The sequence below is a fragment of the Nipponia nippon genome, unplaced genomic scaffold (genome assembly GCF_047370975.1).
Source record: "Nipponia nippon isolate SJK-2023a ecotype South Korea unplaced genomic scaffold, ASM4737097v1 scaffold_7, whole genome shotgun sequence".
In the NCBI taxonomy this organism is placed as follows: Eukaryota; Metazoa; Chordata; class Aves; order Pelecaniformes; family Threskiornithidae; genus Nipponia; species Nipponia nippon.
In genome coordinates, this window is record NW_028262391.1 from 1,384,404 (window position 1) to 1,630,413 (window position 246,010).

At 41.4% G+C, this 246,010-nt stretch overlaps 5 protein-coding genes, 1 long non-coding RNA gene and 1 other non-coding gene across 11 annotated transcripts; 3 read left to right on the forward strand and 4 right to left on the reverse strand.

The window, feature by feature from the left end:
• Nucleotides 1-6,626: 6,626 nt before the first annotated feature.
• Nucleotides 6,627-126,222, forward strand: PEX5L (peroxisomal biogenesis factor 5 like). Of its 5 annotated transcripts, none has more exons than XM_087739586.1 (15): nt 6,627-6,983; nt 78,077-78,142; nt 79,908-80,012; nt 94,638-94,749; nt 96,588-96,797; nt 97,910-98,036; nt 99,211-99,307; nt 105,477-105,572; nt 112,820-112,936; nt 113,879-114,022; nt 114,895-114,965; nt 116,171-116,368; nt 118,137-118,302; nt 118,675-118,832; nt 119,569-126,222. In XM_087739586.1, the coding sequence occupies exons 1-15, from the start codon at nt 6,963-6,965 to the stop codon at nt 119,771-119,773; spliced, it is 1,893 nt and encodes a 630-aa protein (XP_087595712.1). In that variant the 5' UTR covers nt 6,627-6,962; the 3' UTR covers nt 119,774-126,222. The 5 variants fall into 5 exon arrangements, with proteins under 5 accessions (XP_087595712.1, XP_087595713.1, XP_087595716.1 ...); XM_087739587.1 differs by having other exon boundaries at nt 96,600-96,797; XM_087739590.1 differs by lacking the exon at nt 116,171-116,368.
• LOC148050749 (uncharacterized) lies at nt 86,577-89,837 on the reverse strand. The gene is made up of 3 exons (XR_015700488.1): nt 89,741-89,837; nt 88,806-88,858; nt 86,577-87,346 (listed from the first exon to the last, which is right to left on the reverse strand). It is a non-coding gene; the product is annotated as an uncharacterized LOC148050749 (long non-coding RNA).
• LOC148050750 (U6 spliceosomal RNA) lies at nt 87,375-87,479 on the forward strand. The gene has a single exon (XR_015700843.1). It is a non-coding gene; the product is annotated as a U6 spliceosomal RNA (small nuclear RNA).
• A 2,252-nt stretch (nt 126,223-128,474) lies between the features above and the next one.
• On the reverse strand, nt 128,475-185,923 carry USP13 (ubiquitin specific peptidase 13). The gene is made up of 21 exons (XM_087740354.1): nt 185,676-185,923; nt 174,544-174,669; nt 168,991-169,051; nt 159,760-159,881; nt 159,190-159,332; nt 158,804-158,988; nt 154,511-154,605; nt 152,674-152,861; nt 150,925-150,996; nt 150,565-150,658; nt 145,234-145,359; nt 143,746-143,899; nt 141,817-141,991; nt 139,639-139,727; nt 139,139-139,261; nt 137,654-137,680; nt 136,758-136,901; nt 135,594-135,760; nt 134,923-135,085; nt 133,197-133,281; nt 128,475-132,540 (listed from the first exon to the last, which is right to left on the reverse strand). Exons 1-21 carry the CDS (start codon nt 185,826-185,828, stop codon nt 132,447-132,449), a joined length of 2,586 nt encoding a protein of 861 aa, XP_087596480.1. The 5' UTR covers nt 185,829-185,923; the 3' UTR covers nt 128,475-132,446.
• A 3,458-nt stretch (nt 185,924-189,381) lies between these two features.
• On the reverse strand, nt 189,382-194,502 carry NDUFB5 (NADH:ubiquinone oxidoreductase subunit B5). The gene is made up of 6 exons (XM_087739476.1): nt 194,345-194,502; nt 193,487-193,575; nt 192,475-192,541; nt 191,639-191,700; nt 190,487-190,593; nt 189,382-189,623 (listed from the first exon to the last, which is right to left on the reverse strand). The coding sequence occupies exons 1-6, from the start codon at nt 194,457-194,459 to the stop codon at nt 189,503-189,505; spliced, it is 561 nt and encodes a 186-aa protein (XP_087595602.1). The 5' UTR covers nt 194,460-194,502; the 3' UTR covers nt 189,382-189,502.
• A 44-nt stretch (nt 194,503-194,546) lies between these two features.
• MRPL47 (mitochondrial ribosomal protein L47) lies at nt 194,547-200,904 on the forward strand. Its single transcript, XM_087739474.1, has 7 exons — nt 194,547-194,716; nt 195,217-195,365; nt 195,955-196,015; nt 196,773-196,869; nt 198,472-198,602; nt 200,078-200,173; nt 200,611-200,904. The coding sequence occupies exons 1-7, from the start codon at nt 194,604-194,606 to the stop codon at nt 200,726-200,728; spliced, it is 765 nt and encodes a 254-aa protein (XP_087595600.1). The 5' UTR covers nt 194,547-194,603; the 3' UTR covers nt 200,729-200,904.
• Nucleotides 200,905-203,003: 2,099 nt separating this feature from the next.
• On the reverse strand, nt 203,004-212,361 carry ACTL6A (actin like 6A). Its single transcript, XM_087739473.1, has 14 exons — nt 212,177-212,361; nt 211,154-211,230; nt 210,785-210,959; nt 210,310-210,410; nt 208,869-208,966; nt 208,078-208,172; nt 207,693-207,799; nt 207,518-207,607; nt 207,271-207,332; nt 206,841-206,955; nt 206,406-206,486; nt 205,329-205,424; nt 204,140-204,226; nt 203,004-203,530 (listed from the first exon to the last, which is right to left on the reverse strand). The coding sequence occupies exons 1-14, from the start codon at nt 212,199-212,201 to the stop codon at nt 203,450-203,452; spliced, it is 1,290 nt and encodes a 429-aa protein (XP_087595599.1). The 5' UTR covers nt 212,202-212,361; the 3' UTR covers nt 203,004-203,449.
• Between the last annotated feature and the right edge of the window lie 33,649 nt (nt 212,362-246,010).

Sequence of the window (246,010 nt, forward strand, 5' to 3'; positions counted from 1 at the left end):
AAAAGCTTGTGAGAACAAGACAAGGATGTGATCAGAATTCAAAAACATCTAGATAAAGTGGCGAAGTGGTTTTGAATAAGTAGGATACAAGTCAATAAGTGCAGTGGCAAAATCCTACAGTTAGGTAGGACTAATCAACCACAAAAAAACCACAGTGGGTAAGTAAATAATTCAGGAACATCACCAAAGGTAACAGTAGATCACAAGCTGAACATGACTCAACAGCATCATAGTGTTGCAACACCATATGGGGGGATGTATAAGGAGAAATACCGCGTGTAATACACATGAAGAAATTCTTCTGGCCTACTGAACAAGAGTAGGCTAGAGTACTTGTCCAGTTTGGGACATTAGCGAAGTAAACCAGTCTAAGGAAAGCAATAAGAAAGATGATCAAGATCTAGAAAACCCAACCTATGTGACAAGGTTTAAGGAACTGGGATTGCTTAGTCTAGAAAAGAGAAAATTGAGGGAGATGAAATAACTTTCTTAAAATGTGTACAAAGCAGCTACAAACGGAAAGGGAGTACATCCTTGTCCACATCAATTTTGGCTAAAGCAAAAAAAAAAAAAAAAGAGGGGCATAAAGTTCAGCAATGCATATTTAAGTAAGGTCAATAATAAACGCTTTCAAAGAGCAGGATAGTTAAGCACTGGAGCTGATTATCCTGGGGGTTGTGGATTTCCCACGTTTTGAGACGTTCAATAAGAGATTGCAGAATCAACCCTAATACATTTATGCTATGCTGCAGTCATAGTAACTGCAGTACAGGTGTACGCTCGGACATTCTGCATCTTCCATAACACTTTTTTCTACTTGATAAATGAGGAATGGTCGGTTTACCAGTCTGCAACACTTACATAGACGAAGCACACTGTTGCAATGGAGTCAGTGAAAAGTTTGTGTTTACTTCAGCAGAAGCATGCCAGGGTCCAAATTCAGGAAAACCTAAGAGCATTGTCCACTTAGCCATTGAAATGTAGTTTTCTTGGAATCTGCAATCAAGTGCATGGGGAAAGTGGAGAGAGATACTTTCTCCTCCTTTCTTCATCTAAATGGGTGGAAGATCCTTTTTGTATAAGGCATTTCTGTGTGGAGAAGAGTGTTACTAGACATCGAAAACAGCCTCTCTGCAAAGAAAGAAAATCTCCTCCTCTAGGAAACTGAATACACTGCTGGACAAACATCAGTAACTGTGGTGCTAGCAGCCACAGAGGGCAAAGCAGGACAGATCTACCAGGCGGCCGTTTCCTGTTCTTAGGGTTGGATGCGGGCGACGCGTTAACGGAGAGCCATCGCTTGTGTCCTCCCTCAAACAGGCCGCACTTTGCAGCTCCAGCTGCTGCTGAATTCGATACAAGTGTATGTGAAAAGCCCACTCAGAGCCCACCTTTCCCGGGGAAGTTCCAGTTTCTCCACAGCGCTTCTTGCAGACGTAGGCACGCGTGGCACAGGCTACGCAGCAGCAGTAACCTCGCCCCATCGCACACCACCACTGTACAACGCGTCAGACAGTGCTACCAGGGACGCAGCTGGGCTGCTCCCTCCTCTGCCCACTCACAGCACTTACCCTAGCCGTACTGTCAGGTTACGTAGGTCAGGGTAACAACAACGAAAGCTCCATCTGAAATAGGAGTGCGGAGTTTGTAACTATGCTGGTCATAATCTGGAATAACGTGGTATTTTTCTTCATTCTGTTGAGAAATTCTAGGCTGATAGTTACTGACAGGCGCAGAGTTACAGGTGAAAAAAACTGGTACGACTCCAACATAACGAAGAATTATCTTCTTAGTATTCTACTCAGGCTATTTACAATCTAATTGCTATTTGTTACCGTGACTTGTGGTTTCTATATTGAGTCTTGTTAATTGTTTTATATGCATCGTTAACAAAACTTTTAGCTTTTTAAAATTAATTTAGGATTGCGTGCTGCTTGAATTTATTACGCATTAAAGTATGTAAAGCACCTTAAACACCTCCTTTACGTGCATTCCCGAAACACGTATAAATCATGTTAGCATATAAAAGCGATGCGTAAATACACATAACATAATTAGCGCTTTCATTGATACGTGTGTGGTTGTACCATTCGTACCTTACAACTGCAACTAGAAAACAAAGTATAAAGTGTAATTGGAACCTGTCAGAACCAACAACACTATAAATCCTTAAGTCTATGTGATTCATAAGATTTAAGACTATTAATACATTAACAACTGAATTTCATTTTCACAGTTTTTGCACCTCACTTGAGTCTAAGAATAAGCAAGGTTATTTTCGGTAGTTAATTTTTAATCAGCTCCATGTTTTCACAAATTAGGCCAATTATTTTCAGTTAGCATAAAATATTATTCATCAAAATATTTATTAGTATTAATGTTTGTAAAGCTCTATTTCTTAATAAAATGCAGGCGTTAGGCCTAAACAAACCCAAAGAGTTTCGATGTATGCAAATTACTTATTATCTCCATGGTTACATGAGCTAATAGACTGATGTTTTATATAAGGTATATGCACCAGAACATTAATCTACTATTGAACAAAGCATCTAATCTGTGTCTTTATGACCAAACATATGCTATCGTTGGATGCTGGCAACACAATCTGTTCTCATAAGTGAGAAACACCAAAAGATTCAGAGAGATCCGAGAGGCACGGTCAAGTGATGGAGACGACAACCTGCCGTGCACGCAGAGGGCCGAGTTCCCCAAAGCGCTCCCCCCTCCAAGGCTGGCTTCTGAAGCTGCAGGAACGCGGCACATCGCCAGCAACGGCTGCCTCCCATGCCATGAATCACCACCCTCAATTCGCATTTAAAACTCTTCCATCGAACGCTTTTGTTGGGCACAACTTACAGCTACGGAAGCTCATTTTCCTTCAAGTTACCTATTGCCCGCCTTCAGAAAAGCGTCCCTGTTAAGGAAGAGCACTTAACTGCATTTCACACTGAGTATGCATTCGCTTTTCTGACTTGGAATGTGCAGGTCTGTTTATCACTGCCTGATTTCCCTAATAAAAATCACGACTTGCCCTTACCATGTGGTTTCTTGGCATGGAAACCACAGAGTTTGCCCTTCCAATCACTTTGTTAATGAAAAATACTATGGTAACTGTCATTAACTTGGAGTCTTCACATGTTGTCTTGTACAGTTTCAGAGTCAGTGATTTAAAACCAAATTTGCAGGATAACATAAATATCAGTAAGGCCTAAAGGAAAGAAACATCTACCACTATCGAAAATCAACAGGCCTCCCAGTGGGAGCTAAATGTCGGGTTCTCGACAGGAACTAGGTAGCTGCCAGATTCTGCAAAAACACCTTGTGCGCTTCTGTATTTCTGAAAGGGCCCCTGCACTCCCCCTACTATTTCTAGGCTTCCTAATAGTCCTAATTGCCCCAGAAATATATTTGAAAACAAATTCTGAGCATTTATTTGTAAAATAAAGGATTTTTATTTGACTTTTTGCAAAATTTCCCCTGGCAATTTCATATTAATTAAAATCTGTTGAGCCATATGGTGACTCTTCTTTTTCTTAACAAACATTATGACTTTCATATTTTCAACCATGATTTTTCCCATTTTTGCCATAACAAACAACAAAGCATAGAGAGCTCATAGCACACAGACATCACTGGTTCAAACACTAACACAGCCACACAGACAGACCAAAAGGGACCACAACGGAAAAATGTTTTTAAAGCATTTCAGGCAAGTGACCCTTGTGCGATTAAACACGCCCTGTAACAAAACAGACCTTCACGTTCGCAACAGAGCAGAGTCACAAACAGCGTGGCTCCTGGCGCTCGCCTTTTTCTAGGCTGTAAAGAACTTGCCTTTATATTTATATTTACATTACAGAATTGCACATTAATGCTTTCTGTCCCACCCACCATCGCATTTTTGAAATTGCACTATAACTGAGCAATAAATATCACGCATTGATTCCAGATTAGAACTAGATAGAGAAAAACAATCTTGCCAAAGCTGCTTCTAGTGAAGAGCTAGAGCAAAGGCAGAGTTCACACTTGTGGAAGCACAGCACTGCGTGTGCGCGTGAGCGTGGCTTGCACTGAAAAATATTTAACGAACAGCTCCTTAACAAGAAACCACTGCCTTGCATTTATCTATGCATGCATCTCCCTCCATCTCTCCACTGCACCACTGCTGCTTTGCCAGCCTTCTTACTGACCGCTGCCAAGTGATTTAACCCCCTGCTGAGGAAAAAGGGAAAAGCTGGATCTACCTGGCTTTACTGGATCTGCCAGATCCTGCCGAACTGTGGCATCAGTATGCCATTGCATCAACAACTTGCAAAATGAATGCACCTGCTTCTGATGCGTTAAGAAAAATGCCTATTCCACGCTATACTATAAAAGTCTTATATCTAACATTTGGATCTTGCCAAATTCGACCAACATTTGTCCCTCACCCGCAAATAACGTGGCATGAATAATCCTTCCTGAACTAACAATTCTTCTATTACAAGTGTACTTTTTCCTACCCTGTAGGAAACATTTAAATCATGATGCGTGTACTTAGATTTAGAAAAAACAGACATTATTATGTACTGGCATTGACAAATTTACGCCAGCTTCCCCCCTGAGAAAAACAAGAGCCCTGTGCTTAAAACAACAACAAAGAAATTTTCACATGCCTTAAAAACATCCAGCTGCTATAGAAAACTTGCACGCTAACCCAGGAAAGGATAATCTGGATCTACCGTAGCCAGAGTGAAACAGTGCACCTTCACGATTACTAAAACCTTAAGATCTAATACATCCCTGCTCAACAAACAGCAAAGACACCAAGGCTCCAAGTTCAAATAGACTTGCTTTTTTTCCTTTAGACCTAAACTTTCTTCTAAACTGAGCACAAAAGCAGCCAGATATTTATATCTGAGAAATCTATACTCCGTATTTTATATTTTAAGTAAAACCACAATAATTCAAATCCGATATTTTCACCTATGTAAGTGCAGTCACCTTTTGTATTACACGATGAAGTTTTACAGTGAGATATGCTTAACATGTATGGATAATCCCAAAGAAGTATTTTAAGCTCATCAGCTCTTAATTGAAGTTTTCAGAGCAGCTTAAGGGATTTAGACAAAAAACATTCATTCCTTATTTCCTTTTATCACCAATATGTGGCTAAACTGCTAGGCTGTTCTGAAAATCTCAGTGAGCTGGATACGCGTTCACTGGATGTAAGAGAACCGTCGCTCTTGCTGTCTTTCTAAAAGATAAAACTCTCAAGCCTAAGCGAAAAAAATAATTGGCTAGATTTTGCTTGTGCCATCACTGATGACTTTACAAACTCATGTTCTGCAAAACCCCGTTTTTTTAGCTGAACAGGAACACTTCAAAAAGGCGTATTTAATCAGCTGAGCTGAGAGCTGCGATGATACAAACGTGCTGGTTTCAGGAATAAGAAATCTGTTCTGCATTGCTGTAGTACTGGAACACGCCTCAGGTTGGATTGCTCTGGTCAACCAAAAGCATCATAAAGTTTTGTGCAGTTTAATGGTAAGACTTGAGAGCTCAGAGCCGAGAAATTATACAGCCAAGCAAACTCCAGGCGCTGGATGTTTTCTGTGCTACTGAATATAGACACACGGGGTGGGACAGAAATTTGCAATGAAATCGAAGCAGCTGCTCTTTTTAGCAGATCAGAAGTTTAAGGTTTGAGGTGGGGGAGAGCAGGGAAAAGCTGGATCCAAGATGATGCAGGTGTCGCTTGCAGGATTTAGCAGGCCCATTGTGCCAGTTTACAAGGTCAGAATTTTGCACGTATGGCCTATTACCAAATTTTTTTCTATATGACAGTATCTTTGGTAGGTGCTGAAAAACATTACCAAGCAATACTACCAAGCCAGAACAAGAGCCTCCTGGTATTTTCCGTGAATCACGACAGATCACGTCTCCTCTTCAGAGCAGACAGCAGGGCCCGGCCCGAGCGTGTGACTGAAATTCAGTGCCGTTAGGACGGCAGCCTGTACGCCCCCCCTCGCCGCTGCTGAAGTTCGTCGGTGCCGCAGGCCGGCCGGCAAGCAGCCCCTGCCAGCGGCCGCCGCGGCCCGGAGCCAGCCCTCCCCGGGATGCGCTCGGGCCGCTTTCCCTGCGCGCCCCCTCGGCTTCCAGGCCGGGAGGCAAAACTCGCCGCCATCCCGCAGGCTCCCTGTGCCAGATCCGGGTTTTCCCGTGTTCTGGCTCCGGGACGCCCCGATTTTTTTGTTGTTATGCTCGCTATTTTTTTTTTTTTTTTTTTTTTAATTGCCGCAGTGGAAGGCGCCAGCCCCCGGCGGGGCGGCGGCTCCCCCGGGACCCCGGCAGGGCCCCGCCCGGCGGCCGCGGCGCTCCGCGGGGCTCCGCGCGTTCCCCGGATGCCGCGCTGCTCCCTCTGCGGAGGGCGGGCGGCGGGAGGGGAGGGGAGGGGAGAAGGAAGGAGGGCGGAGGGAAGGGGGAGGCCGGGGCTGCCTCCGGGAGGCGGGGGAGGGCCGCCGGGGCCAGGGCCGCCGGGCGGGCAGCCGGGGCGGCGGGCAGCGGGACGAGGCGCGGCGGGCGAGGCCCGGCGGGGGGCGGCCCCGCTCCGCCCCGCGGCGCTCCCCGCCCGGCGGCCCCGCCGCCGCCGCCGCCCGGGCCCGGCCCGCCTCCCCCCAGCACCCCGCGCCGAACAGCTCCCGCGCCGCTCGCGGCACCGCAGTACAGAGGGAGAGCGCGGGAGGCAGAGGCAGGAGGGAGGCGGCAGCCCGGAGCGCCGGGGTGCTGGAAGCAGCAACGGAGCCTGCAGGAGAGACCGAATCTTTTGCAAAACACAGCTCTTTCAGGGTTAGGCTTTTTTTTTTTTTTTTCTTTCTTTTTCCTCCTTTCTTTCTTTTAGCCGAGCGCACAGGAGAAGTGCCCCCACCCCAGCGTGCACCCAGCCCGTCGGCCCGAGGGGCGGCTGAACCAGCCGAAGCAGAATGTACCAGGGACACATGCAGGTAAGAGGCTGGAAGCAGGCTGGAAGGAGGAGCCCTGGGAACGGGCTCGCTGAAACGCGGTGCTGGGAAGTTTCTGTGGGTTGAGCAGAGGGGAGATGGCACCTGGGCACCGTGCAACAAGTGAACTGGTGCAATAGGATCGTGGCACTCCAACTCTGGGCTGAAGGGAACGGCGTGCCCGCGGCTAGCTCTGCTCGAGGGGGAGGAGGGAGAAGGGGTTCTATCAACTTTATCGCTAGGGGAAGTTTTGTGTGTATTTATTCATTTATGATGCTGCTTGTTCAAACAGACTGAAGGAGCATTCTAGGGCAAAGAGTGTTATGGCATGCTTTAAGTGACACATGTCTCCTGCCATCCGCTTGATGCATCTCTCCCTGTATGTCAAGTGAAGGGCAAACAATAAGGGAAAAGACAGAGCACTTGCTTTGCAAAATCTGCAAAGATTTCATGCCACAGTAACGCCATCGATTCGCACAGTGCGTTGTGTTTAAAGGTGAGGGATGTCTATTCTTCCCTCCCAACACGGGATGAGGATTGATTTTGCTGAGCCCCGGAATGACTTTGTAGAATGAATTCAAACACATGCCTAAGTGACTTCCACATTTTAGGCAGAAATCTTGTCTCATGATCCTATTGATCCACATTGCCATAGCAGAGAATGCCTCTCCCCGATAAAAACATACTAGCGCCTTGGACGTGATGACTGTAACCTTGACTCCCGCTCTCCTTCACATGGCTCTTCCTTGGAAAGCCAAGTCTGTTTTGAAGGAGGAGGAAGTGCCAAAGTGGACTAAATGTTTATACTGATCTCCCAAATTCATTTCTTTGCTTTTGGACCCAGTCTGGCTTTGTGTTCATTGCCAGGAATGACCAAATGCCTTTATCACGCACGGTGGCACCAGCCTTGCCTGTAGTGTTTTAGTACTAAGGCTGTTTACAGAGAAACTGCAGCCTTGGGAAGCGTAAGCTGACCGCTTCGGTTTGGTGCGATTCTGCGCAGCACTTAAAAACCTGCTGAGTGGTTACCAGGGACATGAAACTTAGCCAATGTCACACACGGGGTTGTGTACAATGTATGTGAGTTAAGTGAGGACTCTTGATTCAGCACTCTCTGCTCTCCAGAGCTGAATGATAGCAGTTACTCTTTCGTGTTTGCATTATCCGGTCTCAACAATGATCAATAATGTGTCATAATATCGCTTGTGATAGGAGAGCAAACAGGTTTTAACAAGATAGGTAATCAATGGAAGGAGTATACGTATTACTATTTGTTTCTGAGAATAAGGTTAAAGTATGCATTGTTTTACGGTAACGCAAAAACAATCCTATAACTAATGATACTGAATCGGACGTTGGCAAATAGATATTTATACCCTTAAGAAAGCAGAAGTTCTTTGCTATGAGTAATATATTGCAAGGTTTCAACAAACGTACGCCACTTTTTAAAAGGAAATGTAATGGAACATTGAGGTGTCTGGCAGCATTGTAAATTTTCTGAGTCATTAAAAGGTTGAAATCAAATTTGCAATAGAATAATCAGGTCAAAACATCCAAATATGTTGTGACTGATGTCCTTTAAATCTTTTTCTTTCAAAATATTTTTTGTTTTCTAGCCCAAATGTACTCAGATTCTACCCAAATTCTCTTAAAAAGTTTGCTGCATTAAAAATGCTATCCCTGTTGAGTACACTTGTCATTGTTAAAAACAAAAACCCACCCGAGTTCATCAACCAAACTTTTTGATATATTTCTGTCCTAAGAGGAAGCATTAGTGTTCTTCAGATAACACCTAAAAAAGCCTAAAGCATTAGGAGAGATTTTCATGTTTACTCTATCCTTAATTAGAGCCTTTAGGTGAGTCAAAGACAATCAAGAGCTACTTTCTTTGCAATGAAATGATCCACTGTAATATTTATTAAACCGTGTTGGAACACAAAACTACCAAACTTCCCATGCAAGTACAGTATCAAACACACGCTAACAAAAATGCAGGCATATTCTAAGCATTACGGGTCCTTTCTTACTCTCTTCAAGGCTGCCGGTAAGACTTGTACTAACTTAGGGAAAACTATTTGCAATTACCTGCCAATCTAAAATAAGGTGAACCATAAAACCACCCAAACTCGGGTGGATTAAGTCAGGCACCTAAGTCAGTACCTGGACTCCTAAACAAAACCAACTTGTTTTTAAAGAGCATTCACAGAGCTTCTCCTCCTTTACGTGAAACTGGAGCATTTAGCTGGACCCTGCCTGGGTACTTAAGCATCTACCTTTATACATCCAAATGCAAAACGCTGTGCCAGTATATAACATCTGATCCTACACTCTTTAAGGCAAAAGCTCTTCTGAAGTTACTGCGATCAAATGTAGGATCTGATTTAGAATGCCAGTTGTCATTTCCCTTTTTCCTAGTGTTTTGTTTCCAGATGTAGAAGTAAAATCTGCAGAAATAATTCCTTAGTCCAATGACTTTAAAAGATGTTTAGAAAGTCAGTGTTTTACTAATAACCTGCTATAACTCAGCTAATTCTTGGGAGACTTCTGAAAGGTGAGAGCATTAACAACTGTAACAACGTAACAAGCCTAACTACAGAGATGGAGAATTTACCTATCTTGAATAGGCACCGAGCGTTATCAGCTTCAGCGGGGAATTTCTGACTAAGCTCAGTAAATTCTGCAAGCGTAGATGAAATACACTTTGTATTTAAGCACTGCTGAAGTCCAGCAAGCACCTAAAGTACTTTACTACCTCAGGCCATAATATATGTACCTCTTCTTCATTTTTAGATTACAGATTGTTTTTTATTTTTTTCTGAATCCCAGAAAATCACTTAGTTTCTTCCAAAGACCTAGGTTTAGATTTCCCTCCTACTGTTTTATAAATGAATCCTCACAACACAGAATACTAGAGAGGTCCTAAGCTAAAATTCCAAAGATAGTTAAAAAAAAAATATCTAAAAAGAAGGTATGTTACTGGTTCAACCACTGTCTTTACATTTCCAAGTACCTTTCTCCAGGGCTAGCTTTTGTGTTACTTGTGTACCGCACTCTTTCACATAAAACACTAGGAGAAAGGCGAAGGGGCCTTCCGCAGAGCCAGCACCACAAACAGAAGCAGCGTGCAGAGAAGTACAGTGCCACGGGAGCTCTTTCCAAGCTATTTCACTATCGTAATAAGCATACGCATTTAATTTAGCTGTATTTACCAGCCTGTGCAGTTTACACAGTAACTGTCCAAAACATAACAGGGCCTGGCGTAGGTTCTCAGGCACATAGCTACCTCCCCAAGCCTGAGCCTCTAAGGTGGGGCTTTTGCACGAGAAGGAGAGCTTCAGCTGAGATGTGCACCCTGTTTGCCTACCAACATACTGCTTCAGTTATGCAAGAAATCCTGTTTAATTCAGTAAACTTAGGCTCCGACAGGATAAAACTTGATGGTTACAGGGGTACACCCTGGGATTGCAGATATGGCAAAAGAACCGAGTCTAAATGCTAAGCTGTGCAGGTGAAAGAGAGAGTATTTCTCTCTTAGGACCACGTGTGCAACCCAGTGTGTGCTGTTTGCCATCTTCTTCGAGGAAACAGTAGCAGGCCAGATGGAAGCAGAACATAAGCTGAGTTCATCCCACAGTCACTGTTCTAAAATGTCTATCCTTTCAACAACCAACAATAAGATGTTTTAAAGTTTTTACAGAATATTATATACCTGGTACCGGCCCCTCCCATTGACTTTTACGAGAGTTCTATAAATGGATGGAGGGTAAATTACAATCATAGAATGGGATTTTCAGCAGCATTTGGCTTCCTAGGAAATTCAAAATAAATGCTTTCAAAACTGTTTGCCTTGATGCTGTATATAGTCAGCTTTCTCCAGCACAAATGCTTGAACAGAAGTGCTTTGCCAAATGTTGGCATGGGATTTTATGTATGGCAGTGTTATGTTTGGAGATGGCTTAATTTAGACAAAGCAGAAATCTTGACCACACATGGCTATCGGAGTTCCTCTGGCATTTTTTCGCAAGAACAGGCTTGTTAGTCACGATGCCTTGGCCAAGTTCCAGATCAGATAGTTAGTCTCCTAAACTTTTAATTGCATAGGCAATCAACTTCATGCCCTTAATTGTTGTGTTGCGTTCTGTATTATTAAAGGTATTTAACATTTTACCGTTGGCATTTCATATTTACATGAAATGATCCATATTAATCCTTCACATTTCAGAAAGATTTCAGTCATCAAACACATGCTATATGATCGTAGGGGGTCTACAGAAAAATAACTATGTACACATGAAAATTCTTGCAAGATGAAACCTCAAGGGCTTCACATGTTTTACTGGGTCTGAAAAGCATTGCTAAATATTTTAGAAGTTATAAAAAACATTTTTGCACTGATTTCCCCACACTTCAGACACAGCTAACTCCCTGGGAGAAGCAAAGCAGAACTGCCTGAAGATTAGCTGCAGATGCAAGTCCCATCTTTGCTTATTTGGTAACCTATTAAAAATACTGTAATAGTGTTGGTTACAGCACCACCTAAAATAAATAAAACCCAAGCTATTAATCAATTATGAATTTTTAAAAAAAGTAATCCCTCAGCTATGCATTTTGTATCTGAATAAACAGCCCACAAAGAATAGGCACAACATAAAATGGAACACGGGGCTAAACTGAATCTTTGTTCAGCTGTTAAGATCAACATAAACTTAACTTCAAGCTACAAAATTCTAAAAATCTGGGCACGTAGCTGGAATGCTAATGATCCCTAGTGATGTCGATGAATCATAACTCCTAGCCTAGCTGAAATTTCATTATGATAAACTGATAATTTTTCATTATTACAAGCCTTTTCTAAAAGTACTCACCATACTAGAGCAGTGTTTATGGTGGTATGTTTTCCATTTCGTCCTGATATTTTCCAGTTACCCACTAACAGCTTTTCAAGTTTTGAACAGCAGATTATGAACTGCTTATAAATCAAACAAGCTGAAAATAATGAGCTTGCTTTCACTGAAAGAAGTTCATTCAAAGAAAGTAGGTGATATACTGCTTTTGGCTAAGACGCATACTGAAACTGTAGAAATTGTGAGTATTTGTAATGCCGGTATAGAGAAGCGTTCCTTGAAGCTGTTAGGCAGTTTTACAAGAACTTAGCAGAAAATCTTGCAAAGGCTCAGAAACTCTTGGCACACAGCGTATTTTTGCTGGATGCAAATTAAGAGGAACTCTTACTAACTAACTAAGGATCCATCCCTCTATTCTGGAATTAAGTTCATTCAAAACATAGAAAAACAAGAGTGCCTAGCACTGTCGTTTACTTATATAAACACGTTAGTCTAAATCCAGTATATAGCTTTCACAAGAGAGGCACACTCAAGAAATCATGCTGTATTTTTTAAAAATCTCCCACTATTGTCACAATTTATGACGGCATGATGCAGTTGCTAGTCTTTAAACTGCACATCTAGAAAGCTGGATTTTACCTCTAGCTTCATCACATAGCTTCAGCAAGTCCAGTCACCCTTCCACACATCCATTTTGCCCCACCTACATTGTCTACTCCGATTACCGAGCATGTATGCTAAGCTTGAATAGCAGTTACTTGATTTTTAAATCATGTTTTCAAATATCCTAAAATGCACCTGCACAACTACTAAATCCACGGACTGATGATCAATAGCAAAACATTCAGCTGCATGAAGACTATTTTGATTGAGTCTATTTTGATTACTTAGCTTATATTTATTTGAAAGTTTAGGCTTACGCACGTTTAAAAACTAATTAGTGTAATGGGACCCACTGTTAATATATTAGAGAGAGAAAAAGGCAGGCCATCAGTCTCAGGATGGAAGAATGTAGATGAGACTGCTACGCAAAGGAGGCGGCCAAAACATTGGAAAAATGTCCACAAACTAGATTAGGATGAAATATCCAAGGAGGACAAGGTGCATGAAAGGATGGGAAAGCTAAGATAACCACATACAGAAATTTAGAGTTCCCTTTAGGAAATGCAGTCTCATAAACATTCATTTGTAGAAAATCATTCCTAATTTATAATAGTCATGTTTCTAAGATGATTCTCCAGAAACTTAAAAAAAGGGGGGTTGATGTCTAAACCAAGTCTGTTTAAAACCATCCATCTAGTTTAATTTGCTACCCTTTTTGCAATAGTTAGAAATGAAAATGGTAAAAACATTGGAATATTACTTAAAATGAATCCGGCCAGCCTGCTTTTCTTACACACCCAGCGCAGGAAGTATCTACTAGTTGTTTGTACCACAGAATGTAAAAGTTTGCACAGGCTATTTCAGAAATAGCTGATACTGCAAAACTGAGAGAAGTCATTTTCTTCCAAATCAGGTGCCATGACATGTAAACTAGGAGATGACTTTCTGTAGTTATGCATTTTCATCATTGTCCAATAACATTACTAACAAAATGCCTAAGGATCGTAAAGACCACATTCAGCAAATTCTTCTACCAGATTACAATTATGGTGAACAGTGTGATATTTCATTGCTTTCTTCTCAGGCTTTTGAAATTCTGAGTCATTGGTACATGAGTTTCACTTCCAATGGTTTATTTGCATATAAATAAATTAAGTAAAAGTCTAAAATACCAAGTAATTGAAACTTATTATACTGAATGGAAAAAAACATGTTTCATCAGATTACATATCCCCATAAATAGAAAACACAAACCAAAGTTTGCACAATTAGTCACACCTCAGTATTACTGCAGTTCCTCCCAAACATTTTTCATTAAACTTCTATCGGGTTGGCATAATAGTTGTAAGCCCCAAGTTTCCTTCCTCCACTTCTCCATGGCCTATCAAGACACTCAGACAGATTTGCCAGTGTTCCTTCTCTCACTCTGTCCTAGTTGTTAGTTTTCTCCTCTTTATCCAGGTTCAAAGGCTTTCTCGAAACGTTTTGCCTCCTGTCATGTTTGCACTGCAGGTTCATTCATGCTGCCTGCAGTAGGGCAGCCAGGCTCGCCCATGTCATGACCGCATGCTACGTGCAACGGGGTCTGGGTCACCTCTCAGCAGCGCTTGGTGGTCACAAGGCAAAAATGTTCCACAGTGAAGTTCGCTGCCACGAGTAGAAAGAAGCAAACTGATGGCTGAGGACTTTTCTGCCAGCAGAGCTCACTGCTCACAAATTAAATCTAGATTAGGAGATAGCAGGGGACCACCAAGAAAAGGAAAGTAGCAGGCTTTAAAAAAGCAACCTGACTTTTTACCTACAGCTACCACAACATGTTTGTGGGGAAGATCAATGCCCATGCACTCTCTTTTCTCACACGCTTATCTATTTTGGCAATCCCTAGGGAAAAATAATCACACTACAGTCTTTGTGACTTTCTCTGTAACATATGGGACCACTACTGCCTCATGTTCACTTGTCCTAGAGCAGTCTACTATCTTCTGGTAGCTTGCAGCTGCTAATTTCATATCAATCCCTTAAAACGCCTCTTTGTCCTAATATGGATGTTGAATATAATACAAGTTACATGAACACAAACATCTTTGGACAGCACTTTTCAATTAACGTACAAAATAACAGCTATGCATTTAGAATCTGTCAGTATAACAACAAAAGCATATGTGATAAGGACAGTACTGTGCAATGCATTCAGACAAACAATCTTTCTTGATTACATTAAGACTTTGTTTTCTGTTCAGATACATAAAAGAAACTCAAATACTTTTATCCACTGACATTTAGAAATGACAACTTCAGAATGATTTCGACATGCATTTATTTTAGGACCAGTCAATTTTTTTCTTTGTATTTTTTCCTTAGATCAATCATTTGGCTTTACGGGCTAGCTTTCAAAACCTGAAGAAACAAACTTTAAAATTTGCCTTACCAACACTAGAGCCAGCTGTATCTATCACTTTACATGAGTGAATGTAAGTAGAAATTATACTGATGCAAATAAGGGAATAATTGGCTTCCAAGCCTTTTTCATGTTAATCCCTGTCTTCCTAATGTCTCCAGTTGGGTTCCAAAGTTACAGTGTCAAGTAGAGACTACAGCATGTCCTGAATAGGAGCAGAAAAGCTGTTACAAATTGCATTTTCTAATTCAACATTTTCTAACAGGTACTTATATCAAGAAAAAGGTTCAGGAACTGTTACTCACTGTTCCTTAAAAGTCAATTGAGAAAGAATACTTGCCTGTTTAAGCCTACCCTGGAATAGAGAGATCTGTTTCTCAATAAGGAACACTGAATATTAGAGTTTAAGTTCACAGAATCTACTGAGGCCAAGTTTGCTAATATTAATGTAGGAATAAGCAAAGTCTATAATAAATAGAAGCTTTTTGAGTATTATGTAAAACTGAGATAAAACATCACATTTTGATGCAATGGTAATCTGTCAGAGCTTTTTAAAATCCAAGGGAGTATTCCCTAATAGGAAGACCTGAAAAAAGTCAGTACACAGAAGAACAGATTAATATTATTTATGTAAAGTAGGAGGATGGCCTTAGTCTTCACTAAGGCTTTGGACACTATTGCCATAGAAATAATGATAGTAATGTCATAAAAGTCATTAATGACATAATAACAAGTGTAGTTCAACACATGTCTCAAAGTGACAAAATACTTCTGCTATCATTCACTGAAATTTAACAAAGATGATAATTTTCCAGTTACAGGCTTCAGATATAGACGAGATCTTTCATCTTTTGCTATTTGGCATCCTAATGCTCCTTCTAAGAACCAGGACAATTTTAAGAAGGCTTTGAAAAAGAAATACAAGGAAGAATGACCAGCAGTAGTCAGTAAAAAAAAAACAATCAAAAACCCCAAACAAAAACCCCAAAGCCAACAACAACAAACAAAAACCCACAACATGAAGAACTTCTCAAAATAAGAATGGCAACAGAAGGTTAGATGAAAACTGTATTATCTCTAGTTTGTTACATAAAAAAGGAAGAAAATGAGGATGCACAACAGAAAAAATAAGGCAGAAGAACAGAAACTAGGAAGGAAGGGAGTGCTGTTCTGAACAGCAGAAAACATTGTACTTAATCCAGGTAACGTACACAATGAGGCAAGGTATATAAAACTGGAAGGGATGCATAGGCTTGCCTGAACCTGTGCGACAACACAAAGGAATCTGAATTATTAGAAAACAGGTGGACGCTACATGGAACCAACGAAGGAACACTTATCCCTGGAGCACTCACAATAGATTATGTACTGTTCAGGAAAGGCAGAAGACCAAAGGTGTCCGTCACATCGGGAACCCAGATCCCAAGAAAGTGGGGGAAAATTTTGTAAGAAGCTTCAGAACTAATATTTTCAATTGTTAAAATGGTAAGACTAAGCCAAGAACACACAAGGAATAAAGTGCTCCTCAAAGGCAGAAGGAAAAAGTACAAGTTGCCTAAAGTAAAGCTTATTTAGATCTTGAAAGTATATTAAAACAACCATTGAAAGTTTTCAGTTACATGATTAAGAAGGCAGAGGGAAGGAAAACATACTCAAGGTGGCATTCATATTATGGATAACCTAATTTATGGTGCAAACCCAAAATAATTACGAGGGTATGAATCCTGCAATTATTACAAATACATGAAGCAAAAGCTCATGCAGAGGTACACTATATAATCTCTATCCCAAACTGCTGACGGAACTGGTACATGGAATTGAAGGCTTGGTAGCAAATATTTAAGTCTAGTTATGAATCCGGACATGGTGTCATATGACAGGACAATAGAAAACACATCAAGATTGAAGATAAGGTGAGAAAAATGGTAAAACAACTAACAGCCTGGATACCCACATGGCTATCCATAATCTGCAAGGTTTTAGGGAACAGACTAAGGAAAATGAAACAAATAAACATACACAGGAAAAAGGAAAAAGTGCTATTTGAATTTATCAAGAGAAGATAACGTCAGGCTAACTCGATAGCATTTTCTGGTATCATAACTAGGTTTTTAGGAAAGGGAGATGTAACTGACTTGATCTATATGGTCTTTGATAAGCATTTGTTACAGTGCCACAAAAGAAATTATTAGTGAAGCTGGAGACAGTAAGGAATAGTAGAAAATCACTAGCAAATTTTCAATTGAGAATCTTGTACAGATCTGGTCAAGAAGAGAGGCAGGGAAACAGCTCCAAAGAAGGATGATCAAGGAGAAGAGAAAGTCTATCTTATGAGGAGAGACCAAAAGATTTTGGCTTATTTCATCAAGCAAAATGACATCTCAGCAGGAGCATAATCACAGCATGTAAATGCATCAGGGAGATAAACAGCAGATATGGAAAAACCTAAATTAGCTAAGGACAAAACTGGCACAGGAACAAATGGATATTAACCAACGGTGAATAAATTTAGGTTGGAAACTAGAAGAAGGTTTCTGATCATTATAGCAATCAAGATTTCCAATAGCCTTCCAACTGGAATACTGGAGGCAAAAAACCTAATTACTTTAAAGATGAAACACAATCAATTTATGAAGGACTCTGTATGACATGCTGCCTGTGAGAGCAGAAGACTGAACCTCAATAACCCAGCAACACCCTCCTTGTCTTCTGAAATTTCTCCGACTTCAGCAGAAACAAACCCTGACTCTTGTTCAGCAAGACCAAAATCCTCATCATCAAGAAGTCAAAAGTCTTCCTGTTCTGCCTGGGGAGGGCTTGACTGTCTTCACAGCTTCAGTAACCTCCTGCTAATAGAGCCATACAGGAACCGACAAATTAGTCTCCCTTCTCCTCACCCAAAACATTGGTTTGACTACTGGTAGAGCTGAGCTCTACAGTTTGAATACTCTTCTCTGCCAGCTTCCTTACTGAGGCTCCCACTCAGCTGAACTGATACTTTTGCTACATATAAAACCTTAATAATCAGAGAAAAGTATTTCCCTCGTACAGCTAAACTCAATGGGTCACGCTAGAAACACAGAAGGTTTTCCCCATCTTGTATTCATGTTCCCACAAGCAGGCACTGAGGGTTTGAAATCACCAGCTGTCTTAACAGTGTGTAATAGTAAGCTTAAATTTATTTTAATAACAGCCAAAGTGTGTGTGCATGAGGATCTGAACTAGAGCCCATCAGAACCAATAGGGACATTTCCCCACACCTCGGCAGGGCTTTTTCTCCATACTACCGCCACTTTTCTCTCCTGAGCTCCAAAAATAAATGTGATGGTCATTACTTAGAGCACCTGCTCTTAAATAAGAGAACTCAGTCCTCTGTTTTGCAGTCATAAGTAGGAAAAACTACTGAACTCACTTTGGACTGTTCTCTTTCAAGGGATCATAAAACCACGTCTTATAGTCAGTCCAATGTCCCTTCTAGTAGACTGACTCAGAAAATTATTTCTGGCTTAATTCAGGCTCATAAAACTACTTGAGGATCTGATTGCTGGGGTTCCTGTCCCATTTCAGATCATGATGGCTGCGATTTGCATCCCTCAATGTATGAGGCAGAGAGATGTCCATGAACACTACGTCAGAACTTGATAACATCATTACAGCCTTGCAGCTCTTGGTTGCTAGCAGCTGCCGCACTGCATTTTGCTGACCATCACTCTGCTACTCGTATTTTAGAGTTTCAGGAGTCATGTAAGCAAAGAGTTTCCAAATAGGTGAGATCACTGGATAATGGCTAGTCAAAGATACGCAAAAGTATACTACTAAACTTACTGAACAAGGAAAGAGGGTGATCATTTGATAAGTGATTTTTCCTGACAGTACACAAAAAATGAACACTTATTTCCAAAGTGTTTTATAGTTGTCAGAGTAACAAAATTTCACTGCCCTTTTCTCAAGTAGTCACTAACGAATATCAGAAATAAAGTTTCAAGTAAAATTCCAAGTAATTAACTCAGACTCATTAATCATCACAGAACTGTACATTCAGGTTGTTGCATATATATTTAGTGTATTTTCTAAGCACCAAAGTAATTTTATGTGAATTTACAAGCAAGAATATTTATTATTCCCTCTTGCACACAAACCTGCTCAAGTTCCATCCTGTATAAGTGTCATCTGCAGAATTAGGGAGCAGAAGGATTATGCTACTGAAATGGCCAACCAGACAAGACAGACACAGACTAGAAAGACTATATACATCAAGACAAAAGTTTGTCAAATGGCTAAAATATATGTACATAGTGTGCCCACTGAACAATTGCAATTGGCTGAAGAATTGCCAATAGAAAATATGGGAATAACAAGTTTTTTACTGACTTGCACAGCTCTTCACAAGGAAATAGAGTGCTTGGCTTACACTAATCCACAATAAACAATCAATGCTTTTTTTCAACTATGATGAGTTGAATGCCTCCATGGTGCTTTCATAGAATCACTAAGGTTGGAAAAGCCCTTTGAGATCATTGAGTCCAACCGTTAACCCAGCACTGCCAAGGCCACCACTAAACCATGCCCTTAAGCACCACATCCACACGGCTTTGAAATCCCCCCAGGGATGAGGACTCAGCCCCTGCCCTGGGCAGCCTGGGCCAGGGCCTGACAGCCCTTTCCATGAAGAAGTTTTTCCTAATATCCAACCCAAACCTGCCCTGGTGCAGCTTGAGGCCGTTCCCTCTCGTCCCATCGCTTGCTCCTGGGGAGCAGAGACCGACCCCCCTGGCTCCAGCCTCCTTTCAGGCCGTTGCAGAGAGCGATGAGGGCTCCCCTCAGCCTCCTCTTCTCCAGGCTGAGCCCCCCCAGCCGCTCCTCCCCAGCCTTGTGCTCCAGACCCTGCCCCAGCCTCGCTGCCCTGCTCTGGATATGTATATTTTGATATATCACTGCCAACAGGCATTCTTTGATTTCTAGTCTTGCTATATCATCATCTCTAAACATTAAAATCATACCTAGCATTTCAGCAGACAAGAAAGTAGTTGCTTCAACTGCATAATCTTTTGGGCAGGGGTCAGCAGGGAGTGCAAAAGGAACACATTTACACTCATCTAACAAGTGGAAACTTAGCACTGTTAGTTTTTTCACTATAACATTTATATAACAGATTCTGTGTTATGTTTTATTTTGAAACCACTCAGATGATAGCTGGACTATCATTCCCACCTCAACTGACAGTTAAATACGTACCTATCAAAGACCTGCTAATACTTCACAGAATACTCTAAATTTACTGGTCAGAGGCAGTTACGCATCTATATTTTTTTCACAGGTTCTTTTGATGCTTTATAACTGACAGTTCTTGAAAAGCAATAGAATCACCGCTTAAGAGTTCATCTACACTTGTCATTTGTTCTCAAATAATTAAATTGTTTTCATAAAGGACAAAATAAATATATTACAGACATTAAATAAATTCTGCTCTGACTTACATTTACAGGTTCTCACTAAACAGGAGAAACAGTTATTTAGTATATCTGGTTACTATTTTTTCCCCTCCAGTTTTAGTTTTGGGCAGCCCATCAGAATTTGTGTTTATGGGAAGTAATTTCTAAAATTTCTGAAATATGAGAGGCATAATTTCAAAGCAGGAAATTCGTCACATATTTCTGTCTTCTGTCACCTTCTTATTAATACTCATTACTGGCAGAGGATCATGGCACTATGTACTCACGTACTGCAAGATTCATTTAAAAAGATCATAGAATCACAGAATGGTTTGGGTTGGAAGGGACCTTAAAGATCATCTGGTTCCAACCCCCCTGCCATGGGCAGGGACACCTTCCACCAGACCAGGTTGCTCAAAGCCCCATCCAGCCTGGCCTTGAACACTGCCAGGGAGGGGGCATCCACAGCTTCTCCGGGCAACCTGTGCCAGTCCCTCACCACCCTCACGGTGAAGAATTTCTTCCTTGTATCTAATCTAAATCTCCTCTCTTTCAGTTTAAAGCCATTACCCTTTGTCCTATCACTACACGCCCTTGCAAAAAGTCCCTCTCCAGCTTGCTTGTAGGCTCCCTTCAGGTACTGAAAGGATGCTATAAGGTCTCTCCAGAGCCTTCGCTTCTCCAGGCTGAACAACCCCAGCTCTCTCAGCCTGTCCTTACAGGAGAGGTGCTTGGTGTCGTCAGCAAACTTGCTGAGGGTGCATTCAGTGCCCCTGTCCACGTCGCTGACAAAGATGTTAAATAGCGCCAGTCCCAATACTGACCCCTGAGGAACACCACTCATAACTGGTCTCCACTTGGACATCAAGCCGTTGACCGCAACTCTTTGAGTGCGACCATCCGGCCAATTCCTTATCCACCGGGCAGTCCATCCGTCAAATCCATGTCTCTCCAATTTAGAGACAAGGATGTCATGCGAGACAGTGTCAAATACTCTTTGTTCATCTACTCCCCATCCAGAGAAATCCTGATATCCTGGTTCCAGTAAAATCACTGACAAAGATGCCATTAATTTCAGTGCAATCAGGATTTTGTTTAGAATATTTCACAGCAGCAAACATTGTTCCTTGCCTCAAAGTAATCTTAAAAGGGATATCTTCATTCTGTGAACACAGAGAAATATCTAGTACAGAAATAGGCTAAATTCTACTTTGGGGATTTGTACCTGTTCACACTCCATTTGTATGTGGCACATTATCTACTTTCTGCAGAAATAGTTGAAGGATTAAAATACCTATTGTACAATTTGAAGGGTTTTAAATATGATCCACTTTGTCTATAAGAAAGGCAGGTTCCATTATTTTTAGATCATTTCTTCCAGTAGGTTAGATGAGAAAAGCACTCCATCAACTAAGCAATTTTTGTGAAACTGTTGTTTACTGATTGGATTTGAAAAAGACAACACTTGGCTCAGATCTGGGACAAAAGAGAAGTTTGAAGACCTAGTATAATCAGCTGTGTGTGGGAACAAAGGGCCTTCCTTACCTGGCAGTTCAGTATGTGGGAAAGGTACAGGGGGGACAGTTACAGCAACTGAAGTCTGTTTACCCAGCAAAGATGAAATTCTCCCAAGTGTGCACATGCCAGATCTTAAGTCCTTCACTGGAACTGCACAAGATCTTATCTCCTGCTTACAAATCTTTTACACTGGGACCAATCCCAAACGGACTGTATTTTTACTTAAATGCAAGTTCTGTCCAATAACTTTCTGGATCCACGTGCATAATGAAGTAACCTCCCATGGTTATGGCAGTGCTACAGAGGGATCTGAGGTTAAGCTCCTGCTTTGCCATTGCCACAGATTTTCTATATGAACTTGGACAAGGCACTTACGGTCTATGTGCCTCTGTTCTCCATCAGTGAGACAGGAATAAAAGCACTGCCATCCTCACAGGGTGTTATCCAGACATACTAAAACATATAGAAGTACACATTCATGCAGTTATGGAGACCACTTCTGTTTCTAATTCCTAAGCTGATTTTTTATTCTGATAAAAATGAAAAGTCATCTTAAAAATAACCTTTAGATTGTAATCCAAGCTTTTTGCCAGATTTCACACAGAAATTATAGCGTAACAGCATGCTACAGGATTCAGTGCCCTTCACATAACTGAATTGGTAGGAGAGTTGAAAGATCTATACAGATAATGGAATGCCAAATACAAGAGGGCTCTCTCCAAAACAGGGAAACCTGGCCAAGTAAATTTAACTCTTTCTTCTGGGATATTGCCAATAAGACACGGATAGAACAACGATTCATGTAAGAGAAGAGAAGCAGATGAGCCCTACAATAACAGAGAAGCATAAATGGATAAGGAAAACTAAAAATAACAAAGGAACTACGAAGCAAAGCCCAGTCAGGAGCGTCCTGCCCAGTAACGGCACACAGCAGTGGGCACGCGAGTCCCACCGTGGAAGCGAGGGCAGGACAGCACGGTCGAACCCTCAGCCACAGGGGGTGAGGAGGAGGAAAATCTCATTCTGAACCAGGCTCAGTACCTGAGCCAGGGGTCAGAGTTTTAAGAGCAGAGCTGGTTGAACATATGTTGTAGCAGGCAGCTCGGGAACCCCCTGTGATTTTATCTGTTAGTTCTATGAAACTAGAACAAATTTTTTGCACCACAGTGCCCCCCAGTCTAATCCCAGCTACGTCTGGCTAACCAATTGCAATGCAATTCATTCAATGCATTACTTTATAACTGTTGCATACTCAAAATCTGTAATAAAGGGTAATAAAAGAAATACGATAAATGGAGTAACACTGCAAGCCCAGTCTGGATTTCCACAAGTCAGTTCGCCGCACTGGGGCACACTAGCAAACAACATGGTCTTCAGGAACAAACCAACATTGCTTACTTTGGTTAGAAAGTCTTGTTTACCTGTCACTTACAGTGAAAGATTATTCTGGTTTCTCCATTTTTTACATATAACGCAGAAAAATAACAACGTAGTGCAACAGATAAACCTAGTATTTTTCTAAAACAAGGCGATTTGGTTTCAGGGTGGCTTTCTAAGGCTAACACTACATAATATAATTGTAAGACAAGGAACAGACCAGTGTTGAGCAATGGGATGCAAAAATCCAACTACTGTACATTTCAAAGTGGCTTTTTAAGATACAAAGTTTTGAAAAGGTATGAAGTGAAAGAGTTTATCCAAAGCAGTAGAACCAGTTTGAATAATTCTGAGAAAAGGGCCAGAAAATGGGTGTGCTGTTAGAAACAACAGAGCACACCACTTGGAGCAAGAAAGGGTTCCTAACACAGTCATCAGCAGGCATATCAACATGAAATTTTGAAGAACATCATGAGATAACATCTCAAAGACTGTCTAATATTTGATGAAAGAGTTAAAGGCCTCAGAAAGAGGCATTTTCTAGACAATTAAGATGTTTTAGTCTCCATAACTAAATTCAGATGAAACGCTTTAGCGAACACCAGAATTTAACACCTTTATATTACCTGGAGCACATCCTTGGCCATGTGATTCTTCATTTGTTACAGCGTCAAAAAGCAGCCGTGAGAGCGGGCCAGCCAGTGAAGATAGCTATGAGACACACAGCCCCAGCCATCAGAGCACTTCTACAGGGAAGGAATATGTCAAACGTGTCCTAAGTATCACCGTGGTCACCGGCTGCTTTAACAGCCTTTCTCCACAGAAAGAGACTGCAGCTTCAGAACTGGTATAAATCTCAGTCTGCCCCACAGCTAGAGGAGGATATATACCTTCACTCCCACCCTCATTTCTTAAGCTATGCTAGGAAAGAGAGTTTTAACAAAACCTGCTGTTAAGGGCCATAGCTTTTGCTTTAAGTAGTTCTCTGTTTTGAATGCACTTCTTTGTCATTAGACTACATGAGCTGTAGGTTTACCACTTGTAGAATCCCAGATCAGCTCTCCAGGGCAGATCACCAACCTCTCAAAAAAGTTAATAAGGAAAGATAAGATACTTGGATCTCAATTCCCTAGGGATTCTTGTTTAGGAGGAGCAAGGAGTCCCAAGTCATATTCCCTCTATATGCTGCACTGCCTTTAGAGCTATTACTACTAATGATCACACCAAAAACTATCTGTAGTGGATCTTAGAGATGGAAAATAGGATAAAATCACATAGATCTTGAGTTGAATGGAACAGATGAGTGCAAGTTGCTGAGCTATGCCCCCCCCCCCCCCCGACATCTGCAGAGACCCTTTTAGTTCAAGGGATGATACAGATGTAATTAGAAGAGAACCTGATGCCAGGTATTAGAAATAACAGCTAAATAACAATATCATGGATTAATACTGAGAAGCTATTTAGCAATAAAATAAAAAAAAAAAAAATCTTTTTCACCAAATGCTGAAATCATCCAGAAACCAATCATTTTAAGAGAAAGCTACATTGGTTTTTTAGAAAATAAGAAACAACAGAGGGCACTGCTGCTGGCTAGGTATTTGTTAATTTTTCATGTGAATTTATTGCATATGCAAGTGATTGAATTAGTAGCACTGACAGGAACCCAGGCACAGTAAAAGCTTCCTGATACTGACACAGCACTGCTCAAGCTGCACAGTCCTGACCATTAGCAATACCGCTACCGAAGCCCGGAGCCTTTCTCTCCAGCAGAGTCTGCAGAGCACACTGGAACTGGACTGAGCGAGGTATTGTTTCTGCAATGTGAATTCGTCCATAACAAAGACTAGGATGAGACAACTACACTTTAGATTAATGACCTCATTTGGACTCTGATGCCAGGCTCCAGGGAAGAAAGTCCAGTGCAAGCTAATATCATGCTACCAAAATACTGCAAGGTAAGTTTTGGGGACAAAAATGTTAAGAGGATTTTGTGGTAGAGAGACCGAATGCAAAAAGGAGTCAGAAACAGTCAGCTTGCAGAACAGACTCTAAGGTACAGAAATCAGAATGATTTCCGACCTTTGAGAAAAGAGGGGTCATTTCCAGACACTCAGAGGCTGAGCAGTGAAATCTGGATCTTCTATCACAGAGCGATAGATTGCTTCAGAACAGCCGGGCTTTGAGAGCAAACTAGGGGAATGTAAATTGCATATCTACTAATTTAAGCATGCAAGTCTATTGCCAAATATTACCATCTAAAAGGAATATAGGTATCATGGCTGCTCTGAAGTCCTTAGGGAGGCTCATAACCTTTTGGGAACCTTTTCCTCCTTCCCTGCAACATATTAACCTTCTGACCACATTGGTGCTTGGACCTATGTAAAGAAATTGTACTCACAGACAGTAATAGTTGGGGAGCGGTAAAAACAAAACTGTGCAAAACATCAGGGATGCAGGATGTTGGGTGAAATCTGTATGAAAACCTCATCCAAGAACAGATACAGATCTAAAAAAAAAGTATTTCAGATACATTCTATGAATGTGCAGATGAGCAGCCACAGGGAAACATTTCATTGCTGTCTTATAAACTATATTCCCATAGTGTGAGACTGTGACAACTTATAAGAACATAATATGAGCTTTTTCTAAGAGTAACACTGCTGGATTTAATGGCGCTGCTAATGGAGTAAGATTTTTCTTGGAGTGAGGGTGCCATAAAGCAGCCCTCAGTCACCGCTTCCTGTTTACTCCTTGTGGTTTATTCTCTAGAGCAAACACGTATTTCTCTCGCTTGAAACTTCTGCTTGTTACAAAAAAATCATTCCTTGATATTTTCCTTTTCACACCATTCGTCCTCATGGAAGGCACTTCTTTTTAAGTGAATCGTTTTATAAGAGTGAAAGTATTACTGTTCTCTGATCGCAGAGTGGTAGAGCATCACTTACTGCATTCTTTTTTGGTAGGTCTAGACAGTCTCTTCTAAAATTTTATTTAGATATCACTTATAATTCATTTGAACAATTTTAGTCACTTAGCAAAGTTATTTCAATATTTTCCTTTTTATTGAAAGTTATTGCACTGCTGCAAGCAAGGTATTTTGTTTGATGAGTTTCCACATGGGTTGAACCCAAAGGAGAGTACAAAACACAAAAGGCCCCCAAATTGAATTCTAATCCAATTTAACACTAGCTATAAGTGAAATAAGGAAATATTAGTTACTCGAGAACCCCAGTCTCACGGTAACATGAAAAACAAAGCTGATCATCCAGAAATTCCAACTAGTTTAATTTTTCACCTATATACAAATGTTCCGTGAGCAACTACAGACACAACCAGGCAGAAGCTCCTGTGGAATGATGACATTGTACCAATGACAAGATTCATGAGCTAGGATCGAGATATGCATTACAGATAAACATACACCGAGGTGCATAACTACTAGTAAAACTAGCAAACGTTTTTGACACTTGGACCACACTTGAAATTACCAAAAAGGCGTTCTAATACATTGACAGATTTTGAGGCTAGAAGGATCCATTTACTGTCATCTCCCATGAACTGTAACATAATACAGGCTGATGAACTTCACCTCCTATTTAATCTTCAAGATCGTAGTTTGAATGAGAACAGCATATGCTCTGGCAAAGCGTCTAGTTTAAGTTTAAAGATTTAAAGCAATGGGAAATCTACTATCACTTGCTCACGATATTCCAAGTAGTGATTCTCCAGATTGTTCAAAGTATTCCTAGTGAATATTAGCAACATATTATAACATTTCTTTCGTACATATACAGAATACATTAGAAACTACCTTACAAGAATATAATAAAGCAGATACTACTATTAGAATTCTCAGGTAGGCTGAACCACAATGAGAAGGTTTGAAATTATATTTCTAGGCAGGGAGAATGCACCTAACTCAAGACTTGTGTAAATAAGGACATGAAAGAGTCAGTTAAAAGTCTCTATCTTCTTGTTCCCAAAACAGCATTTCAGTTCACTTACAGTGGACCAAAGTGGCAGTTGGAGGAGTTAGAGGAATAACCCTCAAGGCAGCCTCTTGCTATATACAGCACAGAATGATCTTACAGTGTAGAAGTTCCCTATTGCCTTTGGAGGAACCAGGATTTCACCTCTAGTCTTGTGGGAGGGAATTGTGATCAACTTTTGAAAAATGGCTGGGTCAAGAAACAGACAGGCTGCTTTGTAGAGCGACCTTAACATCTATTTGCACATGTATGTCAGGAGTGCGTATTCCTGTATATTACAGTAAGCAAAAGGTAGTCTACCTACTCTGAGGTAGTTTAATCATACATCTATCTTAGAATTTTCTCAGAAAGTTCCTGGCAATGCAAGTTTTTACAGTCCCATTAACAGAATAGGGAGTGACAGTCTCTAAGCCTGAAAACAATTCCCACTAACAATAATCTGGACGAGGCCACAGATAAAGAACTCCTCTCTTCCTTATGCAAGGAAAGGAAACAGGGTTAGTCAACCAGTTGCAAAAAATGGAAGAACCATTTTTACCCACACTCAGAATGAAAGCAAAAGACAAAGGAGTTTGAACTTGTCAGTAAAAGAAATAGGTTAGCATATGTCCTGATTTGGGAAGAACAACCAATATTTAAAGACACTAAACAGACTACAGTTGGAGACAATATTCTCATCAAGAGAACGCTAGAAGCCAAGAAAAGTCCAGAGGAAAGCTGAAAGGGGAAATTACATTGCGCTGGTAAATCAAGGTAGCAATAAACACAGGTCAGAATAGAAAATGCGTTGACTCTACTACTAACCTCTTATTTCGCCGTTCAGTGGAAAGGAGAACTATGACATACAATACCACCCACCCCCACCGCTTATCATTTATGATAACCAAGCCAATACTACCAGCACTTACAACATTAACTCTGTTCCATGCTTTCCAATTACCTTCAGTGGATTCATTTCTGTCCTGATAACTCCATGAAGACACTAATTTCTTGTATTAATTACCTTCTCCCCATCTATTAACGTAAATAGTAGTCATTTCTGTGCAACTAATACCAAAATGAAGTGTGCTGATTTGGAAGTATACTGTGTACAAGCGGAACAGAAATGGAGTGACCTTGCCTGCAAAATATATTACTAACTGTTTGAACATTTACCTGAACTAGTCAGTCAGGAAATATTAAATTGGAGAAGCTTATATATTTTGGACAGTAGAATATTTAATTTCTTTCACAGAAATTATGCAATATCATTAATTCATATCAAAATACATCTACCATACATTTTTTTAAAGCTGGATTAGGATCGAAGGGATGTTTTCACTATTCCCTCATGACAATACAAAGGCAAAAAATCCCTCTGCAGGGACTCAGTAGTTGAATCAACTTGAAGCAAAGCCTACTTGTTTCATTTAGAACAGTCTCAGCAGACCACAGGTAGCGCAATGAATCTCTACCTGGATGCTGTCAGCCTTACTTAGCTAAAGCAGCTCCTTACCTTGAATTTCTAACATTTTGACCAATTGTTTTTCTCTCCCCCAAGTACTTTAATTGTATTTATCCAGCAGCAAAAGTTGATAATTAATAATTCACTGACAAGATTACATGCCTCTACCTTTCCCTTGCAGCTGTATTTACTCAAAACAAAGCTATTCAAATACGCCTTAATCAAGACACATCATTCTACCACACCATGTTTGCACAAATCCACTTGGATCCCTTCAGCTGGGACCCATCAGTGCAGCCCCAGCCTAGCAGGGCAACTGGCAGGGCAAACCAGGTTTGTTGTGATGAGGCATGAGTGTCACATTTAGCTGATTTAAAAGTCACCTGGGTTCCCCAAGTACTCAGCAAAAGCCACATTGTTTCTTCCATGCCTGCCAGGTCCTTGTTTGGAAGCCAACGGAGGGACGGCCCTGGCCTCCACCTTCCTTCTCACACAGCGTTTGCCGCCCTTTCTTACAGGCGGTTCCAGAGGTGCACAAGCACCTCTGATTGGTTCGGAGGGGCCAGCTGCTCCCCTGATTGGTTCGGAGGGGCCAGCTGCTCCCCTGATTGGTTCGGAGGGGCCAGCTGCTCCCCTGATTGGTTCGGCTCTTGGCAGGGCCACCAGGGAACCGGCTGGAACCGGCTGCGACCAGCACAGGGCAGCCCCAGCCTCCGCCCGCAGCGGCCACCCCTGCGCTATGGGAGCCTGGCCAGCTGTACCCCGCCCCCGGGGAGGGACATGTAACCATTTGTTCTGGCAGCACGGCTCTTCCCAGTCTAACGTTCTGCCGAACAAACGCCGCCGGCGTCATTGTCCTGCTGGAATGGCACAGAGCTGGTGACTGCAACTCCAGGTCATGGGGAGCAGCGGTGCCACGTAGAGAACAGTGTCGGCTGTTAGCTGGAAATTCCCAGGGAAAGACATCCCTTTTTTTTATTTTTAAAGCTTACTTTATTACAATTAGCAGTCAAATTACATTTAGAACTATTGGAAATGGAATTACTAAAAGATATCCTGACAACATTCAAGAAGCATTTGGACAACGCCCTCGGACATATGGTGTGAATTTTGGGGGTGTCCTATGCAGGGACAGGAACTGGACTCGATCCTTGTGGGTCCCTCCCGACTCAGGACATTCTATGATAAAATAATTCAAAGCTTCATCAATAACTACAGAGTACTAAGAGTATCGCTTAACTGAGGCCTATCTCCTGAATACCATCCATCAGTATTATTTAAATACATTTTGACAATCCAACATAACGTTATACCAAAGAGTTTTCACAGAAACTGAATGTGATCAATAACGCAGACAGCATTGGAGGTACGTGCGATTCCCCCATATGTCAGACTTGCGGGATTCTGCCACGCCACCCCATACGCCTCAATTAAAGCTGCCTTCGTATGGGCGCGTACCAGTTAACAAGCTGCAGTCGTACTTTGGAAAAAGGAGGAGATTCCTTTACCGAGTAATGGTACACGTTCTTTTAATTACTTTTACTCCCCTTTCACTTCATCACCTCCCACAAAAAATAGCATTTAAAGTGCTTTCTGCATGAAGAGTGATGATGAGCTGAAGTTAATTCAGTGCCCAAGACTTACCAATACATCAAACAGTGACAATACAGCGGAAAGAAACAACAATCTTCCAATGGCTCCAAGAAAATAGCATGAACATCCTACCATGAGACACAACCTTTTATCTTTTGACTTGAAGTTGCGGATCCTGTATATTTTATGCGATAAGCGCTACAAAAAAATACAATGGGCAGATGCCCAAAGGAAGACAACCATTTTTAAAACCATGTAAACACCTAACAGTAAACTCTTTTGCCAACACACAGTTGTGGGAACTTTCTGGTAGTCAGCATCGATCTGCACATCCGAGTCCATGACAACGAGCGGGCAAGGCCACAACGGCTGCAGTTCATGCTGCAGAGGCTGTACCGCACTGTAACAACTTAAAATAAAGCGCTCTCTATTTTATCAGTAGAGCAATCCAAAGTTCAAGCGTCTTGAACGATTTCTCGCTTTATCTAAAATGTGAAATGTATTTTAAAATAAAGTTTTCCTGTAAAACTAGCATTTATGGCCCAATTACTGCAGAAGATAATGGGAGCCTTGTGGGAAATAAAGCTATTTGTGTAAGATTATGAGGGACCTTTTCCAAACAGTATACTTTTGAACATACCCAGCTCTATAGCCATATTTACTTGAAAAAGCTGCTTTAACTATGTGACTGCTACTCTCAAATGGTAGATTTCAGAATGAACTATACCAATCAATCAAAATCTGATTCCACATGATCATTTGTATATACAAGAAACGAAGAATTGAACTTTCCTAAATAGGCAGCTTGTATAACTACTACTTCAGGCAGAGAAATGCAGGATTAGACAGAATCATTTGGAAGGTCACAGAAAGAGACTGCAAAAAAATCTCCATTCTGACTTCCTACCAGACTTATAATGAAAAAATATTTCATGATATTGTGAAAATAGGTAGAACAGTAACCTCTACATAATAAAAGCACTCTTGTCCCCAGAAAAATCAATAGCTGTGTCTTCATTAGATCTAATCACTAGGGCTAAAATTCTAAAAGCATTTTGGCAAAACGAGATTTTTATTTACATATTCATTTTTAGATACGTAACCAGAGAAATAAAATTAAAGGAGGCTATGACATTAACGCACAACTGCCAGTAAACACCAGATTATCAGCTCCAAAGGAATTCACCAATTCTTGGTCTGTGTGTAGGGACTTTAATATTTTCTTATTAACCCTTCTGCCTTGAATATGAACCTTAGTGCCATGTTGGAAATCATTCCCTACAGATCATAAAGTTAGCAAATTGACAATGAATGTTTCACACCAATATTTATCGCTATGTTGTCAGCCCTGCACATACCTCGTAATTTTATTAGGATTCCAAAGTATTTGAAAAGCGCCAGCACTCTGGAGGATATTCCTGGACACATGGTTCACTGTGCCTGTGAATACAATCCTCCTCTTTCTCAGGTTCTCTGTGCCTCAGTTTCTCTCTTTATAAAAATACCTTAGGGACAGTACCAACCTGCCTTACAGAGATCTATCATGTGGTTAAATTCTCTGATGCCTGTCAAGTGCTTCTAGATCCTTGGATTGAAAAAAAGTGAAACAGTGAAATGGTACTGGAATAAGTATTGCCAAATAAGGCATTCTAAACTAAGGCAGAAAACCCACTAGCTTCCCAAAATGCATGCAGGGGAAAAAGGGGCTATCATCTTCTTATACGCAAAGCACAGACGTATTTTTTTCACGTTGGTAAAGTTAAAATGAGACTCCACATAGCTGCAAATGAAATTTTTATCACCTTTTCCATTTTCCTTCTTTTTATGTCATCATTCACAATGCTTTTCTGGCCTATCATGAAGCCCTTCATCTGAGAATTAACTTTCTCAACTCCATTCCCTGCCTTCCAAACCGACACAGAAGGCAGAAATTACCTGCCTCGTTCACTGTTCTAGCCATGTTTTTTTCTTTTTAGGAGTCTTTCTATCATGCCAAGCTTAACCATTTCCCTTAATGTGTACATATGAAAATAAGATCAAGACAAAGCCCTAAATTACCTGGTCAGTGTGGGAGCATGCTCACAAACCCACTCAGATCTGCCATCACACATTTTGTCTGGCTGTAACCAAATAATCCCTTTAGCATTACATTTTAATACCACGGCATTGTAACGTACAGTAAGGTTTCAGACCGCTTCATTGCAGGTTTTTGTTTTATATAATCTGGATCTTGAAATAGTGGGAATTCTTAGCTGTTATAATATAGCAAGTTATTTATTTTTGAGGCATAGGACAGGAAATACTAAATTCTGCATCATTAAAAATTATTCTGTACATACATAGCATATGTCCAAGAAGAACACATATTCACACACTAAGGAAAATCTATTGTTTCAGCACATCCACAGGGTTGTGTGGGAAAACAGCTCAACCTGTTAAGAAACAGCTCACATCAGCACTTTCTGCAGAATGACCTAGCTACTTCATCTTATTGAGCTTCAGCGGGTTTTGCTGGCTGGCAGTAGTGAGCAAAGAGACACAGAGAAAGAAAAACAAAATGAAAGTTGGGGCCAGACGTCAGCTTGTCAAAGCTGCAAAGGGAATCTCTCTACCTAACAGTCTATTTCTCCCAGACCTGCAGGCACTCACCAGTGAACTGCAAAAACCTGCTGCTTTTCCACACATACATGCAAGAAAAATTAAATTGCACAAGATTTAGTGTCTTTTAAAAAAATACATATGGAGTCTCAATCTAGATTCTAATACAAAAATTATTGTAGAACTTCACCATAGAGGATAGATTTCTAGACAGAAGACCTGGATACACTAATATGTGATCTCTCCAAGTTTTTTGGGGCTTGAGCCCTTGGGTAAATGAGAAGAAAGCCCTCACTGTTTTTGCTGTTCTGTGGATATGTTATAGATACAAGTTTTCAGTGCCGTTAATTCTTCCATTTTTACCAGTATCCCCATAACGACTTAGAAAAAAATAATGACAAACACACACACTAAATACACGTACCTTCTCATTCATACGCAGGCAGAGAAGTGCAAGTGTAACAGCAGTCAAAGAGCTCTGCCCTAAAATACTCCCTGGAGTAAGGGTGAACGGCAGAAGCAGGAGCCCAGCTCTGTCTAGAGGCTGGTACGCAATCACCCAGCCGCACTGAGGCTGCAGCAGAGGCGAGTGTTGTACCTACTGCCTTTCTTACATACGTAGTGGCTTTATCTTAAGCAATTCTGACTTATTTCCAGAACGTAATTGGACAGTGGGGCAGTAGTTTTATCTCCATGTTGTAAACAGTAAAACGTAAACAAAGTAGTCACTTTTCAGTTGTCTGTGGCAGACTGGAAGTTACAACAAAGCAGAATTTGTATACCAAAATTTCAGTATCTAAATTAGCTCCGTAGGTGCCTTTGAAATCAGCAGGGTCCCGTGTGGAGAAAATGCAGGCTGTCCCCCTTACTTAAGCAGTTAAGACAAGTGCCTAACGCTGGCTGATACGAATAGCTGTCCACTGCCTGCAGAGCCCCACTCAATAACGCCACCTTTTTTCTCCATTCAGTTCCTTCCCTCTTCCAAGAGTCAGTGCCTGAAGGAAACACAGCATCTGCAATCCCAGTAAGCCCATGCCATATGTGTACGAGGCTGATCAACAGAAAAAACTCCTCCTTCTGCAGTCCCCCATGAAGCAACAACAATTTGTCTGACACAAATTTGTGCTTTTAGAGCACAACTGGAACACAAGCCAATTTGCAGTCGGCAATTTTAATAAAATGAACAAGTTACATTTTCTATTGCAAATCTTAACATCGACGCCTCTGCGTTCCGATGCTCCAGTATAATGTAATTGTACCAGAAATTTTTATTAAACACGTTGTCTGCCTGCTTTAAAATTGGTTCACTCACAAAAGAAAAAGTCATGGAGAATTACCCTGCACTGTGAGCAGAGAAAGCGGCATAACAGGCAGCTTTTTTCCACCCCTCACATCTAGGCAGCAGTAATATTACAGCAGCCTCAAAGAGCTTTCAAGTTTTGTTTTTCAAAATATAGCTTCTTTTTAAAATAACAGCTCATACATTGCTAACAACCTACAGGCAGCTATCCCGAGCACAAAGTCTGAGAAATTAAGCTCAGTGCTGTTACCCTAGAGGTTATGTTTATGCTCGTAAAGGGTCAGGGAAGGTTCCCGGGCACGGGTCTGTAATCACCTCTGCCATTAGACTGCCGTAACGGTCCCTGACCTGCTTTTGGCCCATGTTAACGTGCAGTCTTCCAGACAGTTCCCAGGCGTGATTCAGGAGGGAGGCAGAGGATGGTGACCACTTCTAGTAGCGGTCTGGTTGCAGAGCACCTTTGCAGGAGGGTAGGGGTTTGGTAGTATGGATGTCAGTTGTTCCACGCCAGTTAGGTTCAACAGCGAGGAATGGGCCTAGGTACATTTAACTTCTTAGTACAGATGCAACCAGAGGAACTAAGGAGCCCTCATTTTCTTCCACTGCAGAGTAAGTCCAAACAACAGGTACTCCATGAGAGGAATCGCTTTTGGCTCCAAATACTCACAAGCTCCCACTTCCTACTTCAAACTGTTGTTCTGCTCTCAGCAGACCTCACGGGCTGGTTTTGCATGGACCGACTCCAGCAATACGGGGCATATAGCTTTTAACTGTGAAAGACACCACTATGATCAGCTAGTCTGATCTCCAGTAATGCAAACCAACGAACGTGACTCTGATTCCTCAGTCGAGTCCAGGGGACTGTGTTCAGAATACATCTTTTGGTATGTGTTCTTGACAAGCAATTTTGACAAGATTCAGCAAGAGACAGACAAGCTACTGCATTCCTCGGTGCATTCACGGTTAAACAGCATGCAGCAGTTCACTTCCAATGCACACGGCTGGTGCATTTCAGCACTGTTACCTGCTTTGCCTAATTAGTTTTTCCTAATTGTATAACCCAGCACTAACTGCATGGTAGTAATGACTTAGGAAGAAGTTTGTCATAGCCAAGAGAGAAAGTATTTTGCTTTAAAGCCTCCAAGCTGAAAACACATTAATAGAAATTATAGCATGCCCTTATGCAAAAATATGCAGAATTATCTGAAAATGAGCAGTCAGCAAAAGGGCAAGTAGACTGTGCTGATGTCTCTGGGTGATATGTACATTTTGCTGTCTTAGCCATTTTCAGCAGGTTTTTTTGTCAAAAAAATAAATGATGCTTTCTGAAAAAAGTCATAGGCGATCTAACGCTTATTGCGGATTTGCAACTAAGTACTTGTTTGATATACCTCTTCTTCAGGCCAGGATACAATGAGGGATTATTCCCTACATAATTCTCATCTGGAAAGCACCAATATTATGTGAACATTGGAGATTTAAGACAATGAATGTTTACAGAAAGTGTATCTGTAATAGACTATGTTTATAAAGAGTGATTGTATGTGTCTAAATATCTGCGCAGATTATACCAGTCAACTAAAGACATCTTACTCTTACTAGTCGGCATTAGCTTAGCCTTTCTGTGCGCAAGTCCTGTTCTCAAGGCCTGTAACGGACAAACGCTTGGAGGTTACTTCCTTGCAAGACTGGACCTCGCTCTCAATGAATAGATAATCCTGACATCAACCCAGCCGCCTTCTAAAAACAAACGATCACCAAAACGAACAAACAGCTGTCCAAGGGGTCCAATCTAATGTAACACTGTAGGGAACACCCCTACTCTCACAGCTATTCCTGCCAAACTCTTCCCTACTGATGGAAGTGGTTGGGTTCTTTCAGTACTGGCAGCATGAAATAATGTAACTACTCTAGCATGAAGCATGACATCAGGTCTGTCATTGCAAGCCAGAAAAATCCATCAAATTGAGACTTTGTTCCCTCAAACAGTCATTTACCACAGATCATTGAGCTGCTTATTTATATTTAATATTTATGCAAACTCTTCATTATATTGTACTGGACCATGTATAAGAGAATCTGTGCAAAGACAACTTATCTCCTAAGAGGCTAAAAAGTCCTAAATACATAAAGGAACACTTGACTTTGGTCATAAGACCAACTTCAGTACACAGCTGCTTTTGAGAGCCCCATGAGTGATATCTTTGAAAGCCCGCATGAACCCAAGCAGCTACCACTCTTGTTACTGTCTAGACTGGCATATAGTGCTCCAGATCTTGGGAGTCAGGATCAGCGATCTGCTTGAGGTCCTGAGGAGGGAGAGGCCAGCACTAGGACGCAAGCAGTTGCATAGTCCTAAAACTAGAGCAATCTTTGCACACCAAAAAGGAATTTGGATGATTCACTACGGGGAGCACTGCCGGGCAGCAACTCAGTACGGGCACCAGTAGCTGGATACAGAGTTTGAAACAGGTGGGTGCTGCAAGCTACACTCAAAATTTTTCCCTTGCCCGAAAGTACGTAGAGCAGTTCAGATGCAGTGTTTTACAGAGGACAAGGAAAAAACAGAGGGAAGGCCTTTCCCTTGGTGTTCCCCCCCATCCCCTTAAGGAAGGTTGTCTAGATATAGACAAACACAATCACCTAACTGCGGTTTCTCAACAGTTTCCTCTCCAGCACAATTCACTGGCAGATTTCTAAATTGGAAGCACAGTACAAACCCAGCTGCCTTCCAAATTGGTCTGCTTGGCACAGCAATAAAAATAATCTCAGATGCCACACAGTTAATCAAGCTAGCCCTTACAGAACCATTTCCACTGTGAGCTCCACTCTTACATGAATGTCACAAATGCCTTGATTAGTATCAGCTCGTGCCATAGCAGTGGATCAAAAATCTGTGTTATTTGATCATTTGTTTTTGATCAGAACTCATTTTTGGGAAAGCAAAAAGAAAGATAAAGAAAGAAAATTCACTTTGATCAGAACTTATTTTGCATAATCTTGACTACAGGACTTCATCGGTATTTGCAAACTGTAGCAGTAGTATCTGACTTACACCTTACCATCCTAAGTAATTGCTAAAATGAAATAAGCATAAAATTAAAATCCCCTTAACTCTTGAAATTTTAAAGTATTTGGGAGATAGATGTTTAACTAACACTTTCTCCCTTGGAGTTACTACGTTGAGTTTATTATTCTTGTCATGTTCTGTCTGTTTAATTGGATAATAACTGCAGTCATATTATTGCCTTCTAAGTACATACAAGCACCTAACAGTGTTTCTGCAAAGAACTCCATATGCCTTGCTGGTTAAATAGGAACATTATATTTTGAATGTGCAGCAAAGGGTGGCGAGTTGCTTCACGAGTGCTAACTGCAGAGGAATGATCGGAACAGAAGGTGAATTAATGAGAACTCCGATATCTGACCATCGAATCATTGCTGCTAATAACACAAGAGAGGACTAATGCTTTAGTAGCACAAGGCCTCCCTCCTGACTTCCCCTACGGTTGCTACCAATGCTCCATCTTTTTCTTTTTTCCTTGTGCTTCTTGCATTAAAATAATAGGGACAGGAGAGGAATGAGTTATTTGAGTCTAGGCATGAATAGTTCAAGCTTTCCCCTCCAGACACCGTGCCTGTATGTGTTTCGCAACACAACAGGTTTCCAGGTCACGTGCCAGGGAAGAAAAGGCAAGCGCAGCTTTTCGCTCCCTAATCTGGCAGGATTCACACAGAACAGGGAGGTAAAGCACAGCCACCTCAGACTTCAGTCCGGCTGCTTATTGTAGGTCAGATTCAAATCTAAAAATCAGTCAACATTCTCTATAACTCCATTGATTTATGTAGCTTATCATTAACAGCAAGAATAGATTATAAACATCTCTCTTATTGTCACGTCCTAGACTCTGAAGACACTGGGTGCAACCCAGGACAACACTTTATTTACCATCATTTATAATGAAGTTAAGCACAATCTGAGGGCAATATCACCGAGAGCTCTCACAGAGGAGTTATCAGATGCTTACGTTGTATAACTCAGTATAAAATTAATTTGCATCAGTTTCATATTTGATACATACCCCCCTTTCCAGAGGGTTCCAAAGCGTCCCTCCCAGAGAAACTGGGAGAGCACTAGAATTTTAATTACAATATCCATGTAAATACTCTTTTTCTCTTATACATATATATATAATATATTTTTTAAGGAAAAGTTTCTCCTACTGTAAACCTAGATAGATTTAAAAGAAGAAAAGGTGCAGTTGACACCATCTCAACCTATGTTTTCCCCAGTGAGCTCATTCTACTTCACAAAAGTCTGAATCCTGCCAGGGAAAACTGAAAATGTAGGAGATCAGTCTTCAAGCACTAATGTAAATGATTGCTTCTGACACTATAAAGGCATGTTGTTTTCCCTCCAGGTTGCCCGCTTTTCACATAGGCAAGCAAGATTAAAGCCGTAAGACTACTCTTCATGTGGGGAGGTGATAACCTACCTTCTCAGAGTGCTTTGATTATGTCAGGACATGCGCACAGAAACAAAAAAAACGCACAAGCAACTTCCTGAAGCAGGTTGTTTTGTAAGAGGTTTTGTAAGACGAATATTGTTCAGGGAAACAAAGTTCCAGTATCTTTTTTAAGGATAAAAGAAAGTATATCTTTAAATTGATACCAATCAAGTGACTTCAATGGTCAATGCAAAATGAAAATCAGAAAAAGTCCTCGTTCATTGATGTAAATCCTGACTACCTACACTCATGTCATAACTCCTATAAATGCAAGTTCTTAAGTACCAACTAGTGAAGGAAAAGTAAGAATTTCAGAATCTGGAACACCACATGTAAGGACAGTAATCTGTCTGTATCTCACAGTCAACACAAGATCTCTGGATAGCAGGACAGCCTATAACAATAATAATAATATACTAGGGAGGTTAAAAAAAAAAAATCTTCCAATGGGTATTTTGCCAAATATCTGACAATGTCATTAGATGGGCATCTCTCTCACATCACAAGGCAACGCACGACCCCAAGGAATTTCAGGTCTCAGTTCTGTGAAGTACTTCACCATTCCTGGTGATTAAGAGCATCCCCAGTACCACACTGGCCTCACATTTACTATGGTATCATAGAAGTACTTTGATTTCAAATAATGGAAACTAAATCAACAGTGGGAGACACGCTGTTTCAATGACTGATATCACTTCTGACATTCCCTCAGAAGGTTCCACTTAAGAAGCTAATTAGGTGAAGGGGGGGGGGGGGGAAGTGTGAACTCATGATTTCTTTTCCATATGAACAATTAGAATCAGCAGTAATAGGTTACTTTGCTGCAAGGGAGCCTTGCATTTGTAAGATTATAACCACATCTCAGAATCCTAAATCTTCAGATGAGGATCGAAAGGTTAGATAAATATGTTTTCATTACATTGTATTAACAAATTCAAAGGAACAGTGCCTTACTAACTGCAGGAGTATGAGTTAGTCAATGCATCATTAAGAGATTTTTTTGCTTGAAGCACTCCAGCATACACTAAAGAAACGTGCTTCTAATCTCTTTACCTGCCACTTATTTCATGTATTTACAGCAACAGCAAAGCGTCCAGTTCAAATCAAGCATATGAGAAGGAAATATGTCCACACTACCAGGTGGTATATGAAGTTGTGCTGTTCTAAGCAGTTATGCTCTTAGGAAAGGAACCACTGAGAAGTAAACAATTTACCATACCACTTTGCATGGCTCTAGGATTCAATGTCTGTACATAAGTCTTTTATGCAGAATGAGAAAAGTTACATTCTAAACAAAAATTTCAAGTCCCCATCTTGCACTTAATTTTCTTCCTAGCAATCGTCTCCCAGGAGAAATACTGCTGAGCAGATACAGAGCCAGATTCTTAAGGTGTTTTGCATGGTATGCTTGGGAACCTTCCACAAAAACAGCCCAGTTTATTTTTAGATTCCCTTAACTTTATTTATTGATTTAGGAGGATATGAGAAATGGGCAATAAGTGAAGAGAGTTTTTTAAAAATGGTATCTTTTATTAGATTAGCTGATACAGCTTGAAAAAGCAAGCATGCTTTTGGGCACAGGGTGCCTTCTTCAGCAAAATCTAACTCAATACAGGCAATTCCAGTTTAATCTTATTATATTGATGACAATGCTCTTATGAAATAACTGTGGAACTGAGTAAGAAGAGGGGTATGTTGAAGGTTTCTTTATTTAATTTGAAATTTCAAACTTCCACATGAAGCCAAATGAAATGTCTTGGTCAAGATTATGGGGGGAAAAAAGCACAGGATGTCTTCTAACCCCCTCTTTGCCTCCCATGCTCATCACTGCTCAGAAACCTGGCTCTGGCTGTTGCCACTAATCTTAACTCTTACAAAAACAATATTCTAAAGTTTCCGTACAGCAGTAAAGATACTATAGTCAGTAATGTTCCACACTTACTGGACACGTAAAAGAAATGGTGATACATCATCGGTTTTACACAGTCTTGTTCCTCTCCCAGTTCCTGTTAGAAAGACCATGAGAACAGAACATGGGAGACACCCAAGCATGGGTTGCTAGTGCGACTGCAACAGACTGAGAGACAAAGTGCAGTGAATAAAAGGCCATCGTGTAGCTTCACTGTTTAAAGGTCTCGTGATAACAGAGAACTTGCACTAAAAATGGAGAGAAGGAGAGGGAGCCAAACCAGCCTAGAGAGAAACCGCTAAGGCCAGTAGGGAAATGGTCAGGACAGAAATAAAGGCAGGCTGCTTGAACGCTAAGCTGTGCAAGACACATAAATTGATGAGAGTAGAGAAAATACCGGACAGCAATCCATTAATAAGTGGAGACCAGCCTCCACGGTGATTCCTGGCAATGCCACCGATAGCTTACAGTTAGATTTTTCCACAGCAGAACAACTGCACAACTAAGCAAAAATACAAGATTTTTTTTTATAAGCAGAAGAAAAACAAGTCAGCAGTGTCAGTCAAAATTATCCTAATTAATTTACAGCTAATTAAATGTGAAAGTCCTGAAGAACCAGGCATTTATTAGATGAACTACAGCAAACAAGTCAAGTGCAGCACTGATGATTGCACCAGCACAATGTTTTTACTCATCTGCATCAAGTACAAGACTTCGCTTTCTTTTCTTCCTGACTCTATTGCTAGAAAACCGCTTCCTGAGAGCAAGGCCATGAAAGCAACATTTAGACAGAGAAAGGCCAGAGGCTTTGCAACCTATCTCAGAAAGCTCATCCTAAACACACAAAGCCACAGAAGATGATGCAACTGGAAGAACTGGTCCAATGAGGCACCAAAGCTGACAGCTGTAGGACTGCACGGGAGGAACGTGGAGAGTGTTACTGCGTACAGAGGAGGACGCTGGTCTCTTTTTTTCTCCACCCTGTTCAGGCTTCAGCTTCCATCAATGTTCATTAATAGAAAATAGTTCTATTCAGTATTCATTAAGCAGAAAATGAACAGGGAGAAAAGTTCTGGCTGGTTTTATTCCTCTCTCTGGTATGAGTGAGCTGCAGAAACCGCAGGCAAGTTATTTATCACCTTGTAATAAGACACTGCCTAAAACACCGAGGGAGAAGGCAGTGTATTTCAAGTGCCTCTAGAGGCTACTAAGGAAAAAAAACAACATTGCCTCTGGACTGGAAGAGAGAGGGAGGCTCACTCAGCTCAGATAGGTCTGGTTCTATCTGGGATTACTATAAAACAGCATCGGGAATGACTATGGCCACGCATCCCAGCTCTTCTCTGCCCTCATTGTCATACACATACTGGGATTAATGGTATGGGGATTAAAGTTTGCCTGTGAGCTAAAAGAAACAAAGGATATTTCTATCTCTCCTCTGCTTTTGTACTTTTACTTCTCTTTGCTTTGAATGATCCCATCTGTACAACAGGACCAAAATAGTTCTTTACTGTACCTGCAAGCGTTACTGCGGCTCTGCAGCTCAAGTACTGGAGAAGGTCATGGAAAGTGCTACGTAACAAGGAAGACAGAAGTCGCAGCTCTTTGTTCACTGCCTTTCATCCTACAGCGCTGTGCTTTGCTAACCTAGCTGGCATGATCTTCAGTAAGCTGTTTCATTTGTGTTTTGACATATGCTTTTCAAATCGCATCATTAAAAACACAGCTTGTCTTTTCCATATACTAATGGCGGTAAATTTTATCATTTGAGCAACCATTTTGTTTTATTATTGTGAATATTCTGAAAATCCTTGTGGATAAAAAAAATTTTTAAGCTGAAATACAGAGAGGAGAGATGAAATCTTTGCAAAACACTTGCTCGTTAGGATTCTTATCTTTCCATCAAGCACCTGGTTAGGGCAGCAGAAGCACAGAGGCACCGCGGTGCTGAACAGGGCAGCATCTAACTCAGGAGTATTGCACCGTCTCCTGAAATCTATCACTCAAACTGGGCCCCAGGCACCCGGGGCGAGCGCATGCCTGAAATCGGCATTCACGGTCATTAGTAGCTGGAGCAGGAGCTGCTTAAAAAAATCCAATGCTCAGAAAAGGCTGATTTGGCTTATTTCTGGGCTACAGAAACCCCTTCGTTAGAACCCTCACCAGGAATCTGATATCCAACACTTTGCTGTTAAGAACCTGAGATGGCCTAAGGCCCCCTCCCAAAACAGAAAATGGAGCAGCAGCAGTGCCCTCTCCAGCATGCAGCACCCACTCGGGCTCCAGGAGAGAGGTATCCCATTCTGGAATGTGTCTGAGGAATCCGAAACAACATCTGCTATCTTCAAGGTGTCCCCAGACCAACAGATGTAGGACAATCTGCTATACTAATGGCATTTTCATTCCTCTCTGCTGAATTTGCTCCACGGTGCATAGAATTGATTAAATATTCATAGCAACAGTCAGAAAAGGAATAAAAGCAAACTTGGATATAGCCCAGCGGCCAAAGCAGTCATGCTGGAAAGAAAAAATGTCTGAGTTTTAGGCCTTCCTTTGCTGATCACTTGAAAATAAATAATAAAGTGTTCATTAGAGCAAGGGTCTGAAATTCAGGGTATTCCCTGCTCAGTTCCCCCCCGCCCCCCAGGCTTTCTCTATATTGATAAACATAGGCTTTCTCCAGCCCCCTGAAAAATATTTATTCCCCACAAATTAGAGTTGCTTCAATAAAAAGGTAACAAGAATAGCTTCCAGCTACCCCAGGATATCCTGCAGTTTGGCATGTGAGTACTCTGATGGGGTGAGGAAGCTTAAATAATTTTAGGAAACAAAGAATGGGACACAGGATGATTATTCTAACCACGGCATTACTGGGTGAAAGAGAAGGATGTTACAGTTGTGTGGACTCGACACGCTTCGAGAAGGCCTGCCAGATTAAACCGAGCAGGCAGAATAGACATGAGAACACTCATTTCATGAATCTTATAGATGCAGTATGAGACAGTTCAGTACTATCAAGATGGAGATGTCTAGAAGCAAAACTTTAGGTAGTTGGGAAACTGCAAGATAATTTATTTTAATATAAGGACCTCCTTCCCCTACCAAAAAACCTCCAAAACACACAAAGAGCTTTTACCTTATTTGGGAAGCTCTTTGGGCAAGACAGCATTTGATTAGACAAATTAAATTTAGAACTTATGTGCCCAGAGTAGAAATTTTGTATCTAAAATCTGCCTACCTAAAGGAAATCATCACAACCAGAGAAAGGCAATACATAGAAAAGGACATGTATACAATATATGATATATAATTAATATTTAACAAATTTGAAAAATAACCTATCCATTGACTCAATTTTGGAGACTGTGTGAAGTGGTAAGGGATATGGACCATCTTGCTGTAAAGCCATGTAACAGGGGAGAAGAGATCACAAGCACCGAGAGTCTTCCTGGGCCTATTCCTCACTTCTGCTCAAGGATGGGAGTTTTTTTACCTTCAATTAACAATAAAAGAATTCTGGAGCTTTCTAGCACAAGCAGCATATGTCACATACAATACATATATGCAAGTACAGAAACAATAAAAACATGATAACATACATATTATTGGGGTCTAGCCTGAAATGGTAAGAGGTGGGTGCTAAGGCCTGAGAGTAACTGTGAAATAGAGCTGTACCAGGGAGAAGGAAATAACCTCCCTCGGCACTGTGCGCTATAGGTTGTACACTCGGAACTTTACTACCTTATTAATTGCCCTCATTTGTCAGTGTTTAACACACAATGTGGAGAATAAAGTCACTTAGGCAGTCAGTCCAAGTAATTAGCTACTTTACATCCTTCCTATTGTAAAATAATCTGGGGTCTCTCATTTTACGACTTGGAAAACGATTCACTATCAATTTAGTGATAATATATTAATAATTGTGCAACGTTCCAAACAGTTTCAAATAGATGATGTCATGTTCGCAGAACAGCTTATTATCAAGAGAACAGATCCGAGATGCAAATCAGTGAGATTTTAATTACGTTAAAATAGACAGATGCTCTGCCATTCACCGAACTGTCGGTCGACAGCATTCAGTGACACATAAATTGAATGCAAGTTGTTACCCACAACTGGCACTTCCTCGGTCATAGGATCTGCACAAGCTGCCCCTTCCCTGCACACACTCTCCTGGCTTAATAAACAAAATACCCACATACAACGAGTGCCAGCTGACTTCAATCCAAGCAACTGCATGCCACAAAAAGGAGCTTTTTTCCATACCTTCCTTCCTTCTTGTTATTGCATCATTTTCCATTTGCACCAATTTGCTTTTCAGTCTCATTCTGTTTTTTTAAACAGCTAGCCCCTAGAGTTACACAATTATATCTAAAGCTCTCTTTATTTCAGAAAAATGTTTCTAGGTTTTATGGTTGTTGAGAGAAACTTTAACATGTAAAGACTTAACAAGCCAGAAAGCAAGTAAAGTAAGCACCAATTTTATTTTTACTCTCTCATTTTTAATGGATTGGTTCATATTTCCTAAAGGGTTCAGAAATTCTTGACTTTCAGAGCCTCATTAGGACAACACTGAATCCTAGACATGAAATTTTCTCCTCAGAGAGCAAATTTTCAAGAGGCATAGACCTGCAAGTATGACAAGTTCAAGAATTTGAGAGGATAAAACTCCTCAGGTTGAAAATACTTGCGCATACAAAGTGACTCATACACATAATTCTAGAATGCTAACATATATATTAAAAAAATGCTTTTTTATAAAAAAATCAGTCATGTTTAAGCTGATTTGACTTGACTACACTTGGAACTCTAGATAACACTGAAAAAACAGAATTTATTTTCTTTTAGAAACAAAGGTGCAAATATCTTTAAATTCGGTGACTGAGGAGAGAGTTGCTAAAGCAACAAAATATTTGGATGAGAATATTCATTAAAACCTGACTGGTGCCACGTAAATCTAAGTAACAGCGAGCTGAAAAAAATCTCTTCTGATTTTTTTCCCTGTAAGATGGGTTTCTCCATGTCCACATCTCTCTCGGCTGAAAACTGCCTCCATACCGGTGAATACAGCTGCAGCACCCTATTTCATTCTTGCCATGACACTAGAGGAAGGATTATTCAGGTTGCTCCTTCCCTCCCCAGAATTGCCTGGTTCGTTTTTTTTCCTCTGATCTCTCCTAACCCCCAAGTCCAACACCGAAAAGCATCTTACGATAAGCAGCCCTTCTGTGCTGAACTCAAAAGTAGTCAGATGTGAATCATTATTCTAGGCTTTTCTGCAGTTTCTCTCAGCTGTTCCAACAGTATCTGGCTTTGAAAGATGTCTCAATATACATTAAGCCAGGGAAATGTCTAGAGATTGATTACTACTAGTGTGCCATAGATTTTTGTCCTATTCATCCCGTTTAGTTTGTCTTCATAACCTGAAAGACTGTGTAAAAGATTAGCTACATAAACTAAGTAGCTGTTTCCAAATCTGCATTCTAAAGAGGGATCTGCTGCCTACTGAAAGCTGCAAGAAGCAGGTGACTTCTGGTTTCTTTGAGCATGCTAATTTAGACTGGGCTTTAATCTAGAAAATTCTTTTAAGTTCTCATCTCTTTCTTGTGATGGGTACATAAAGCGAGGCACTCCTTGTTGAAGGGGACAGAAATGCCGATGAGCACAAATTACCGTGCTGTGGAAAGTTGTATCAGATTTATGTAATAGAGGAAGCATGAAAGTTCAGATTTGTATTTAATATGCAGAACAACTTTGTCTCCATAACTGTGCACACAGAGTTTATATTAGTACAGGCTGAGCGCAGATACATTGGTACAGCTTTTGGATATTTCGTTTTAAACATTTTTCAGCCCTTAAGGTATCTTCTCATAATCACCTACTAACTTTCAGCTGCAATCTATGCTTTCCCGACCCTGCTCCTGGAACCAAGATGCAAAGCTTCCAGCCTCTACCCTGCTTGAAGTCCCAGCCGGCTGCAAACATAGGCATGTGTACAGCAGACATCTCCTTTAGGACTGCCTTTTTTGTTCTTCTCTAGCATTTTGCCGAAATCAATAAGCCAGTCTTAACATGAATGGAAAAGACACCTGAGCCAAGCTCTTCTACATCAATTTGAGGTCAACAGACAGCTTTAATTGGGATTTGAAATATGTACATTTTGTCCTTTGTGGCCAAACTATTCTCTCAGTTTCAATGGAATAACTCCATCAACCTAAGTCCCTATGGACAATCCTGTATGACCGAAGTTTGTGCTATATGCATTAAAGGAATTCATGTAACAACCATTTAGCTGAAAATTAATGTAAATTAGAAAGGTTGGTGTACTATTTATATTATTTTTTAGCAGAACGGATATATTTCAGTAGGTACACTTCAGCTGGCTTAGGAGAATAGACTCCACAACTGTGGAAAATATGTATTCCTGCTATGCTTTCTCCAACATAATAACGTGTAGCCTCAGCAATTTCTTGTCCTCTTTGGGAAAAACTGCAAAGACTCAGTGTATTGTAATCTACTGTGAATTCAGCATCTGTTTATGATATTCTCAACAGGAAAAGTTGTTTCTTTTCATCATCTGCAGATGCAATTATGACAGCAAGGCCTGCAAAATGTTCGATATCAGATGTTTAAGACTAGCAATAAACCTAGAATGAAATGTTACTTTTGTCATAAAAAAGATCCCCGGGGTTCTTCTGTTCAGAACCTTTTCGCTTGAGCATAAGTACGATGTAACTGTAATACTTTGCACCTTTGTTTCGCCTTCCACCTGAGCCTCTCAATTCACTTTACAAACATAACTGGATTAAGTATTCCAACAGAGAAGCATTCTGCAAAATGCAAAAACAGAAGACCCCAGAGGTCACGCTTACACATTGAGCTCTGCATGTCTATGGCTGTTTACACACAAATATGCTAGCACTGTACATACAAAACAGAAATCTAAACTTTTGAATGCTAACATGCACATTTTCAAAATAAGTATGAAAATATATTGAGATTTTGACCTGCTAATCACAATAAGATCTGAGTGTTTGAGGGGAACTTTCAATGCACAGTTCAAGGATGGTTCAGAGCCATGTTCCACATAAAGAAAAAAAAAGCAGTCCCATGCTCAAAGAGTTTAAGTAAATTTGTCAAAAGTACCCATATAATTAAGGACACTACGGGCTTAGGTACATGAAATTGTCACAAGTTAGTTAACCCACCAGACGATAAGGATTCACTCTCCTAGCCTGCACCAAATGCAAAATAACTCAAGTTACTTTAGCCATTCTTCATCGATTTCACAGAATCACATAATTGTTGATGTTGGCAGGAACCTCTAGAGATCATCTAGATCTTCTCTGCTCAGATAAGAGTTAACTAAAGCAAGTTGCCAAGGACCACATCCATTGGGATTTTGAATATCTCCAAGGACGGAGAGTCCATAACCTCTCTAGGCAACCTGTTCCAGTGTTCAATCACCCTTTTAGTAAAAATGTTCTCTCTCATGCTTAAATGGAATTTCCTGTATTTCAGTTTGTGCCTACTGCTTCTTGTCCGTTCACTAGGGACAACCAAGAACAGTCTGGCTCAGTCGTCTTTACTTTCCCTATCAGGGATTTATACACATTGACAAAGTCCCAGGCTAAATAAACCCAGCTCTCTCAGACCTCCTCTCATATTTAAGATACTGCAGTCTCCTCATCATCTTCATTGCCCTTCGCTGGTCTCAATGCAGCGTGTTCACGTCTCTCTCGTCCTGGGAAGCCCAGGACAGGATGCAGCACTCCAGATATGGTGTCACCAGCACCGAGTAGAGGGAAAGAAACACCTTCATCAGTCTGCTGGATGCAATTTTCCTAATGCAGCACAGGAGGCTGTTGGAATTCTTTGCCACAAGGGCGTATTGCTGGCTCACGTTCAATTTGGTGTCCATCAGGAACCTTTGCCAGCCAAGGGCCTTTTCCTGTCCAGGTCCTTTTCTGCCAAGCTGCTTTCTGGCTGGTCGGCCCCTGGCCTGTACTGGTGCAGGGGGTTATTCATCCCCCAGTGCAGGACTTTGCAGTTCCCTTTGTTGGCCTCAGGAGATTCACACCAGTCCATTTTTCCAGCCTCTTGAGGTGCCTCTGCATGGCAGCACAACCATTTGGTAAACCAGCCACTCCTTCCAGTTTTGTGTCTGCAGTCTTGCTGGGTGCACTGTGGCCCGTCAACCAGCTCATTAATGACCATGTTTAACAGTATTGGGTCCAGTATTGATTCCTGGGGTAGACGAGCAGATACACAGGATCTTCCCACAGCTGAAGTAATTTATTTCTGTCTGATTCTTAGTCCCACTTCACTAAGTGCCTAAAGATGACACCTTGCAGGATTTACAGAATCACCAAACAGACTACGTCCCCAACTTCCATTAGGATTAGCAACCTCATCTTTATAGATACTTTGAAAAATACCACTGGACCCCTATCTATATCTTTTGGCAACCAAAAACTTGCCAAAAATCTAACAGGAATCACATTTTAAATGAAACTCCAGCTCCTAAAAAATTGGCACATTTGAAATTCTTAGTCTTACTTTGTAAACGGGCAATTAGTCATCGCTGTCCTCTTAGAGGTGGCAAACAAACAATAAGAATCTGGGCAAAGCTTCACAAAGAATTTGTAGCTGAGCCAGAAGCTGAACCTAATTACATTGATTTAAGCATCTTTCCTTTCAGAATTTAAGTTGTGGTAGAACAGCAGAAGACATAGGAAAGTTATGCAGAAGGAGCATATATATCCATTCTCATTATGAATAAAGGACAAGTTGGTTTTGATAGAAATAACGTTTGTACTTTATCTTAGGACTCCTCCCTGCTGCTAATTTTCTCCAACTCTGCCCTTCTGCCTCATGTTTCTCATACCAACATTTATGTCTGGTTCACAAGTCTACTACAAGCCGGAGTAGGAGGCTGACAGAAGGAGCAATCAGAAGAAGGTGGGCAGCAAAGAAGGAGACATTTGCTTTGTTTTTCACTTGCTTGGTGCTGAGCTGATATGGTTCCAGCTAGGAACTCCAGACCAAACCAGACATCTGAGACAGTACAGAGGGCAAGCAACTGAAGGACAGACTTTGAAGTGGCAAATCACTGGAAATTCTTGTGTGCAAGACAGGTGACTGTTGCACACCTCCAGCTTATGCAATCTAAGTAGATCCCAAGATAGTTTTTCTATCACTAATTAAACTACCCATAATTCTACTGCCAGTTTTCAGTGGGGTGATTCTGCAAAGATGAATAAGTGTGAAGTTACAGGAAGCAGCGTGGCTTCTGACCAGCTGGCAGTTAGTTACTCTCAAAGATAGACGATTTTCTGGAGAAGACCATCTCATTTCTTGCTGCACAGTGGTGGTCAAATTTAGATAACAAACTGTATAAAAGGGATTAAATTTTACTGTAAGGGTAGTAAAGGCTAGGCTTTAAATAACCATTTATTGCAAAGGAACAAATTAGTCAGGGCCAAAATCTGATCCAGAACGTCCAAGTGACTATAAAGCCATCCAGATGGCAGTAGTAAAATACAAAACAGAGACCAAAATACCACCATTACTTCTTTTATTTTGGTCTGCTGCATATTGTTGCTTTATCCAATAAATCCTAGCCCACACCAATGGTTTTCCACCTGTGGCCCACAGACACGGAAAATTCACAATTAAAGAAAATTCATGGATAATATCTAGGGAGACTAGAAATGCAATTAACAAAAGCAACGTCACAGTTGCTAGGACTAAATTCCCTCTGCAGAGGTTCGTACCTCCACCAGAAACGTACAAGGGTCTACGACTGAAAAAGATTCAAAAATAGTACCCACGCTTCCCACCCAGGGGAGAAAGAACAATTCATTGATTAGAAAGCAAGCTTATGAACTGGAGAAAAATATTCAAACCTCTGCTCTGCCATGCACTTATGTGATCCTCAGCAAATTACTGACTTGGTTCCTGAGTCTACCTGCAAAACGGGGCATGCACATCCTTATCTCTTCAGATGTTTCCGAGAAGAGCATTAAAGTTGTGCACTTCAAATGGATTATTATCAATAGGTGTCACTAGATGGAGGAACAGCTGCCAACTGAATCATTTCAGAAACATTCATAAAAGAAGCTACCTGTAATTATCAGTGGATTAACCTGCTTTACCACACTGCGGAAGAAGGAATATTAGAAACAGCACCCAGTCAACTGCGTAGTTATTTATGAGACAGCTATGAATAAATGAAAGATTTTTGTGAAACAATATGAAAAACAAAAGCCAAACAAAAGTGTCTCTCAACTGTCATATATGAGATTAATCACAGGATAAAATCAGTCACTCTGCATTCCACTACTCAAACTATTCTATTAAACCAGACAGCCTACAGGAAGCAAGAGAAAAATCTATCAGTAGCTTAAAATGATTTGGGATATGCCCAGTCACAGCATAAAAAAGATTTCATTTGGTACTTGCAAGGAAGAAAGTACTTACATAGGAATTTGTTGTTTCACAGTTTCCAGATACTAAAGAATGACATTAAATGCCTCCCATAACTATTTATAAGTTCAAAGACAGTCAAAGTTTCCAGTATTTTAAACAGTGTCCACGGCCATTTCTGTGATTTCTTCCTCCAGCAGCAACACTGATGCACAAAGTGTCAAAAGATCTACCTTGTGAATTTACCTGCCAGTACAGAAATACAGGCTCAAAAGGGGTATAAATTGCAAGCTGTTGTCGGTGGAGTTATTACAACTAGTAACAACCGAGGATTTTGTCGCTGATGTCCAAGATGAAACATACATCTACCAAGTGCACAATAATAAAAAATAACATTAAACAAAATCGAGCTCGTAAAAGTAACATAAAGTACAAATATTTTGTAAAGTATTATAAATAAAGCTGAGTATTCTGAGGGCTTTGATCAATACAGGTGCTTCAGAAATGCAACTCGTCATTGAGTCATTCCAGGCTGCTAAAGACTTTTAGGTATCTGTCTTAATCTCTTTGTGCAAAGTCTCCTTGCCTCTTGGCTACGCCGTGAAGTCGGAAATTCATGTCTGAACAGGCCGCTCCGGATTCCAGAGAAGGTGTTACACAGTGCAGCCTAGACCATCAGAAAACCCAAGTTGCACGATTCACAGTGCACAGGTAGGATGACTTCCAATACCACCGTCTGGGTGCTGAAACAGGCAGAGGTAATGCTGTTTTTGTCAGCAGACGGGTCTGGTAAGGGTATGCAAAGATAAATATTTGTGAAGCGTTCAGGCACTGCAGTGATAACCACAAATAATGGAAAGGTGATGATAAATAACCTCGCTCCTAAAACATCTTTAGGAGCCATAAAAATCTCACTAGGGATTATCTTTATTTCCTCGAAAATATGTGAGCGATATTACAAAACGCACACAAAATTAAAAACATTATTCAAATCTGTAAAATGAAGTACTGCAATATGTCATATTTAGTCAGCACCTTTTATATAAAGCCTTCTGTAACAATCTCATTCGCTCACTTGCTTGGTGGCTACATTTCTGAGGTGGAATCATATGGGCCTTCTCTAGTGAAGGTTTCCTGAGGTTTATCTTTGCAAACAGTATGCCCTATCACTGATAAATTTCTCAGAAAATGGTCTCTGCATCTTGGGCAACACTATCAGTTCCCAGTTCTGTTTCAAATCACGTAATATATGCTGTCTTCAGTAGGATGACAAGTCTTGGAATAACATGATTTTCTCAGTAGAAAAACAGGAAGAATATAAAAAGTCTATAAAAGCAGAAGGTAATAAAGAACTTGAAATGAAGCATCTGCAAACTCCCAAGGTTTTATAGACAATTTTGTCATTTTGAAGGGGATAGCGCAACATTTTATCATTTAGGTTAGATAGCTCTCATTTTGCCTGCGAAAGCATGACTGCTTTTAACATTACATACGCAAATGAACACACACCCCCCTAAAAGTTGCATATGTGGTCAATCAACAGTCATATTCAAACCAACAGAAACATTTGCCCATACGTATTATCAAAATTCTCAAAATTTTAACGCATCTGGAACTCAAAAACTTCTCTGACAAAGATTTCAAAGGAATAAGATTGAAAAGTTTGCTAATAAATTGCTACAAATGGCTTGAATGCTGATCCACTTGATATCGTAATGCAATTCGTAACCCAAATTGCATTTCAGTCTGCTACATTTCAATAATGAATATAGCAATTCCTTCACAAGACGTTTATAAGAGTAAAGTTCAGCAACTTTGCTAGGAAAAAACGTATAAAGAATTCAATTTAAACAACATTTATTAGTTGCTTATAAGTTTCTTGAAAAAGTGCCTGTATCTGATTTCCAATACAGTGTTTTTAGAAGAATTCTGCACAACAATAATCCTGAAAGTCTTCAAGGAAATAGCTGATCATATGCTCACAATATACAACTCTGCCAAAATTTCAGCCTACTACAGCTTGGACAACATCAAATGCTCAAGAATGTTACAAGCAGGTGAAAAAAAGATCCTTGGAAATGGAAAAAGACATGGTCTTTTTTTAATTAAAAGCATCTATGTGTTCATATGCAAACAGTTGTACCTAGTCTGGGACCTATGTACCTTTTAAATAGAGCTATCCTCAGCACCAGTTTGGGAAAGAAAAAAAATGGAAAGCTCAGTAGAAATGTGCATTAAGCAAATTGTTTCAAAAAGTTAGTAAGTACATAAATAGAAGGAGAGATTAATAGTATACAAAACTGAGCAGAATTAGTTTCTGGCAATAAATTACAGATTTCATCAAGTACATGCTAGGACATCTCTTTCTCTCAACCTTTGGCAAGGTCAACCACCATATCTTATCCTGCTATCTTTTCCCTGTTTCCTGTATTTTGTCCCAAGACAAAGTAAGGTAACATCCATATCCAAAGTTTTGGGCACAGATAGCACCAGAACAATGCCAATCTCTCCGACACAATACGTGAGTTATATCCATGGAGTTAAATTTATTTGCTTGGCAAACTCTTTCCTCCTTCACCTTTAGCTTACAAAATTTGGTGATGATTAACACAGCTCTGCAGAGGCTAATGCTTAATAGATTTAACAGAAGGGCTTGAAGAAGTGTCCATAATGCCTGAGGCTCAAGTCCTGATGCAGAAATGCATACGCATACATATGCTTTAAGTTTCACCACATCACATATTATACAGGATATTTTCTCCTTGTCACAATGCCTCTAGCAAGGTTCAGCTCCAGAAACCCAGAATAGAATACGTAAGGATCCCTTACTCAGCCAGTCTTCCTCTATCAGCTTTTTAAAAATGTTTTTAGCTCTGATTATATTTCTCAAGTCTTTGCTAGAGCTACATTCATCCAACCAAGAAACAGAGCGTGCCAATACCACATCCTCCAAGTAACAAATCACACAGGAGCTGAGTATTGAAAACACGTCTTTAGTCCTTCAGGAGACTGAAATATGTTGATATGAGAATCCATTCAATAATTCTGAATAAAAAGCCTGCAGCTGAGAATCATGGACCATTTGCATGTGATTTCTCAGGAGGAAGCAAGGACTGAGCACTCAACCCATCTCTAGTGCCGTTTGTAAAGTAGTACATGATGCATTATTTACATCAAATACTGACTGGAGAAAAGGGTTTACACTTCAAGTTGTTAACCTTTTGGACACGCTTTCTTTTGTTTGAAGATTTATTTTAGCTGAATGGTTATGTGGGTGACACACTACTAAGTAAAATGATTATCCAAAATTTGCAGCCTAACACTGAAAACTGGTTAGTTTTAGATTGTACTTAATCATGGATTTCAAGCAAGGATGCAAATAGGGGCCAGTGCCTATATCACAGCTAATATGACTGGAAAGGGCATGATGTTCAGCAGAGGAGACAGAGCCTGTCTGCTTCAGGTACGCAGGAACTGATTAGCTTCGTATCATAGCAAGAAAATTCAGCGAGCGTGGACCTGTCACAGTATTCATGTGAATGATGTGCACCACTCCAGAGAATTTACAGTGTAAGTCAACTACAACACAGGAAGAGATGAAAATAAAGAAGTGGAAGCATGTGGCCATTTTTCTTGTTAGAATTTTACATGTGAAAAATCAAGTTGATGTAGACATCTGTACTCAAAGGGCTACTTGAAAACAGCAAGTCTGGAGACATTTTTGTTCTCATACAGGTAATAGGAATTAATTTCTTAGTTCAGTGGTTCTGTAATTTTCTAGAAGGGTGAAAATCAAGACAATCATTATCTCCTAGGAGACAATAATGTTCAGTGGGATCATCCTCCCGAACGTATTTAGCAGCTCTGTGGGGTTCAGTTGTTTTACAGGAAGAATTCAGAATTTACCTGTGCTTTTACATGTTTCTGAAGGAAGGATAACAACTGAAGCTTTTCTACGGCTTTTGAAAGGCCAGTAAAGTGAAATTATTGGAGAGGGACCAATACAATTTACAATTATTCCTTGTTTATAGTCTCCTGACATAACATAGTAGCAATATGTATTTCTTGAGAAGTCGTCTTATTTCCATGGCCAGATTTCATGGTTTAGTGTTTAGAGCCATCCTCTCCATCAGCTCCATCACAAATCATGTAAGAATTTCTCTTTTCAAAGCAAAGGTACTTTGCTTTGAAAAGCAAAACTCCCAGCAGAAACCTAAAGGTCAGGCATTTACATTTTCACCAGTTAGTACCTTTCCAGCAAAAAAGTCCCACATCTATTCAGCACATTCCTCATTATTCTAACATTTTTTTACCCTTTAGAGAACAGAGGGCAATATATACTCTTTTAATGGGAATATTGGTGGAAACCAGTTATTAAACAGAGTCATTTTCTCTTAATTCTGTAAGCAAATAATTTATCATTTTAAAGTGATTGCCTTGTATAACAAACACAGAACATAGCATTTCCTTCCACTGGAAATGCCCTAATGAGCCACCGTCTTCTCTGCACAAAAGGATCATTTATCAATCTCAAAACGTGTCAAAGACTTTTGTTTCTTTGACCCAGACTAATCTTAAGCTCATCAGCCTTGACTCTGGCGAACACCCTTACAAAAATCAACATGACAGACACAGAACAAGGAGCTGATTGACCAGCAAGGTTACCATCAGCAGCTAGAGACCCTTCTCCAAGGCCGCTGCCCGTTACTGGGGTCCCTCTTCCTGCTCCGGACCAAAGGCCCCTGACCGGAGCAGGGGGGCGAGCAAGAAGAGGGGCAAGCGGGACAGTCTGCAGGGCTCGCACCTCCCTGCGCCAAACGGATCGGCTCTGGCATTCAAGTTCAGCAAGAGGGATGGGTTTTCGTACCCCTCCCTTTCAGATACCTAATTACTCACGCTATCAATTTGAGTGTTTTCATAGTTCCAGCTCATTCACATTCCTTCACAGCTGCTCTTCCTTGAGTCAGGACCCAGTTTGCTGCAGTTCACTTTTTCAGGATTATCACACAGCTTTATATGACATACTGGAGATTAAATACTCCCACCATTTGTAAGAAAGTCATTTGCCAGATGGCATCTACAGAACAAGAACCTTGGACAACTTGATAAACACTATCCCTCAGTTCTTTCCTAGGTACTGAATGATTCACAGGCAGAAATGCACCACGGGTGGCTCTGTGCTCCCTCACCTCGGGTCTACTATTAAAAGTGTAAAACTTTTTCTTTAAAGGAAATAAAGATTAAATTCAGGAAAAGATAATAGAATCATAGAATAATTTAGTTTGGAATAGGCCTCTGGAGATCATCTAATGCAACCCCCTTTGCCCCACCAAAGCAGGGCTATTTATACAATACAAAAAGGATCTGTAAATCTGCAGAAGATAATCTTATACAGAGTCCCGTACTATAATATCCTTCACAGGACATAGAAATTAACTGAACTTATAACAAGTGCAAACAGAATTGACAGCCTTTGTTCTGTTGATACCCAGTGGCTGACCTAATCATAGGCTTTAACTGGGAACTGCATTCAGGCTCCTGTGACAAGCATTAACAACCAGTTTCCAAAATACAGATGATTTCCTGCCTCTCACGTGGTCCAAGTTCCACGTATCCCACAGACAGGAGGAATGAACAGTTACAATAAACAAACAAGTATTTTACTTTGTCTTCCTTCTTGCAAAAGGCAAAGAGGAAGCTTTTCTCAGCAACACCATAGCACAGCTAAAGTAACCAAGGAGCTGTGTCAGCCCACTCTTCCACACACAGACAGCAGCAGCCAAACGCAAAAGACATTTAATTAAAACTCTCAAGTTAGTTCTTTAAGTTTGGAGTGCTTCCACTGAAATACATTCTCTCACATAAAAAGAAAATTATAATCAGCCAGTATTGCAGGACCCACTGACAAGAGGATCAAGGGGCTTTCTGATGCTGCCTGCAGATTTTATTAGTACTCTGTAAAAAAATACTATTTTGAAGTTATTTTAATGACAGCAATACAGCAAAGTCAAAATACAAAGCGATGGACAAGCTGGTTTTGAAAAACCAATAACTCCATCATTTACAGAGAGAATTTTCCTGTAGTTAAGAATATACCCTGCCACATTTTTAATTAAATGCTATGAACCCAATAAGCATAATACAAAGATCAAACGGCAGGTTCAGTCCAGGTCATCCATTCCTTCTAGTGCAAATAAATTAAACCAAATGTAGCTATTACACTATCAGCAATATTCATGCAATTGGCTATAAACAATTTCAGTGGGAACCCTGTGGAAAGCTGCACCCCGACAGAGCTGTCCGGGCCACCTCTTCAGCTGCATTTTCTGTGGATACACGCCAAGTACAACACTTTGGAAAGGCTGAAACTCTTTAGATGCATCCAGGGACCAAAGCGCTCTCTATGGCAAAGCAGATTTAATAACTCCTTTGAAGAAAGCTCTTGAGGAAGTTTGAGAAGCCGCTAGTGTTTTATAAGTAGTACTTCCAATGACTCAATTCCTGCACCATGCTGTGGTGCCCTTTCCTTCCTCCACCTAACACAAAGCCTGAATCACAGTATCAGCAGGCAGATAATAGTTACATAAAGTGGGCAGAGACAGGAGGACAGTAAAAAGAAACAGATTTTCTGTGCTCCTCTTGCTTGCCTCAGTACCCGAGCGTTCCTAACCCAGCTCCTCCAGGAAGGGTATAGAGAAGACAAGGCTACAGCTGCGCGCAAAATCCATACCGGGCAGCTGGCAACAGAGCAATGAGATTGCCCGGTGGCAGCGCAGAACTGGCTTTCGGCAGGACTGATGCACACAGGGGCTGCACACAGCTACGAGCGCTTCTATATGAATGTAGATGTCCACCTACATTTGCCTAAAGTAGAATATAGGCTCATATGTACTTCAAACTGGTTTAAAAGATACCGCAACAACCAACTACATTTTCCTGGCAAAGATATATCAGACACATGGGAGCTACTAGCTCAAAAAAAGGCATATTAAAAATTTGCCAAGACAGAATTAGGAGGAACGAGGCACCTGGCCTTCCAGGTGCAGCAGATTCCCAGGAGACACCCCTTCACCCCTGAGTCTCTTAGAAAGAGCATGCTGAATCATGACATGTGTAAGGCTGAACAGCCACTCAGTATGATGTGCCAAGGCACCCAATTAGTTTCAGAAGGTGCATAGACATAGATAAGAGGGAAAAAAAATATAAAATCTTTACAGTTTAATTTTTTGTTCCCTCCCAAATTAACTTTAGTCTTTGTCAATAAATTGTCCTCTAGGGGAAGCAGGGGGGAGTTCCTAGAGTAGATTTTAAAACTTCAGATTTTTGGCTTTCTCCTTCAGAGTTTTTTTCAGCTGGTAGATACCATCATAAACAGCTGCTCCCAGTCACAGTACCCTTACTGCTGCCAGGCTGCACACTGAGGGTGGAAAGCTACTTAAGAGGATTGTATAGAGTAAAACTTCCCAGGCAACTTTTAAGGCTGATTTAGTACTCTAGAGCTTAATAATTTAATTCCAGTTTTTACTAAAATTTTTACAACATTACTGGGAGTTTTACTTCCATGTTTGATTGTGTGATAGCCCTTTAGTCTCAAAAAGACAGGTTGCGTGCTCTGAGCAACTTGTGACTATTCGATATTTTACATACGCAATGGGTAAAATAACGTGGCAGAACGAATCCTACAAAATTTTGCCAATAACGCGACTTTTCAGTTGAAATCTTCATCCCTATTTACATCCTTGTGTTCATTTAGGAAAGCATGACGGATAACGTGATTAATTGCAAATGAGCGCATGCTGTTGAAATACGACCATCCAACAGTTAGAAGCTTTAAAACTCCCATATTCACATTTCTGCAGTTGCTGGATCTCCTTCCTAACTGGTCTTTTAAAAAAAAGTCTCTAGAAAAATTAAATGTCTCACTTCACTGAGTCTTTTCACTAATTTAAGCAGTAAAAGAAGTTCATTATACAAGGTCGATCACACATGTTTAAAAGCTTAATTCTCTAGATCATGACTTTTAACAGGGTATGTTTAAGTTCAGCTAATGTATCCCTGCAGAAAAATATTATGCCTCAGAACACAATGCCTTTTGCAGGCAGCAGCTGGAGACAGCATTTTCTAACCACGTGCAGTGCATGGAGATGCAGGGCTGTAGGATTACTGCAGGTCATATTTGTACAATGTATTTCTGGAGTTTAAGACAATCAACTTTCACTGTTTACTACCAATTTGAATGTTATATTTCAACAAGAAGTCCAGGTTCATTTGTACTCCAGAAGCTGCCAAAGACTGGACAGAAGATTGTTTTGAGCTTTGACAAATCACAGCAAAGCTTCTATTGAAAATGAGCCGATCCGAGAACTTGCAAAGACACCTTTAACCAGTACAATTTTTGGATGGTCCTAAACAGACACCATCCCTTCTCCTTTGTGAAAAGGTCTAGGGAACTCAGTCCTGATGTTGCATGACTTCACACAGTTGCATGTGTCTCATAAGACCGAGATCTACCTCTCTGAAGACCCAACAACACAATTAGAAAAAAAATATAAGAATGACTACAAAAGATAACACAAAGACTGGGAGATAAAATATAAATTGCACTAGCGTATGTCAATTACCTGCCCACTTTAACAGAATTATTACTTATTAAAAATACGTTATTACAAAACAAATCATACCAAGGAAACAGCAGCGATGCCAGCTACCCGTGTAATAACTCCAAAGCCAGCCAGCTCTATTCCACCTTCCCTCAGAAGGAGTACATTTGCAAGTGCAAGATGGTACTGTTAGAGCAACGCGCTGTGCTGGTATTCGGATTTCACAACTGCCGTGAGGCTGCTCTAACTTGAGTAGAAGTCTTCTGAAACCCACAGATGTGAATCACTACCTATAAATGCAAATAATAGTGAAAGTGCACTGCCATGATGAATTACAATGCAGATACGGTTCCTGAGCTTCACTTGCCATAGCTCTTGATTGCTCCCATGCATTTCAAGCTCTCTGTGCTGCAAGTTCTGCGGCAGACTCTTTGGAAAGATTACGCTGTCAAAGTCCATGAGAAAACTGGTTTTTTTTTTTTCCCTCTGAGCCTTTAATCACAAATACACTCTAAAAAAATTCAGTGCTAGAGATAGGCGAGTGTATAAGCAGAGAAACTTTCAATGTATGGTATATGCTTATAACTCACTTCATCATGTCTAACACCTTTGCCTCTTATAAACTCTCAGCTGAGCTCATCCCATGGCATACTTCATGAGGGCTGATGATCTCATCAGTCTTTTCCTTCTCTTTACTTTTGACATTTTTCATTATCTCTGTTCATTCTTCTTCTCTCCGACCTCAGCACTTTTCACCTCAACAGCTGTCTCTATTCTCCTGAAACCAGTATTTCTCTATAAGTATACTTAATCCCTGATGGTATTTGGAACAGGGAGATGTGGCAAAACTTATAATAGGACTGAGAATTTTGTCAACAATTTTTTTTTAAATCTGTGCAACGGATAACTGATAGGGAGTATTTGCCATCCAGGAGTTCTGTGGCTTGCCCGTGGCTGTGCACACTGACTGGGGCTACCTCCAGGCCCTCCCGTTTCTAAATATTCAAGATGTTTCATGATCATAATTCCCTATCATTCATACAATACAATTATGAGCTTCATTTGCTGCTTGGAACCAAGCTTAGTCTAAAGTTAGAAATTTCAAATCAGACGTGGTTTTGTGCTGACTGAATATAAACTTTAGGCTGATATTCAGTGTTTATTTTCAATGGATTCTGAATGCTTCCACTAATTCAGGAACTCAGCTGATTACAACAAGAGAAGGAGGACTTATCTTGCTAAATGTAATTCCTGCTTACGGGATTTACTGAGTACCCCTTATAGCTGGAGAGGGCAACAGGATTGTGAGCATTTAACATCTTACAGGGTCAGGCCGTAACCACTGTCTAAATTCAACCAGGTTAATGCTCTAAGGGCAGATAACAAATGCTGGCCTGTGTCACGTCCCTGACTACAGACAGGGCATTATATTTAGTATTTAAATGTGTGAGATTTAGTCTTTATACACGTTAAAATAGATGGTTATATATAGATCTTAGACAAGCTTTTATCTTAATACAAGCATCACATGTTGCTACAACTAGAATCCAGGATATAGTTTCTGTTTTTGTAATTGCATTACTCAGACCTTAATAAAAGTGGAGGGGATACGCAAAACTACCTAGTCCTGCTGTCAGCTACCAACAGTTTGGCATTAGGAAATACTTACAGAACATGCTGTAATCATGTTCTCATGGGCTCGTAATATAGCAATACCAACACGGATGAGCAGCAGTATAAGACCTTACAATAGGAGTATTTGTAATATTTTAAACTGGCTTCTAGCCATTTTGATAATTGCTAGTTTTACAGTACAAAAGCTAATAACTGTTCTGGATTTCTCTGAGCAAAAATGGTATTTTTTTTCAATAGCTTCTTTTACAGCACAAATTCCCAACAACCGAGATGGGACAAAGCACCTGTATGATTTATTTGTTGGTCTTCACTCTTATTTCAATAGTTTTATATATGAAAGAAGTAAAAGACTACAGACATTATTACTGCAAGAAGTTTAAGTACAGACCCATCTTTGATTTCACAATAGCCAAAACCAGTTTAGAAAACTGGACTACGGAAAAGTATTTTCTTTTAACTGGTGAGGAACAGCCGTGCTTTTCATTACCCTTCGAGCCACATTTCCTTACTTCTTTTGATTTGTCATTCACAATGGTATCCTCCTAGCCAGTGTGCTGCTATATGGCCTCTAGCCTTGGTTCACAATTCTAAGCAATTTTTAAGTTAACACTCCTTTATAGAAGTCTTTGCTTGCATCCATCCACTCACCAGGACCCTGGGGGGGGTGGAAATCAAACTCTCAGAAGTTGTTCTGTTCTACTATAGAGATGACAACCGCATTGCAAAGATTTCCTGTTGAGCGCTGAGCGTTGCCATAAAATTCAGAAATTCCTTTGCATCCCTCAAGTCCTGCTGTTTTTATTCCACTTGCTGCTAACATTAGGTAGTTCTTACAAAATGAACAGTTGAGAAAGGAGGTATGATTTTTTTTCCTTTAGGATTCATCCATGGAAATAGCAAGACCAACCAAGAAAAAAAGATGTCTAATGCAGCAAGCTCTGAAGTAGCGTTGTTAAAAAACAAACAAGAAAACAAAAAATCCTATTGATTGAACATATGTAAGTTGGTTTAAATGTCCACATTTCTTTTCACTAGGAGGGACTGACCAATATGACTGAGTTACATACAATTTTTATAAACTTTCAACGAACATAGATTTGTCAGGAAAAATACAGCAGATTTGGACTGGCTGGCCGGCCATGTCTGCAGTATGCATCAAATGAGTGTGCAATAAAGGTAAAAGTTTGGATAGGGTCAAGCCTGTCTAGCCGTCTTGTTTTCAGAGACCCCTATTGATTAACACTGTGAACTGTGTTCAGGTTTTATAAAAAGAAGAGATAGCATTAGAAACATCAGCACTGCACTCGGGAAATAGGTGATCGCTCAGGGTGCATTTACCTGCTCCGGTGAGCTTCACTGAAACACAAATACCATCACCCCAGGACAGCTGTTGTATTAGTTTGTCAAAAAAAAGTTTTGTCACATGATTCATATGTGCCATAAATCACATTTCCGTATTTGTTTTAACATCAAAATTATGTCATGGAAACATTTAGAAGATGAATCAGTAAGAGAATCTTTTTATAGATTCCTAGATGTGGGAAGCCTGCTAGTTTTACAACATGCAAATATCCTGCTTAGAGAGAACAAAAATACAGAACTAAAGTTAGGAGAGAATTTCTTAGCCGATACATCATTCACTGAAAAAAAGAAGAGTCAGCACGGTATATTTACCCAGTAGGTAAGAAGTAAGCTGCTTAGTTTGAAAATTTGTTGAGACTTTTGGAACCTCATTTTGAAAAGACATTCTGTTCAAAACTTACGTGCACTTACGTTAAAAATAAAACTAGAAACCCAGGAACATGGATTCCCTTGAATGTCCAGGCCCCTACAGTAATAGGTCACTGTCCTTTCTGTATGCCAAGATCCATCTTAAAAATAATTTTTTCCCGTTACTTCTTTTAGACAGCTTCAAAAACTTTTCATTCCCAACCTAAGTCTACTCATTATCTATCTTTCATTCTGCTAAAAAATACAACCTTTCAATTTTTTTTTTTAAATGAAAGCTTTCATCTCCCCAATTGGCCCTTTTGCACATCTTTTAGTGTCAACCAACCCTTCCCAAACGTGATTACTGTGGTATTTAGATGAGGACCTAGAAATGTTTGTACAATAGAATAATTTCCTGTCTTCAATTGAAATACATATGATCAATTCACAGCTGCAAAATATCACTGGCTTGCAGGAGTCCTGTGACTGACTGGGGGTTTTTCTTACTGGTTATTTCCAAATGATAGACTCCCCAATGACAGCAGAAGTTCCTTGTTCTTAGAAGGACCTTTCATCCTGGTTCTATTATTCTGAGAAGCCTCTGCATTAATGATGCCTTCAAGCCTTGTATCCTCCATAGGTTTATTAGCATCCCCAGCTTTTGGTGCTGGTCTTCCATACAAAATATTTGGAGATACCAGTCCCAGATGTTCAGCTACTGATGACCTATGTTTTTTCTGTCACCTCAGTAACTATATAGAAGACTTGGATTTAATAAAACATCCGATTTGACTCACAGTTAAATATTTTCAGTTTGGCATTGCATTGATAGTCACTTTGGTTGTGGGTCAAACAACAAGAATTTTGTCATCGTGGTTTGTCCGCTCAGCCAAAGAACCAAAGACAACTGCTCACACACCCAGAGAGGCAGCCGCAGTCGGGAAGCAAACAGAACATTTAGAGGGGTATTCCCATAGCGTGTACGCTGGTGCTGGTGCTAACTGAGCAGAGATCCCAGCAGTTCTCCTGCTAAATCTATGCTTGGACATTGCTTTATTCCGATCATCTTGTAAGGTGCTCAGTATTCCAGACCATTCACATATCTTTTTCTAAAGAATGATATTAAATCAATATATAAACAGGTTAGGAGAAATGTCAACATTGTACAACAGCTACTGCAATATAATCTGTGTTCCTAAGAAGCCACAGCTGTGTTTTATTGGTCCACAGTGTAATTCTAACTTGGCAGTTTCATTAGAGAATATTTCACATTCTGCTTTACAAACTCTTCCTATCGTTTTGAGGTGTGATATTCGGTATAGCAAACAGAATAGCAGGCAACATACATCAGGATAAACCTCCTGTTAATCAAAAAGTGAAACAGAAATACCTAATTTAGTTTTGTAACAGCATTTCTGACTCACTGAACATGTAATTCTCAGAGGATGAATTTCAAGTGTTGATATATTTATTGTAAAGTAAAATTACGGGTCAAAAACTAGCCTTCATTACTATTTTATAGATATTTACTAGGACGGTTTACAGAGATCTTAACTTGAAACAGGTAGCAAGTGATTATCTGAAATTCAACCATTACATACAATAGAACACTACCGTCACAGCAGGCTCTTCGCTACCTTTTGGGCTGTACCATAAAGAGTAGAAAAGTAGCAGAAAAAAAAGAGGAAGATCAGCAGAGAATCCTAAGGCTGCTGAAGGGAGATGCAAAACAGAACTGAAAATTCATTAAATCCTCTCTGCAGAACATCACAGCTAACCTGAAGCGTGGACCCAGGAGAAGAAAGGTAGCAGCTTTCCAAAATAAAACGTTCCCCTCCAGACCAAGTAACACCACTTGAACAGGCTGCTGAAGTCACCGCCTGCGAGCGTTCTGCACCACGCGCTCCCGCTGGAGCGGCGAGGCACGGACACGATGAAGCGAACAGCAGACTGGCTTTTGTGGCTGCGTCTCAGGAGGCAGGAGGAGGGAGGCAAGTCAGTCGCTCAATCTGAGCCTGCTTTTTCTCTGAGCCGAGAGGTCAGGGAGGCAACAAACATGCTCCTCTCACTTAAGAACAGCACTAGAGAGCTTCACAAGCAGAATATTGCAAATTCCATGAATTGACTTTATTATAAATATATGTATTTGAGGATATTAGCTGTGAGATACAAGTGATATACAAAAAAATATTTTTTTTATATTGGTTATATATGAGGTCAACTAAGGTGAGCACATGGAATATTATAACCTTAAAAGCTATTAATTACTAGGAATTACTACATCTCATGGTATCACACAGCACAGAAATTTAAAGCTACTTTCTTAATGGCACAAAAAACCTTACTGCAAACCTTGCAAAGAAAGTCCTCCTTTTCTTAGCTCCTACAGCATTTGTAACAATTAAGTCATCTATAATTTGCCAATCTGGTGATATTTGTAATAATTCTCATTAGACTTAAATAGCTAACTTGAAATAGTCATAAACAAGTCACACTTGGTAACAGGAGTTCTAAATTAGGCAGCTACAAGACAAACAAAAGCCTGTGTTTTGTTCTTGATCCTTCTCTTGTGCACAGGAAAGCGATTGTGCACATAGCCTTTGAATCACAAATAAACAAGGAGTCTTCAGACTGAAATTTCAAAATGCAGCCCAAAATACAAGCACTTGCTTGTATTCACTGCATGTGTCTCTGATCTACATTTACTCTCAAAAAGCTCACTTTTGCACAAAAGAATGTCTCATTTTTATTAACAATTGATTTCCAGCTACCTATATGTATGGAAACTAACATGCATATTTTTGCATTTGCAAGCAGATCTTGAAGAGAGTTTCTAAAAACTCACTTACAGCCTCTGGTATTGTCAGGATGCTTACAGAGTGCAGAAATAAATTAAAAAAGCCCACATGCAGAAATAATACACAGTTAATAATAGTGTTGAGTTCTCACTCTTGAAAAGTAAAACTTAAACTATATTGTCACAGGCAATAAAGAAATAAAAGGTCAGCATTTGACAAAAATGCCAACACCAAAAACCCCACCCTTTGGAGAAAATAGCAACAGCCTCAGCAGGCATACAAGGAGTTATTCCTCTACTTGAGAGAGCAGGGGCATGAAAGAAATAGGGGTTTTTGACACTTTCAAGATAACACAGTAACATTTGAAAGGACATGGACTTTCGTGTACTAGGAAATAAGAACAAGTTCTCCATCTACCTTAGCCAAACTGTCTTCAGTCATTGACACTGTTACTGACCAAAGAAACTTATTCTATTAATGAAATGAGACAAAACGTGTGAAAAAACTCTAGTGTAGCTGATGAGAGGACAGTGCAATTCAGAAACAAGTGTGTGAAAATAGCTCTAAGCTATCCTTTCCACTTCACTGACCATGAATCAGCTGCCTGATTTTTTTTATTGACTGCAAATGACTCCAAGGGCACTTTATGTTAAGGTGTGAACAGGAGGGGGAAAACAAAAATCCTGGCCATGCTGCATACACTGGTCCTTCAGCCTTTACAGATCAACCACGGCTTGGCAGGGTTTCAAACAAGGCAACTCAGATGTGGCCCAGGTAACACCCTCCCTTACAGGAAAGCACTGGTATTTTCCGATTCTACCAGGCACTTTACATAATTATAGCAATTCTTCCTTACCCTGACCATGCAGCAGCTACACCATGCCAATACCACAGGCTGCCTCACTCCTGGAACTCCTCCTTCCCTCTTCTCTGCTGGATGCTCTCTGGCACTGATCCCTTGGGACAAAGACACACATTTCTCAGTTCACTTTACGCATGAGCATCTCTCCATAGGAAAGAAAGATTCGATTCACTCTCTTTACAAATATGCAAGTTTAAATTAGTTAATAAGCATGTTTCTTAGAGCCTGAGATTTTGGCAGTTGCTCTGGTATGTTATCCTACCTCAGTAACTCCCCTGTAGCAAACTTTGGGTTGAAGCACATGTCACAGGGCCTCTCACTGCTATCACCATCTGTGACAGCTTCTTTTTTCCTCAATTATGCTCATGCTATCTGGGCTGAAAAAAGATCTTCCCGTCCTTGCCAGTCTAAGCATATGCCAACATATTTATTCAAGTAATTTTCATCGATCTGAGTTGACAATGCCATCTTTCACATCGTTTCACTGGGGTTTCATTAACATGACGTGTCTGAAGCTTAATGGGAAAGAGTCAAGTTCGGACCAAAACTTCCTTATTTACAAGTTTTTCAGAGTGAAATGGAGCAGCAGTGTGTTTCAGTGAAGACAAAATTCAGAGTGCTGTCTGATAGACCGATTTCAGACAGTCACAGCATTGTCACTAGAAAAGCTAAGGCCACTCTACTCTCTTCCTAAACCCACCAGGAGACAATATAGTGAATTACTGCTGGACTGCAACAGCCCACTAGTATTTCTTTTCCTGTGCTGGCTCAGTTACTCTCCTCAGCGAGCAGAAAGCAAAGTCAAGATACATATAGATCACATATTTGAAACTCCACCGCCTATCCTCTGAGCCCAGGCCTAGCAGCTCTCTCACCCATGCTGGGGTGCCCGAAACACCCGTGCTCCCCTCCACGTGTTTGTCAGCTACATCCCAGGCTGTGACTCAGTACAAATGGCAGACACGAGCAAGCTGCTGCACCCCTGTCCCTCTGATAGCAGCAGCTTGTTAATTCCCTGATAATAAGCACATTTATTGAGGCTGTCTGCAAGCAATTCAGGAAGTGGTTAGCTCATCCCTGCTCTTTCACTTGATCAAGATTTATTTTGATGTTCAAGAACAGTCCGTGCTAAATGAATGTGTTCTTGTGGAAGGGGACACAAGCAGTGTATAGCACTGGACTACAAGATTTATAGAGATTTATTTGTATTCTAGAACCTCTGAGGAGAAATATTTCTGACTATAGCTGTCATGCTCTTGTCAGGCAACTTAACCTCCACAGCGTTAGGTTACTACGCCCTGAGCTATGGGGAAGATATAGTTTAGCTTTAACTACATAGGACAGACTGGCGCTAGATTTGACATCCCGGCTGAACAGGCAGAATCACTAACGGGTGCAACAGTACATCTGAGGGATCTTCTATGTACCAGGAGGCAACTTGGAAATACAAGCAGTATCATTTACATCCCAAGAAAGTAAATGTTAAAGAAGCTTCACAGCAAGCATAATTAACAATTATATAATTTAACAATTCTTTGCATATAAAATCTTAATTAAGATGTTTTGAGAATTAAGAACCTCTCTGTAGGAGGTATTTACCATTACCAGTTCTTTTTACTACTTGGTCACAGATACCATGCTGTAGGGACTCAGAGTTTTTATTAAGCAAAATCACTACCCCACCAGCCAAACTAAGCTGGTTTAAATAGTTGCTATAAGAAGTGTGGACTCACCACCTTTTTAGTTATACTGCAGACGTCCTCAAACTGGTAGTAAATAACTGAATTTTGAAATACTGTTGAATTACAGGAAGAAAAAAAAGAGACCCTACTTCTCTAATGAGGAACCTGACAACCTAAGCACATGTGGACTGCAGAACATAGTGTACTTCATAAACATTATTATATAATGTTAAACCATACATGTTAAAAGCACATGAAACTGAGTGAATAAGTACATCTTTTTTTCTTTAATAGATGCTTGTTACTTTATAAGTATGCAAAAATAAGTAAAGGAGGTAAAAAATAAATTTATGAAAAAGAGTGCTTTTGATTGCATCACAGTGACTTGATATAGGAGAGGCTGAATGCCTGTTTAAACAGAACAACACAGAGCATCTCTGATATCAGTGATATGCTGGCCATTGGAAATAGAGATACTAGATATAACAGGCCAAATGCTAACCACTAATTGATGTAAAATGAAATTAAATCCACTGAAGCCAAAAAGAATACAGAATACTTGCAAATATATACAAAAGAGCAGATTTATACAAATGTAACTGAGGTGGCCCATTTTGCTAAAAATTAACGTAAACAGTAAAGATAGAAGAATGAGCTTTTAATTGTCCAAGACAGCTGAGCTTCCGATTAGGTCTAGAAATAATTCTCTCCTAGTTCACCTACATTTTTTCTTTTTTGCAATTACAACATTTTTGCAGTATTAGAGTAGGGAAGTCCATTCTCCACAGTAATAGTACACATCAAAGAATCGGGAATATCTTTTAAGAGCACACTCATAATACCTCAATTCTAAGAGCTTGCTTCCTGAAGGTTTCCAAACTGTGTGATAAACCAGGGGCTAAATGAAGGGACAGTAGCATAATCCTCTCTAAATGGGCTTATACAATGCTGTCAGTGCTGCTTTTGTGGCATTAACATACTTCAGTACTTCAGATGAGATCATTCCAAAGCTGAAACTGTGTGCAGAGGCCATCTCCAGGTCAGGGACATGGAGTTATTTTGCAGTCACACTGTTACTCCACTACCTCATCTACTATTGCTATTGTCTGATAAATGGCAACCTGCTATTTTTAGGGAATAAAAATAAGGTGGTAAACATATGCTACTATGCTGTGTTAAAAATAGAGTTTTATTCTAGCAAGTACACTAAGACTCAGAAGCCTTTGTTACCAAGAACACGCAGCGAAAGAGACACAGAACAAAGAATTTTGGGTCAAGGATACAGCATAAAGCCCCTTTATTACCAAAGTGCTGTAACAGCTCTGCTTTAGTCTGTTCATTGTAGAAAGGACTCAAATCTTAAGGTTGTGGCAGAAAAATGCCATCATAAATTCAAGGGTATCAAATGTTTATATTATATCAAATATCTGTATTACAGAAAACACTAAATCTATCCTGGCAGCATTCAGAATGGTGGCTGGAAAGAACTCAAATAGGTCAAGAAAATAAGTCCTAAAATTATATTTTAATTATAAACTACCCTGATCTGTTGTTTTCCAACTTGCCATCTAGTATATATTTTTATTATTTAATATGTACAGATCTAATCACAAGCCTCATGAGAAAGTAACAACCACCTGCTTCAAAACAAATCCAGATCATAACCCTCCATCTACCCCCTTTTAATTTTTTTGTTCTATTCATTCTCTGCCTTGCCATCTTTCTACCCTTCTATGTAGTAGAATCACATATATTGTTATGCCAGGATTAAATACATTTTATAGCATTTCATGTTAAGAAAATTTTCCATTCTTGTTACACAGCATTTGAGCAAGGCATTTAATAAAAGAGCCAAAGAAAAACAAAAATCCTAAACAGAATTAAATCTTTTCCTGTAATCATTATATACGAATCACAAAAGAATCTATATGAAAGAATTAAACTGAAGGCACAGATTTTGATCACATAATGTTTACCCTGGATTTACAGAACTCAAATCCTGAGATTTTCATCCTCATCTTCAATAAAAGTTAATACTGATGAGAATACATTACAAACTGTCTTCTCTGTCCAAGCTGTCTTCCTTCGTAAACAAAATCAGAACAATCAAAATAACAGTCATTTTAAAAGTAATGTGTCATGGTTTAACCCCAGCCAGCAACTGCGCCCCACCCAGCCGCTGGCTCGCTCCCCCCCGGCACGATGGGGAGAGAATCGGACCCCTGGTGCCCCCCAGCCTGCTCGCTGGTGGGGTGGGGTGGCAGCAGGAAAGGCCTTGACTCGCTGTCAGCGCTGCTCAGCAAGAACTAAAACATCCCGGTGTTAGCAACCGTTTCCAGCACAAACCCAAAGCATAGCCCCAAACCAGCTAATGTGAAGAAAATTAACTCTACCCCAGCCAAAACCAGCACAAATATAAGTTTAAACCAGTTCTGAAATTAGGCACCTAGCACGAAACATATACCAATTCATTTATTTGAATACATATCTTACTATTCAAAACAGCATGCAGAATTTTACCTGACTCTGAAGTAGCAGGTCATCTGAACAGTTGCCCTTATTCAACATAGTTTCACCTTTCCTAAGTAATACCACCTTCCTTAAGGGCTTTCAAACAAGAGTAAAACCATCCCTACAGCAACAATAAGCAACACAGACTTTTAATCTGGCCACGTAAAAGGCAGAGGAAAAACAGACAACCACTATGTCCATCCAGCAGTTTTAATAAAAATTTGTTACGTTCTCTACAGGTGTGCCAGTTCTTTTCTGTGCAGAAAACCAGTTTCAGGACTTAACCGATCTTAAGACTCTCATAGAATTGTAACTATAGGATATGATCAGATGCATGCAGAGGCTTCTTTTAGCTCTATAAGAGATTTCTTTTCCTTTTAAATTCTGTTTATTTCTTTGCCTCTCTTTCTCATTCTAAATGTCTGATGAGTCTCTGCCCAATCTAGAGAAAGTATCCACAAACAAGAATATTGGGCTAATGGGACCTAATTCCTTTCTTGGCTACACAGGCATACAACTGTGAAGTCAATGGTTTTATAATGATATCTGGAACAATAAGAACAAAGTACTTACTCTTGCAAACACTGGAGAAAATACACATTTCTTCTGTGTTCCGGGCAGGGAGAGCACAGATTATACCATTTTAGCATCAGAACCTGCATCACTTTCTTTTTTAAAAGAACTTCCATCATATTCCAGGCACAGTTATACTTCTAGTTGTCTTTTATGCATTTCTAAAAGTATTGTCATACACTTTTCAGAGTCTCATTAGTCCCGAGTGAAAAAGTAATGAAAGAAAACCAACCCACAGACTGATGATCTCTCCCCAGAGATCATCCACTTTTTCTCTGCAAAAGCTGGAGCCTGAGACTGAAGACAGACTGCTACCAGGTACTCAGAGATCACCTTTTACATCAGGCCAAAATACTTCTATGTTGCCACATCTAAGCGCTTTTTTTTTTTTTAATTGAGAAGCATTAGCGACATCAAGATACAACAGTTACGGCACAACAGTTTCTGGAACAGCTGGATCTGTCTTTTTTTTTTTTTAAATAAACAGGAACATTTAAGCTATGCCATGACTCACTCCACATTTTGCTCTGGTCAACACTGCCTTTGCTATATTAATACCAATAAATGAATGTTTTGACTCTCAGGACACCACACCTGAGAGTACAGGAACCTCTCTCTAACAGCAAGAGTTAAAGGCAGAGATAATGCAAAAGCAGATCCAAACAAAAACGTCAAAATCAAGATTCCCAATGTCTATAAACATTTGTGACAAGTACGCACAAAGTTAAGTGCTTGTCTCGAGCCTTGTAGCTCAAGCCATTGTCTGAGGTTAAACAAGAACAGCTCTTAATTTCACTGAGGGTTACCCTGTCCCTACACCCACAAAACATTTTATAGAAGACAGGCTCAGAAACAGTTGTCTTATCCTCAATTAGCTCAGAACAACATTCTATATTCTGAATTTCCTACAAAGACTGTATTCTGTGTTCTTGCTCTTTGTTAAGCCTCTGATTTTTCCACATTAAAAAATACCACCTCATCTTATTTTCATTGTTTTTCCTAAATCTTTCTTTTTAAAAAAAGCACAAGCTATGTATATATTTTTCTAACTGTCCTGTTTACTCAATTTACCATCAATTCTGTGGTTAGTCTACCTGAGGCATTACATCTTGAACAGCATTAGTACTAATACAAAAGTTCTACATGTCCACAGATTACATATAATCCAAATTTATTTCAGCTGTATTAAATGGTTTACTCATCATTCTGGATTAACATCCTCTGTGTCTGGGGGAGAGTGTAAAAGGATTGAAATAATTTCATCTTCTACCCCCAAAAATAAAAGATTTCAGATTTTGAAAAACATTTAATAACTAAATAATTCTTAGATACAGTTTTAAAATCAAATGCTGAAATCTTTACTGTTTTAAGTCAAAATTCTCAATAATTCTTACTGACGATCAAACTTCTAGCCCTCAAATTACTCAGGAAATGAACTAAACCTACCTAAGGGGGAGGGAGGGTGCAAATGACAGGCCAACGCTTCATGTCTGCATACATCTAAGTAATTCTTAAGGCATATTAAGAAAAGTATGTGGAAGAGAACATACTTCTGTCTGCTGATAAGAAATCTTATGGATTTATCAAAAATTCGTCCATTTAGTATTTATGGTCCACTGACCAACCTGTGTCAGCTGAAACATCTGGGTTTGTGAACCAGCAGAGAAATATAAGGAAAATTTCCTAAAGCATGTTCCCATCTCCCATCTGAAGACAAGCACATGGAAGATTATTCAAAATTCTCTCTTGCCCAGTTTCTTGTATGCTGAAACATTGCTAATTATTAAACAGAATGTACATGCACCAAACGTTTTAAGGCACAGATTTCACTGCTTTCTCACTGATGTGAATGTTTGACAAACTTTCCAGCACACGCACATAACTCGGGCGGTATTGTTTCTTCCTTAGTCCGACTTCTCCGAACATTTCGTGAAACAAAACCATTAAAAATTGTGCAGCAGCTTTCAGAGGTGAGGAACCCCTACCACTGTAGAGAACAATACATTATGTGCTGGGAGGAAGCAAGTGAGCAAAATACGTCGTTTACACACCATGTGTGCAGCAAACACACATCTAAACAACCAACAGTACATTAGTCACCAATCTGTTTATTTTGAAAGCGATCTGAGGTCCTTGAATTTCACTTGAACTAGTACTAGAGGAATGCCTTATTTTAATTCAGTACATGCATTATCATAGCTACAAACATTCTGTTGTTACTATGTGTATGTTATGATTGAGGCTTGCGATACTGAAGTCAACATAAAACGAACCCCAAACGAGAGAGAAAATACTTTAGTATTCTCTGCTGCAGACTACCAAACAAATTTGAAATTGCCAGTTGTTAAATCCAATGATTTCACAACATTCCTTGATGCAGACTAAGCAGAGATGAAAAGTTCTGCAGCTATTCCCTGAAATTTCTGAAGTCAAATACTATTGTGCAGTGAAAAGCCTCGCCCCTTTGATAATGCAGTTCCAAATTATCAAGAAGTCCATCAAATAAGTGCTAAAAAAATAGTTTCTACATATTCACAATGGCCTTATTAAAAGATGACGCTTACAGAGAAAGGATGGACTGCAAAGCATCTCATCCAAGCCTGCTGCCGCAAGCCGCTGTCTTGTGTAACTCGTTCATAAAAGGACCAGAACCTTAAACAACCTTTAGGTAGGCAGTTCTGCCCCAGACCTTGCGCTTCTTACCAGCCTTGCTCTACATTCCAGGCTGGACAGACTATTTAGGTCAACATTATTGTTCCCACATTAGAAAGTGTTACCTTGCTCAAAAGATACACTCCCTATGTATATCCCGAATAAAACTTTGACTTAAGAAAACAAAACAAAAAACAACCAAGTTTCACTGCATTTTCCTCCTATTAGCCTGTAGGAATCATGCTAGTTTATGCAGAATAAGTTAGATTTGACAGAATTGTTTATTAATTTCCAGCCATAATATGTGTTCAGATTCATTAAGTAGAATAACTTTGCATAAATTCTTGAGAGCAAAATGGGTCTTGCAGAGCTTTCACCGGAGATGCTTTGGAAGCAGTCCCATTCGGCTTTCAGAAAGAACCTACAGGCATCGGAACGAGACAGCTTCCAAAGGGAGCACACGTAATGCAACAGCTACTGATGGTCAATAAACAGAAAACCTAACAATGCCCTTTCAATGCAAATGCTTCTCATACTGGAATGCAATTTAACCACAGCACTGACATTTAAATGGATGTAAGACACAACCCAATGAAGGTAAACATGAACATTTGTGCTGATCACCTTTTATCAGCTATTATCTTTCTTTGCCAGTTTTCTTGTATGCAGTAACAGAAAAGTCTTCCCATATTAATAGTAAAATCTGTTACTGCATCAACATACGAACAAAAAAAGAAAGGAATGGAAGATGAGTAGTACACTTTGAACTCAGCCAATATGGATTTAGCTGCTTTACTGTAAATTACTTCTTAGGCAAGCCTTCCTATACCCGATTCCTTCTCTGCAGCCAACACTATCTGTATTTCATCATCTCGTAAGAATGAGCTATAAAGGCCATGAGTCAAGAGAGGCTGGGGCATTACTAACAGAAAGCTCGATAAGAGGTTCCAAGGGATGCAAGTCCAATATGGACTTATGTTCCCATTGACCTTAGATATACACACCTCACTTTGTTAAGCTCATAATAAGAAACTACCAAGAGCTTTGATGAAACAGAATTTTCTGGTTAAATATCCATCTTGCATTGGTTCATAAAACTGCCTCACCATATGGTTAAGATGCAAGATATAACACCACCAGAGAACAGCAGAAAAGCATAGATGATGAAAAGACAGACATACAGAGAAAACAAAACAGAAAAGCCTGAGAAAGGAAAACCACAAAGTGATAAACACAGATCCCATGTGACCTCAAGAGCTCACAGGAGTATTGCGGGCACTGGAACTCTCCATGGTACCACTCATAGCTGTGCGCCCTCCTTTTCAGAGGCAAAAATGTTAGCACTGCATAATTTTAAACAGTAAAGCAAGTTTGTCCCTTCATTTTTATTTTCAAATTGCACAAAACACAAAGATTTGTGGTGCACAAAGCCATTTTGAATAGGCTGCTTAATTGGTACTGTAAGTCTAATACATCAGCTGCCTGGGGATCTGGACAGCAGCCAAGCATCCCAAGTTCAGTGCGTGCAGCAGCTCTATCTGCTCTCTCCTACCGTAGCTGACTGCAGCTACCCGAAGTTACCACTAATGCATCACTCAGTTTGCTTTATAAAACCCTTCCCCAACCTATTAAAGGTATCAAAGAGCAGAGCAGTACTTCAATGTATTCTGGACTGAAAAGTACTTGGCCCTTTTTTTTGTTGTTTTGTTTTAAACACACATCAATTCAATAGCCCGATGTGAAAAGTTCAGGATAGCTTGTCACTTTTTTGGCATTATATTCATAAATACAGCAAGTTGGCATTCTGTTTCTCCTCAAGTAGAAAGGAGAGGTGCGACATGAAATCAGTAATCACATCATACATGTACTACCACTGTCTGTGTATCACTCTTTTCTATCAAATTTCTTTACAAGGGAAGCCGTGTTAAAACTTCTATTTTACAAAAGCTTAAATTTAAACATGCCTATGTTGAGATGATTTCCAATAGCTCAGTGAATAGCGATGCATTGTAGCGTGTTAAGTAAAGCTGAAACAGCTTGGTAGGATCTTTAGAAAATAAATGGAACAGCACAGGTCTATATAAAGGCAAAATTTCTTTCTCCATGTATATATATTAAAAAAAAACAAAACAAAAAAACCCCAAACCAGAATCTAATCACTCAATTTCTTTCTGTTCATGTTCTCACAAGAATAAGTGCTATAAATATTCCTGAAAGGTGAATTTGGGACTCAAGTACCTTAAATATTGGTCAAGAGCAAGCTTCTAGTTATGTTATGGATTTAGATAAAATCCTTTTATTGCATAGAAGATAACAAAGAATTTCTGTAATTAATCATTATAGTCTAAATACTGTTGTCAAAATATTAAATATTTACAAGGCACTGGCCATTGGCTTTTCATATACAAGAACACATTTGCCAACAACTGTAATGAAGAAAAGAATTACAGAAATATATAGTATTTCAAATGGTAATGTTTCAAGCATGACCATGTATTCATTCTAACCGACCTGCCCATCGTGACTTGAAGGTGGCGTATTGATCCCAAGCATTTAAAGAAGAGAAGCTTTATCGTACATGAGCACGGTTACAAAGCTATATGCATCACCGATTTAAAAAAAAACAAACCCAAAACTATATACTGTCCTAGAAATTTACATTAATATGCTCTTGCAGTACCTAAATTAAATACTCACTACTAAGTACCACATCTAAATAGCGTGACTTGCACAAAATGTAATTTGAAACTATTCAGAAACACCAGCTGCAAAAAAAAATAGAGTATTTCCTTACAAAATTCTGCCATATCAGCATACCCCTTTGGAAACGTTTATTACTATCCATTATCTGATCCCAAAGGATAAACCTAGAGAAACCGTTATTAAGTTTTGGACCCAATTCTATTACAAATATTAAGCATCATGGGAATACTCTGAACTCTACTCCTTATTTTGCTCTGGTAACATCACCTAAAGGAACCGTTCCATTTTAAGTGTATCAAATAATGAAATACTGGCATGTTTTTCAGTTTTTCTTAAGCAGTATGTTCCAGAAAAACAAATAATATATTTTTTCCTTCATCAATTCATGTTTGTCTTGATTTGTACATAGGTTGTCATGCTCTGCATCACAATTGCTTCCATCTATATATTTCAGACAAATAGAGAATGATGAAATTTGTTTACTAAATTATTAAACAGTTGTTTACATGAGAAAATAACTTACCTTGCAAATCTGCACTATCACTAAACCGTTCATCTTAAAGACCTTGCAAGTATAAAATTAGCTGTTACAGAATTACAGGGTTTGAGCAATAAGCTACTGTAACAGATAAATACATACAGCAAGCCAAAACACTAAGGAACAACACTTAATATTGGAGGAAGCCAAGAAAATAGCACTTTTTTTCCCCTTTTTTAAAAAAAAAAAAGAACAATCCTTCAATGGTTAGTGTAATAAACATGCTAGAGACTATCATTTCAGCTGCAGTTCACAACAGTAATAAGGCTGTTCTAGTCATAGAAAAACTGGTTTTATTCCTCTCCAATTCTTCTGCCTAATCACTTCATAGGCAAGGATTGAATATATAATATATAACATTCACTATAGCAAATAGAGACCAACATTTTCAAGCTACGTGCCCTACATTGGACAGCAAAATCCATTTCTAGTCACCAGAACAAATAACTGGATTTTCCAGTGAATTGGTCACCCATGTATCTCTCCACCAGACACTGAGAATTTAAGCTATTTTACTGCAGTGCCTTTCTCTTTGGTATCCAGGAAATTGCCTACTAACTTCAAGTTTCAGAATAATGTTTTTCATAGCACAGGCCAAGTAGCCAGAAATAAATCAACCTGACTTGCATGTAGACTTTCAGGAAAGCTAAAAGAAAGACCTAATATAAAAAGTAGTATCAAACCACTTGCATTGACTAGCAAATATACAAAGTCTGCTCATGAAAAATAGCACAGAGGTATTCATCAGGTTACTATTCTACATTGTACCATAGCCACTTTAAACCGATGAGACAGATTTTATATACGGTATCAACCCCTCCCAGGGTTTTGCAGTTATGTTTATGAGAGGTTAACAGCAGGCACTAATACGAGTATCATGACTCTTTTCAGGCAGTAGGTGAAACCTTGAAGAAAAAGTGGCTCTGTCTTCAAAAAAGTGACCTGACCTTTGCTTTGGTGGGTTTTTACTCTGCAAGAAATAAAAAGCACTGCATGCTTTCCAATGCATCCTTTCTAGCTGATAAACTATTTTGTTCTAGCACTCAGCACAAAAGGACTACATTTTATAAAGATCAAACAGCATGCTATTAGTGCTAGCTAACGATAGCTCCACGCATCATACTACAAACGAGCTTCATAGACCTGGAACATCTCATATGAATCATGAACAGAGTAAATACATAATTGGCCAAGAACCTTTGATATGCTTACTAATTAGAAGTAATTCTCATTGAATTAAATATATCTAATATTACAATGACTTTGCAGTTCTTTGGATATCAAAGGCATCACAAATCCAGCATGCTTATCATTTATGACACTTCTGCTCTGAGAATTTCTTGCAGCATGCAAAGAACTCTCTGTAGGGTAACTGCGATGTCTTGCACAAGCAAGCTAACCTAACCTAACATTGACCTGATGATTAATAAGATCCGTTCAAAAACTGCAATAGAATGTAATGGTTTTACCTGCAATTGATGAAATGCTTTGAAACAACCTGTAGTTCAGTGTAAGCAATAGAGTTGGGTTTTTTTATTGGAGGCAGAACACAATGCTAGTGAAGTAATTCTAGTATATGATGTGGCAGCAAAGAACCCCTTCTGTTAGTAGACAATTTTAAGTATTTAAATATGTTTAAGTCTAGTGTAAAATGCTGCTTTTATGGAGCCAGATCCTGCAGTCTTTGCACAGCTAAAACTTCCATGGAAATCAATGGGAGCTTTCCAAGTGTAACAGTCAGGACATGCCCAGGGCCACTAGCATAATACGGGTCTGCTGCTATGGCTTTATGTGTACGCTCGGACTTTCTCTGGCACTTGCAAGAGTATCAGAGATCAAAATATGGAAATCCACATGAAATCAAGAAGATAAATACCCTTTTGAAATAAAAAGTATGGCTGCAAAGAGTATGGCACAAAATGTTAGCGCATTTTTTTGTTTGGCTACAATATTAAGTATTGTCAAAACATTTTAACTTTGTCTTGAATATTTACAATATATTAAGTGAATTTTAAGAAAAATGAAGTTTAAAAGAATCCTTAGAGCAAGTTCAACAACAATGACCTTTTTTGGGAGAACTGTAGCAATGCCTATGACAGCAGAATTTGGCTCCATATATTCTGTTAAGCAAAAACCAGACCATTTCTATGATGTGAATTGCTTTTTAAAGCATTACTAGAGCTATAAGCACTGCGGGCCCCGCCCTACGGGTTATACTTTCAAATTTCAGGGAGAGTTTGCCTCCGTGAACTACAGGGATCCATACTTTATTTGCAAAGATCAGCTCGATGCTGTTTTTAAGCAAAACCCAGGTATTGGCAGAGATAAACTTTTGGGTAACTACAGTGAAAACGAGGGGCTGACCTGCAGACCTTACTCCTGCGGAGATCCTATCCTGCAAAAGACCCAAACCCTGCTGCTGGCCATGGAGTATTTCCAGCCAGCCCTGCCCTGGCAAGGCCGTCCCGTGTTCCTGTTGGCTTCATTGGGGCAACTCTCACAAGTCTCCGAGGAGGCTGCGGCTAGACCCCCGCCGCACCAGTAACCAACGGGGTCACCGCTCGCTTGTTCCTACTGTGACTTGTAAAGGGCGTTTGCGTGTTCTCCTTCGAAGCAGGCGTGGCCCCGGCGGGCAGGCTGCTGGCCGCGGGGCCAGGGGGCGGGCGGCGGTGGCTGGCGGGCTCGCTGCTGACTGGCGCCATTGTTGGTTTCGCTGTTGTAGGGGAAAGGCGCTAGGGCGGCAGATAAGGCTGTCGCCATGGTGATGAAGGAGATGCCGAGGGAGGAGTCTGCAGAAGAAAAGCCCCTCCTTACTGTGACATCACAGGTGGGCGGAGCGCGGGGCTGTCCGGAGGCCGCGGGCAAATGCAATGCAAAATTTCAATTCACACCGCAAACATTCATTTCCAACACCTATATAAAATACTCATATTCGATGTGTATGTAAAATAAGAAACAACCACTTCGCAGTAGCATCATTCTCAACACCTCAGATCCCCCACCCTTAAGCTCACCCTGGGATTCTCCTGGTCCAAGTCAGAATATGTTGCTTTGCACATCCCATCGCTTCCATTCCTACACCTTTAGTGGCAGGAAGGACGCGACTCCCTCACACCAAACCTTACACCTCGGAGCACCCGCTGAGCCTTAGGTGCTTTCATCAGTTTATTGAAGACAGTGACTGGACACGACCATAACACACCCCACTTCCATCTCATGCCAAGAGTGGGTTTTATTCCCTCCTGTTGCTCACATAGATGAATTTGCTCCCCAAGCAAGCCCACTTCATTTACTGTGAATATTTAGCACACAGAGGTTATTCCTACTCAACAGGAGGCTTAATGGAAGTCATCTCACCACATAGTTGCTTCAACAAAATCCACAATCCTCTTCTATTCTTTTCGTGTTCTAGGATAACAGCTACTGTCCTTTTTGAAAGCATTTAAGATGCACACGAGGCCAGCACATGCTTCCCCTGCAGAGCATCACAGATGTGCTGCACTAAGGCGCACACCTTACAGAACCACTGCCTACTGCTTGGGAAACCAGCTCTGGCAAGCTGCTCCTCGGCCCCTGGTGAACACCCCGTTTCACTCATGGCGAACTCTAATGGCTGTGAAGTAATTGCACACAGAAAAAGGCGCCATTTCTAATTTTCTACTAAGTGATTAACAAACAATTAGAAACCAGCATAAAATGCTGCCCCTCTACCCACCTCTCCCCCTCCCCCCCCCAAAAAAAGTATAAAACTTCCATTGGCTTCAACAGGGCCGGGGTCCAGCCTGGGTTCATTAGGTGTTTAATGCTGCATTTGTAGTGGTTGTCTGTCAGTCTGCTCAGCAATAGTCTGTGATAAACTTACGGGTAAAGTGCTTGTGTCTGTCAGTGTAATTTCTTCCACTAAACACAAATACCTACTTCCCTGCTATGCACCAAAGGGGTGCAGAAGCCAAATGGAAGCAGAATCAAGTGAAAAAGTGAGTATTTTCCATAGCCATCTCTGCATCATGTATGTGTGATGTGCAGTTATACGACCATATCACGTACATCATTCGTATCCTAATTGTCTGGCTGTAACATTGTTCCGAGATGCTTCCCCTTCCGTGTGTCCGTGTAAACCTCTCATTCAGCCCATTCATTCCCAGTAACGCGCTGCTATATTGCAATATACATTGAGCCATCACCATCAAAGCGTTTCTGTCTGCTCTTTACATGATGAAACAGATGGATGCAGTCACTGCTCACAGGGTGAAACACACAAGGTCCAAATTGGCCGCAAACAAGTTTCCCAAGCCAGATCAAGGCAGGCCATGAGAATAAGGCCTGGTCTTTCCAAACGTATCACCACCACTGGACCCAGTACAGGCACACGTATATCTTAGGAAGTAATTATTTACATTAGGTATCTATGTTGCTCCATCCTACAACTAACTAAGCAAGAAACCTGCAAGTAACATGCAAGTATCAAGCCCAGATAGAGGAGTACTGGCTTTTCTAAAAGTAAAAAAAAAAGTGAAATCTCCCATTTCTACAATCTCTGATGAATGGAGGATTAACCATGTCCGACTGCGGAAGCAAACTCCACAGGAAGCATAAGTGGAATCTGATACACAGAGAAGAGACTCTAAATCCTCGTTTTGAGAGAAAGAGTGATAATGTAGGGAGGCCCCTGAATTTAAATTTTAAGAGATGCCTCTTTGCTCTTTTCCTCTGGAAAATATTAAAAACATATCCAACATAGAACAAGTCAGGTAAATATTCACATTTTATTTTTATGCTCCTAGCAAAGCCTTGCTTGTAAAATATGACGCTTATTTGTTGACATAAATACCGTGCATTAAGTTTTGATGCATTTCCGATTCACAGATTATTTTGTATCATCAGGTATTCTTTCATATCATTAGATCTGGAGGCAAATCTTTAAATAACATGAACCAAAAAAGTACTGCAGACTCTGGTGGGGCTATGCCAATATTTAGCAACTGGGAATCTTGACCATCATTCCAGCAGTAATGAGTATACTACAATAAGCAGAGATGTGTTCTTGGTAATTTAGTAGGCGTTTCAGTATCTATTTTTTGTGATTCTATCTCAATTATTTGCAATGAAAGTCACTTTATTGGTGTGAGAAAGCATTCAGTAGTTGCCAAATTTAATACTTCAAGCATCAACAGAGACCAAGCTTTCAGTACTAATGGGATTTTGTAGAACAGAACTCCATACTACATTGCTGTCTCCCTTTGTCTTTAAAAAGATAATTCAGAAGAGAAAGGAACAAATGAAAAAAGGCAGGTTTTTTATATTAACAGAACCTAGAAAAAGTGAAAGCAAGTTTGCTGAGGGTTCAAAGATTCACTGGGAGTTAAGCCATGAGCAAATATACTACTAACTGAAGCAGAGAAATAAATGAGAAAAATCATGCATAACAGTTTGAATTCCAGAAGAAAATTTTTGTTTAACCTCTTCACAGCTTCTTTGCATTTGTCAGGGGGGAAAAAAGCTCACTTCAGAATTACTTTTTAATGAGAAATTTAAACCTAAATAACCCCTGAAGTCAAAGGTTAATTGTACAGTCAGCTATGAAATTCCCAATTTACTACAGGTCAGTGAATTTCAAAAGGTCTGATTCAATAAAGTACTTCAGTCCACACTTATGCCTTAAAATATGATTAACTGCTTTTTTGAGCAGTAAAAAAGTGCATGCTTAAATGCCTTGCCAGCCCTATTTTAAACAAAAATCTCACAGTGTCACAAGAGTTATTTGTCCCAGATTCATCACACCTAATTTCAATTCTTCATTAGAGTACATAAATTGGAAAGCTAGTGATGGTAGGACCCCTACAAAGCTAACGGAAAGAAATAAGACCTGCAGGAGGTGATTCATGTCCAAGATGATCCTGTGGCAAATATACTCTGGTATTATATGGAACAAAAATGGGAGTCCATGAAAAATTCACCAATAAGAAAAAGAAATGCAAAACCTATATTGAAAGCTATCTGCACTTTTGTTTATAACTGAAAAACTGAGCTGCCTGCTTGGAATTTATGTGAGCTACACAGATATTGCTCAGAGTACAATTTTGATATTAACTATTGAAGTTAACCTACAGAACACTTAGTTTTAGAATTTGAACTGAAAAGAAGAAATTTTAAAAGTTAAGATTACATTATAAGAAACATGCTGAAATTCATCCTATCCTGTGAAAAATGCAGGCTACAACAGACAAGTTGTCAAAAAAAGATATATGTTTCACGACTACACCCCAATTAACTCCACCAGATGCTTAAGACTTTTTTTATAATCTCTCTGAGGTATTAGTAATCAGAGTAGGAACTTTTTTCAAATTTTATAAAGTGAACTTCATTTGCATGCCATTTGTTGATCCAAGCACACTTATATCTGCTCAAGTGCTTATGAGTAAAATACTCAAACACTTCCACTGCCTAAATTCCACTGATTATTTTTTTTTTTTGCTTGGTTGGGCTTTTTGTTTTGTTCTGGGGTTTTAGATTTTTGGGAGTTGTTTGTTTTTTTAAACTCTGATAGGAAATCTTTCAAATGCTTCCTTTCAACTTTATAAAGGAAACAGAGTAAAGATAACTAATATGCAACTCCCAATGCTGTTAGTAGATTTTCTGATGTGTGTTTCAGGGTCTGACTACATGAATTTGATTGCAGAATCACAGTTTTCCATATAAAAGTTAACAGCCTCATTTGAATCGGTCATATTCATTCTAAGCTTCTTGGCATTAGACTTGCATTGACTTGCAGCCCACTCCATAAATGTTTACTAAACATTGTAACAGAATGGCAGAAAGTTAGAGAATGTAATTAGCTTCTGTTCTCTGTTAGACCAATCTAACCCAGAATTAACTCAATTTTAACTAATTGATATACATTAATGTAAAAAAAAAAGGCAAAAATCACGCCAGTTTTAGATAATGACAATAATTAAGTCTGGACTACAATAATTCACTGAACATTCCAACCTGCCCTCTGAGAACAGTAGCAATTTCCTCACTGATCTTCGGAGGACTAGACCTGAGATCATATTTTTATATTCTTTTTAAAGGATTCACGATAGAGTCATTAGCAGTATTTTCCATACATCTCAAATCTGTCTCAGTTATTATAAAATTTGAGTCATTTAGCAGGGGACACTTCAAGTCCTACTGATAACTCTTTTTCATCTATTATTAAAACAGGGTAAACACAAGAAGAGTAAAAAAGAAAATACAAAATTCATAAATGCATGCTTAGCAGTACAAATATTGATTGATTCTTTACCTCTAAGTTAAATACTGCTCAACACTATTATTGCTTTTAGGGCAGTATGCATAATTTCAGCAGAAATATTCTCTCGAGTATAATAAAGTTGCCTTGATAATATGCTTAAAAGTCTAAATTGGCTGCTAGCCTAAAGTTATACAGATTTCTCTGTCACATAAATTAAACACATTTTCCATGAATTAACAGTTTGAATTTGAAATTACCATGGGAATTGATGGTGTAATTTTTTCATAAAATAAAAAATTAACTATAGTGTTTCATACATTTTAAAATGTCTTACCATTCCATAAGCACAGAAAGATTTGGACAAGCATTTTCTGTAAATAATATATTATGCCAGTTTAACCCTGGTTTTTTATCTGATTATTTATTAATAGGGATTAATTTTCAGAAATCTGTTGGTTCTTCATGAATACTCTAAGTAAAAATAGACTATCCTGTTGAAGAGTTGCAAGCCATGTACTACAGTTCTATATTCAATGAACTCGCTATTTGTACAGTGGAACTGTTCTACTGAATTGCAAGTCCAAAAAAATTAACAGACAGCTTTCGAGTTGCAAACTCTTCAATTTGCACGCAAAAAAACCCCCACATTTCAAAGCAAACACACATGCCATGACAGATCCCTGCGGAGTAAGGCTGTATAACTTAACAAGAAATTACAGCTTGCTTCCTATGACTGCCCACAGTAATACATCCCAAACCACAGCCTTATGCTAGATATGCTACAGAACTCCATTTTAAAAGAAAAATCCACAGAAAGGACAAGAAAAAAATCTGTGTGATTTCAAAGTAATTATGGCCTACATGCAAAGATACAGTAAAAGATGAATTTTATTGCACGGGAAATGAACAAAGGGCATTTTCAACACAGCTGAAAGTCAGTAGGAATGGCATAAGCTTTACAAAAATTAAATTCTGTGATAAGCCATAATACATTTGATATCGTTAATTCTCTCATCTTCATCTTTACAGTCTTCATGCTGCTATAGCATGAAGCTTTGGTCTTAAAGCAGCAGTTGTGCATCTTTCATCTAAATCGCCATTTGATTACATACCATACTCAGAATAGCGCACGAGGCTGTATACAATCCACTACTGCTGAAACTTGAACTTAGCTACAGATCACTGGTGGTTCACAAAGAATTTGTACATGCAGCTCAGTTCCATATGCTGGCAGCCTTCTTTACTTTCAGCTAAAGAGAAACATTAAATAATTTTCTAATATTTTGTAAGCAATCATCATAGTTGCCCCCAGAGATGCTGCAAGAGTACAAATGTAATACCTGCAATGTGAGTGAAACAGGACTCCTCTAGTTTCTGCCCTCTGCACCTTATTTAAAAGCATTTGAGAACTGTGGTTCTCAAAGTCTGACTTCCTCTTCAGCTGGAGTTGCCACACAAAAAGGAATTGGAATGAATGATACAGAAACCAGGATCTAGCATCACAAGTTAGCATTTGTTCCCAATCGTGACACTTGTGCCTCCCCAGCCCTCCCACAGTGTAAGTTTCTTCAGGCTTTCTCAACAGAAACTTTGGATTCTGTAGCCCTCCTGTCCTACAGGACCTTCCCAGCCTGTATTTAACAGGTCAAGTTTGTTAATCTCTCAGTTAACTAGCAGGCCATTTTAGGAGTACAGACTAGGTACTTCCATAAACTGACATTACAGAAATAATTTCTTTAAAGGAACATTCTGTAACTTCTTAGTGACTATATTACTTTAAGGATCTCTAAGCATCTACGATGATCAGTTAATTTTGTCTTTGATCACCGTTGTAGAGTAGTCCTCCCATGCAGACAGTGATACAGACAAGGGGAGAGACTAAAACACGAATCGCAGGGTAACACCACAAAGACAATGCATAGCCACGTGAGGGAAGATAAATAAATAAAATCATCTAACACCCAGGAAAGGGAGGCACTCTGTTTTAGTAAACAGCTTCCTTTACTTAAAAAGTGCATAGAGCATGCAGATATTAATGCAACAGACCAATTAAACAGTAAATCGCATTTTTATACGAGTAGTAAAGGCCACATTGTCAGTCACAGTTGAAATATGACAACAAGAGTAACTTTTCTCCCCTTCCCCCATGGCTCTGATCCAGCAAGGCAGGTAAGCGCATGCCTAACCTTGAGTTTTGCAGGACATGCTTAAGTGCTTTGCTGGAGCAAGGCCAAAATGCAGGAGCCAGATACAACTACAATTCCCATGTTTAGTTTTCTTTAGCCAGACCAAGAAGAACAGAGGGAAGGAGATGAACTGCAAGATATTTAATTCTACCTTGCAGCAATACACCATAACACATATAGGTCTGGACTTTGAACACGCATAGGATGCTACTGTGACACAGTAATCACAGCAAGAGCTACCCCCAAGCAATGCCACTGTTGTTTATGAAAACGCAACAAAAGCATCTAGCATCACGAGTTAGCATTTGTTCCCGATCATGACACTTGTGCATGCTATCATTTACCAATTTAGACATCAAGCATAGGTTTTAAACAACACAGCTGGCATGCGAATTTAAATGTCCAATGCAGTGCCTATAGTAATCCTCCCACAGCTGCTCTGACTTCACACAAGCCCTGTCAGTTGTTTGCATTAAGCCCCAGGAGGTCTCTCAGCTTGTGTGATTTCAGGTAAGATTGTCACCTCTGATTCACAGGCCACTCCACACAATTCCTACCACCTAGCAACAGAGTAATGGTTATCACCTGCTGAGCAAGACTAGTCTTCAGAGAGGCAGCAACACCAAACTGCTCTTTGCAGGAGGGTGAAACAAGTTTGTCTCGGTCTTAGAGCTTCCCGCCATTCACATTAGGTGGAAGTCAGTTGTGCTGTGTGCCCTGTGAATTGATTCTCTGTTCCTGTAAAAACCAAATATTTGGCTGGCATGTCAGTTTTGTTGGGACATAAATTCACACTGGAGTGACAGAGAAAAAATTAGCATGACCCTGGCACAAAGATGATTCTAAAGGTCAAGTAGTGATCACACTTACTGTACACAAGAGTAAATAAAGTGAGGTGGTAATTTTGATCATGAAATATTTATAAACATGCTAGAAAAGTGGGTGAAGAAAAGCATAACTCATGCAATTTGAACTTTTAGCACAAGACTAGTGATTTTTGTCAAAAAAAATCTTTCCAAATCTCCCTCAGTGAGCAGAAAAGGAGGTCTTCCAGTTTTTATCCTGCCAAGATAATGATCTGCAGACACAACTGTCAGGCCAGTACTTCCAGATATACTCTAGAGAACAATAACCTCAATTTCTAGTTGTGGTTCCCATTTATCAGTTTTTAGAAACAGTTAGTTAGCGGAAATTAATTCATTTGTTTCCTCTTACCCTCGTGAATGCCACCAAGATCACAATGGGCCAGATAAGTTCTCTGCACCAATCTACCAAGAAGCCATTGCTGTATATCATACAAATTAATTAGTGCTTGAAGTTCATGCTTTAGCAGATGCCTCTGGTTAAGTTAAAAGAACAGTACGGCACTTACAAACTATTCTAATTAATCTAACTGGTTCACCTATTTGTCCAGTCTCACCCAAGCAGCAGACAAGTTTCTCAGAGTAAAGTTCAAAAATACCATTTCTCCAATAGAAAATCTGAGTTTAAAGGTTACTTCTTTCTCCCATGCTCATTACCACATGTTATTACCACACCCTGAGCTTTCTAGGTCAGATCATTTCACTGATGCAGCCAGCAGCCCAACCACGCTCTCGCCAGCACACTGAGTGGGCAGTACAGCCAAAGGGGTAAGTGCCCAGGAGCAGCTTTGCTGCTCAACTGTGCAGGGGATTACCCAGTAGTAGTTTGGGGCTTCCTAAATCAGCACCTTGAGTAATTCAATCAGCCTCAGGTGACAAAATAGGTAAAATCCAATCCAACTAACCTGGGTAGCTAATTACATCTAAATTTTAAGTGCCTCTTGAAGCAGTCCTCCTAAAATAAGTTCCATATGTAGCCAGTGAGAAAGCTAGGTGCCTTTGAGAGCCTCCTGAGGGACAGCCTACATTAAGCAGGATCTCCCTCTGGAGTTGCCTTTCTAGGCATTTATCTCTCCCTATTGAATGTGGAGGGAATGTAGGCACTTAATTTAAGAGAACTAGTTCACTATGTGCTCAAAACATAGGTGCTAATTAGCTGCCTGTGCCTGACTGGAACCCCCCAGTTTAGATTCCAAATAATTTGAAGACTAGCATTATGTTATACCCTACTAACATTTAAAAAAGAAACAAATCATCATGCATTGTGCACTGCAAACAGATGAAGATCAGGAACGCGGTAAGAGAATGTATAAAATGGGATATCAGGACTGTACCTTACTGTCAGCCTCAGTGCCCTCCAGCACTCCCACAGCATAAGCCCAGCACTCTAGGAAGAGAAAGCAGAGACAGCACTTTTAGCCAAGAGCAGGGCAGGTTGTGCAGCTGAACATTACCAGCTCGAAGTGCGACCCCAGGTCAGAAGCTGGTCCTCTCAGCAGCTCCCCGAGCACCTGGTGTGCTCCAGCTCCCTCTGCCTTGAGGCCAAACTCAGCTGCTCTGTGGAAACTTTCCACAACAGAGCCCTGTCAGCTGCCCACCCCTCTTTTTTTTTATTATTCTTTTTTAATTTTAAATCAAGCTACTCCCTAGGTATTTCATAACTCTCTTACTACAACGTAAGATGTAGACTGGGAGCAGAGCAAAACCAAAGCCATAGTAATTGCTGTATACATGCATAAGCTCACATTGTCTCTGACACAGTAAAACACACAACCGCCAGCATTGTAAGAGGCACCTGCATTAAAACCATAAGCCAAAGGCCCTGGAGATGACCAGAAAACACGGTTTTACAGGAGAGCGGAGCTGCCACCATAGTGGCAACAGGGCGCTTGCTGTGCCCCATGTGGGGTCCTAGGGCAGCGCCAGGCCTGAGGAGAGGCCCTGGGGCTGAGGCCTCAGGAAGGGGTTTGACCAGGCAGGGCACTCCTGCAGGGGCAAGGGGAGAAAATAAAGCCTAGGAGGACTTAGGGGGGTGGCAGGGCAGAAGATAGGGGTGCTGGGTGGGTGACTGAGGGAAGCTGAGACCAGGCTGCATATTAGCTAGAGGGAAGGAATCCCTCTCATGGCCACTGCTATCCTTCAGGGGGACAGCACTGCACCTCTTCCACAGCAATGTCTCCCTCCTGCCCCAGCACACCCATGCCCAGGCCCACCTAGGGTTTAATATTTTTGACCCCAAACCAGCACCATTCATTGGGCTGCCACTTACCCATCACACCTGAGGTTCACCCAGAGAGGCAACTGCTACAAGCCACTGCTGCCACCTCATCCCACAGCAGCTCTGGGAACAGCATGGAGACCAGTAGCCAAACCAGACCACAGAGGAAAGGCAAATTTATTGGTAAAGGCAGCTGCAAGTAATAAGCTACATCAGCTGAATAAATGCAGACAGCTGGGGATGGGGCGGGTGACAGAGCATGGAAAATGGAGACCAGGTGATTCCTTTCAGTGCCCTGGGCTGCAGGATTGCCCAGCCTGCGCTGAGGGGAGACATGGCAGACATGGCCTCCAGCACCGCAACTGCCGCCGCCGCTGCCACCACCTGGCCTGGCCTCTGTGCCTTGCCTCCGATCTCTGCTAAATAATCCTCACTGTGAGTGTATTTAAGTGGCAGGGCTGGTAACAGCTGTCAGATGAGACTTCTGACTCTCCCAAAGCACCAAAAATCCCCACCGGTATGCTTTTTGGAACAAAAAAGTCCAATAGCAGTGCTGGGGTGAGAAAAAGCGCCTTTTCCTGTGGTGCTGTCCAACAGCAGAAGTCAGTCACAGAAAATTCATTTGAATTTAGGAGTATTTAATACTGTGGATGAGTCTCTGCAGATGTAATAGGGATTATCACCCTCCACAGATTTTAGATATCCTTCAGTTAAGGGAGTGTGTGGGTTTTTTCTTTAATGAAAATAGATTTTATAAAGAAAAATGAAGTTCTTATTCATTATGAGAATTTATGGCACTCCCTGGCTAAATTAGTACTCGGAAATCAACAGTTTCACAGGCTGAGTCTATCCAGCTTGGCGCCTGTACAAACGCCGCACGCGTAAATACCGTGCAGCGCGGCCGCCTGGCTCCCGCTCCCCGCGCCGCTCCCGCCAGCGCTGCGCGACGTGGGGCGGCTTTCTTCACTTCACTTTGCTTCTCTCGTCTGCAAAGCAGAGATAATGCTTCTCAGCGCCGCGGTGGTGCCAGGCTTGATTCATGAATGTTTTAAAGCATTCTGTGATATTCACCCTGAAAGGTGCTTGAGAACCATAAATTATTACTTTAATATAGATAATAGTTTTCATCTCATGAATGCTTCATAGCGCTACTCCGAATTCATGCCTGATGTAACTCTAATAACTTGAGCAGAGTTAAACTAGGGATAAATTTGGTACAATATATGAGGCAGCAAAATGAAATTCAAAGTGTGAGACCGAGGGCTTACCAAGTGGCATTGCATACACAGGAATGGCAGAAACCTGCCCCACTGCCCGCTTACCTACAGCCAAAATACCAGCTCATGGCACTCTCTAACCTGTTAAGGTTTGATTCATCACGACATGCCTGCTTCATGACAAAAACATACTTTTCTAATATGTTCTATTGCTATACATAGGTCGTTTGAGAATTGGTAGACTTGATCATGTATTTGCTATCTGTTTGGACCCAGATATTTCAGTTGAAAGCAGATTATTTTTCACTGAAACAATCCTTTTAATAAGACACTCCTACAGCTTCCAGTCCTTAGTCATGGGAGCAGAGGACACAGGACTGGGAGGGATCCTCTGGGCCACAGTCCACTTCTCAAAAGCAATCACATCATAAGCAGCCACGTAGAAGGCTTGTCAAAAGCTATTTTAAATAGTTAGGCTTTTTGTCCCCCTGCCCTAACAAAAATACTGTTCATACACTTCACTGCTGCGATAGTTAGACTCTCTTAATTCCCAGACCAGATCTATTCATTTTCAGTTTGGATCTCCTTGTTGTTGTGCCAGCCTTTCTCTATAGCTGAAATAACTTTCCTCCTCCAATGTCATCTAACCACTCTCTTTTTATGTATACAGTGAGAATAAATATATTTCTACTTCATTTTGTTAGCCTAAGCAAGTCAAACTCCTTTAATCTCCCTGTAAAATGTGTTCTTTATTCCTCTGATCATTTGGATGGCCCATCTCTGATGAATTCAGTGTATATGTTCACAAAGTAAGGGAGTCAGAGAAGATGGACCTATTTGTTTTCTAATTAAACTAAAATGCTGCAAATCCAGCACAAAGAAGACACAACTTAGTAAAATTGAAATCTTGGTGTTTGCTGGAAAAATTGATGAAGTGTGTATTAACAACAATCTTCTTTCAGTTTGATGGTAGAATTTTATCAAGGGACTTTGAACAATACGCAGCTGGTATCAAACTAATGAAGGCCTGTTGCTAAGCAGGTCTTCCTTACATAAACAACATAATAAAGAAATTGCTAGGGATGTGATAACCAGCTTTGAAAAGAAAAAGATATTTGCCAGACATCTGCTACTTCATACTTCACTTGAACCCTGGAGAAATTCAGATCTTTGTTGATTCTAGTCTCCTTCCCCTCCACGATTCTGATTCTCAGCATTACTGCTGCTCTTCCCGGAGTTTATCCTCTTACCCCGCAACAGGTTTGGGCAATAAATTGCCTTTCCAGTTGGTTTTCAGATTTTCTATTCTTCACTGTCTCCAGTGAGTGACCTTGGCTGTCTTGGTTCTCACAATCCTTCTTCATTCCTTCCTTCTCCCATTCTTTCCTATGAAAGAAAATTTCCATGGAATGTAATGGGAAACTTGGTAAGCATCCAAATGTTATGTGGTAACGTACCCTACTGGTACACTCTTATAGACACAGAAACAGAATATTTCCTGTGAAGTTTTTACATTTACAGTGATTCCTACAGAACCTCTTCTTTCTTCGCTCTTGTCCCCTCCAAATGGTGTAGGACTTTTCTTTATGCTGTTAGTAGATCATTGAAGATCCAGCTGATCTAGAGGCTTTGACAATCTTTCTGCGGGGTGCTACGTTCACCTGAATATGCAACTTGTTGCAAAAGTGCAGTAGCTGTTACTGATGCTAGTTCCTAGAATGGGATGTGTAAATGCGAAAAGAAAATGTATTCAAGCAATTTTTGCTGATAGAATCATAGAATCGTTAAGGTTGGAAAAGACCCTTAAGATCATCGAGTCCAACCGTTAACCTATCACTGCCAAGTCCATCACTATACCATGTCCTCGATATCTGGATTTGATCATAAAGAAACTTTTAAAATATTAAATATTTAAATATTAATTAAATATTTAAAATATTAAAAGTAATTTGGACAAGAATTAACTAGGCATCCACCTTCATTTTTTTCACCAATAGAAATGAGTCAGGGCTGTCACCTAATCATAAACAGAAAAATAGTGTCCTCTTAAGTCTTAAATATCAGTATTAAGTAAAAGTATACCCCTGAAGATTATGTGGGTACTGTAGAGCCACCTTTAGTGGAAATGAAAGCTGTGCAGCTGATACAAATGCAATTGCCAATCAAGTGTTGGGATTTACCAAATTAAGCAAGTAACTTCTGTGCATTGAGTGAGACAGCTACCTGGGCAATTAATCTGGAGAGTTAAAAACCCACACGACCAAGTCACCTGCAAGCTGCATCTGCAGTCTGGGTTTAGCATATGCAGAATTAGAGTTTGGGACAATATCATTGCCAGATTTCTAAATTAAGTGCCTGCATTTGCACGTTCTGCTACACGCAGTTGGGCAGGCAATCGCTCATCTCTCTTCCATGTTACTCATGGTAAATTGGTATTTCAGTGCAAAACTGTCAGGTCCTGGGCAAATGAATAAGTGCACATATGAAACAGTCAGTCGGTGCTAGGTACCAGCTTAAATGTTTGACCCATCAAAATAATGGACTTTTTATTTCAATAGCTCCAGTATTTTCTTGCAACTTTGTAATACAAAAATCAAGTACCGAACAACAGTGAATCTAAGCTGTTTTGCTCTAATAACTTTAGAGGCAATCCTGCTAATGGAGTAGCTAAATGCCAGTAATTAACAACTATCAAATGAGGATGAATAAATACCTTTTTTTGCCAGTTTTAGTCCATGTTAGCATCCTAAATTTAAACGTTCACATATAGCTGAGAGAAAATTTTGAAAATTCAACAATGGAAAAAGAGTGAGAACAGAACAGAGAGGAGAGCAGAGAGGATAAAAGTAAAGCCGAAATAGCTCCAGATGAAAGTAACAGACAGAGGGGAAAACATGTTTTCACATTATTAAAGATAAAGTAAATGCAGGCCACACCATCAGACATCCATCCAGCTCAGCTTAGGTCTTGATCCTCCAATCAGAGATAGATTGCAGAGAGGCGACTTTTATTTATAAGAGTGTTCTACTGCTTCGTCTTTTTAATCCCTAATACATGAAATAGCCTGTAATACAGAGATTTCTTTTAGGTAGCAGAAAACCAATGCGTTCATGCAATTACAATAAAAAGGGAAAACTGCTCATAAATAAAAACTGTATTATGAGTCTTCAGGCAGTCAAAACTCATGCAGAAAGTTCATGCCTTCACCAGGCTCCATCCACTGGCATCCATATGTCTTTGTGTTGCAGAGAGGTGTTTTCTGGCTCAGCCAGTTATTGTTTAATGGGCTAATGCACATCTGCTAGGTGAAATGGTGGTGTGCAAGTTCTGTGGGGAGGCACGTTACTGGTGAAAAAAGGACCACTTCCAAACACCAAAAAAAGCCCTGCTGAGTCTCCTGGTGATAGAGAAGGCCAGCTTCGCCTGTTGATTTGAAGGGAGATACATCAGACCTCGTATACTTTAGCCCTATAAGCAATAGTATGCAATAATTGCTATGGAAAAATCACCTTGCTGCTTTATTTTTGTGCAATTTGTAAAACTGGAATATAATTTTGCCCCAAAAGAGTGACTGAAGTTTTTTAAGCCCAGAGCTATTTTTACATCTTCTAATTGCAATCTCTTACTCTTGCGATCAAAAATAAAGCACATGATATTGTGAGAGTATGTTTTATTTCTTTAAATTCTGCCTCCCAACAACACTCTGTGACCCTGTTTTTTTTTGTTGCTAGCTGGTGAATGAGCAACAAGAAAGCAGACCCCTTCTGAGCCCCTCCATCGATGACTTTCTCTGTGAAACTAAACCAGAAGCTGTCGCAAGGCCTGTAACATCAAATACTGCAGGTAAACAAAATTCTTTACTATCCCTCACTACAGAGAAATAATTTTAGTTTTATCTTAATTGTAGTACATTTTTGCCAAGTGATTTCTTGATCTGTTACTATTAGCACAAAATTACAAGCCGGTATTAAATTATAATTGCCTGATCTATTAGTAGAAAAAACTTTGTTCATTACATTTGAGGGCAAATCTGATGTGATCCAAATCGCATGTGTTCTAGCAGATCTCTGGGGCTGAATTAAAGGGAACTTGTTTACGTTCGATAGGAAGTACGCGTCAGTTTGACCAATTTGCAATCTTTGGTTTTGCAAAATTTTAACCTCTGGCTGAGCCATATTTAGTCTGGTTTTAACCAAACCTATTCCTTACTCTAGAAAGATTTTCTTTAATAAAAACTTGGATGGGATGTCAGAGAGAAGGAAAGAGATATCAAAACTGTTTATCCAGGCTGAGTTCGGACACTTTAGTACTGAAAGGATCTAACACATTTCTTACCTCCTTTGTGTTGCGGTGAGATAGTAGAGCAGATAATAAAAACTAAGAGTGAATCCCAAAAGCCTTTTGAATTATATTGAATTATATTTGAAGTATATCATCCTTTGGAAGTGTTTTTAGAAATTAGCCTCCTATTCAGTATTTGTGCAAAGGTAATCAAAGCGGTTGAGCAGATCGACTGAGATACAATAAAATCAGCATAGCACTACTATGTTCTATTGCTATCTCATAAAATGACTTGCCTTGTTAGAAGCCATTTAATTAAAATCTATATAAATGCAAATTATTAAAATGACAAATTGACAGCTGAGTGATTATCTTCATATCCAATTAATATGTGTCTACAGCAATATTCAAGTTATAATAACAAAAACTGGAACACTGAATTAAACAACAATTGTAAATAATATTTTTTCCTTTTATATATAGCTAAAGATATTACAGGGACGAATAGAAATATTTCAGGTTGTTTAAGAGTGGCGTTTATTGTAAAAAAGTAAGTGTCTGTAGATCCTATATCTGCCTTGAATACCTATCAGATTTGGGGGGGTTAATTAGATTTATTTAATAACAAAATAAAAAATTCTATGAAGATTGATGAAATTCAGTGATTTACCAAGAACACAGATAAAGCACTGCAAGAGATAATACGAATTGATCTGTCAAAACCACCTGCCCTATAAAAAATGATAAAGAGGGAGATTTTCTCTTTTATGTGCTAAAGAATTTTAAATGTTATGCTTTAAGCAACTTTTAAATAAAGAACTCAGACTGAATATGCCTTTTATACTGATATAATGCTTAATAGAAATAGCAGTAGAATTTATAATTATATTCCACCTTTATCCCCCAAAAGACAAACAGCAGCAACAGGAGAAACCATTACCCAACGTACCATTATTCCTTTATACCCACGAAGCCGTCTACTCTTCAGCTTTTTCCGTAATGGCACGTGGCTCAACAGTAGTGCCCTAAGCAGCTGTTACCAGTACTTGATAAACCATAAGATTAAACCAAATCTTATCTAAAAGCTCAATTGTACAGGGAACCCTCACAACATAAGAAGATCTGTGGAGTAAGGCCACAGCCGTAAGACCTAAGATGTCTTTAAGATTTCCAGAGGAAAAGCCTTTTATGCAAATGAAGCTTTTTTAAACTGCATCCTGTTAAGCACCTGAAATCCCTAGTCATATTTGAATATGCTGGTCATCGTCTTTAGCCAGGAAATATACATCTACTCTAGTCAAATGCAAATAGATTAGTAATTTTTTTTCTAATTAAAACAAATTTTTAGAAGTGACCTGTTTGAATTAAAACAACATTGAATTCTAACATTTGCCTCTAAGTATTATCAACAGGTCTGGATCTCTTGGATCTTAGTGAACCTGTCTTACAAACCCAAAACAAAACAAAGAAAACAGAGAATCCATCAAGAAGTGAAGGCTTAAAAGCTTCAACCCACAGAAAGAAGACAGACAATTCTGACCTTATCAGCGTGGATACCGAGCAGAAAGTCCCGACGGCCAGAGTTTCAGACAAGTCTTCACTAGATTTAGGTAAGAGTGTAGCTGTTTTATCATAGCCTTGCTTAGCACAAGTTTCTCCGTGCCACTATCACAAAATAACACCAGGATTTTTGTTGCACCGCGTTTTAGCAGGGAGCATAACCTTTGTTCCACATATAAACTACTTGGAACACTAAACTTGAAATGCTGTAAACACATTTTGCCTTTGCCTTTGCCATTAGACCTATTAAGTTGTCACTAAATGTGCAAATAAAGTCTTCTTTCAAAAAAGAATTCAGTCAGAGAAAGTAAAATTGTAGAAAAATCTATAGAGGTATCATGAGAAATTCGTAAAGGACACAAATCAGAGGCAGCCCATACTTGATGTCCTTTTCAGAACTGCAGGTGTCAGAAATACACATTATATTTCTAAATACTGCTTTATCTATGCATACAAGAGAAAAAAAAATCCATTCTTGACGAAAGAGCTATATTTATACAGATTGAACAAAAATCCCAAACACAACTCAATATCCTGCCAAGCATGATCTATAGCTGGCCTTTGGAAAAGGTGACTTTAATTTAGTTCCATCCAAACTAAATGACTTGCACCACAACCGAGAAATTTGCAAGGTAAATGTAATTTATACCAAGGTAGCAAATTTTCCATTCATCAGCACGGAAATTCTTTTAGAGAACTTTATCTTCATACAGGAGCTGAACAACTCATTTTTGCAAAGCAAGTCCAACATATGAATGAATAATATCAGTTGCCTATACAGTCATTTTTAAATGGTAGTCAGTAAAAGTTTTACTTTTACAATTTGACTACAATTAGGAAATTAAAAATATCCAAACCTATCAAATAGTTAGTATAATTTTATCAACAGATCTAAATTACATACAAATAACTGATTTTAAGTCAAGAATTCCACTGACATTCTGACCATGAATGCTAATAGATTTAGAAAAATACTGTGAATTCCCTAACATTTTCACAGAATATCAGCTAGAAGGGTTCACACATCTCTGTGTGTTGGACCTTAACTAAAATAGAGTCTTTAATGGCACCATTTTATCTATTCCTTACATTTAATGTAGGAGATAAAATTTTCTGCAGTAGTTTCTTTAAAAGATTCGTATTTTCTTTTCTTATTTTTCAGCCGATATTCAGACGCGGCTAGAGAAGTGGGACGATGTCAGTTTTCGTGGGGACAGGAGTAGCAAGGTCCACCCTTCTACCGAGCGAACATCATCATCATCTAGAGCTCCATCAAAAGAGCTTTTATGGTACAACTTTTTGCTTTCCTTACAAAAATATTTCCAGTCCCGCTTTCATAATTCACAGAAATGCTTGCTTGATGGCAAGTCATATTATTAAATGTTATGATTACATTAAATGCGTTCAAGCAGACATTCTGGACAATGTATCATAAGCAAGTACACTATAAAATGACATTTTGCCAGGAATTTTTAATGTTGTGAAAAGTAGCAGGTGCAATTACTAAATAAATGGTGGTGAGAATTCTACAGAGGCATGCAGTGATCCAAAACCAACTACAAACATGTGAGGAAAATGAGTAAAAAGGGATACTTGGCAGTGATTTGACAGTCACTGGATATCCAGTGTATTTTGGTTTTGCTACCAAGAGGGCAGTATTTCTGCATATAACTGGAAGAGGCAAGATAAAATATACAAGCCAAGAACTACCTCTTTCATGCAGTTCAACTAAAATTGCAGGGGATGTAAATGAGGGAAGAATTGGACTTTGCCTTTGGGAACAGTTCATGTAGATGAATTCTGCTGCCTTCTTGGTATGTAAGCAACACTCATTCACTCCATTACGCATGACCGTAATTAGCATTTTCATACACTAGAAGCAGTTTTCTGACCAAATGATGCTTATCCTGTATCTGAACCTGCCCTTTATCTGGGTGTTTCATTACCCTAGAGCTTTACACAGGTTTTGCTCAGTTAACTTCATTTTGGTCTACAGGGTTTCATTTTCTAGGAAGAAAGAATATTAGGATATTGTGGCATAAAAAGGCACATGTGCCAAGGTGAAGTCTTGTAATGTGGTAGTTGATTCTTAGACCCTGACAGCAGGTACAGTCTTGTGTCATTGCCTAACCTCATTTTGCCTGGCTATGAAACAGAAGCATAGTGGCAGAGGCAAAGTCTTCACTGCATTATACTGGTTTCACGCCAATACATAGCCAGGGCTCGACCCTGTTCTGGCCTGACTCTGTTCTGTCGTATTCACTATTGGCTGCATGCAAGTGAAAAGCATAAGAGTGAGCCCTGAGAACACTGAGAAGAGGCCAGGCACTTTTGATAACTGCGAGTTAAACAATTCAGTTAAAAGAAATAACCTAATTAATCAGCATGTGCTTATGAACCTGAAAGACATGAGGCAGCATGTCTTAGAGTGCGGTGATGAGTATGTAAATGCCTTATTGCTAGGTCCACAGAAAACAGATCACAGTCGGAGCTGACTAACGTCAAGAGTGCCTTGGAGTCTGATTCAACGTCAGAATTAGAACTTGCACCTGCAACACAGGTAAGAGGATTTGGTAGATGTAGTAACAATAAAAAGGCAAGTAGGAATTGTCCCACTGGCTAACCGTTCACATTCTGGAAGAAGTATATTTAAGGGATATTTTCAGGATCATCAGTTAAAAGATTCATGCAGCCGAATCTTCACAGCTTCCAAATTAATATGCTATGAAAATAACTTAACAATGTCAGCATCTTGAACATTCAGAGTTTGACACTGCAGTGAACTGTGACCTTCCTGTACAGAGAGAAAGAGTTCAAGCTACAATTTACAGCATCATCATTTTTCCCTTCCTCCAGTTCTGAAATTCAAACTTCTAACGGTTCCCTCTCCCTGTAATATGTCTATTCTCAAGGTCTCTTGGTCACCCAGGAATCCCCAGAATTGGGAAATGGCTAAGGAATACTGGAGGGAATCATTAGACCAATGTTCATTAGCAGTTTATCTCCACAGGTGGGAGAGCAGTGTGGTCAAAGGACTTTTTCCTGCTGGAAAAGGAGCTCTAATACAGAGGGCGCTGGGCTGAATATTTGTAGATTTGCCCTGTTCCACTGTCCTATTGTATATTGGACAGGACCTTGTGGAAGTGATTACCTAGAGCTGTATGGTTTCAGATATGTATGTATGCATATATGTGTACAAACATACATTTATATGTGCATTCACATAGATAGGGTTGCTTATACCCCTTCTTTCCTGCTTCTTATTTTTTAACTGAAAGATTTCAAGTTCAGCCAATGCCACTGGCAGGGGGGAGAGAGAGTTGTTTGGTGGATTAACTTTTAGTTGAAAATGATTTTCTCCTCTTCCACAGCTATTTTTAGGCCTGGACTTCAAAACCTTTCTGTTAGATGGGAAATCTGGAAATTAATGGAAAATAATAGCCACATTTGAAAATGGAAAAAAGAGACATCAAAATTCCAAATGTCTTTCCTGAGATTACGCACCAGTTTTTGCAGAAAACAGAAATAGAACCCAGTTATCAGGATCCGTTCCTGTGTTTTGGTTAGGAGAAAAGTCTCCTTTACTTCCCTGCCATCTCTACATTACAAACAGGATTTTTTTTTCCTTTTGGAAAGCCTAACACTAGTTGTAATGCATGATATCTTTCCTTTCTGTGCAGTAGATTTATATGCCTTAGTAATGGAAAAGATCTATTGCGTAGTATCATCCACTTGAGATGGACAGTGTGTTTTCACATGCTTTGTTCAGCTTATCATTAAGTAACTCTAACCCCTTTTTAGGAGGCTGTTCCTCAGCCTAATAGATCTAAATGCCAGGAAGTTTGTGCTCAACTGAGATGTGTGTAAATCAAGTAGACAGTCACAGAATTCAAGTGCTGTGGCTTCCTGTAAAAGCAGTTACAAATTTAGTATATAACATTTCTACTTTTTATGGTCTATTTCCTGTTTATCTTCCACTAGAATAACTGCAGAAGCAAAAATCCACATTTTTAATTCAGTATAAATTCAGTCAGTGGAGGCTCCGTACTATTTTGTAAAATGACTGGTATTTCAAAATAAAAAAATGTGAAGCTGAATCAGCCAACTTGAAAGAGAAGCAGAGTATGAAATGCTGACCTGTGGTTCTGGTATATTGCATGTTTTGTTTTGATTTATATTAAGCTGCTTTTTTCAAACTTGTGATCCATTCAAGTTACAAAATGTTGTTGAACTGATAATTAGTAGTGCAAAGAAATGACCTGAAGTGGGATTGCGTTCTTATTCTAGGTAGTTTACTTAGAAATTTCGTATTTTCATTCGCTACCTGCTTCATCCTGCTTATACTTGAACTGTCAAAGTCATCAGTTCCCAACAAACAGGCTCATCTGTCTTGACTGAGTTCTTAATCTGCTTGTAAAAGAAATCACGTTAGAGCTTTTATCAAAGCATATGTTTTCCATACTTTGTCCTCTATAGATCCTGTCTATCTCATTTAAGGGTAACCTTTGCATATGCAACAGATTCTGCCATACCCTAAAGATTTCATCTTGTCAAACTTGCTGCAGTTTTCCATCAGCAATTTCTCAGACAATCACCTTCATCACTCATCTTTGACACGTTAGATTTAGTTCCTCAAAGTGAAATACTAAGTAACTAGATCATATTTTCATTAAAATTATGCAATCTTCTTAACAAAATCCCGTGTTTACCAGCACTTATGCCAATGCAAAATCACAAAGGCAAGCTTTGAATTAACAAGGAAGGAACGTGTTTGAAGGCTGGGACGGGCCGCAGCATGGTGGCTGTCATCGGATGTGGCCGTCTTGCTTCTCAGTGTTCTATGCACATCATACGTTAACCTATTATTAACTCTTAAACTGCACTGGCCCAAAGTATCTTTGTTCTTTCTTTTATCCGCTATTCTGGAAAGTTCCTTGATATGCTTTTAGTAGTACTGAGATATCCTACGGTGTCTGAGGCTTTTTTAAGGTTTATTTTTTCTCTTATAATTACAAACTGCAGAGGGAGATAATATGTTCAATTGTATATCCATAAAGTCTGCTCATGTTTTAACTCTCTAAATGCCTCCCTGGGCATTTTAGGTATTTTCTTGCTCACTCAGAATGCATACACAAAAATCCTGACATGCTAAAAAAAACGTACCTAATTCTAATATGTCAGCACTCTTGGACAAAGATATAGTGCAAAGCCTGCAAACCTTAGAAATCTGCAGTTTGGGGCAACAATATTTAGAATGCAAAATTTATTCCCCACTTCTCCCAAATAGCTACAGTAAGATCAATGGCCCTAGCCCTCCTTGGATGTGCCAGTTACTCTAATGAAATCAAGAGTTACAAGGGACAGATGTAGCTCATTATTTGAAGACCTGCTCAAAAGTTAAGACTATAATTTAAGCCTCTCACCAACAGTTAAGGTCCAACAGCACATAAGCAGACTACAAGCGCAGGAAAGTGTGCGCAAATGCATTGGAATGGAAGATTTTGTCCCTGCAGACAGCAGCCAGTGGTCGGCTACAGCACCTCCATTGTAGAGTGGCGAGCATACCCAGCCACCGCGTCCACAGAGCGCCCATGCCTCAGACATCCCCATTCCACCTGGACCCGGACCCGGACCCGGACCCCACCTCGGGCTCCCCCTGAGGGAGGAGGCTGCAGAGTCCCACCCCATCACCAGCTGGAGATGGGAACTTCTCCAGTGCTGGCACTCCATTCCCATCCCCTCTCTTCCTGCCCTAGCGCAAGGCAGCAGGTTTGTTGTGTGTGGGGTCCTGCATTTCTGGGTACCACAATTCAGGATGCGACTCTGCATTGTCTATATGCAAATGCAGCTTATGTGGGTTTTGTTAATTCTTTTTTCCCTCTGGTTGAGGGCAGGTTTGCGTTTAATGGAGGAGAAGGTATATTTCTGCGGGGATTATGCAGGGACAATGTGCATACTCTGACATATGGCAGAGGAGGGGGCTTCTGTGCTTCTTGTCCTCTTCCCCCTCACCTTTTTACTGCTGCAACGAGCTCGCTCTCCCCTTCCGCGGTACTACTCAGTCTGAACGTTGTGATTTACAGTATTGTCCTTGACCTAAGGAAATTGCAGTCACTGGAAACAGAAGATTAAAAAGCGGAAATAATCAAACAGTTTGCAAGAGCCAACTCGTACATAATGAAAAGGCTAGGAACATAATTAATGTCTATCAACAGAGTTTCGTGTCAAGAAAACCAAATTTAATTCTTTGATCAGATTACAGGTCAGGCTGATAAATGTTGCTGTGTGATATTCTGCAAGATGTTTGAATTAACATACCATATTCTGATTTTAAAATTAGCACCATACAGTACAAATAAAGCAGCTGTTAAACAGATTAAAACTGGCTAACTTAAGGTCTCAAGAATGGTAGTTATTTACTAGGAATTGTAATCACATGAGGGTTGTTCTGTGATTCCAAAGAGAAGCCACGATCTTCAGTATTATTGATCTGAAAATAAACATGCAAGCCATTCCTGATAAAATTTGCACATAATGCAACAGTAGAATGAAAAAAACGTAAATAAAAGAGTCATAAAAATGAGCTGGTGACCAAGACATCCGTATAAATACATATTTCAATACAGTCGCTTGAAAAGTTGTACATTTCGGAAAAAGAATGCAGGCTCTACTTCCACCGCTACACTGGAAGGCAATTTGAAAAGAATCTACGGCTCAGGGCGTACGAGGACGTCAACATGGGCGCTCCCTGCGCAGTGCTGTGGCAAGAGGAGTGTGTAGGAGCAGACGGAATTAGTGGGAGATAGGAGATCACCTGGTTTCTGTATAGAGAAACGGTAAGACTGGAATATAGGGTTCACTTTGGTTGTCTGTATGGCTATAAAAAAATAAGGCTATAAAAATATAAAGAGGGAGAGTAACAGAGACACGGAAAAGATTGAAATCTGAATAAAATGCCTTATAATGAGACAATTTAAGATCTCAATCTCTTTATATCATTTAAAAGACAATTAAAACCTGATTAAAGTCATCAGTATCTTTCCACAGAGAAAATAAGGAGTACTAAAAAGTGCTTTAAACTACTGGAAAAAATAAGAAGTGATAGTTGGAAACTGAAATTAAAATTAATAAGAGAAACAAGGAGGGCAATTAAACAAGTTTGCAAACAAAGTGATAAGATTAAGGTCTCTTGATAACTTTAAATTAAATCCAAGCACCTTCCTCAAAGACATGTATTGCAGACAACCTCAGTTTATTCTCCGTGGAATGTCAGCTTTATCCTGCGGCTGTTGCGTGACAAATACTGTCATGTGGTATACAGACAAACGGACGATTTGAACCAGTTCTCTCTTCTGCCCTAAATTCTATTAATCAGTAAAATAACTGTTTTGTGTATAGGATTGGGTTTTGGTGTGTTTTCAGTGACAACTTGAAATCTTTTCCCGGCCTCACGAAAGAAAAACAAAATTCTTTGCAAACACCGTGGAGCAGCGGAGCGGGTGTGAGGGCAGGAGCAGGCCCTGCGTGCAGGCCTTCCCTCACGCTCCGCGCTCCCTGCACTTGCAGCAGGGTCGAGAGGCCGAGAGCGGAACGCACGCGGTGCCCCCGCGCCTCTCACAGACGCGGCGCTCTCTCGGGCTTTTCTAACCGCACGTGTGTCACCGATTTCACTCACCAATCTTTACCTGAGGGACTCAGGAACAAACCAGAACTTTAAGGCTAGATTGACAAACGAATGTCATCTTTCTAGGTAAAACCCCATGTGTGTACACACACAGACATCTGCGTTTGCCCATGCATTGCGCGTTACTTATACGAACGCCCAGGGTGTTTCACCCTAGCAGTGCACATTCCAGCGCTGGGAGATACAGCCCAATGAGTCTGCAGTGGGCAAAACTGGTCTTTTAGCAATGTGGCCCATTGAAATTGAATATGACAAGAACAGTCATCAGAAATGTAATCACGTAAATTAATGCAGTTGGGACCATGGTCAGGCAAATGGCTAATGAGTTTAACCTCTGACAAACCCGAGGGAAGGGATTAGCAGTCAGAGCTCTCTTTAGCAAGATTAGGCCACTTTGTGCTTTTCTGTGCCATCATTGAATACTGTTTGGTTTTGTACTGTGCCTTTTGTGCAAAAAAAAAAAAAAAAGTTTTTCATAAAAGAACAGGGAGAAACTTGTTGTGTCCTTCCAGTGGGATCGACTGATAGTAAGGCACAGAAGAGAGAGCTGCTGATTGTAAAAAGGATTTGTCCTTCCAGTGAAATCCATAGGAAACCGGGCTCCCCAATGTGATCCCAAAGCAGAACCTGAAAGAAAAACACAAAATGTACAGGGAAAATGAGATTCTTTCTTCCTGGAGCATAGTGAGTGGAATGCGCTGCCACAGTCGTAATACAGGAGTAGGAACAGTTACGGTAAAAGTCTGATACAAAATAGTCAGCTCTTCCCTTTGTAGTCCAACGTTTGCATTGTCTTTTCTTGGATGTCTCTTTATCTTTCATGCACCTTGAGTGAAAAGAAAAGTCTGGAGAAGATAAATTACTCTGCTTCCCATGAGGAACGATCCCGGCTACAGTGTAAGAGAATTCAGAGGAATTCATGCAGGGACACAACTAGTTTTGCCCAAGAAAAAGGCCATTTGGGGCTCTAGGCAATTAAGGAAATAACTCAGAAATGTGGCAGAGAGTATATCATCCCTTTCTGATTTATTCTTTTATTTTTTAGGCACGATCAGCTAAGGAGCAGCGTTGGGGAGGGCCTCTTCTCTCCAGAAATCACTCCTTGGAGGAGGAATTTGAAAGAGCAAAGGCAGCTGTTGAGGTATTACTTCATTTATTGTTTTCATTTTCAGCTAATGTTCTATGGATTTCTTATTCATATTGCAGCACAAATATAGAAGAAAGTTGGAACTGGGTTATTTAAAGCAGAGAAAAGACATATTTCCTGGAGTTACTAATTTAAAATAGCCATTTCTCTCTCAAAAAAACCCCAAACCCTAGGTGTAAATGAAGATTAGACAGAACCAACGTTGCAAGCTCCATTTTGTATTGCTATAGCAAGTGGGTCAAGAAAAATTCCCCATAAATGTAAGTACTTCAACACTGAAAGTGTAAGAGTGAAGCATATTTTTCCCCAGCAACTTAATGTGTGCAATCAGTTACTTAAGCTCAGACATAAACCAATTCTCCACAGTGGAACTGGAATTCAGACTCGTTGATAAACAGAATGACGACCTGCTGTAATGGGGAACTGCACGTGTAGCAGTAACCATGCACCACTGCGTTTTTATAATTAGTGGCAGAATGTTAAACCCAGGAGTACTCTCGTTTCCTGGGAAATCAATTTAGTTTGAAAAGGTGCAGGTATTTGGACAGTTCTCCTATTGCACTTCTGTTTTTTTCACCAACTACTACTTTTCCAGCATGAAGAATGCCTCTTGAGTGTTGTTCTATACCACTAGTCCCAGTTGAAATCTTGATCCTATCTAGAGACAAGGTGGCACACAGTTTTTGTAACAGAATCCAATAAAAAATAAGATAAAAGCATCCATCTTGAGCATCATATCTTCTCAGGGGTTCAGTCAGTAACCTTCAAAATCCCAGCACCACGAAGAGCCAGGACAGCTGCATCCACTGAGGACAGAAGTTCAGGCTGAATTATGCAACAGCCACAGCCACTGAAATGAGTTTTTAGGGTGGAAAGGATGAGGCTGTGACACTGATTATTTTTAGCATGAACTGCAGTCTCATTAGTCTCCAAACATCTAGAACACTTCAGGGATATTTGGGGTTAGATTTACATTTTAGTGTCTGTATTTTAATACTCCTCTAACTCAAGTTTTAGACCATTTTAATCCCAGTGTTGGCAGTTGAACTGTTCTAGATTAATATTGGTTGCTTACAAACAAAACTAGGCCTAAATCACATGCTGGCTTCTGGCTAGAAACAGAATTTCTTAATTAAGAAATTAATTTGATTTGTAGGGTTTTTACTAAGGTAAGACTGCATGGTTTCTTAGGATCTTATTGCACACACAAAAATTCTTGTATCAGCATGCAAGGCTACAATGGACACAATCAGTAAGTTAGCTGTTTTATAAACTATACACTGAATGCATTTTTCTCGTATTTTCTGACTGCATTGTTCTTTCCCGATCAAATAGATTCTTTATAAACAACTTCTAGTGATGCAGAATAGGTTTTTTGATGTCAAACATCACAGACATTTGCTCCGGGCAGGAAAGGAGAGACTTGCTTTCAAATTGCCACTGCTTTAAATGCTCTGGATGTTCCCGATTGCACTGCAGACTGCTCCTTAAGGTGGGCCATGCTGTGCTGTAATCCGTGGTTGCGACACAGGGAATCTGATGATGCACATCTCTGCCTTAGGGTTAGTGCTTAAGCAAATGATGTCAGCACTCTTGCAATTGCCAGAAACCATCTGTGATGGGGACTTCCCAGACATTCAGCGGAAAGAAAAAGGAGTTGAGGCCAACAACAGAATACAAGACATTACTGAATTACTTTACAAAGTAAAGTAAGGAGGAGAATATATTGTAGAAAAAAAATATTGCACATTAAATAAAAGGTCATTCTGAGGCAATGTCCTGATTTCGGCTGGGATAGAGTTAATTTTCTTCCCAGTAGCTGGCACAGTGCTGTGTTTTGGGTTTAGGATGGGAATAATGTCGATAACACCCTGATGTTTCAGTTGTTGCTGAGCAGTGCTTACACCGGTCAAGGGCTTTCCAGCTCCCCATGCCCTGCCCGGTGCACAAGGAGCTGGGAGGGGGCACAGCCGGGGGGGCTGACCCAGACCGGCCCAAGGGCTATTCCATACCCTATGGCATCGTGCCCAGTATAGGAACTGGGGGGAGCTGGCCGGGGGGCAGCGATCGCTGCTCAGGGACTGGCTGAGCGTTGGTCAGCAGGTGGTGAGCAATTGCATCATGCATTACCTGCTTTGTATATGCTTTTATTATTACTATTAATTTATTTCAATTATTAAACTCTCTTTATCTCAGCTCACGAGTTTTCTCACTTTTACCCTCCCAATTCTCTCCCCCATCCCACTGCGGCGAGCGAGCGAGCGGCTGGTGGTGCTCAGTCGCCGGCTGGGGTTAAACCACGACAGGCAACAAAGACACGTTGTTATAATGCTTTAACGTAGCCTCAAAAACAGCTATTAAAAAGAATCTAATTAAATGTTTCCCTAACTGTGTAGCTGGCAGTCTTAAGTTATTCTTCCTGCTTAAAACAGAAACTTGGACCAGGTAGTTAAAATGTAAAGGAAAAGATTCTTCAAGACCTTATAGAGCAGTTATTGCCATTTGCATATGAAAAGAGCTGGATTTTCATCCTAGCTAAAGTGAAGCGGTAAGAAAGCTAGAGTGATTGAAATAAATTGCAGCCCATCTCAGAAAGATTAGTGCTTTCTTAAGCGGAGAATAGATACAGCTCAAAAATTCATCTTTTAGGCTTTGGATGTTTCTGTAATATTCTTCAACTGGGAAATCTCCAAGTGGTAAGATTAGCCAGAAAACTGATCAAGAAAAGGAAGCAAATCTCAGGTTCTTTTGGCCTAGTTTGAAAGGAATTAATTAACAATTCAGTAAATGAAGACACCAAACTTTATCCTCCACCCAATATTCACTTTAGAGCTTTGGGAATGGTTTTAAGATGTCAAACTTTGAGATTAATGAAGATCTGTGAGGTAATTCTTTCTTAAGAAGGTTTAAAGATGTCTATGCCATTGGGGAATCTTTTAAGAATAAAGAGGTAAGTGAATCAGCTTTTTTACTAGGCAGGGTCCAGATTCACTCGCAGTGATCGGGTGCCTGCAGACTTGGCTACCTTTGCTGTCACTCTGGAAACTGGGTTTGATTTTTGCCTCATCCCTTTGCTGTACATGGGAGGGAAGCATAAATAGCCTAAAGTCTTCATGATTTCCAAGTGCCATACCAAATACGTTTTAATGGAATCTTTCTAATAATTAGCTGTGCTTTACCAAAAATTGGTACTTTTGATTTTTTTAAAAATGCCAGCATGGGGATTCAGATCCATCCCGTACCTATATTCTGTTAAAACAACTGTTTTATCATCCACCATCCTATTGGCAACGAGTTAGAATAAATAAAAATGAAACCAAGAGAGCGCAAAAACTTCGCACTGAGAAATGTCTCAGAGATGGGAAAAAAGCAATTTTGATATTTTCTTATGCCACATTTCCCTGATGTAGAGATTAAACAGCAGATGTCATACTGTTTTGTGAGCTTTCGCAAAAGAAATTTGGAGCTGTCCTCCTCAGCATCGTTTTATTTACACCGCCACGTCACGTGAGCCATCTGCCGTGTAACATTCTGTTAGGAAGCATCAGAACATATTACAGCTAAATTATGTGACAATAGCAGGAAGAAGATGGGATTAATTTATTCTAGCCCAGGAAAACAGTCCAGAATCATCAGCTTTGTGGTTCCCATGAATACTGGTTAGCATCCTTTCTGTACCTGCGATATTCCTGTCGCACTATTTCAACATCCCTTTTGGATGGGCCTGAGACTGCCTAAACCACATTTTAAATTGGGATCTAGGAGCTTGAGTCATTCAGATGCGTTTTATTCGGTACGCTCTCAAATCACAATGGGAATCTTTGCCTTGATACAAATTTTTTTATCTCTAAACTTTACTGAAAACGCATACTTCAGATTTTGTTTTGAGAAGATATCAGCTAAGGAAATCTTATGTAATTAGCACCTAAGTTTAACTTACTGTGTCTTTCACGTTGAAGGGTCTGCTGATTCAGTAATTCAGAGAACGAACAACCACAGAACCTTTGTTTCCTATACATTGGTCAAGAAGGAACGTTGCAAACTAATTTTTGGCAGTACAGGACAGGCAAAATTCTGTTCTTAAAGTTATGAAAATAGGTAAGTTAGAAATTAGCCAGCAATATTCAGAAACTACACCCCACCCCCCTTCACTGTATCGTAGGAAGTAAAGAGCCTGGGAATATTTTGCCTCCCATTTGTTTAACTGCTTCAGCATATTTTTAAATACTAAGAGTAAAAATAGCCCCTTTGACAAAATGCAGAATATTCTGCTTGGAAGTAGTCAGATGGCACGAACATTTTTCCTGGTTGTCATTCCGCTTAACTGCTGCAGATGATCTGAGAACGTGTTAAACGTTTTGAACTGGTCTGAAAACTTTCGGTACATCCGAAGTCATTCACCAGCGTTAAGGTAGCAAAACCAGGGAAATTAAGTAATTGGCACCAGTCACATGGCAAAGAGAGTTAAAATTAGATCTAGGAGTATTGATCCAAAGCCAGATTTTCAGAAACAGTCTTAATTTAACCCTCCTGCCACTGAAGTCAATGAAAAAATTGCTGCTAATGACAGCTGAAACAGACTTCAACAAAGACTGTGCAATATTTATGGTCCTCTTCCTCAAGGAATTAAACAGCTCTGCTATTGACATTCTTATTTGTCACCGCAATATTATAGCATTTTATCAGGTGCCGTAGTTGTGCGCGGTCCGGTTGCTCAGCGCAGCTTTGCCACGCCAGCTTCAGAAACCCCACGTGCTGGCCGTGCTTAGCGAGCTGTGGCTGGGCCTTAAAGCCCGGGTGGCCCAGACAAGCAAAGCTTCGCTTGTAGCTGCAAAATAACAGCTGGGCCCTGGCCCGTGTCCGAGCAGCACGTGATGAGCTGAGAGGCGTTATAGCAAAGCAGGTCCCCCCGCTACATTTTTCCTCCACCTTTGACTCACTATAGGTAGACATCAAGCACGGCTACTTGAATGCACGGTAATTCATTGGCTTTTTAAGGGGAGTATGCACACACTGAACTTCTGCGTCAATTATAAATATGTAATTAAGCAGCACAAGTTGAGCTTAAGACCTAAAACCACTTATATGCTTGCTTACGATCTGCAGAAATATATTTTGAGATGTTTCTAACCCATTGATTCATAAGGGATTTTTGTGGGAAAAATACAAGCAAAAATTCCAATATAAACATCACATATATATGTATCTATGTATAATTAGTTCTATAAGTTAATCTGTTTAAAAAGGCATTACTAATTACTTTACAGTAGTTTTATTAATATTAATCTGTAGAAAAGGGAAATTTCCACTCCTTTATCTCATCCCGAATCTCAAAATTACTGCTAGTAAAAACATGGTCAAGTAATTTTTTCTTCAATGCCGTGCAGATTTGCACTGAATGCACAATAGCTGGTAGGGACAGCTGTTGGACGGGATAGTGGAGGGGATTCAAGTGCCTCTGCTCATGGCTGATAAAAGAGGGAGGGATCTGATCATTGTCCTAGCCTTTTCAAACCCTAAATGGACGTTTCAGCACAATCGCACCACTGTTTAAAAGACTGTATTGCCTTCAAATCTGGAATGAAAGCAAATTTTGAAACCTGCGAGGCTGTTGTGTAACAGAGTTGTCATGTTCTGTTCCCTTCTGGTACAAAGAGTGAAATCTCCTCTCAGGAGTGAATGATTCACCTTGGTTTCCTAGTCCAGAGAAGGACGTAGCAGGTACCTTCACAGATCCAGTAACTGCGTAATTCGGACAATTCTGAGTCTCCTGGAAGAAAGCGCTGGGTTCCGGGAGGCAGGTGCTGCGGCAAGAGCCAAAGGGAGATGCCCGTTAGATCTCTAGAGAGGGAATGCACCTTGCCGTTTGTACGGAGCCTTCTGATTTACAGCAGCCGCACCTAACGTTAGCCAGCGCGAGTCCTCCCAATCCTTCACACCTAATCTCAAATGTTCTCGTTGCTGGCTCATTCTAGATCTGTTCATAGCCTGTGCTTTCCTTTTTCCAAGTGCCTAAGAAGGAGGGTTGCAGCAAGCCATGCAATCGCTGACTAAGCTCTATTTTTGCAAATCGTGCCTAGCTGTGGAGCAGTAGCAAAGAGGTCAGTCTTGCAATGAAGATTCAGACAAAACTATCTGGACCAGTTTATAATACCTTCAATCAATTTTGATTAGCACCTCACTCTCAAATAGTTCTGTCTAAACCTCTAGAATTATGTGTGCTGTTGTCTTTGACATAAATAAGCTGGGAAACCGTGCCCTCAGTAGTGTCAGTTCGCTGGCGTTCTGGCCGTGACCTTGTAGGAACTGGAGAACTTTGCAAAGGTGCGTAGTGCTGCGCATGTATTCTGCTACAGAGCTGCTTTTCAGGGCTTGTGACTAATGTGTGGAAGCTGAAAAAATAGGACCTTACCTTGGATTCTCCCCTCTTTTTTTTTTTTTTTTTTTTTTTTAAATCCTCTTTCTGGGTTTTTGGCATCATTTTCTAGTAGCCACAGTGGTTCCCTCATTCTGGTCGTTACACATCCTGAATCCCATTCTTTTTTCATCGTTTCTGTTTCTCTTGTATATGCATTTTTCCCTCTTGTCTTTGAGCTGAATGTTAATCTTACTGTACAACTTTATAATCTCTTATCGATTCCTCTCACCAGCACAGTACATGATGCAATATTAGGATTTCTCCACTATGTCTAAAAGCCTCATTCGTATAAATTCTCTTGTGCAAAAGCCCTCTGTCTAAGCTGTGCCATTACTCTTTTGCATAGTTGAAAATGATGCTGAATCTACCAAAGTGAGATGCTTGTTCTCTTTTAAACTGTTGTATCTATTGTTATTCTTTAGCATGTATGCTTAGTTGATTGTTTACTTTTTGTCTTTCTTTTTTTTTTGGCCAGGGACTAGCAGCATTCATTTCCTTCAAATTTTATGTAACAATTTGTTGTTAGCATCAATAAGATGCAGTGTAAACTGCTGCAAATCCTGCTTCAAATACAACACACGCTGCCTCTGAAATAAAGAGTTTTCTGTTGACGAAACGCGATCTGATATAAGAGATGAAATTAAATTATATGGAATTCTGAATTTGTGCTGTAGTATTTCAGTCAGTATGATTATTAATAGAATTAATACTGCTCAGCAAAATTGCCAGACTCAGACCACTGGCAGAAAGAAATTAAAAGCTTGCCATTTTATTTTAAAGTTTTGTTGTTCATTTTCTTCTTTTTTTCCTCTTTTTCTTCTAGTCAGACACAGAGTTTTGGGACAAAATGCAAGCAGAATGGGAAGAAATGGCTCGCAGAAACTGGATTTCGGAGAACCAGGAAGCCCCAGGGCAAGTCACCATCTCAACCATTGAGAAGGTAACGCAAAGGTTGTTAGTACGGTACATCCTCCCCGGGAGGCTCTGCGCCGAGCCTCAGCTATTCAAGGGCACGCAAGAAAACCCTTGGGACACAGCAGCTAATTTTACCCAAAAGAGCTCATCCTCTTTAAGCGTCTGTGAGCGGGGCAGATTTAAAAGACCTTCCCACAGCGAGAATCCAGTTCGACTTGCACGCTGCCTGGATTCAGCTGAAAGGCTCACGAAGCAAACTGCTGGATTATGGGCACTTTTGAAGACGGGCACTCAAGGAAGAGCACCAAATAAAAAAATCTGGGCTGGCACATTCAAACACTGTTGAGGATAGAAACGACAGAGATTCTGTCTCTCTTCTTCATTCCCTCCATTGTATGTTTTAATTTGATTTGTATTATGCAGCTGATATTAGCCCACACCCTTTACACTGCAGTGGCAAGAAGAGCAAAAGGCAAAATTTGAAGAAATCCTAAAATAAACTCAGGTGCTTGCAACACTGTTTTGTATCTTGAAGGTTAATTGAAGATTTCAGGGTATTAACTGAATCGACATCAGGTTACAAGTGCTGCAGGGAGTCAGCTGCTTGACGTGTGCTCTTTACCATCACATTGGATGTACTGGGCTCATGCTAGGTTCTGTTCTGCTTTTATTGCAGTCCGTGTGAGTTATTGCCGTTATCTTCCATGAGAGCAGGAGAGCCCAACATGAGTACCAGCAAATATAACCTCAGAGCTAAAGTGAAAAAAAAGAGAGCATAAACATAAATGTCCAGCGATGCTGACTTTTTACACTTTTTGTCATTGAAACTTCATGGGGGAGCCCCTACCGTTTTCCTGGCACAAAGGATGTTTACATCCAGTTGGAAAATAGTGAGTCATTTAATTTTAAAGAGTTGCCATTCCTTGCTGCACTGCTTCATCATGCGTCTGTTGTCTCTCTTCTCCAGGGTTATTATTTCCATACTGAGAATCCCTTCAAAGACTGGCCTGGTGCTTTTGAGGAAGGGCTGAAAAAAATGAAAGAAGGTGACCTGCCTGTTACAATCTTATACCTGGAGGCTGCTATTCTACAGGAGCCCAATGATGCAGAGGTATTCACTCCCGTGCCTTTTACTGATAAAGGAAAAGGGGACTCCCCTTAGCATGCAATGACGGAATGATTTCGGGGCCCAAACCTTTGCTAGTCATGACTGACTGGCACAGATTGAACGCTAATGGTGGTTTTGGAATAGTGCGTACCTTGAAACAGATAAAGGTGAGCTCTTCCTAAGATGAGAATCTATTTTTGAAATTATAGAATTTCCAAGCTGTCATTTAAAAGCATTCAAAAGAGACAATATTTCAAACCTTTCCTTCTTTTCCCAATGTTTTCAAGCTATCTTTTGAACAATGCTGTGGAAAAGGTAAACATTTTTCATTTAACAAGAATGTTGACAAATTTTTGAAAGCTGTATCAATTTCTGCAGTATTGATGTTTTCAATAAGTATATATTTAAAGTCTGTTTTCTGTGAAATGTGAAAGATATTTACAGAGTAAGTACCTAGGTCTCTTTGAATCTATTGCTACATTAAATTAAGCAGGAGGATTTCGAGAAGCAGAGAGAATTCCTGGACTCTCTAGAATCCCTTGAACCTACACAACTTAAGAATTGTTCTTCACCGTTTTCCATAAATTTCTAGCAACATTTAAGATGCACAGTAACTCCAATTTAAGAAATCAGCATGTGATCATACACTGACAGAATCCCTTTGCATTCATTAATTATAAATATTATCAGGCCCAAAGATATTGAAAACTCCATCGCTTTGTACTGGTGGTATGCACGCTGTAGATAAAGCTGAAGTTAGTGCTGGACAGATCTGCTATTTTTATTCACCCCACTGCTTAACAGTGATATTAGTTGTAACTCTGCTTGCAGTTGGGTATATATAACAACTAACACAATGATGATTATTTTTGCAGGCCTGGCAGTTCCTGGGCATAACACAGGCAGAGAATGAAAATGAGCAGGCAGCCATTGTCGCCCTCCAAAGGTAGATGAAGATAATTGCTAAATAAGGGGTCTGATGAGCATTAGGTAACGGAGGCCTAGGTTGGTTTAATGTCATACTTACCTTGTAACATGAAGCATTTATTTAACTAAGTAAAGCATTGACATAGATACAGAAAACTTCCCAGTGACTTCAGAGGAATGACTAGTGTTTAATATTTCTGTTTTATTAAGTAAGTGCAATATTTAATCTAGCAATTTAAGTACTTGCACAAAAGAAAAGTTACGTGGCCTGATAAGTGTGAATTAGGCATAATGCAAATAAAGTGCCGTTCTGATATTCTAGCCACTTGGCATGTTTTCTGTAGTCTGTCCTTTAATGAAGAGGTTTTCTTAATTGGAACGAGCTCCCTTCAGCTGCTGAATACTAAACTGACAACATTTTTAGGTTGACAGAGATGTGAAGATCACGGTGTGCTTGTATGTAAAATGTCAGTTCCAAAATATCAGCAGCAGTAGTATCTTTCTGTAGTGGGTGTTCATGTTTCCATTTGAAGCAAGTACCCTCTCCATATTCTGTTGCATTAGCAATGTTAACCATCAAGTCATTTCACCTAACTTATTTATATGTGACTTCTTAGCTTACCGGGATAGAAATCCAAGGGGATGTCTGATTTAGGGCTTGCTCATCCCCCCAGTTTTGAAACAAGCAACAGTGATGTTCACAACACAGACTGGATTGTTTTCAGTTCGTGGTGTGTAACCGTAGAAAGACTGCTCGAGGTGATTGGCTCCAGCTTTATCACAGAACAAGTGAGAATTCAGGATGACTGAGAAGATTCATAGGGATGGAAGAAATTTCGTCTTCAAAATACTTTTTTGTAGAGCTGCAAACTACATTAAACTGTTCGCTTGAATTTACATGAAGCTTCCCTTTGTTTACTGGACAGATGCTATAAAAATGAATCTACCTACATTTACTCATAACCAGAAAGATGAAAACAAAACTTGTACGCATACGTTTATGTACCTATGTGTGTATGCAACGTGCATGCATGTGTCTGTGTAGACATATGCATAATGCACTTATCACAGACAAATAAGACAAAGTCCCTTCTTTAAAAGTATTATTGGGTAGATCTTACTTGTGTGAGTGACTTTTGTTACACAGATTATTTTGGAAGAATTCAAGAATTGTGTTTGGCTAAAAAAAAACAAACCCTCAATATATTTTTATTTTCTGCCTAGGTGCTTGGAACTACAGCCAAACAACCTAAAAGCTCTGATGGCCCTGGCTGTAAGCTATACTAACACTGGCCATCAACAAGAAGCCTATCAAGCTCTAAGAAACTGGATAAAGCAAAATCCAAAATACAAGTATATAGTGAAAAGCAAAAAAGGGTCCCCAGCACTTACCAGGAGAACATCTAAGACATCAGATGAAAGGTAAATGCAGTGTAAATCCTGATGGTGGAAGTTTTAACAACATCACTAGAAATGACGGTGCCTGCTGTGCCCCCTTACTCTGTAGAAGTCCAGCCTGTTCCCTACGATGGAAGACTCGCTGTCTCTAGTGGCAGGAGTGGGAAGCCAACACGGGACATTTGGTTTAGCGACCGAAGGCTATATCTTTTGCCATCCCTGGAAATTAAAAAACCAAACAAACCAGCTAAAAAGAGACACTTCCCCTCAACTCCCATCACTTTCCTCTGACCTTGTCTGCTGTCTCTGTATTCCCACATCAGCATCCTCATTCTTCAGCTGCTTCCAAATCCATACCAGGCCTGTATCCTGCTCTACATGTGTGCGTTCTTCCTACTGTTCATCATATTTCCCGTGTCCCAATCAGGCCACTAGAATCCAGCAATGATAGCCATTTTGCAGTGGGACGTGGCTTCAGCTCACTGAAAATATTGGGAGGCAGCATCTGCTTGTTTAAAAGCCATTCTGGTTCTAACCAAAGAGGCAGCGTAGTCATTTTATCTGACTTCAGCCTTGCATACTGTAATGGGAGCTGGCAGCCATTTTAAACAACAACAAAATTCATGAGTCGGCAGCCCTTCGTCATGATTTCATGAGCTCAATAAATAAGTATCTCTGAATTGCGAGATGCATGATAAAGTCATTAGAGGCATAACCACGATTTATAGAACTAAAACACTAGGGCTATCTCACTGCTTGTCGTTTTGAAGACAGGCTTTATGTTTTACCCTTATCACTAACAATCCCTGGGTTGACAAGATAATTTAGTATAAGCAAAAATAAAATACGCAAGTTCTGCGTAATTGCTAAGTGTGTTACTCCGGCCTCATCCCACTCACATCTGGTGTTGTCAGTGCAAAGGTTTCATGAAGCCTACAGTGGGTACAGAAGTCTTAAGTTTTGGCATCTTTCCTCAGGGGTCTTGGCTAGTCACTTGATCTCTTCCTCTTAAGAACGACTACTACTTTCGCCCATAAAGAACTCCTTTACGTCTGAGAAACTCATCCCATTGTAATAGTTTTAATAGGCCTTCATGTTATTTCACTTGGGTTCATAGCTGCACTTTGACTTCATAGAATCACAGAATGGTTTAGGTTGGAAAAGCCCTTTAAGACCATAGAGCCCAACCGTTAACCCAGCGCTGCCAAGGCCACCACTGACCCATGTCCCCAAACACCACATCCACACGGCTTTTAAACACCCCCAGGGATGGGGACTCAGCCCCTGCCCCGGGCAGCCTGGGCCAGGGCCTGACAGCCCTTTCCGGGAAGAAGTTTTCCCTAACATCCAACCTAACCCTGCCCTGGCGCAGCTTGAGGCCGTTCCCTCTCGTCCCATCGCTTGTTCCTGGGGAGCAGAGACCGACCCCCCCGGCTCCAGCCTCCTTTCAGGCAGTTGCAGAGAGCGATGAGGGCTCCCCTCAGCCTCCTCTTCTCCAGGCTGAGCACCCCCAGCTCCCCCAGCCGCTCCTCGTAAGCCTTGTTCTCTTCATTATATAGGTGAACTTCATTATTTAGGTGAACATTTTTATTCTAGACATGAGTTTACAACAGCACCCGGAAGTAAATCTTTGCCACGATGAAGCTGAAGCAGCTTATTTTCAAATTTTAGGAGTATATCACTTTTGATACATCCACTACAAGGATTTTAATTTCTGGCTGTGCAATCAATATTGCAATATTTGTAAAGAACTGTAAGATGGAGCTTTAAGTTATTTTTCACCCTTGTCTAGCTCATTACTTGAAGAAGTGAAGGATTTGTACCTGGAGGCTGCTCACCAGAATGGTGATATGATAGACCCTGACTTGCAGACGGGACTTGGAGTTCTTTTCCACCTGAATGGAGAATTTAACAGAGCAATAGATGCATTTAGTGCCGCTTTAACTGTTCGGCCAGAGGTACGTTTTATGCTTTTACATGTTTAAGAATTTAGCTTTACAGGCCATTTTCTTTCTCCCCTCTTGATCAGGCTAATATTAATGAGATGTCACTTCAGCCATTAAAATTTTAACACCTGGAATAGAAATGTTAATTACAAGACAGCCCCATTTAGAAGCAGATTTATACATGTCCAATATCTAGCTGTGTGCTGATTAATTGTACTAGTTATATCAAGTTGCCCCTAATCATGACTCAGAACCTCACATGCCATGTCAATTAAGAGAAGATATGATACTGTTATTTTCTGCAGTCCTCCTTGCTTTGCAAGCAAAAATGAGCTATTATGTGCCTTTTTGACACCTACAGTAGAAAACTCATTTTCTCACCAGGACTATACATTATGGAACCGCCTTGGAGCAACTTTGGCAAATGGGGATCGAAGCGAAGAAGCTGTTGAGGCCTACACACGTGCTTTAGAAATACAACCTGGCTTCATTAGGTCCAGATACAATTTAGGGATAAGCTGCATAAACCTAGGGGCATACAGGTAAGTTACAGAAACGTGTAAGTGAGAAAGTCAGGGATCATAACTACCAAGTGAAAGTTGATCTTCTAGCTGGACCTATCTAAGAAAAAAAGTCAGAATATAGCTACATAATCTCAGCTATTGCAAAATTTTCTAATTATTTTTTACAAAGTACTAACAAAGCAACGATACTTTTCTTATATCCACAAATTCTGCATCACAGAACTACTCAATTTCTATCAAAAGAAAATAAATCCCTCATTTCAGCAAGCTGCTTAAGCATTTTTTTAGCTCTAAGTGCAAGTACTCTTCTTATAATCAGTGGGATTGTTCTCACACTCAAACTTAGTCCTGTGCTTAAGAGCTTTTCTAAAAGAAAATACAAGAGCCTGCCTTTAGAAGGGAAACTTCAGTTAAACTGCTTCCAGTAGCTAATGCCGGCAAAACCCCTTGCAGTACATCCTTCAGGAATCAAGGGTGACATTCCAGGGTCCCAACGGCCAGCTTAAGACAGTTAGGAGGAAGGGGAGCTGCACAGCAATGAAGACGATATCCCCAGATGTATGACTAGACCGAGCTCTGCATTACTACAAGCCACATCCACTTGTTTAAAGAAAATCAAGCAAGAATAATACAAAGAGACTGATGAACTGCATTGTAAAATAATATACTTGAGTCTAGCACAGAACTTGAGAAAGTTTTACTCTAGTTGTTAAGCAAATTATATGGCTTGTTTCTTTTTTCTTCTTCCCTACAGAGAGGCTGTCAGCAATTTTCTCACTGCTCTCAGTTTGCAAAGAAAGAGCAGGAATCAACAACAGGTTCCCCACCCTGCTCTGTCAGGCAATATTTGGGCAGCGCTTCGAATTGCTCTGTCTATGATGGACCAGCCAGAACTGTTTCAAGCTGCCAACGTGGGTGATCTAGACATTCTGTTAAGAGCTTTTAATCTAGAGCCGTAATAAAAAGCATTCACAAATTGATTGAATCGTATTAGGAAACAGAGAACTCTTTTATTACTCATCTCAAAATGACGACATTTTCCAAAAGATCATGGCTGTAGATCCGTAGGGGAATTCTCTCGGACATTATTCAAAAAGGAAAAGTTCAAAAGCACAAAATATTGTAAATAAATTCAAACTCAAAGGATTGAAATGAGCTGCCGCTAATCTGACAAAGCCCTGAACTAGACGAAATAGCCATTTCTGAAGAATCTTCATCCCATGCAAGCTATCTCTCTCTCTATATACACAGCTATACAAAGAAAAATATATCAAGAACAAACCTAGATAGTCGTTATCGCACACTAGAATGGCAAGCAATGCATCCAAGGAACCTGCTTAGTAGCTCATCGCGCTATGCCGACATCACTTTGCCCTACAACGCGGATTCCCTGTCCCTCGGTTTCTTTGTTGAAAAGTCTTCTCAAGGTCCATTTTTAACATAGCTCTGAAAATAGATGCATGTAAAATGGATGTCTTTCGTTTTGAATATACTTCTTAGTTGGCAGTCAAGGACAGTTTTGCGTCCAAAGGTACCTTGATTAACTTGGGCCCAATTCTGCAGGCCCATCGAACTGTAAACCACGGGCAGCGGGAAGAGGAATACTGGCCATGGAGGTCTATGGGATTAGGCCACGCACGTACGGGAAGGCCAAGCGTTGCCGGCCGAAGTGGTAACTTGCACTAGGACCGTTGCTGTTTAAACCAGCCATCCCTGATCTTGGACAGCGTATGTCTGCTTCAGAGGAGCTCATAGCAGGGTCTGCACCTATCTATGTACTTATGCACTTTAATCTTTCTTTTTGTAAAATAGCGCTATGCTTTTATTTTAGTTACTAACAACGGAATGTACAGGATAGCCTTGTTGGCATAAAGGACCAAATATTTCCTGAAATGTGATGAGAGGGTTTTCAATAGTCTTATGTTTAAAAAACGCAAATACAGTATAAACTGCAATATCTATTAGAAAGATTGTTCTATTATGCATCCATCAGGTACGACACACATACATGCATGTGCATGCACATACATGTTGTATGTGAATTGTGTCATTTCAGAACATAATAAGCCACAGATCTTTATTGCAAATAAAGAAAAGCCTTCATAGGAGTTAATGCCTACAGACCATGCTCACGGGACAATTCTCCCTGAAAAAAGGGGTCTACATAATGCTCGTAGGATTGAGACTAAAATTTGATCCTGCTGTTACGGCAAGCAGTAGCAAAAGTCTCAGTGACCTCCGTGATAGCAGACTAAATCCCTAGATAACATCAGTGTTCGTAGCTGCTTAAAGATGTATATACGTACACACCATCTGGACCTTCCCGGACGGGCTGGGTGGGGAGCTGCACTGGGGCAGTACACCGCCACATGATGAACGGATTGATCCAGCTGCGGTCGAACACGTTTAGCTCAAGGTGAATGTGTCAATAAAGGACAGGAATAGAAATTTTTAAGGAGGTAATTTTCAGTTGCGGATATTTTTAGTGTGTTTCCTAAATAGTGAGAGATAAAAAGTGTAATTAGGTGGCTACTGCGTTGATCTGTGGTCAGGAATTCAATGTGCAGGGTAGCTACTGGCATGTGTTAAAGTGGGACAAATAGCACGTTTCCTATAAACAGCATTAAAAGAAAAATCCAGCTCGATCAGCTGGATGAAGAAAAAAAATCCAAGTGCACAGATCACAGGGAAAGCAGCGCTGTGGGAACCGGACAGTTTCACCAGTACAAACCTAAAGCTTCTTGCAGCTGTCTGTTATTTTGAGCAACCACTTAAAGGAAAATTCCATGTAAGACAGTGTAATCACTGCATCTAATCACCAACTATAGTTTCTTAAATAAAAAATAATCAATTCTCATTAAAAAATAAAAGGCTTACCCCTCACTCTCTCCCACAGAACAGAGATGCTGAAACAGCTACAGGATTTTTTTTTTTAATAGTGCTTTATTGATTCATTGTTTCCATATATATTCCTATTTATCTATCAAGCGTTTCATAACCAATTCCTGCAACTTTCTCTAAGGACTGGTTATCAGGGACTGACTGGGAACGTCCTTGTAGCTCAGTGGGCTGCTGTGTGCATATCTGCTGACAACAGTTTGCTCTTTTGCTTTGACAGCGATGTGTGATGGGAGCTCTTTATTGATAAGGCAGAGCAGAAGGTGCAGTGCAATTGAATCTGGAAAGCGATAAAAGAGAAGGGAGGCAGCTTTGAGAAGAGGCTGTAAAGCAAAGGCATATGTGCTTAGATTTTGCTCGATGCCCTGTCACTACACAAGTTCTTCTAGAATATCCTCTGTGCTGCGGTGTAGGATAATCAGCGCTTATCCAGGGGAATTAGCTGTTCAGGAGCTTTATTTTTATACCTTTCGAAGGACATCATCACAAGCACTGCGGTTCTGCTGTACGGGATGCAGGCTACAAAGCCTACCTAAAGAGATTGTGCACGCTATCGGAGATTATCCCGCCTGTTCTCTACTGTTTTAGATAGCCTATGGCCAGTGCACCACATACCACCGACCGAGACCCGCGCGAGGAAACGACTAAAGCAGGCGGGCTTACAGGGGCCGGCGGCACATCTCTCACACGAGACGCCAGTTCTGGCCTGCTCTGTGCGGGAGAGCGGCCGGTGACCGAGCTCACCTCGCTCCTAACAGCTCGGGCTCGGCAGCTCTTGTTACTTGTGGGGACTTCTTCAAGATCCTGGGCTTTATCGTCCCCCTTCAGCCCCCACTGCGGAGCTCCGTCAGTGCAGAAGACAGGATTAGATACAGCTGTGATCTGACCTCCTCACGGCATTTCTTAACCAGTCAGTGGCAAGCACGCGTATTTGCCTGAATCAGCCAGAGGAAACACGCGAGGAGGCTGCAGCACGTTAACACCCTGAAGAGGAAACGCGTCTGCGCGTACTTCTAACCAAGCGGGAGGCAGGATAAACAAGGCGGCTGCCGAACGGTAGCAGATTGAGCCTGGGAGTGAGAGACACGAAATCTGGGTCCTGTTCCTGGTGCTCCCGGGGAGCTCGACCAAATCAAAGCCTCCTGTCAGCCTGACTTGCCCGGGTGTGCAAGGAAGGAAGATGGGCCAGTAACAGCCATGGCACGGGATGGCACTACCTGAGCGCGGGGGGCCGCTGTCCCACAGACTGCGTGCTGAGGTCACCACCTCCCTAAATTGGAAGGTAACACCCGAACACAAGGTCGCTCAGGGCTAAGGAACGACGCAGTTTTACAGAGGGACTAGCCATTTCAGCAGAGGAGAGAGTCGGACATTCCAGGGTTACGACTGCCCAGCATCTATGGGGTGGTGCCAGATTAGAGCGCTGCAATGGTTTAGCATCATCTCCCACCCCTGTTTCCCCTTCTTGTCACTCCCCTCTTTCTCCAGAGGTGATTTATCACTGCCGGGTAATTGATTCCAAGTTTTTCAGTCTTTCTTTTCTTTTACATTTCACGCAATTAAAAAATGCTTTCCTAACCCCAGCTTGTGACTGTCCCTCTGCAAAGCTTAGGGACGTGTATGACGTGTAAGTCTGATCCACCAAGGTGCTGAGCACTGAAGTCTGTAGGCTTCACAGGAGTGCTCGGCACTTTGCAGGATCAGCTCCTGTGCACGTATTCAGCTGCCGGACGGGGGCTGGCCTCCGATGCCGCTGCACATGCCGAGCCGGCACTGAAACCAAAGTGAGTATCTACAGAGCGAGGCTTTGCCATGAAAGCAACAGGCTCGTTTCTTGCTGGTCTCTTTAAACTGCAATGACTCGAGAAACCTTGTTGCAATAGACAGGTTTATATCAGTTTGAAGAACCGATTCGATCTTCAGGTACACACATACACATATCTGTATCTAATGGTATTTTCTTATGATCTGATAAATCACAGACTTGTAAAAATACTGAGGGGGAGGTTCAAGTGACGCAACCTCACATGACAATACTGCATGCCACTCCGTTACCAGCTAACCACGCTGAACTACAACACAGAGCATGCAGCAATGCCACTTGAGGAGATGTTTACACAATGCATGCAGAAGCCCACCCATAGGGTATTTTTAAACTATTGACTGGTATCTTCTATGGGATATTTTAAAAGTACTTTGCAGCTGCCAAACTCAAAACAGAGTTGTTCACGTTATTTGGAACGGGTTAGACCAAACGCAGAGCCCCTGTTAAATCCCCTCCTTAGAAATCACTGTGTGTTGTGGATCTCATGTTTGCTTCAAGGGTTTAATTAATGACAGACATCTGTAGTAACAGCTTTTCCAGACATGTTTTAGTATCCTCTTAAGAATTAAAAAGCTAAATGTGCGCAGCTTGCACAGTGAAGCTGGGTGTTTGGATTCTCACATTTGCTTCTCTAGTCTCAAGCAGACAGCACCAAACCAGAGAAAGATTCCCAGGCCCAGTGAAACAAGTATTGTCTCTGTCTCCACTTACCAGGCCAGGCTTTTCAGCCTTGCCCACTGGCTCTGAAGGCAGCTCACCGTCCGACTGTCCTGTTTGAAATATGTAGATGTAAAACTTGACAGGGTCCAAGTATCTGCTGCATCCACTGATTTCAGCTGCAGACACTTAACTCGGCTGAAAGCTCAGAACATCGTTAAGCATGAAGAGCTAATGAGCCAATGTAGAAAACTTGGGCCTGTCAGACGAAAAGGAGGAGCCTGGGGACCCCAACAGATCAGCCAGGTGATGCTACGAACACCCAGAGAGCACGGGCCTCCGTAGCACAAAAGCCACCACGACAGAAGTAATAACTGATAACATTACTGGCGGCCCCAGAGGCAAAGCCTGAGGCCTAAGCCATTGCCTGCTGGAGCCAGGGAGAACTGGAGCGAAACACAAATTGGTCGTAGATCTCTCTTGCCTAAACGTGCATCTGCAAAATGAGACATATTAGTTACTTCGCATGAATAACCTGCACAGTTGAAAAACTGAGATTTCTGGCCCCCAGTGTTGTCAGCTTAGCAGTCTGTACAGTGAATTTATGTAATAAATGTTTATAAAATACTGAGTATTCACAGATAAAAGTGATAAGCAAAATGCACTGCACCTTGTGGAAAAAAAAAAAAAACAGTGGGTACGCAATCCAGTATTACCTATTACCTACTACTCAAACCTCATCTAGGCTAGAAATCAGATTCCTTCATTATAGTTCTACTGGTTTTGGACTGGTGAAATAAATCAGAGAAAAGGAGTGCCATGCACGAAGGGATCACTGACACTTTGAACAAGCCTAGGGAAAACGACAAACCAGGACGTCACAGAATCCAGAGAAAGCTTCAGAGCCTCAGCCCCCAGAGCGACAGGTATCAGGCATGGGAAAGCGAGAGCAGGAATCGCAAGTTTCCTAAAATAACGTGTGACTTCACAAACGCTCGCAGAGGTGACAGCCCGTTGAGCAAGTTTGCATGGTTGAGACTTAATGTGCTTTGATCTTTTTTCCCCTTCCACATTTACAGAATGCCACCGACATTGGCTAAAACTTTAATTTAAGTAGCCTTTTTAATATCAGTAATCTATTGTAAATTCAGAAAAATCAAAACATTTATAAATATATTTTATATATCAGAGTATAACGTATCTAGAGCAAAATAAAACAATATAGTTTTGAGAGGCATTCGGTGCGGCTTCTTCTATATGCTGTGAACTGTTTGAAAACCTTTGCAATCTTGCATCAGTTTTTTGGCTTTATTTTTAAGCCAACATACAAGGAAGAGGAGACCACAGGGCTGGCAGATACTTTTGCCTGGGCCGTCTGAAGAGCCCTGCTGCTGCGAGGACTTACGTGCTCACTTCACTTCTGGTGGTGATGGCCGAGCGTAGGCGCGAGGCTCAGCAGCGAGGCGGGAGTTCAGCCCTGCGCCCGAAGGTTTACATTCCGTCACAAAGGTTCAGGCTGGCCCAGACTGAGAATCTGAGTCTGTAACTACACACGGAGTAAAAGATGAGTTTCTGACTACAGGTAACTTGGCCTCTGTATACTTAGTGCATTATCAGCTGTGTATAATATTAAACACAGACGTGTAGTTTACTGATGCTTTAATTGGATGTTTCCTTGCACTGCTCTTTAAAACAATCTATTTCCTCAAAAACGAAGGATGTGCATACTGGATGTGTTAAATTTATTAAGGTCATAGATTACTATTTGCAGAGCACCACATTTAATGTAGTATTTTTGTACTGTAATGGAAGCATGCCTTCCTTGGGTTCTTTTCCACATATTAAATTGTATTTATTTACCTGTATTTATAACTGTGCAATTTTTAAATATGTTTTAAAAATAAACTTTGTCTGTGGCTTCAAATATTTCAAAATCTCTTTTCAATTTCAAAATGGTCTTGACTATAATTACTTGAACTGAAAGGAGGGTCCTCCTCCTCCAAGTAAAATAAAGGATTTTTTTAATGAGGTCTTCTATCCTGTTGTTTACGATGTGAACGTGCTTCTCGGCTTAAAAATTAAGCCCAGAAGAGGCTTTTTTCATTACCAAACATTTTCCATAAATTCGTCGTTACTCTGAGGTAGAGTTATTTTTGTAATTTATTTTTATCTCAACCTGTTGATCAGTTACACTTACAGCTGGAATTTATACTAGCTGAGGTCTGGCCCAAAGGATTTTGCGCATACACTCCGTATGAAGAAAGAGGGGAAAAAAGTAGATCAGAATTTTTCCTGAAGATCATGCAACTGCACACCTCAAAATTAAAACAGAAGTAATAATATTAGAACACGATCTTTCTGAAAAAACAAAGCCAACCGTCAGTGAGTGAAACCGTTATTCAAGCGACTTCCCGTAGACCGCAGTGGGAGCTGGCTGGCGGTCTTTTCCAGTTTTGGCTTTCATGGCGTGAGGTGAAGAGCTGACAGAGCAGAAATGACATCACTTCCTACTTTTGCCACGGGACGCTGACACGAGCACGGAGGCGAGGGGGCCATGGAACCCCCGTGCCCCGCTGCGGACAGAAGGGATGGCAGCCAGCGCGGGCGCTGCGACCGTCACAGCTGTGGAGGGCTACCGACACAGCAGGGCACCGCGGGCACCGACCGGGAGGCTGACGCTCAAGGGACACGGGGGCTGCTCCGAACCCAACCCAGAGGATACAGCCACAGCTTGCCTGTAGAAGGAAAGCTGTCAGAAAAGCCAACTGCTGCCTGTGGCTTTAACCATACTAAAGAAGAATGCTTGTTTTTCTACTAAATGTTTTTTGTACTAAAGAAGAAAAGGGAACAGACACTAAAAACACACTAACCCTTCGGATGCAAGTAACACGTGCTCTTGCCACTGGCACGTTTTGCCAGGAGATGTTAAGGTTAGTTTAGTTCTTGCTGCTCAAATGCACCAACAGACAGCAGCAGGAATGCCCGTTAGTTACGTGCTCTGTAGCGGACAGGGACCAGGGACACAGCACTGCAGTCCTGGAGCCACACAAAGAGAGCGGTTGGGAGAAGAGCATTAGTGCCAAACCCTACGTATAAAACTGCTCAAAAGGAATCACTGGGAAGGATACTGGTAAAGAACTCTGAAAACGCAATCACCTGCTCCACACCAGCTGTCAGCCATGCACTACCTGTCTTCAATGTTTTTATGGCCCTCATCTCTCACCACAGCTGCCGGTGCCTCCCCTACTCCTGCTATCCCGGAGCACACCCATGGGACAGCGGGGTGTTACTCCCCCTTCAGCGGGGGGAGCAGGGGCCGGCGGGTGTTCACTTGTCAGTTACCCAGTCCTGCCTTCCACGGGCAGTCTGCGAAAGCTAGCGGGCACGAATCCTGTACAAGGAATTCCTGCGTGAAGTCTGAACAGGGCCCTTGAGCTTGCACAAGGAGCCACGTTCTCCCACCTCTTCCAGTTGCTACAAGCAGTGTAAACACAGCATGGCGTGACTTGCCGCGGTCACAAAGGACATCTGTGATAGAAAAGACACTGAAACAGATCATTGAATTTGGACTTCAGGGGCTGAACTGTCTTCACCTTTCTTATCATTCAACACTTTGCACGGCCTCTACTTCCATGTCAGGAAATCTCCCTCGTAGCCCGGTAGGTTCACCTCTTACCTCTCCACCAGTGCCTGGTCCCAGGATGCTATACAAGGATGAAAGGGTTGCCATCCCTCAGTCGTCGTTTCTGGGCTATTCTTGCATCTACCAAGGAGTCCCAGTGGTCACACTGCTACGTAAAGCCCCTACACGTGAGGAAAAAGGACTTCTCCTTTACTGAACAGCAAGTCGCATTTCTAAATGAGTATGAGGAGTTACAGACCAAGATAAAACAATGATTGAACAGCAGGAATTTGGGGGTGAAACGACAACACTTTTCCACATGAACATTGCAAACTCTTGTGTTCAAAGAACATCAACTGGCTTAAAAGTTAAAACCAAAAAACTAATCTTAGTTTAAATCTCATTTTCTATTTTTGCAGTGTTTTATATCAACTCAGGGCTTGAGGATTTTGATTTTATTTTCTTTCCATCCATAAAAGTGCCACAAGTCACAAGAAATCAAGACTCTCACAAACCTCTCTGTTCCCTATGCAGGTTTTTTTAAGTAAAACACCAAACATGACCACAAAGAGTAAGAAAGGAGGGAGCATCAAAACATACTCAGTCTATTCCTCTTCCGTTCAGACAGGAAAGAAAGAAGCAAGAATCCACACAGTCAAAAGATGTGAGAATATTTCTTTTTAATTTAAAACAGGTGCAACAATGTCCTTCACAACCTTTCTCATCTCAGACAAATACTCTCCAAAATGTTAACAGTGCTCCAAGCAAACAACCCCGAATGGTGCGAAGTAAAACCAGTACAGACGCTTCCAGGATACAACAGTAAAACCACCGAAGAGTGAACAGAAATCAGAAACTGATCTCAGCCATTAAGGTAGGAAGGGCAATGGGAAAAGAATAAAAAGTTATATCCAGTTACATATTTTGCATAGTCTTTCAATGCATGAAAACAGCACAGAAGATAAAAATGGCTGCTGCCAGGATGGAGAACAAAAGGAATGAATTGGAGATGCTTCTAAAGCAATCTCACGAGCTCTGGTCGCATCCGTACTCAGAACGTGCGCTACGACCCAGGGGAGGCTGCCTGACTCAAAGAAAATGGGCTGACGCTGCTTTCAGTTACACCAAAGTCAGAAGTAATACCACTGAACCCAGCAGAACTACACGTGATAGTAGCCCAGAAACATCTAGGCTTGTTTTTAAACCATAGCTTTGAATAAATTAATTTTTTATCCTAATTATATTTTAGCTAGGAAGATTAAATAGGAGTTTGTGTCTACATGTGTTTTGGAGCCTGGAGATTGTGACTCAGAATGAAGGGTCTACTGGATCCAGCATGCTGCTAGGAATGAGAGGGGAAACGGAAAACAAGGAAAAGATCTTGAGTTTTTCTTCCTTCTACTCCCCTAACCTAAACGTATCATATGAAAAAGTAAAAATCAGTGCGAGAAATAAGAGCATTATTTGCTGCCTGGCTTGCCATAATTCTCAGGTGAGATTGTCACAAACAGCTCAGTGATTTTTCTTCCTCCCCCGTTTTTGTCAAGAGGCTCTCAGCACACCTAACCCCGACAGCTGTGTCGGTACCCGGCCACACGGAGTTTCCCCACCAGCCACTGCCCAGGTCACGCACCGAGGCCTGGCCCGGCAGAATTAAGTGCATACAAAATCTAGCAGGCAAAGCCTGCTAAATTAAGTCACCTATTCAGTCCGTCTGATTGCGGCTTCTGCATGCTGAAGGTTAAAAAAACCAACCAAGCAAAAAAAAAAAAAAAAAGAACAAACACCAAAAAACCCAAACTCCTCTCCCCCACATTAGACTGAAGAGTCAGGAGTTTACACCCTGCTCCTCCAGATTCATGATGTTCTTCACACACATCCCATCGCGAAAGTGAGATGACTTCACTGGCCATTTGAAAAAGGAGGGAAGCCACTACTTTGGGAGGTGGTAATTCCTCAAACAGCTGAAGAACTCTAACATATTTTCAAGTACTAAATTTTAGAAGATCCGTAAGCCTTTCCCCTGAACTGCCGCCTGCGCTCCTGACCCGCGCGGCAGCTTCGGCAGGCAGTACGCGAGGGCGAGGAACTGACAAGCCTTTCAGAAGCCGAGCTGTACGGCTCACCTATCGCAGCCAGCCAGTGGCTCTCCCCTTCCATTTACCGTTTCCAGTTTATCACCTGCCAGCTTTCCCAGTGTGCCTCCGACTCACTGACAGCAGCCAGTCCCACAGCCATTCCAGTTTTAGGATGTACCAGACAAATGGTCTGCAAGAGTCCAAGCTCCATCCTCAGTCCTACGAGACCAGCCACGTTTCCAGTTTAACAATGAACATGGGAACAACTCTTTATTTACCTGAGGTTTCAAAATAAAAATGTAGTGGCCAGCAGATCTTGTTTGTTTACAAATAGCCCTTTGAGTTCACGAGGCAAGAGGGAAGCTGTTGTGTTGAACTTCCTTGGAATATAACTGGGCATTCAAAACCACAGATATACAGAAGTATACTGTTCTTTCACTTTAAATAGATGTATCACTGCGAAATTTGCTGATCCCATTTTCAAGTCTGGCATTTTCTGGTGAAATACACAAATACTCAAAACCTGGAAGAAGGAAAAAAATTACTGGCAGCTTTTATTTTGTCCAGAACTGGTGGCTCAGTAATTACAAGGCAGCTGAATCTCCCAGGAGCCACTCACTAATGTGCCAGGACGCTGTTCTTTTGTGTCAGTAAGAGCACTGAGGAAGCTTTCCCAGCAGTTAGGCACCATTTACACACTACAGAATTATTGCACTAGAATTTATCTCATAATCTTTTAAGATCAAAAACTATTTAAAAAAAAAAAATCAACAGTGTTTTTTTGGCTCTGCATGAGGCTATATGACCAGAGGGAGAACTATTTTTCTCCAAACGCTGGAAAAAAATAAAATGCCCTACTCAAAACTCGATTTTTAATTTGGGTTCTCGTCTATAGTGTGTAGCTGCCTGAATTTTCCTATTAAACTTGCAGGCACTGACTGCAGAGAAAAATGTAATTACACCTCCCTGCCTCTCTTGCACCCTGTAAGGAGGATTTTTTTCTATTTTTTGACTGTTCCAATTTATTTTGAGGGCTCAGTAAGATTATATGAGGCAACTCCAGCAACAGTCTCTAAGCAGTGGCCAACACTGCGAACCTTCGGGGGCTTTTGGAATTGTGAAAGGTTTTGCACTCACCATTGTATTTTTGCACTCACCATTGTATTGAATTAGTGTTTTCAAATACAATTTAAAAACCCACATTATATATTCTTGTATGTGACACAAACTGAAATAACACCCCAAAAATAAAGGACAGGAAAGGCCAGCCCCTACCTACCCCCCTTCATCCCTGCCAGAGACACAGCCCCCTTGTAGAAGGTGCCTGTTGAAGAGATCAGATTATTGGTGTGTTTGCAAGTTTTCAGAAAGCTGACACATAGTTTCAAAGCGGGGTTTGTTTGTTTGTTTGTTTTTGTTGTTGTTCTTGTTTATCATTCAGGGGTTTGTTTTGTTTTGTTTTTTTTAAGGGAGGAGAGGGGGGCAAATCAATAAATCAGCAATTTTACTAAGCAATTTCCCCCACTCATGGATGGAACTAAATATTTAAGCAATCTTTGGCAGAAAGCAGAATTGCACTGTGAGTACTTTGTCAGGGAGTTGATTTCAGCTGGAATGTGAGTGGTCTAGATGCAAATTTCCCTGAAATAAATATAATGGGCCATTAACCCCTTCTTCACCTCCTTCATAAGAAAAAAATTAAATAATAGCCTTGCCTTTCCTGAGGGTATGCATTTAATTTTATAGTCAGAAAGTCTGCTTCTTTTAGCCATCTGTAATCCTGAATCTGTTGGAAGAACTTGCAAAACAAACATTTAAGACAAGATGAAGAAACCTATGTCTGCAAAAATAAAATCTACTATTTCTCTTTGGCAGAAAATGTACAGGGCACTGACAGGAGATTGCTTCCATCTCCATTAGTTTCTTCGGCTTATGCATCAAGGCGGCAAACCAAAATACCATAAACCTGAATTCCAACAGATGCAACTTTAGCTGACTTTTCTCACTGTACTGAAAATAATTTCTCAAGTAAGACATTCTGCTTTGAAGAATGCTCACACACCCCCTCCCTCCAACTTCGTATGCATTATCATTTCTCTAAGTGGTCTGGACTCCGGTTGAAAACACTGGCTCCCAGTTACCAAAGATGCAAATATTTCTTCGTTGTCTTCAACAGAGGCATGGGCAGAACAGGCAGGATCTGGGCTGAACCGCGCTGGTTTTGTTCAACTCTGAAACTTCTGTTTTTTCCACATACTAGCTGCAAACTCCACCAGTAATCTGCATGGTCTTAAGGTATCCTTTAAGGTGTATAAACTTAAAACAACGTACTTACTATACATCACCTAATAGAAATTTTCCCTCTAACACTTAAGGCGGCATTAAATGACTGTTTTTAAATAAACTATAAACATCCCATGGTTTCCTTTCCTTTTGGCAGTCCAAGGGTTAGGGGTCTTTTGTTGGTGTTAGCTTTTCTTTTTCATTGTACACTTTTTTGGGCAGGTTAAAAAGGCGTATGGCTTCTTAAGGCCAGGTAACAGATTTGAGGCCTAACTTGGTATCCTGTGGTAAAAATAAATGTAGCCCAGGTCTTTGGGAGGTCGTTCTGAGGCACAGACTCTAAGGTCATTGTAGATCACCCATCTGAAATGAAATGAAAACAACACTGATTACATTCCATGTGTCTAAAAATCATCACAAGTTTATGAGGGGCTTCTCAGACCCAAGCTTCAAAGAGCTTAAAATCTAAAATTAGGCATTGCAACAAGAACAAAAGATCAGAGAAACAGCTGAAGCAGATTTACTGGCAGAGTCAGGAACTGAAAAGGAAGAGGGACGTGCAGAAGAATGTGTAGTTACAGTTCAAATGAAGGAAAATCAGGGACTTCCAATGCCAAATAATAGGAGCATATCAAAACCACAGCCAAGATCAGCACCGCAGTACTACCCATACTAGTATCAGCCCATAGTTTGATGCATTTCTATTGATGGGGAATGAAAGGAAGTTGGGGGAAGCTCAGATAAACAAAGCCAGACACAAAACTGGTGCCCCAAAACAGAGATTTGGAACAGCAAGCATAGGAGAGCCGATGGTACATTTCAGCATAGACCTCAGCAGAATCAGAACTGACTCATTGCATCTACAATCTGTAACAATCTTCATTTCTTTGGCGGGAAATGTATACATGGTAATGACATGCATGTTTTGTCTGCCATGACTATGCACCCTGCTCTGTACAGATGCACGCTTCCAAGAAAACGTTCACTCATCCTTGTGTCTCTCTCCCAATTCCACTCACCTTCCTTCTTTTTTGAGATGACAAACATAGTGGCCACTCATCGTGGATGTTCCCATGTGGCTGATGAACCCAAACAGCTCGTATCCTGTTTAAGAAATACAAATGGGACCATAAGTCTTTTATCGCTAATGTTGCAATATGACTCCAGGGAAACCTTTCTTTCTAATACTGGAGAAGCAGCTAAGCACTCCTGACTCAGACTCTGCATCCCCAAACACAGCTTCTGTTAAGACTGCAGCACATCCTCGCTTTAACTAGTGGTCAGATTCACTGTCAAATATCAAACCAATCCAAGTCAAACCCACATAGATCTGTGCAGGTACAGCGGGGCTGTGAGCACAGCCCCTACTAGGAAAGGGAAAACAGCAGATTCATTCCCAGTTCAAGGAGAGCACCACAGAAAGTGCCAGATATGGAGTTCACTCTGCACACAAATTAGCTATGCCTATAAGTGTGATCACAGATCCCCTATAAATCAAAGGAAAAACAGGAGTTTAAATTTCAGCAGCCCATGAAAGAAAGGACAGGAAAGAAACCTCTTCCTTTAATATGAGGACAATTTTTGTGCTTAGAGTCTCCGGAGAACTCAGCATTGGTTCTTGCTCCCCACCCATTCATGCCATTCACCCAAATTACCACCAAAAGGAAAAGGGTACCTTCTTTCAGGATATTGCATAAGGACAGGGGCCTGGATTTTGGTGGAGAGGGCTTTCTGGAGCCATTTTACAGTATCATGTTGGTTATCAGGATTTCAGGCACTCAGTAAATGGTCTCAGTCTATAAAGGCTAAGTACCACAAAAAATAATTACTCCAAATCTTTTTTTTAACCTAATGATAATCAATGTTTCCCATGTCTCCAAGAGACTTCAGATTGGTCTTTATAATGTTAGAAATGAAGAAATGAATGTTCTTGTATAATAACAGCAACCACAGAAACTAAAATCAAATTGGCTGATTTTTTTTTTTTTTTTTAATAAGACCACTACAGTCAAGCTCAGAGGTTTAGAACATACTGCAGTTATTAGAATTGGTCACTAAAGACCCTTCAAAAAACGTTATGTGACATCCTTATGTTAGAACCACCGCTGAGCTTTTGTACTCTAGTGCTTTTACACTTACAATAGGTTCCTCACCTACTTCACAACTTTGGCTGCTGTACATTAGCCCCATCTTGTGGTTTATTTAGCACTAGTATGACTGAGGATCCCAAAGAAAAAACCAAAAGAAAACAGCAAAGCAATACGTGCAGGATGCCAGCTATACCTGCCGTATTTAGAATAAGGAACTTGGTTGAAGGGATTATCAAATCTCCTATCAGACCACAGGAGGACAGAAACTCAGGTGGCCTGTAACAGCAGCGTTATCTTTAGCATGCTCAGCCTCTGAAGATTTAAACATTCTAGGTTTTCTTTGTCTTTTTATCTTATAGCAACAGAACAAAAAGTAAAGCTAGGCCAGGAGAGACTTATATGCTGCAGCAACAAGAAACTTGGACTCAGGTTATTCAGTGAGTCCAGGGAAAGTTTCCTGAGCAAACACAGCCCACAGAACTTAGCAGCCCCACAGAGCTGGACTCAGCCCCAAAAGCAAGACTGGAAGTAAGTTGTCTGGATTGTGTCCAAAAAAACCCACGATAACTACTTTCAAAACAGAAAGGAGTTCTACGAATGGTGTAGGTGTGATGAAACAACATGATAGCCACTTCTAAGCTGAAGGAGAACTTACTTCCAGACCCATCTTTGATCCTGGGTCCCTCCGACCCTGTCTCTGCAAGGATATTGGCATTAGCATTGTTCTCCATATTCATCATGTCCAAAGCAGGCTCGCTTTCTTCCTCGAGATCAGGGTGGCTGAAGATCCATTCCAGCGCACGCTCCAAATTATTGTTCTGTCAGTCAAACGAGCAGAAGAGCAGCCTTTAATACATTCTCTGGCGTCATGCTGCTAGTCACCGGTCTTTGAACAGAGTAAGGATCGTGGTCGACAGCACTTAAAACTTGTAAGATACATACTCTACCTCCATGGAAAATAATATTCAACAAGCACTCTGCAGAAGCTTGACAGATGGAAAAGAAATCCTCCCACAATTAATCCCTGTGGCCCCCGGGTTCTCATCTTGAAGATGCATAGTCCAGGTTTTTTCTCAACAGACGGTAAAAGAAGCTAAGTTTTCCTCACTTTCCTCCACACTTTAACATTCAAGAGAAACACACAAACCACCTTCCCCACTCTAACCCAGGCAAGTCAGGCATCCCACACTTTGCCAGAATAGTTCTATGTGCATCATCCACTCACTGGCTTTTTATACACGTTTCAAAGGCATCTGAGCATGCGCATGTACAAAGCACATAATACGAAATGAAACCCAAGTGCTACCGATAACTCAAGGAACTCACTGTTGCCTTCAGCGCTTGAATTGCTAGATTCCTTTGGAAGCCCATAGAAATGATAATTGCAACCATCTCTTCGGGAGGCTGGTTATCTAGCCCAACAGCTCCAAACGCAGCTGCTCCACTGGAAGCAACTTCTCCAAATGCAGGTATGACCAATGGCTCAGCAAAGTCTGGAACAAACAAACACTCATCAGTTTGTTCTTTTGCCCCACTAAACTGGAAAGTCAACAACAAACACAAACAAACAACAAACAGGACCTCAAAAGCAGTCCTGAAATCAATGTAAGTTCATTTCACTGGCCCAGTTGGGACTTAGATGTGCAGAAGGCCTTAAAAACAACAAGATGAACAATGCACATTACAAAATATCTAGATGGACAAACTCATACTGAGCAGGCTGGAACAACTTGGCACATCACGGAAGTGAAACAACTGCAGGAAAGTAGCAAAGACCGGTATGGAAGCAATGATGACACCAGAGTAGTCAATAACGCAGCTGATATATGTACAGATGTAAAATGAACTGATTCCATAGCTGAAATATGTCAGTTAAGCCCAAGTGAAACACATTCCCCATTTACACAAGCAACACAAAAGCCCACAGCGAAGTGTGAACTCAACCAAATCTGGAGTTTCCTGGCAAGGGAGTGCTCAGCTATACTCAGTGCTGAATCACGGGTCCAAACTTTGCATGGATGAAACAGAGGAAGTGGAGAACATCTAGCAGCCCCGTCCATCAGTAGATAGCCCAAGTGCTAAGTACAGCACGAATGCTCTAGCCTGAGCCAGACAAGGCTGATGTGGAAGAAAAGCATCCGGACCACAGGATTCTTTGTACTTACACTTGGTCCCAAGTCAGCTTCCCCCTTAGCAGCACAGGCCAAGCCAAAGGGTGGAAAACAGAGCTGGCCCACACCATCACTGAGGATAGGAGAGCGTACTTCTGGTGTAGCTTAGGCTTGTTGTCTTCTTCTAGGCAGAGGATGCCACATAATGGTCAAGACCTGCATATCCCAGGAGCAGCTTAGGAAAATTCACTCACACCTCCAGGCTTCCTGGGGTGGGGAAGGGGGCCATTGTTTCTCTGTCGCACATTATAAAATTTCTACTGACTGCCAAAATACACAACCAGGAGTTGAGTTTAACTTATACCTTCCAACCACTGACCTGGTTCTTCCATGTGCGCAACGATCCAGTTGAAAGCAACTTCAGCACCCAGGTTGCCTGTATAGTACACAGCTTTCCGACATGCTTCCAAAGGAAAACCCATCTCTGCCAGTTGCATAACTGAAGACTCGTCAATATCTAGAGCTACAAGAAAGGACCTTCTAAAATATAAAAGTCTAATTTCATCCCTTGTATAGTATTCCTTATTGTGATTCACGGTGCCACATATTACAATACACACCTCTTGCATTTGTTTTAGTACCGCAGTAAACCCACACCCATTAGAAAACAGCCTTGTACAAAACATTATAGCATTTGGTATGGACTTAGTGATAATCTTTTGTCTCAGTAATCTACATAGGTCCTTAAACCTTGATGAATTCCTACAGGACTTTATTTATTAAAGAAATTCACCACTGCATTTCAAGGGGTGAAGAAGTTAGGTGCTGAGCTTAGCTAGAGATAGCAGCCAAAAGCAATCACCTCTCTTAAAGGCAGGATCTTACAGGTGAGAGAAACAACAGCTGCTGGATCTAGCAGTCTCCAGTTGAACTTCATCTCTGAATGACAGGGCCCGACAGCTTCAGCCGAGATCAGAGTCCGGAGGGAGCCAGGATCAAGCAGCGGTGACTCCCAGCACTGCAAGATCCTGCTGATGAGCAGCAGACAGAGGAGCGGCTCATATTCTGGCTACACTGATGCTACTACAGCCTCTTAGAGAGTCCTGCACACATGCAAGTAAATGCTGAACAAGTACAAAAATCAGCTGTTATGTAGAAGCATGCAGGGCAATACTCCATGCCTCTCTGTGAGGACAGAGAAGCCATTAGCTGAGCAAAAGCATGACAATTTTTTAAGCAGCTGAAATACCAGTTTCAGAAACATGAGATACGTACACTCCATGAAATGGTTCGTCATACGATCTGAGAAAGGAAAAAAACAGGGAAAGGGACTTATATGAAGGCTAAGTAGATTCATATAGGAAAAACAATTCCATGTTTTTAAAGTCATAGGAACATTTGACCTCATACAGGCAAGTCATGTTCACGCTTAGATCCCTGATGTTTTTGCCATGAATTAGACCAGGGATGTTTCTGCCCGGTGATTCCCCCAACTCAACTCAGAGCAAAAGTGCCATTGGTACTATAAACCAGTCGGAAATATAGCTGATGGCTGACCTAAACCAACTTAAGCCAGAATCTTTGTTATAAATAAGGTACCGTCACCCATGCACTTACACTAAAACTAGGTCAGTCCCTTGAGCAAGAGGATAAAAAAAGAACAGGCTTTGGTAAGGAACCTACAGATAAGGGACGAAATTAACACCTTTAGAGAACTGAATTTTGCCATAGCTTTTGCTCTGATACACATCAGCTCCTTGAGACAGAGCCTTTTTTAATGGGCTGTACAGCCCACATACATCCAGAGAAGTGGACTATGCATGCATGCACAGCTGCTAGGGCCTGCTGCAACCTAACAATTCTTGTAATTTAAAAGTGAATAATAAGATATTGAATCTTAATTTATGCCTGGAAAGCTTTTTTCTTAAATTGTAGTCCTTTGTGTATTCAGTATTGTTGTACTATGAATGAATCAATTCTGCACACATGGCGTGTTGTTTGTTCCACCTTGAACCAAAATGTTTCAAGTTATCCAAGTCAACTCTGCAACTGAAGAGAAGACCATCTGCTCAGAACTGTAACACTAAAATCCTGCAGCAAACAATCATAGTAACTGACACGTTTTAAATTCCTTCTGACCAGAACGGACCATATACCATACACAAGGGAGTACACAAGAACAGAGAGATTATTGAGCTACAATATCACCCAGACTGCTTTATCGCCAGGTTTTAGACAAGGGTTAGTACAAAAGTGCTCAAAAGATAACAGCAGTTTAGTAACACCTCTGATGCAAATGGAAAGAATGAGTGGATTAATGCTCCACTTCACTTCTGACACCTATCATGAGACCCAGTGTAGGGGTCTGAGACCAAGTCCTCTGCACCAGGCCCTGGGAAGTGCACAGTGACTTCACTGAAAGGGAGTCACGAGCATGCGCTGAAAATAATAACGATCTATTTCACAAAATATGATGTCTATCTTTGGGCACAGCAATTTAATATGAATTACTTGGAGAAAGTCCAGAGCAACAGCATCAATCATAAATCCTGAAAACATCAAAGCAGAAAAGCTGGAAGAACTAGGGTTGTATAGCAGGGAGGAAAAAAAAGCTGTGGGGTGTTGTAACAGTCTTCAATTGCAGAAGCACAGAGCTGCTTTTTTGTTCATAGCTCCAAAAGGTGAAGATTGAGGAGAATCAGTGTGTGCTGGAGGGAAAGGGGAATACAGGAAAGAATCAGGAGAGAAGTCAGTAAATACCTTTTGGGTCATCGGGAATGATAATGGGAGGAGCAATGTCTGGAAGTTCCTCTTCTCCTGGCTGGAGACCCCTGGCCCGAAGGTGGCTGATATCTAGGAAATCTGGCATGTCTACAGAAACATCTACAAAAGCAGAGAAACAGGCTAAGCTTATGAATCCAGCAAAACGATCTCATGGTGCACCCTACCCCTTCGGAGAGGGGACTCTGGTACTCAAGCTACAAACACAGCTAGGATTCTCCTCCTGAGAAGTTATTGGGAAATCCGGAACACTAAAGCACAATTTAGCTCGGAGGTCAGACTACATGAAACTGTATTTTAACTCCACAGACCTGACAGTCTGCTTTCATTTGTCATTAAAAACAAAAGAAGATTCAATTAGGATCTTCACAGTATAAACCTGAGACTCAAGCCAGGTCCTCATTATACACCAAAGTGTGTACACCTTTTAGATTATCTTGGATAGAATGAGAAAAAGGTAAATATAAAAAAGCACATACCAAGCTTTTTGGGTATCCAATCAAGGCCAAAGGTGAATTTCTTTATCTGCACCACTAAATACTCAGGAAACGAAGCAAAACGAGAAGTCCTGGGAAGCACAAGAAATACAATTCAGTGAAAGAAGGCAACAAAATCACAAGCGGCACAGATTTCAGTACCTCATACACACTGAGACGAGTAACTTCAGCCCTGAGTGAGATGAATAGCGATGGATTTTATAAACATAAATTTCACAAAGAAGTTTTCAAGTACAGTGGAGAAGTATGGTAGTAGCTTTCTCTGCATTCATATCCTGAATGTCAGACCAAACCCTTGCAGACAATTCAGCTTGTAGGAAGATTATAGAAAACAACTACAAGTAATATTAAACCTGCTTACTCAAGTTGTTCTGAAGTTGAATGTCAGGAAATAAATTTTGAATGACATATTGGCTAGAACTTCAGGGCACGGCCTTAAAACACAGCTTGGACAGAATGAAGTAACAATTAAACCTGCATTTTTTTCACTCCCTTTCTAGTAACAGTAGCATTGCCCATGAGGTATCAGCCCTCATGAAATGAGAAAGCATTTCATTAAGCAAAGATAAAAAAGTTGTCATTCGTAGTTTTTCACATGAAAGTGCTATATAAGCGCCCCCCCCCTTATATTCTTATTGAGCTACTGTGATATTTATCAAAATAGAGGATGACTCTTGAGTTTAAGGGGATGCCTGGTATTTGCCCACTTAATGAAAAGAAAAAGTTTAATCTTGAACACAATGTACCATCATATGTACCGCCATTCTCCTTCTCTATGCTCCCATTTTTCCCCCATTTAATCTCCTGCATCCTTCCCTTTATCTTCCGTTCACACAGACCATCCTTTCTTCCAATTCACCTAACTCTGGGTAAAACACAGTAAATGCATCATAAATATAAGGCCTTCCTACCATACTATAAATAACTGCTTTCTAAATTCTTGTTAGCACCATCTTGCCATTTTAGTAACTTTATCATCTGCAGCACAAAACTTTTTAATTTTAAATAGCAAATTATTCTTCATCTTTCAATGCTTTTAAAGATCTAGCCGATGAAGAATGGCTAAATTACAAATTAACGCTGGATCTATTTAAAGACTAGGATGTTCTTCCAACATGATCACAGTTAATACAAAAAACCCTCTAGATTTCTGCTGCATTTTTCTCCACCATGTGCACTTGTCTCCCAGTTTTCAATACAATGTCAGTGAAACTGTATGCTAAGACAGCACTGAGCCACTGATACGTTAAGCGATCTAAAAATAGAAGGTACCTAGCCACAGCAAACCAGTTGCAGAGCCCAACTTTCAACAACTCCTTGCTGCTGGCATAAAAACGGAACTGGATAAGAGACTAACTCTTGTTCTCAGCAAGAAATACTGCCCCTGAAAATTGCACTGAGCTCTGCCTCCTGTCCTATTTCTTCTTCATGCTTTTTTAAGCCCAAGATGTTCTTGGTTCTTTTATCTACCTGACTATAAACGCACAAGATGGGTTCCTTCTTTTATATGTCCATCTTGTACCATGGCTCCGTGTAAGTGACAGCAAACTTAACAGATGCAACCACATACTGTAACATACAAAGGTGATGGGTTGAAATCCAAACACAAACAATAAATAACACAAAACATAATAAAACCAAAGCTGTCAGCATAGCACCTCACAAACGCAAAAATTTCCATCCATCTAAAGAACTTTCTCATAAGAAACACAACCTTCGTTTGCTTCACCCTGTTGCGTTGCCGCACAATGCTCTTTGGCACTTTTAGCCAAATGCAGACATCAAGAGACTAAGCACAGAGATCCAGACTGTATCTCCTACCACATGATACAGAACTCCATCACTAGTTGATACACAGGATCCGATTTTAAGATGCGGGCAGACAATTAAGCTACAAGCATTTAAAGTTCAAGCTCTTAACAGCCAGCCTGCGTCCCCCCTTGGGAGTTTGACATTGAGAACAATTGATTTCCTGCTCAACTGGTCGTTACAGCCCTCGTCAGGCTTGATCTGCACATGGCATTTCAGAGCCCCCACACTAATACAGCACCAAAGCCCACTACGGCTTTGTCTGTTTCTCCCTACATCATGTCCAGGGAGCAAGATAAGCACAGAGCACTACCATATAGGTTTTTGCCAGGCAGCCAGACACACACTTACTTAACTCCTGCAGATTTTGCTTGAAGGGCACTGCTCCAGAAATCCTCTACATTGTTCGGTTCAGAAAAGGCCTGCAGACACGCACTAAATGGGATCTTGGCACGGACGAGCTCAGGTGGAGGTCTCCTTGCGGCTTCTGCTTCTCGCCTCTTCAATTCATAGGCAATTAATTCATCTGAGAAATACACATGACACTAAAAGCTAAATGAACATTGTTATGGTTATGGTGTCCCTCACCAGTCTTATTTTTGCAAGTTTTAGAAATGCAAAAACCTACTTATCAATAAAAAACTTTTACATGGCTCTAACTAGACATCCGATCTTTTTGTCTGCATTGGGGTCAGGAGCTACACTTACAACCACATCTCTTTTTTGAAGGTTTCTGTTCATGGTGAAAACACAGAACTGGAAATACTGGGAAACAGGCAGTTAAAACCTTGCCATGAATCCTGTGTTAACAGCAACACCAACTACCCACTTTATCAGCTCAATCTGACTCAGAAAATTATTGCTGTTTATCTGTGTCATCTGCCTTTCTAGACAGGGCAGGATTATGGATGATCTAGAAAGAGTCCTGACACTGGCAAGCTGAGCAGCGCCATACGGTAAATTCATAAACTAATATACCTCCCAAGCCATTGCCTGGAAATAACATGCTCTTTTATAAGCAACAGAATCATCACTGAAACTGATGAACAAAGAATGAGAAGTTCTCCAAAACTTAAATTTTCAAGTCAAAATGGTCTTTTTAAAATATATTGTCCAATTCAAGGAGTTGTGGGCTACGTGAAAAGCAGTAGGTGGAATTCTCTGTCTTGTGCTATTTCAAAGGATCTGATGAAATAATCAGAATAGTTCCTTCTGGCTGTAAAACATTTTAAATTTTGAGATTATGTAGGAAACCAGAGGCACATCCCCCTTCTAGTGTTCCTGTGATGTCCCCTTCACTTCCACCTCAAGCACACATTTATTATCTTAGTCCGCAAGACTCTTCACCACTGATTGCAAGGGCAACCAAGATTTGTGAGTACCTCTCTCCTGCTTCCAAGTCCTCTAGCCTCCTCAGCCGTTTTCTCCTTTAAAAACAGGTATGCTTCCTCAGGCAGCTCACAGGCATGAAAAACCCACTCCGGTATATTAAATCAACGCCCACCACTTCATCCTCCTTCCCTCCTCTCCTAAAGCCCAGGATATCCAAATTGTGTATTTTGGCTTTATAGATGACAAAGTATCTTATACTCCTATTCTCTGTTATCACGTTAGATCTTATAATCTGCTGCTAATGAACGCAAAGCCAATTTGGTTTTTTGGTTGCTTTTTTTTTTTTGAGAGTGTGTGTTTGTTTTTACAAGATACTAACTAACTAGTATGTTCAGGACCTTTTTTAGAATTAAGCAGTTTTTATGTACTGGTTCACTGCCCAGGACAAAGGAAATCCAGTCCTAATAGGGATCTTTGGGCACACACACGCGCACACAAAACAAGGGTAAATAAATTGTACTACAAGTGGTGTGGCACATCCCTGGGTCAAATCCAGGTTAAGGTTTTAAATCACAAATCTCTGACATCTTTATCATACACACTGCTACCATTCTTGGTGATATATTGCCGAGTGGTGACACTTAATGTTCGTCCCACAGTCTGAGAAGAAATCTGTCTGAAAACTTGCCAAGAGTATCCAGGTAGAATCCTCCTTCCCTAAAAATATAAGCAGGGACGGTAGAGCCACAACTGATGTGTGTTTAAAATCTCCGTTAAAGAAAACCAAACCAAGTAACTTTCCCCTGGTCGGTTCATTGGTTTGATTTGCCACGTGGCCTTGAACCATTCTGTCCATACAAAGAGACCGCATGGGGGTGAGAACTTCTTTCCCTCATGGCTGAGAGAGCCACCAGAAGAACTGGTCCGTCAATGGACCAGTTTCTTTACCTTTGTTTGTTGCTGCCTCCATGGCAACAGGTAACTGCATGAGGTAGTCCACCCTCTCGGTGTAGCGGACCTTTCTGGACTGGCAGCATTGTGTGCGTTCTTCCACCAGGAACCGGAAAACATCACTAGGGTTTTCTGAACCTACAGGGTTCCTCTGAAAGGAATATTAGATCCAATCATTTAAGTGACGACCATGAAAATGACCAGAGAACCCAAAGGCTGCTGGTTGTCTTATGGCAGGCACAAAGACACCAACCTTGCACCCAGAGCGGACAGCTCAGCTCGCGTTTTATTGCATGCAGAACTCTTGCACCCCCAGAGAATCCCACTGAAGTCCACAATGCCTGCATACACAGCAGTATCTTTCTACACATAGTAACTTGCAGAGTATGTACCTAATGAATCTGACTGAGTCAAGGTGAACAGAAGAAGGTAGGAAGGTGGCAGGTTACAATAAGGTTAGAAAGCTCAGGTAAATACCATGGAGCATCCTTTCAGCAAATAGAATTGCTCCTGCCACTCCAAATCTGCACTGAAACAGAACAAGCAACTTGTAGTTCATTACCCAGATGGGAATGTCATACAAATAATATACCTCCTCTTTGTTGTTCATCTTAACATCTGTTATCAGGCAAAAAACAGCAAAATGTCTTCCACCACCCTATAATCAGTACATGCCTTTTGGGATGTGGAACATTATGCATGCAAATGCGAATAACTTCATCTCGACTGCAACACATGAATAAACACCCTTGATTCTTGGGGAAAATGGGAAGAAGAGGGAGGAAGGATGGACAAGAAAGAAATGCTTTAAATCAGAGCTGCATGTATTTGTAAGTTTCCTTTCAGAAAGACAGCATTAAAATTCACAGTACTGATTCTTTTACACACAGCATTGAGCTGGAGCTCAGTGGAACTAACATTTTCTACAGAATATATTCAACTGACAAATATTCACTTTGCTTTCAGCAGGGGAGTCCTTCCTCCTGTAATGATTCCATGATGCACAGCTGGGATTTGTAAAAGAACTGGATATGGTAATTAGTCTGCTCCCAACAATGATATAAATTTGGAATAATAATAATAATGATCATCATAATACCCATTTCATTAATGGATTCCAAGACAGACTTCAATATGGAAAACAAATGGATGGCATGTAATCATAAAACGAACGGCAATTTGAAAGGACAGTCACATATGTTTATAAATCTTATAGCCTGTACAACGATGCTTGACCTCTCTATATCTCTTGCAGTCGTTAGCAGCAGCATTGGCCCTGTCTGTGGTCATGCAAGAGTCTGAAGTAAAGAGAAGGGAGAATTAAAGAAACAAATCTTTCTAAACCAAAATACATTTAAATTACTGCCATTTTCTACATATCCAAGGCTAAAGAGTATAACAACAAAATGAGCCACTCATATAAAAGCTCTGCCCTCATTGTCTACTATAACCAGGGAAAAGAAGCGGTAATTGAGATTTTCTCACCTCTACTAGATTTATAAGGTGTAGGAAAAATTCCTGCGCGTCTTGTTGTCTATTAGAGGAAAATTCTGGGTGGCCTTTACTTATAAAGGCCTTAAACATTCGGGGAGATATTCCATTGTGTTGAGGCTAAATAAAAGAAAGAGAAACCTTTTAAAGAAGGATTTTTAATTCATTCCTGGAGCAAATACCCCAAAGTCACTCGCTAGATCTATCTATGGCCCATTTCTGCCACTGGAGAAGTGATAATTTCAATTTCATCTGGTTTTCCATTTTAATAAAAATTAAAAAAAAACCCTAAACATTTTAATAAAAATGGAAAGGGTGTTGAAGCATTATTTGGGGGTTTTAGCATGTGTTTTATGACCTAGTTCCTGCAGCGATCACTCTGCTTCTTCTATGGCATTTGCAAGTTAAAAGAGATTAGTGAAGGTTTGCTAAAGTTTAGTAGTTTTCAGAAAGGCTAAAAGCCTACACTGTTTTCTAACATTTGACATTCCTTTCAGACCCCTGTTCCAACTAAAAGTATGTGGGCATTGAAGCACTTTGGTGCATCAGCTAGCAGCTTTACTCAGGACAAAACCTTTTCAGAGATCTCTACAGAATCAAGCAGAGGGCAACTAACGTGCGCAGCACGCGTTCCGAGATGGGTTGTTAAGAACAGACGGGAATTTGCCGTTTGCAGGTGTTGGTCGTGCTGAAGGACCAGAACGTATTGCCTTCAGCCATTCAGTTACATCAGTAGGAAATTACCCCAAATCAGAAAATCTCTAGAAAATCTCCAAGAGCGTCCTGGTTTTGACTTTCTCACCCTCTAGATCACTTTAAGAAGGCTCCCCTACCACTGCAAATTGCATCCTCAAGACAACACTAGCTATTATCCCTTTTAAATAACACTTTTGAAAGGGTCAGAATCTTTTACTCAGATTTGCCCTCATCCTCCATGAGACCAAATAATTTTCAAAACAATCCAAGCCAAAGTGTAGCCTTTAGGATATGTCAGAGGCCGTTAAAAAAACAGGCAATCTCATTCTTTACTACAGTTGCGCTATCACACCAACATAAAAATAGGGAAAGCAGCATAAAATGGCAGGCACATAAAACACACACTAAGAGAGCAAATTTCATTCTTGGTTTCACCAGGGTAAGGTATTCCTAGACCCACTGAAATCAGAAGCGGATTCTCGATTTTAATGCTTTTTCAATTTCTGGCAGGACACCAGCAACCACATTAGGCTAAGATGCTCTTTAAAGGCTCTCGTAAAGAGACAGAGTCTCAGTATTGCTTGAAGAGATGTTCCAGGGATTTCTGAATCTTGGGTTATATATCACTTCAGTGTCCTTGGCTGCCTTTCATCAAAGCTAGGACTAGGGAGAGAAATGCCCAAACCAGCTCAAATTACTATATAACAGGCTTCTTTCTATGCTAGAAGCAAGAATACGGCAGGGTGGCACATTTGCCCTGATGTATAATGCAATGAGTTTGGAATTAAGCCTTGTTTCCATCTATACACTTTTATTCAGCCATTTGAACAGGTTGCAGAGAAACATGCTATGTGTGACAGTCTACAGAAGAGGATCGGATCTTGCCCTCTAAACCCCTTCCACCTCAAGGACAAGAAAAACAACAGAAGAAATGGCAAAGCTCTAAACAGAAAATCAAGTCCTAGCTGATGACCCTTTAACCTGTTTTTTAATGTCAAAGTGGGTCCAAGAAAACTGCTGCCATTTTCAGACTAAACTCCTGTGGCGAAAAATTTTAGCTCCACAGTACCACGAATATTTATAGAATATCTAGCATACTCTCCCCATCAACAGTCACAAAACAGTTTAGCTAAATATAGATTGTGCTGGACCACTGCAGATCTCTCATGAATGCTTTTACAGGCAACAACTCCCAAAAACTTTGGATGAAATCCAAAGACCCAGAAAGCTAGAGAACTTTTGCGTGTAGGAGGGGAAAAAAAAGAATAAAAATAAAATGAATAATTGATTTTATAGACACAAAGCAGAAGCACTTGAAAACTCTGAAGGCCTAAAATCCTATGCAAATGTATTTATTATAAATGTCAGTACAACTCTCCGGATGACAAAATGCTATCTGTATATATACTAGTATTATCGGGGGGGAGAGGGAGGTAAGACAGCAAACAAAAAAAAAAGCACCCCCAAACCAACGAAACAGATTTGTATGCCCAGAGTGAGGGAATGGAGGAAATATCTATACTTGATTTTTTTCCTAAATAAATCTTCAATACAACAAAGAACAAAAGCAGTAAAAGCTGTTTCAAATCCTAATACATGCTACAAATTGCTTGATAAGGAAGTCATCTGATGCATGTAACTACAACTTTGTTAAACTGAACTTAGGAACAACACGAGCATTGTTAAACGCCAGTAGATGGCTACTACTACCTGACGGAGTTTTATGCCATCTGTCATTAAAAAGCTCTCAATATCTCATTGCTAGTAGTGGCTGCTGGGCTAAAGACGGAGGTGTAGCTTTATTTGAAGGGTTCAAGTCCCTGAACTTCCAGCACATTATTCTTCATTCATATCCTGCATGTGTTTAAGAAAGCTGGTCAGTCAGTATATGTAATTTAATGCGAGGAGCCTGTTGAAATCTATTCCACTATTCCTTAGTCACAGTGATGCGTTGATAGGTTTTAAACTTTATTTAAAGGAAACAAGCAGGATTCATTCGTTGTTCCAAGCCAATGAACAGCTACTGTACAAAGCAGTCTCAGGAGACACAGGACGTTCGGATCATGCAAACTACTCTGTACCAGAGGCTCTGTCTTTGTCCAGAATCTCCCTGGCATTCTGATTTCAGAAGGAGAAATTCCTATATCAATAACTAATAGATGAAGGTAGAGGAACGTACCTATTTCTAGGAAAATATCTAATGTGCCCTTGCAGCCAAGAGGCCCAACGGTGTCCCGGGGTGCATCAGGAAGAGCGTGGCCAGCAGGCCGAGGGAGGCCATCCTGCCCCTCTGCTCTGCCCTGACGAGGCCCCACCTGGAGCACCGTGTCCCATGCTGGGCTCCCCAGTTCAAGACAGACAAGGAACTACTGGAGAGAGTCCAGCGGAGGGCTGCGAAGAGGATGAGGGGACTGGGGCGTCTCTCTTATGAGGAAAGGCTGAGAGAGCTGGGTCTGTTCAGCCTGAGGAAGAGGAGACTGAGAGGGGATCTTATCAACGCCTGCAAACACCTTACGGGCGGGTGTCAGGAGGATGGGGCCAGGCTCTTTTCAGTGGTGCCCAGCGACACTTTGAGGGTGACAGCACTGGAACAGGCTGCCCAGAGGGGTTGTGGAGTCTCCTTCTCTGGAGATATTCAAAACCTGCCTGGACACGATCCTGTGCAACCTGCTCTAGGTGAACCTGCTTTGGCAGGGGGTTGGACTAGATGATCTCCAGAGGGCCCTTCCAACCCCAACCAGTCTGCGATTCTGCAGTTTCCATGGAAACCATCACCATGATTCTGTGACAGTGACAGAAACATGCATGACGTCTACTGTGTATAAAACTACAACCTGGTATCAGAGATTCTTTCTCCACAAAGACAGCTCTTTCCTACAGGTATTATTTCAGTATTGGTTATTAGTTGACCTTTCATTTCTAAATATCCCATCCATGGAGTCTGTGGTTTGACTCCACAAGCTGTTTGGGGTCACCGTAACAGAGGCTGGCAGGGACACAAATCTGTTCTAGGTCCAGTTTTCCCAGCATCACTCTAAACAAGATGCTTCAAGGTAGATAGTTTGAATAGTAAAACAGATCTAAAGTAATAGATTTGCTGGGGTAGATAACACTGTCCCAATAACTAACATTTTGCTTAAGATAACTATTAATTGGATGACTCTAGGGAAAACAAATGCAATTCCAAAAGCAGCAGAATTTGAGCAGAGAGGCAAAATCTGAGCTGATCTCACTCTCCAAAGGCTGAGGGAGACTAAACCAACTTACAAAAAGAAAAGACACTTTTCCATCTTACCACTAAGCTACTGACAGCTTTTCTTCTTCACAAAAGCAAGCAAGAACAGGTAAAAGGACAAACCAGTGAATCAAGCAGCCCCCATGAACCTTGTTAATACGAATAGATCAGTCAGGCCTTCGTCAAAAATTATCCTTACTGCTAAAACCAAAAGACTGTTGGACAAAGAATATGAAGAGGCTTTCTGATGACTGTGAGGGCGAAGGCATTCACTGCTGGATGCGGAAAAAGCACAGACGGATGAAGACACAGGTCTATGGATGGTACAACGCCAACACAGGCCTTAATGACTTTTGCAGCACAAGACAAACAAGCAACTTTCATGTTGCAGAAGAATAACACAAAGGCAGTACGAAGATTACAGAACCAACAATACTGGAGTTCTCGAAGCTAGATACTAGCTAGATATGGTGAGCTAAGTATATGTTTTGCTGCAAAATTACTGCAAATTACAGAAAAAACAGAAGTCTCCCACTGGTTACACTCACTATGACAGAGAAATAAAATTCTATATTACATAGGAAAAAAGGTTATTTCATTCTCCAGTTCCTCTCTCCTTTGTGTCTAGCATGTTAGCTATACAGCACTCGCCCCTCAGTATACCTTTGTCCTCAAATTGCCTATTCTGAGGAAGCTGATTCCAAGGTTTTTTCTATTGTGAATTATTATAAATCAGGATATATACATTGGTCTCCCCAGGCTCTCCAGGAATTAGAGTTTCAATCTATATCCAAACCCACACATACTACTGTGTTTCCAGGATAGATCCCACTGGCACAGACAGGCTTGTACATGATTTCTGTACCACGAAATACTTGAATAAAGCCCCAGTGGACATGGCTTTGCATGGCCCCTCCTTCATCTACATGAAAGCCTCCAGCACCACTTAATCTTGCGTTACGTAGACAGCTTCTCCTGAAATCAGGTGGAATATTGTCAGACACTTCCTGGAAACAACTCTTTAGCTCTTTATACTTCTTTCTGAAATTTAAAGAGGGTTTAGAAGTTTGCTTCCAAATACTCAGCACTCTCTAGATGACTTTTTTTTTTTTTTTTGTTCCTCAAAGAAGATAAACGTTAAGTGGCAAGTTCTACGAACTTTTGCACTCATCACTGGAGCAGCAGGATACTTTATAAGCAGAACCAATGGTTGCTTTAATGCTTTGCACAAATAGCCCCTGACTAATATATTCCTGACTAGAATCCTGCACATTCCACCTTGCTAAGCATCCCATGCTGGATCCACACGTGTTCTTCAATGCCCGGCACCTGTTCCCTTTTCTCAGGATATCACTTTTACCTAGTTACCAGGCTGCACAAACTTAGTCAAATACCTTGTGTTCTTCTTTCATCACCTGCTCAATAAGCTCAGATTTCATGGGTGGCTTAGAGTACTGGCCTGAAAGAAGGCCGTGTCCCAGTTTAGCCCTGTAGGGAAGAAAGTGGCAGGGTGGAAACGTGTGAGAAAAACAGGAAAAAAGAGAAGATTCTTATTCCAAGCAAAAAAAGAAGTTTATGGTCTTTGACTCGCTGATGAAACATCATTACCTGCAACTAAGTGGGCAAATCTTCCCATTCTACCTTGTGCCATATTTCCCTTTCAAGCCCATGCAGAGATGATGTTCTGCCCTGCCATTAAGTTATTTAGCTTCTATTTAACTTGACCAAGTAAACCACTGAGAAGTGTCACTTACATCTGAGTGTTGAAATCTTGCGTTGGATCAAGAGGAGAGTAGTCAAATATTCGTGGAAGGTTCCCCACATACCTGGGCAGCAAGAACAAAGCAGAAACATTCAAATATTGCAGCTAGATTTCCTCAAGGATATCCTAACAGATCCTCAGCAGTGATACATCAGCAGGCTTCCTCTGTGCTAACAAGTCAAATTTTGCATCATAGCAATGACTTAATCTATCTCTGGTGAGTGCTTCTATCATGGAAAAATAATAGTAAAGAAATTAGGAAATGGAAACTTAAGTTTTGCTTAGGAGCTTCTAGCTATAAAGGATATGATGCTGCTGTTCATCTGGAATTTAAATTCTATTCCTTGATTTTGAAATAGCTGCAGGATAGTGTTGCTCAAAACCATAGAGATGGCTTGAGAACCAATGTACTTTCTACTCCTAACCAACACTGCCAAATAAATTCCAAATTTGTATCAGGACCAGAACATGTAAAAAGAATGTTTCGATTGAGTTTCTTCAGAGAAACAAAGGCTAACTCCTGACAGCAAACACCGAGGTATATATTGTTCTAGCCAGCTTGTTGGAAAGTGAAGCATGTGTGCTACCGCACACTATCCGAGAACTGCTTCCCTCGAGCACAAGAGAAACAGGCTAGGTAGGTATGGCCATGTTGAAAGAACACATCTAATTTATGCCTAGTCCCTCTTTCATCAAAGATCTCCACTACTTTGTTGTTACTAAGTGCTCCAGGTAACACCAAGGACCATGCTGTGGAAATCAACCTCCCTTCATAAAGCCCATTTTGATATTTTTCAAAAACGCAGGTAGAAAAGCTGGCACTTAATGAATCTACAGACTGTACTCCATATGGCTAACAAAGTAAACAAACACAGGCTTTCTCCCTCTTCTTCTCCAGAAGGCAATTGCTACATGAAAACCTGGGAGGCTTTCCAAAATCTAAAAGCCTAACTTCCAGCACACACACTACTACTGCTGTCGAATGAAAGAGCACTCTGAATTTTATTGCAAACCACAGACTGTCCTTTATAAAAAGGCTTCTCTCCTTGGAGTGATGTGTTCAGTTTTGATCAGTCAGGAATATTTCATATTCCTCTGTTGTGCTTATGGTGGATGACAGGCAGACTCAAACAAAAATGCTTTTGTCCTTTTACTCTCTTAATTACTCAGTGGAAGAATATGCTCACACTACCCTTTTCATGAGATGAGATTTTGTTTTTATTAGAATTTTAATTAAAAAAATGCCTCTGATAGTTTCCCTCTTCTTAGCCAGACCTGCATGCAAAAGGTGCACTGCTTGGATCAATATTAACATGTTCGTGCCACTACAGCTTTTCGCACAAGTGACACTTGAGCAATAACACGATTCCTGCAGCTACACGAAGGCATGGGGCAGTACAAAAAACGGTAACGTGATACTGATGATACCGAGATAAAGAGACACACGTACGTACATATATAAAAAGCAGAGACAGAGCAATCAAATTTATGAGGTGGCATATGATTTCCCACCACTGAAGCTAGGCAAGTAAATTCTGTTTTCAAAGGCAAATTGGGTTTTGTGTTCCAACCTTGTCCAGAACAGAACAATACAATCACTAAATCCTCTAAGTGACCACTGAGCTGACTGAGACAGACTTGTTTGCAGGTGAGACGAAAATTAAAATACCATTTTGCTTAGAAGAACAAGAGATTGAGGAATACAGCAGCTAGTGACAAGAACTAGTTTGAAGCTACTTACGCTCGCTGGAACTCTGGGATGCTGAAAATGGCTTGCATGACAGCATTGAGGTAGCAGCTATTTCCCAGGTTCTTCATGCCAGTGTATCCTGGGCCATACATGGGCTTGAGTTTCACGCCAGCTTCCTGAATCACTTCCCATTCAGAGACTCTTGGTTTTATATCATTATCTCTTAGCCCATTCTCTGTCTGAAAGCAACAAGATTTTTTTTTTTTTTAATCTGTTTAACTTCTGCAACAATTATGCTGCTGCTATCATCACCACCAACTTTGGGATCTATACTCTAGAAAAGAAGAGCCAAACCAATGGGCAAAGGGAGGTAAATCCTGCACGTAGGGGAGAAGATCAGGGTCAAAAGGCTAGCAGCTTGTTCTTCCGATATACCTCTTAGCTCTTTACCACAGGCCACTGGCTCTTTGAGTGGTCCTAGCTGTGAGCTCAGTCCCAGAGCTTCACTTCTCGCAGGGCCGTGATCTCAAGCCTCAGCATCAAAACACTGCATTTTTTCAGGTTTCATATTCCATTTGTAATGGCCAGGAATAGCTGCTGCTGTAGAAGCTGGTCCTAGCAAACAAACCAGATGAAAAGCTGCAGATCCAAGAACTCTTCCCTTCTTTCAAACGGGAAAAGCCGAAACCTGTGATGCTGAAGTTTCTCCCCTTTACAGCTCAGCCTTCAGCTTGTAGGTACATAGCTTGTTCACAGCTTGGAGGTCCAGGTCACTACTGCGTCATTTACTGTTAGCACTACGCCACCACTTCACCAAGAATTTTTCAGACTGGTCTGAAGACCAGAGGTGAAACCTTTGCAACAGCTGAGACTAAGTTTTCAAGGCTGCTGAGTAAAACAGGTTTTCCAGAAAGACCGCTGGATAAAAGGGGCTTTTTATTTACGATATTGGCAAGGAAATTAGTATAGCAAAAATAATATTAGTACCATGAAGGCTTTTGAAACTGCAGTTAAACTCTTCTCTATCATTTTAGAGTTATTATTAGTTTTCTCTCCACTTGGACAATGAAATACACTAAACCAGTATCAGGTTTGTTCATTTTTAACAGTTTTCTTGTTCAGGTTATCAGGTAGTGATACTAGGCTATGTGTTTCAGTGAAAAAATAAAAATAAAACCCCCTGCCTTTGTAACCATATTCCATTCAGACTTCTTGGATCATTTAAACAGAACCGGAATCAACATCCACTAAAATACAAATTAGTAAAAGGACTTCTCTACTAATACAGACCACAGCAACAAGTTCAGGAACAGGACTCTTTTTGCCCCAGTCCCTTTCCAGTGTACCACACTATAGACCACGCTGTTTTCTAGACTTGAATGTATTTTTACATTTTGTAACGTATTTATTAATAAGACCTAAACTGAAATTTTTAACTTTGCATAAAGAACCTTTCAACCACTTTTTTACTTATCCACTCCTTAGCTTATTTTTGTTTAAGATTTGTATCTGCTTACACATGCTGTAGGCTTTCTTTCACTCACTGTAATTAAATATTATAGATGTTCTTCTCCAATTGAATGAGGTTTTTCATCTTGAAGGAAAACGGTACATAACACACGAGAAGTGAAACATGTAAACTAAAGACTACAAAGGAACTCTTTTGGAAGGCAATTTTTAGATTTGACAGTAATGATTCCCTCATTTCAGACCTCAGAAAATAAACCACGAACTGGCTGGCTGAACTTTACAAAACGAAATATCATCATAACAGTCTGAAGGAATCACACAAATGTAAGCTACAAGTATCAGTCTTCTCCTGTTTCTCTCCCACCCCCAACTAAACAAACGAGTAAACAACAAACTAAATAAAAGATGGATTTCCTACCACTTGCATCTGCAGCATATCAATTCCAAAGTGTGCCAAATGTTTTGCTATATGCGGATCTAAAACCGGCTCCTCTTCGTCAAAGGAATAGACATCTACAAAAGCAGAGAGAAACAGATGAGCTGTAGTATCAAATATTATCGCTTCTCGTTGTTTACCAACATTGCATTCTCAGTACAGGACTGCCTATACAAGATGCCTTATTCATATTCTCTAAGTTTAGTTTCGACCAGCAGGAAAATGCATAGACATTCATATAGCTCAGTAAATATCTTACATGTTCCCAACACAATCACCTCAACTACTCGCCTCAAAAGAAATTACATGCCCTCACAGTATTAAAACTTAAGAATATTTATAGCGATCATAGTATTTTCCTCCCCCAAAATTAAGAAATTTGTAGGGAAAACAAGGACCAGGGCATGCAAAAAATACAGTTTAAGGAATTCACTTATGCCCTTTTCCCACAGAAATGCAGGGAGAGCTGAGAAATTCTTTATCAGAAATAAAGAGGTGGATTGGACATCATTGGACTGGGCTTGGAAGATTAATCTTGTGGTTAGGGAGAAAGGCCGCTGTCGTGACGAAGGTGTCTTGCTTTATCGTACGGGAGATCTAGATTTCAGTTCTAGCTCTATGATAGGGCCTTACGGCCTTAAGTAAAAGCCCATAAACATTTTGGCAGGGCAAAGTTCAAACTGTGGAGGGAAGCAATATGTCTAGCGATGATATTTTCATTATGAAATCAAGTTTAATAAATCCAACAGAAGGAAAAATGGTTGAGAGAGGAAACACTCATGTTTAGTGTTTACTAAGCAAGTCCTGTAACAAAGCTGAGCAAGCAGCAGGTTTCGCCTACTTGAGCAAATAAAAATAAAGGTGCAGGCATCATAAAAGGATACGAGTGACAAGACATGTGCTAGTAAGACTTGAACAGGCCTTCCATCTTTTCTCTTCTCTGGCCTGTTCCTCTGTAGTGAACAACTACTTCCCTGCTTTGGTCTCCAGCCATACCAAAATCCAGAATCCCTCTGCCAGTCTGCCTGCACTTCTCTCAGCCAAGTTTCCTTCACGCTCAGCAGAGTTTCTCACAGTGACCTTGCCCCCCATGACCAGATCTAGCCTGACAGAGAAATCTTAGCCAGGAGAAAGACTGAACAAACTCAGGAGAAGAGAGCAGGAACGCAGACAAAGGCTGTTCACAGCACAAATACCACTTCGGGAGGGTTCTTACCCTGCCCTCTCCTGGCAACCACAGACCCGGGCTCTGACTCAGCCCATCACCTCTGCAAGACTTTAACAGAAAGGCAGTCTCCTTCAAGTCTGCTAGTATCAAACCCATGCTGAAATGATAGGTTGAAGGTTAGCCAAGACCTCAAAGACATAACTTTTAAGATTTACCAGCCCTATGAAAAACATTAACTCTCTCAAACCAGGGAATTGTGCTTTTGACTCGTGCTGCCAGCTGCTGATTAGGCGTCAGACCCTCTATTGACATTGGTCCTGATGACCTCTCTGGCATTCGTGTGGCTGGAGCTGCCCATCTGCTGGAATTCCACTGTGTGGTAGCAAGCGTGCCCAGGAGGCACGACTGTTCATCCACACACACGAGATCACAACATTCCCATAGTCTTCTGGTGAGGTCACAGCGCAGCCAAAAGATTCTGGAAAGTTCAAACACTTCATGGAGTGAGATTACACATCAACTGATCTTGAGGGACTACTTTCAATGTGGAAGCTTTGATTTTGTTTTTCCTCAGCTCTGGCAACAGAAGAGAGAGCAGCCATCTGGGACTACTGACCCAGAGCAGCAGAAATAGAACACGACACATGAATCCTTGCTCAAGCCCAGCTCTTGTGTCATATACTTTAGTACTTTCTCCTGTGTAGCCAACTTAAATTCATGGGAGAGACACAGAATTCACTTATTTAAAAAAAAAAAAAAAAAGAAAAAAGAGCAGCAAATCAAAGAAAGAAGATGAGAGCCCCCAAACACAGGTCTGTAGTGCTGTCATACAGACTCTGGTAGATAAGGAATGTAGACAAGTCAGCAATGTGACACACACAACACAGAATATTATTAAACAGAGAATAATCATTATTATTCATGTTATGGTAAGAAAAGGAAAAAGACAATACTACCTGTACTTCCTTTCCTTCCACAGCTCAAGATTTACACCTGTTCTGGCTGTGTAGACGTCACTTCTTCCTACTTAGAGGATAACAGGCAATGGCAACACTGTCGCTGAAGAAACAAGTTGCACAGGATCCCGCAAAGAAGTATCTGACAATTGCAGAGACTGACATCCTCAGAGCAACTCCTTCAAGTACCTGTCAGACAGGGCTTCCCACTGCCAAACCCCCATTCCACTCCTCAAACCAGTTTCAAACACGCAGCCTCACAATGACTTGAAATGAAACCAAATGCCACTGTCGAGCGAGGCAGCAGGTAGCACAGTCTGACAAGCACTACTCAACCTGTTGAAGCAAGCGACTTCTCTGACTCTCTCGTGCATCCTGTCCAAGGTCCAAGAGTGGAAGACAGAAGTTTGGTTCAATTTCTGCCTTGATCCCAGAACTGTTTGTTGACAGAACGCTACAAAATGGGGCTAATGCCCCAGAAGTCTTTCATAATGTATACAACACAGATTCCTCAAGGGAAGACGAGGAGCTCTCCTCTGCTCCCTCTGTGTAAGTATAAGTGGAATACTGGCACCACCTCTTTCTCTTCCTTACTAGTGTGAAAAAAGAATAAGTTATGTCAGCAGAGGGACTAACGCTTATTACTCCTCTACCATCACCTCTTCACCTCCAGTGCAGGGAATCAGAAACCAGACAGACTTTGTGTCGCAATCAGCCACGGAGCCTCTTTCCTGAAGCTCATCTGTCATCCAGCCCTATCGAGAGGTTATGATTACTGTTGCAATATAGATCAGAGAGAAAATAAGTACTGAAAAGGAAATAGGGAGGGCTGGGGGAGGAAAGTCTTTTCTATAGGGAAACCAAGTAAACGACATCCAGAAGAACAAAGGTCTGTGGAGAACAGCTGGTGCCCCTCAGTCAGAGGGAAGGGTGACAGCCTGTCCTTTGTTATCCCAAAGGCCACCTAAGGGAGGAAGCAGCTGATCAGTGGGAGGCAGAAGGACAGCAGCTGTAAGGAAACAAGTACTGCTGTTAAAGATGAGAAAGAAAAGAAAAAAAAAAATTAAAAACCACTAAAGAATATTCTGTTTATTTTGTAGATGCAGTTGCAACCTACAGCTGGGCATATCCTAAACACCTTCAATAATTGAGAGATTCAGACAGAAATCATCCAAGACCAGGCTCACGCAAGGAAACAACGTTCCATCTGGGAGAGAAAAGAATGAATTTGGTGCAGTGCTTCTGTGGCACAGCTGGTGGGATCTGACTACAGTCTCCCTTCCCTGGCACTGAATAGGACTTAAAGATGAAAAACTCTCAACTGATGTATGTTAGAAAAGGAGCTGCTCTAAACAGCTATTTTTCATCCATATGGCCATAAGCACTAAAACCAAAATATAATCATGCTATGTGTTACTCTGTTTTTTATTTCTCCACACAGCTGCAGAAAGGATCTCCTTGCTTGTGACTTTTTCAGCTTCTCATGTTTTTACTCCATCTAATACTCACACACCATAATCCTCTCCACCGCAACACTGCAGTACGTCACACTCGGAGAACATGCAAACAAGGATACATCTATAGCTTTTTTCCCCTCTCAAGATCATCAGGCGTTTTACAAATGAGCATCACAGCAGCCCCATGAAGATGAGCATTCATTAGACTGAACAAAATGCTACCGAAACAGTAAGAAAAAAATAACAGTTTCCAGTACGATAAAAAAAATCCATACACGATGTTAAGAATGGACTTTTCTGACTTTAAAAATCATTACTGTGTTCTTGTTTCTATGCTACGTAAGATTGAATCATTTGCCCTAGCAAATGTAACAGAACTGAAAAATTCTGTTTCTCCAGATTCTGCTGTTTCAAAATAATACCATTCTTCTATTATTAAATCTACTGTTATACAAACCCAAAAAACTATTTACACCAACTATAAAACAGGAAGAGAAGAGTGTGCGTCCATGCCTCCAAATGGAGTGTGTGTCATTCCCCCCAAGCCCATCAAGATTCACAGGCTCACAGGGTTTTCTTTCCATATCACACTCTCAAACATTTGCACTAGAAGCACAAACCCACTTGGCAACAGATACACACTGTTAGTCTCATGCACGAGATACCCCATCTCAGAACCTGCCGGGTGGCTGACCTGCTCCGTCAGGAGTGATGGTTCCCAGCTTCACTGCCAGGGGATAACCCGTCTCCTTGTAGTGCTCCACTGCATGCCCGTTCCCCCCGCTGCCATCAAAGAACCACTTTCCGCACAGCACAGAACCATCTGTCAGGTTTAGCCACAGATTCTCCCGCAGGTCACATTTTGAGCATTTCCAACCACTGCAAGCAAAAACAGGAAGAAATGACAGAAAAAAGTCAGGCTGGAACCAGTCCTGTATTTCCAGGTACGGTAGGTCAAACCAAACCTACACGCTCAGCCCGGAGTCACCCAAGAGACCTGCTGGCTGAGATGCTGGCTTTAGTTCTGTTACTCTGGACTGTATTAGAGAGCCTACAACGAATAAACCTTATTACCCTCACCTGGGGGGAATTCTAACACCATTGTCTAACTGTACGAGTGTTTTGGCATGTTTAGATGCCTGTAGCTCTTCTTCCCAGGAGTCAGGGTCCTGCTTCCTGTAGGGTGATTTTGCGCTGAGGAGTGCATCACAAGCTATCGTCACCTGGAAGACAAAGGTATGTCAATCAAAACCCAATACGATTCAGGGACTAGACAGAACTTGGCATTCAGCCCATTGCTAACCACATACAGAACTGGGTATCAGTAAGACTATTTATATACTTAAATATGCACGTATTCTTCTAGATTGCAGTTGTTATTATTTTAGCAGGAGAGCAAGCACAAGATGTACTATGTGAGCGTCCCTGGGACAAGCCGGCATCACAGTAAGGGAAGGAATACAGGAGGTAAAAGGAAATCCAAGAAACAAAGACAAAGCAGACTTTTAAGAATGACCAACTCTCTGTTATAGCTAGCTAACAAAGATCTTTATGTAAAAGCGAGCACCACACGTAAGAACATGAAGCACCATCTCGATAAAAACTGAAGCAGGAGACAATTCCTATCACCACCTGCACACACTCACTGACCAGTGCTGGTAACTCTTCTATATTGGGTAATGAGATTTCATAGTGATCAGGAAAAATAACGAGTTTTGCTTCATCTTCATATTCAAAGTCATCACTGTTGAGATCACCGTTTGTCTCTAGATCTGGAAAACAAGATGGGTAATGTTAGGAGATTGTCCCAAGATCCAGGTTCCTAAGTCGTGGCAGAGGTACCACTATGAAGCATTGCTTGCCTGGCATCAGCCTGCAAGCTGATACTGTCAGTAGTTTCTTCTGGATAGAAATGTTTGTGAAATCCTGATCTAAACTGAAATCTGACCATCCTGTAAGAGGATGTTCTGAGACCACAATTTCCATCTTAATCTGATCCCCAGTCACCGTTGATTTGGCCCCTCTCCAAGCAGTGCACTGTTGCAGACATCACATTCTAGGAAGCAGCTAACAAAACTCTGCTCATTTTGGAAAAAATCAGGATGTAATACTGCTGTGCCTTTTACCCAGGATCTTGAAACAATGTGGAGACCAGGTCACACTACCCATGCCCAAATCGCAGAGCAAGAACAATGCACCTCTGTTTCAGCCCCCCATATTTTCCAGATCGCCGACCTGGCTGAAACATGCTATGGCTCCCATCCATCTTGAACCCGTGGCCTTTCCTCCCACAAAGATGTCCATGGCTGGAAGTATTCCTGCATCTCATCCATAGTCTCAAATAGCTACAGCAAATATGGTTACACCAGCATTAACCCTCTCTTGCTAACGCCACTCTGTAACCAGTGTAACTATCTGTTTAAAAATCACTTATTAACTAATAAAGCTTTCCGTTGAAGAGCAAGCCTTCCATAGTGTTTGTGTACACTCTTACTGTAAGGATTACTTTTTGCTTAAATATGATCCTTGGTCAGGCAAGATCAGCTCAAATGCTTGTCCAGAAATAAGTGGACCCAGAGAGAAGCCAGGAGGGTATATAAATAACTAAACAGCTAGTGTTTGTATCTCTAGCTTCATCAAAACCATAATTATCCCATACTGACAAGACTGCGTTAAAATCTTGCTCGGTTCTTTCCAGGACAACTGAGAAAGTTAAGGCCAAACACGTGCATGTTGTGTGAGACATTTCACAAGATTCAATTGCAAGAATAGCCCGGGCAAGGATGGGATCTTCTGGATCCTTCTCCCATCTGGAGATGCTGGATCTACTGTATTGCGATGTACCAGCCAGTCACTGAGAGAATAGGGTTCAACCAAGAAAGAAGATGCAGTAGCAGTAGCTAAAGGTGGTGCTTATTTTCACTCCAAGTACATACATATGCTTAACGAGTCACTCCATACTAAACGAGCATTGGCAGCAACCACTGCACTCTGGGAATGCCTGGAATCTCAAATGTATATTTGGGAGAGAGGTGAGGATGACAGAGGCCAGATTCAGAAAACTAAGCTCTCCATGTGCCCCGTGGGCAGTAACAGTCTGAATACCCTAAGTGATAAAACAAGTCTCAAAAGATATTTTAACTCGACCTGGAAAGATCACCTCTTGAGAAGAACATAAGCCAGCTTCCATTCAATTCTTGGCTCACCTGCTGCACCAGCCAGTCCTGAGGGGTGACAACACCCACTGTCAGTGACTTCCAGCAGCATGACCTCTTTCTCAGCAGCAACCAACAAAAGCCCCTTTCTTATCAGCTGAATATAGACACAAAAGAAAAAACTTTTTCTTATACTGAAAGCACGACATTTATAAAGAAAATGTTAATTCTTTACTAGTTCCCCCACTCACACTATTTTCGTAACTACCCCTTCCCTTACTGCAGGGATAACCAGCGACCTCACTTTACTCCGGGCTTCTTTCCCAGCTTGTATTGCAATCCTGCGTTTTCATAGAGGAGTGAGTCTCCACAGATGCAGTCTGCAACAGTAAGCTCTTTTGCTCTGTGAAGCAAAGAAACGGAGTTATCTCCGAGCTGCTGATACACAGGGCAACACATCACAGAGAATTTTCACATAATGCCCAGAAATTTGACGGTGGCCAGCAGAGCAAAACCAACCGTACTGACCATCTCCTACACATGACAAAGGTTCCTCACAGAGGATAAAAGCTGTGTGCGTTCAGACAGGTTTAAAGGCAGCAAACCTCTTCCAGGGCTTTGCTCAGCCACCAGAGGGAACCTGCGGACAGCTCACATCAGCCGCTGCGGTCTGTAGACGTGTGTAAGAGCTGCTGGTATTTTCGTTTCCTTAGGATACTGACATTAAGTTTGTAGTATTTACAATCCGCTATATAGAAACAGCAATGATAGGGTTGCCTGGGCTCAAAATTCAGACACACGCTTCAGCTCATCCCACAAGCCAGACAACAGCCAGATAGTAGCAACTTTACTGCTACGGACCTGACCTGCATTTGAGCTAGTGACCCAGGGATGAAAGACTGAGCATCCTATTAGCAATCATCCGCTGCCATCTAAGGCCTTCACACACTTAGGAGCATCAGCCTTTTGTGTGCAGTGGGTAAGGAAGGAAAGTTCCTTTTTACCTTCTCAGGCTTCATACCATTCACGTTACCAGAAAAGCAGAAAACGATGTCCTGTCAGCATGGCGTTCTGGATGCCTGACACACCGATACGGCAGCATCACACTTCTTATTTTAAATAAAGATACACACAGCTTCATAGCAGTTCCAGGAAAAAAACATGAGGATTTAACTGGCAATTCCTCTTTTGAAGGTGACCATGTAAAGCTGGTACACTTCCACTCCACACACCTACTCCCTCTGAACAGGAATGAAAAGGACCGCCAGTGCTTTTTGGCAATCATCACTCTGAAGACAGTTTCTTGGGGTTCAGATCCAGTCGATAAGAGTGGAAAGGACTCCTAAGGCCACTGACTGAAATCCCTTGATACAGCAGATGACCATATAAACTAATCCCTTTTGTCGACTGTCAGACAGCCCCCTTAACGATGTCCAGTTGAAAACCCCCACATCACTACTCATAGTTTTAAATCTTGGCTTGTATGTGCTGCGAGCCATAGTTGCTAAGTTCAGTAAGAAGTTCTACCTGCGTTATATTTTCTGTGCTTGTGCAGGGGCCAACACGGCTAAGAAAGCATGAGCGTAGATGTAATAAGAACAGACAACTCTTACTTTAGAAGGCAATGCAGCCCACGCTAAGTGAGGGCAGAGGCTGACCCGTAGCCACTGGACATCATGCGCAGTCTGCAAGCAGTTTCGAACCTGGATTTTAAAACTAGTGCAGAATTTGAGAGAGGAATAAGTGTAACTATAGGAAGGAAGAGCAGGGGGAAATCTACTTGCAAATGGAGCATATGTGATCAGAAATTACTGTAACACTAAAGGCACTGAAAAACACGAACTTTCAAGCACTATACTTCATACAAAGCTGTTTCTTGGCCAAGGATGTTCTTCCAAGATGCACTGGGAGTAGAAGAATCTCTGGGCAAAAAAGGGCTTACTCAGTTCTAAGACTGAGCCACAAGACAACCAACCAGTTTGTGATCTTTTTAAAGAGCTGACAGCTTGCTGGTGAATGTCCACATGACAACGTTCCCCTTCTAGCGGACTAACAGCTTTCTGGTGCCTCCTCAGAGCCCCAGTTAAACACCCTGGTCACTAAAACAAAGCGTCCGTAGGTCCTAAGTGTTGTGTTGGGAGGCCAGGACAACAGGCAAAGCAAAATAACAGACACGTTAAAACAGAGGCTTGACTGACGTTGTTATTTTGGGCAAGCGGTCAGTAGAGAAAATTTACTCCAGCTCACAGGCGTCACTTCAGTGACGCTGAGAAATGCATCGCTGCTGCGCTGACTGAAAACGGCAGCTGGAAGTGGAAGCCAGAGTGCTGCAAACCAACCCACCGGAGGGGAAGAAAAGGAGTGGATGTGCCCAGATCAGATTTAGACGAGTTACCAACTGACTGCGCTAATAATAGTGGCATAAGGAGGCTCCAGGCAGGACCCTCAAAGAGCATTTCCTGGGCATATGGATGTGTCTGTGCGCGTATGAAAGGGAACGCAAACATGAAAATTGAATGAGGATGCTGACTAGTGAGCCTACAACGGATTTTGAAACCCTAGAAAGACATTTTAGGAATCTGGGCTTGATCCTGCTCTCACTGAAAGCAATGGACAAATTTGTACTGACTTGGGAGTGGAGGACTGAGTCTTTAAATCAAATCACTTCCTGAAGCCTCTAAATAATAATGAATTGCAGCAGCAGCACTTTGCAAACTAGAAGCTATTGAGTTCATTTGTCTTTGGGCACATCTGAAACACTGACCTCATCAGATGAGCTATAAAAAAAGAATTACAAAAAAAAATTCATTTTGCAGTCATAACATCCTCCTTTGTGGCAAAAGGAAAAGCAAAACTTTCTACTAGGATCATTTGGATCATTCACTACTTGTAAAATAACACTCAAATTGCTTGCTACATCTCCAAAGCACTAGTATGCTGTTCTTATTGCTAGGTATAGGCCTCACTTCTTGGATTTCTGGCACAGTCATGTGTGAAACAAACAAAGCTAAACCACCAAAATTCAAATTCTTAACTATTTTGCTGGCAGCACTAGCCTTTGTTAATCTAGCCTAATTTCCACAGTTCTACCTAAACCAGCAAACTATTAAGACTCTATTAGTGTAAGGTATCTGCTCATCATTCTGTACTCAGCTCAAGCTTAGATGACAAAGCCAGAAAGCAACGGGTTCACTTGTGGTCTAATCACTTCCACTGCTACTGCTGGGGACCACGCACAACTTTACTGGGCTAAAATTTAAAAATATTGTCAGGAAACACTCAAATCCTCCTAAATCACAACTTTTCCATTTATAGATATATAGTCTATCTCTGCTTACTTACATAAATATAAACTTAAGCCACTCCTGGTGAAAGTCCTCTTCAGAAGCTTACCAAACAAAAACATCCTTACTGAAAACAGGGTTCTGCTACTGGCTGCTATGGGATCTGGGAGAGCTGAGGGGAGCCGTGGTCAAACCCAGTACGGCCCCTCTTACAAATGGTCTTTACACTTGGGAACGGCAGCCGTAAGTGCATTCAGTGCCGTAGGCAGGCACGTGCCACCCAGGAAAAGCTCACCAAGTTTACATGTTCTCCCAGGCTCTCTGAGTGGAAGTTTTCTCTTCCTTTCCAAGGCCGCCTCTGGGACCAGCTGTGTCATGGATACTGCTCCTCACTGACACTCCTCTCACCAGCCATTACCATCCTCGCCGATCTGCTGACAGAGCTGTTCATTTGAGTACTGCAAAACACTTTTAATTGACGGTCTAAGTTAGCCCTGACTTTGCTCAAAGCAGAGCTTACACAACTTGCTGCACCGGCGGCTACTGCTATGGTAACTGATCTGGAAGAGGACATCTGTCTACGGACAAGTTTTATGACAGCCCCTCTGCCAGCGCTGTTGAGCCTGGCGTCCAGGCTCTGGCACGGACCAACGGATGCCTAGGAAGAGGGTACCAGACCAAGGCAAAACCGCGGTGATTCCCCCCTCACTGTACCCCTCCTAGCTTCCAGATACCTACCTGGGTTCTTGTTTATTGGGGGGTGGGTGTATGGGGGACATGGGGGTGTGCCTGTTTGTCTGTCTGGTTTGGGAGGAGGCGGCACACGGGGAGATACTGCACGCAGCTGTGGTTTCTCTATTCAAAAGAGACGTTCACTTCTGATTTATAAACCAAAATAATAGAGAACAAAATATAAAATGTTGCTCTACTCCTGATGTTCCACTTGATTCTCCCACTGCTGCTGACAACTGGGCTGACATTATCAGAGAACCATTCACACCACCTCTCTCAGAACTACCTTTCTGAACAGGAATAGCCAATTCAGACCACATCACTGTGCACACGCAGTTAAAGCACTTCCCTTGTCGTCTTTGCATTTTTCAACATTTACTTCGTCTGTTGTTTAGTTACTCAGTAACACATTAAAAATCACTTGTAGATTTCATCTCTTAGATAATGTTAAATCAACCAGCAAACTCTATTTCCTCATTTTTCAATCCCTTCCCAGACCATTTACGATCGCATTAATTCTTCATAATTAGAACATTATGAAGGACTCTGCTGGCAGCTCGTGGGAGCAACAGGTCCAGGGGGACTCTGCTGGTAACTTTCTACTGTAAGAACTGGGCCTCCAACCCCTTCCACACAAGGACCTCCCCTGATCTTACCGCCCCTTTTGACCAGCATCTTGTACGGACGATCACGGTACATCCTGTCAATGGAATTGCTCTTGTCCGCGGAGTCACTGAATACGCAGCGGGACCACCACTACACATAGTCCCGGCCTATTCTGGCAGACCCAGAACCATTACTTTACTTTGGAAAATCCGCAATGGTTCCTTCCTGTTCTGTCATATTTATACAACTTTCTATCAATTCTGATCCACTCTTCTTCTTCCAGATGGGCTAATATGAAAATTAGTGATGATACTTTTACTGGTCCCATCATTTCTTTTTTTTTTTTTCCCAAAACTGGGATCACATTTACCATACTGTTGCTGATTGAAACAAGAGGTTGCATACCAAAGACACCAGTGCAGCTGTTTCTTATCCAAGAGCCTTGTGAAGTCATGGGGAACTATCATCTTGTCCCATCAATTAATTTCTTTGCATTTTACAGACTGGATCTAAAGCTTCTTTGTGCGATAGCCACACACACTGACAACCGCAAAGTATTTCAGACTTGCTAGCCTAGGTAACAATGCAGTGAGGATACTACTCCATGCTTGTAATGCAGTCTGCTTTAAATATCACCCCAAATGCCCTGAAAGCTTGCCCAGTCCGAGCTGACGTTCCCATATCTGCACTGCCTAGCAACACCTCAACAATCTAGATTAAAGGCGGTTCATACATTTCAATGCACAATGTTGTTATGCTTCCTGATGACATAGGACACCCACAGCCAACACCCTCCAGCCTTCGCCAAAAGAAAAACAAAACGAGCCCAAAACATAATGCACACGCACACATGCACACACACTTAGCTGTGGATCTTTTCATGTTTAGGGAAGGATAAAGCTTCCAGTTGACTGACCCAACCAGTCTGTGTTTCTATTGCATTTGCTGGATAGCAGCAGCACTAGAAAGTGATCAGCGAGCATCCAGAAGACGTTTTCCCACCACTAAGGAGATTGAAAAGGGTTTAGTATCTTTAATAGCTTTACATTAGAGAGGATTATAAGAAGTAATGTAACAAGTGCTCAAACTGGATTGACTTTGTACACAAAGCTTAAATCTCTGGGCCTTCAGGGAATTATTCAAAGACACCTAGAAACACAGTGCTGTTAAGAGTCACCCATTGATCACTGTCCACTCTTGTCTGGCAGGGTAAGCCCTAAATGGCAGGTTACACATATGGGCTGATAACGGCCAATTTGGTGCAAAGCTCTACCACAGGTGCCCAAGGTCACAATGAGAAAGACAGAACTAAAATGACCTGCTAAGGTGAGAAGTCCAGCAGCTCTGAACCAGTAAAGAAGATGTTGGATTAAGAGATCGGATGCCAAAGTTTGCTAACCATCTCTGCTGCTGTCACATGCAAAATTATCAAATCAGCTGACTTCTCTGTGCTTTCATTTCCTCGGCTATGAACAAGGACAGGAATAGTTCTTTGTTCTTTTCTTTAAGCACGGACAAAAAAATAATACAATCTGCTGAGCCAAAGAAATAGATACAAAGCATCTGGATGCATGGAAGTACTATCTCAAGGACCAGAGCAGAGAACTGATACCATTTTACTCCCAGCCAGCAGGAGCTGCAAAGAGGGCTGCAGTAAAACAACAGACCAGATGAGATACATTTTCAAAAGTGCATTAGATTCCAGAAGTGCAGGAATAACGGTGATAGTTCCGTGCGCCAAATCTACCCCAGTGACAGTGCACCGCCTTCAGAAGTTCGCTGGGACCAGGACACTTGGAACTGGTGCACCAGATCTGCTCAGCGGGAACAAAATGCTCACGTGCAAGGATGGAATCTGAGGACTCCAACACGGCACATCAGAGATACTATGCCACGTACACCATGTGCTGGCATACCACAGTGACAGGAGCCTCAAAAGGTATGCAGTAAATCAGCAAGACTGTGCTTTTGTACTTCTTGTTTACACCCACACTGCTAACAGTGTACAGCCATTGCTGCATTGCAGCCAGCTTTGTTTCTGAACCAATTATTTTATAAGCATCTAGCGACAAACATTATTTTCAATGTAAACTGACAGTAAATGGCATTTGAACCAGCATCTGCGACTTAACAGTCTCTTCCTACGAAAGAAGCTTCATTTCTTTATAACTCCTCTTAAGACTTTCCCTTGCACAACTTACTCCAGACATTAACAGCAACAATTTAATCGATCACAATCTGCAAAAGCCTCTTAGGGACACATTCCATGGATCAAAGTGACTCCAAAGGGAGGCCATGCTATTGTTTCCCCTTAGCCATAAGAGCTGACAATTGTAAAGAAAACATTTAACCTCTTCATTACCAGAAGAAAAAAATCACTATTCACTATTAATACAGAGAGAATAAATAATAGATGAATAAGAGAAATACAAGTGGTTGGAGGAGGGAGAATATAGGCATTGCATCATGTTCCCCTCATCCATATTTATGAGGCCCTCAGGTTTTCTGGGTAATCTGAATCAATGGATATTGGATGAAATGGCCGTGGTAAGAAAACTGCTTTCCATGAAGCAGGGGGATATAGTTGTGGAGATAACGGAATAAGAATGGGTAAGAGATGCTCATGATATATGTACTGCTGCATTCATTACGGGAGAGAGCACGACATCACCTAAGGACATTTACCTGTGTAACAACTTTGAAATGATAGCAACCCTTCCTATGACCAGCTGCTGAGCAGAACAGTGCCACGCTGAGGCCCTGGTATATCTTAACAGGGTTAAGATATATCTTACCTAGACATTAAGTATAGATAAACATTTTAATAAAAGGGTGCTTTGTGGAGGGCCTACTTTAGATTAAAATGGTTTCATATGCGTGTGTGCGTATATATATATATATATATATGTGTACCGATATTGCTCAGAATTACTTATTTGTCTGGACCAACTTTAAAAAGTAGAACCAAAAGTTTAAAAAAATAACCCAACAGAAAAAGAAAACCCACAAGGAGCCCCAAAGCCAGACACAATGGTGGACAGAACCCAAGTATACATGCAGACAGGGTCAGAAAAGGACTGTGTGAAAGCAGCTGTTCACAATACCTAAAAATAGCTTCGCGTTCCTCCTTTTTGGTAAAGCTCCACCAGATGCCCCTGGTACCTTCTGGAAAGAGAGACAGAAACAATTAAAAATCCATCAAGCAAAACAGCAATAAATCGGCAATAACCCCATACCATCACCATTTCTGACACACATCTATCTGTTCACGGTCCTTCGATTAAATCCCAGTCTTTGCTAAGCAAGAACGTCCATCTGTGTGAGGTTCCACAAGGCTCAGTGCCGGGTCCTGCACTTGGAGCACAACCCCATGCAACGCTGCAGGCGCGGGGAGGAGCGGCTGGGAGCTGCCCGGCAGGAAAGGACCTGGGGGTGCTGGTCAACAGTCAGCTGAACATGAGCCAGCAGTGTGCCCAGGTGGCCAAGAAGGCCAATGGCATCCTGGCTTGGATCAGCAACAGTGTGGCCAGCAGGACTGAGAAAGGGATCGTTCCCTGTGCTGGGCACTGGTGAGGCCGCCCCTCGAATGCTGTGCTCAGCGTTGGGCCCCTCACCCCAAGAAGGCCATGGAGGGGCTGGAGCGTGGCCAGAGCAGGGCAGCGAGGCTGGGGCAGGGGCTGGAGCCCAAGGCTGGGGAGGAGCGGCTGGGGGAGCTGGGGGGGCTCAGCCTGGAGAAGAGGAGGCTGAGGGGAGCCCTCATCGCTCTCTGCAACTGCCTGAAAGGAGGCTGGAGCCGGGGGGGTCGGTCTCTGCTCCCCAGGAACAAGCGATGGGACGAGAGGGAACGGCCTCAAGCTGCGCCAGGGCAGGTTTGGGTTGGGTATTAGGAAAAACTTCTTCCCGGAAAGGGCTGTCAGGCCCTGGCCCAGGCTGCCCGGGGCAGGGGCTGAGTCCCCATCCCTGGAGGGATTTAAAAGCCGTGTGGATGTGGTGCTTAGGGACATGGGTCAGTGGTGGCCTTGGCAGCGCTGGGTTAACGGCTGGACTCTATGATCTTAAAGGGCTTTTCCAACCTAAACCATTCTGTGATTCTATAAATCCTCTCATTCACCTCTGACAATGGGATTCAACTAATCATTGCTTACTACCCTCATGGAGTGAGAAAGCCACCATCTGAATCCTTCATACTTCTTTGTTCTGTTAGCAATTACGCAGAGCATGTCTCATGGTCACCATGGGTGACTGCTGTTCTATCAACAAGCTAGAACATCTAGCATCACTCAGACCTCTCACCACTAGATACCCTACAGTATTTCTTAATGACTAAAGCTGGGAAGAAATAGCTATTACCTGCATAAAACATTCAATCCTTCATAACTAATTTCAGTATGACCACTTTGCTATGATCTACTAGTTCAGCTAATTTTCTTCTACCCAGAAAAGAAATGCCCTTTCCATCAGGATCCATGCCTGCTTCCATTAAGATCAACCCAAGTTACCACTATGTTTTCTTAATATTAAAGAGTGTCCTGGTTTCAGCTGGCATAGAGTTAATTTTCTTCCCAGTAGCTGGCACAGTGCTGTGGTTTGGATTTAGGATGAGAATAATGTCGATAACACCCTGATGTTTCAGTTGTTGCTGAGCAGTGCTTACACCGGTCAAGGGCTTTCCAGCTCCCCATGCCCTGCCCGGTGCACAAGGAGCTGGGAGGGGGCACAGCCGGGGGGGCTGACCCAGACCAGCCCAAGGGCTATTCCATACCCTATGGCATCGTGCCCAGTATAGGAACTGGGGGGAGCTGGCCGGGGGGCAGCGATCGCTGCTGAGGGACAGGCTGGGCATCGGTCAGCGGGTGGTGAGCAACTGCATTGTGCATCACTTGTTTTGCATATTCTTTTACCATTATCATCATCTCTTCCTCTGCTGTCCTATTAAACTGTCTTTATCTCAACCCCCAGGTTTTACTTTTTTTTTCCCCTGATTCTCTCCCCCATCGCACTGCGGAGGGGAGGGTGAGGAAGCGGCTGCGTGGTGCTTAGTTGCTGACTGGGGTTAAACCACAGCAGAGAGCATGGAAGAAACCTGACAGCACCCAAGCAATTGTTTAGGGGGGGGATTTTATTTTATTATTTTTTCATTTAAACAGCAAAGAATAGTGACTTCCAAGTGATATTCAGTTTCAAGCACTACTTTCCCAGTTCAGAATACCTCAGACTACTAGGGAAAATGTTAGTAGCGGAGGAAATGTAAAAGTCAATGCACTTGCTTCTTAAGCTGTTTATTAACAGGCACCATTAAATCAAATCAGATTAAATCAAATAAGCCTCTGTGGCTGTAATGCCAATGTGATGCATTATGTAGCGTATAATGTTAGTGTAACTGGCGAGGTTGTTAGGTGACTTTTTTTTTTTAATAATAATATTGGGATACAACAGGTGGAAAGAAACCGGCCAAGAACCTGTCAGCCTAGGGCAAGTTCATGTTTGCCTCTGCTCCTTGGTAGGTGAAAGGGTCACATATTTTGGGTGGTTCCCTTCACCATGTAAATAAAGCTTTGGCCAAAGCAGACTGCTTGAATCGTCAGTGAGGTCTTATACATCATAGGCAAGTTTTCCACTCTTCGAAAGAGCAGATGCCAGCTAACACTCCTTGGCTGCACTTAAGAACAGAACCTATTATCCATATATATGAGCCCTAGGGAAAGGGAGTCGGGGTTGCAACTCTAGCACTTAAAAAAAAAAAAAAAATTCCTCAATGAAGTGAAAATAACAAGCAGAACATTCTTTTCCTTAAAACTACTGGAAAATGGAAACAAAGTAACCAAGAATCCAAATCTATTTTAAAAAAGCAGCAGCAAGACACAACATAGCCCAATTACAAATATATTATGAATGAGTTACACATACTCCCGGGATTATAGCTTCAGAATTAACAAAAATGTTGTTTCCAATACTAGGAAGCTCCAGTTGAATTCTGATGTCACCAAGCAGGATGCTGGGAAAGTCATTAAGACTAGAGATTTCAGAGAAAAAGAATTCACATGGAGTGTTTATCACTGCCAGCCTGACATGAAATATTTCAGCTTGATTTTCCAAACTGCTGAATATATCGGAACTGGAATTGCAGATGCTCAATACTTCAGAAAAACCCAGAACCTGACAGTTTTTCACCTTGTTTCTCCACCTGTCAGAAGTCACTGACAACGTTCCCCATTCACAAAATAATTTTGGCTTCTAACAGACGTGACACACCCAGCAAACAGGAGCCCACGCAGTGCATCAGTAGTGGCATTAAATTCTGTTTCTGATGCTTTTGTGCCCGGCCTCAGTGTAGCCTACTCTGCGTTCCCTTTAACTGCACCATTGCCACATTTTTTCTACCAGGGCCGTCACCAAACAATATCCAGGAACCCATCACTGTAGGACGTTTCAAGCTTCTCTGCCCAGTGTTTTCACAACAGGGCTGAGGTACCACAGTAGCACCAAGCCAAAGCTCTGCCCGGGGCTGAATATTACCCAGGCAGTTGTACACAACAGTCATACACTACAGGAAAGTGGCTGATTTAAAAATTCTGAATAGTGTAATTCGGGGGGGGGGAAATCAGTTTTCTTGATATAGCTAAGAGTTTTACCAGAGGGTGCTCCAGAACTTGCACTTGCGCACATTTCTGATGATTCAGCAGATGCCTCTGGTGCTGATCTGTCACTGGCAGATACTCTAGCTCTACTTAAGCCAATGGGCTGAAGATCTTACCCTTATTTTCTAATTGAATTGTAACAAGATACACGACTCGTACTTAATCCGAACACCTTTGGAAGAGAACAGGGATTTCTGCAGCAATGCAGTGCATTCTGCAAGGATGATGCCAAGGGAACCACAGGCAAGAATAGCAGCCTCTCTAAAAGAATCTTAAGATAGCATATCCAATGCCTTTGGCTTTACTGTATCCCACACCATCAAAAGCTTGGCTTAACAAAACAAAACCACAATGCAGCATGTGCCAGACACTTCATAAAACTGTTTCAGCTAAGGCCTGATGTTTCACATCGCTCAAAAGAAAACACGGAGAGCACATAAGAAGCAAACAGTCATGGTAAACAAAATCCACAGCTAACGTATGAGGAATCCTATCTATGAGCCACGGTAGATGACACAATCTTCACCTGTACTGATAGTCAAACACCGTTTCCGACCACATGAACCAGTGCACCAGTGCATCACCACCTTCAAACACAGATGCCAGGCCCCTCTGCTGCATCGTGATTCACAAGGAGAAAAATAGGAACCACCGAACTAGTTCAATTGAAGTATGTAACTCCAAACAACAGTCGGTATATTTGTTTCTCCCTTTTGGAGTTCTTCAGCCTAATCTTTATCCAGGAAAGGAATTTTTGAGGCCTCATTTTAACCCCAGTTTACCTTAATATTGAAAATTCCCAGGTCACATGCTGGAAAAAAGTTATACACGAGGAAAGCTGACGGGATTTCTGCCCACCTGTCTCTAGTCCTAGATATCATCTTTCAAGAGTGTTAAATTCACTCAGAAGAACTGTTGCTAAAACTAGACTAGGCTCTCCAAAAACTCAGTTAACAGTGTGACGGAAAATGTTGCTATCACCCTTACAAGGAAGGACAATTCTAAAGTACAACAAACTTCATTACCGATCTCAACCTGGCAGACATGCAATCCACCTCGCTATAATTCTGATAAAATATAAATAGTCATCTACTGGAAATAAAATAAGTGGTCAGGGCACTTTACATAACTCGGGGCCTTCATCACCCAGGGGAAACATTGCTGTAGAATGAGAAATGTGAAGTATTCTACCCCACTCCAAGCCGCTATTTTAGGCCCTCTAACTTGCCAAAAGAGACAGAGCTTACGGGAGAGTGAGCTATAAGCAAACCCAGTGCCTTCCATACAGCTCAGGTCAGCAGTCATTAACAGCCCTTTAAAGATGCCAGACAAACCACACACAAACAGATGTTATAAAAAGCACAGGTTATAAATTACTATTGATATGCAGTGATATTATGGAAGAACAGTGAACATGAAGTTTCTATGTACACATCCATGTGTGGGGGCTGTAAGATTGAATGAGGTCAGTCTGTGGCTCTAGAATCCACCATTAATTTAAGCTAAGCTTTAGATCCCAGGCCAGGTCAGGATTAGGACTTATGATTTAATTGTACAGAAATCTTATGATGAAAAGAAGTCCTGTCACTCTGAGATGAAACCTCATATTAAAAAAAAAAAAAAAAATCTCTCAGAAGCTTCCAGCCAAATCTGAGCCAAACCCAGTAATTCTACACTTCAAAGGCAGGTTTCAGAAAAGTATTTAGTTACCTACAGTATGCACACAATATGCAGACAATATGTATGTGACACACAGAAGCACGGAGTGAAAAAGATCAGTGGAAGTCAGGCAACAAGCTGCCTTTAAGGTCTGACTCTTTAGGGGTTTTGATTCATCTCAGAACTGAAGCTATAGGACTGGTTGGGATCCAAGCACCTGGATTTGATATCCAGCCCCAAATCTGAACACGTTCAGTTCTGTCATTCAAGATTTGGTCTATGTCCGAAATGCGTTACCTAAACGAGCACAAGAGACCCAAGAACTGCCGGGGTTGTTAGTTGGGAAGCCACAAGTCTCACCTCTATCACATGTCGTTTCAGATGCAAATACACACACTGTCCTGTTTTCCGGTAATGCCTTTCAATGTGTTCCCTTCCAAATCCCAGAAACGTGTTCATGCACACATAGAGACCTCCTTCTGAATCCTAAAAGGAACAACACAAATAGTTACAGCAGAGAAGGACCCAAACAGGACAGAAAGGACTCTCAGCAAGCAGAAAAAACAAAGGATGGCAGACCCGTCCTGTTATCAAGCAAGCACTTAAAACATGGCGCTCATAGCACGTTATGTTTACGTTATCAGTCCTCTAAGAAACTTCCACATCATATCACAGTCTATAGAAACTCATTGAAATGGGTTACTTTGCAACTATGGATCAGCCAGTGTCTGGATTGGAGGTCGAGATGTTAGTCTTGAAAAATTCTGCTTGAGTGCCCAATCCACAAAGATTTGTGGGCGCAGAAATTTGTAAAGCATAGAAACAATGAAGCACAGACATTTGTTTGAAATAGTAGAACTTTTTTTTGGCCATTTGATTGCAAGAACAACATTCCAAATCAGAAGCGCGGCAGAGCTGATGGTCCAGGGATTCAGCCACACCTTCTACTGTTGATCACAATCTTGTCTGAGGAAAAACAGATCTCAAGTGATCTTACAGCTCTTAGAACTGGCTAACAAGAAAACTGGCAAGTGTTTTGTGAACATCCTTTGGTATCTATCAGGGATTCTCTCTATTCATGCAATTAGAGTGCTGGGAGATAAGAGCACTACAAAGGAAACATAAAAATATAGATCCTGGTACTGACATTTCAGTAACATGACCTGGCAGGAGTCCCGTCACTTCTTGGTCTCCCAAAAGCTGGGTGTTGAATGCTGTTATCAGGGCCTTGCTCCATTTTAGCACTGCTCCCAGATCTCTCCTACATCATTCAGACTGCCAGGAGGACTTTCAGTCATCTGGCTCACTGGTGTTGGATCCATTTTTTAAGCCCTCTCTAGTGTGTATTGTTTTGAATAGGTGGTGCATAACAAAGATTGAGCCTTTCAGAAGCACTGTGACCTTCCTTCTATTGTGACCATGTTTGTGCTATTGGATAGTGCAGAACATCTCATGCTAAATTCCCCAAAGAACACCACAAACTAAACTCGTCCATAGGCACCTTAGAAGGAAATGTAAAAAAAAAAAAAAAAAAAAAAAAAAAAAGAAAAATCAATATCTGCAGAAACAAGTCACATTTAGGCACATACGTGCGCATAATCACGTGTTGAGGATTGCTACAGCAACTGCTTTGAGGGGATACCAGCTGATAGTGCCACACCTACCGTGAGCCAAGCAGCCCTCTCCCGCCTGGCCTACCTCTCGTCAAGGCTCTGCCCGCAGGACCTCCACCGCCGAGCCCAGCCAGGCCCCTCTCTCCGAGCGAGCACAAGGCTGCCCATCCTGCCGCGCCAGCCACGGCACGAGTGGGGCTCTCTCCAGTCCCGCGGACTGGAACAAGTAGCAGAGGGCAAGTCTGACAGAGATCACGGCCAATCTCTCCCACCACTGCCCCAAAACCAGGCTTGAATGTGCCACTCTAAACCCAGTTAATTCTCCCCAGCCTGGTTCAAAGACTGGCACTGAGTACTTCTGTAGGACTTGAAGAAACCTAAACTTGCAGCTTACCTACAACCCTCATCCACACCTGCACGCTACTCTTATCTAACATGCTCATTTTTATCAATATAACTAAAGCCAGAACTGAAGAACTGCCTCAAACACCAATAAATACTGGTACTTGCACAGCGGCCAGCAGAGCCATGGAGCTGAGGAACAGAACATAAAGAGAGACCAGAAAATGATGTTTTACCCCAAGACTTTAGAAAATATCCCCCTCTCCTGCTCTTCTTAATGTGAACCTGCACATACAAGCTTTCAGATTTAGCTGAAAGATGAACATGTAATGAACTATACAGCTGTTGCTTTACCTGCCTCGAAAGGACAAAAAATTGCGTTGAGCATTCCAGGATTCAAATACGCAATCTGAAGATTTAGATGGGTTTAGACCATCTGCCATCCACACTTAACATACACCATGAAGTCATTCTTTCAGCATCTAGATATCACAATGATTGTTTCTCTGCATAGTAAAGAGTAAACTACTTAGCCATCTCATTTCTGATCCACATAACCTCTATCTGAGATTTTATTAAAAAAAAAAAAAAAAAAAAACAAAACCAAAAAAAAACCCCTGAACACCACAGCTCCTTTGAATTTGAAATATTCACAGCCTTGAGAACAGGGCTGATATCCACAACTGTGCTCAAAGGTAATAAAGTGGTTAAAAGAAAACTCCACATCTGGGATTCAAAATATTCATAAAATACAATTGTATTTAAAATGTATTACATTTATTTTAATTTCCACTACTCTTTCCCAGAGTTATCTACGTTAAGACCCATTATACCTTTGCTGTCTGCTCTTATATCCTGTACTCCAAATCCTTTTGCGTTATCTCCTCCTGTGAGAAAGTCATGGATGGGTCCTCTACAAGAGGACCCTATAGGTACCCAGCCTAAATAAAAATTGTACAGTGGTGTCACTCTAGGGTCTCAGGAACTTTGTTTACAATTTTGTTTTCTTGGCAACCATTCTCTCTTTTTCTGGAGGGAACCCAAGAGACCACTGAACCGTTTCTGATAAGCAGCCTATGACAACAATCTGACACTTCAGTATATGAGCTAAATGCAGCAGCTGAGTAAGGTGGTTGTGGTTACTAACAAAACAGTTATTTCTCCTGGAGACCGTGGGCAGGCTATTCTCTCCTGCAGCTTGGAAAGAAGTGGACAGGTTGTTCAAAAGCCTAAAAGGTCACAGCAGAACAGGGGCATGTGTGAAAAAGCCACCTCTGCAAAAGGCTGTATAAAGGATGAGGCCCCTGTCTGGTGCTCAAAGAACACTCGGCTGTGATCTAAGACAGGCTTTGTGCTGGTGGATCGAACCCCACTGAGCACACCACCCGTTCTGGAAGGAACAATATTTTACACAGGCTGTGGCATGTAAATCTTTGTAACCAACATTCATTTTAGATATGCGTGAAAGTTTGTGCTGGAGGAAGGCAACATATCTAAAGTACTAAAGACACTATTTTACACCAGAAAAATACGGCTTGTCCTGAGACATAAACCCTGGAATTTTAGCTGTTTTTTTTCTCTCCCCTCACTCTTGCCTCAGCACGTAGTGTGAAGCTGACGATAAGGTAATGTATAAACATTGCCTTCCCTTATTACTCCCATCTAAAGTCATCGGTGGGGCAGAAGCTTGTATTTGCTGCCCGGGCCTTGAGTGGACTAGTCTTCTTGCCCTCTAAGCAGAAGGAAAAGCGATTGCTCTTCACTGTATTTCCTCCTGTTCTTTGCTACTAAGATGGTCACAGCATGCCAGGTGCTTTATTAATAGCGAGGGAGACGCACAGACCACACCAGGGAGAAAAGTATTTTTAAAAAAAAAAAAAAGCTGCTCTTACTTATTTAATGATAATTAATGTTTTGCAGGGGTAAGATGAGGAAGGAAAGGGACAGGGAATCCACAGTGAAAGAGAGCTGAAATGCAAGTTACTCCCTCTCAGGCCTGCAAAAGGCAGCTGGTGGATGAGAGGTCCGGCAAAGACGGACGCCAGCCCACAAGCCAGCAGAGAGATCACCACCGCACTGCACACACGCTCGTGGCACCAGACACTAACAGCTTTCAAACACTACTAACCCGAGCAGGATTTGAACTAACGGCCTGTACCCCTTTACCACCCCCTGAGCTATATGGACCCCTCAGGGAAATCTAGGGTTTAGCAATTTCAGCTCCTGAGGTGGCGCAGACAATACTGAATTTACAAAACCACAATTGCTGTGGTGATCTACCAACACGGCAAACAGTTACAGGCTTGGGCACAATGTCTACTAAGCCAGCATTTGCTTTAGATCCGCTACAACAACGGTAAAACTTGCTAATACAGGTATCGGAGAAGAGAGTAAAATGGCACCTCGAGTCTTCACAAGTCTCCATACCCATATACGAAGAATGAAAAGTTTGTTCATCCTACCACATATAAAGTAAAAAGCGCCAGTTACGACAGAGTCACTGGCTCCTCTCTGCGTCCTGCCCCGGTCTCCACGAGAGCGCTTCCCTACAAAGACCGCAACCACGCACAGCTGCCACAGGCTCTACGCAGCGCCTGCTCATCGGGAATCCCCATAATTAATCTGACTGTAGCCACAAGACTCTTGTTGTATAACTACAATCCAATCTTTAATATATTTGGAAAAGCTGCAGGACCATCCCTACCATACGCATATTGCATTGAATCCCACAAAAGTGTAACTACATGACAGATTTTTTTATTTCCGGACAGGCTTAAAAAGAATAACAGAAGTTTCAGCACTTAATATGCATCTCAACAATATATAATAATTTACAATGAGGAATAAAAAGCAAGCCTGTCTCTCTGTCATGCACCAGTACTACCTACACTGAAATGAGGAAAAAAACAAAAACCCAAAGCCAACCACAGCCAACCGACTGAACACAACAGCACATAGAGATGGCTCCAGCAAAACAAAAAGTTCGCTTTCAAGTTTCCACTGCAATAAACACAGCAGCTTCGGGGCAGGGGGAAGAGGGGGTGGGAATCAACCCCAAAAATGCGTGCCAAGGGCCAGGAATGTATCTAGTCGCATTCAAAAGGAACATGAGGTATGAACGCTGGCCTAAGTTTCCCTTTTAGACAAGTGTCCTCTGTCACCCAAAGGTGACAAGAAAGCAATGGTGACAAAAGGAAAGCAGAAAAGGAGTAATAAGAGGGTAAAATTGGGCATCTGGTAAAGAGGAGGAGAGGGAGAACCAACAGAATTGGAAAAAGGAATGGAACGACACAGACGCACACAAGCATTGCTGTGAAAATATACACAAGCAGTGAAGAGGAGCCATGTACTACTGGGACCAGGGAAAGACAAGAGAGACGGGAAAAGCAAAGCTGGGCTGGGCAGAGGAAGAAGGGACAAAAGATCTGGCAGTAGGAAATAAAGTAGAGGGCTTCTAATAACTGGACTGTTAGCTTCAAGTGCAAAAGAAATCCTTCCCCCGCCCGCCCTTAAAAAAAAAAAAAAAAGAGAGAGAAACGCATATCAAAGTTACTATTTACTATTTTATCACACTTTGTGACAGCAACATGCAAAATACTGAACAGCTTGAAGAAAGTACACGTCACTGAAATCAAAAACGTATCAGGACTCTGGGGTTCTGATGTTACGTAGACGACCAGATAAAGTTATAACAGCAAATATACTACAGTTTTGAAAGTTTTAAATCCTCCATGTTCTGGGCTAAATGCCAACTACTAGGGACGGCACTGGATATTTCCCTATGAGCAGATTATTTCACAATTGCTTAACAAAGATGTCCGGTGTCTCTGCTGTAGCTTCCAGATGAGCACATGGACAAGGCCAATCCAGTACAGCACCTACAACATTCCTGGGAAGAAAAAAAGCTGTCTGGACCTGTCAGACACTGAAATGAAACCAAACCACCATTCCAAGAGGTGGATCAACCGCTCGCTCACATGCATAAGTCACAGGCGGACTCCAGACCAGGGCGTACCTAATTCTGAAGCAGTTATCTTGTACAAGTCACGTTCACAGGTAGGATCAAGGCTTCAAGATAAGTGAGCAGATACAATGGCAAAACTAACATTAGGTGGTGAGTACTTCTAACCTGCAACCAGAAATGCAGAACCTCCATCCATCAATCAACTCCAGCAGTGCCACCTGCACCTCTTCCATAGTGGCTTAGCTTCAGAGAGCGCCTGACGATTTTTGCTTCGTGCAGAGCCCTAGCCGTACAATTCTGTTGGTCACAAAGACAGCACTGTGCTTCCAGAACAGAAAATCTGGGGAGAAGAGTTGAGAGGAAACCTAATGGTTCCACAACAATTCAGCAGAGCTCCAGGGCTGTCCGTTTGTCTGCATCTCTGTATTTATCCTCTAGCACTCCAGGTACCTTACAAACAAAGTCGCTCTGCTACCCAAAATATTCCAGCCCATCACTACTCTGGGTAACAGGATAGCTGAAGTTCGGTCAGTCACGGATGTAGAGGAAAAGGCTAGTAAGATCCAAATTTAGATCAAACTCACAGAAACGCACAATGCACGTGCACACTGGTTGCTCTCCAAAGCTGCGTAGTTATTTCTCATTTGCGAGCCACTGCAGGCACGACCCTTACTGATTTTACCATTCTCCAACTTTGGAAGACCACTTAGTTAACCTTAGCGTCCCGGTGCACTCCCTGCCAGCAAACCACTCGCCCACGGGGCAGCTTTGGTGCCTCCCTGTGATGCAGCAGGACAACACTGCTCTGATTTTCCAGGTGATCACCCACCACCAAGCAACTCACTACCTCGGAGTATTCAATTCGTCTTGGTTTACTCAGTCCTCTTATTTGTTTCCTCACTGCTGCTCCCATCCCATCAACAGAAACAAGATACCAGCCTACCCCTTCCAGACAGCGGCCCCAGTGACTTTCTAATTTTCTTCAAGGAATATTGACCAAAGGAATGGCCAGATAGGAGGTACTTATTTCTAGAAAGTTTTATGCAGCGTGGTCGCTGATATCCGTTACATACTGCAGACTCTCAAGGATTCCAGTCTCAGCTGTACTGCCTAATAAACAGCCAAGCATCAGCACAGTTTAGCCTTTGGGAATTGTCCTAACATAACCATTACAGAGTCCCCGAGCAACAAAAATGAAGTCAGCAGGATTCACAAAGGAAGCTGTTGTCAGCAGCAAGGTTTTCCAGCAGAACGAAGCCCAGCTTTAAGCTGCTCAAACACACAGAGTCCTGCAATCTACAGAAGCAGCCTGCTCGGTCCTTTGCCGCGCCAGACTCACGACCTGGGCGGTAGTTGTGACCAACGCCCCTCCTGGGGAAGGCATCAGGGCACATCCATCTACAACACGCATAGCCTCCGCGCAAGCCTTTTTATACTCCAGGTTGTATCCCTTTTCTAGCAGTTGGCTCTCCCTCGGATGCGTCTGGTCTAAAACGATCAGAGGTCTTTGAGACAAGGATCCCACTAAAAGATGGAATTTCCAGCTGAGCACTATACTTCTAAACAAATAATAATAATAATAATAATAATAATAATAATAATAATAATAATAATAATAATAAAACAAAAGATTGTATAAACGCAACCTTTTCGCCTCCTGAGCTCTGCTGAACGCAAAGTCAAGCTCATCCACCAAAAGAGGAAGGAAGGTCACAGTGGACAAAACAGGAGAGAAGAAACCTTCATCACAGCGGCCCAGATACAGAAGAACAGTCAGTCCCCAGGAGAGGCTGTGCATCAGGTCTGAAGAATGAGAAGTACGGGATTTCACCCCTCAAACTGCAGGGAAGCGGCAGGCGCCCATAGCAGCTGGGCCAGTCACTAGAGGGAGCGATACCCCACACCGGGCCGCACTTGGGTTTTGTAGGCAGCCTTCCTCCCCTTCTCAATTCCCGGATAAAGAATCAGTGGCTAACTGGAGTAGGAGCCCGCATCAGGGAAATACAGTTTTTCTAGAAGCCACCAAAAAAAACCCCAGAAAAGTCATTAAAAACTAAGTCATAAAGAGGCATATTTTCTAATCTCATGAGACAAGCAAACTAAAAAGCATCACTAGGGCTCTCAAGCGCACAGAAATTTGCCTCCTGTTTCTGCCGAATTTCCTGGAAACTAACCCTAGTACGTTCTGTTCTAAACAGGCCAAATTGAACAACAGGAACGTCTCATCTGTTTAGTGGTCTTTCCAACAACGCTACCTTTCTGACAAGATCATCATGCTACGGTTAATCCACATGGAAAAAAATACACTGAATATCCACTTGTACCTCTCCTCCGATCACACTTCTGAAACCTCCCAACTAATGACTCTCTTTGTAGTACAAAGGTGCCATTGTTCTCAGATCTTCACCCAGGGAAGTCAGATTTAAAACTCGTGGAAAGGGAACAGTGAGTCAACCAATTTTGAGCACAATCAGCGAAGGCACCTGTAACCACCAGAACCTGCATCTGCAGCGACACTCCACCACTTAAATCCGGACAAGAGGATGCAGCTGCCGGAGTGACAAACAGGTCTGCGAAAGCCAGGTCTCGCAGCCACATTAAACTTTGCACAATTGGAAGTAAAAGATGGAGCTGCTCACAGCCGGTACCTCATTTTCTTTGGCACCCCCTGACACAAACAGCTCTGGTGTCAACCATCCCACCCTTCGTCATCCTTTTCAAAATGGCTGTGGAATCTTTCTCTAGAATAATAATACTACTTTGTACTTTAATACTCACAGGTCTGATGGTGTTTAGTGTATTTTAAAGATCACGTCCTTACACGGAAAGTAGTAATATACAATTGGTATAGCTAAAGAAACTTGAGTATAAAGCTGCCACGTGACTGGGTATGTCACTTTAAAAGATACAGACAAATACTCAGGAAATTAACTTTTTCGGAGAAGAAAAAAAAAAGAAGGGTGAAGCTTGAGAGACAGTCTTATGCTGTGAATGAAAGTAACTGCTGAAATAAGATCTGGTATTGAAGAAAAGCAACAGAACAAAACATCTTGCATTCAGTTGACTCCAAACGGAGACATGCTGAAGTCAGAACCGTAACAAGCAGCGTATTTAAAACGGCAAAATGAGAAGATGTGAGGAAATACTGAGAAATAAGCTTACAGGAGAAAACACCTCCCCCATCAAAAATGTAATCTGGAATATTACCGTGGATCATAAAACCAAGAGCGCGTTTTTTAACATGGATCATTTGCTTTAATATTGTAACAAAAATGACCAGGCACCCTGTGTATCTTCTTTCAAAAAGAGGCAGACAGCTCCATAGGAAGAGGCTTGCTTAGGTTATACATGGCTAACCTAAGACAAGAAGTCACTAAACCAACCTAATACAAAGCATACAGAGAGAAACGTCTCCCTTTAGCCAAGGCAACAACCTGACTGTACCCTTTCACTTTCCTTCTGAATGAAGGACACTAGAAACACAGCTTTGCTATTTTCAACTTGTAAAGGACAGTGCTTTACCCAAGACAGCACACGCTTGTCCTTTAGAATCATCATCCTAGAAACAATATCCAAGTATCTGTCAGATTATATGGGAACAAAAAATAAAATCTGAGACAAGTCTTTTGCCCAGCTGAACCGAGGAGTGGTATGGGCTGAAAAGCCATGGACAACAACAGAAACGGAGACTCGTTTTATTCTTACTGGTACTGCATAGGTTCAGTCAAGCCTTTTGCCCAGTGAGTGCCTATAATGCAATTTAAACAAAAAGCTTTAACAACAGAGGGCAACGTTTTCCAAAATCTGAAATTGCTTCCCAATAAAGTCAAAAGGATGAAACGCTTTTTGGGGGAAAAAATAATAATAATAATAATAAAAAAAAAAAAATCACACATGGTGAGCCCAACTCCTTTTGCTACTTTTATACATAGTTTCTGTTAAGTTCTGCTCAAATGTTTCAGGTCTTGTTCAAACGTTGTTTTGCTAAACACAGCTTTTGCTGTGTTTACTTGAGGCTTGTTGGGGGTGGTGGTGATTGGTCATTTTTTAATTTGTAGCAGCATTTAATGTCCTTTCCTACTGGTTAGCAGAAACTTTTTATAAACCATAATGTCAAAGAAGCCCGAAAGTGTTACTAAAAACATCAACCATGTGTTCACTTGAGCAGAAATTTGAAGGGAAGATTGTGGTACACCGATTTCCCCCCCCCAAACCTTATTAAGTATATAACGCAATTAGCGCCTCTGCAGCAGAGTCTGATTTGGCGGTTTTGATCGGAGCGCCTCCCAGTACAGTCGGGGCTGCTGGGTGACACTTGAGATCTGAAGAGTGTGGGTAAAAATAACCGCTGTTCAACAAGACGTGATGAGCACCAGACAGCTGAGTCACCTTTAAAACCAATTTTGATTTTCTGTATTAGAAGGAATTATCAAAGAGAGGGGGATAAAGGATTCAAAAACCTGTCTGAAACGTATCTGTCATTGAATATTCTGCAATGTAAACCCTGAGCTTCCTTTCGATTGCCGTCATTGACTTCAACATCAATACACAGCGCTCAGTCACCTCTGGGAAACTTCAGCTTCACGTGGAGAAGCAACCTGCAATAACATTTCAGCTCCGTTTAAAAAGTGTAATTTCTAAACACCTGTTTCTTACATACCATCGGCCGTTACTATTTATGAAGGCTCCCAGTATCATCAGCGAAGTTAAAAACCGGTTAGGCCCCAAATCTGCACTGAACACATGCAATCTGCGGAGCTCGCGGACGTTTTGCAAGACAGCTCTAACACCACAGTAAGTTTACTGGACATCAGACATTCATTTGACAGCAAACTAAGCAAGCCAGCGGGGAAATACTACAAGTTCGTCAAAGTCCAGCCACATAACTGAGACCCCGGGAGAGAAAGCGCTTCAGGACTCTCGCGCTCATTTTCAGGTTGAGCCTTTGCCTTGGAAGCTTTCTCTCACGATTTTGGAACGGAGAACGAGCACCGCGACAGGAGGAAAGCAGAGCGATTGGCACCTGCTAGCCCCAACACGCCAAGGCGAGGGGCAGCCACTGCTCCTCTCCGCTGCCTCCGGGTGGGAGCAACACCGGGGCTGCCGGCGGACCCGGGCGGCCACAGCCCGCTCCCCAGCCGCCAGGGAAGTTTCCCAAACCCCGCGACCGCCCGTGTCTAAGCAACCGCTTCAGACCGCCTTCAGGAGGGAAAAAAAAACCCCGAACACACGAAGGAACACGGCAGCCGCGGAGGAGCCGCCGCGCGGGGCCGCGGCCGCAGCCGCAGCGCGGGGGGACGGGGCAGGGCCGGGGCAGGGCCGGGCCCCGCCGCGGCCCGGGCGGGGAGGGGGAGCCCGGCTGCCCGGGAAGCCCCGGCAGGTGGAGGCAGCGGCGAAGGAAGGGATGGAGAAGATTCCGAAGCCTGAGGGGGAGGCAGCGGCCCGGGGAGAGGGCGAGGGGCTGCCCTGGGCGCGGCGGGGAGCCGAGGGGCCGCGGGAGGGGCGGGGTGGCCGCAGGGCGCCGGCCGAGGGCAGGGAGCGGAGGCGGCCGGGGGCGGCTCCGCTGCACTCACGGGCGAGTCGTAGGAGAAGGCACACTCCGTCTTGTAGACCCGGTCCCCTGACTTGGGCACCCGGATCGTGGGCATGTAGGGGACCAGCAGCTCGCCCAGGTCGCCGGCGGCCATCTGCGCATCGCCGCCGCTGAAGAGCGCGGCCCGCTGCATGCTCCCTCCGGCCGGCCGGCCGACGGCGAGCGGGCAACGCGCGGGCAATGGAGGCGGAGGGCAGCCGGGCCCGGGGCAGGGCGCGGCGGCGGCGGCGGCGGGAGCCGGGCCCGAGGGAGGGCAGGGGGAGGGGAGATGCTATTTTTAATCCAATGGCAGCGGCACCAGCTGCGGCGGCACCGGGGGGTCCCGGCCAGGGCGGCAGGGAGGAGGGAGGGGCAGGGCGGCGGGGGCGGGCCGCGCCCGGCGGCCCCCCGCGGCCTCCGCCCGTCCCTCGGCGGCGAGCGGGGGCGGCGGCGGGGCCGCTCTCCTCAGGCGATTCCCGCCCCGCCGGCGGCCGTTAGGCGGCGGCTGAGGCGGCCCCGCGGCTGCCGAGCCCTGACCTGCAGGGCCGGGGGTGCCGGCCGCCCTCGGCCCCCTCCCGCTGACAGCCGGCGCCGTGGGCCGGCGCGGCCGGGTCGGGCCCCGCCTCAGCGGCGGGTGGGGAGGGAGCGGCGAGCTGAGGGGAGACGCGGGGCGGGAGCGCCCGGCCCGAGGCGGCCGGACCCGGGCCTGCCTGCAGGGACGGTACCTGTGGCTTAAAACGGCCTTTCGTAGCGTTCGCCGCGTTTCTCTCGCTTTTCACGTCGAAAGAATACTGTTGGGGGAAGGAGGAATAGAGTGAAGTAACTTTGTCGGAAAAAAACACATTGAAATAATATTTTTTTTTCAAGCAATATCTAATTTCTTCCCGGAAAGGGCTGTCAGGCCCTGGCCCAGGCTGCCCGGGGCAGGGGCTGAGTCCCCGTCCCTGGGGGTGTTTAAAAGCCAGGTGGATGTGGTGTTTGGGGACTTGGTTTAGTGGTGGCCTTGGCAGCGCTGGGTTAACGGTTGGGCTGGATGATCTAAAAGGGCTTTTCCAACCTAAACCATTCTACTATTCTATGATTCTATAACTATTACATATGCCTGACAGCAGCAGGGCTGAAGAAATGACTGATCCATTTAAAACGAAGACATATAATGTAGACAAATAGCCTTCCACCCCTAGGCCGCATTACATCCAAGGATTCATCGATCACTTCCAAGCAGGTGATGTGACCTTTGCTAAACCACCTTTTACCTCAAAAATGAGGTTTCAAAAGGTGGTTCTAGTAAAATCTCAATTAACAACGTTGAAAAATGTATGTTCTATACAGCTGTGAAGAAACCGGCTGGGAGAGCGAGCAGACCGGCGCAGTCTGTTCTCAGCAATTCTTCCAGCAAAAAATTAAGCGTTGGGAGCAACGTGAAATACCGAGGGCAGAGTGTGATGCCAATGAAATCCCTTTAGACTTATTCAAGAACAGGTATTACATCAAAGACTTGTAAGCACTGGATGCTGGATAAAAAACACAAATACAGGGTCACCGGACAGATTTATTTTGCCTGAGAAGGCTTTGTGCTTTTTTAATGGCCTCTCTTACGATTAACTCGGCATTTATAACCAGTGAGAGCCATAGTAAGACATACAAGGCATCTAGCTTGAAAGATTGACTCAAAGAAAAAGGACAAGTCAAAGCACGGATACAAAATCAGAGTCTTTCTAATGTTTGGCAGTGCTAGGAAGCAGCAAACAAGGCGTTCTTTGCTTAAAATAGGCTGCGCAGCGTCACTTAACGTAAAGAAAGAAATTCATTACGTGTTTTAACAGTTTGAAACCGCAAGATGATCTGGGTTACGAAAGGACTTGGGCTTATTTCCTTAAAAAAGTGGGAATTTTGAACACGGGCAGATAGTTTAGGGTCACAAACAGTAAGAGGCTCTTTCCGTCGCCCTCCTGCGGGAGATAAAAACCAGAGGGATACCACGGCCGGCAGAACCTGAGGAAACGCACCCCTCTAGTGGCAAAAGCCTGCCAGATAAAGAGCGTACCCTCTAGATTCCTTACGTCAGTTGTCAGAAGTGGTGTAGAAAAATAGCTGCACGTTTCTGAAAACGCACGGCAGGTATGTGTGTGCATGTCCTCAGGTGCAACTTGCCTTATCCGCCTTATGTATTTCTTAATTTGTTCTTGGTTAATAACAGTTAATAACTAGAACATATTGCTGAAAATGGTAGATACGCAGCAGTTACTAGGAAAATACTTAGTTTAATATTTGTCCACTTAGATTCTTCCTACTCACGAGAAGCTTTACGTGACAGAGCACAGACTTTAGCCTAGGAACTGTGGGATGTTTTCAAGAGTACCTGAAAGGCTTGGCACCCCCTAAAATCACTAAAATGTGAATGTAGATGCACCACACGCTTCTAACTGTTTAAGAACTTCTCCTTTGCTTTCTACTCCCGCATCTGACAATATAGATAGTCATTGGTCTAGGCAAGCACTTCTGTCTTAATTCTGCCTTCTGAAAACACAGGAGAGATCTGAGGTAATAAAACCAAAGCCTTCTTAAAATTAATTCTGAAGACTATCCTCCCCACAACCACTTGGCCTGCGATTCTCCATGCCACTAGACATATATTTAAAACATGAAAATTATGTGACAACGGTAGGTACCCCTCAGTACGAGTTTTCTGAAATATTAACGTATTTACTGAGCACTGACCGCGTTTTCAGCAGTGAAGATCCTTTCTGCCCCACAGGGAGTATGTGGCTCTGTTTTAGATCTATTACCACATACAATAGGAAGCATGTATCAGAGCAAAAGTACCCGTTCTGCTTTTAAACCTCATTTAAAAACAAACCATTAAAAAAAAACCAAGAAAAAAACCCAAACCAAAACAGAACAATGTAGAAAGACGTTCTGGAAAGACCACTTTTTGGATGATCTACACAGAGAAGTGTCCAGTTCTGAAAGATGCACCGAAGTCAGTCATCTTTGGGGTTTTTTGGGGGTTTGGTTTGTTGTTTTTGTTTTGTTTTTTTTTTTTTTTTTTTTTTTTTTAAAGAGGCTCTTCAAGAAGTCTTTTACAGACACAGACTGTATTGGAGGAGAGACTGGAGAAAATGAAAGAGCAGACAGGCATAAATTACACATACACAAGAGGAAAAAAGTTTAAAACTGGTGACAAAACTAGTGAAGGACCAGCACGTCTGACATTATTAGGGATGAAAGGTATTAACAGGTATCTACAGAGAGAAACTTTTGAGATAATGCAGAGAAAATTATAGCAGATGTTGAACAATATGCAAGCTGGGAAAAAACAGTGAAAGATGACTTTGACTACAAGTAATGAGAAAGAAAGTATTTGTCCAAAGTGGTAGATATAATCCTGATATTCCAAAGATCTGAAGGTATTTTTCTTACTTAGTTCATCTTCCACAAATTATCTGATGCAAGGCATTGTGAAAGAAAAAAGCCTTTCAGATTCCTGGTCCTTTCATTTAAAACTTTAAACACTAGAAATCACCTGATGAAGACTAATATTACCAACTTGTTTCACATATGTCAGGTCACAAAGCCCATTCTACACTGATGTTCTGGAGAAAAGGAGTAATTGTTGGCAGCTGACACAAGGCCTTTTCCCTGATTAACAACCTGAACAGCTGTGCGAGCTCAAGTGCCACGCAGTTTCTTTCAAATTATCAGAATCAACACAAACGTCGTTTATTTTTATTCATTTCCGTCAGTAAACGGCAGGATGTATATTACATAGCTCACTCACAATTTACCGGTATGCATTTAAGACCGTGCACACCGTCTGAAAATTGTTTAATTGTCAGGTGTGGATTTCATAGAATTGTCAACAAGATTTTTATCAGGTGTTTCATAATGATACCAAGGTCCGTCTCCCCTGTGTCTCATCAGTCTGCGCGCCTCCAGCTCCATCAGCCTGAAAAAAAAGAGCGACAGACACACTAAACATGAAGTTCATTGCTTCTGATCATACACAGATCAACGTTTAACGTCAGGGCATTACTGACCGCAGCAATGAGCTTAGCATCTCTGGTTTATAAGTACTACTGGAACATAGGTAATACCAAAATACGATGGGTTCAACGAAAACATGAGCTATTACATCCTTCTATTTCAATTTTTTTCAGCAAGTCATCTCACAAAAGAGTAATAAAAATACTTGCAGGAGTTCCGTCACAGGTTCTTGCCTAGTAAAGGGCTGGATAGTTTTGATACAGCTTTCAACTAAAAATAAATAGGAGCAAGAAAATCAGAAGTACATGCGATGGTAAGAGCTACGCTGTCTCGGTCCCAATAGCAACAGTGTGCGGAACTCAGAATTTCTTGTACCGCCTCTAAGTATAGATTAAACTCAGTACAACAATGTCGTCGCTGCCCACAAAATTTTCAACAGCACCAAGGAACGTGACCACTCCTGTAACTGCCGTTTAGCTACTCAGTTAAGCTATAAGCATCAGCAGAGGCAAAAAGAGCTGTTCGTGTCCTGGCCCAGGAAGACAGAGCTATACCTGTATAAATATGAACTGTTTTGAAGAGAGACTCTTGTTTTATGAGACTGCCCTGGGATCGTTCCAGTTCTGGTAACCTTAACACTGAGAAGGCAGGGCCTACAGACACCCGAACTCCCCCTTCGCCACCAGCCAGCCCAGCAAGCGCTTGGGGCCAAGTGACACATAAATAAGCACGTTATGGCAGCGTCCGACTCCGTATGTTGAGCCAAGTAAGAGAGTCAACTACCGTCTGTATCGGTATTTTAAACCCCTCAACTCTATAACATACCTCAGTTCAGTTTTCTTCGCTTCAACATCAAGCACAGCCATCTCTTTCTCGTAGTGCTTTTCAGGGGGGTCAAGGAAGTAACGAGCTATCCAGCGACTTATAGGGTGCTGGAAAATAGAAAAGCGGAGATTATTCATGCAATTTCCAAGTAGAAACGTCATCATAACTAAATCATTTTGCACCTTCCCAGTCCTGAAAACGTCAACACTATGGGTGCTGCCATTCAAACCACAATAGTAAAGTTAAAAAACACGCTCAACTATTTGTAAGATCAGAACCCTAAAAAGCTGTATTTCTTTTGCCATTTCTAATGCCAAGATAACCTGCAGATGACTATTCTGTAGCAAAACTAAAAGGTAATGGAAGATGTGATTTATTTTCTTTCTGTTGAAGTAAAGTTCCTTAAACTGCCACTGTAATCATAGAAATGGACTCCAAACCTCTTACTGTAATCAGTAACATTTTAAAGTTTTGCTTCCACACAGAGGTCATTTCACTGGGAACAACAGTCTAAATGAGTTGAAACAGTCATAACAGTATTGCTGAATTCAATTGCTCCCTATCAAAAACAAAAAAGCGCTTGCAGCAAGAAGCCAGGGACTAATTTTAAGAAAATACAATGAAACGAAAAAAGTATAACCTTGAGTTTCTGACTATAAAAATCCTCAATTCTAGATATAAAAGCATGTGTGATGTTGGACTTTCAAACAACGTTAGCAAACAATACAGAAGAGAGTAATGGCACTTTTTAAACTCCAGCGTCTTAAGATGTTGTAGTTCCAGAGCAAGAAACAAAGACAAAAACTGCATGCGAGGAACAAAGAGAACAGAAGGCTGTTCTTACTATTTAGGAATATTACAAAAGAACTCTTGGCGTATAGCTTCAGCAGTTTACTTGCATGAAGCTACAGATCATTTGCATCTACTTGTGTCAATAAACAGATTTCCTACAGCAACACGCATGTTCCACAAAGCTGAAAAAAAAGCAAGTTTACCAAAATCATAACTGCACAATTTGAGTTCTACTACACGGATACCCAATGGCAGGGATACGGCCATCCTCGTTATCATACTCCACACATTTTACTCCCAAAAGTATCCTCAAGGGGAAGGCTGCCCATAACATGCCACCCTTTTATGTGTTACACTCACTTTGTAGTATTCCCAGTACTCTGGAATATAACCTTCGGGAATCTCTGCAAGTTCAGCTTCACCTGACAAGGAAAGGAGGGAAGGAACATTTCATACAAGATTTTTTTTTTTTTTTTTAAAAGTGCCTTATATTCTGCCTTTCACACGAAGAAAAGATCATTATTTCACATGGAGAGTACTTAATCCCTCAATCTGAGCTCTATTCAGAAAAATCGGACTTGTAATTTTTCCAGACACTTCACTGCCTGTATTCAGCTCATAGACTTCAAGCCACGCAACAGAAGGGTGAAATCTGCAGCTATGCAGAAGAAATAACTAAGACCAAATCCACAGAAATGCCCTTTAAAGCATATGAGCTGAAAGCATGGATTTTTCCTCATTTCTCTATTAAATTAATTCCATATTATTACAGTAGTAGATTAAAAACACGTATTGCCAAGCAGAATTTTGGCTTTTTTGCTAGATAAAAAGCAACAGTTGCAGTGTATGCAGCCTTCTTAAAGATGCATATAAAACAAGGTAATACCGACTCCTCATTTGAATACAGAAGAACTGTCCACTGAACCTCACTGATGTTTGAAAGACTGCCAAAAGATGCGATTTTTCCTCTTTTAAGAATGTGGAAAGCTTTTTAAAAAAAATAGCAACAACTACAGAAGAATAAAAATACTGGGAACATCTTCTACGTACTTATACAATATTACTGCAACTGTTAGGCCTATTTCACGGTCTTCCAAAGAGCAAGCCTTAAAAGATCTCTTTTTTCTACCCAGCACGCTTAGTTTCCATTTAATGACTTTGCCTGTGTGCTAGCTTCGTCCTGACAGAGTACTCACCAATGAAGATGTTGACATATGTTATGAATAGCGCCACTGGTATTCCCGTCAGAAATACATAGAATCTCTGTACAGGGGATAAAAAGAAAAAGAAACAGCATGGGAATCTCAGACGCCTGACAAAATTTAGATGAGGTTAGTCTGAAAATGACGTAACAGCCAAGAATTCTTAGATCTGCATTCATAGGTTAGATAGGGATGTTGTATGTAAAGACATATTGCTGCTGAAAACGAGCTAATTAACAAACTAGAATACAGAAACAGCGATGCTGTGTCAGGCCATGAGCCTATTGAGTTCAGCTTTCAGTCCCCCAGAGGGGTCAGCCTCTGCAGAGGCAGACAGTAACGCCTTCCCTGAATGCTGTCGCAGCATCTTGCGATGGCTGGCTTCAGCATTTCACTGTAACGAGGTGCTAACACCAACGCAATATAATACAACATGAATACCACCGCAGCTGGCTTTGGCAGCTGCGGAAGGCGGATAAAGGAAGCCCCATCACACGAGGGGAGCTGGATCAAGCGGGCTGTTACCCATCGGAATAGGCTTTATCCGAAACACAGCTTTTTAGGCGCTGAACTTCCTAACTTTGAGGGGTCAGGCTTCCTAAGTCTAATCTCTGCTATTAGTGGTTTAGGTAACTGAAGGCAAACCCCGCAGGAGAGTAACCTAACACGTGTTAAAAAGGAGGATGGAGTGGAAAGCGCTTGTAGGTTACACATATATGAACACAGACACATAATTTAAGAACACTCCTACAGCATTAATTTAAGTACCTATCACCACCTTTGCCATTTAGCCCATCTTTTTACTTCACCTGGCCCAGATTTTACAACAGAATTCTGACAAAAAATGCTTTAGGAGGAGGACTGGCAATTCTTGTTTATGTGAATAGTGCCAACCACATTTTAGACGCTGTCACGTAAACAACAGAGGAAATCGTATTTCAGACACTCTTACGCGATTTGCAAGGGACGCGTTACACTGAATGAAATAAATTTGTTTTTAACTCACCAACAAGTTCAGAAACCGAGTATCATAAAAACTTGTTGCCTTGATAATAAACATTCTCTTCCCATGTCCGCTGCTGTGTCGTACAGGAGCTGAAAATTGAACCCAAGTGTTATGGTTTTTTTCTCCCTTTGGTGACTGTGCCAGGATAAGGTCAGCAACGCGTGTGGAAAAAAAAATAAAAAAGGCAGCACACAGCACCGGCTGAGTAGTTACGAGCTGGTTTTCTGGAGGACATCAATGTTCCTAAAAGCCTGCCCGAACTAATTTCCTATTTTGCTAGAAATACGTTACCCGTCATAAAATATAAACCTATTTGTTTTCTAACCTTAGCCATAGATCTATTTCTTCCTGTAAGTCCCAGGACGAGATCACGGAATGTGACTGTACGGGGCCGAGTAAATTCACAGATCAGCGTGTTGGGGAGCTTGGCCCGCCGCCCATTTCGACCCACGCTCTACCCCCGAAATGCCATTCCTGGGGGGAACGGGGGCAGGCTGCGGCCCTCGGGGACGTTCCCGCCCGCTGACGGGGTGCCCCCCACCCGCCCGGCCAGGGAGGAGCCGCAGCAGCCCGCGGTCCCCGCCGCCCAGCTCCGCGCCCCCGCCCGGCCCCAGCGCCCGGGCGGCGGGGAAAGGCCCGAGCCCAGCGACCGCCCCGAGCCGGGAGCCCAGGCGGTCCCCGCCTCGCACCGGCCGCGGCGGGCGGGCCTCCCTGAGGCGGCGGGCGGACCCCCCTGAGGCGGCGGCGGCGGCCCCCCACGCCCCTCTCCTCAGGAGCGCCCCTCTCCTCCGCTCCCCAAGGTCACCCCGCCCCTGGCACACCCGCCCGCCCTCGGCATGCCCTCCGCCGAGACCCTACCGACGGCGCCGGGGAGGCGGGCGGCCCCGGCGAGCCCGGGGAGGCGGGTGCCGCTCGCCGCCCGCCGAGCTCCGCAGGTAGCCGCTGCCCGCAGCAGCAGGCTCATGGCCGCCATGGCTGGAACTGGCAGGTGGGCGGGGCCGGCGGCGCGACTTTCCGCGGCGGGGGTGAAGCCAGGCGGCCGCCATCTTGGAGAAGGGCAGGTCCTTCACTCTCCTTCCGGCGCCCGCCCGGGCCCTGTGGGAGCGGCGGCGGGGCGATGGCGGCCGGCGGGGCGATGCCGACGGCCGTGGCCGCCCTGTGCCGGCGCCTCACGGGCGCGCTGCGGCTGCCGGGGGCGCGGCCGGGCTGGGCGGCTGCCGGCCTCCCCGGGTAGGCGCCGGGGCGAGGGGCCGAGGCTGAGGCCGGGGTGGGGACGGGCGCCTGGCGGGCCGCAGCGCGGTTGCCGGAGGGGGGAAGAGGCGGCCTGGGCGGGCGGGGGCGGTCCGGGTGCCCGGCCTGGCTCCCGAGGCCTGGCTGGGGGCGGCGGAGGGGCTCCCGCGGCGCGGCCCTGTGCGGGCGCGGTGCGAGGCCTGGCCCCGGGCCTTCCGCGCCCGCGCCTTTGCCGCCCCTGCCCTGAGGAGGCGCCAGCGTAGGAGCGCGCCGTCCTGCAGGGCGCGGCTCCGGCTTACTGCTGCTCCCCACTTCCGAATCGCTACCACATTTCCACATCGAGATGACGGTTTTATGAAGAACTGAACCCCTACCTTTTCCCCCTGGACTGTGGTATTCGCCTCTCTGTAGGAACTGTGCCTCTGTGAATGAAAGAGCCACTCCCATTGAGATGAGTAGTATTTTTCTCATCATCTGTCATTTTCCTTCTAATTCTTAAGCGGATTGACGCTGAATCTGTTCCGCAAGAACCCAGCAAAAGTTGAGCCTCTCCACCAGTGGAAGTTTCTGCACACTACTTCGTCTCGGAAAGGTCTGGAGGAGTTTTTTGATGATCCCAGAAACTGGGGAGAAAAAACCGTAAAGTCTGGTGAGTTATATTTAGCATTTCTGGTAGAGATCTTTGAGCCACTTGGGCTCAGCTGAAATCTGACCTATTCTTTTGCATTATAGAAAATATTCATAGCTACATACAACGTATTTTTATGTGTACATGTACATAAATATACTTGTGCATTTTATGCCTCTTAATTATACTTTTTCTGTGTATTCTGTGCTTATGAAAGCAAATAGCTATCATGCAGCAAAACATTTTGCTGTAAATCCTCTGCCTTGCTCTGAAGTGAGAGTGCATCACGGAAGAGATGTTCTTTGATGAAATACACAGTACCATGGAAGAAAAATATTTCAATGTAAAGATTCACCTAGCTTTCCCTGTTCCCAGCCTTTTACAAACACAAATAAACAGTACATGTCATTGCCTTTTTAATGTGTTTGTACATTCAAAGCCAAGCTGAATATCCACCAGGATAGCTTTCCAAGAGGTAGTATTTTTTTAAAAAAGTGAATCTTGTTCTGTTGAGTTAGCTGAGCCTGCTAATAGAAGCACACTTTTTTTTCCAGAATAGAACTTTATTCTATTAAATTGATTTTTTAAAAAAATTTTATTTATTTTACAGGGGATGCATGGAATATAAAGCAGCTAAGGGGCAAGAGTAGTGAAGACTTGCACAAACTTTGGTATGTAAGTTGTAGCAAAGTAGCTTCTCTGCTTTCAAAGCAGCTTCTCTGCTTTCAAAGCAGCTCTGCACGTTTTATTAAAATGTGGCTAGTGAACTTATTAGCCAGTAAATTTAGTCTGCCGTACAGCTCTGCGTGCTTGAGCCGGCTTTGGGCTTGGAGCAGCCTGAGTTCTGGCACTGCTCAGCATGGGAAGGCTGCACGGCGGTGGCTGTGGGATAGCGGTGCCCAGCGCGGAGGGCTCAGGGCTGGCAGGGGAGGCTGAGTGCGAGCCCTCTGGGGGCTGTCCGTGCTGCAGGACGGGCTCGGCTGGGCATGACCTCTGCGGGGGCTAACCGCCAAACTGGATCAGGCTGCCCAGCTCCGCATCCATTCCGATTCTGAAAGTCCCTGAGGCTGGAAATTGCATCGCTACTCTAGACAACCCGTGCCAGGGCTAAACTAGTGCTTAATTATTACTGTGAGTAGTTTTTTCCTTGCTGTATCATGTCCGTTTGCTGTGCACCTGTACGAGTTGTCTGCCTCTGTCAGGTTGTGGAAGACCGCTTGGTGTTAACCTCTTCCCTCCTTTGCCGCTTTTACCCTCAGCCTCTCCCCGTACGTCAGCCCTCCCCTGCCCGCCTCCGGGCTTTCTCCAGCTGGTCACGACCTACAAGCTCCGTACGGGGTTGTAGGTGCTCTGTCCAGCAGGGTAGAGAGTGAGTAATTGCCAACGCATCTAGAAATTATTTTTGAAGTACTATGCTTTCTGATCCAGGTACGTCCTACTGAAGGAAAAAAACATGCTTTTAACTTTAGAGCAAGAATCAAAGCGACAACTCAGGCCTATGCCAAGTCCTGAACGATTAGAAAAGGTAACTTTTTCTTACTAGTTAAAAATGTAACTCTAAGTAAAATTGCTGAGTGAAAAGTAAAGTGTTTGTAAACATGTTAAAGACCATTTTAAAAATATTTCCCTGATTTAGTATAAGCACAAACCCTGTGCTCATGCAACACTGCTGGAAAGGCCTCTCCACCTGTTACAATGTGAAGAAATATTTTGGCATCTTCATGCCCTGAAATTGCACTGGAGGATTTCTAGAAACTTCCTAGTAAACCCTTCACAAACTTTTTTATCTACTTCACTGTTGCCAGCTTCCTGCCTGACACTGTCTTCTCCAAACTTGGGCTCTTTGGTTCTTTGCTGTCCTCGCTTTTGTTGTCCCCTCCTTCTTTCGCATTATTGTGATTCTGCAACTAATTTATTAAATTCTTTCCTCAGTATCTTTACCATTGAAAACTTTCATAATTGACTGCCATCTCTATGCTTATGTCTCACAGGTGAAAATCTACACCTTCACTGGCCAGTTCAATAACCCAGCCGTTTGACACGAGAGATATTCTCAGATACCCCCTATTTATCCAAATTAACTTGGGAAAAGTCTGACCTTCGCATTGCTCCTCTGAATTTCTTTGTATGGTTTATCATTGACCTGTGTATTTGCCACCGCATGCATCTGCAGCTGTGTTATGATCTCTGTTTTTTGTGTCAGACACGGATTTGGTCTCCTACTCTAGTCATTTCATCACTGTACTTAGGAATTAGGGAAGATCCAATATAAAACTCTCCTCTGGCTCCCCTAGCGTATCGTGTTCTCATTTATCATAATACAGTTTCTCAACCGTGATTTGTGATTCCCATTCTGAAGAGTATTTTCTGCTTAGTCCCACCTACACATCCATATTCAGCAACTCCAAATCACAGTAGAATTTGTTTTGGGAGGGAACTTGTTAAGTGGCCCCAACATTTCAAAAGTCAAATCTTACTAATTGCCTGTTTGGTTTTGGCTGAAGCCCAAGGAAAGCAGAAGTCAAGCAGCAGTTAAATATTATGACTGCACAGAGACAAAAATACAGCAATTTGCTTATTAAAATCAGCTCTAGCAGCTTCCCAGAGCACTTAACATGTTGCCGTATGTAATGTGTGTTACAGTAATATTCCGTGGCAGACCTGACTAAAAACCTTTGGCTCGAGTGCCATAGTTTGGTCACGGCAGCTTCCCAGCAGGCATTGTGGAGGCTGCTCGCAGACTGGAATAACAGACAGCCATTACAAACCGCCCGACAGAAACGCGGACAGCATATCCTCCTTTTGCCTCTCCTACTTTCTTCCTGCCTCAGAGCTTTCTCTGCTTCTGGCATCAGCATTACGTTTGGCTTTATGTATTCTGTAGTCTTTCATGAATATGCAGACCGTCAGTTATTTCCTCCCTCTTCTACCTGTAAGTTAGCTGCTTTCAGCACCCTTCTTCACTGTTTCGCTCAGTCCCCAACTGTGAGATTACTCATGATGGAACTCCTAGCCTGTTTTACTTTTGCTTTTCCTTTAAATTTTGTCTTAGATCTTCACTTGAGATCTTTTAAGTTGTCAGCATTGTGTTTTGTTGCCTCATCCTGAAACTATTTCCTATTTCCAGGTAGAAAAATCTATGAAAAATATAGACTTGGTTGTCAGAGAAAGAGAAATTGCTCTGAGGCTTTTACAAACTGGCCATGAAAAGCCAGTACCTGGCGAGTGGAGACATGACTTCTTAGGACGCACCTACTGGTATGGAAAACTTTTTGTTTCTTCATACGTGTGAATTTTTCCTTGTGGTATGTCTCTTTACTAGAAAATCCTTATCTAATCAAGAAAGGATGCTTATACTGTATGGAAAGAAACATGTTTTCTGGTCAGCATTCAGCTGCTTCTTGAGTTTTGGGTTTTGGTTTTTTTTTTTTTTTTAATGTGGTTATAATTGCTGCTAAGTAATTCAATAGCAAACCCTACCATTAACGATAACAAAATTAGTTCCATGTAGCTAACAGGATTTCTGTGCTGGGAGAATGTCTGTTATGTAGCGATTCTGTAACACACAAATGAAGGAGGGAGCACTGTTCAAGCTGAACCCTCTGGACTTCCCTAGTTACCAGGCAAAATCCACACACTGGGGGACAACTGTGTTCTGACTGCACCACCCAAAGTATTGCCTGAGACCACCTAAGCACCCGCTGGAACTCCCTGCTAGTCTGGGCAGATACTGAACTTAGAAGCTTCTACCTTTAGAATTATTTGTTGTCCAGATACTTTCAGTAATCCGTAGTTTCAGGGGATGACGCTGAAGGCTCTGGCAGGACCACCTGTTTCATCAACCAGTATTTTACCCTCATCAGATTGGCATTGGAAGCAATAATTGCAGTAACTGTAGATAACAGAAGGTCACACATTATAATAACGGTGAATTTTGAGTTGTTATCCATTTGTTTAGCCATTAAATATAAATCAGCAGGGTACTAAATGCACTAACCACTAGATTTACATCTCTAGGGATAAGGCTTCTGTACACCTCTTTCTGCTTGGAAACACTGTCCACAAAGAAGGGTTTGCCCACGTATTTGGAAGTTTGGTCCCCAGTTAAAGCAGGGGGACAGGGCAGACAACACAAAATGGTCCTTAAGCACATGCAGAAACTGTGCAATACACATAAGAGTAGGTCTGACGCAATCTGGATGCGCTGGAGGCTGTAGGTAAGTCTGCACAAGCCATCTGTGCAGCCCATACGCAAAAGAAACCCCGAACAGAAATAATAAGAGTCTGTAGTTAGAGGGAAAGACTTATGTTCAGGCAGACTTGCACTTGACATGACACTCAAATGCTGGCATTCAAAAGAAAATTGTAGTAGAAACAAAACTCCCTTCACACACTGTTTGTTCACATCAGCTTTTGAAAGTTTTCTTATGAAGGAGTAACTAAAATATAAATGCAAAGAATCACTGTCTATATTGGGCTCTCCCTTCAAACACCTACAGTTTTTAAAGCAAGGCCACTTGCTCCAGAAAGACGCTGAGCTACGTGTGAGATGTAGCTACAAACCAAGCCAGCAATAGAGCTGAAAGTAAATACCCACATATAAATTTTGCAATCTACTGGTCAGACCACTTTCCCACCCTACTGTAACCAAGCGTAACTGGTCGAATCCAAGAATGAAGACAAAAAAAAAAAAGAAAAAACGTTCTATAATCACTTTTGTCTGTCTTTAACAGGTACACTTACAAGGAATGGCCAATACCATGGTACTTGAACAAAAAATACAAAAAGAGGAAATTCTATTACTTACCTCATGTGAATCACTTCATCAGGTAAAAAGATTTTTTTGAAAGTTACTTTCTGATCTATTCCTCAGTCCTCCTTATTGCACTTTCCAAGGAAAAAATAGCAGTAATCTTGTTGTTTTACAGCTAGTAGACTGAAAAGGCGGCTTTTAAAAATTACAGCTTGCTCTGTTTCTTTTTGCTGTTCCCATCTTAGTTACAAAGAGACTTGGTTATCTATGAAGTTGTACTGTAAAAGTCATTTTACGTGCAGAGTATCTGAGATCCTCCCAAAGGCTGAGTATCTGTAGAATCCAAAAGCGGAAGAAAAAAAATAGTTTGCTTTGCAGGCCTTTTTGCTCATTGAAAGGAAATTAATCCTGAAGTTGTTAATCACTGGGGGCCTCTATTTCATTAGGGGGGTGAGCTGATTAAGGATGTTACAAGCTATCTAGAAGTTAACCACACTGACTTCTTTATTGCAGGCTCAGACTTGAAAAATCTTTACGTAGAAGGGCAAGAAGGCAAAACCTACAGAAGACGAGGCAGAAGGTCTTGGAAAGGAAGTTCCCTCACCTTGCTGTAAAATCTCAGAGCCAGTAACAGGCTGGAGGAGCGCTGCAAGCAATTGGTCGACTGTCTTTGTGACTGGAACGCGAAACAAGTCCCGAAACCAGCGAACAACTCGACTGAGCATTCCTGAGAGTCTCAATCTTCTTTTTCTTTTTTTAATCCCACATTTGAGCTAAATTAAACTTGTGATCTGGAATTAAAAAGCAGCTTCGGTGCATAACTCGTTAATCCTAACAGTTGTTTCTAGAGATATTTGAAAAATGACGTATTAACCAGCTATTATAAAAGTGAGACATCCGTGCTAACAGTGAAAAGCAGCAACTGACTGCCAGGTGAAAGTATGAAGTAGAGGGATAATATTTATTCTAAACCTGGTTTAGTTTACCAACCACGCATTAAAGCCAGACAGAACCACGAGAGCCTCTGAAGCTCCCACGCTAGCCTTTGTTCCCCGATCATCCCGGTTACGGGTACGTCATCTACGTTACCCAGGCTTTCTGCCTAAAAGCATGGGAAAATATGCTCTTCAGTCTGCTACGAGGAGCTTGTTCCCTGCTTTGGGGCTGGCTTGTTAGAAAGTCTGAAGTATCTAGCATGTGAACGTCGAACAATGCAGCCTTTATACCTAGGTTTCTAGATACCTACGACAAATTCAAACATTTGTGCAATGTTTTTTTGTAGTGTGCAAAACGTTTGAAGGAAGACTGATAATAGTCTTCTGTGAAATGGAAGTAGAAGGGTGCTGCTGCTCTCAGTTGATGGCAAACACCTACTTCCTGAAAGCTTTTAACCTTCAGAGGAGGTTGTGTAGAAATTTAGGAATTTAGTCACAAACACTAGCCTTTCAGAAGCAAACATGCTATGCAATATCATCTGCTAAAACACTGGAAGCTCCAAGGGACCCAGAACTGGAGGGGACAGACATACCTGTCTCCGTCAGCTTGACCTTCAGTTGCTGCTCTGCATCCCACAGAACACCCGCTTCTTAAACAGAAACTCTTCACAGTGGTGAGAAAACCCCGGAAAGTGGTTTGCTCCCCACGTGGTGCTAGAACATTCACAGATACTGCCGTCGCACTGTAATTCTTAAGAAGATACCCAGAAGATAAAAGCTGATTAGACATAATGAAACCTAAGCATATGACACGGAAGGAAAGCTTAAAATGCACAGTCAGGTCACAAAGAGAAACCAATAAAAGCCTACTTTACACCTTCACCTCCAGCGACAAGCTGTCCGGTCGATCGTAGTACTTCACTGATGCCACAGTAACTTTAAAACACAACTAGAAAGCATTACTTAAAAGCTAAGATACATGTTCAGTTGACATTCCCCATTCTACCCGAATGCAAACTCGACTAAGTCTTTTTATTCCGGTACGCCAACAACAACAGCTGGTGACTTGTATCACCTATGGCAGCCGACTTCAGTTGGCCTCATTTTGTGAGAGAAATACAGTTCGTCAATACCTTTGAAAACCTGGAGCAAGCAACTTGGTCTCAAGAGCAACTCATGGTTATCACGATAAGACAAAAGCAGGCTGTTTTGATAAATTACTTTATTGTTTGGAGGTAATGTGAAACTGTTTCCAACTAGAGGCCTCATCATTATTTACCCACAAGGTCTTTTAGGATAGGAAAGACGTAGCAGTACTGTTTACATTTTTTTTTTTTTTTAAATCGGTTAAATGCTATTTGGTTTTCCACAGCGTTTAAGATAAGGAGCAAAACCTCACTGTGTCCCAATACAGAACATCACACAGTTGTAAATTAAAGTAAGCTCAACAGCAACATAGAGCTGCATCTTGACAGCCAGTTCCTGCTGCAAGGAAAAAAATAATAATAAAAAAAAAATCACCCTACTTCCCCTGCCCCTGAGTGCAAAGCGCAGGCACTTATGGACCCTGCCGAGAGTCAGCTGAGGGAGCGACACCAGCAACCAACACGCAGCGACTGCCCCTTCGAGTTACCGCTCCCCGGAAAACGTCAAGCCACATCCTGAGGTCTTCGACGACTACTCTCCTCCTCCGGGAGAGACAATGCTTAACTTCCTGGCTCAAACAAGCGGTGCCTCTCACCCACATCACGAAGGCATTATGTACATTCTCAGAAATCGGGTGGAAAGCACTGATTGTTCACTGAAATGAAATTGCCCCACAACAGAAAACGAGCAAACCAGCGGCATGGAACACTTCCATCAGACGGTTCACTGCAGGTGAGCTGGGGCACCTAGAGCAGAGCACTAAATACAAACTTCCCATTTTTAACACAGAAGAGTAACTTTCTCTGTAAGTACTCACAAAGTTGCTCAAATATAAAAGACCGGATTTTATTTTATAAGAGAGAAATAAGAGCAATTTAAGGCCAAAGTGCCAGCAAGGAAGACTAATACGTGAAAGTAGACAAGAGGTTTTTTAATAAATTTGCACGAGTGTTTGCAAGGTTATGCCTCTACCTATTAGCTAACCCGTAAAGCTGTTCCCAGGAAAAGACACTAGAGAAAATAGACATTTATACAAAATTATAAAATGCTCGTTACATGAATTATTGCTTTACAAGGGACATAAACATCCTTTTTCTATGATAGTACCAATTAGGTCTCCCAAAATTTCGAAGGTTTGTTAAAATGGAACTTGAATTATGCAAAAAACCCAATATAAACTTTCTACAAAAGAGTCCATCCCATTCCTGAGTATGCTAAAGCTATAAAACAGAAGGAGCACTGAGCAGGCAGCAGTTTTCACAGTAAGAGGTTTAAGGACATTTTCTTTCTACACACTGTTTCCCTCCTTCTTCATATTCTTGTTTAGAAATCCACATCTGTTGAAAAGTACCCTACAAAAAAGAAAAAAACAAAACAACAAAACACAAAATAAAAAAAAACAACTCAGAAAACAAATGAAGGCTAAGTGACACATGATTAGCTTTTCCTAGGAGGAAAAACAAGCAAGTCTTTACATTAAATGAGGTAAGAGGACTTGACCTGCTTAACCATCTTTTCCTTTGAGTTTTATATTGCTGGCGATTAAACTGGAGACAGGAAGTTGGAGTACCGAAAGCTAATTTGTCTCCCTTTCCCGTACTGCTAAATTAATCCCCACAAACCATTTCAGTGCTCAGTAACTTGTGGAAATAGGCTCAGGAATATGATGCAGAAACAGGGTTGCTACTTCCGTGGCGTACTATATACACCTCATTTCTAGATACCGTACTTCAAGCCTGCACCTTGCCATTAAACACAGGAGAATGCGGCGAGTCAGTTTTTGATTGGAAATGCTCACGTTGTCTTGTTTTTATAATCGATCCCCTCCACCTTACCACAAGGCCAGACAAGATTATGATTGCTACGACAGCACAAACTCCGCAATGCAGACTTACATGGAAATAGATTTTTGGGTGACAGTGCTGCTTAGCATAGCGACACAGTAACATAGGTTTACTAACCAAAGAAGCCAAAATGGAACCACCAATCCATGAGCTGAACCTCCGCTCCACTGTTGTGTTGTTCGCTATCAACTTCAGGCGCATGCTCTGAATAGAAAAGGAGGTAAAATTGTAAAAACAATCAGACAAGTTGTAGGCTGGTGACCTTTAGGGACAAGAGAACAACAGCACAAGCAACTTGGTGTAAATACCAACATGCGGGTGAAAAAGGTCAATTTTATTAGACTTGTAATAACGTTCATCTGCCCTGTACTTAGAATTCAAGAACAGCCACAGTGGAACAGAACACGTGTGGCTTTTATCTTGTCTCCCAACAGGGAGCGGCAGCAAATGCGTAAGGCTAGAAACAGCGCAGGTAGAGAGCAATAACACTCACAGGATATATTGTCTTCTCTAACACTGGGCTACTTAAAATGTGCGCTGGGACTAAAATGTCTAACGTTGCTGAGCTTAATTCACCTTGTCCTTTCTGGACCCATTCATTCCTCTTGCTTTCACAATGCCTTGTAGCAATAAAATCCCTGAATTTCAATGGGTTCCTCCTCAGCTGTTGTAAGAAGTAGCGAGTAACTACCTTTCTCATAATATTCACGATTTCAGAGTTGCTACAAGTAGAACATCGTTTCTTGAATATGAATATTCAAGAAATATCATAAGCCATATGTGCTCTCAAGAACATAGGTGTAAGGTATTGATGCTTTCTTTGATATCAAGTGATTAAAAAAAAAATACAAGTATGTTAAATCACCGGGTTTTATCTATGAGTAGGTTGAGTTGTCTGTAGAATCCCGGAATAACAATTCCCATGACAAAGTGACAAGACCTCAGGCAGAATGACTGAACGTGCCTCAAGTTAGTCAGCAACGCTTCAGAAGAGAGGCCATCAAGGGAAGTAGTGGCTGTTGCTTAGGGACAGTTACAGAACTTAAAATCACAATCTGAAAGCAGGAATGGAGAAGTAAAATATTCAGAAAGCAGTTATTAATATCTGCTGGAATCCATTTCCAATAAGAACTTTTCAAGACTTCTTTCTTTCTTTAGAGAAGGAGGAGATTTCTTACCCCACAGTAATCACTTCAGCTGTTGGGTTCCTAACAAAGTCAAAGCTGCGACACATGCGCGTGTATTTATGCGGCAGAAAAGCAAAACGATAAGTAACTCAACGTGGTAATTTAAAGAGTTGTTTTACCGGTGGAGTTTTCTGAGAGAGCTCTCTGTTCAATCTGTCTGTGAAACTCTGTATTAGAGTGTTTCCTCCTGCTACAATCACGCTGCCATAGAGGCCCTGAAAAGAGAATAAGCAACCTACAATATTAACTCTGAAATCCTTCTGAAAACAACGGTTTCACAGAAGAGAGAGGCATGGAACACAAATACATATAATCAACAGCACTAATACATCACTTGATGACAACAACATTGCCTCTCCCAATCCAATTAGTTTTTTAATCACTTGAAAAATATTTCAAAACAGCTTAATATTAAACTGCACAAGGAAGACAGAAGCTGTGCGATTAGTGATTCTAAGTGATTTCACAGAGTATTTTCTAGTATAGAGAACCCTACACCTACAGATACCTCCTGTATCCGAACTGTCGGTTTCCTTACAGCTGGATGTTCCAACCACAAAGGAAAACCCCACAGCGCTGCAACAATTTTCAGTGTCACTAACGCTGCAGTCGGTGAACACAAATCCTGGCCTGGCCTACTACGCCAGCCTGACACGCAAGTTAAGAGGAACAACTTTTGAAACAACCCCCGTGCAGGCTGTATCCAACGCGAGTACTTTCAGATTAACACCTGAGAAAGTTAGAACAGAGTTTTAAATAGAAAGTTTTCCTTTAAAACCTCTTCCTTCTCCTCTCTAGGAAAGCTCCATATGATTGGTTATGTTTAGAAAGTATATCTGCCATGCCCAAAAATCTGCAGGTAACACTCAAAGTTATGAACATAAAATGCTCATCTGAAGCCAATCCAATGCACATTATGCAGTGCCAGCCACAAAATCTGGATATTAGCTATTTAAATATAGGTAGAAACACTGAGTAAAAGTGAAAAAAATCCTGAGGTAGCATTTTGTAACAAAAACCAGTAATTTGGCATATTCCTATATACAAATACATAATACTTAGAGAATTGTTCTAACGTGTTTAGCATTACCCTAGGAAATCCACATTTCTTCATCAACAGTGTTCTAGTCCCAAAGAATTCTATCAGCACAAAAGTACCTATGCCTTAAAGTAATATATGTCTGACTAACACTTACCGGCCTGATGTCTATATCGCACATTCCAACGCTTGTTGTGACAACGTGGCTCACGCCCAGCATCGTGTTACCAGACAAACCCTAGAATTAAAATTCGTAATCTACACATCATCGCTTCAAAAGAACAAGGCATATAGAAGCCCTGAATGCGTTGAATTTACAAATATTACTAGAGAGGGAGCTAAGCATTTTTTAGGGAAGGAAAACAAAAATTCCAATTTTCCCATTCAGCTCATTTTGAACCACCTATTTTGAACTACATTTCATCCTTTGCTAGCCCAACTCTAAAACAACACAGGCAAATTGTACCCCCAAGAGAACTACACAGTGTACACACAGACAAATCATGAAGTTAAGAACATCATACAATAGGAAGCCACATGATAATTTAGTGATTTAAAGCCTTCCAATTATGACGTATCGTAGTTGTTTTACCTTTACATTGGAAGGGTCAAACAATCCCTCAGGAATTTTTAGACGCTCGGCACCAAAGTCACAATTATAGCCGTTGGGGAACTCGTAATGAACTGTTGGCATCTGCGCTGCTACCCTAGAGCATTAGTCAGAAAGTAACAACGTTAACAGGATGTTAAGTTACCTAAGTAGCATTATAACCCAAGGTTTCAACTGGACTATTGTGATTGATACGACTTACACTTTCAATAATATTTATTATGATCTCATGCAACTTGGAATATTAAATAAAAAGTATCATCTCGATGCACAGTGTATTTCTACTTCTGGAAATAAACAGATTTTATCTAAAAACTTCTTCTGTAGTAAAACCAGCCAACAGCAATCAACAGGCCGAGCACCCCATGCGCAACTGAGAATTAATTTTACCAGAAGGAAAACAGTGACGTACTGTTCATCGTAGGTTGAATCTGATACTTGGAGGACAGAAGCTTGGAAGTCCTGAATGACACACTATGGAGTTAAGAATAATACGGTTATAAGAATTTCAGTCTTCAATTTGATAGAATTTATAGAATTGATACTGAGTTTTTAAAGATTTTCTAGTTCTTCAAGAGGAAAACCTGATATACTTGCAAACGAGCCTTCTTTATGGGACGCCTAGAGGAGTTTGAGAGTGGGAGAAATGACCTACTTACATTACACATGTAGTTGTGCCAGGACCTAGTGACCTGGGGTAACTTCTCTTTTCTCTTCCAATTTGCTGGCGACCCCTCACGAACTGCCTCCTGAGGTTGTAGGAAACATCATCATCAGTTAACCATTCAAGCCTCTCCCCAAGCAAACACTTACTAAATAAAGTTACTTTCCCACCTTTGAAGCGATCATATACGGAGGAATTATCTCTATGTTCATTTCCTGAAACAATTCCCGGCACTGCATAGTAATAAAGTCTCCTGCAAGTGGTGATTTTACAATACCTAAAAGACAAGAAAAAATAAAAAAAAGAGAGGGGGGAAAAAAAAAAAAAAAAAAGAGAAAAAACCCCCAAGACCCCCCACCAACCTAGAAAGCACTGAAATCACAAATAAATGCTCCCAACAAACTGCTTGTCAGCGAACGCCATTAGGGTTTGGGGTTTTTTTCCCCATATTTAAAGGGATTCAGTTTTGTTGTTTTTTTTTAAATGTGTGTAAAAGCAGAAAGCAAGCTAACTCAACTTTGATACTGCAATGCTGTTATCCATGAAAATTTTTACCTTGCTGAAGTACATATCCATCATGCACTGGAATAGCAGTGGTGTGTGTTGCTCCACTATCCAAAATGAGACCTGTAGATCTCCCGTTAGCAAAACTAGCCAAAATGATTAAGGAAAATACTGCAATTTTCACTTTAGAAAAAAAATGTTGCTATACAATTAGAGCATAACTAGGAATGAGGACCCCTATGTGTTATTCCTTGGCTCTACAAAAGGATTTACCGTTTTCCAGCGCATGTTTTCTTTCTATGAAGGGCGCAACCTCATTGAGAGGGCAGCATTTAACTTGTCTGTGAACTAACTGGAGCTACTTGACGTACACAGGTGAGACTTCATGTCAATACGACGCAGCAAGCTCTAAGTACATCCAACTCACTTAGACTCTGAAGCTGAAAACATGTTATTAGTTTAAAATAATTACAAATATTAATCTTAAGGCTATGGGAACTTCAAGCTCTAATTAGTGTATTTAGTAGTCTGGACAACACCATTCCAGGTCTGGAATATTCTTACCCATGGTATACAATGGGGAAAAAATAAAGACCACAAAAAAAAAAATAATCCCCTCCAAAGAAAACAGTCAGATTGGGAGAACTTCAAAACTGAGCTCTAAAGCTTTAAAGTTCAGAAATGGAATTTGTTTACTTCCTCCTTAGATGTTTACGGAAAAATTAATTTGAAAGAAGAAAAGTTAGACATGCTGTTATACTGGGAATTGCCTAGAATAAGTTTACCGTAATTTCCTGGGGGGCGGGGGGGAAAAAAAAGCAGTGAAGCATTCCAAAGGATACGCTGTTAGAACAGCAGTTTTACACAAGAAAAAAGCAGGGATGTTGTAGTGCTCAAACATCAATTCAGTCAGTTTTTCACGCTTTGCTCTCGTATTCCACTAGAAGAAAAAAAATAAACCAAACCACAAATAAGTGACCAGAAGGAAGATATGTTTATCTTGAGGATCATTAGAGCACACTAAAAGAACGTTAGCATAATAAAGAAGTAATTTGAATTATTATGGCCACGTTTTCAAATCATATCAAAATTCTATAGAGACAGATTTCTAGTAATTTACTTCTTTAGAACCTTTTTTATTCCAATTCTACAACAATACATTAATGCTTATCTATCACACAGAATTAGAAGTGATACACACTTTTACTGTTACAATAGAGATTTCTCTACACTTCTACAGCTCTTCCAGCATCAGGCTCTCAAAGAACTCTCTAAAACAAGTAACATGCCCATTTCACAAGGGGAAAGATAGATAAAATAACTTGCCCAGTTAAGAAAACTGTATATTTTCTTTTTTAAGAAAAATAAATCCAGATCTTCCTGTTTCCAAGGTATCTTCCTACCGTTCTACTGTACTTGCAGTTAAGCCAGAATATATATCAAATATCCTGCACATTACTGAAAACATGAAGTTCTTTCCAAGCCAATACGTTAACGCAAGATTAGTTCTGTTACTGGGAACCTCTATTCAGACACCCCACCGAGCCATCAAACAGGAAATAACCATTGCAAATTCATCCATACTCCACAAGCTACAATTCAACACAAGGGAGTAATGAAAAAGAAAATCCTTTTCATAAGATTTTATTAAAGAAAGGCAGAACTGTTGTATGGCATGTCTACCTTTTGTATTCTGACCTTAAGATCTGCGCTTCAAATGCTGAGCACTATTAAACGACAGAAACCTTGTCCACATTTTTTCCCAGAAATCTGTATTCATCCACCTCACTTACCTCGCAGGGCCATTTACAGAAATGAAGACGGAAAAATTAAAACTTCTCCATTATAACTATTATTCTCTGTCACGTAATATTAGCTGTAAGGCTGAATGAAGCAACAGGTTTTTAATGGCATTTTATCATGTATTAAGTTACACTTAATATGACATCCAAACATCTTTTTGCTTTTATTCTAGGCAGTAAAGTGAGATTTTTTTTTTTTTTATTTTGGCTTCTTTTCGATAAGCGAAAAACAATAGCACATAGTAAATACTTTCGAATACAACTCATGAAAACTATTTCAAATTGTTTTCTGTCTTGGACATTTTTCTTAAACAGATTACTTTCCAGAACCCGGCAAAGTATTTTAAAATTGTTATTTCTGTAGTTAAGCTTTAACACTCGTAACCTACAAGCCAACGTCAGACTTGTTCAAGACTAATGTTTGTAGAGTCAGCAAGAAGACAGTTAAGACGTTTCAAAATAAAAAGCTGCTTTTACTCACTGGTGCTTCGGACATAAGGACAGGATGCAAACTTGCTTCAGATTTAATATGCATCTTGTAAGTGTGATCCAAAATTGCCTGGAAACTATCCCAGTCTTCAACTGTAGTGACATTGAAGCGAGCAGATTAGTTACTTGTAACTTTTGTTCCATTTCATAAATACATAAGGGTTTTCCAATGCTTTTTTTGCACAGAGCTGTCTAGTCAAAAGGTGTCCTCAGCAGGCATACACCTCCTTTAACAGCTCTGCAGAATTCTCTTCCTCTGTAAAGCATCATGATCAGAACATTTCAAGAATTATGCCAAAAGTCCACCAACATTGTAAACCAACTATACTTTACGCAATTTGTAAATCAGGTATCCGTTCTTATGGCTTCTGCTGCCATACATAACATCTGTTTACATGAAAGCTATGACTTTTTGCAGCCTAGCAATGCTACTTCAGAAACAGGTAGAAAAAGACAGAGCACCATACTCATTCCATTTTTTAAAGGGGAAATGGCCTCCATATTTTCCCTCGGAACTCTCAGGGCATTGGTGTCTATGTAGTACGTCGGGCCCCCTTGTTTGCCTTTGTCACCATCTATCTCCATCAGAGTGCTGCCATTGTCCCTTTCTAGCACCACACCAATGGCTGTTGGAAAATCAACCTGTAAGGCAAAAGGTAAGCAGTATATGAGAATTATTAATCTTCTGGGTGGGTTTTTTTGCTCACAAATTCAGAGCTCTCCTTATACAATACAGCCAGAACAAAACCCAGCATATTGTGAGAACTCGTAACTAACAAACAAGATCTAAGGCATAAATTCATGTTGCACTTCCATTGAGTCACAGGGGTTCTCACCTTTGGACAGTCCTCGCCTGCATAGCCTGCTCTCACCGTATACGAGCCAATGTCAAAAACAAGAGCCCCAACTTCATCTGAAAAGATTGTTAATAAAGAGGTGGTGAGTGGTTATTACACCCTGCTGCAATCCTGACCTTTCCCCGCCCCATCTCTTTTGCTTGCAAAAGAAGAAAAGCAAGTTAAGGCATCTTTTTCACAGCAAGGAGAAACTTCTCTCTTCAGAACTCCAGTTAGAGAGCTATTAGAAGACTGCAGATCGGCTTAACTTGGACATTGCAATACCTTCCTTTGGTGTAAGTAAAAGGGGAATTTTAAGAGAAGAGGGAGAACACTGTTGCGTCTAAACAGATTACAACACAAAGCTTTCAAAAAGTGCTAATTTAACAGTCACGCAACTCCAGGTGAGCCCAGACCTCCCGGCGGTGATCAGAATTAGAAAGGTGGGCCTGAAAACCACCAGTTCTGTAGGTGCAGGCTGCCACACCACGAAGTGCCCTCACCCCCCTGAACCCCGACCCTCGCTGAGGTGCTCTGCACGCCCTCAAGAAAACCAAAGTTTGAAACAAAACACCTGGACTTCAGTCCTCACGGAAGGGTGTGCAGAAGTGCTTTGGGAGGAAACTACACCCCGGTTTCCAACGCCCGGGGTTTTCTCGGGCCACCCGCACCCGAGCGGCGCTAATTCAGCCCAAGACCACGGCTTGGCCGCTCTCCGGGTGAAGCATCTCCGCGAAACGACGGCGGAAGGGACATAAACAAGGCCTGCAGCCGCCTCCTCTTCCTCACGCATGCTGCCACCCCGCGTCTAAGAAACGGAGGGGCCGGGAGGGCTGCGGCGCTGCTGCCGAGCTGCGGGAGAGCGGGGCCGCGGCCCCCCGGGCTCGGGGCCTGAGGAGGCGGCGGGGAGGCGGGAAGCGGCCGGGGGAGGCTCGCACGCGCTGCCTCACGGGACGGCGCCGAGCTCAACGGCCGCGGGGCGGGGGAGGGGAGGACGGGCAAGCGGGGCGGCGCCGGACTCACCTCCCCCGTACACGCCGCCGCTCATGGCTGCCGCTGGGCCCGCGCCGCGCCGCGCTGCCCGGCCCCGGTGTCCCCCGGCTCCTCTCCTCGGCGGTCCGGCAACAATAGCGCCTTCGCCCCGCTCTCCGCCGGCGGGTCAGCCTAACCTGCAGGCCTCTGCCTTCCCGCCAATCGCAACGCCGCCGCCGCTGGCCCGCCCACCGCGCGGCGCCCCGCCGAACCGCCGCTCGGGCACAAGGGCCAATCGCGACCGGCGGAAGGCGGGGCTATGCCGAGGACAGCCAATCCCGAGGCAGGAAGCGGAGGGCGGGCAAGCAGGCAAGCAACCAGGCGTGGGTGCAGCGTGCGGGAGCGGCGGTGTGAGGAGAGCGGCGAGGCGGGGAGGTGCGAGGAGCGGGCCGGTGAGCCCTGGAGGGCGGTTGGCGTGGGGAGGGCTGAGGGGATGGCGGCTGGGTTCGGCGGGGCGGGGAAAGGTAGCTCGGGAGTCCTGAGGGGACGTGGGGTGGGCTTACTGCCGCAGGAGGGGAGACGGAGGAGCGGGGTGAGCGGAGAGCCTCTGGGGAGGGGGGCCGGCGGTGGAAAGGAGCGACAGTTACTGCAGCTGGGCCCTCCCCGAGTCCTTCCCTTGCTACTGTCACCGCTCCTTTGGGCGCTTCCGCTGAGAATAAAACGTGCTCAAAGTATATCTTGATATCCCAACCTTGTGTTGTTCCATCCTCGCTCGGGGCCCTCCTTGGCGCCTCAGACCTCGATCCCCGAGGCCAGCTTGTCTGCCGAGCCGGGCAGTACTGATTTGCCAGCTCAGCTGCCAGTTCGTCAGTTGAACTTGTAATTAGGATTTCAGATCGCCGCCTTTGACGTCAGAGTTCTCAGCCAAACTTGGCGTTCAGCCAGAGCAACCAGAGAGGGGAAACTAAAGTTGTAGGAATGAAAGGGAACAAAAGAAAGAGACCTCAAGCATAACCAGAGGTTAGCATTAGAGACAGCTAAAATTCTAACTGGAGAGTAGGGGAACTGGCTTAAAGCGCAGGCATTCCTGGTGTGTGCCTTTCTGAACTCCTATATGAGTTGGTTTTTTTGGAGGGGATGGAGGGCTGTTTTGGTGTGGGTTTTTTTTTGTGTGTGGCCTATTATAATCATGAGTGTTGTTTTCAAGTTCACATAAGACATATAACTTAATTCTTTAACACTGTAGTGATTGGATTTAGTCAGCATAACAGAATGACATTTAACTTACTGGCTTTATGTTTACCTATAAAGTGTTACATAGCATAATGAGTGATCTTAATAGCAATTAATTATTGGACTGCAAATAATACAAAAGTGTTTCTTGTATTTTCACTGTGAGACAAAAAATAGTGCTGTGAGTCTCGATTTGTCTTATTTGGGTAGGGAGTTCAGAGCTTCCTGCAAAGCTTTGTTTTTTTCTAAGTTGTGACTTAAGAGTCAATTATAATTCCTTATTTACACCAAATTTAATCAGTGAGGTAAGAAAAGAGAGAACATTTATGTTTGGTGTACCCAGTAGTTTTATTTAGGAGGTTTGTAAAGCTGTGTGAATAGAACAGATTATTACAAGTTCCAGCAAACTTTATGCCAGTGGAGGCAAAAAGCAGCCTAGATGTTTGTGTTTGGACTACAGCTCCCAAGATGCTGCAGTTAACATTAGACTGGTGACCAGCAGTCCCCCTTTAAGTCTCATCCTGAATCAAAACATAGGAAAAGTAGTAAAATCCAACAGTTAGGGACAACCAGTTGGGTGGGTTTTTTTAAGCACAATTATGAGAATATCAGGAGGTGGTTGGACTTGTTAACTCTCGAGGGAAGGGAGTTTAATTTGACACAGTTTGATTCTGTTTAATGAGGAAACGTCATAATTTTATCATACAATTAAGACATTTGAAGTTTTTACAGAAGTTACAATACAACTACAAAGTACAGATGCTAGCATTAGGAAGACAAATATAAATACTGCTGTTTCACTAACTATACCTCATAAAGTCAGTGCACCTCGATTTTGTATTATGAAATCTTTTAAAGTTAATGTGTTATCATGATTTCCAGTATGTGGCACTAATACTCAAGGTAGAATTGTTTGAGGAGGAGGAATTAATTGCAGATGGCAAAAGCAGTTCAGAGAATTTGGAATTACAATGCCAGAGGGTCTTCCTTTAGCTCCTGCTTGTACTTTGTTTTGTAGTAATGGTTCATTGTATTCATATGATAACTGACACTTTAAGCCAGATCCTGTTTGCTGCACAAGAGCTGCCTCTGATTGATCTGCAAGCCAGAAACAAACACAGCATTCTGCTGCTTTATTTTTCTCCAGTATTTCTTCAACACAGAAGAATTCCCGGTGATGCCATCAGGAAATGCGCGCCCGGGTGAAGAGGCTTGTGTCTGTGTGAGGCATGGAGAGAGGGCGTGCCTGTGCTTGACTGATCTTCGCTGCTCCAGTGGCTGATCCGGACTGATAGTAAGAACTGCAATGTGCGCTGGCAATCATGCAGATATCTAGAAGCCTCAGGATTTGACAAGCATAAGGAAGTAAAGCTAAATCTGTGTAATCCTCAAGAAGCCTGGAGGGTGTGGGGAAGGAGATTTAGACTGGCAACTGCCTAGGTCTTACTTTTCTCTGCCTTGCACTTTTATAGGCATTTACATCAGTGGAAAATGTAGAACGCCATCACTGCGGTTTGATAACATTTTACAGTGACTTTGCTTTACAGCAGTGAGGATAACCCTACAAAGTTCAATGCACAAGAGAAATAGGCTCCAGGCATCTTTTTTCAGCAGAGTCCAACCTTGCTTAAAGAGGTGCAAATCTAGGATTATTTCAGTGAATTCCTACACATTATCCTATGTTTGCATAAGAGCAGGTGAAATCTAGAGTTTTGCCACCACTGTCCTTAACATACCCAAATGCTTTTTTTTTTTTTAAAGTATTTTTTGCCTAGTTTCCTCAGAAGCAAGGATCATAAAATCAAAGTAGAGAGAAAGAACGAATGTATTTTATCTAGGTTCCCACACTGGTACAAATGGCCGCAGTATCGCAGCAGGAGTTGCAGGTATAGGTATAATGCAAACTATGTGCTTTTCAGGGGAATATCATGTACTGATTTACTGTATGTGACATTGTATATAATAACTCCAGAGACAGGCACTAACATAAATTGTCCACAGGAATAAACAGAAGAATCATTTTAAAAGTGAGGCATGAATCAAGACTCCAAATGATGATGCTTACTAGTAAGCAAAGGTTAATTTCATCAGTGATAGTCTGGAGAATCTGAAGTTTCCCGATTATTGCTTTGTGGCTGTTAAAACTTCATTAAGATGTAATTGTTTCAAGCAAACACATTCACCTTTCTGGTAATATAAAGCAATGTGGAAAGTGATGTATATGTCAAGCCAAAAGTGAACAGAATGATTTTTTTGTTTCTCAACAAGCTGCACTTCCCCATTGGGTGGCTGATGGCCTGTTGCTTTTGAACAGTGCCATGCAACTGCCAGTCAATCTCCCAGACTGCAGTGCCAGCTTTTAGATGTGGCAGCAGACTGGCTGTGACAATGGCTTATTCATAATGTCTGTGTTCCTCCTTGTTTCTTGATTGCAAAATGCATGTTAAAGGTTTTATTTTTCTTATTTTCAGAAGAGGTCTTAAATGTTTATGTGAACTAAAAAAGCGTCTGTAGATGAAAAAGCAAAATAATCATTAATACCCATTCACTCCAGCACTCTCTATGACTTCTCAACTTTCCACTTTCTTTGCTAAAGTATGTGGGTACTTTGTCAATTTTAATACTTCCCTTCCTTACAGGGATGCTGTGAGTATAAATACGCTATCATCCTCCTCTTGCAGAGGAAGAGCTAGAACAAAAACTAAATGCTAAACCTCACTAAGGGGCCTCAACAGTGCCACACCTGACCTTTAGGTTCCTACCTCAGACTGGAATCCAAGCGCTGAATTATGTTTCATATAAAATGTACTAAAGACAGACACCTTAAACCTGGATTTGTGACAACATAACCACTGTGCAGGATGCTTGGGCTTAGCAGTTGAAAATGCTGAGGAGAAGATATGTCTGAAATCTGTCTGTGACTCCAGCAATGCAGTCACAGGGATATATGTTCCAGAAGCTTCTTCTGGAGATGGTGTGTTTAACTTGTCCTTTTGTAAAAGGCCCGTGACTCACTCTTATTTTAGAACATGATTGAAGGAAGAGGTGATGGTGCTTGCCGTTAATATACAGTCAACTTTCCGTCACCAATAGATGGCCTGACTAGTTTTCGGAGAGGGGAAAAAAAAAGAGAATGCATGCTGAGATTCCAGCTGACTGGCTGGAATAATAGCAGCTGGGATGCACTGGAGAAAAAAACCCACATAATATTAGTGCTGCTTTATTGTTCTGAACTGTAAGCGGTTCCTGTGAAACCAAACTGGAGGAGTCTGGTCCACTTTCCTTGTTTAGCTCAGGCATAGCCTGAATTCACAGAGCCAGATGAGGTGTGAAGGTGGTACAACAACATCTGCCTGGAACTAGTTCTGAGGTAGCAGGTCTGCTGGGCTAAGCCAGCCCTGGCCAGAACTTGAGTGTGCCTGTATTTCCCTTCTCAAATGAGTCTCTTGTGTACATATGTCTCAGATTGGCTCAGATCTGGCAGAACTTATTGTTTCAGGCTTAATGCGTGGTCTGTAGTCACTCTGGATTCTTGCAGGGCTTATTTGCTTGGCATCTGGGCCAAACCTGACCTGGCTCAGTACCTCTCATCTGTAGAAACAAAGCTACTTACAGTTGTGAAGCCAGCTTAGCATGATAAACAGAAGATCTCTGTGTCAGCTGAGCCTTACCATTATATGAGGCATTTTGATCCTCCGCGCTTTCCATTGCTAGAATGGAAATTTGGCTATAATAGCTGAGCAGGTAGCATGGAGTACAGATCTCCTATTTCTTGGTCAGATGCTCTGTCTTCAGCCTTGCAAGGTTCGAATTCCTATTCCCAACTTTCCAGGAGAGTGCTGTGTTGCCTCACTAGCAGTTTCAAGCTGTGATACCATGCAGCTAGGAATCATGGCTCTGTGCAGCCAGAGGGAAGGAATCCAAAGGGAGAACCTGCTGATTAACCTACTCCTCTGAGAGAGAAGAGCCCCGAGTCCCTGTTTCTGCACGTGCATTCTTTATTGGGTGGAATAAGGGAGTCTTGGGAGTAGAGCTGTAAGGGTGTGCTCATCAGTGGTCTTACAGGAGTTGTGAGACTTTTTATGTTACCTTTTCAGAACCCCGTTAGGCTTGGAATCTTGGCCCGTTTTACTGTAGAAAGCTGTTTTCACTTGACATCTGGAAATGTTTGTTGTGAAGGGGAGGTTTTGGTGTAACCATGTCTGTTCTCTGCAACATTTGTTCTGCCACCAGGAGAGGGCACAGGGAAAGCAGGGGGCAGAGACCCTGGCAATCAAACGTCAATGTAGCACGTTTTGGAATACAAAGTAGAGTAGCATTATTTCTACTGGCTTTCAAAAACAAGGTATTGGCTTGATTTTCTAGATTTATTTATTATTGTATCACAAAAAAAGAGATTGTTATAAACTTAATTATAAACTTAATTATTAAACGGTAGTGAGGAAAAATAATAGTGTATTTGCTGGATGGGCATGTTCACAAAGAGATTGTCACTTCTTTCCTGAATTCATTCAGGTCATTACTATGACAAGTGTGTACTTTATCATCCAAAATGAGTATGTAGAGCAATGCAATTGCACTGCAGCAAGAAGTCTGATGCAGAAAAGGGTGTGCTTTTATTCAGGAGACACTGATTTATACGGGGAAGCTTAGGATTGCAGTGCTTTATCTGAATATTTATTCACAGAAAATCTGTATTCTAGGGCAGTCACGCTACTTCTGTTCTAAAGTAGCAGCTGCTGAATTACAGCATCAGCACACATCTGTATTAACATGCTCCATTTTAAGAAGTCATTTGGGTGGTAGGTGAGATCTTTGCATTATTTGATGATCATTGAAATTGCTGTAACAGAGAAGTTCATGGCGTTTTTAATACTATTATAAGAATTCTGATTTTTATATCACATGCAAATTTGTAATCCCTTTTTCTTCCGCTTATGTGGTTATCTTGGAGTCTGATTCTTCTCTCTCACCACTTTTATACTGGCACGGTGTCTTTTATTTCAGTGCAGCAGAATTGTAGCCAAGAGGTGCATCAGGCCCATGACATCTTCCTTGCAAGTGAAATTGAGAGGAATCAGTGTTTCCAAGTGTTGTCAGGAAAAGATGTGGTACCGTGCAGAACTTGACAAGATCTGCAGATGATGAGCTTTCCTTGAGTCCTGGTATGTCAGCTTAAATGTGTGGGTAGTCTTCATTGTTTACTCCTTTATAGGAAAATTAGCTATGGCATGGCATAGGGAATACGGGCTAGGAGGGTGCTCAGGGATAGTCTTTTCTTGCAGGACATGAACAGCATATAAGAGCACCACTCCATGACAGTCTTGGTATTTTGTATTTATTAGTTTCTTGAACCTTTTAACTATAGAAGGCTTTTAGGGGGAGAGTTTTATCAGTCATACTTGTTTTCTTTGAACAATCAAGAAAAATAGATGTAGAAAACTGTTTAGCATTGTGGGATGCTTGTGGTAGGGGAGAACTAATGTGAGCAAGTCTCAGGTATTTTTAAACTAGTGCTTCTAGGAAACTGGGCTTATGCTACCTTTTTGATTGCTTCCACAGATGATAAGGTTGCAGCATAGGCTATATTATATTAGTTGACAACGGATAATCCATCTAGAACACAGATTGCATGAATACCTTTATCCTAGTAAGAGCTTTGATCAGAAATTTTTGCTTTTTGAGATACACGAAAGAATCCAAACATGAAACACAACTGGAGGAAACCAGGCCTTTTAAGCTATTTTTCTCAGAAGCTGCTTATTTTCAATGGCTGGTTTAGATCTGCCTTAAACAAAGTTGTAAACACAGTTTCCCTAAGCGTATACTAGCACTTTCATGCTGGCTGGTGCTAGCACAGGGAGAGCCAGTTCTAGGCACTTAAGATCTATGTTGTTTACTAGAAATTCTAGTGCTGTATGGATCCTGAGGCTGTGTCACATACCAGAAGTGTGGTTTGGTTGACTTGGTAGCTGATGGTTTATCTGAACTACCAGCTCTGAAAGTAATTCAGCAGACTGGAGGTGTCACCATCACTGGTGGCCCGTGTGACCTTGCTCTGTCTTGTGTTGGAATGGTTGGACTTGCCACTGTCCTCTTTTGTCGGAACTACTGCAGTTTTCCTGCCCCAAGGCTCCCCAGCTAAGGTGGCTGTCACCCCTTGGAATATTTTGGCACATAGTTTATGGGGGTCAGGAGAGACTGGTCTGAGTCACAAAGGTGCTGGATAACAAACGCTTGAGCTGGAAAAAAGATGGAGCTAATGAATTGCTGGTTTTGGATGCATCTGTGTCAAAGAGCAGATTGTGTCTGTGAATTCGATTAAAATTGAGTACTAAAGGATACTAACAGCAGTGTGTTCATATTCAGACATCTGCATTTTCTGAGCGTTAGTACTTTCTATTCCTTAGTTTATCTCACTGAATTTCACTGTAATAATGTTCCCAGTTAAAGCCAAATCATGGGAAAGCCAGAGAATGCTGAAAGCCTATAGTTCCTGCTACTAAGGACTGTTGTTATCTTTCAACACGGACATCCTTGACGTTGGCTAGTCTAGCCACAATATCGCTAATGGGGGAGCGCAAGGACGCTAATAAGGGTTTGGAACCGTCTGACAAGGCACACATCTGTCCTCTAGAAGGACAGAAAGAAAAAAAAAATTTTGCTTACTTAACAGTGTATTGTTCAGAATCGTATTCATAGCTTAGGAAACAAAAATCATCATTCATCCCTTTCTGATGTTTACATGACAGTGTAAGAAAGAGCCTTCATAGAAATAATATGTTCTGATAGGTTTTTTGTTTTTTTTTTATTTTCTGTAACTGGCATATAGTGCATTGGGCCTGCTAAAACCTGAGCTAATTTTCTCCAGCTGAAAAACACATTGGCGTAGACAGGCATAAGAGGAAGGACAGAACTTGGGAGGTATGGAGAAGGCCCTGTGCGATTGCCTTTCATGCCAGGTGACTACAGGCCTGTTTAAGTGGCTGGATTCTGCAACATGATGCATTTCACAAGCATTTAAATGGTTGGTCCAGAAAAACACTGCAGACTTTTAACTCCCACTAACTTGAGTGAGCTGATCCTTTCCTGGCATGATTCACTTAGAATAAAATCAGTAATAACTTACTTATCTGATGATTTCTGTCTCCAGTCTTTTTTTAATGTACTGACCATTTTTTAATTTAATTTTCTAATGTATTGGTAAATTTTATCAGTGTATGGAAAGGATTCTTTAAGGATTGGCAACCCAGTTTTCCATCAGGCACTGCATATGTTAGACTCAGCAGCATGGCTGACACCATGTCACGAAATGGGTGTATGATTCTGTCACTGTGTCTCTTCCCAAGACTCCGTTAGAAGCCTTGTTCCCTGCCTGCAGCTCTGCACCAGTGTCTTCCCCTTCTCCCCATTCCTTGACTGGATTTGTCCTCGTTGTGCTGCCCAGAACATTCACATGAGTCAATCTCACATGCTGAGACAACAGTGAGTTGGTAGGGTTGGATACGATTAAAAAAGATGAAGGTTTTGTTAAGAACATCTTTTTGCAAAAACACGGAAAGTTTTTGTATATTTAAAAATACTTTTTGGTCTTATATAGTAATAACGTCATACAAAATATGTCCACGCCAGGCCGCATTTGTTCTTAAAAAGCATGTTTGGGAACACTAAGGGTAAGATTTTTGTTCAGTTGCAGTAATGAGGGAAGGTAGGTAGAAAGTTTGTAGTTGGATCTAAATTTCTGCAAAGGGTAATTGTGAGGAAAAAAAAAAAAAAAAGAGAAGCTTAGATTTGGACCATTGAAGAGAAGATTTGTGGGAAGCATAGAGCGTGCATTGGCCATCTGTGTATTGGTGAACTTTGCCTTCTGTGGTTTCTAAACACGAAATAGTGCTTTCTGTCCTCCTGTCAGGAAAAAATGTAATATTGAAGGTAATGTTATAATGAGGTTTCACTTCGCTTATGTCAAGATATGTCTGTCAATTATAACCCAGCAGAACATTTGCTAGTATGATGTTGCCAGAGTTTAAATAATTAAAAATGAGTTGTCTTCAGCAAATAGAGTACACCTAATGAAGCATTATCTTTTGAATATCCTTTCCGTTCATTACTTGTTTTGTCATAAAATTCAGTCACTTGCAATGGCTCATTCAGCCTTTTTGGAAGATTGTTGTGGTACAAGTGTACTGCCTTCTTCCTGATTGCAGGGGGATAGTAGATTTTGAAAATAATGAAAATGAAGCCCTTATATAAACGTTTTCAGTGATGGCACTGAAGGCACTTTTTAAAGGCGTTAGAATCTTTATTCACATTGTACAGCTGGGGAACCATTTTGTGACAACCCATCCAACAAGCTAGTAGTATAGTTGAGTTAAATAACTTGGGTTTCCTTAAATCTCGGCTCACTGCCCTAGGCGTGAGGACAATCAGGAGCCCTGCTGCTGACCTAGTTACGTTTTTTCTCAGGTAGATGGTGGTTCTGTGTAAGTGTAACGCTCTGGCTGGAAACAAGTGGAAAAAGAATGAGTGAAGATACTTGTCTCCCCTCTTGTTGCTCTGCTTTCAAATTGTGGGGCTGTGCAAGATTGAGTCAGATCTCTGGTCTGACCCAAGGCAACCAGCGGGTACGGCTAATTCACGCGTAGCATCGGCACGCTCTTTCCAGGTGCAGAGCGGTGGTGTGGTCGTGCCTTTGCCACACCCTGGAACTGAGGGCTGTAAGTGGTGCTGCATCCGTACGGAAATCTCACTATTCCAGAGCAGATGTTCTGATAAAGATTTTTCTTTTACATCAACTTTGTTATTTGGTGAAGTAGCGCATGTACTTCTCTGTACAATTATCAGTTCAGAGTCTTCCTTCTGTTACACTTAGAAAATCATATTTTTAACAGGATTTCTTTGGTACAAATGTGTACATTGTGCTTAATACGCTGATTCTTCCTACCTTTATAGTTTGTTTCCTCTTGAAGGACCTGGATGTAATTTTTTAACTCGGGTGTTGGCAAAGTTTCTTGCCTTTATTCTTGTATGAACAAGCTGGGCCTCTAAAGCCTGTCTGTCCTCTTCTTCAAAGACACCTAAATTTCAATGCATCTAAATTTCAATGAGTGCTAAATTTTACTCCAGAAAGTTTTAACTAATTAAATTCAGGCAGCTAGGTACAGAAATATCCTAGTTGCAGCTGCTGGTTACTTCTGTTTCACTCCAGGTTTGAAGTGGGGCAGAATTCAAATACATCTAACGTGTTTTCATCAGGAGTTCAGCACAAAACTCAGTTGTCATGGTAGAGCCATTCCCATCCAACTTTTACATAATAGTGAAGTGGTTAGAGCAGCCACCTCGGTTCGCTCAGTTCTTCTTATTTCATCTGTGAGAATTGTGCCCTTTCCTTTAGGTTATAAAATGATCTGAGTGCTAATGCTTTCCAGTGTGCTCTTTGAAAGTTGGCTTACATGCATTTAGGAATCCAGAAATCCTGAGGTCCAAAGAAGAGCAAGTAAAAGGATGCCTGATCCTGAATTGTAGTTGGTAACATATGCAAGCAGGGGTGGAAGATGCTTTTCTTGCGTTTTGTACCCAGAATTCCTTCAGTTTACACTTAATGGTATAAGGAAGAGTGGTGCAGATGCTAAAGAATCTCAAAGCAGATTTCCTTTTTATCTTACACGTGATTTTTTCTGTCTGATTGTGGAAAAATTAACCACACCCAAATTTCTCTAGCTCTGTGATGTACATATCATAGCGTGGTCAAATTCACTGTGATCATCGTGCTCTGCAAAAATAACAAAATGCTTTTTAATTTGTTTTCTGATGTTTGGCTAGAATCGTGTCTTCTTTAGGCAGAGTATAGTTATCAGTAAAGCTAAATACAACAGCTAATGTGTTTATTTCTAATGACATAAACACAAGAACTCCTGTACAATTTGTACAAATGCATTGTTAGGGAAAAATGAGGGTACGAGAGCTAATGTGAGTAAATATAATAAGTAACTTTATGTAACACTGAAGTGCAAAGGAATAATGAAAAATAAATCCACTCTTGTCTGCATACCACTGTGAGCTATTTTAATGGGAAATTTTAACAGAATTGAAAAAAAGAGAATAAAAACAGTGGCTGAATTATTAAAATCATCAGAAACCAATTTGCTTCAATTAAAGACTTAAAGATGCTCCTAATGCTTTGATTAAGAAAAATATTAGAAAGTTTCTTATTCACCTCGGCAGGCGTCTCTGCAAAATGGAAGGTCCCTTGTGCTCCTCTGAAGCCATTTAATGCATATATGAGCGTGGATTCTCAGAACTATCTATAATGCATATAGTGCTTTCTGCTCTCGGTGGCTTTTTTCCCACTCTCTTTACGTCATTTGCCATTTGTGAGGGTTGCCAGGGTAATGACCAATCATCCCTGGAGAGATGCCTGCTAGTAAGGACAACATAGGCTTTCTCTTTTTTGGTATTCTGCAGTATGTATTTGAGAGGTATTCTAGCATCAAGATTGCAGAACTTTTGTTTAGATAGTAGGGAGTGAAAGTTTGCAGAGTATGAAGTAACAGCTTACAACTATTGAGGTAAGTGAGGATTTTTCTTTTCTGTTTTATTAACAGCTCTGTCTGGATTTGTTCAAAACACTGAGCATCATTACCAATTTTTTTTGCTATACGTGTAGCTGACCTTGAAATGAGTAATAGCAGGGAGGTTTTGCCTAATTTAAACAATGAAGTCTTAGTAGTGCTGCATATACAGCAGGCCAGGATTTTATTCTCTCTGTAATTATGAATCCCACAGCCTTTCTCGCCACTACAGTTGCCATATATCTCCAGTCATCCCAAAAATATTTTTGGAAGAATTAATTAAAAACAAAAAATGCCACAATGTGTTGTAATGCAGATTACAGAGCATTAACTGTGGTTGCCTCTGAGGCAAATGGGAAGTTCTGAATAGTCGTCATTGCACTGTATGTATATAACAGGCCACATCAACTGGAAAACTGAAAATCCAGAGTTGAGCCCTATCCTATAAGATGTTGAACTCCTGTTGTTTTTAAATTTTGCCTATTAAATAGACACTTGCAGGCTCATAGGCTAACTCTTTGCTCACCTATGGGCAATAAGAAAACAGAGCCTCCAGATTGCAGAATTTTTTCTGGAACTGATCCTACCAGTGGAAGCTGGTGGTGACAAGTGCCTCGCAGAATGGGCTCAAATTTTGTTCTTTTGCATGTGGGGGCACAAAAATAATACATAGGAAAGAAGGCCAAAAAAATCCATTCGGAAGTTCCCAATGACCTCAGAAGGTGCTGTGAAGTATTTATGTTTAATCTGCGTTATGACACATAGGACTGAAGTGGTTGGTTTGGGGTGGGTTTTTTTGTTGTTGTTGTTGTTGTAAATCAGCTACATTGGAACCATTTTGAGTCAAGAGCGTGTTTGTCGGTACAGTCCCCTGTTTGTGTGCCGGCTTCCTGGGAGAAAGGGAGATTGAAGAGGTCGTGTTGTTTTTCTATAGAATTGCTGAGGTATCAAAGTTCAAAATAGTAACTGTCTCATCAAAATTACTATTTGCTGCTTAATATATTTGCACCTATGCATAGCTTCCATGTGCTTCACGTCTTGGCAGTCTTACATCTTGTGATGGGCACGACAGATATTAACCAGAATAAAGCACATATATTTATTTCACTCTATTTCCTGCTTATTGCAAATACATACAGGGTGTGAGTTTGACTCACGCTTTTTGCCAGTGGAAATATACAGTTACGGCATTTAATTAGCGTGGTAAATTCCAGTTGCTAAATTTTAGATGTTACTATGTATTCAGATGTTTTTATGATAGCTTTTCATTATCAAAACAACTGGAGCACAGCAATGAGTCTGGATGTGTATATATGAGAGAAGAAAATTGGGAGTGACAATTTTAGTCTGAGGTGAAAATGATCTTTTCATCAGGCTGTTGAGGAAATATGTTTGTTCAGAAAGTAGACCTGTTTCCTCTTTCTAAAAATTGTTACTGTTTTTTTGACATCTCTGTTCTCAATATCACTTTTAAGCAGTTTAAGATATGCATAATCGTTAAATGGTTACACTGGAGGAAAATAAAAATCAGTAAGCTCAAAGAAAATTTATCATTATCTAGTGCTCCTAGTTTATCAGCATTCCATGTGATACCACCATTTTTAGTAATCTGGGAAGCAAAACCACAAAAAGATCATTTTTTATTATTCTAGGTGGTATCTTACGACAGAAAAATAACATGATGACAACTAGATAGGTTTTCAAATGAGAGATTCGGAGGTAAACCTTTCTGGAGAAGATGGTGGGTAGCAAGCCTCAGTCTTTGTCTTTCTCTGCACCTTTTTCCTGTCTATCATCTGCTTCTCCTCTCTCTCTTTCCAACCTGAAAATGCTCTGTGACTGTATTATGCAGAGAATAGCATTTACGTTCAGAGAGTGGGACAGAGAGAGAGAAGCTGAAAGGAGGAGAAGGGAACAAAGTTGCATTGTGATTTGTTCACAGTATAATGTCTGTCAAGAATTAGGGCAAGGTATCTGTGGCTCTGAGGAGTGATGCAGGAGACAGGCAATTCTGCAGCAACAAGTCTGAGAAATCAGGAGGCAAACGGACTGGGAGTAATGAAGGAAAGCTGTCAGGTTAGGTGGAACTAAGTGGTTTTAGCGGTGCTCATATTGGGAATGCAGTAAACTAACCAAGTAGTGGAGAGCTCCAGGGAGCAGGCTAGGGAGAGACCAGGTTCCTGGAGCATCTCGGTAACGCGGGTATGCGGGGTTTGGGGTGGTAGGCTGGGGGGGGATAGGCTGGATAGAGACAGGCACTAAAGTTTGGGATACAGTATTTACCCATGACACAGTATAAGTGCTGTCGAGCAATTTGACCCTTTTAATGCCGTGTCTGTTGCTGGAAACTTTAGAGTGGTAAATTCCAGTTGTTTCTTTATCTTTTACTTTTGAATACATAGTAAAGAAGAGGAAGAATTAACAGCACAAATTGGTCCACTAATGAAAAGTCAGGCTTCAGACCAGGATGGAAAAGTATGGCACAGGCTGGAAAACGAGGAGGTACTCATGAATGGGAAGACAAGTTAGGATGACAAAAGAGAAGCAGTGCTTATCCTAGAAAGATTGAGATGTGCTGGATAAGTGCAAGAATGTATAAAAACATTCAGTAGCCCAAAGTCCTCATCCCTTGAGAAACAGAAGGCAAAAAGTAAACGAACGTGAATAATCGTTGAGTGAACAATAGTTTTGAAGCATGGTGTATGACAACGCAAATCATTACTGATAACAGTGTTAGTACTATCACTGCACTGGACAGTTCAGCCTAAACTGTGGCCTTTGCTGTTAGAGGTTAATTCTCCCAAGACCTGATAGGTTATTTTATCTGACAGGCATCATCTGCCCATGATCCGGCAACACCTTGTTTGGGTTTTTTTGTTTGGTTGTTTGTTTTAGATGAACAGTATCTCTCTTAAAGGAACACTGTGAGTTTTAATTAGTGACCATAGTGATTAATGAGACCATCTGATGAAAAATTTACTAATTTGTTTTTATCTAAGCAAAGCCCTATGGTTCTGTATTTTGTTGCTGCTGTTTGGAATCCAGGCTGTTACTGCATTACCTGGGCCTGACTGCTGCAATGAATAAGCATAGCTCTATCAGCTCTGGGATCTGGTGACATAACTCCGAAACTCTGATGTGAAATCATGAAATGCGTGTATTTGGGGCATTAGAGAAATAATTTAATTGCATGAACTTAGTTAAAGTGGGACCAGAAGGCAGAGTTACAATATAAACGCCTGATTTTAAATTGCCACTTACTGGCATTTTTGAAAAAGAGTGATGAAAATGTGCGTTATCATCCGAAGCTACAATCCAGGAACACGATAAAGGCGTGCAGAAGGAAAGCTGCTGTTACTTGACCAGAAGTATGCATAGTTAAGAAAGTTTGAAATTTAGTATGTATTACAGTACTTTTCAATGTCTCTCTTGCAGTGCATGTTAAGGTTCACTTTGAACAAGTAATGAGAGAGAGAGAGTGTCTTGTGGTTTGAAACAGAAGTGGTTGTCAGAAGATGGGCATTTTAAAGCACTTCACTAAAAGCTTCCAATTTATAATTTTAGTCCTATTTTCCAATGCTTTAACTGGAGTTTCATTGCACGTCTCTAGGCTCTAAGTTTCAGAGAGACATAGATGCTTTTGAACATTGGATCACTTATTCCTGAATTGTTACGTATTTACTGTATGATGTTGGACGAGTCCATTAAACACTTTAGGGCTTGCTTCTTCCCATGTGTGAGCTGGGAATAAGTAGTATTTACCTTATAAGACTGTGGACATTGTCTGTTATTCTTTGTGTAGTGTTTTGAGTAGTCATGTTGTTCAGGGCCTAGTTAGATATGCAAAGTACTACAACACACAGCCCTCTAAGATCCCTCAGTTCATCTTGTTTTTCTATTGTAGTTACAAGGTCAAGTTGAAATGATCCGTATGATTATAAGAGCTTGTATGAAAAACTTTCCTGGAGAGCAACATCTGTTATCTGGTGGTAATAGTGATTCAAAGGATCTCTCTGGGAAGAGAATACAGTCTGCCTCACATGAACAGGATGACTCAGTAGTTCACATTTGGAAGAGAAACATTCTCCAGGCCTCACAAACGTGATTCTGGAGACTCATTACATGCATTATTACATGCTTTTGTGAAGCGCTCTGACACAGCGCAATGCGAAAGGTTTCTGGCAGCCATGATCCCGTCTTCCCCAGAAGCAGAAGTGATACCAAACCATCTGCAGTGCCAGTGCTGCAGGCTGACTCTCGTTCCTCTCCGATTCCTCAGTGGCAACACACATGGCTCTCATTTCACATGCGTGGTAATAAAGCTGAGTAAGGGGTTAACAACTAAGGACTCTACCAAATGCTGAAGTCCCAGAGCCTTGTAAGTCCTGACACAAGTTTGCCGTGTATAAACTCTCCTGTAACTAAGTCTGTGCCACACACGTACCTGTTTATTTCCAAGTGTTTAACAGCTGAGACTATAGCTTGGGTTAACGTGTTTAGAGAAATTATGTTACTCTGATGATGAGTATTTTGGGCTATGGACATGCACATCAAATTTCACAAGGATTTAATTTTATTTCCCATTTTATCTAAAATTTGAGCCAAATTCAGTCCCCCTGTAACATGACTGACCTTGCTGTTTCAGGCCTAGAAATGAAAGTAGCCTTATAGCTTCACCTAGATAAGCGACTAGGCATCCTGCCTTAGCGTGGTGTTGATTGACGCCTGCAGTTCCGTTCAATGGAAACTAAACAGCTGAACTACATCTGGGTGTCCCAGTCCTGTCTGCTTTCACAGAGGCTTGCATCTTGCAAACATTGCCCTATACAAATAAAACTGCTCGTAGGTGCTATGTAGTAAGATGTAAAATGCTATAGACCTGAAATACTGTACAGCTTAAATGACTGCAATCCTATTGACTTCAATGGGCGTTTTATTCAATTAGGGCCTGCAGAATTTAGATCATTGCCTTTGGCTTACATCATTGCAAATATTATTGATGCTTATAAAGCTTTCAGGGATCTTTCAGGCTTTTAGTCCACAAATTGACTGCAATGTGAAAGTCTTGCTTGGGGGTAAGAGGAGTACTTAGATCCATCTCATCTTTCATTTACTTATGCCTGAGTCTTTCTGTGCTATTCCTTTGGGAGTACTCGTATAAAATACGCAATTTAACAAAGAGGGGGGGGAAAGTAGGGTTGTCTCAATATAGCAAGACTCAAGTTTCACTTTTGCACATTAGAAGCATGCCTTTCATATTTTCTTGCCTAAAATGTAGAAGTGAATCTGCTTAATTTTAATTCTCATAAAATGACGAAATTAAGGCACAGTAAATTTAGAATGAGTATTGAGGAAAATTAACAGTTTCCCAGGGGCGAGCATGGATACAGTGCTTGAAACTTTAAAACTACACTGGATGGAGCACTAGAAATTTTAACAAAAAGAACTAACCTGCTTTGGCAAGAAGGGGCTGGATGGCTTAAAAGATTTTTACCTTTCTAATCTGCATGCAATATAAAGCCAATGCCTGAGTTACTCTACGTGAATAGCACAAGCAGGCCTTGCGTAACTTAATTCTGACCACCCGGCTTCTCATCACAGTAGAAATATGGATTGGGTAGAAATCCTCATGCTGGCCCTGTGTTAGGCCAGAGAGAAATGGGATACACTTTCTACTCTTTTCCATTCAGTGCTTTGGGGAAAAACAGCGAGTAAACCATTTCATGTATAGTGCATGTAATTGCACTTAGTATTTCTTTTTATCTAGAATCAGCAATGAAACATCTAGGAATATATATATGAAAGTAAATGTAAGCAAAAGAGGTTGGTAGGGATGGGCAGAAGCACTTCTAGGACATGTATTGTAGAAATCTGATTGCATTTCAGGCACTATATTCTTACTATAGATCTTCCCAGAAAAATCTGCAGAGAGAGCTAGGAAAAGTCCCACATAGACACATGCATATTTTTAGGTCTATTTAGTAAAATTTGAGAAATGCATCTGTGGGAAAATTGATACACATCCTGGCTAGAACACTGACTTTCTTTATTTAATACTGTTGTCTTAGGTGAAGTGAAATTGGACAAAAAAAAAAAAAGGTAGCCTCCTTATAGAAGGCATTTTTTTGCAGCAGCAGAGAGCACAATAAATGTTATCTGTCAGGGAAAGAAACAGGCTATTTAAATTCAGGCAGCATAGCATCTTCAGGCAGAAGGGCTATTTTTAACTTCAGATGTAGCTTAATTTAGAAACTGAGCAGTTGAAGTCCCTTTTTTTTCCCACTCCTCCGACTGGAGATTTTTTATAATGATTGTAGATACCCTTGTGTGAAGATACTGAATAGAATAAAAAATACATTATCCTGAGCTTCAAGGTCATGAAAATACACAGCTAAACAAAGCAGCTTTGCAGCAATATTGTCATACATATGTACACACAGAGATTAGATTGATGCACTGTTTTGTAAGCGTAAGGGCCACTTTGGCAATTTGCCAGGAGGTTGCATGTAATTTTTATATCCATTTATGCCAGATCTTACCCAGATCTGTATTATTTTATGTAGGAAGTACTGTAATTGCGTATAACCCTATACAACACATAATAAAGAGAGTGTAAATTTCAGTGGTTTCTAAGGGAGAAATATTTACGAGAAAACTGGCAATGATTCCCTGCATTGATTTTTCTGAACCAGCTTCTTGTATTTGGCTTTGTTTGTAAGTTAATCACAAGAATTGAGAAGCTCATCTTCTTACAGAAGATAGTCAGAATTAAGAATTGCAGATTTGACTCTATTAACTGATTACAGGCTTTTTAATGTATTCAGATTCAGAATATGAAAAAATCCTCTCACAAATGGAAGTACTTCCAAGATGGCTTGTTGCAAACAGTCTTCTTGCCTAATTGCATACTCTATGTCACTCAACATTCATCTACTGAATTTCAATAGCATTTCAGCACAAAACTCGATTCTAGCTGAATTTTATAGTTTACCTGATCAAGCTCAGCCCAAAACGATTCTGAAAGCTACTCTAGTTGCATAACAATAACAAAAAGCAAAGAGAGATATGTGCCATTGCGACAGAAATAATTGAGTTATTAACAAGCTGAATATGACATGGAAAAGTCGGCTCTATTTCTGAGCGTAGTGACACCTTCACTATTAACTCTTAAGCACACAGAACTTCTTGCAGTTTCTGAAATTTTGCTTAAATGGTTGAGCGTTTGTTCACATACAGAAAAGATAACTTTTTCTGTAGCTACCTAAAATCCTGCAATTATAAGTGAAAGCTTCTGCTGCCATTTATTCTTTAACTTATGACAGCTAAAATTAGAGGCTTTCATTCCATTGTTTTTATACACAGGGTAGCATGATGTAATGTAGTAAGAATATCATAAAACAAGTTAGAAATTTAGAGTTATAATCATTAACGTTCAATGGAGGTTAAAAAGAAATATCGTCTAGAGCTGGACTACTCCTGAATTGCCCACTTTGGATGGGGATTTTTTCATCTTCCTCTTAAACATTTGCTTTTGAGGAATGCCCCTTTGCCCAGCTACTTTCTATGTGGAGGGAATATGGGAGTTAGCATAGAAGCTGTTAGAGCCATTAGGCCGTGCTGTGGGGTTTCCTTAGTTCTCTGCTGGCCAGACAAACCTGAATTAAGGCTGAATTTAGTCCCTGGGAGGCATTTTAGTGGTGCTCTCAGACTAGGAGATTCGGACAGTGATGCACAGTTTGGATTGGGAATTTGAATTCACAGCCCTTTCTTAAGGAGGGTTTTCTTTATAATAAAGCAGATATATTGCACCAATATTTGTTGAAGTCTTTCAACTTTAAAAAGAGAATGTGTTTTTGTCATCAAAGGCTTGATCTGAAGCTTGTAGCAAAAGAAATATTCAGCACATACTTTCTTGTTTTAGGTATGTTGGTATGCTGTCAGGAGACAGGATTCAGTTTGCCTATTAAAGAGGTTTAAAAAAAGACTAAAAGCCATCCAAAAGGAGCAGTGGGGTTGTCAAGAAAAAGCTGAAATCTTATGGAATCGAGGGTAATATTTTGGGTCTTACAGAAACACAGGATCTACTTCAAATAATTTTCTGCATGGCTTTATAAAATCTAATCGTCTTGAAATTATAACTGTCCATTTGTGTCTGCTTTGTTTTCATTGAGTTTGTAGTAAAGAGGAAAACAACTGTTTTGAGAGCAAATAGTAATTCTCGTTTCAGGCATTCTAACTCTTAAATAGCAAAATGCAGCTTTGAAGAATTATGGTGACACACAGATGATGAGGCTTAGGTGAGGCTAAACTTTGATATTTGAGTTTCAAGTTTCTAATAGAACAGCACTAAAATACTCGGAATTATCCTTAGGAGATTTCTGCCATTTTAGGCCAAAATCTTCTGATGAGATTATATTTATAGTCACAAGTAAGGCTGAACTAGAAAACTGACGACTTTCGGTTCTGGATCCAACCTAATGATAATAATTAGTTCTTATTTAGTACTTTTCATCCACAGATCTCAAAGTGTTTTATAATGAAGGTCAATATCATGGCCTCATTTTACAGAAATGGAAGCACAGAAGAAGGAAGTGAGTACCTAAGATCGGATTTTCCTACCTTGAGGTTTCCTACAAATTCCTGCCTAAGTGTCCAGATAGATTTGTCCCAGAAGCATGAGTAATCCAAGCAGGCATTCAGGTACTTCCCTCCTAAGAATAACAGAAATTCCTACTTGGGAGGATGGCTGGATAGAATACCCTCAGGGTTTCATGAGCAGCCCCCTAAGACCTGCTCAGTACCGTGCAAATTCTTCACTTTGTCTCCAGAGGCACTGAGAGATGGATATTCTTGAATATATGGAACTCTGCTGTATATTGTGTGTCTTTACCCTTTTATAAATGCTTAGCACGACAGATTCCACATTTCCCCTTGTAAAGTGACCGCTGTGGAGCTGGGAATATTTTCTGCAGCCATTTACATCTGTGACCTCCCTGAGAGATACTGACATCTGCTCTGCAACCAAGTGAGCCTGGTTTCCCTCTCTTTTATGCCTTTCCTCCTCTGGGCAACTACCAGCTATTGTGACTGGGTCACTTTTAAAAGGCTTGGCAGCGGTCCATGCTATAACCTGCAGGCTGGATCCACACCCTGTGTGTCCAGCAGGGTCTCTTGGAGAGATGGAACCAAGCTGCTGCAGCCTGCTGACTTGTATCGCTGATCCCAAAACAGTGATTACACTCTTTTCTATCTGTATAGTCTGTGTGGACTGTTTCCATTGGCAGGGAATCCCATGCTTAATGTACTGGCTCTTCCGTAAGAATTATATTGTAATTTTTTGCTTCAGAAAGTTTAAGCCTTCTCTTCCGTGTCACTTGTGGCTACAGAAGTTTTTTGCTCAGCAAAGAAAATGTATCAGTGTTTTCCATGCCCACAAATCACAGGAGGGAGGACATGCAGTGGACTGGAGTTTTTATTAATCGGTATGCTGTCTTCTCAGAAACGGGAAATTGATTTTATTGAAGTGTGAAAAATTACAAGAAGTAAATAAATTCATATTTGGGTGAAATACAGGAGACTGTAACAGTCATACTGCGTATCTGATTAATTATAAAAATACAATATGATATGCTGGTATAGGGATTTTTCACACATCGGTATGTAGGCAGTTCACAGACCTACGCAGGCATTGTCTTCCTGTGTTACATAGATAGGGACATCTTTCATCTTGGAGAAGGTGGTCATAGATGAGGTACTAAAAATATTCAAATTTAAGAGCGCATGCTCCCTAGAGGGGATCAAAGACTGAGATGCTGCTTAGACATGCAAACAACCAGAAGCATCAGAGCAGGAAAGAGTGTGGTTGAACCAGTTAGGGCACTGATAAAATCTGCTACTTCTAGCTTCAGCACAGTTTGTGAAAGTAATAGAAACAGAGTGCAGAAAGACAGGGAAAGAGATGTGTAAGGCAGTCCCTATTGCCTAACCTTACCTGTCTACCATAGGTGCCCAAATGAGGAAGACGGGTTTTCCTGAGCTATCGAGAAATGAAATGCAGAGGGTGTTCTTTCAGAAAGTAATTCAGAATCCACAAGTACGGCTTCTGCTCTGAAGCGCCTCTAGAAGAGCCTGACACTCTTCACTGATTGTGTAGGAGGCTTAGGTAAACTAACTGCCTACCTTAAGCCCCTGAGTTAGCTATTAAACTTAAGCAGTGGTAAAAACCCAGTCCATGTAGGGTCACTGCAAAGGCAGCTTTGCACCTAGTTACCTTGGGAAACTTCCATTTTCCCCTCAGACTTCTCCTCCTCTTCTTTAGATGACATTCGGATCTCATGTGTGGGGGCCGAATAGTTTGTCTGAAAGGCGAAGAAAGTCAATGGAAGAGCGTACCTTAGGTCTGTGCGTTGCATTTGCAACCGAATCTGAAGTCAGACAGACTCAAGGACTCTTCTCTTCTGTCTTACTTCCTAGAGATGGGAGGTTGTTTCTCTAATCAGGATTGGCTTTCAAAAAAGTCCCTGGCAAAACCATAAATTGTGCTGTTTAGTTCAATAAGATCTCTGAAAAACAGAGACAAGTTCATAATCAAAACAAGAGCAATGGTTTTTGTGCCATATCTAATTTAATAAGAAAGCAGTCTTTACTTGAAAAGGAATATAAGTAAAATCTGGCTTTTCATTAAAATGGATGAAATTTTTTTTAACTCAAAAAAGATTAGATTTTTTTATTTATGGATAAAAATACTTTTTTTTCAGATGTCGTTACTGACATTTTTGCATCCAAGGCCTAGCTTCAGAAGATCTGTTGAATTCTCTGTCCTTTGCCGCTGACTTGCAGTACTATTAACACTTCATGTTTCTCTGTTGCACTTGTCTTGTTTAATACAAGACAAGAAGCCATGTGGGTGACAGCTCTATACCAACAAATCTTTACAGACAGATGCTACGATTTGATCCTGATACTCACTGTATGTTTTACTTACTGCTGCAACCGGGACTTAAAAATACAAGCACCAGCTTTTTTTCCGGTATATATCTCCATAAAAAAGCCTGTTGTGCTTTAACGTAATATTAATAGGCAACTATTTTTAACCTAAACGAAGCAGGGGGACAATGACATTAATATGTTTCATGGTGCAAGAAGGGATTTCTTCCTTTTGGCTGACATTCATCACCAGTGCTTGCATAAGCATTCACCATACCTAAATAAAGTAGTGAGAAGAAACTTCCTCCTCCTATTAAGTGGCCCTTTATACAGAGGAGATCAAATTCAGCTGATAATGTCATCAGGAAGTATGTGCAATATTTAAAATCAGGTTGACAGTGTAAATACTGCTGCAGAAGAAAAAAATGGCAGCGTGCCTCAGAAACGATGCTATGAATTTCAGGTTGGTCCTACGACAGAATTAAGGACAGACTCATTGGTTCGAGTCTTTGCCACTACATGAGCAGTGTTAGATTTAGGGGGTATGGGAGGGAATCTGACAAGGAATTTTGTGTGCTGAATGCCACAAAGCCATACTGAAAGCCTGTTGCTAGACTGACTCTCTAAAATGGCTTCGTGAAAGGCCGGTTACTGGACTTACATGCCTAGACAGAAAATACTACATAATATATGTTAAGGAACAATTTCACATTAGCTGAAGGATGAAATAGGAATATGTTAATTCTTTTCTGAAATTTGGTTTGATTTGATGTTTAGTTCTTGTGTGAACAGGTCCTTTTTCATTGTCAGTTTTGGTTGCAGGGTCGGTTGATTAACCAGACCATCTGTGGTCCTACAGTACTCTGTAATACAGAGGAGAGAGGAATAATTTCAGTTAAAATATGAATTAGAAACACTGAGCAGAGATGCCCTCAGCCAGAAAATTAGGAAATGAAATCCCTCATATTTAGCATAGAATAGCTAAGTCATAGTGGGTATATTCCCCCAAAACTGGAAAACTAGGAATTGAGCAAGGAAACAGATGTTTATGCAGTATGGCAATTCGGTCTCGGAGATGACAAAAAAATGAAGCCAATTTTTTATTTAGGAATCTGAGCATTATTTTCTTGCATATGTAAATAAGTGTAAATGTGTGGGAAAAAAAAATTGGACTAAAAGAAAATCTCAAGGGAAAGAGCACAAGGACAAACAAAGAAATGGTTTAAATGTATAAAGCAAGACTTATTCAGTGAACCACTCAAACATTTGTTAAAAGTGAGCAAAGTGGTAGCAAAGACAGCTAAAGGGAAATGCATTTTAAAATTCTAGCAAGTAGACTTAACTTCTAAATATAACTACTGTAATAAATGACTTTGGAAAGTTATACATAGAGACACAAAATATGCTCAACCCTGTGGTTGAGAAATGTCATGAATTCAATGGAAAAATACACTAACACTGTTTATGGATGCGTGTTTTGTGGAGAGAAAATTTCTGTTTCCCTGATGCGTATTCATAAACAATGAATTAATCCAAGCCCTTAAAACGCAGGCAACCTTTATCTGTATTGGTGCTAAACTTTTCTAATGCCAAAGCAAATACACACACACACAAATCTACTCATTGCACCGCTGTTAAGCTTTACTTTTCAGTCTTTTTTCGATGTACGTTTTGACTGTGAGGAGAGAATAAGCAATCATAGTTACAAACGTTCTTCTCTAGGCAAAACGCTCGGTGAGCAGCATGCTCCCACATCCCTAGGGCTGCTCCGGTGTCATCCGCTTATTTCTGGTGCCAGCAATCCCTCTGTACTTGTCTGATGGGTGCTCCGACACTGTGGCTTATAACGAGCCTTTCAGCTGCGTTTAGGCAGCTTTAAATGTCCCTCTTTGACGTCAGCTCAGCTTTGGGACTAGTTGCTGTTTTTCATGTGACTGATAAAGGAGGTTTCCTGATCCAGTCGTTCAAAGGAATGGGCAAAAGCAGCACAGCGTGAGTCTCTGGGGGACATCATCTTCGATACTTGAAAGGGACCTTTTCATCTTGGGCTTTGAAAGACTGTGTGCCCAACATGCCAAGGAGATTTAGAACATCCTTGTTTAGATTTTTGCCTCCGGAGATTACTGTCTGATAGTTAAGAATGAACGAAATCCAAGGTAAATTCTAAGTGTTTAATTGTTCATGGAGGAAAAAAATGTTTCACCTGAATTTCAGCCATGTGCATGAGATTCCAGGTGCTCAAGGTGTCAAGTGCGTTTAGGGAGAAAAAGGAAAACTGTTAATAAAAGGATATTCCTGAATGAAAATATCACACACAATTTCTTCAGTAATTGGTATTCCGGGTTAGGTCACAGATTGATATTTGTTATTTGCATAAGCAACCGTCACACCTCGGGGGCACGTACAAAACAAGGTGTATTGTGCTGCGTATAAAGTTTATATTCAGAGTCAAATAAGGAGGAAGTGGGATGCCTCGTACAAAGGCTAGGATACAGATTAGCGGTTCGGTAGCTGTGACCCACCTATCAAACAAATGTTTAGCCTCAGTTATCCGTACCGTTGATGAGAGCAGTGATAATTCTATCATAAGAATGATGATGATGCACTAGAAATTACAGCTGCTGGCATGGAAGCAGAGCTTACTGGTAAGACAAATTTAGGTGAGGCAGATAATTTCCAGAATGCTGAAGAAACCAGTAACGTGGGGTTCGTAGTGAGTCTGGTTTTCTGTTTTGTTTTGTTGGGGTTCTTTGGGAAGGTTTTTTTTGTTTGTCGTTTGGGTTTTTTCCCTATGACTGGAAAATAACAAGTACGGACCTATTTTGGAATAAATTACAACACTGTTTTATCAAAGGTAGCTCATAATGCTCAATATATTTCAATATGATAATTGATTTTTTAGGAGTGATAAAAGTGAGCTTCGACCACTTAGATTCCAGTAACGGATAGCCTACAAGAAATCGTTCTTGAATTTGGAAACTATGGTAGTGAACACAAGAATTGTGAGCTGGCTGAAGTGCTGGCGAGAAGTAATACTCAAAAGAAAGTGAGAAGGCTGGAGAAACATTGCTAGTGGTGTTTCTCTCGGGTTAGTCTTGGGACCCGTTGTATTTAATATATTTACCAGTGTGTTGAGGTGAAATTCTGAGATAAGACAAAGTTGGGAGGTACTGCCAGTGCCGAGGAAGACTGGGTTGTTGTTCAAAAAGAATTAGACTAACTTTTTTACTAGCCTGCTGGTAATGTCATGTAAGTAAGTAGCATACTGTACAAAGCCACACGCTTTGGGTTCAATAATAACTTCATCTATAACCTGGGGGTTTATGGACTGGAAGCAACAGAGGTGGCAATGGAATATAATTATGGTGGAAAAGGTAATGCAACCCTGGAAGGGTGAGGGTTTTTTAACAGAGAGAAGGAAATATTGGTCCCGTCTTACAAGGAGTGTGAACTCCTTTTGAGTATTTCTACAGTTGGGTTTAGCTGTTTTCAGACAAATGAACTTAAACTGTGCGAGGTGCAAAGAAGAGCTGCAGGACGAGCAAGGGAATGAAGCTCCATCTTTTCAAGGGAAATTAGAAACGCCTCATATACCCAACCAAATGGAGGTTTCTAGGGCGATGAATCATTAAATGCACTGGGAGCAAATATTGATAAATGGATAGGTTGAGTGTCCATGATCGATTAGCCCTCGGCCTCTCTGCTGAGATCACTAGCAAAGCTGCCAGTTGCTGCCTGCTCAGTAGTTCTCTCTTGCGATGTGGATATTTGACTGGTGTTAATTCCAAACGCCCACAAAACTTCTGCGTGTGACACTGACCAGAGGGCTGCCAGTAGGGCCACCCTTTTATTAGTACTGTAAAAAGTATTCAGCAGCCTTAACAAATGCATACCATTTTTCAAATCTTGGCTGCAGATTACTTACAAAAGAAAGAAGTAATCTTTATTCGAGATCTTACTGAACTTCCTCCTCTTTGGTCTTTTGAACTCGGTTCTGGGGGTATCACTCCCTTACCCTGGCCTAATGATGCTTACCATGATGACAGCTGCTGCTGTCTGGTTTTGACTTTCGAGAGCTCCGTAAGTGCGAAGTGTGATGACATCATGCTCCCTAGGGTGTCGGTTATTAGCTGCTAAAAATAGTCACAGGCAAACACAGAACAGAAGAATCAAATGTCTGTTTAAACCGCTAGTGAATGGGAAGGTAAAGAGAGCGAGCTCAGCTGAGGGGCTTCTTAGTTAAATGCAAGGGCAACAACGTTGGACTGCAATCCTGGCAAATGTTGCAGATGATGCTTTAGGACTCGTGAGCTGGGGGAGCCCACAGAGACACGTTCACCCCTGGTGCAATTCCAAAACTGTCATGGTAAGTGAGCTTTTTGTGTTTATTTCCCACTGGTTAGGTTATCTGATCTGCGTGATCTGTGTTTTGCAGTTCTTAATGTAACTATGGGATTCACAGCACGAGAATGATGTCAGCGTTACTGCCAGTATAATCACTGTTCTATTAAAAAATAAAACACAAAGCAATATTCGTATTGTAAAATGAAGTCTTCAAAGGTTAAGAAATAATGTACAGTAAAAACCATATGCAGGCATAAATGGTGCCTCCAGTCTCCACGTCCCGGGAAGCATCCTGCTCAGCATGTGTTTTGGGGCTATTCGGTGCAAGTTCTGTTGACACCACTTGGGACCTTTAGGCCTTGATTACAGATCTATGAGCTAAGACAGGCTTGAAGACAGAGGTCAGATTTTCAGACTTTAACTTAATTCCAGTTTTGTAATGTAGACTTCTGTTTAATGTTTCTGTGGTACTAGCGAGGTGTTTCAGATATTAAGCTGCTCCAAATTAAAGCTGATCTAATAAAGAAAACATATAAATACAGAAGCAATATAACATGAAAGTTAAGATTAACACAGGACTGGGTGTTTCACAACCTTTGAAAATCTCATCCTGGGTTTTTTATACTAATTAGGCCACAGACAGAAATGTTCAACTAAGCTTATCAGTGCTGTTAGAAGATTTTCTAAGCTGAGCTACCCATAGCAGTCTTTTCTACACTCTTAACTTACTGTCTAAGGGCAGGTGTAGAAATACGAAGCTGTGACTCTTCCAGACAAACACCAGAGATTCTCATTCCGAGTTACAAATGCTCACCCGTGGGCCTGAAACTCCCTTGGCCAAAGTGTAATCTCTTCCTCACCCCTCCGGAGTGACCTGCAACAGCTTCATGGTGACTCCAACACATCAGAAATCACTTGTAACTAGCGCTGGTCCCCTCATCAGGGAGAACGACCTTGCACCCGGGCCCCGAACTGCCTGGTCCCCTCTTTGCAGCCAGTCCCCAAGCTAAAAACCCAAGTCTGCTGATCCTGCAGAGCCTGACTCACGTCTCTGTCAACCGCTTGCAGCAGCCTTCCCCAGAGGGAATGGAGAGCTTGATGGATGTTGGGCTGCAGGTTATCAGAGTGCGTGCTAATGAAGCAACAGATCCATTACAGTATTTATCCATTTTGCAAGATCCAATTACAGGAACTTTGTGAGGTATAAAATAGTTTGATTTTACCCTGTGTTCATCCTGTAAAAGATGATGTCTCTCAAAGATATTCCCATCCTATCATTAATTCCTGTGCTGATTCATCTATGTTCAAGATGGTTTAGAGCCAGGATTTGATTCTGCCTTGTTGCTGATAATGTTTTTTTGTAAATCTGTTTGATAATTGTCATGGATAAAGCTGAAGAATCCCTGGGTCTTTTGCTTGCGGGGTGTGACATGTAAAGTAGAAGTTTTTCTTGCAGATCAGAAGGCAGGGGACTGACGTAGGAATTATTGTGTGAAATTACATTGTCTCTGTTATGTAGGAATTCAGACAGTGATTGTGATAGTCCCTTTTGTCCTTTAAAAATGAGAATTTATGACTCAAAAGGTGCTCCTCTGTCAGTCACAAAATTTTTACCATTATACCGAATCTTATTTTGAACGGTATAATATCCTGTCCTTTTAGTTGCAAGTGCGGTGTTTTGAATGCAGACTGATTTACGGTCATTTTCTTCAGTCGGTAAAACAGGCACACACAAAAAAAAAAGATGGAAGAAATTCTATATTCAGTGGTGGTGGCCAGAGGGGCAAAATATAATATAATAAAAAAAAACCTTATTGAAGAATTTTTCCTCTTTGCCTGGGTTTGTGAGATTTAGTCTTTTAAGGAAGAGGACTATTTTTAGGTGACTCCTTAAAACTACCTGAAGGAGTAGCATCTGAAAGGGAATGATAATAAGAAAGAGAAATACTGGGGAAGCTTTTACAACATAAAATGCATTTTTTAGCAGGTGGCCAACTTCTTGTTCAGAAGGAATTCCTGCTGCATTAAATTTTTCTTGCTGTATCCCCCAGAAGGCTGAATGTTGCTATCTCCTGCAGACAATGCAGCAACACCCTTATTTTGTACTCGCAAATGATTTTTCCATTCACAAGCGGTTTCAGTGTTCCAGAGCATCTCACTGCTCTAGCATGCATCGATCTGAGTTTAAAGTAATTTTATTCCTAAAAAGATTATTCTCTCTTGGTCTGGGGGATACCGTCAGGGATAAAGGCCCATGCAGTAGCACAGACAACTGAGATCTTCTGGCAGACTTTTTGTCTGCTTAACGCTTTCACTGATGGCCTTGACGCTGACGATAGAATAAAATATCCTCTACAAAACATAATTTCCTGCTGGAATGCTGCCAAAGTAGTGCTGATGTGGCATACACTTGTTGCATCATCTATAGGTGATGGCACTGCATCTTGCACGTTCTGTTTTCAAGGTTAAACAAAGAAGTGTACAAAATACTCTCAGCAAGAGGTAGAAGTGCCTGAGCCTTAGGTCTGACTTTAGCTGAGCATTCAAACCCTTGCGCTGTGCTTTTTGTGTGCAAATGGACCTGCTGTGTATGGAAATTATCTCGGTTTAAACAGAGGCAATGTAGAAAACTGAACTGTGTAAATGACCGTGAATGGATCTACCTGATTTTTGCAGAAAATCTTAAGGATGGTGGACCTAAATAATCAATAAAATTAGGGTAAAAGTCTTTGTAAAACACCTGTGGAAGTACATATCTATCAGTTTTACATATCCCAAGCTAGATCACGCTGAAATGATGGACAATTCAACCAGATATATGCCTGGAATGTATTTAGATCCAATAGCAGGAAGCTGAGTCCAGATAGATTCAGACTGGAGATGAGGCATATGTGTCTGTAGTGTGGGTCATTAAACATTAGCATGTCTGGACAAGAAACGTGCTATTTCACATGCACAGTAAACTGAGGGTTTGTCTACGTAAGACTACACATGTAATCCGAATTAACATCGACATGTTAAAGGACCTGATGTAGGAACTACTTAGGGAATGCAGTTGGCTCTGTTGCTGTAAAATGTCAGACTAAAAGATCAGAATAATCTCTCTGGCTGGCAAATACATGAGGCTATAGCAGTAGCTCTGTCCTATAGGTGCACGGCAGACTGAGAACAAGAAAACGTTTTCGTTCTGCTGCATAAGAAGATATTAATGGCACTGTCTCACCATGAATTTTCACACGATTAGATAGTTAGATCGTGTCAAATCTTGGCTCATCACTAAGACTACTTGCCATGAAATTTCTGACATCAGAAGAGGGACATCCGCATTAAAGTGAAATTTGAAGATTGTCTAATATGAAAGTTTGTGAGACAGAGTCCTTATCCACAGAAATAGTGTTGTCAGCAGTGCTGTTTGTTTGAATTAAAGCTGCAGATTGGATCTAGTCGTTGATGCTGATCTCAACTTTTATGTAGGACATAAATTGAATACGTTACATTTTCTAACACGCCAGGCCAGCATTCTCTGACGCAGCTACCAAAGCTGAAGTAAATGGGAGCAGGCGAGTGCTTTCCAGCCTGAGGTGTCAGGCTATTAGAAATTTCAGGTGCCTAAATGTAAATGTAGTATAGCTATCCAAGTTGAAAGGTGTCTCGAAAATATATCCAAAGATACATATTATTCTGACAAGACTCTGGAATCGGCTATTACTGCGGACACCGTGCCAAGCCAGCGAAGGAGTCTTTTGATGTATTTCAAGAAACATGTAAGTTCAGTGTCCTGTAACTACATCCGTAACCACCAGCCTCTCAGGAAAAAAACTTGAGAAGGCTGTTTTTTGTTTTTTAATCGTTAACTTTGCACTCTTGTGCCTTCCTTCCTCTCTAAGCTTCCTTTTTGTGAAGATGAAACCTAGTGGTGCAGTGTTTGCCTATAGGCGTCCTTTTTCCTGTGAACATAGAGAACCCTGAAGAACAAATAAACTTTTTAAGTTGCTGATCCTGCAGGTTTGCAAATTCATTGGGAGATTTGGCTCACATGTAAGGACACAAGGATCCGGCTCCTAGGGAATAAACGTCAAGGAACATGAAAAGAAAAGCCTTAGTAGACACTGAGACTGTAAGAACAAAGAGTGCTTCCAAACTGCAGTAGTGAAAACCACTGGGAAATGTGGAATAGTCTGACAGAAGCAATAAGAATGATGGTTCTGAGTCAGGCACTGAATCGGGGGGGGGGGGGGGAAGGAAAGGAAAAAAAAAAAAAAGAGGCTTGATCCAAGTGAATTAAAGCCACTTATATTCCTGGAAATGAATTATTTCCTCTTTATCAAAAAGGAAAAAAAGACAAAGAGGTTAAGAATGTAATTATATGTTGCAGAAAGAATGATAGGGCAATTTTTGTCTCCCAGCCTTACGTTCAGGGTACTAACCAGAACTCCGACACACTGACTGGCCTTCTGTGGCGAGTCTCGGCAGCGTTGCCTGCACTGCCTATTTACTTCTCAGTACTTCCTCTTGGAGGCTTTCTTTTAGTCTATGTTCTCAGCAGGATTTTAGAGGAAGCACTGGGTATTATTGTGTGTCCAGAATAAACAGAAAGCACAGCGCTGTCTTTGGTGCATAAGCTCTCACCTTCCGCTGTGAATTTACAAATATTGTAGAAAAACAAAATGATCACAGAAAATAGTGTTTTGTTAAATGACCACTCAACACTGGTGCTGAGGACTTGGTTCTTTGCTTTGTCGATGAGTTCAAGCATATCAGGTACCTAATTTACGATTTCTGTCGTGAAGGCCTTCAAGGAAGTGCGAAGCCTATGAACCATCTCCCCCCTTTCCTGTCTTAGGCTGAGAATATTTTCATTCCATTCATCTCTGCTTAGATGCAGAGTGTCTGTTTTCAATGCACACTGACGTTTTGCCAGTCATATGTCATGAGGGAGCGTCCTCCCACTGGTATGAACAATATGACCATGAAAGAAGGCGAACAGTAACTGCATTATGTCCTCCAGAAGATGGATAGAAGTTAGAGGGAATATGGTTTTGTGCGCTGTGTTTCAGGGCCTTGCTCATCAGTTGCACAACACTGCTAAATTTGTTTCCTAGCGCTTACAAATGAAATTAAATCAAAGCTGTAAAAGAGAAAATTGTGTTCATATCCTTTATAGATTGATGATGACAGACGTACCGTAAAATGCTAAAAAAGGGATTGGCTGCAATTAGTCTGTAAAGAACCGAGTCATCAATATGAATTTGACAACCAAGATTTCAAATAGTTAACCTCCATTCTGTCCTATATACTCCCTAAGAATGTCTTTCTGTGTTGATTTGGTTGGTGGATGGAAGTTGGTTGGAAATAATTATATTAAGATTCAGCTATTCATAAAACTGTATCATTTAATAACAAAAATCCATTTGCTTATGAATGCATTTAGGTTGCTGCACTGAACATACCCAGACTCCTGTCCTCCAGTCATTGAAGAGGGTCTCTGTCATTCTTAATTGGCTGAAGAGTAGAAAAGGACTGGGGCAATTTCCTACAGGCTTTTTTCTGGTTCTTCTGGTACGATGCCCTGAAGTAGATGAGATGCTGCTATATCGCAGAGACCACCGGGTTAAATTAACCAGGATAAAATTAAGATTCCAAAAACAACCCCTAAAGTTTTATGGGGTTGCAAGCAGCATTACCACGCATTATCGCAAAGAAAATTTCTTTCTCGCTACTTCCCTTGAGAGAAGAGTTAAAAATTGCCCTATTATGGGATGAGGACTGCCCAAGAGAGAGCCAGAAAAAGCAATCTGAGCACTAGCATGGCCAGCTGGAGCCCAGCCAGTATGACTGTGCCTGGTGATCCCCCCAAACAAAACTGTGCAGCAGAAGCTGCTGCCCGCTGCCGCTGCAGAAAGCATCCCCCAGCAAGTGCCACCTAGAGAAGCCGGTGGCAGCCTGGCCTGTGAGAGTCGAAGACAAAGCAAGGTGAATGGGAATGACAGACAAACAGGACGGGAAACAGTGGGAAAAGGAATTAATCTTTATTTGGTGTGCTGGGAAGATCAAACTGCATTGCACCGTTGCAGTGTTTTGAAGTACATTTTGTCTTAGGACCTGACTCTCCTTATGCCAATTTAAGTCACCAGTTTAATACACAGTGGCGCAAATAACCATCGACCCCTTGCTTGCCTACTCGTACAGCCAAACATTTATGTTGGGCGCTTGCTTTTTAGCACGGTAGTGGACCAACAATGCTCAAACACCATTTGTTGTGCTGTGTCGAGGGAACCAGCCATCCCTGTAGCCACGTCACTAAATCACATTACAACCCTTGGTCTAATGACATTTGTATAGATCTCCAGCTCTCTACTCTTTGTCACTAATCAGAGTAGTCTGAAGATAATCATGCAGGGACATTATCCCATTTGGTGTTCTTTCCCTCTACCGTAGCTAATCATTTCTACAAGGCACGCATAAGCCAGCATATCCTCACTTCTCCAATTCCTTTTGCTATCTTTATTTTTCTTTCTTTTAGCAGAAATAATGGAGAGATCAATGAGGTTTTTGTGCCGGGTCTGTTGCTCAACTCCCCGCTTTCCTGTTGTGGTGGGATCTACCAGGAAACTTGAGGAAACCCAAAGAATGGCCAAACCTCTTCTCATGCTTGCTCTGAGAGGCCGACCCTGCCTGTGTAACTACACCTGAACACGATTTCGCCTTGAAAAATTAAATATCTTCTTGTTACCGTATGCCTCATCCCAATGGAGACAACGTTAGGGTTCATACTACTGAGTGCTCTTTCTGTTTTAGCAATGCAAAAAAA

What these genes read in the sequence shown, in the direction of transcription:
- USP13 (XM_087740354.1), bottom strand. Translation starts at nt 185,828, where the DNA reads ATGCAGCGGGCCGCGCTCTTCAGCGGCGGCGATGCGCAGATGGCCGCC. An exon ending in TAGAAGAGTTACCAGCACTG is followed by an intron (nt 159,333 to 159,759) that starts GTCAGTGAGTGT and finishes TTTGTCTTCCAG; the next exon opens with GTGACGATAGCTTGTGATGC. An exon ending in ACCTTATAAATCTAGTAGAG is followed by an intron (nt 143,900 to 145,233) that starts GTGAGAAAATCT and finishes TATTCCTTTCAG; the next exon opens with AGGAACCCTGTAGGTTCAGA.
- NDUFB5 (XM_087739476.1), bottom strand. Translation starts at nt 194,459, where the DNA reads ATGGCGGCCATGAGCCTGCTGCTGCGGGCAGCGGCTACCTGCGGAGCT. An exon ending in ATATGTCAACATCTTCATTG is followed by an intron (nt 191,701 to 192,474) that starts GTGAGTACTCTG and finishes TTTCCTTGTCAG; the next exon opens with GTGAAGCTGAACTTGCAGAG. An exon ending in GCGAAGAAAACTGAACTGAG is followed by an intron (nt 189,624 to 190,486) that starts GTATGTTATAGA and finishes CTTTTTTTTCAG; the next exon opens with GCTGATGGAGCTGGAGGCGC.
- MRPL47 (XM_087739474.1), top strand. Translation starts at nt 194,604, where the DNA reads ATGGCGGCCGGCGGGGCGATGCCGACGGCCGTGGCCGCCCTGTGCCGG. An exon ending in GCGGCTGCCGGCCTCCCCGG is followed by an intron (nt 194,717 to 195,216) that starts GTAGGCGCCGGG and finishes CTAATTCTTAAG; the next exon opens with CGGATTGACGCTGAATCTGT. An exon ending in AGAAAAAACCGTAAAGTCTG is followed by an intron (nt 195,366 to 195,954) that starts GTGAGTTATATT and finishes TTTATTTTACAG; the next exon opens with GGGATGCATGGAATATAAAG.
- ACTL6A (XM_087739473.1), bottom strand. Translation starts at nt 212,201, where the DNA reads ATGAGCGGCGGCGTGTACGGGGGAG. An exon ending in GCGATATAGACATCAGGCCG is followed by an intron (nt 205,425 to 206,405) that starts GTAAGTGTTAGT and finishes TTCTCTTTTCAG; the next exon opens with GGCCTCTATGGCAGCGTGAT. An exon ending in TCTCTCAGAAAACTCCACCG is followed by an intron (nt 204,227 to 205,328) that starts GTAAAACAACTC and finishes TTTTCTATTCAG; the next exon opens with AGCATGCGCCTGAAGTTGAT.
- PEX5L (XM_087739586.1), top strand. Translation starts at nt 6,963, where the DNA reads ATGTACCAGGGACACATGCAG. An exon ending in CCATCAAAAGAGCTTTTATG is followed by an intron (nt 98,037 to 99,210) that starts GTACAACTTTTT and finishes CCTTATTGCTAG; the next exon opens with GTCCACAGAAAACAGATCAC. An exon ending in GCCATTGTCGCCCTCCAAAG is followed by an intron (nt 114,966 to 116,170) that starts GTAGATGAAGAT and finishes TTTTCTGCCTAG; the next exon opens with GTGCTTGGAACTACAGCCAA.